The sequence below is a fragment of the Sipha flava genome, unplaced genomic scaffold (assembly GCF_003268045.1).
Source record: "Sipha flava isolate LNK unplaced genomic scaffold, YSA_version1 249_pilon_pilon, whole genome shotgun sequence".
Taxonomy (NCBI): Eukaryota; Metazoa; Arthropoda; class Insecta; order Hemiptera; family Aphididae; genus Sipha; species Sipha flava.
This window is the reverse complement of record NW_020272898.1, coordinates 402,640-632,006: the sequence shown is the minus strand read 5'-3', so window position 1 is coordinate 632,006 and position 229,367 is coordinate 402,640. Positions and strand designations below refer to the sequence as shown.

Genomic DNA, 229,367 nt, shown 5'->3' with positions numbered 1-229,367 from the left:
CTAAAATGTTCGGAGGCGAATTTACAACAAAAAAGGTAATCGCGGGCCCAGTTTACATTTGCTCGCATAGTTATACGTCATTACGTCAACAACAATGCGGTAGGTATACAGTATAAAACACTTGCAACCTCGGCATCATAAATTTATGCGATGCTGAAGAATTCGCGAATGACTATATTAGCAACACAGTCAATTATTCTTAATCCGCATGTGTTTGTTTTTTTAACACGATTATGAATACGACTTAAATTTTAACTAATTTTAATATAATTATTTAAAACCGATTATTTATGATGGACAATAAAAAATATATAATAAATAATAATAAAAAATAATAATTATAACCAAAAAAATGCATAAGTCTTAACATATGTATATACGCCTAATATAACTCATTTTAAATAATCTTCTTTATTAAAGTTATATTTTATATGTAAAATAACAAATTTTTCTCTATATATACCTTCATTTTTTTTTTATAATCGGTCACGATTTTTTGACTTAGTGGTTTAGACGGAGAAAAATTTTTAATTCGAAAACGGTCATAAAATCTGAGTGCATACTAGTGCATCACCAAGTTCTACTTGCCTTCTTAGTTTTGACCTCTCTGATTCATTATAATGATGGACAGGGCCGTGGTAAGGAGGTGTCGAGAGTGCCTACGCCCCGGGCGCAATTTCTGGTAGAGAGCAAAAATGAAAATCTGGCATTTAATGTTAAAATTTACAACGGTCAATGTCGTATATTTTGTGTACAAAATCTTTAACATCCTTCATATCAATTAAATTAATAATTGAAAATAATATATAATAAGAATAATATTTTTAAATTAAAAATACATAAGGGCGCATTTTGAAGTTTCGCTGCGGGCGCAATGTTTGGTTGCTACGGCACTGATGACACATTGACATCAGTATCATGTACACACACATATGTAGGTGATACATGGGTAACGTGAAAACCATAAGAAAATTAAAAGAAAATAAATAAGTTCTAGACCGATACTATGAAGTAGTAATATATATTGTGTAGGCTAAGTGTGTTTTATGCTCCATTGAGAAATTAGCCAAGGATAAAGCAATAAAAATAAAAGAGCCTTGTTTCTCATGAATGTAGGAGTGTAATGAGGTTATGGACTAAAGAAAAAGCAAATTGATAAACATATAGAAATTTTTACTTTTATATGCCGAATTTTTTGGGAGATGGTCTGGAACTTGGCCATTTTTCACAATAGGTTTTTGTTGAGATACATATATCTCAAAATTCTCCAAATTACACATTTTATTTGTTAATTTTTACCAACAAAATATTTATTTAAGAGTATTAACCATTTACTAATTTTTGAATTACATTATTATTTAATTATTTATAATATTATGTTTTCCTTTTCTTTCTACCATGGCATTAGGAACATATTCCTAATACCATCATATTCAGGTGAAAAAAACTCGAATCATATCATTATTTTTTATCAAGAAAAAACTATTTGCATACATATTTGAATAGTATCAGGGTTCTTAATTTTAAAACAAAATTTTAACCGATTATATACATATTAAGAAATTTGTATTATTTCGTTATTCAATATCGATTAATCCGAATCATAGGTATATTTTTGTAAATATATTAAAGTTCATATTTAGAATTGCCCATGAAACTCAACTAAAATTAAATAAATTTTACGTCGCAACGGCATCCTCAAAATCGTCTAGTACCGTAAACATTAACTTCATCCAAAACATACATCGTTCGAAAAAAATGTCTCTATTCGTCTTAAGAATCATTTCGTACAAAATTTTGAAGTAAAAAGCTTAATACTTAAAAGTTCAAACATACGATAATTATACTGTGATAGGTAATCGATAATATTCGATGGTTCAAGATTTATTTTAATACAATAGTATACACGACTATTCACCGAATCGCCGGGTCGGTAAATCGTCGAAATTACATCGCCAAACTGTCCCATTCCCCCTGCAGAACACGAGTAGCATCTTCGCGAAACCACACTTTCGGGGTGACGCATAACTGAGGGATTCATCATAATTACGAAATCGTACGCGATAGCCGCCCTAAGAAGTATTATTTAACTTTTCATGATTCCGGTTCGAAGATTCCGTTTCGTTACCGCGGACGCCCAACAGCCATTATTATTGTTTTTAAATACAGCTCGTGTACTTTCGTTTTGTCCACACGTCCGTCACGTATCGCGTAATAACATCGTAAAAATTATTTACATATCCGCATACCGTGCATTAGTATCGTAATATTATTATATAGCTCTGTTATCATCACCGTCATTGCATCGTATAGGGTCGACGGACCGAGTGTGGTCGGCAGTACATAGCGAAGTACTTACCAGTGGCATACATTCGATCTTGCTCTGGGGGGGGGGGGGGGTTAACAAAAATAATCTTTATCTTTTTTTTTCGTTGTACAAATAAATAAGATAAATAACTGATATAAACAGTTATTATTTTATACAACTTTTTTACCAATTTACAGTTTACTTTTATATTATAGTAAATTAATAGCTATTGGAATATAAAAACAGCATAGTTAACAAAACTTTTCAAACACCTATCAATATAATTAATTAATTATCATAATATTTGTATAGTTCTATATTTTAAGTTCAAAGCGTAATAATGAAACTACGAATATATTACACGTCATGAATAATAAAACAATTTTCTTTTTTTTTTTGGCCCCTGGGGGGGGTTTGAACCCGGAAACCCTCCCCGTATGTAGGCCACTGGTACTTACACCCAGCGACTGTTGCCGATTTCATTTGCTTTCGTGTCCACTGTCAATATTATAATATCGATGTTACGAAACCCCCGATGATAAATTATAAAATTTAGAAAATAAAATTATAAAATAAAATTTTCGTTAATAAAAAAAATTACACATTAAAAACTCGCTTTCACTGAACGGAATTTAGACAAATTTTAATAAATTCAATATGTGTAACGAAAAATAAATTTGTATACAACAGTTTATAACAATAAAAGCAATAATGTACGCTGATAAATTATAAATAATAGAACGTTGGTTTGTACATTTCATAACGTATACATCAAGTTACCAGCGGGCCGCATGTGGCCCACCTTGGAATGTTCGGGGCCCGCGAGATATCAAACATTTACAAAAAAAAAAATTATTTTTTTCCCAATAGAATATTCTGGAATGTGCGCACAACGCGGAAGCCGTATTATTAACAACATAATCGCAACAAACTATTAGATTCATCAACAAAATCTTTGTTCCCAAATATTGTCGATGAACCATGTTATTCTATGTTAGTAGACATAAAAACAGTGAATTATATTCGATCACATGCGCTTTCGCATCGACGATTTAAAGAGTTCTCAAAAGAATTAGATTCAAAATACGGTTATAAAAACAATACTAATTCATTCTATTTTTATTTTCAAATAATTAATACACCAAAACTTATTTTATTAATAACAATTAATCCTGTTTAAAATGTTTACTCCAAAGTTTTTTGTATTGGAGCAAAATACAAATATAATTTTATATGTGGCCCGCGGATTCGTAATGTATTTCCAAAGTAGCCCGCAAAATCATTTGGGTTGGTCACCCCTTGTATACATACACATAATTACTTTTATCTATACACCTTATAAATGTTTTAATTCTTTTTTTGTTCGCAATTATTTAAAGAATTAAAAACATAATTTAGTACATTTTCGGTATCCAGGATGAACAGTATCGAAAGTGGTTTAATATTCTCAAAACTTTATTTTAACATACTTTTTAAAGCTCCGAAACATAAATCTATAAATATGTACTACTCTCTTTTACCAATCAGTGTACTACCAAAACTACCATACTGATTAATTTTAAATTTTAAGTAAATTTAAAGTAGTTATTAGGTACTATGTATAGGTACAATTAGAAAATAATATCCGTAAATCATATTTTTGAGGGTTGAAATAGTTTTGAACTCTGGACTGGACGTTAAACTCGTTAATCTTAGGTAATTTTGATATTTCTTTAATTTAATTAATCCAAAACGTAAAAAAATATATATACATAAAAATTTAAAATTAAAGTTTTATAAAATGTAAAATATACATATATATATATATATAAAGCTAAATAAAATAATATATAACTTTTTCATTTGATGTTAAAATATTGGCGACCCTCTAATAACATTTAGCGATCCCCTAAAGGATCGCGACCTCTAGGTATCGTACCACTGATCCAGAAAGTTTCGTTAAATAGCGAGGTTTGACTGTATTATGAACGAGAAGGAAGGGGAAATCAAAAACTAATGGTACAACTTGACAAGTATACTCATGGTATTATTGTAACAGCTAGGTAATAAATTATTACATGCGTAATACGACCGAGCAGTGTACATCATAGAGTAAAGAATGTACACACAAGCCGTTAACAATACAGGTATTCGGAACGGCTTCGAAGCGGTCGCTTTTACACGTGTGTAGATTTAACAAACGATGTCGGCCAAATATTGAAAAGTAATTAAAATTTAATTTACGAGTGATTAAACACTGTCGTCCCGTGGGGTGCACGTGAACACATTTTATTGTACAACCATGCTCACAAGAAGAAAAAACGCTTACCTTCGTAGCAAAAATAATAAATAACAAAAATAATAATAATATTATAATAACTTACTTTTGGTGCGATATCTGAACCACGGTATACAAAATAAAAATACGTTATGTGTTTTTGCCACTCTCAAAATCCGGTTATAACGAACATACAGAACGTGCGCTTGAAAATAATTAATTGTCGTAAACGGTACCGAATAAATCATCAAACGGATTCGGAATAATGACACGTATATTATTACGTGTATACATAACAATAATAGTGTGTTATCCAATGACAGCCGTTTAGTTTTGAACTTCGCGTTAACGTAACTGAAGTCGCGCTGCGTTCATATACGGTTTTAAAAAATATTTCAGTGATTATCGTAATACATAACAGTACTGCATATCTGCCGGTAAGTGAACTCGATGTTTATTTATCTGTAATTACTGTATTTGCACGTGTGTGCTATATACACACATATATGCAATATATATATATGAGTATATTTATTTTTTCCGATTTCTAAAACAGTGGAATCACCATTAGTTATATTTAACAGCTATAATCACGCGTGTTACGAACTATCAATGTTGTGTACTCAACAAATTCCATAATAATATTTAAAGTAGTAATTTCTGCAGTGTATAATATGTAATATTTCGATACTAATATCAACCGTTGTGAAATTTTTAACGTTATTCGTATCACAATACGAATCACTATTGTTAACTTAATAATATATATCGAGTTGCAACGAAATATAAATTTCACTTAAGTTCATTACATCGATTGGTGACCAGTAGGGTAAGCACTAACAGGCAGGGGCGCGTCCAGGATTTTTTTTTAGGGGTGGCTAAATTCAAATAATTTTAATATTAATAGGTAGTATTTATTTTGAAATATGTACAGAAATCTTAAAGCTGCACACAATGCTGTTCTTCAGAGTTTTCCGCAGTGTAAAATAGTTTGCTGTAAATTCCATTTAGAACAAAGTTGGTTCAGACGTTTGCAGAAAAATAAAAGTTTATTTAAAGAATACTCAAATGATTCTTAAGTAGGAAGGTGGCTTAAATAAAATAATTGATATACTATAGTTGATAATTTTTTTTATAATAATTTAAAGTCAAATTTCAACTGTCAATAAACCTAATAAAATTATCAAAATGTTTGGGGCTAGCCATTATGGGGGGAGGGGGTTAAAGCCCGTTAGCCACCCCCTTGGGTGCGCCCTTGCTAACAGGTTATGAGCGTAAGCAATTTAAAGTAAAAATCAATACTGTGAAATATCATGTCCGTTAAAACTCATCATTATTACACGATTTTTGTTTTATCTAAAAACTCAAATTTAACTTCAAGGTTAGGTTAAATAAAAATTTAAATAGTAAAGAGTAAAATACTATCTTTATAGTAATAGTTTAAAACAATGATGCAATGACGATGGTTTTACTGTTTTATAAAATAGATTTCTTATTTAATATCTAATCGCCAATACATTTTATTTATTTATATAATGATGTCTTATCTCGTTGCAGACTGTATAAAAACGTTTTCAACACCTCTAGAAACGATTACTGTTATTATGTTGGATCATTGGATACATATTTTAACATTCATATGGATCATGTGTTGTATTTATTTAATAACAATCCAGAGTGTTAATAGAAACGATAGAAGAACATCTTATTTTCAACAAAACGAAATACTCCGTGTTAAAATCGATAAAATAAGCGTAACTAACGCCGAAATAAGTGATCAAATATCAGCCTTGAACGAATTGTACACATTTTTAATAATCTGTTCAAGGCTTAGAAGATATTTAGCACAGTATATTTTACAGTCGATCGTTAATAAATCATTAAGTTAACATAATAATAAATCTATCTATTCATCAAATATTACGTCTATATATTCGTATTGGTTCGCGACTGCAATGTTACTTTAATAATAATTTATATTATCTTCCACGCCTTATTATGTTATATCTGTAAAGGACGACACGATATTAAAATAATCTGATGTGTTTTGTGTTTTCAGACTGAAATATCAAAACAGCTTTGAGGTACTATTTCAACGCGATTTATACGAACAACTGATTTTGAATTTGTAAAAACAAAATTTTAAACGCATATAGTAGAAAGCGCTTATTACGATGATATTTCAACTAAAATGATTACCAAAATTGTAATCGTATTTGTTTGTTTTATATCTCATGTGCAATAAATTTTAATCGTATATAACGATATCGGTTACAAAGATTTTATTTTCAAAATAATATGGTCTTTATATTCACAAATAACAATGTTCACAGAAAAAAAAGTTTAAATGTAAAAAACTTGAATCCTTGCTTAGTTGAAATAATGGAATTTGGGGGTGGATTAAAACTGATTTAAATCAGCTTTTAAATTTCATGCTGAAACTTACAAAATGTTACTACAAAAAACTCAGAACATAGAAAAGTATTCGATTTTTCAGTAAGAGAAAATAATAATACAAAACGAAGTTCCATTTTTTTGCTCTTTGTTAATTAATGCATTTCTATTTCACATTATAGTTCCTTAATAACATAATGTACACGATCTACAACTAGTATAAATTTTCAAAATGTATATGTTTTAAAATTTAGAGATAAACAATACAAGAACCATGTTTAATAATTCACCTTTTTTTAAATTTTCTTTTATTACTTCCATACAACGGTCCGATTCTCTATGTCCATAGAGGATTGTCGTAAGCGTGTTAAACTGTGTTAATATTTAATATATTTTTATTCGTGTAGGGACACCAACCGTCCGAAGATTACGAGTATTTACGTCGTCGAATCTATTCGAACACCAAAGAGTTTTGGTATTACGCCAATGCTGAGTTTAACGCGTTGGAAACCTTAGTAGAAGACATGGATGCGTTGAATTTCTTGAGGGTAAAACAGTTGGCCCACGAGAACTACATGTCGTTGTTATTGGACAATTTAAAGCTGGCGGACGTCGATCAGCATTCCCGGTGGAGACAACAGATGTTCGACCATCTGAGCGGTTTAGTGCAGTGGCGGCTGAACCGTTTACAAAATCCGCTGTACTGTAAAGGGGCCAAGAAACTGATCTGCAATTCGACTTTCATCGACTCGGTAAAACCTTACGTTTTGTTGTAGCGTTTCTCTAATTTTCTTGAGAATCATTATTACGTAAGCTCATCATTCTGGTATTTGAACATATTTTAATTATAAATGTACTATTCACGGGAACGATAAAGAATGATTCGTTGAGTTGTTAAAGAGAAATGTATGAAGCAGAATTTATCTTGGAAGGTATCAGTTATTAATGTGGTGGTAGTCGAAAATCTGAGAGTGTGGAGCATTGTTTTCAAAAAAGTCCCACGAAAAATGGGGTGAATATCTGTTGGATGGTCGTCTACAAAAGATCTGTGACGAACCGTGCCCGTCCGACAAACATAATAGCATACAGGTTGTACGTTGAAGATTTTCGCAGGATTGCGGGTTCACATGTCGCGTGCATATCCTTCTGAACTGTTTGGTCATTGCGTACGTGAACGGAAGGACGTTAATAGTTCCGGCGGAAGATGGTTGGCTCATGCAAGGCGACGAGTGGGAGTCACTGTTTTTGCCGTTAAGTGATACATGCCTTACGTCTCACGGCCAAACGACATTAAAGTGGCCCGGTATTTCATAATGGTTTTTTTTTCTTTTTTTGTTGCATTGTTTTCCCAATAATTACGTAACATCACCCTCCCCACGATGGTAACACGTTAACGCAGTTCGAAAAATCCTAGGTAACGAAGACGCTCAAGTGCTTTGGTTGGACATATCGCACTTCATCGATTCCCGAAATCCTCACTATCCCTTCGAGATACCCGAGGACCTCGCTCCCGCGCTCCGAGTGCTGCATGGCGATCCCGTCGTCTGGTGGATCGGTCAGTTCCTTAAGTTCATTCTCCGTCCTCGACCGTCTACAAGTCAAATGCTTGATGGGTTGTTCAACGATTTAAAATTTCAAACACCAATTGTCGGGTAACATTTTTGCTCGCAATTTTTTTGTTTCTACCAACAATTATCCTTGAAACGTGTAATATTTTATCGTAAAAATATAAATATTATAATTTTTATAGCCCGTTCATTATAAAAATTAACATAATTATCAATTATTATAAATTAGTATATTAAAAATAAATATCATCTCGAAATCGATTAACGTAAATCTAAAACTTTTAGATCATTTCGGAACGTTGAAACAGTTTTTTTAACATAAATTAAAAATATGAAATTGAAAATGAAAATGTATGACATCCGGTTTGAAATTTAAGTATTTCTTGTTTTTAGAGACATACTGAAATTAAATATTACAGTTAATAATAATTTGATAATATATCCTTAAACACCCATGGTCCACTCGTCAATATTTAGCAGTGTACTATTTTCTCAAATAAGAAAAATACGTAATGATATGATATGTTAGTTAATTTTAATAATTTTAGATTACAAATTAGCAAAGATTTAAAACATCCGCCACATCGTTTGCTAAGTGAATACATGTCACACGTCGAAGAATATTACAAAATCAAGGAAATGGAATCGGGATATGAAAAGAAAAGGATTTATTTATCTACATATGATCCAAAGTTATTGAATAAACTCAAGCATAAGTATATTTTAAACATAACTTAAGCATTTTTATCGTATTTTTATCTACTGTGAACTTCTCTAGATATCCAAATTATGAAATAATTAGTGTTGTAGATCTACCTAAAAAATTTTCCAGCCAGGAAGATAATGCAAACCGAACGATTCACAATATCATAATTGACTTATATTTTTTGTCACGCTGTGATTACTTAGTTTGTACTTTTTCGTTCGACGTATGTTCAATTTTATAGTAAAAAAAAAAAAATGCAATATGTTTTAAAGTTGAAAATTATCCGTATCACTAGAAAATTAATTAAATTTTATTTTAAATTGCTTTAAGGTAGTATAATATTGTGTTCTTATTTTATACAAATACTGAATTATTTTCAAATTTTCATATTCTATATATCAAATGAAACGATGATGAAATAGAGGGTGAAAAATATGCGTCATTTCATATTATTACCTGTAATAGGGGACATAAATGTAGAGTTGAACAAATTAATTAATCTTAGTTAAGCCAGAGAGGGTTGGTAAGCTTAAGAAATCGTGACAAACGTACGTATATGCGTAGTTTAATGAAATACACATTAATAATTAACGCATTGAAGTAATCAAAGAAATATTGATATTGTTTTTTTCAAATCAAAATTTATTGAGAATGTTGAGTTGTTGACTTTATGAACAACGAGTTTTTACAAAACCTATTACAGTTCTAGCTCTATCTCTATGACTTTTTTTAAACATTTTTTTAAGAGTAATTGCTCCTATACCACCACCCTCTTGAACCAAGTCGGTTCAAAGCTAGGTATCGTAAATTTGCTATAAACCTAAATAATACACGTACACTCCACCGAAGTTGTATATAATTACGTGAGAAAATTATCGCAAATCAATGAATCAAAAAGTAAACGTAGACGGATAGATTTCAACTGGAGTGGTTTTCCAAAAACTGTCTAGCGCGTGTCAAAATACAATGATATAGTTGTTATTTATTTCGTAGATGGGTCGAATGGCTTACGAGATGATGAACACTCTGCATCCCGACGCTCCGATTCGATTTACTTCCTTAGATGGTATCTATAACTATCCGGGTAAAATGCGCAGATTAAACGTAGCCGTAATACCTCACGAGCCGACTGAAAACGGCGAAATCGAACTGCAGCAAGGAGATCTGATATCGCTATCGAATAACCATCGGAACGGTTCTTCGAGCGGAACGAGCTTGAGAACGCACCAGACTGGCCTTTTTCCTTCGTTCAAGGTACGCGACGTTACGGGGTAAGAAAACGGATGTTCGCGAATAAATCTGTTCGAGGAACTGTTTTCAGGTCACTCCAAAAGTGGAAACGAAAAACTATCCTTACTACCCCGCAGCCGTAGGAAATAACGATAAAGTGTGAAGAAAGAGTTGTGAAGATTAAAAAAAAAAAAAATGTAATCCAAATATTTTTGATGTAATAAATACGTATATATATTTCGATCGCAGTTGTAAATCTGGCACGATAAGGACAACTCAACAGGACCAGCTGCAATCGAAACGAACGCAGTACGTGTCTTTCCGATAAGTAACCCGTTGGTGGGCGCGCTCTAACGGGTGAGGGCTGGTACCGAATTCCGTCCCAGGCCTCCTATGGTTCCATAACTGAAGACCGAATTCCGTCCCGGTGGCGGAGCAACTATGTCTGAATTCCGTCCTACTACCTGTAACTATGATATATTTGGCAGTAATATTTTCCTTCACATTTTCTCCAGGCTTAGGAATGGCAGCTTTGCTGGTATGTTTAAAAATGTAAAATCCGGCAAAACAGCCTTATTTATTTATTATTAATATATGGAGCAAAAAAAAACTCCATTTACAGTATATGCCATTTATGTATAAATATGACAGTCATATAAGTATTTTAATAAATTTAAGAGTATAAGTATAATATATGTTATGTGTAATTAGTATTTAAATTATTTTTTCTTTAATTATTATTTTTTAGATTTGAAATAGGCTGGTAAAAACTTAGACGACACCTGACACACAAACTGGTGTCGATCTATGTTTCGACTTTTCCAAAGCATCATTTTATCATTTAAAAACTGTTCTCTCTCCAATGTTATTTTTGATTTTGGCAATGTACTCCGCATTTTGATATAAATTTCAGTTTGCACTGCTTTTACAGCTTCTGTGAATTGAAATATGTTTGGTTTTGAAGTATAAAAATAATTGTTGAATTTCGAATGAAATGACTCGCAATTGTTTGTGGTATGGGATACACAAGGTGAATATTCAGCCCAAATAGATGGTGGAAAAAAGAGCACTCTCTGAAATAAATGTATCCAGAAAATAATCACAGAACTTAGTTACTCTGGCATCAACAAGTTTAATCGAAACAAAATCGAATACGAACGAATCACTAACTGCGTTAAGAGGTAAAAATGGCAATCCAAATAACGATCTCAGAAAGATATTTATCGATGAGTCAAATTTTCGGTATTCAGTGCTCAAACCCAAACTCTATATTTTTCTCCACCAGCTTTGGCCCAGATGAAAACGTCAGCCAAATACGAGAATATGAGGAAACATTTTCTTAATTGCAGCATGAATCGCGGGTTCAAAGTCAACACGTATGCTATCGGGAGCAAAATTCAAATTAAGTGATTTTATTTTTTCTAAAAGAAAGGAAAAAGCTCGTTCATAAGATGTTAGTACCTTATTTGGCAACAAAAAGAACATCAATGGTATAAAAACATTATTAGCCAGCCCATGAATGCAAAAAACTTGTAAAAAAGGGTTAGGGCAACTGTAAAATGTTCCATCAGCCGTGACTTTTGAGCATTCGGTCAATTTTTTTATATTTGTATCGGTTGAAAAACAGACAATATTATTATCGGCATCGTTATGAAGTAAAAACGTCTCATTCTCGTTTGTCTGTAATATCATATCGTTCAGTGCATTATGAAATTCTGAAAAAGTTTTCGGTAGTTTTGGTAAATAGGCAAGTCTAGTGTATCCAACGTTTTTTCTTATCAATGTAACATCTTATATTGTGAGGTTAAGAGAACCAGATTTTTGCAACTTAATCTGGAGAACTTTTGATGGTCGAACAGAGGGATCATCGATCATCGACGGCTTTTCATTTTATTGAATTGCTTATTTTTTGTCGATCTAATTTCTGGATATTATCTTTTATATGGTTATGGATCAATAAACAATCGCTTAAACACGTGCCATTTTCGTCAATTTTTAAAAAACACATGTTTTATGAATACTACATGTCCACCTAACTACATTATTTGCTAACTGTTTCTGTCGACGGAATTTCGCGCCTTCAACGATTATTATAGGTTTGCCTTTCTCACCTACCACTGTTTCGTATGCAATACCAGCCATACTGCAATAAATAAAAGAACGGACGAACAAAAACGTAAAAAATAACAATCGATGCACTCTCGTGAATTTCTGACGAATAACTGATGCCTCTTCATATATAGTTTCGATATTAAAACGATTTAATACGATTTCGTAATGCGGAATATCTACAATTTAGCTATTTTAAAATGCCGATTAGGCGATAAAGATATGAAAGATATAAAATACGATAAGAAAATTACATTATTCTTTTGCATTAGGTAGGTATTGTACACAATACATAGTATATAAATCGTTTACGTTTTTATTGCGAATAATTGCGATAATACAAAAAAACGATACGCGTGATGTCAGGTGAAGCCTCTTGAAGTTCTATAAAAATTGAACTTATATTAATACCGTCCAAAACTAGTCGGGACGGAATTTGGGCATAGTTTATCCATCCCCGGGACGGAATTCGGACATAGTTGCTCCGCCTTCGGGACGGAATTCGGTCATTTTCAGCAACCCGGGACGGAATTCGGCGATTGCCCGGGTGAGTCTCGAACGTGTGCGCACCGTCTCCCGACGATTCGTGTCGAGCTCTACGTATATTACGTGGCGGACGGGAAGGATGCGACCAGCTGCGTTTCGACGGCGAATACGAACACGCTACTGCGATTAAATGTGTTCAAATATTTGAAAATAAAACGCGCAACATTCTGCGTGTATGTTTTACACGCGCGTATACCATGTATAGGTATATTACTGTCCGACCTTCGGTTGAAATAATTTTCGAAACACCGCGATCAATCATTGCTTTCGAACGACGTGCGCCGCGCATTGTAAACGATTATAATACGCTCGCGTACTACGCGGTCCACAAAAGGTTTGACGAAATGTTACCCACTCCCGAGTGCGCTCACGTCTCCGTCACCTCTCCGTCACCCAGTCCGAGGAACGAAACGACCGAGAAGAAAGAGAAAAACCGCTCTCTGCGTGCACATCGCACGCGTCGGAATCCTATCCGCAGATTTTTCGTACTTACGTAACATTGTACCACATACAACGGCAATCAGATGTGAACCAACTACAAAACGGGTGGGAAACAATGTCATTAATACAGCGGAACGGTGTTCATCGTGATAAATATAAAAAAATGTTAAAACATTCGAATTTGCTGACAACGCCTATGATAGAAAATAAATGTTTATATTTGTAATGCCACCGGTATAAAGTAATTAATATAACTGTTCATTTTTTAACATTCGATGTCCCGCACTTGTAATATGTGCATCTAATTTAATTGATAATTACGATTTTATTAAAAATCTAACTAAATACTCAATCGCTTTTGTTCTGAAAAGTGTTAAAAAAACTAAAATTTTTAAGTGCTTTTTAACAAAAAAAAAATCGCCGTCCGTCTGGGGCGGCCCAAAACCCCAAGACAAAACTTTGTGTAAGTATTTTAATTATACAAACCCATATACGTATAATACCAAATCTATTACTGAAAACCGTTAATATACTTATTATAAAACGCTAATCACGATACTCGGACATTGAACTGGGCACGCAATTCAAAACTCATAAATTGTCTTACAATCATCACCTAATTAGCCGACCAACATACCGATATGAGAGACTGTATTTCACCTGTAGAAAAATTAATCGTAACTTTAAGGTAAGATATATATTGGTATATTTAGTAGTATTCAAAAAATACTACTAAAAAAACTTTTTTGTACTACCAAAAAATATAAGACAATGAAGGTAATTTAACTTATTGTTATAGTAGAAGTTATATAGTACTTATCTACATATACTATAATATTTAAAAAAAATTAACAATAGACGTCTTGATTATGATTATTAAATTATGTTGTCCATTTTGTTAAACACAGTGCAGATACGTCTGGTCGCGCGACTGGTGGTCGATCATTTGAAAAAAACGCGCGTTTTTCATAAGAAACCACATAAATGTTTTGGAGGCACCACTTTATGTGATCGCGCGTCCAGTTATTTTGGTCGCGACCTTTGCGACTGGTGGCGCCACCAATTTGGCCATGCCACCACGTATGAAAACCATAATCTGTGTTTCTTTTGGCCGCGCCACCATGGCGTCGTGTGAAAAGGTCTTATGGACGCAATTCGTATGCGCCAGAGCAATGGCATATATAGAAAACACTTTATATAAATTATGATAGAAAAAGTCATAATATTAAGTTATTATAAGTAGATATAATAAAATATTCAAGTTAAAATCATTTTTATAAGAGTGAAATATCCATTTAGGTTTAAAAAAAATCTGTGAAAGCCAAACAAGATTCATACCAATATTTGAATAATTATATAATATACCTTTAATTACCCTGAATTATTAATTGGTTATTATTGGTTATAATTGGTTATTAACCAAATGGGTGTCTGATATTTACTTATCGGGTAATACATACAAGCTAGTATTAAATACACGTGTATCAGTAAAAAATACCCGTATATTAAAAACACGGTTATTAATAGATTTAATACACGTGTACACGTAACGAGGGTACACGAATACTCTAATAACCGTGTATGACTACGACCCCTAATATATATATATAAATGGATTTCTGTCTATTTTTTGACTTTTATGCATTCCTAACCGGCCGGACCGATTACGACAAAATTTGGTACAAAAATATATCAGACCTATGAGCAGAAGATAGGCTGAGTTTAAAAGTGATAGGCCCCAACCCAGGGAGGTGCTCAAACAGACATTTTGAGATTTACTATGGAAATGTTTATAGATGGTTGCTATTAGTTCAATAATAATAATTATTATTATTAATGCCAAAGAAATTACTATCCCTGAATTTTTTATTATTATTTTTTATTATTTGTTTCCATGGCACGTGCGTTAAGTAATTCAAGCATTAAAACTCATTATATGGGACAAATATACTATGGCGCCCAAAAAAGTAATGGAAGCACTTGATCGTACATTAAGAGATATTCGAGGAAGAGCTCTTCAGGGGCACACTTATTTTATTGTCTTGTAATTTTCGAGAAACTATTAGTCAGTGGCGTAACTTGGAAAAAATCTAAGGGGGGTAAAATAATTTATTAACCATGATCAAAATCTTAAGTCCCCTTAGTTATCTTATAATATGTTAAATAATATATTACATTATTTCTTTACTTATGATAATTCAAATATTTGTACTATTGGATTATGTGGGAAGAGGCAAAATGATACCTTTGACCCACTCAAAGTTATCAGGAGGGAAATTTGCGAGTTCATTTTCAAAATTTGCGAGTTAGCCGTTTGTGAATTATATTTAAAAAACAGAAGGTTGGGCTAACTTCACTTAGCCTCTACAAGTTACCCTAGAATTTCAAAACTGATACCAAACGATGCGTCTTTATTTGCGAGAATTTGCGAGTAAGCCGTTTGTGAATTATAATTAAAAAACAAAAGGGTAGGCCAACTTCACGTAGCCTTTCTAAGTGGCCCTAGAATTTCAAAATTATTTAACATTTTTAATTTTATTCAAATTATTTCCAATATTATAATTTTCAGATTATGGAATTAAATTATTATTATGGAATCTTAAAAAATTATCTGCTAATTCATTTTTACGAAAGGATCAGTGGCGGCTCGTGTGCTCGTGCACCTACCCAAACTCCAAAAAAAATTGAAAACATAATAATACAACTAAATACCTTTAGTGTTATTAAGATTATTTTTCAAAATTTAAATTCAGAATAGTATGAAAATAATATAATATTTAGATTGGGTTATTCAAAAGGCCACAGGAGCAAGCGGTTGTCCGCGACAAAACAGTATCGGTGTGTGTGTGTGTGTGTGTGTTATAGCAGTGCAGTAGTGCACACAATTGCTGTGCACATTTGTACAATGTAAAAATTAAAACAAGTCAAAACACATAACATGCGTTATAATGGAATTTATGTGCACATTCATTTCTGTGCACATAACCAATTAAAATGTTTTCAGCGAATTATTTTCGACGTTGCCGCATCGGTATCGACATTATGATTTATTTTTACTCTCATTTGTTTATTATACTCTGATTATCGACTAATAATGTTAGTCATTATCTTAAATTCTAAACAACAATCGTGTTTTTATTTACTATCGACCACCGACGTAAAAAAAACAAAAAACAAAAAACTATTAACGTTGTATATATAATATTTTTTATAATTTTTTCGGATGTGCTCTACTTCATTAAAAATTTACGAGCCGTCACTGGGAAGAATATAATTTTAATTCTAAAATTGTGATCAAATTAAAATTACCTATTTCTTACGTATGAATCTTATTTTCCCTTTTTATACATAGCTCACCCATATTGTTGTGATACTTAAAAATGTTTGTCAAATGATAATTCCTAATTCACAAGGATTTTCGAGGGAAGTTTTGACACCCTGAAGTCAATAATTTCTGAAAAAACAATTGGTTTCAGGTATTCATATTATATAACCTTAACAAATTGCAGAAGTGTGATAGAATAACTAAATATGTATGCCAATGGTTCATTTTGCATATCAGTTCTTTCTGGAAAATATAATTGTCATTATATTTTGTAGTTTATGGATTTTCAATTTAATTGATCAACAAAATATATAGAAACACCAATTTATTAATGGAGAATAATTTATTTTAAATTATGTAATGTGCAATATCTAGTTCTTGTATTAATAACAACTTCAGTTTCTGGTAAAGCTTTTTATTTTAAAAATTGTTTTAAACCTAATTCCTTTTAGATTAATCTTATATGTCTATTAAATTATAAAAATTATAAAATAATTTTAAAAATATACAATAAATTTAAAATATTATGTTACATTTTTATGTACATTAATATATGCGGCGTCAAACTAATATTATCTTTTTTTACTACTGTTATTTTTTTGGCCAGATCATTATGAAGCTCTCATATTTTTGTTTTTGTCCTTTGAATATAGGTAACATAGTGGCCTCCTGATACAAGATTAACAATAGCTACAAGTGAGAACCTGTAAAATTAATAAAATTAATTATTTAGTCAAAAAATCATATAAATATAAATATAAATTTTAATATAAAAATACCCGTGATGCAATTTACACATGTACAAAAAATGTACGGGACGCAATTTAGTATACCTAAAATTACTCGGGACTCAATTTATATCAAAAAGGTACATTGGGACGCAACTTATAGTCACCCAGAAATATTACAAAATTCCGATTTTATCTCATAAAATATTAGTCATACATTTTTATAGTTAAAAATGCATAAAAATTGATTTATCATAATATTTAAGGCATGAAAATTGGATATAAAAATTTTCTTAAGATTTTCTTTGTCATAAAAAAAAAAAAATTATAACGGAAAGTTGTAAAAAGATTATATTAGCTTCAACAAATGAAATGTTTTCTTCCAGCCATTTTTAATAATAAAGTCAATAAATTATTAAAATATTTAATAAAATTATGTTTTTATTACAAAATAATGTCTCAAAAAAGAAATCAAAATTAAATTTTTGTAACTGCACTCTAATTCACAGTTCATATGGTAAACACAACACTAAAGAGCTAAATGACTAAAATGAACTGTTATTAATTTATATCATACACGAGTATATTATAAATATGAGTAAATTACATACTATCGGATATATTTAAATAAAATAAAAATAATTACAATTTATATCCCATGCCATTATAATCTAAACTTATGGATGTTTAAAATAGAAATAGGTAGTATGTTTGCAGTATGCCTTAGAATAATGAAACAATGATGTTGGAATTTCCAACAATTATTGAATCAATCATATGTTCAAATAAAAATTGTGAGAAATATCCATCGGTAATTGAACGTCCTAAATCTACATTACATATGAAACTACCAACGGTCAAATCCAAGAATTGCAGCAATTTATTAATAAACGTCTTTCCGTGGAGAAACTTGCATGTTTGCACAATAAAAACGCTTCATCAAACTGCACTGGATTTCAGAATATTGAATCGAACATTTTTCCAGTGCTTATTTTCATTGAAATTCTGTTTTGGAAAGGTATGATTATTTTTTTAATAACTTGAGTACCTATCGTAGGTCAACATTTTGAACATACCTAATATTTTTTCAGGTGAAAACGTTGAACCCAGCAATGATGCAGGATATACATTAGATTCAAAACTATGTGATAATCCAAAAGGCATATCTCTTATTGAAAAGTCGTATGAACTTCGTGGAGTAACACATTTTCACAGAGGGAATAATAATTTAAGAAATTCTGTAGGCCATTGCACAACATACGTGAAAAGATGTAATGAACATTGGGAGTTATTTGATGACCTAAAAAAAAACCAATACCTGTCAAAGAAACTACTAAAGTTTCATGCGAAATAATAATGTATACGATATAAAAACTTGTCAGTAGAATTTTAATTTTTAAGTCAAATTTTTGTATGTAAATTGAATATAAATAATAACAAACGATTTAAAAATAGAAATATGTAGTAAAAAAGGTGATTTTTCATATTTTTTAATAATTAATACTCTTTTATAAATTGTATATATAATATGTAGTTATACTTATTTTCATTTAAATCTATGGCACGATTTTTTGAAGTGCAATATAACGTCAATGAACCTATAAGAATTGACTGCTGGTTTTCTTCCTGATATCGTTCATAATATCGTTGACGAATTATTATTTTATAGAATTATATTTCTAAAAATTTTTCAAAAGAGAAAACAAAATGAAACATTTATAAAAACACTGCCCCACTTCAAAGTTCCAAAGGTAAACACAATATTGAAGAACTCAATGATTGAAATAAACTGTTATTAGTTTATATAATATTATATGTAATATACAAGTATATTATAAATACAAGTAAAATACATATTATCGGATATTTCTCAAGAAAATAAAAATAATTACTATTTTTATCCCACGCTATTGTTATCTAACAAATATAAGTTTAAAATAGAAATAGTGTGTTTGCAATATGCCTTTGTATAAATAATAATAATACAATTATGAATATAATGATGCAAGAGATTTTTAAAATACAGAATTCTTCCGAAAATATTTTTTTTATTTTGTTAATATAACACTTTGTTATAAATAAAAGTGGTAAAGTGGTTATAAAAATTCATACAAATTACGTACTAATTATTCGCAAAATAAATTTTTGTAAAACGTGTATTTTTACTGGTGAGAGGGGCTGGAATAACGTTATTCCAGCCCCTCCCGCGAAAAACTAATTTTTCTCGGTGAACGAGTTCCGTACAAATTCTGAAAATGGTCGTACAAATTCATACAAATTACGTACTAATTATAAGCATGAAAAAAATCACACATTTCTGAATGGGGGGAGGCAGGGTAATGGACATACAAATTTCCTATATTCAACCCCTTAAAAATTACCCGGATCGAATCCCCTGAATAACTGTGCAATTGACGATTATTAATCGTGAATTTGTAGATAACCTTTTGTGGTTTATCTGCAATAAGTATAAGTATGTGTAATGTATATGTGTTATACCTATAGCCATATAACAACAATTATCTACAATTATTGTCAAAAATAAATTTTTCAGTGTTTGTGTAACAACGGTAAAGCCGCGTCCACACTATGCCGAATGGTGTCGATCGACAGATTCGAACAAGTGTGTACGTGTCGCCCGGCATTGTCGAAACATGTCGACTCCAGTCGAACGCAACCCGAATCAAGTCGGTACGGATCAAAGAGAATCGAATCGATAACAGTAGTGTAGACGTGTCGAAGTATGTTGCTCGACTTTTAAGCTACAGCTGATGTTATTATGTGTTATAATTATATGATAACACAAATTGAAAAATACATTTTTATTCTGTTTAGTTTTGTTTTGCTGCGTGCATTTATTTGATTTTAATTTTATTAAATTAGTTTATCATTAATTCATGATGAATTGAAGTGATGAACAAACAATTTCTTTTATTGAAATGTATCGTGATCGAAGTTGGTTGTGGGATCCAACTAATTCACAATACAAAAATAAAAACAAAAGGCATGATGGACTTATGGAAATTGCGATTTCTTTTGGCATTGATAAATTTGATGTAGAAAAAAAAGATAAAAAATTTGTAAAGCCAGTTTGCTAGTGAAAAGAAAAAAGAGAAGGAGTCGAGAAAAACTGGGAGTGGTGCAGACGAAGCGTATATTAGCAGATGGTTTGGATACAACAGTATGTTGTTCTTGGCCGATAAGAATATTTCAAAAAACACTTATGATACAGAAGTAAATAAAATAATCACAATAATAATAATTAAATAAAATAATTGTAAATATTTATTGAATAATCAAATATACAACAAAATATCATATCACTTATCGTACTGAAATTGCAGCTTCCCTTGCGCAGAGATAAAATATTTTACAAATTCCTCTCTGAGCATCTGAGCCTCGATACTACTTCTCTTTGGAGTCCCAGCTTTCCCCCTACCAGTCATCTCAATTTCCAACGTTAATTTCATCAAATTCATCTTCATCCTTCCCTGCTTCGCAGTCATCTACATCTACTCATTCAGAATCTACCTCTGATAACTTGGTAGGACAAACCACATGTACTGAAAATGAGTACCAGCAGTTATTATTTAACTAGTAGTTGTAAGTTTCATCAAGTAACATAAGGACAGTGAACTTGATGTAATTTTATTTTTCTAACTTTATTTAAATTTAATAAAAAAATGTATTAATATAAATACCAGTACATTAAAATATTTGTTATTTATTCTTACCTTGATGTAATCTTGTAGTGCAATTATCAGAGCATCACAAATTTCTGGTACAATGTAAGATATTGCTTGCTTTGATATCTTCAAAAGGTAGCCCAATGAAGTGTAAGAATCTCCAGATGCTAAAAAACGTAGTGTTACTGCTAGGCGTTGGCTCGCGGGAATAGCTTGTATGAATGACGTGTCTTTTTTAATGATTTTCGGCGCAATCATACTTAATAAATATTCAAAATTGGAATTATTCATCCGAAAAAAGTTTCTAAAGCCTAAGTCAGATCTGTATTCTAAGTTAGGTTCATCAACCTCATCCAGCAATAAATCCTTCATAAACTCATCAGTGCTATATTTTGTTCTGCCTCGGACAAGGCTAGGCCTTACCCAAAAACTCTTTGGGCGGCGGCGACGAACCTATTGGCTTTTAACTTCGACTCCAATTATAATTGCAACAGCTGCCACTGCAATGTCTTCTGAATCACTTATTTTATAGGTGATTAGTTATAATCAATAATATTGAATATATTAATAATAGTAATAAACACAAAACTCACTCGTAAAACACAGTAAAACACATTCGATATACGTGTCAGTACAGTTGTGTCGGTCGACTAGTCCACACATATAGTGGCCAAGCTGAAAATCGACTGTGTCGATAGATTATGTCGATCGATACCATTCGACATAGTGTAGACGCGGCTTATTGATATAATTGTTTGTTTTGTACATTTTATTTATAAATATAATTTAATTCTTATTTGAAAAATAGTTTTAAACATTCATTAAGTACTAAAAAGTTGATTTAGAGAAAAAAAAAATGTTGTCCAGCTAGAATTGAATTTGGTCCCACTGAGCGGTGCCAGCACGCGTAAGACTTGCAGCACTCGGTTGTTTTGCATAGGATGTATAAACGTACTCGACGTACTGCTGTATCGCAGTCGTACTTGATGGCCAGGAAAATATATCTCATATTGGGTGTCTACAACGCGTGACCACGATATGATAGTTTATACTACGGCGGGAAAAGTTAAGTACAAAAACGTGTAAAAATGTTTACGTGCACGTAGAATTAAAATGCCACGAACCGCGCCCCCATAACACTTGTGTCTCGTCCTTCCGATAGCGGTAAACGCTTCTGGGCCTAAAGTTTCGAGCCGTAAACATAATAGTATGCAATATACGTTTGTGTACGTTATTATTATTGCGACATATGCAGGACGAAGTAATAAAAATGCTAAAAACATTTAAAACATCAAGGTTAAGTGATTATATATATACATAACCAAAACTTGTAACGACATTTTTATTATTTTAAAAACAGCTTTAAATATCGTCAACTTTCATTAGAAAATATTTTATTCTCTCTCTCTTTTATTATTTAGGGTTTTGGACGGAAACATGCCAGCTGGCGTTCCGTTTGATGTCTACCATTTTGCATCAAAAACTTTACTGTAAGTTTAGACGGGTTCTCGGATAATGTCGTGGTTCGAGCTTATATGCCGTTCGGTTTTAAAGAATAGAACGATGTCCTGTATAGTTACAATATTAGCAAATAATAACGTGCGAAAACCTTGTGGTACAGCTGGTGTCAATCGCATCAATGAAATCAGCTTGAGTATTTAATAGAGATGGGCAAAAATTTTGAAACATCGATGTATCTACATTTGAAACATCGATGTTGGTGATCGATATTTTCGACAAAAACATCGATGTTTACCTTAATAAGTTGTAAGAAAAAAAATTCATTCGATGTCCCGCACTCGTAATGTGTGCATCTAATTTAATTGATAATTACGATTTTATTAAAAATCTAACTAAATTCTTAATCGTTTTTGTTCCGAAAAGTGTTAATAAACTAAAATTTTTAAGTGTTTTTTAACAAAAAAAAAATCGCCGTCCGTCTGGGGCCCAAAACCCCAAGACAAGACTTGGTGTAAGTATTTTAATTATACAAACCTATATACGTATAGTACCAAATCTATTACTGAAAACCATTAATATACTTATTATAATACGATAATCACGATACTCGGACATTGAACTGCACACGCAATTCAAAACTCATAAATTGTCTTGCAATCATCACCTAATTAGTAGATAATATCAATTATTATCAACACGCAACCCACTGCCAAACAAAACAAAAACTCCGAAAGGAATAATAAATGTGTATCGCCAATAAAGATAGTTAATCAAAACACTATACAAAAATCAAATTCTACTGAAATATCCGATGACGGTGTCTTTAATTTTGACTGGGTAGAAGTAACTTTACCAAAAAAACTTAAGCGTTCAAATCTTATTTCCAAAGGAAACTCTCCTAAATCTAAAAACATTAAAAATCAATCTAACACAAAATTTGTCACTGAAAATAGTTACGCTCTTCTCTCTCAAGTTGACAAAGATGATCAAATTAAGTCAATGGACGAAGACGTCCCAGCCCCATTAGAAAAAAAACCACCACCAATATTTATCAAAACCAAAATAAACGATTTTAGTTCTTTCTGTACTAACATAAAAAATAGAATCGAACCCACAGCCGAATTCACATGCAAAAGCACAACAAACACCTTAAAACTTCAAACAGACACAATAAGTTCCTTTCGCTCAGTTATAAAATATCTAAAAGAATACAACGTTGATTTTTATACATATCAACTGAAAGACGAAAAAGCATACCGCATAGTGATCCGAAACTTACATCCATCAACAAAAATCGAATTTATCTAAGAAGAACTCGGAAAAAAACGGTCATCTAGCGCGTAACATTACAAACGTTTTGCAAAATCTAACAAAAATCCCTTTACCATTATTTTTTATCGAACTCGAACCTGCTCTAAATAATAAAGACATTTTCTCGTTAATCTCACTTTGTTACACCAAAGTTAAAGTTGAAGCACCAAAAGCACGTAAACAATTACCGCAATGTATGAATTGTCAAAATTACGGACATACACGTCACTACTGCAACAGCAAGCCTCGTTGCGTACGCTGTAGCGAACAACACAATTCTGAATCTTGTACCAAATACAGAGATCTTCCGGCCAAATGTACACAATGGGGTGGGGACCATCCCGCAAATTACCGAGGCTGTGAAGTCTTCAAAAACCTACAAACTCGGGGAACCAAGCCGGATCGCCAAACTAATATATCAAATTCAATCAACAAATACTATGTAAATGAACACGTCTTGTCAAACGCAAGTATAAACAATAACACAGGTCCAAATGTAAATATTGAATCATCGTATTCCCAAGTACTAAAAAATAAAACTAGTTCTAACAAAAATGACCAATGCCCGCCAAATCAAAGTACCGAGTCTATAAATAACCTAACATCCACCAAATACACAGAATAACTGATCACATATCTATCTCTTTTGAGAAAAAACAATTCTATCCAGGAGTTTTCCTCGATATCTCCCAAGCGTTCGACCGAGTGTGGCATGATGGCCTACTCTTTAAGCTCAACATTTTCTACCTGCACCTTACTATCTTATCTTAAAATCCTACTTAGAAAACAGATCATTCTCCGTACGTATTAATAACAGCATCTCCATCTCACACTCAATTGAAGCTGGTGTCCCTCAAGTAAGTGATTTATCGCCCCTACTTTACAGCGTCTACACTTCGGACATTCCATCAACCAACAATACTATTCTTGCAACCTACGCCGACGATACGGCAATCCTAGCGTCGAGCTCTGATGCAAATGTAGCTTCTGAATATATACAATCACACTTAAATCTCATAACTACCTGGGCCAACAATTGGAGGATAAAAATCAATGAGACTAAATCGGTACAAGTTAATTTCACATTAAGACGTAACGAAATTCCTCTTCTTATTCTAAATGGCACATGTTTCCCAATCCAGTCTTCGACAAAGTACCTGGGCATAACTTTAAACAAAAGATTGACATAATCACACCACACAAAATCTAAACGTAAACAAGCAAATATCCGGCTACATTTACTTCGTCCCATCCTCAAATCTAAAATCAGCCTAGCAAATAAAATGCTCGTATACAAAAGTTTAATCAGACCAGTTTTGTCGTACGGGATACAAATATGGGGACCTGCCAAACCATCTAACATTAGACCATTACAATTTTTCCAATCAATAGCTCTAAAAATTATCATAAATGCCCCCTGGTACTTTACAAATCAAAATCTTCATAAAGACCTTCAACTACCAACTGTCAAAGAACAAGCAACTAACCAATACAAAAAATTCCACAACAAACTAAAAGATCACCCTAATCCACTAATTCATCAAATGCCCAAGGTCTATACAAGTCATAGAACCTTCAATATCATCTTAACCTATTGTCTAACTGGTACGATAATTGGAGAGTTATAGTAAATCAATCTAAATCACTCCACACTACCTTTACTCTTCGCCTTCCTCCCTGTCCTGAAGTCTTCTTAGCTGACATATCTATACCTTCATCTCAATCTGTTAAGTATAAAGGACTATCCATTGATCGTCGCCTCACCTGGGCGCAACATGTAAGGGAAAAAAACTCGCCTTAAATGCACGTATCCGGTTGCTTAAAACATTATTAACTAACGAACATACTAAATTAAATATCAAATTGCTTATTTACAAATCCCTAATGAAGCCTATGTGGACATATGGTCTCCAACTGTGGGGTAATGCCAAAAAATCCAATCTCAACAAAATACAAACCATTCAAAATAAAATCTTACACTCCATCACCAATTCCCCCTTCTTATATTTCTAATTTTACTCTCCACAGAGACTTAAAAATGAAAACTATACACGAAGAAGCTAAAACGTATTACAAACGTTTTTTCAATAAACTGTCTGGTCATTCAAATCCTCTAATATCCGGTCTAGCCACTCACACAATACCTGGAAACCCTCCACGGCGTTTAAAAAGAAACTAACAATACTAACTATATTAATTGATTTGTACGATACGAATTCGCCTGGCAACAACTCTTGTATTTTGAAATTTAATTTATTAACTATTTATTAATTTATTTATCGTTTAAGTCCGCATTTTTTTACTGCTACAATAACTTGTACAATACCAATTGTACTGCTACAATACCAGCCACTCATGATTGTACAGAAATCGGTCGGTTAGTAATATTATATGAGATGAATTATATGGATATGATTCAACGTTGTATCGTTGTTTAATGTTTATGAAATAACCATCTTGCCCTTTCCAGAAAATTAGCGGATATTGGAGAACATCGTATGAACGGTTTATGTCTGCAATGAACCCAAGATTATTATTTCTTCTTCGAATCACGATTTCTTCTGCAACTGTACGGTTGCCAACCATGATTCTAGCAATTTCGTCAACAAAAATCATTTTGAATCTACGCACGTGCTCTCCAGTTGGTGCTTGGTTGGGATTGATAATAATAACGTGTTTGCCAGTTTGTAATTTGTACATTTGTGATTTGAAAAATCTCAATAACCAATTGACTAATTGACCATTTGACGCATAATTGTTGACTATTTGTGTTGCTCCGATTGATGTCATTTGAAAGCATGAATTAAATGAACAAATGAACTTCGAGAACAGGTTTAAATCTAGATCCGTACCGATAAGTAAGCCTTTCAATAGTTCGGGTGGTGTTTCAGTTAATGGTAGTTGCACTTTTCCTGATGCGTAACACATCCCGGCTGGTTAATTTTTTAATTTAAGTGCATGACAATAGGGAAATTCTTTGTCCATAACAATTTGAATGAGCGTAATGTTCAATATTTGGCTCATAGTTGAGTTCCAGTCGAAGGAACGAATCAGATGTAGATGTTTGATGTACTTGTTGGCGGCATTGTCGGTCATTTACTTTGTGTGTGTTCACTACGAACCGTAGTAATCATTGCTTTCAGCTCGTGTTTCTTGTGATTGAAATTTTTGCAATCGTGCCATACTCACATTCATATTATCGGATTGCATTTGTTAGTCTATTCTTTGTTCTCTTCTATTTCTCATGTTTGTAGCTGCTTTGTTCGAGGGCTAAAATTGGCCCTTTTGCGTCTAGCTGGCATTGTTCAAATATAATAACTTTTTCTTTTTTTAACTTTATATAAATATAAATAATATTATTACTTATTACAATAAGAATGTGTGTTATTTAAAATTTGCATTTGGCATGGATATTTAACCAATGACTCCGTCTATATCATAGGTATACAATTAAAATTTTTGGGGTGAGCCACTTTTAACACCTATAGATTTAAAAATAGCCTATTAGCTATTCTCAAATCTATCAAATATACACAAACAATTTCATGAAAATTGATCAATCTGTTTCGAAGAAATTCAATAACAAAAACTGTGACCGGAGAATTGTATGTGTAAGATATAAGATATATATATATATATATATTCTAACAGTAATAAAATAAAATAAAAAGCTCCCAGATATTATTTATAACTGTTGCGACTATGTATTTATGGGCCAATAAAACAATATAAATAAAAATACAGGTAACTGTTATACGCAATTGTGGGTTGAATTAGTAGTTTATGAAATGTTAACATTAACCGGATAATATGATATTAGCCAAGAACTTTTGGATAATGTCTTAACAACCATAAAAATATAACGTGCATGAGATAAAATCATTGTAAATCATTAACAATATTAAATATATTTAACACACAATAAATTAATAATTACCATAAAATACATAATATCATTAATATGAATTTATTTTTATTTTTAATAATCTAACCTACTAATGATACAATATTGAATTTCATTTTATATTATAAATTATTTTTCAAAACTTGCATGTTTAGCATGTAATCTAACAAATACGAGCATATCGATTCATGTACTTATTTTATCAAAAATGGAACAAAATTTAAATTTAAGACTGTCAAATATTATTTTTCTATTACAAGAATCCAACGACGATCATAAAACCATGTTATGTAAAAAATTGAATTTAAATAAAGTTAAATAAAATATAAATAGGTACAGTCGAGTCGTATTAGGTTACTCGAAGTTGAAGGGGGATAAAAGATTCACTTCGAGGTATGTATTATTCGAGATATCTAACTAATTTATAGAGGAAATATTTTCTAGGGGAATAAAACAAAATTCGAGTTGTCAAGTTTTTTGAGTCATCGAGGTTTGAGTTATCGCGACTCGACTGTATTAAACAAATAAGTAATTACCCATTTTGTTATTTTTATATTAAATAAATATAATTATATATGTGTGGATACATGATTTTATAACGTAATTTTTCAACTATAATTGGTAAATACATTTTTTTAGGCATTTTTAAAGTAAATGTGAAATGGTTTTTACAGCATTTTTAAATTTTCACATTGTTTTTGGAGCAGTTTTTACTATTTGTAGAGCATTAAAATTCTAGTAATCCACGAGTCACTATATCATAACAAACGTGCGATTCTGTAATCCATGTTTGCATACAAATATAATGTGTTTAGTTTTTTTTTATGATATAAATTTGTTTCTTCAAATTACTTGAAAAAGAAAAACGTATGGTCAAGTACATGAAAATGGTAATTCGATAATTAATCCGTTTTGAATGATACAGTGCAAAAATGATTGTACGTAGCCTGTCTATTAAGAAATAATAAAAGATCAAAATTTAATATTATAATAGCAGTGGCGGGCGCAGATTATTGGTGAATGACCTTAAATGTTTCATTTATTTTGTATGTATAAAATATTTTTTCTTTTTTACTGTCGACGATAAAATGTAAAATTATAATTTTTCATTTTTCGAAACAGTATATGAGTATTTTTAACGAAAAAAAACATTTAATTCGATTGGAGTTTTTGTTTCGTGGTTTACTTTCGTGTTCGATCGACATTTTATTAGTGATATCGTATACATGAGTACATAGACAATTTTGTGTTGGTGTACAATAAAATGTTTACTCCGCACATCTACCATGATTTACTTATGTCGAAACATTGAAAAAAGAGGGTAGTTCAAATTCGAATCCTCCATTGTGACTTGGATACGACCGCCACTGTCATCGTACGCCATCGTCTGTAGTTCGATGTGTTTTATTTTATCGGCCACGAATATTTCAACGTGCTGTTATATCGGAATTATTGGGAACGCTACAAACGAATTCCTCACATACATTCCGAGTTTGGAGATCGGGACGTGATACTATTAATATTATTATTGTTATTTGATAAGACATTTTATTTACAAAAATTCAAATCGGATACAACACTTTACAACGTGTTATCAATTATAATTCATGATATACAATACATGTTATAATTATTAAATATAATATAATGTATAGTATAATGTTTTATGTATAAATATTTAATTGAAAATAATACTTTATATTTATATATAATAATATGTTTTTAATAAAGTATAATAAATCAATCATTTCGACTAGAACGTTACAGTTATATAAATTACATGTGATTTGTGTTTGATATGGGAAAGAAAGGCCAAGTGTAATTTGTTTTGATTCGTTTATAATAATAAATGAGTATTATTATACACGAAAAAACCATTTTACTACAGCAAAAATGTCAAAAAAAAAAAAAAACCATGTGATTTAATAAAATAATTATTTACACGTGGGTTATTACAAATAATAGACTAACAATTTTTATTTCGTAACCACTATATGGATTAACACGCGTGAACATGTCGAGTTCATATTGTACGTAGTTGAACTAGTTTACTTTTCATGTACAGAAAAGGTAGAACGGTAGTATTATAATGCGGTGATGTATTTATCTAACATTTTATTTTATGATCGGGTCGTAAAATGTACTCGACGTTTAACTGCGTGTGAATGCTTGTGGTCAACTGAACTTACGGATTTAACAAAATATGTGTTATGATTATATAAAAATATGTGTACGATAATATGTGGTACTATGTGGTACCCAATGTAATTATAATATTATGCACGGATTACTGTTGAGGTTTTTAAATTTTGTTTAGAATATTAAAACATGCCAAATACGATTTACTGAGAACCGAATCAGTGTAATCACTCCGATGAATGAAAAACAGTTACGCGTGTTTCGAACAAGAATCTCGATGGAGGTAAAAAGGAGCACAATGTTTTAATTCTCAAGAATCAATTTCCACACGGCGATGGTCAAATAAATATAATAGTCACTCTTCAAAATATAAACGATGTTTTTTAACCGGTATACGGTTAAGAATACTTATGCAGGAGTATGCATAAATATACTTTATCGGGTGGTTATTGTTTTTCGATGGATTTCGACGATGTGATAGACGGGATACGATTTCGATTTCGAACAGTACGTGGCGCATCAAGAAAAACGGATCATAGCCATACGACAGGTCGATCAAATTGCAGGACCTGTTGCACGATCACGTAGGTCATGAATGCGGTTTATCGTTTCTGCATTATTTGTGACTTCGGCCATGACGGTTTGCGGGAAGAGCGCACGAGTTGTTGGCCGTCTGCTGAAGAGCTCGCGCGGGAAGGAGCAGGGAGTACACACAATGGTTGGGGTAGGCAAACGACGGGTGGTTGGGCTGGTTGGTTACAGGGCGTAGGGCTGGGTGCCGGGCCGGGCCGGCTGCTTGAGGAGACCCACGTAGCGGGCCGCGTGCCGGCACTTGGACACCACCTCCTCTTGAACAAGCGAGAACGACATAGCGATCAGCACCAGCCCGAACAGCAGGTAACCGCAGCACGCAACCAACTGCAGCTGACCGTTCTGTGTATCCGTGCCCTGGAACGACTTGCCGGGCACTAGGTCACCGAACCCGATGGTGGACAGCGTGACGAAGCAGAAGTACGCGCCGTCAATGAACGTCCAGCCCTCCCAGGCTGCGAACACGGCCGCTCCCAGACAAATGTATCCGACCAACACGAGCAGCACCAGGGCTACCGGTACGCCCGGCGGCGCTGCGTTCCGCTTTTTGGCCGTCCTCTTGCTGGCTGCGGCCGCAGCCGTGGCGGCAGCGACGGCAGCTGCGGTAGCTGCAGCCGCGGCGGCCGCTTCCCGGTGATACTGGTCCGCGGTGGCCGCTTGTCGCCCGCGGTCTTTGTTTGCACGCCGCTGCTGTTGGCGACTACCTCCGTCCTTGCCACCGCCACCGCTACCGATCAACGGCACTCGGCTCGGTGTCCCGTGCGCTCCGTTGTTCATTTGACTGCGAAACAGAAAACATATATAAAAATGTAAACAAAAAATACAAAATAAACGATATTGCATATGGCACTATCAATCACCGTGGTTATCTAATTTTTTTTTTATGTGAAAAAATCTTATATGGTATTCAGATTTTTCCGCTCTGGCAGTGAACATTTTTGAGCGTTATCTTTTTCGCATAATGTCCGATACCTATTGTATTATTAAAAGGAGAGGCTATTTTTATGACAGATATATCTGAAGTTCTACTGGACCGATTTACTTAGTTTTTTTTCTTAACGCGAGTACATTGTGTGCAGACCAGCCATCTAATGAGAAAAGTTAAAAAATGTAATTCATTAAATATTACATTACATTTTCCGTGTATCTCAGTTACGATGACAAATTATTTCCAGAAATATGCACAGAAAGTTGTGATTCCTTGAGAATTTTAAGTCCCCGGTAAATACGACTCGAGGGAGTAGCGGTGAAAGATTAACGCTAATCATCGTACAAATCATATTTTTGGTCAATTCTAAACTTCCGACATCGCAGTTATTGTTTTAAATATTACGAGACAAAAATGGTGCGCTATATACGGAGTTTATTTTAGCATGTCGAATAAATCGTGTGCAGACTCATTTTATGTCCACGTCTGCGTATATACGAGTCTAGTGTGGTAAAATGGGTAGTATTGATTAGCATTACTCGAATATACGTTACACGCTAGTTATAATAGTTATAGTCAATATATTCATATATTATATTTAATTATGAAACATCATTATATAACGTTAATTTAAGATTTATTTTTTTTATATTTTAGGTTTAGTTCATTTGTAAATATTCCAGTTGTAAATGTTTAAAGTTTTCAAACCAAGTTTAAGGATTTGTTGAAATTGCAAGAACGATGGAGTACATTTTTAAATAAATTCAAAATTTGTTCGAATAATAAGACGTGTTATGTTTGAATTAACTATCATGGTGAGTAAAAGCACGCGTTGATGTTACACGACGTTTGCCATTTGACGGTGCTGACTGTTGACTGTTGGACCAACACATCGGTTTTTACCGGTGGAAATTTTATGGCAATTAGTTATTTTTATTTTTTTTTTGTTATCTGGGAAAGTTTGCTATTGCACTTTAAGTCACAACTTTTTATTCGTCTTCGTCGGCTGTTGCCGTTATTTTGTTCCTGTCCATCTACACCGGAGATTATGTTCGTACTTGTCAACTATTGTCGTTGTTCATTTTTGTACGTTCGCACTATCGATCGTTGCACAACATTGTAACTTTTGAATCAATTATTTTCAGTCATTTTCTTACGTAACAATCAGGTTGGACAAGTCTCAGATCAAACCAATAATTATTATATTATTTTGTATTTTATTGTTATAATTTTGTCAGTATTTATTTGTAAATTCGACAACACTAGTTAATAAGAATTTTTTTGTAAAATAATTATATTGTTCATATTGGTTGCTTTATCCTATAAAAATAGAAATTCGCATAATTTACCATTTTCTTCTCCCTCTTTGTCTATATAAAGTCCACTAATAATCCGTTCCATTTTATTTTTTTTCATAGATAAATATATATTTTGTCATAGTTAAAACAAAAATAATACGATCGGTGTCGGTTTTTGGTTTCATTGCGCACACATAGATTGATCAGAAAAGTCAATAAACTAAAATTATTGAGAACATATTGGCCAAAAAAACGAAAAATTCTAACCATTTAATAGGCCTACATAATATTTAATACATGTATTAAATACTAAAAAAAATTAATTTAAGTAAAATAATTAATGGGTTTTCATATTATCGTCAATAGAATTATTTCATAAAAAATCTATGTTAGATTACAATATTTTAAACTTGCTGAGTTTTTAGAAAAATGCAATTCTCACCTCGGAAAGAAAATGCGAATAAGTCACTGATTACAGGAGGTTCTAGTGGAAAATGATTATGAAATGAAATTCTGCATGTTTGGTGGGCAGATGCCAAGGAGCAAGAATTGTCAATTTCAAGAAGGGATGGGGAATTAATTTTATCTCACCAATGAGCTTGTCCAGAAAGATAAAATCGTCGATTGAAGAGGATATGGATATTATGCACCAATCAGGACATAATGACTTGAGGATTATGAAATGTTTCATTCAAAGCCTTACAAATAAATAAACTTACAATAAAAAGACGATAGTAGTGTTTCCAGAAATCACTTAAGTTCACTGGTAGTATTGTTTCTTAAATCACACAATGATGTCGGATACTGTAATCGATTAATGTCATGTAGATTGATGTGATACGCGTGGTTTGTTTACGTGATAAATAACAAACAGTTGTTTGCTAGTAATAAACGAGTCGAAAACCATATTCTCGTATACACAAAAACCATGTGTGAAGACGAGATCGTCGTATATAACCGATCGCAGAAATATCCAAGATTGTATAATATGCATATATACATAAACATAATGTACACGATTTCTATTTTCTAGAGTTATTTAGAGCCAAAGTGTCAATATGTCCATACAAACAGCGGCGACTTACACAACTTACGAGTATACACTGTGTTTTACGTCGGATGCCTTTTTTTTTTCACAAATACAAATATGAAACACATATATTTATATAAAAATAAATACATCTATCTGTATATATACGTATACATATGGTTGTTTAAGCAGCACTATGCCATATTTTCCATTTGATTCGAACACGCCAAGTCGGGGATTGAAATTCCAAAATTTCTATCCGAATAGAGTTTATTTTGCATCTCGAGCTCTTGTTTGTACATTATACATCTATATATATTGTGTATATATTTGTTTTTTTTTTGTATTGCGGAAACATTCGATGAACTCAAAATTATTGTAAGAACAATTTGAGTAAAAGACAACGACGGAGAATTATCTTTTTACAAGTTTCCGATGGATAAGCCGTTTACCGTAAATCGATAGTTTTGGTTTCAGAGTAATTTAAATTTTTCCGTAATAAAACATTAAAAGTCACCTCTTTTATTCTTACATCTCCGCTTCGAGATTTTGATACACTTTTATTAGTTGTTTTTTTGTTTTCATCTCACGGACTTCATCGTATATGTATCATAAAATTGCTATTAGCGTTCTCTAAATTTGAAATTTATTATAAATATTGTCTTTTTACTGTAGCCTTGAATTAACATAGTTCACTTACAAACAATTTATAGATTATTAATTTAAAATTAAAATTATAGATTTTAACTGAGAATTCAGTTTTTCCATTCTTTAAAATATCATGTACCAAAATATATGTAATCTGCATTGCAATTCAATTTACTCTCGATATTTTATTTTAACATTAACAATGTATCAAATTAGTTCTATTTGTAGACGAGATTTTTATTTCTTATGTATACCTTTGCAACACACTCCACTGAAGTAGGACATAAATATGCGTACATATTATAAAATATTACACACGCCATTATAATATAGCTGTGTACCATAATGAATATAAATGATCATAATGTTCGAGTTGTTATGATAAACGAGTTACAAGTCCACACAGAACTATTTATTTCGACGTTGCCACCGAATTCATACGTAATATAACTCAAAACCAACCGTCGAAAATATGTTTGCACAGCATTATGAAGACTAATGAATGGACCATTTTCTAGTGTATAATTGATCTATAGAAATCTTGTTGTTGAATGACTAAGTTCGGTAGTTGGTAGATACGAACCATATTCGTGTTTTTCGATTTTCGTGTCTCACGTTGAAAAAGGTAAAAGAAATATTTTTATCCAGATTTTTTCACGGTGAAACTCAATCTGACGAGACGCTTAGCGCTGTTTTATCTTTAAATGTATTTTTATTTGTAATTACACACCACAGTTATACACAAACAATCGTTTTTCGCGTCATTTAACTTGCGATATGATCATCGGACTGACTACTATGGCGTAACGTTTAAAAATTCATTATCGTAAAACTTTATATCGTTTTACTATATATGCTTAACAGTCTATACGTAAGTGTATTAGAGCAAACTTTTGTCCATTTCCGTCTGAACAGGATAAACTGTTAAGCAATTCAATCATAGAATTTGCCTAAATGTATTTCACGAGAGTTTAAAACATTTAATAATTGATGGTGGGACAGAAACTCAAGTCCGGCTCCATACTAGCTAACATTTTATAGACCAGCATATTTTTCAATTTGAAAATAGACGTTATATTTATCATATTTATATGTCAAATTAAATGAATCGGTTTAATTGAATTAAAATTGTTTTCGGTGGGAAATAAAAGAAAAATGCTGATCTAAAACTCTAAACCTTCTCCATAATTATGCTTATAAAAAGTATATAGACCCCAATGCGGTGAAAAAAAAAAATCAGTCCTGTACAAGTGACGGCGCGTCATTTAGTCAATATCAGTACATCGATGTATATGTGTTTCTTCGCAGTACCTTTTTCATAACCGCATTGTTGTTTTTGTTATTACTTATTATAATTATTATTATTAAGTGGATGGGCAGGTACGTCAAACATAAATTTGTAAGAGGTGTCAAACTAAAACATCTGATAAATATCGAGAAGGCAATTCCGCGGAATCATATGGTATTATAATGAAGTGGAAATCCTTGAAATGCAGTTATCGATTTTGTTGTAAAAATGTTGTAAAATTGTATTACAGACAAGGTACGTACTTCTAATATAGTTAAAAATATATAAAAATAAAATAAAATAAATAATGATTTTATAAATTCCTTTATAAAGTATGTTATTTAATTCGTATTATTTATGTTTTCTTTTAAATCAAAATATTATTTTGGAAGAATGAGTTTGAATATATTATTAAGATTGAGATTTTACCTGTTGAAATTAAAGAGTATAAAAATTTAAATATTGAATTATTTTTAAATAAGAAAATAACATATAAAATAAATTTACAAAATCTGATGGTAAGAAAGAATGGTTATTAAAATTAAACACACCATACATATATATGTTCTTATAAAATAGAAAATTCATTAATTTTATTTTATTCTCTTCGAAATCAGAGAATTTACTATATAATATAAATATAGAACTCAGGTGTATTCGTGTATTTATATATCAAGATATATTATTAACTTGAAATATTAATATTGTTTGTGGCACAACACAACAATATAATACATTAATCCATCATTTTTTTTTGTCCCTTATAAATAAGTACGTTCTTTATATTGAGAATAGCTTGTACTCAAATACGCACATGTACAGCTTGGTTCGTAAATTATTTTTCTTACAATCTTGTACATACATTTTCATACCATATGGCACATAATATTTTATTCAACTCTTGAAATAATTATAAAATAAAGTAACATTATATTTTTAAGGGACCTTTCTCTTCTTCTTCTTTGGTTTATTCAGCCGCTAAGATCTTATCGTCTCACAACCAATTTTCCAGTCATCTCTGTTCATCACCAAATCCTACCAGTTTACTCAGCCCCTAATTCTTCTACATCCCTCTTAGCTATATCTTTCCATCTCAATTTTGGCCTTTCCAAGGGTCTTTTTCTTACCGAATTCTGTTTCAACACAGTTCTCAGTAGACAATTGTGGCTCCTCATTGCATGTTGTCCTGTTCAACGCAGCTTTCCTTTCTTGATCATCTCTGCTATGTTATTTTCAATAAATATTTCTTGTAGATCTCTGTATTTCTTTTCTTCTTCATTCTCCTGTAATGTCATCTTTAACTGGACCGAAGATCTTTCGTAATATTTTCCTTTCTAGTATTAAGGATTTAATTTCATCTGATATTCTCAATGTCTAGATTTCCAATCCGTACAATATCACTGGTCATATTAGGTTGGTATACAAACGTCTCTATCTCTCTTGATAATGACCTTGAAATTAATAGTTTTACAAGTCCATAATAATTCTTATTTTATGTTGGGATTCTCTTGTCTACTTCTTTGGTGATATAATTTTTTTCACTCACGATTGAGCCAAAATATTTCAAAAAAATTAACTTTCTTAAATTTAAAATAATTTATCTTGAATACGCAATTTACCCAATTCTTTCTTCCTATTATCCATATAACCAGTTATTTGTTCATTAATTTGTAGTCCTACTTTCTGTGCCGCGTTATTAAATCTTTCACAGAGCCGTTTTACTCCAACTTTAGATTCATCATCCATCAGCATTATATTATCTACGTATAGCATCCTACTGGTACCCCTACGAATAGCCGAGTTCTGGAGTTTTATTCCTTCGTGTAGTTAAATTTCCATCCTTCTTACTACTTTTTCCCAAACCAGGTTGAAAAGAATAAGTGACATAGAATCACCCTGTCTAAAGTCAGATTTTACTATAACTGGCTCCGACTTCATGCTTTCTATTCTAATTTTGACCACGGTTTCCATGATGCTGACTGAAACTAAATTAACCAACTTTTTTTGTTAAACTAGTAATGAATGCAAATGCCTAGACAGTATTAAAGGTATAAAACAAAATTTAATATCAGATAAAATATTATAAAGTAGAATATTAACGAATAATAAAACCATAACCTACTCATCGTACATACAAAAAAAATTTGATAGAAAACTTAATATATTCTCTTACAAAAGATATGGCTTACTCGGAAATAAAAGATAAGATAAGTGGTATTAATATTTTTAAAACTTTAACTCACGTATTTTATTCAAAAATTAAAAGTCAAAGCAGTACCGAAACAACGGTGGTGGATATTTATAACTTTACCGTTACCAAAATGTTTTTATTTCCTTGCAATCTTATATTTTATAATATTCCATCATCGTGGTCGATGAACTACTCAGAAATATATAGCAATTGTTGTGTACTTACCATTGGTAACAATCTTCATTGTTGTCGTCGTCGTAAACGTATTCATCCTCTTTCGAGGCCGTTGGTAAATCCGGACGGTCACCAAGTTGCCTGAGGATGTGTGCAGCCACATGATCGTGCGTGGGCGAGTTGGCCAATTGATATTCAGCGCATTCACACAGAACGTGTTTGGCTTCAGACGTTAAACGGTATATTGGTTTCCCAATGCCAGCTGCGAACAAAGTATAGATAAAAATAATTTCCTTTTTTTTTTTTAGAACACCAATTTATACATTGCACAGAGTTTTAAATCGCGTACACACCCATTATAGGTTTATCTAACGCGAATCTCCTATCTACCACTCCACCACCACAATACTCGAAGAAATCATAATAACGCCAATCGTCAGTTCACTGATCGACTATACGTAGTTCGCACATATGTATATTACTTTACTTATACGAAAGCTGATCCGATCCAATATTGCTATACCGATTGCGTTTTTCGCCATCTTGATAATAATACACATTGCAATAATCAGAGGTGTATTTACGGGGGGGGGGGGGGCCAGGGGTATGGGACCCCTTCCAGAACCTCTCCAAAAAATAAAAAATAAACTAAAATTCTTACATATTTGCAGAATTGGCTATGTTAAACATTCACAGGGAAGTTGAAATTACTGTTGATGAAGTGATAAAGGAGTTGGCCAAAAAATCGAAACAACTGAAATTTATTTTATAACAATACTTTATAATACATAATGCTAAATATAATATATAGGTATATATATATATATAATATTACATAAGACCAGTGACGAAGCACGAGTATTTAATTTGGGGAGGCATTAAAATAATACGTTACAGCCCCCCCATTTATAATTTTATATGTATTTATGATAAAAGGGACACGGTCTTTTATTTTTTATTTCATATTTTTTTTTTCGTATGAGTAGTTTACTATTTTAGTGCATGCGCCACTGAAAACAAGTAAACTTAACGGCGAACGTGTACGTTTAATGCTATAGAGTAACAGAAAATGTCGACAGTATACTTAAAATCAATACGGTTTACCATAGCTCGATATAACTGACGATAGTATTGTCATCGGAATAAATACACACATCGGATTCGGTTAAACACAAGTCGTTACACAATCTTCCAAACCTAAATCATTTTATTACATTCTACTACACGCAAACACCATTTACATTGTGTTCATTCGTTAACTTAATTTTGTAAAACCTTCGTTTCTACCGTAATTGGCCGTTCAAATAGTACAACGAGATCCGACAGAGCTGTACAATGCTATACACAATACAATACGCACCGGTCGAATTCATCAAACTATTTCGCTAAACTTTAACTACAAGTGCGTGCACGTCATAAACAATTTTACGCGGTCGATTGCATTCGACCAGAACTGTTCCGTTCGGGATCAATAAAATATTCTACGTTTATAATATTATATCGTCGTATTTCGTTAAATTATTCTACAGTTGTTTTCGAGTCGCATTTGGTCAAATTAACCTGATTTATCATTCGTTTATACGATATACCTGTATATTATACGTATAAATAGGTTTTAATCGACAAAGACGTTAAAGTAAAATTATTTTTTTTTCTTACATAAAATAGGAATGTTGGTTATTTGCATTCATGTATTTTGAATAAAAGTATAAGGTTTCAGAATATACGAGAATGTGGTTTATTATCTTTCCAGCATGAGATTACAGTTCAATTTCGTGTCAGTTAGTCTATCGACTTTTGTGCATCGTCTTCACATATGTTTCTAAATCATTTATATAATTTCTTCAAACATTGGGTTGTTTTCTCTAAACGTATTACGATTTGGACATTGCATTGTTGAAACGGGAAAAAAGATCCGAGTTTCCTTTTTAATTCGGAAAGCCAATAATATATGTAATGTAGATTGTCTTTATTTGTATTCCATATCAAATTAAACTCTATAAGACAAGATTATCTCTGATGAATTTTTTCATAGATCATAAGAAATAAAATTAAATATAAATACTAAATATATATATTGTTAACTCCTAAATCGTTTGGATATGATTGAAACGTTTTGTGGAACAAATCTAAAGATTTAATAAGCGGATACAATTTATTTCGGTAAAGCAATATAATACATTATTAGGGTTAATGAAGTTTTATTTACTGCATCTTTAATATATGGTTTAAGTTTTATTAAGAAAATCGTATTATTTTCTTGATTGTGAAAGCACAAATATATAAGCGCTTTTTCTATATTTAAACTCAAAATTAATCTTTTACACGATTTTATTCATTCTCTGAACGAGAACCCAATTAATGTTTCTTATGAGTGGAATGGATGTTAATTGTTTCAAGTATTTAGAGCACTTAGTGTTATAAAAAGTTTTTAAAGAGCAAAATAATAATTTACAGTTACACGATAAAAATAAAAATGTATATGTAAAATGTAAATCATATATAGGCGTGAGAAATGAAACTGAGAATCTTCAAACTAATAACAAATAAAATTATAAATAAAATGCAATGATATGGTTTAAATGCTTGTTCGGTCAAAACGTGACGAAAATAAGATTATAAAATGTGTAAATATCATTGTTTAATAATCAATGTTGGTGGCATGATATAGATACATATTTTGACCGTTTATGAAGGATGATGATCTGAGGGTTTATTGACCGACTAATTAATAAAAGTATTACAATTACTTGCTTAATTCAAATTATATTTGTAGCATCCTCGAATCTAGATTTAACGTTTCACCGATAACAAATTTAGGATCACGGGTTTTAAGTAATAATACTATCTTTAACATTTCAATGAAAGAAAATAAATTTAGAAAGCGCTTACCTTTACATAATATGTTGTAAAATCATATAATAATATCATATTCATAATAAAATAAATTAGGTTTGATGCACGGTTTTATGATACGGAAACACTTCTCTTCCGCCACCTATCACTTTAATATTGGAATACGACACTGGATTTTCATCGTTTTACATTCGTTTTCTATTATGTTATTGTGATTAGCACAAATTCTGATAATTCGTCAAATTATTATCAAACATGATTGCTTGAATTATTATCATTACTGGAATAAGGGCCGATGGCGCTCTGGAGCAAATCATTTTTGCCCCCTCCCTTCTAAAAAACTAAAGTTTTAATTAGACCAAAAAAAAAAAAAAAGAAAAATTCCTGATTTCTATGTATACTATAATACTATATAAACTATATCTAATATAATAATTAATCTACTTATAAAAATTTAATGTCACAGAATAGTTTTCCAAAGAATTGCCTTAAATTAATGGAAAACAGTCACAACAGTGAACCATTTTTCTCACGTTAAAAACATATCTTTTCATGCAAAAATAACATCAGTTAGTTAAAAATAATATGCAGTAACTGTACCTAAATTCTTAAGGGGTATAATTTATGTTTGATTTACTAAACGAGACGATAAAATCATGTTCTAGACACAATATTAATAATAATATATCAATTTCTCAACGAATTTTTTCCGTATAGTATTTACTTATCATAATGTAGTGCGTATACGTATATAAAGTATATATTTTTATTATTATGTACATGATGTGTGCCTGATGATTTATTATAGTCGACCAACTGGCCGGACATAACGATGCATCGTAAACATACATTTATCACTATAGCCTCATAAAAGCTAAATTGAGTTTTAAACTTATCGTGGGTTGGATTTTTTTCAATGACTATTTTTCAACAAATATATTTATTTTTATTTTTTACCAAACATAATTTATATAAAACGCTTTATTACCAAACATTTAAAACCGTATTAAGTGCATTGGGACCACCGTTAGTCAGCACGAACTTGAATATAAATAACATCATAAAAGATAGAAGAAGAAAAAAATAGATTAGGCAGAGGAAGGGTGTAAAAATGTAATTTGAATGTGGATCGGCGTGAAATAAAAACTATGATGTGATATACGTAGTACATTATAAGATGATGGATTTCGAAATTTAAATTTAATATACCCTTAAAAACAGAAGAGTACTGTCGACAATGTACCTATTTTGTTTTAATAAAAACTGCGGTGCAATACTATAATATACTAAGTTTACTGTTAATCGGCATCCAACAGTGATGTCATTGATATTTTGAGAATTGGTAAGATGCAGTTAGAATATTGGAAGAGCATTTGCTATATAAAATACTGAATATTATATTCTTAAATGCTGTTGATACTAACTTGAAATAGATTTAACTGTGAAAATCTAAAGCGGGATTTGTACGGTCCATAGTATATTGTTACTGTATTTTCAATATTATGTAAATAAAATATAAAAATTTATAAAAATATTTCAGTCATCCGAATATTAATGTAGAGAAATTACATTTATCAATTTCATAATAAGTATTCTCGGTAGTACTATTTAATTCACTTATCTGTATTATGAATATCTCTATTGTATTTCTATGCTTATTGAGCTTTATTCTTTAAAGCAAAAGTTCTAAATTCCAAAAAAAGTATTTTTTAAATCATATTACTATAATAGCTTGTAATATATTACGAGTTCAAAAATCAATTCCAAGAACGGGTTTGCAAATTCTTTGGAATATGAAAGTTATAGCTGTATTGGTGGGTCACATCAAGTTAGTCATCTATTCTTATAGGGGAGGGGAGGGGATGTAATAAATCGTGTACGTTGAGTTATTGAACTATGAACATCTGATAATAACATTAACTAACCAATAATATTTGAATTATAGGTACATATATTATCATAAAGACTATACGCATATGCGTATATCTATTTTTGCATAGTATGGGAATATTTAAATTAATAAAATAAAATAAATTCCGGACAGTATTACATTTGCTTAAGTTTAACGAGTGATTTAAATGTTAAATAAGTACTTACAATAGATCTACTATGGGTAATGGTATTAATCACGTAGTACGCATATAAATTGTACACTTATAGATGAATAAAATAATTAAATTGATATTTAGGTGTATTTAGAATTTAAATCTTAGATGTAACGTCGGAACGACAAGAATATTATTCGGATGTTACTGAATGTATCATATTGTTTGCAGGCTACATGTGCTTTTATATAATTTATATATGAATTACTAAATGCAAGAAGGGCACATGTCCATAATTTTCATAAAATTACATTTTTACAGATTTTTGTTTAGATTCAACAATTACACCGTTCTGTGTAAACAGGACTCATGTCCAGTTTACTGGTATATTATAAAATGATCATGATATTTTGTGTTAAATGCAAAAACGGCGTATGTCCTAGACAGTGACCATTTTTGTCTCTCCTGAAAAATTATAAAATGTGGACATGTGCTCGTCTTACATTTAATGATTCATATAGTTTAGTAGGATTCTACGGCACAATTTAATTAATTGTAATTCATTTCTTATATTATATTTAAATGCTTTTGTGGCGGCTCTGGTACCTTTATTAAACGAGCTTAAATGAAATAATAATAATATAACGTCTTACCGTTAGGTTTGTATTCTATTCTATATTGCCTACCCACGAACAGAGGCTTATTACGGTGTCTCGTAAAACAGACATCACTATTAAATTGGGGGGGGGGGGATGGAAATTAAACTGTAAAGTTTAGACGTTCTTTCCCAGTATCACTAACAAAAAGGTGGAATTAATAAACTTTTTATTCGTGTAGGTGTACTATAGATAATATAACATTAATATATTCCTTGGTCTCGCGGGGCAAAGCGTTCGTTTCCAAAATCAAGAGATATTTTACGGTAGCAGTAAAATAATATTTTAGAAACATCGTACTCGTACGATTTAAATCGCTGTATTTATTTAAAAAGAAAAATCACATTAGTACAGTACAACTATTGATAAACACGAAACAAATATATATATATATAGTATATTATATACGTTATTATTACTGTACATGTTGAATATAAATAATAAATACTAAAGGGATTTATTTTCCGCAGTTTCCGTGCTGTAGTACAATATAATATTGCGTTCAAATTGTGTATGACTACCAGAGTTGTTGACAGCATGTAAAATGATTTAATTAAATTTTTCCCCATTTTAATGATCAAATAATAGTATTTTTATCACAGGCGTGCGCGGACCTGCATTGCAGTGAATGCCTGCAATACTTTCTGGACCTGTCTGAATGAAATGTGTAGTTAAATTGAATAAATGTTTAAATAAATATAACTTTAATTTTCTATTTAGTTCGGTTGTAAAGTTCATCATTAACACACGTAAACTGCATCGTTTCGTATTCGCTCCGTTATCGTTGTGCGCGCTCATTAGTAATTTATTACGGTCACTATATTGACTTACAGTTCCAATTTTATAACACCATTATGATGGACAACGTTCAGAAAACTGGTACCACTTCGCCGCGTACACCAAAATCCACAAAACGAAATTTGTCATCCTCGTCAATTTCGCCAAGTCAAAATGACAAAAAAACTAAAGTCTATGTTACACCAAACTGTTTTGCCCTACTTGCCACTAATGACATCAATGACGTAGCAACAACTACGCCCTTAATCAACCTCAAAGAAGATCCTGTGAACTCGCCTCGCATTGAACGATAAAAGGGGCCTCCAGTTCCACTTATCTATGTTAAGAACATAAAAAAACTACTCCGCTTTCAATAAGGTATTAACCAACATCACTGACCCAAATAACTTTAACTGTAGGTCAACGCCGTTATACATCATCATACAACCTGCAGATCGGGAAAATTTTAATAAAATCATTGACCATTTACATGAAACAAATGCTAGCTTCTATTCATACACCTCTCGTCACCTTCGCCCATATAGGATAGTTATCAGAAACTTACACTTTTCTACCTTAAGTAGTGCTCGACTTGGGGGGGGGGGGGGCGCGGGGGGACGGAGCTCCGGAGCTCCTTTACTATTTTTTTTTTTTGCGTACCCTAACTATATTTTTTCCCCGGAACGTCAAATTGTACTCTCAATAACATTCTCAATTATTTTAACTAAACATTAATTATTTAGTATCATTATTATTAATATTACTTATATTATAAATATGTTACTTATAAAATTTAAAACTATCAAAATACTTGTAATAACACCCAGTGTGTTGAAACATTTTAAGTTATAATAAATGAAAAAAAAAATTATATTTAATATTGTTTGATATAATAGTCCCAAAGTCTCAATCAGACAGTATGTTTTCCTTGAATTTCGTACGAGTATATTCTTCTCAGATAGATTCAATTATTTATTATTTGTACTCTTGTAGTCAATTGTAGCTGTTATGTTATCAAAAAAAGTTTTTGCACGAAAATTTAAAATAATTAGTTTTAGTTTTTCTATAACGAAACATCATGTATTAATTACCAGATAATTTAGAGTAAATTACATTTATTTGAGCAACATAAGTTAAAATACGGACCCCTTATTCTTAGACTAGAACCGTAGGTCTATATTACAACATTTCGGGGGTGCCCGTGCACACCCAGAACCCCTCTCTTGTTCGCACGCCTATGAATATTACTGTTTTCGGATGATTTTCAACAATTATCGCAATGCACGTACTGTTTTAATATTATACCGTCTTACATATATGTCGTAAAATATAAATGCGTTTTGAATTAATTCAATAACATGTGATGTAATAGACATAATAATATTATAGTGAGGATGGACGACCTCAGCGATACTACCGACACAACGATTCCTACTACGTTGAAATTTTAAATATTTAATTTATTTTCCCGGTGGTGGAGTCGGCCACATTGGTGCGTGGTTAACCGACTATTCGACAAAAGTCATTGGTAGTTGGATTTCTACCGCAGTCGGTATGCATGCGTGACTTCGAAATGCGATCTTTCCACCCCTGTGACCGTCCTTGCAGTCGCATAATAACCCTAGATTCAGAACCCTAGACGTGTTTCGACCGAGTGCTTGCGGGTTATTATACTACGGTAAAGTACTGAAAATTAAAATATGCACTATTCAATGACCTAAACAAATTTAAACTTATCTTAATAACGGGTATAATATACATTAAAAACACGAAGAATAACATAAAACCAATATATTTAAAAATAATTAAAATTTAAAATATTATGTTAATAATTTAAAAAGAGCAAGATTTCTAAATTGGGTGTGATTTATATGAATAATATAGATGTATTGGTGTTTTAAACTTGAATCAAATATTCCATGGTTCTCAAAAAACGAATAATCTGAGTGAAAGAAATCAGTTGGATAAGTTTTCATTTAAAAAATGGCTGATATTGTAATAGAAATAAATTTCTTAATAAAGTAGGTTAAACTTAAAATGTTCTAACTTTTGCAAATAAAAGACATAACATTTGTGAAAATCAAAATTTAGTTAAATTGCTTAAATTGCATCAACACATTTCGAAACTAAGAAATGTTTTTCGAATACCAATAAAAGTATTCTGTAAATGTTTTGAGTTGTTGCTAATAATATAAATAGTATAACAATTAAATAACTAATATTGTTAAATGGAAATTCATTAAAATATCCAATTGCATCAACATTTTATTTTGTAAAGCTTATAAAAACCTTTTTGTGACTTTCAAATATATTTTTTTTTTACTTTAATTAATCAGTCATAGATATTTATGAGGAACGTTGAATTCATTTTTTCAAGACATTCCTCTAGAACAAAATTATTTTATCGACATTTTCGAAAAGAGTGACGAAAACATGCAATTTTCAACTATCTATAAGTAATTCAAATAAATCGTTGGAAAATTATATAAACTATAGAAAATGGTAATAAAAGCATTCAATGAACATTTTAAGTCTTAATAATAATTATTTTTTTTAGTTACAATGAATGCAAAAATTTATATTATGAGGCTTATGAAAAATAAAAAGTAAATCAAATTTAATGCATATGAGTACAAAGTAAAAATAATAATAATAAACTACAAAAACAACACAATAAAACAAAAAAAATTAAAAATTAAATTAAGAATATTGTAAAATTTTAAATTCTCATATTGCATAAAACAAATTCATAGCTCATTAGCTGTTATTTTTATCGGTATTCTATAACTATAATTACCAAGTACTATAGAATCCAAGCTCTGATTTTAAGTTATTCGATATGGGAATAATTAAAATGATGCACGCGAGGGTGTACCACGTTAATAATACTTATCAATTCCATCGCGATAGCAGTGGCGTACCTGTGGGGGGGGGGGGGGGGGCGCCGCCCCCCCCCCCCGTGGCCGTAGAATAATATGTGTACACTGTTATTTGTTTTTATGTTTTTACAATATTATTATGAAATTTTTTTTTTTCGAATTAGTTGATAATTATATGGCAGCTTGCTCACAATATTTTTTTCTCTTATCTCTATTATTATTTTTTCAATTTATTCCTATCATTATGATGTTGATTTATTGTATTTATTATTTTGATGTTGTCAACGCTACTGCGAGACAGCTGCTATGTTCTTGTCTATCACGACGGCCGGTCGTTACGGTTTAAATTGTGGCTACGCCGACCCCCCTCTGACCATCAAGATTTATAGATAATATTATTATCCGTTGCCTCTTATCATTGATTTTCAGTTACAAAATAATAATTAAATATTATATCCGAATTCCCAAGTGTTAGTATGTAGTAGTTAATAATATTATTCGTTATGAACAAGCAAAGTAATCTAAGTAATTGGCTGTGTAAGCAGAAGTGTGAACGCTTATGCGGGCTTGCACTGTTGCATATTTACCAGGATATAAGTATACCAGTGGACGAAATTATTAAAAGATTTTCTTGTATGAAAAAACCGGAAGTTGGACTTTGTGTTATAAATATATAACATGCATTATATTTTATTTATATGAACAAAAAATTTTAATATTGTATAATAAAACGTTATATTTTAGAAATATAAAAGAGCTCAATATATTAATAAAATCGTTGTAGCATGATGTTAATTTTTTTAAGAAATTTTATATTTTAAGAGTGGTGAAAATGTATTTTGCCCCCCCCGTAAGAAAGGCATAGGTACGCCACTGCACGATAGTCGCAAATTAAATTCTTATCGTACTTCGTTCCTCATTTTGCAAAAACACACACATATAGACACAATAACCTTGGTTCCGAAACCATTTGAGCACTTTTCGGGAGGAAAAAAATATCAAAAACGCTTTCTCCTTTCCCTGTCTTCACAGTTGCAGTTGTTTATCTGTCGCTGGACGCTAATCGATGGTAATTATTCTCCATGCTTGTGCTAAGATACACTGCAGCCCGCAATTGGTCTGCGAATTCGATAAAATAGTGTGGGACAAGTTCAAATAAATATACGTTTTTATAAATATATAAACCCACACAATCATCTGTATTTAGTTTTTCACCCTTGGAATTTAAAAAAAACCGCTTTTTTTATATGAAATAAAAAAAAATAAAAAAAAATCGTTTATATACACACCGATCTGTTGTTTCCTGGATCTGGGAGCAACGTCCATGATGGCGGCCCTGTGATGCCCGTTAAACTGCTGTTGGGTAGGCGGTGGTGGCATATGTGGCACTGGCCCAGCCAACGGACCGCTCGACGACGATTTTTTCGTTGACTTTTCCCTCCGATTGCCTGCAAAATAAAAACGGATGAAATTAATTGTTTTCACCGCCGTTGGAGATACTTTTCTCGAACTCTGTCTACGCATATACCCTGCTACGACCCGTCGCCGCGCCGCATTTACGTCCTTTGAATATTGAAAACTTTTCGACGGCAGTCGACAACAAGGTTTTTTTTGTTCTACACATTCTCATCGCCGTACATCTTTTCAATGCTGCCATCAGAATTAAACGATTTTCCCGCGAATCTTTCTTTTGTGTTGGTACATACATATATAGATATGTATATTATATTCATACATGTAATACTACGCAGTTTTCCGACATTTTATAAATATTCATTTTTTAATACATTTATATTTCAATACTTCCACAACACTGTACGTATTCGCTTCACAGCATTTACCGTATGACAGAAGATAATCCGAAATAGGACTTCGTTTTTTAACGATCATATAATAATATTTAATATAATGTATGAATCTGGATTCTATAATCGTTCTGTCTGTGTATAATGATATACGAACAAATGATAAATCCTATTGTAGATTTTTCTCTATTGTTAATAAAAATTTACGTTTAATCATTGACAATGCATATGTACGGTCCCAAATCACATAACAATTGTTTATGTGGATACAGTCATCCAGCGAAAAAAAACAATATTTTTAAACATTTTAATATGAATATTAATTCGTTTACGTTTACGATTCTTGATTATTATTTGTTTCCGTTTTGAAAGACATCAACATAATGTTGTCAAATATTTTATTTTTAGTGAAATAGGTATGTAGGTATTTAATTTAAAATAAACTATTATATCATGGAAAGTAGAATATGAATCATTAAAGTCTTGGAATTGTATTGTGAAATTGTGGCTATTATATTTACTAAATACGACCAATTAAAGATTTTCGGAAGATCAAATTAATATTATTGTTTTTGTTTATCAAATTTCTAAGCTGACGACAAAAAGTGATCTTGAAACTTATTCTGATTGAATTTATCTGGATTATTACAGTAAAACGAGGATAAGAAGAAGAAATAAAATATATGTTTGACGTTTATATTTGAAGAATTTTTATTTAATAATAAATCAACCATATTTTTATTCGTTTTTTAAAGGGAAAGTAATTTGGAGTTGGAACTACAATATACTTACAATAGAATGAAATAAATTATTTAGTAAATAAATTATAACGTGGTTTACATTAGGAAATGTGTTACATTCTTATTATTTTATCTTAATCTTAAAGTTGAAATATTTTTTAAAACTTTTTTTAGAATACTTCACTTAATTATTTTTATATTTGAAATGAAATGTAATCATTTATAACATTAAATTAAATATATGGTATTGTATGCGTTTACAATTTAAATTAATTTTGATTCCCAACAGTTAAAATATGAACAAATATTATTTATGGTTGACAAATATTATTCGCTAGGTAGTATATATTTTGTGTTAACTTTATTTAAAACTATATTAATACGATTTCACATACATACAATTCGTTTATTAAAAAAATCAAATAATCCAATACTTTATTTAATTATCATATTCGTACACACACACACAGATACACACAGACACATACACACACACACATATATATATATATATATATATATATGAGCATTTTAAGTCACGGGAAAATAAATATTTTTATCGTCATTGTCATGCAAATGATATTTTGGTTTTCTCTCTAATAACTCTATTGTTTACTTTCTTTTCACCCACCACATTTCCCACTATACACAAATTTTTTTTTATTCCACTTTACCCGTCCAATAGCAATCCCTCAGTCATATTTCCATTGCCTATTGTTTTTTTCTCGTAATCCGCACAAAACTGAAACTATAAAGTTAAACATTTAGCTTTGTGTTCCCCTCCATATAACAGCTCCGTATATACATTTGGGAAATAAATTATTTTGATGATCACGCATTTTGCTGCTATTATTAAAACGTATAATATTCAGGTAATCGATATATTAAATAAAATAACCATTCGTTTTATTAACATTATTAAAAACTTATACACAAACAAATCGCTTTTACTTCCTGAATCATTTAAGAACAAAATCGATCACGAGATGCGTACAATGTACCATTAACATTATAAGTAACAGAAAATATACGACAACAATTGGATGGAATACATTGCGCATATATAGTTAATGTTAACCTTGCTGAAATCTGTGTACGAAAACTGTCGTTAAAATTTAATAGCCATTCCAAATCTAATTGAATGAAAACAACACAAATTTATTTGATAATGTATTCATAGATTAACATTTTCTCTCCCATAAACAAGGTTAGGTATTCATAACAATTCCTACAATATTATATGGACGTGCACGATAAAATATGTTTAATAATATAATGTGCGCATTTACTGCTTTTACAAAATAATAAATACAATTTTTCTGGAATATGATAGTGGGTTGTTTATTATCGATTTTAGCAAAGTCCAATCTGAGGTTATAATTTACACGGATATTGCCATTTACTAGCACTAATTTATCCATGTTTCTGCATTTTATGCAACCTATTGTTTTAACGAATCAAATATGTAATTAAATTACCTAAAAAAAGAGAGAGAAAATACCGTCGCAATTTACTTGATTGTATTTTATTTTCCATCACGAAAACCCACTATCCACTCTTATAAAATGGAAAAACACACGCGTGAAGCGATTTATCGCTACATATCAAGTGGTGTGTATATATGTAGGTTAAAAGCCAATGTTTTCGACCTAAATGCTTTAACGGGGACACGAGGTGACAAGGGACTGAATGTCGGTCTATGGAAGATAAATGCTATTAATCACGAGGTTTTATTAAGCTAAACGATGTGTGTTAAGGAGTTTTATGTAAGGCGCGCGCGAAGCCATATTAAAATTATGCACTCCTTAGTGCCACAAATAAGAACACTCCACGCCTGGAGAAAATAATAAATAGATTATCTGACAAACAATTATGCGCGTAAACTTGCTAGATGCGATTCCAGATCATTATATGGGGAATGGTGTGATTTTTGAAATTAAAAGAGTACGTTACTCGGCTTGTACAATGTGTTGTAATGATCTACATATGAATGTTTACAAAATATTATAACCATAAACTATTATTTTATACAAGGCAGAAATAAACGAATGGCCAGTCATCTAAATTTTAAAACTAATATAAGGCAATAGCAAAGGTGATCGAACAATCGCGGGGTATCACGGCTAATGACAATTTTTGATTGTTTAATTTTTATTAGAAGTTTACTATAATCCATTTTTGTTTTAAACAAAATTTTTATGTTCCAATTCTATTTTTAAATATTTTAGGAGTATCAAATCTCTAGTGTGTGTAATCGAAACGTTTGTGGCGAGAAAACACTTTTGTTAAGTTGCAAGACGTTTCTGTACTTATTTTCTCATCCAGTACTCGTTATCAAAGTCAATTGAGAAAGGTACGATTTGGTCTAGGTTAAAAAGATCTCATCCTCGAAACTCACTTAAACGGTCCGAGACTCAATAACCAAAAATATATTTGTTATATACGTCAAGCCTTTACGTAGTGTATACGATAAATGGTTCAAGACAGGGGTGGCCAAACAAAATGATCTTGAAAACCATCTAAGAAACACTTTATTATCCTGATTGTCACAAACAAAATTATATATATATATATATATATAAACATAGATTCATAGATAATATAAAAATGATCATTATGAATTTATTATACATAAATATTTAATTTATTTTGTAAATGAGAAATAGTTTGTTTCTCAACTATTTCACTTAGTTTTTACAAATCTACATTAATATGTGTATTTGAACATTGATTTTTTGATTTTGTAGGTTTTCGTCTGTTAGAGTACTATTTGTATTTGGTGAATTTAATTTTTAAAAAAAATATTTGTACACGTAAGTTGATCCTAAAACGCTCACAGGTTGTTGTACCAGGTTTCTCAAGTCAAGACATTTTTCTTTTGTGTCAAATATTATAAAAATCCATTTTTAATTTCGATGTTTCAAAATGTATTTTAATTAATTATTGTATTTTGAATCTATCAGTTCAATACGGAAATATACTTGGGCCTCAACTTAACTTCTTCACTTTCAACATTCGACATCAACATAAAATGGTAATAAATAATGATGATAGTAATAATGTATATACTTTAAATATTTTGTTGTATTTGTCGGAATTCTTAAAAAAAGTACAAGTGTGGGTTTTATTATATATTTTGCATACTTGGACATGGTTTGCGCACTTATACTAAAATTACAACTTATTCGCGCACATTCTTACAACTCGTTTTCGCACAGATAATTTCTAATGCAGCCACTCGTTTGTGCACACATTCCATTCTCACCTATACAGATTTAGTATTGTCAGTGAATAATTTAACTTCACTGGTGTGATTAAAATGTGTTAAAAATATGTGTAATTAATGACGGTAAAAAATTTCGATAAGAATGCGGTTTTTTGATTTTGTCATTTTTTTATATTTATTTTAAGTTACTTAACTATAAGTTGATTACCTTAAAAGCAGCAATAAGTTGCTCTAAGTAATTAAATTGGTCAATTTCTTTATCTGTATACTTAGTCCACATATTGCGATTTTATTAGAATAGTATTAGTTTATGGATGGGTAGTAAATATTGATAAAGTTTATGAAAATATAACGATTATAATATATTATATTGCGATATAAAATTTGGTTTTAACTATAAATCTTTTATTATCGTTAATATCATAATGTGCATGTGTATAGGTATATAATAATATGTAACTATGCTTAAACACATATAACACATAATGGTGTTAAAGAATAGTATTTCACAATATTTTGTGCGCAATCGAGTTCCAGGTTTTAACTAAAAAAATTTAAAATCTGCGCAAATTAGTTGTAACCTCTTACTTAATAAAATTGTTATTTTACGAACAATAATAAGTATTGATTGTGATTATTTTAATATTAACGAAATATTATTTTTTAATAATATAAATTATATAATTAATAATAATATTAAATAAAATATAAATTTATTATTTTATTTTTATTTTACAGATCAGTGGGAGGGCAATCACTTTGATAGTCGCCCTATGGTATTAGCACGTATCGTTGTTTGACGAGCGCAAATACCGGATTTGATGTGGTTTTGAAGAAGAAATGATGTGCGATATTGTATAAGCACGCGTGTGCATACGCAAAGTGAGAGTGAGAGAAAATATGTTTTTGTTCCTCTTTTGCAAAGGTATATTACTCATAATATAACATCCAAAATATTGCAGAAACAACCGAAAAATGTGTTAGGTCAGATTATATATTAACAAAGTTCATATCTCCTTGGGACACCCTGTTTGTGATATTATATGCTATGTACTATCAGCGTGTTTTCGGATACGGTTTGTACCGCAGACATTTTTTAAAGTCGGTTGCCGTCACCACACATGTGTTTAATTAATTTCAACGTGTCTTTCTTGTGAAATTTGTCAAGAACAACAATTTTTTTTATCTCTACCGTTTTCTTCTCCCTCTTTCCGCGGTAACGGGTGCGCCTCGTTGTATATACACTTACCCGTATAGGTATACTGTGAATACACACGTTATTTATTTAATTTTACGAGTTTATATTATATCCGTAAAGGCAAACAGTAATAATAATATGTGATTATTTTTACTTTCTTCCGTCGTCGTTGCTCGAGCACGGTTACCGCGGCAACGTCAATATACATACATAGGTATAGTGCCGCACATCATACTCATAGTACACAATAATAATAACAATATGAATTATTATTATTATTATTATTTTGTACTCTGAATCAGATGAAAAAATACAGAAAACCACAGCTGGAGACTGGCAGTGCACCGGAAGTCTGTGTCAAAGGGTAGAGAAGTTTCTATAACCGTTATTGTTTATACTGTTTGTGTGAAACATCGATTCGGGAATTACATTTTAGTTGCAAACAAATATTGATCTCGTCATTGCTCACAGTTCGTCCGAGAATAATGTATAAAAAATCCTAAACTATCGTTTCGACATCCTTCTCGTCCATGTCCGTGAGCATCCGACCGAAGAGTCTCCCACTAGAGGGTTCGACGCTTTACCATACTAATTATTGTTAGGAAATCATAGCGCAGTCTAATTGATATCAATATATCACTAATTTAGCGTAGTACTAACTAAGTGTGACTCCCAAACGAAACAATAAGTAGTTTTATAAATAAAACAGTTGTTCGGCGATTCTTGTTGACGGAGTACGTAATCCTGGCGACGAACTCGAACGTTATCCAACCGAGGGACAATTTTATCGAGTGCACATTATCGCGGTACGTTTGCGAGAGGTGGACTGCACAGTTTTTCCGGTACGCGTATGTGACAAGTTCATGCAGTTTTCGGGAACTTAAAGCTAGCCATACACGTTCCGGTTTGCCGGAGAGGTCGGACTGCACAGTTTAACCTGCACAGTTTTTACCGATTTCCGATGACGACATAAGCTAGCCATACACGTTCCGGTTTGCCGGAGAGGTCGGACTGCACAGTTGCTTTCATCTTGTATGTCCAAATTTGATGTTGATCCTCGAGGCGTATCTTGGTCGTTTAAAAAGCTCATCATATCATAATACCACAATTTAGGCCGATAAACATCGTCAGAAGAAGCTCCTGACTTGAGAGAAGCTTCATATTTTTTTTTTTCTTTTCGGGCACTGCTTCTTAAATTGTTAATTTTCTTCACAACTAAATCTTTGTTAGCATCTGGTTCAAATTCTTTTAATTTTTCGATTAATGCTTTGTAAGCCGCTTCCCTTAGTGGGCGGTCATGGTAGAGCTTTGATTTTATTTGCCACAGACATGGATATGATTTATATAAATCTATAAATTCTTCCAAATTCCTACGGTTCATTATTATATTATATAATATAATTTAATAAAATATGTATAATATAATATAGTAAAATAACTTGTAATAAATTGTAAAATAAGTTACATTGACAACAAACAAAAAAAACAAACCTAAACCTTAAATAAACAGCAAAAGTACTATGCCGCAAAAGTGAACCAGCCGGTCGAACGACGGTTATATCAACACACGGGCACACACGATCCGGTATGCCTGTACAGTCATGACTGTACAGGCCAAAAGAATCGTTTTTCAATTGTTTTCCGGCCGCCTGTGCAGTCCCCGAAAACTGCGCGAACTTGTCACACACACGTTCCGGAATAACTGTGCAGTCCGCCTGCACAGTCCGACCTCTCCGGCAAACCGGAACGTGTATGGCTAGCTTTACAGGCGGCTGGAAAAGAATCGGAAATCGATTCGTTTAGCCTGTGCAGTCATGACCGTGTTTGGTGTTATCGTTCGACCAGTGGAAGTACAATATACTGCGGACCAGAGAGTGTGTCACTGCGCAGTCCGACCTCTCCGGCAAACCGTATCATTTATATAGCTAACATAATGGTTTCCAGGCGCAGTTATCATCGTGCAGCTCGCGAGTTTTTACTCGATAAAGCCTCGATCGCACTGGGCGAGAATGGGCTCGCTAGTCGCCGGCGAATTTACTCGCTACGGCTAAACTCGATCAGTGTAACAGGTCACCTGATCGCCTGATTGGCCGCGCGGTAAAATGGGTCTGTTATAAAAAGCTATCGGCATTCGTTCGCACGGGTTCATCACCGTAAATAAGTAGGCACAGGTATATCACGCACACATCTTAAAATGTTTTGATTGTTGTATCGTAAAACTCGGGTGGGGCAAAAACGATCTCAACGTCGCCCCCGTCAGATAGTACTCGAAATATTTTGTACGTTTATCGGCAGACAGTTCCGGTGATAGAGACGGGAATTTTCGGATGTGCGTGAAATTAATTGAAAAATTCGAGCACTAATTTCCGCTATGGCACCATTATTTAGTGCTCAATTAGTGCTATTCAATCCTACCGTTTTCGAAATTAATGCTATACACAGTTAAAAATTACAAGAGGGCTTACCTTTCTCCGCTAACTTCACGTAGCGGGTGCACCCTCAGCACCAAAATCCGCGATAGCACTACATTTTAGTGCTTAATTAGTGCTATTCGACAGTTTCCAATACACCAACTAGACTCACTCTTCCATCATATAAGATACTGTAGTTGAATATCGAAGAATAATTATTACGACTACTTATGGTATACACAGATCCAAAAAAGTAAAATAAATAAATAAATAAAATAAAACATGAATATACCATGACAAAAAAATACATTCAACGTAACGCTCAGAATCTAAAATTGTGTTTTTAAAGTACACTTCGTACCATACTGGATTGTAAACTAGATGAATTTCCATTTTATTAAAACTATAATTGGTAATTAAAAAAAAAAAAAACCAAACAGAAAATATCGATTATTCTTTTACTAGTTTAAAGAGTATATGTAATGAAGACACATTATTTAAATGTTTCATAAACTACTCGTATAGAGATTACTACAAAGTAGTTATTGGTCTTCATATGTAATATTTTGAAGTTTCACAGTGTGTTAATACGAATAGTGATATTTATCAAAATTATTTCTAAATTTTCTTTTGAATCTTGTAATGTTAATTATAATTTTTTCCTTGTATTATTTTGTAGAAATGGTTTAAATTAAATTTTGTATTTTTATAACTTTTATTCTCATAAATTAATTTTATTATTTGTATTTAATTATACCATACCAAATTTAACTAACCTTACTTTTATTCGAATTATATTAATTGTACTCTGAACTAAGTCACCAGGTAAGTATTGGATTTCATAATTTTTTGTAAGATTTACAATAATAATTTTTAGTTATGATTAATTTTGTATTTATTATGTATTTTAGATAAAAGCCAATTATTTATATTTATTTCAATTATAATAATAATGTTATCACATAATATTTTGATAAGCTTAAATCATAGACCAATAAACTGAATACAGTCAAAGCTTCTCACATTGTCAAGCCATTGGTTCATTCAAACGATATAACTGAGAGAAAAATAACATGTTTTGGGCTGTATCATGGAGGAATATTTTCATGAAGTCTTACATTAATCATAATTACACATTTGATTAAAGAAACAATCAGGTATACTATTTAATATATTTTCAAGTATTGTTAAACGAAATAATACAACATACAATACATAGATAATGATGGTGCACCCGCTACGTGAAGTTAGCGGAGAAAGGTAAGCCCTCTTATAACTTTTAACTGTGTATAGCACTAATTTCGAAAACGGTAGGATTGAATAGCACTAATTGAGCACTAAATAATGGTGCCATAGCGGAAATTAGTGCTCGAATTTTTCCGCTAACTTCACGCACCTAATTTTCGGTCGTTCGAATGATTCGAATCATTTTAATCTGGTTAGTCTAGTGATTCAATCGAATGATTCGGTCATTTCAGTCATTTCGGTCAATAGTTCAATATTTTTTTTTATCATTGGGTCAATCAATTTTCTTTTGAATCAGTGACAGAGATTGATTGTAAAATATTAAAAGTTGTAGTAAAATCAAACATTTAATTTGGTTTCAGTCACAATATACTATCAGTCCTATCAAGACTGAAGAAAAGTTTCATTCAAAACCGTCAAAAAACCTAAACATCGATTGGACCGAGTACATCATTTAACCCAAGGTCGTATCTGGGGGGGTGTTCTAGAGTATCTGGACCCCCCCGAAATTTCTTCAATATTTTACAAATGTTTAAAATAATTATTTATTTTTAATACCAACATAAATATTTTCAGTCAAAAATGACGTAAGCTCCAATTAATCATTGACGGCTTTTAGTTTTATATCATAATATCATATGAAAATATGATATTAATTTTAATAAAAGAAGACTTTCTGTCTTATTTTTAGCCAAATATTAAAAGTTAAAATCTAAACTCAATGAAATTACAATATACATGTTTTGGATCCCTCCCGAAAAATATTTCTAGATGCGGTCTTGATTTAGCTGCAATTCGGTCATTCAACTGACTCGTTCATTTTGATTCGTCCAGTCGCGACCGACCCACCCTACTCGGTGGTGATCAAGTGGTATATCATTGTAATGCGGTATACTCTTAATCGCATTATTTCATAGCGTTCGTTACCGCGCGAGCGTTGTCCTTTCATTGTTCGCCGTGATTAACAATACCGCGGTTCCTCCCCGGGTGATTGCGTTAATTATTTTTTAATTACTCGTTACCGCAGCAGTAGCCCGTCGTTCTCGGTAACACACGAAATAATATACAATTATGTTACTTGAACAATGAGAAACGTTCAGTCGTTATAATTCAATAAAATTTACCGGTCGTAACGTTTATCATTTATAACATTATCATATTTTCACTAGACAAATGTCTATTGGTTATGATTATGGACATAGATTGAGCGAATGAATTAAACGATAAGTCTAAACACTAGTCGAATACTTATGAAAAATGAGTTTATAGTAAGTCGACAACACACAGACTACACATCAGTCTGGTGAAACAATTGGATAATGCGACGGTTTGAATATGAAATAAAGACTTTAAATGGATGACCGTCATGACTCTCTCCGCAACGATATATAACAGGGATGGACAACTGGTGGTCCACGGATAGCATCCGACGTGCGTGCCGTTTTTATCTGGCCCGCATTATCATTTCAAACGTGATATTAAATATAAAAATAAAATTATTATTATTATTGATGTTAAAAGTTCCTCGATAAAAATATTCAGAAAATTACAGGCGTTTATTAATAATTCTGTTTTTTTTTTATAGAATAAATGTATAATATATTAACACCGTTTGTAGAATGTTATTATGTATTTTTTTCTGCTATCGAGATAATTTATACTTTTTTTTTTATACTTTTATTACTAAATATATAAAAATGCTATATCCATAGATAATACACATCACAGTGTATTTGTATCCTTTGTGATGTACACGTCACTGTGTAGTTCGGTCGTAATTTCAGTTTATTCGCTTTCTGGCCCACTATATTTTAAAGTTCTAAAACCGATTCTCTTGTTAATAAATTTGCCCATCTCTGATACATAATATCCATTATTATTGATCGAAAATGTATGAAAAAACTCGATGATCGTATGAAGTTTTTATAACTACATGAAATTAAAATTGTTTTTAATTCACTTTACTATATATGTACGTAATAAATGTACAATGACCTATAAAGTTAAGAGTCGTGTGATTTTTTTGTATTGTTTTCGAGACTTAAGAAACATCTTGAGAGTACAATATTTAATTCAAACGAGAAATTTAAAGTTAAAATTGAATAGCAGTTCAAATTTAATCTGAACGGCATTATTCAACTGGTTGCGTGACAGCAAAAATGTTTTGAACTAGAGCGACGGTCTGTTGAAATATAATATGTTTATAAAACTAATTAGATTAACTATACATATATTTTTAATTTATTAATTTATATGCTCTAGTTTAAAAGTTGCACGTAAATAGGCATTACTTATTGACCCATCTCCATTATAAATTATAAAATGTATCAATTGAAATCGAAATCAACTATATCGAATAATAACTGTTCAATATTTTTTATTTCCGGTGGGAAATTGTTATCACTGTACTATAACAGTAAAAGTATTATTCGTAATATATTTATTTATTGTTATGGAAGCAAAGTAAACATCAGCCAAACACGATTTCATAAACATTTGTCAAGTTCTGGTTCTTTTTTATTTATATATATATATATATATATATATATATATATATATATAAATATATATAGTTATAACTCATTTTACCTTTATATGATAAAAAAAAAAAAATAACTTTTAAGATCATATGATAAATGCTAACACAGCTAAATTACAAAATTAAAAGAAATACCCCACGATTTTAAATTACGAAATATTAACGTGAACTGCTAATGGCGCGTTTACCTGTGATTTCTCAGCATTCCTCGAAATTCTTGTAACAAACAGTTTTAATTATTCTGTACAGTGAACAACTACCGTCGCGTAGTGATAATGATGGCAACGGTGTTCCGTGCGGCAATTTGTTATTACACTGAGCTTTGCCGCCATATTGCCTGACTCGTTTTTAGTAACTGTCTAATTTACGTTGTACCATTCTTATGATTAGTGTTACTACTTATTTTAATTGGCTGTTGGGCGTCCCGAGTCAAAACGATTTATTTTACGTTAAAAAAGCAGATTAATTTTAAATGTCAGTAATACTACAACGGTCAGGTAGTTTTAGGTAACGTTTTGGAGTTTAAATCAGTATATATAAAAATAAAGTTATGGCAAGGAAAGGAAAAAAATTGTTTATTTATCATACCATTGAAATACTTGCAATTTGCTAATGAGTTGTTTGGTTATCTTATTGGTATTTTCCGGAGACTTTTGAATCATCAAAATACATACAAAGCAAAACACACAATTTAAAAATAGTTTTTGAAGGTAATTATTTTCTTATTTTGTTAGTTTAAATAACATATCAACCACATCAGTCAAGTAGATATTTCATTGTCCTTTTCTTCATTTTTCATCCGAATTTGAAAATTTTGCAATTGAATACAATAATAATAGATTCATTTATCTTCTTGAACTTGTGAGATGGTTTTCGCAATCAGCCTATCGGTAGTCAAGACCATTAGGCCGAATCGTCTCATAATATTTTCCTACTTTGGAATGATTAACCAATAAATTAATAGATAATCTTAAATATATTTAAAATAAAATTGTTTCTTAAAGTATTTTCTTTTCTTTTTGTGGAATGGCAGTACCAACTCGTACATAAAACATGTGTCTCATATTGGCCCATATTTTCAAGTTGAATATTTAAATAAAATACCTTAACGTATAGTTTTATACGTATAATACGTTTCAAAATATGTATTTTTTCTTCTAATTAATATAATATAATAAACGTAGGTCTTTAAATAAATTACGTTATCAGAATCAAACCGCTGCAGAATAGAAACGTTAAATGCATCGTTTTGTATCGTTGAATATCGGTATGAACCACTATTTTATTTCTCTGTTATCTATTTACATTGTTTCATTATGCTTCCCTGTTCCCTATACGAGTATACATATATATAATCAACAAAATATACTTTGTTGTGTATTATATAATATTATCATTTTTAAATCTAGCGATTATTGTTTAAAAGTAAAATAAAAAAATATGTTTATATAATACGAAAAATAAATGTAACTAGATTTAATTTTATTTAGAGCTATAGTATCCGTATGCAACTATAAGATACATGCACATAAAATAAAATATTACATAAACATTCTAAAAAAAAGAATGATGTAATAGATTTTGGGTTACATAATAATTGTGAACTATAACTACGTTACATCTTTATTAGTCACTACTCATTACAAAAATGCGTTTACATATTACTGTACAATTTTAAAGTGAACTTTTGAAAAATTGATTCGGGGACATATAATATTATAAGAATTCTATAAATTATATTTTAAGCATAATTTATTTAAATTTTTCTTTAAGATGAACATTATTATAACTGAAGTTGAAATTTTTATGATATGACAATGAAAATGTATCGATTCAAAAAACATATTTATGTGATATGTATATATTTCTTAAAGTTACATTTTTAGCACAGAGCTCTTGAAATAAATATTATGTTTACAAATTATTAAATGAATAAACAATAGAATTTATGCAAAATTGCATCCAATAAATAATGGGGATAGCATAAAAAAGAAAAATTATTTGAAAATATAAATATAATATAAAAAACTTGTGTCACTTAAAAGTTCACAAATAATATTTTATACTTGTCTTAGTTTTTCTCATACTTTAATCGGTTGCATTTCAGCTTAAGTTTTTTGCTGTGTTATTCATAAAACGATTACGATTGTATATTTTAATTTAAGTATTATATTACAACCAACAATAATAATAAAGCAATAAACACGCAACTTAGATAATAACAAATTATATTCATGAAATGAAAATGAAAAATTACTTAAAATAAGGAGAACATGTATTTATAGTGATCCCGACTCCCATTAAAACTGATTGATTTTGATTTATTTTATTAGAAAGTTAAAAAAAAAATAATTTAAAATATATTCCTCGTTAAATATGTAAATGCATTGATGTAGACGATAACTCATAAATTAAATAAATTTAGACATTTTAAAATGACATGTGATATTTGTAACGATATAAATTATTTTTAATCGTTTATTACACGGACATAATGCAAGAATCTTTTTCCAACCTTTCAACGATAACATTTCGCTTTGACAACTATTTTTATGATGAAGATGTTTGCTTTTTGATAATTGCGCGAAGAAGAAAAAAAAAGAAATTTCAGAAATTAAAATATTAATTTATAGTTACGAAAATATCACTTGATAATGTTAACAATTTAACAATGCTATTAAGGTTATTGACTCTCACTAGGAACACTTATACGAGTAAGATGATTGAAAGATTGCTACCCACATCGATTTGTAGCTTCCATACGTATCAGATGGTCGATAGTCTTTTGTGGATAATCAACCCTATTACTATAGAATGAAAAAGGAGACCGATGAAATTTGCATGGTATTTTAAAAGTAGAATTTAGGAATAATATTTTAACAGAGGCATGTACTGTGACGATCAGGTAACATATTTTGTTATAAAACCCGCGTATCGCAAAATGTTATTGTTAATAAAGCAACGTTTAACAAGAAATTTACTTAATTAAATAGGCCATCATACTTAACGAATAAATATCAAGATAAAATACTGCTAAAAAAATGATCTACTACTTATTATAGTGGATATTCATGAGCCATTAATAATTTTTATATTATGAAGCATAATAATACTTGATGACGACATTTTTAGTAATCTTCTAGTAATCTTCTAGTAATCATCTTGTCTTGTTGACATTTTTGTTATTTTATTGATTCATATGTGTTAGCTTCCATCTTGTAAGATAGGCGGATAACAACAGTTATAAAATAAACTAAATTTTTAACTATGCAATTTTTGGAAAAATGTTAATGTCTACGGTTTGATTGCGGACTCGTATGTTATATTAAATTGATTGTGCTTATTTTTATTACCATCTTTTTATGACGTATTATGAATTTTTCAGGGCATACTATAAAGCATATTTTTTTGTTTTTAATGCATGCATGTATGCATATTAAACTTTTTTTGAGTGCATTAAATTCTTTACAGCCCTGCATATCACATATTTATAATACTTATATGATTAATAATATTTCTGTCAATATTAGCTGTTTTGTAAATTATAATATTGGATGATTAAGACTTTGCACATGCACTATCGATATTGCAAAGTTTTATTGTATTTTTATAATTATTGTAAAACCGTGAGTTTTTGTTCTTTCGTGTGTGTTGTGTTGTGCATTCCGTTCACATACCACTACGAGCTTTTTTTTTAATTCCAAAAATGTCCATGATTATTTTTATACTTATTTTGAATTTTATCATTAGTATCTACGTGTGAGTTTTTTATTATTTATAAGTAACTAAGTGGCTGGTCAGTTTAAATTCAATATCATTCTTAGTTGTATTTTTTTCTATATTACTCTATTTATTCATAACATCAATATGGTACTTAGATTATTGAACTAAAACTTAAAAGACCTAATTTATAATCGATTGTTGTATTGTTATTTTTATACTATATTTGGTTAGTTATTTTTGTATCAGAAATACGAATATATTAATTTATAAATGTTTAATATTTTTTATTATCTTTTTTTTATTCATAGTTATAAGATATGGACTCTATACAAAGTAATACAAATTGGAGAAAGTGATAGCTACCATAATATCTCACCTACTTGGTAACCTCTAAATTTACTAGTTTATCAAAATATAATAATTTAATAATAAAATACAATTTGATACTTATGGGGTTTAGGCTTTTGGCTTAGTATAATAATTAAAATATCCATAGTTTCACCTTAATATACGAGTATATACGTTATTACTTATTTGATATTTTGAAAGTCTATAAGTAACTAAAGAAACAATTTTTAATTAAAAATATAAATAAACAATTTTTTTAAAACTTAGAAAAACGAAGACAACGAAGACGTAAAAATCAATTTTAATAACATTTTAAAATTTTTTGTTGTGAAATTTTTAACTAACCTAAAAAGTAAATCACCACTTGCATCGATATTTATAGAAAATGTCCATCGACCGTGTTAAATACTTAGTAATGATTGAACATTAAACAATATTTATCTTTTCTTTTGTAATAATATTTATTTTATTGGAAACAAATCAATATTATTTAAACTCTAGCTTAATCAAACACAGTACTTATAGTATTATATACATTTATTGGTTTAAGGTATAAGAAAGTGATAGTTTTATATTTATTTCGATGCCTATTTATTACTGTTTTAAAACTGAAATATATGGCTGTTTATTTTTTTTCTCGTAGGATCTATCAACACATTTATTGGTCATGATAATGTAATATGAGTATAAAATATACAAATATATAGTATAGTTGAAGGGTATAATTTATTCAAATTTTTATTTTATTCGCCTTACTTTTGTTCATAATATGCACAATTATTATTAAAGATAATAAAATGTATAAAATAAATTTAAAAATAAAATCTGGAAAAAAGTCATGCCGGGTAAGCGACCAGTTTCCCAGTCCTCTCATATTTTTATAGTACACAGATTGCAATCAAATAAAATAGGTACATGTCATGTACATAAAATGTATTTTGAATTCTGTATTTTTCCATTCTCCTTATTTGGTATTCATTGTTGCATTCATTATTTCTAAATGATACAAAACGAGTTATGTTTATAAATTGCAGGTTATAAAGATATTCAATATTTCCCGAACAATTTCTTCAAAAAGTATCACTTGTTAGTACACATCGTGTTTTATTTTTTTATCGGAAACTAAATTTCGATAAGAAAACAAAAATTAAATGAACATAATCAAAAACGGTATAGCGGAAACGCCCTTGGAATACGCAAATACCGATACAAGTCTGAATTGAATTTAATTGCAGATGCGATAGATACAAAACTCACTGTTTTGGATTAAATTACAAAGTTTAAATTCCAGTGATGTTGATAATAAATAAAACTTGGCTCGTTGATATAACTATTCTCAAGGTTTATCGCATAAGTAAACAAACTTCTCAAAAAATGAATATATATTATGTAGTATGTATACATGTACGTGCTTAGTATTATTTTTGTATTTTATAATGACTAAAAACGGTCAACCAACTATTTGAAATCAATTTCAGTCAAAAGTAAACGCGTATTATATTTATATAGATTTTAATTTTGATTAACGTAAAAAACTACTATTAATAAAAAAAGCTGTTTGGCAAAATTATTTTTTTTTTAAAAAAAAAAACTAATTTTGCAATACGAAATATTCCAAAAACATATTTTACCCATTATTTATAAAGACCGTTATTACAAACGACCTGTACTGTCGGTTTTATGCATATAGTACAAAATATGCATAATATTATTATAAATTATGCCATGTGGAAAAATATGATTTAATAATGTTAATAACTTTATTTAAATATTGTGCGAACGGATTTTGGGATTTTGAGCTGGCGATATTTCTGGTTAAGCGTGCTATTATTATAGAGTTAACTTTGTTGGAGAGTATTCGTTTCGTGTAAGACTATTGGGGATGGATCGAAATAGAATGTTCCTTGGAGAGGAGAAACGAAGACAAAAACCTCTCTATGTAAATGTTTTGTTTATATGTACGCAAATGTATTACTACTGTACTTTTCAATAATCAATAAAAAGACGCGCGTCTATTTGTAGAGGATAATATATAATTAAAATACGACGAGGTTATTATAATATACAAGGGTACATGTGACGATTTCGTATTGTTTTATTGGCATCGATCACCATCATATAGCGGTACATCATGATCCGTATGTATTTATAGTATAAAAATTAATATAATAATAATATAATATAAATAATTTATAATCTTGTTGCCGGGAGAGAATACGGGCATTCCGAATCTTGCAAGAACAGGATGCCCTGGTGTCTGTTTACTGCAGGTAATCTAGAATCCGTTGGATTACACATAACTTTAATAATATTTTGTTAACTACGGTGTACACATGTACAAGCTGGTGCATATATTTTCTCTACGATATCGATTCCTAACAGGTCAATATTATTATTGTCGAGTTGTTACACCGAATGCAGGCGCATGATGTGTGTACGCACTCATTGTATAACCAACCTGTCGTATTTCCCGAAGATTTCTTATCGCGGGTAAACGCTCTGTACGCACATTTCACAATAGCAATAACAATTACAACGTATGTTTGATTACCGATACATGAGGTTTACACATCGGTGTAATACGAAGATGATAATATTAATATATAATACTTACGTTACGGTCTTCTACGTGTAAGTTCGTAAATCAACGCGTATGCCAACAACAATATGTATATTTATAGAAAATAATTTAGAACGCCGAGATTGTTTCTCGTCGTGCAGTTTTGTTCGGACGAACGAACATTTTTTCCTCTTGCTTAAATGGTCGTGTGAAAGATAAAAGAAAAAAAATCGTTCAATAAAATCACGAATCTTTATACGGAGATTGTTTCACCTAGTAGACTACTGCCAAACGGCTGGTCCGACTGTGTAGTTTTAACTTTCCGGTTCCAAATCCCTCCACGAAATCCATGTGATTATTCCAAAATATGTAAATTATTTTCCAGTGGTCTTAAAAATTCTCTGTAAAGATTTTAAACCATTCCCTCAATGGATATGATCTACAGTTCCATGTGTAATATTAAATTAGTGCACGTACGTGTTACGATAAAATTCGTGGTTTTGCTGGTCGGCTCAGGACTCACTGTATTCTCTGTACAGTCTATATATATGCTCGTATTAGATGTTCGCAAACTCAGCACAGCAATAACTTTTCTTTTGAAATCATATACAACAAATTTGCTGGTCATTGTTGGAGTACTTTTAACAGGCAAATAACGTTGGAACTCAGTTCTTAAAAGTTTTTCCGTTGACGTGAACTCGAAAAACTAAATTTAATAAAGGCATATACCTATATTATAAATATATGGAATGAGCCGGTGTCCGACTATGTTGTGAACTTTGCCCGATAATGACCAACGGTGATTAAAGCATCAATCATAATGTTAAAAAAGAAAAGAAAAACAGTTGACCTCTCTCAGCCGTGTTCATGGAAAAGTATACAGAGTGTTTTTGAAATTTTTGGGGTAACTAGTATAAACGTAATCACTGGGGAGGCTCAATGAAAATGTTTTTCTTTTTTAAAACTTTAGTTTCTTAGTAGTTATCTCTAGAACATTTTCATAAATATCAAAATTAATGCTGGTATATTTCTTGTAATATTTATCCGAAACATTCAGTTTTGTAGAATAATTGGATTTTCTAAGTAACTGTGTTTGATTATGATTATTTTGCACTGTAAAAACTGTATTCATTAATTAGGTATGTTTAATGTCAACAAGCAAATTTCATTACCGTTTTTTCGCAGACCTCTCATACAAATTAATACACTAATGTACACGTTTACATTTTTTGATTCTGGTGAGTCGGACGTGAAAAACACGTGACAATCTCAAAAACTATGTTAAATTTCGATTCATATGAGAATTTTGCTATAAATATCATATGATAATTCGTTTTGATATTTAAGATAACGTTCTAAAGATAATTAATAAGACTCAGGTTTATTCTAGCGAGCAGGTACGCCATACTAGTTACCATATACATACCACCCCGGTTGGTTCTGGGCTGAAAATGTTAGATCGAAGGTCCACATATTGTACACGTGCGATACTATGATATGAGTTGATTCATTTATATACATATTTATATTGTAAAATATACGTGTCGAGGAATAAATTATATATAAATCGCGAGACTTAATTATTATACTATATGTTGTGCTTAAACTCACCTAATATCGATCAAATAATACCGCCGCGTGGGCATACGCGTTCGGATTTACAATAGTTTTTATTCACCAAGCACGAAGCTCGTGACGGACCAGACGTTAACGTATTCTTAACAGCCATTCGAAAAGTTTATCATTCGAAGGGGTATTTATAAAGATTTACGAGATTCATAAGGATTTATTAATCTTTTTGCAGCACGTGATAGGAATATAACGTCATAAACGAACGATCTTGAGGTGTGTATAACATATATACATATGTGGTCTGAAATACCAATTGTTATTTTTTTGTAACGACTGACGCATTTCATGTAATGTCGTTAAAACATACAAAAACAATATAACAATTATATTATTAATAGTATATAATATTTAGCAATAAAAGAGAGCCGTTGGAATAGTATTCGTTAAAGTAGACTCATAAAAACCTTTAGAGCTGATTATTAAAACAACAAGAGAAACGTTTCTCACAGTGCCCTTAAGCTGTCGAGTGTATAATATATATGTTACGGTTCAACTCACAATATTATAGCATATTACAATATTTTTGGGTTTCTTGAGTGTACATAGTGTGTACGTCGGTTATACCTATGTTCTGGTTACAAATTCGCTGGGTTGATTAATTAAGTAAAATATATAGATACTCTAAACAGGTTGGTCAATGATTAGACTCTAATCGTGTTTTCATTTTTTTTTTGTATTAATTTTTTTAAAATGAAAAAAAAAATGTACACACTACCAATCCTAGCCGATCTATATGAAAAACTTCAATTTTTGATTTTATCATATAGGTTAAAGAAATATCGAATAACTTGCCTATAAAAACAGTTCAATTAGGATAAATGTAAATATATATTTTTCCAATGCTTAGCAAATTAAATCGTGTTTTGTGTTTTCATGTAACAGTATCAAACTGAGATCAATAGCTTTGGAAATAACCGAATAACTCACACAGTATAACGCATATATTTTTGAATTCTTGAAATGTATAGCTACTGTCTAAATTGGATTTCTCCATGAAGATTAAAAAAAAAAAACTATTTTGATCAGAAAAATTGTATAGTGCCCAAATAATTATTGTTGATAGAATAATGTACATTATAAGTTTATTATAATTATTGTATAAGTATGCTCATTAAATTTAAAATTATAATACATTTTACGCAAACTATTTTAAGTTAGATTTTGATTATAATATCATAATTGTTTCCCCATTGGTACATAATTCATACGAAGTATGTCTCAAACATTGAGAATCTCTATAGATGAGAATTATAATATATTTTGGTAAAATAATATTATTAAGATCAAATATTATCTCATTCGTTAATAGTGGTTAACGAAATACAAAAATACTATGTGTAATAATAACATGTGAACTGGCCTGCCTTGAGATTTAAAGAAATATTAATTAGTTTTTCATTCGATCACAATAATATTCTTCTATATTCTATAGTACGTATAAATTAATCAGCTATATCGAAACAAATAACCATAGCATAAGACATTGTGGCATAAATACTAATAATAAAGGGAAACTTGAATTTGACTGATGTACACCATGTAGATAACGTGCATTGCGAACAATATTCATGAAAGCAGATCTTGTTTTTTTACATAGAACAATTTGTTCAGTTTTGAAAACTTTGATTAGGTAGTAAAGTTTCTTTCTTATATTATTTGTTAACGTCTTATAATTTTCAAAACAAGATAATTTATATAATATTATTTATATATATATTTCGTAGCAGCTAGAAGATTTAAATTCATTATAGACAAAGTCAGAGATAATAAACTTTCAGTAATAAAAATTGTCAGGTGTCCTCCAGAAAAAAATGAAAAGAAGTATGGTGCTAATAAAACCAAGCAATTGAAATGTACATAAATCGTAGTTAGCGTAGACCGTGTCACGGTAGACGAAAACCGTCCTCCTAATTGGATTAATTATTTATGCATTGCCGAAAACTTTTGTTTAATTTTTTGTTCCTCACTTTTTGAGGCATGAAGCCAACAATTTTACTCCGAAATTACAGACCAAGATTTCAATTTGATTTATGACAACAATACAGGTAGACGCCGCTGCCGTTATCATAGAGTTTATCTTTTGTCCGGAGAAAAATATCAGTTCTGCATATTTTGGTCGCGGTTCAACTTTAAAATTACCTGGGCTTTAGGAAATCAAAAGCAAAAACATTTTCCGGCCCCATCGTCTGTCTTGGCTGGACGGAACAACCCTGAACACCATATTGAAAAAACTGCCAGCGGCTTTAATGATGGCAGTCTTCTATATAAGTAGTGATTTTTGTGCCTAACAAAATTAAAGCTAAAATTGATTGCGAGTTTTGTCCACGTACCTATATATATATATATGTGTTGCTATTTGAGAATAGAAGTTTTACCATAGTTGGTGTCTTACGATATTGGAATATACAGTAAATACATTGTATTAACAAAGGGATATAGCATGAGTTTGAAGATATTTACGCTTTTGTTCACAACATTTTTGCACAGAAAAACATGAAAAACCGTATGCATAGTATGAATTGTTAAATGTTAAAAGGAATTAACGCGTTTTTTCCGAACATACATTTTTTTATATTCTTAGTAATAATAAGTAAAGGTATTATTTAATGTTAAAAAGATACTTTTTCTGTGAATAACAATGATGCAATAGAACGATCAATTTTTTATCTAATGTTAAAAGGAGACTTCTGTGATAGAAATCCCGTTTCTACATAAATTGGTCGAGTCTATTTAATATTATATATCAATAATTGATTATATTTTTGTTTTATTTAATTCACTTTGAGTACAACCGTAGTGGTTTAAATATTTAATTGTAAATATAGCAATTAAAATTAAATTAATTATGTCGTTAAGCGAAACTGCTTAAGTGACCGTGACAGTGGTTACGTTTTAATTAAGAAACGATAAAAAAGAATTTTTAAAGAACCACCTATATCCTTGAATTTTAAACTTGGATAGTTCCAAACAGACGCATGTAAAACACAAAAAGAATTAGGAATAAAAATCAAGAGCAATAGTGAATGTGCAAAGAGAACCGCAGCAGGTGAACTTTTAGTTCACAAAAGACGAAGTCGAAAATGTTATGAGCAAGGCTCATAACTTCTAGCATTTGCATATTTTTTTTTGAGAGGTCCTAGAGGTACCTATGTGAGCTATAAATTTGTTTCTGATAACCAAGAAGCTACATACGAAATTTTATGTTGCATATTTTTGGATTTTTGCATGATTTTTATCATTGATTTTTTTTACATTTTTTCTTAGTAGCCTAAAACATTTTTTCTTAAAAATAACAAGTAATTATGGTCATATTAATTGTTCATATTGGTAATTAATTCGTGTTAATTATTTTTTCTTCTTATATAACTTATATAATATCAGAAGAAACTATATATACCTATACGAGTTTAGGCGACGCGTGACGTAGCGAGAGTGTACGCCCGAAACTTCGTAATCCCATCGATAAGGAAACCATTATAATTTTATATAATTGTAGCTTCTACTGTAGTATTTTATTTTTATAGTTTCTAGGTATTCGGGTATTCCGATATCATTATTTAGATTTTCCGATATCATCATTCTCAGATTATTTACAGATTATTTTTCATTAACATTTTGCAGTCGTTTTCGATTTTTCGTACTGTATGCATGTTAGTTCGTTTCGTGGATTCTACATTTTTTTTTTTTTTTTTTTTTTTATAATAGAAGCTAAAATAATAAAATAATATAATAAATAATAATAATAAAATAATATTTTTGTATACAAACGTTTTTTTTTTTGCATATTTTAGTATTTTTAGTACATATTTAAGCGCTTTTAAAACAACTTTTTTTAGAGCTATAAGTTATGAGGCCTGGTTATGAGGCATTCAAAGGCATTCGAAAACTTTAGATGATTAATCTTGAGTGATTTATATTGATTTCATGACTAATTTATCTTTACCCATAATACCTGTGTATGACATATACTATTACAGTCAAAATACAGTTATCAACTTTGGAATACATGATAATAAATCTGGAAAAATTACCTGTTTCGTTTACTATGATGGCGAGGAGGTGGAAAGGGAGCTAATGATATTTGCTGACATCTTAAATACTATATTATTGGTTTATGGATTCCGATTTCAAACGACTTATATTCGCAGATAATTGTACTGTGCAAAATAAAAACCAAATAATATTTCGATATTTAATGGCACTAGTTGAACTCAAACGGTTTGAATCAGTGAAGATACTATTTCCTTTATGTCTTCTTTTATGCCATGTGTTAGAGATTTCGTCATCATAAAGAAAATATTGAGACTACACGTATTAGTTGAACACATAGATGTTACTAACACAGCAGAACAATCATGACAAATTTACAATGATAACAACAAACTATAACGATGTGTTTGATTTCAGTAATTGGGATTGTAAGTTTTATGAAAAATACGTGTCCAAGTGATTATTTCTACGGAAAAAATGTACCAAAATTTGATAAAATTATATTTAAAATATCAACGTACTATAATTTTTAATGCGAAAACTGAAATCCAAGAGTGCTGATGGCTAAAACCTACATTGGATGCTTAGTTGACGATAAATTCAGACTCATAAATACTAAACAAGATTTAAGTTTACCCATTCAAAGTATAAACATAAGGAGACTAATAATAGCGAGTTAGATGGATGATATCCAGAGAACACTGAAATTTATAACTCACGAACACATTGAATACAGAAAGGAGATTCTCATATATCTAAAAGCATCTAGAGAGGATATTCAAGACGAACATACATATTTACACATATATTTAAACATTGTTATTTATCACTTAAAGTTGTAAAAATTAATTAAATCGGCGTTTATGATTATAAAATACATAGGTTTTAACAATTCGATGCAAAAAGAGAACTTCTGCTAAACTAGCAATTTCAATTTTAACATACCTACTGTAGGTAAACATTAAATGTTTTGTTTCAAAATTCCAAAGTAAGTACTAGAATAGGTGTAATCCACTTCCACTAGTAAAAATATAAATAATACAGTTTTTGGTATACACATACACACACACACTGTGAAATTTTCTTTAAGTAATATCCCCCACTAAGCACCATATATATATATATATATATATATATATATATACAATTTACTACAAAGTGAGTAGACGGAAACGCGAAAGCTTGACGCGTGCAATTTTATCTACCGGAAAAATATGTTTTAGTCCCGAAATTAGATTTTTACGTCTAACTATGTACATGTAGTATTCAGTACGCATCCGCGAAATATTATCTGCACTATGCGTAGAAAAACTTTGTACTACACACGATGAGGCGAAGTCTAAAAGACGAAAACCCATTAGGGTTATTACAATTGATACTGCGTTCACAAACTATATAATACGTATCTATACGTAAAATATAATGTAAACGAATATGCATGCGCAATACGCTTGTAGCACACATTCGCTTGTTATACATAATTGTATATTATTATGCATGCTGTCTAAATACATTCATATATATATATATTCAATAAAATTGACATGGTATTTTTTTCTCTATCCCCCAACACCACCACGTGTGCCTGTTCTCGCGTTTAAGGTTCAATATATTTATTTAATTTTTTTTTTTTTTTATATAAATCATAGTTAACTAACTCACCTGATTTTTTTTTCGAGAAGCAGCACGAATGAGAGTATGCAAACTGAAAAGTACCAGCCAACAACGACCCCAGATTGGATATGCACAGGAGCATTAATGGTACGCCGAATAACGCATATACCATAGTCACGATTTTGCCTTCTGGTGTTTTCGGTGCCAAATTACCGTATCCTGCGAGGAAAAAAAATACTAATAATAAAAGTAATAAAAAAATCGATTATATAAGCATCAAAAATAACAATTTTATAGAATAAACGATATTATACGAATAATTTGAAAAAATAAATAAAATCTTGCACGAATATACGGTATATAAATATATATAACAACATAAATTTCATTATACTATAATTTATTGAATGGATAAAATATGTTGTAATATGTATGTATATAATATGTAAAAACAAAATAACTCTTATTTTTTTGGGCTAAATACTAATAGAGCACTAACTTAAAATTTTTTTTAATAGAAAATTATACATTCTCAGCTTAATTTTCCTTCTCTTTTTTTTTACGGACTTACGACTGTCTGTGGTATTAGTACTTCAGGTAGGTTTGTATTTAATTGAATAAATGCTTTATAAATTTTTTTGATGTAGCAAAATTAGAAAAGTGATGAATTATTCCTAGCAGTAGAAAAACGATGGTTAAGGTGTATTTTGATTTCTACATTATACTGTCATTATACTCGTATTTCATTAGTCAAGATTAAAAACTATTAAGAAGTAATAAAAATCAATATGTTATAAACCTATATCAAAAATATTATTACAAAAGTAAAATTAAATAAATTATTAAATTATAATGAAATAAATGTTTTTATGTTGATAACAGAATAGATTTTCACGTAGTTTTAAAGACTTATTTACAATAATTATTCAGAAAATATTTTTAATTTTTATATGCTGTTTTTTTTTTTTTTTTTTTTATAATAAAGTGAAAACTGTTTCACACAAAAGTATAAATATGGTTTTTACTTGTCAAGTAAGTATACCTATAAGTGGATAAAAATCATATTGCTGTTAATGTAGTTTCAAAAATCGCTTCAACGTTTAAACATTTAAAAGCAATTGAAAATACATTTAATATGAATTATACAGAACTTAGGTTTTTTATTATAGTAAACTTGGATGATATTTTTAATGTTTATTATATTTTCTTCTTTTTATTATATAATTTTTAACAATATTGTAGGGTAGTAAAACAAATTTTATTAAATTTTATATAATATTTTGCCTAAAAATAATTATTAAATAGGTCATTGGTTATATTAACATATAATATTATTATAAAAACCTAATCTAGACGTATTTTTTCACTGACTATCGGAATATTAATATAACGTTTAGTTCGAATTCAAGAAAATGAAAGTATAAAAGTATCAAATCCATCGTTAAAATGTAATTAAGATAAAATATTTACTAATGAGTAACTAACACAAAATGAATATTGAATGAAATACTTTTATTCTCAAAGGATATTTTGATTCTGTTTATTTCTTTTTTAAAAAATACCAATAATAATAACTCTTTTATTTCAAATAATAATCCCAAACAGCTCACAAATATACGCATTTGATTGCTTTAGTTATAGGTAGAGACCGGAATTTTATGCATTTGCATGTCCATACCGAGTGTATACAGGGATTCGAAGTGTGGGCGATTCCGAACCAACTGATTCTATAGATCAAATTTAATTTTGCATATAATGGCATATTTGAAGGATTGGGGCATATTTTTGCATAAGTGCATATAATGTATATATTTTTTAAAATCATAGTAAATAATCAAATTATTTCATGTTTTTATTTTGGAAATTGAAATTTTCAATTACTATTAAAACGGTATAAAATTTTATTTTTTCGAGTTCAATATCGTGTTGATAAACTATTATCTGACAAATAAATTTTAAGGTTAATTCTTAAAGTTGCGTAAAAATTTAGTATTCATTTATTGGCTACACTGCAAATTTGAAAAGTGATACACTGATTTAAATTCACCATGTTTTACCGTTTCATGTATTAGTGTAGTAGCATGACAATATTGACAATTTTGTCATGTGTAGTAACTAGTAGTAGTGTACATTAATTATTTCCAAATGTTAATACACTGGTAAATAATTTAAAAAAAGTGTTCTTAAAGGCACCTCATCGTGTAGAAGTCTACAAAGACGTTTTGCCAAATGTAGTTTTACCACCAGAACCTATACTCACCAGGTGGGGTACTTGGATTGAAGCAGCCACCTTTTGTGCTGATAATTTTGAACAGCTAAAAATAATTATCATTGAAAAATTGAAAGAAAAAATTTGAAGATATGCTTAAGTTAGAGTCTGTTAAAACTGATCTTACATATATTAAAACTAATTTTTTTATACTTGTTAAAAGTATTAAAAAATTAGAGTCATCTAATTTACCTTTGTTTGATGCGATAAAAATTGTTAATGAAACTATTTTAAACATGGAAATGGTGTCTGGAAATAATGGAAAAATTATCAAAGAGAAAGTTTCTGATTTAATACACAAAAATTGTGGTTTTAAAATATTGAAGCAGATATCAGATGTTTTATCCGGGAAAAAAGAAAGTTTTTTACCCCCAAATTTTACACCCACAATGAATACTTGTATGAAATATGCACCTATAACATCTGTGGACGTTGAACGGTCGTTTAGTACTTACAAAATGATAATAACTAAAAAAAGAACCAACATGACCCCACAAAATATGAAAATGTATATTGTAATTAATTGTTATGAAAACAAAAAATAATAGTTTTTTTTATATTTAAATATTTTTTTGATTTAATTTGAGGTTGAAAGGTTCAATACTCCAAATTTTTTATATTTGTTATGTTATAAATTTATTAAGTTTGTAGTTGATAAAGTAATATAAATTTATAATGCATATTTGAGCATATTTTTCATTTATTTGTGCATATTAATGCATATTTTGACCCTTTTGCTTGGTATATTTGCATCATATTTGCCATATTTTTAGTGCATATAATTCCGGTCTCTAGTTATAGGTGTAACTTATAAATGCAATTATAAGATGTGATGTATTTTTGGTTAACAATATGCAATTTGTTTTAAAAGTAGCATTTTTATCGTAGGTACCTTAAAGTCGTTATTTAATTACAACAGCTAATTTTATATTAAAAAAAAAATTCAGTTATACTCAAAAATGCCTTAACTGACTCATCAGTATTCATAATTCGAAGTGTATAGGTACTACATTAATTGTATTTAATGGTTTAAAATCTGATAATGTCAATGAAAATTTTCAAGACTTTAAAATATTTAAACTTTTTATTAATGAAATAATTAGTTAATGGTTTTGAATAAAATCAAAATAAAATGGGAATTATTTATACCTAACATAAAAATAATTATTTATTTACTTATATGTGTACACGAGTATAAATGAAAGTGGAAAAATTGATTTTTACTTACTCCACGTAGCATAAGGTACTGATTTGTGTGAGTGCCCAATTGACAGCAGATCGTTCTTTCACACTTATAAATGAGGGGGGGGGGAGTTAAAATAAAAATAAAAATGGCATGGGTTGAAGATAGGATCTTATTTGGAATTAAATGACGTACATAATTTGATTTGATTGTTTTGGAAATACAATATCTTATAATACTTAATATATACTATAAACATTATATATTGTCTTAAGATAGTCATATTTTTTTAAAAATAATCATATTTAGAGAGTATCCTCTAAACATTTTTCAAGTAGTTAAAAAACTATGTGCCTATCGTATCTTTATTTTCGGATCGTCTTATACTCAATACGTAAACATACAAATTTAACATGTTTACATAATATTTATATTGATGCTTATATTGATGTTTTCGTCAGGGATCAACTTATTTTTGATTATTTTTTTGTTTTTCCGAATATCGAACAAATAAGAGTGTAAATGTTTTAAAAAAAGTTATGCATAGTTAAAGTAATGCTATATCGTGTAACAGTGTTTATGTGATTATATTTTATTACATATTCATTTAAGTATTATATTTACCCTTAATTTGGTTTTCAAGTTGTATTCATATTATAGCGTTCTTATACTTCGTACGAATATATCAAGTGCATAATACGTAATTTTTGTAACTTAATTTTATCGAATACGAAAATGAGACTAAGTTAACGCGTTGTATTCGTTCAATAAGAATCGAGAGTATATATATTATCAAAAAACAACTATTATTATTAAAAATATAATATTGTAATACATAACAAATGTATTGCTGAGCATCAGAAATATCGAGACTTTTTTCAGATAAAGGGCTCTAAAGTAAAACGTATCTTGATATATAGTATGTAGCTATATATATAGCTAGCTATTTATTTACACGGCAAACTATACGTCACGAGAACGAAATGTGCACTTGCCGATTGTCGTAATAACGGTGACCGAATACAACAGCGCCCCAGTTAATGACCACTGCTCCGTGTTTTTGCTATCGTATCCTTGAATGTTTTTCGTAGATATGATCTGCGTCTCGAACTTTTGTAACGGCTCGTACACTAGTTTCGTCCAATTTAGTTCATGTAGTACGTGCATTCTCACTGAAAACATATTTGTATATCATCATTAAAAATACGAATTCGACTCATTTTATTTGTACAAGCACCTATTCCCTTTTGCGCTAGCCCGTTTACTGTTATAAATTATGCTAGAATTGCTTATTTAAAAACACGATTCCGTGGAGATTTTTAATAATAAAAACATACTTATATTGGGGGTCTTTAAAGTTTTTCATAATTTACAAAATCAAATATCTATACGCATATAATAACAATGATACTATTATTGTTAATAATAATAATATTATGTCATCGTTTCAAGCTCGACGGGAAAGAGAAACACTATTAATTATGCGATGACTTAGTACTTTTACTGTCGTTAAAATCAATTTTTAAAGTTTTAAGATTTTTTTTTCATGCTGGAACATGTTTAATATTTTTATAATATCTTTATTTAATACACCATGCTTTTTTAAATTTAATATCGCAGATTGTGATCGTAATGAGTTTTTAGTATAGTAGTATTGTATAGATATTGTTGGAGTTCTGAATTTTCAATGGAAATCTACATTTATTTGCAATTAACTGTAAGGATGTTTTGGATGTTCAAACAACATTAACAATAATTATTTATGAAAAAATAATACTTTGATATTTGTTCGTTCGAAATTATATTTAGTCAACAAAATGTTGTACGAACAAACGTTATAGGCTATCGTTAGCAGGAATATTAATAAAATATTACGATCGGTATAAAATATATTCTGTAGCTTTACTTGGATGAAGAATATTTCGCTGAAACAAGTACAACTCTCGTATACCTATACTAATTTAATGAACTTAATTGTTATATAACTTTTGATTCTTTTTAAAATTAGTTCCACGTAAGTTTATTGCTCTGCATCGAGAGAAAAAAAAACTTAAAATAATCACCTCAAAAACCATATTATCATCACATCATATTTTTTTATTTATTTTTAAGTGCTGCTTATATTTATTTTCTAATTTTTTGTTTGGTTTTAAAATAAAAATAAAAGTATTGAAGAAATACAACTAAGGTTTATAATAATCGGAGCCATTATTATAGAGAAGTGTTGTGGTGAAGATATGCACTAGAGTTAAATAATGTATTTTTGAACATTTAAACAATGTTTGTTCAATTATTAGTGTTTTACGTTGTAAAAGTTTTCAAAAACATGATAATAAAGTCAAAACACACAGAGCACTATCTTTAATTTTATTTTCATAAGCTGTTTCTGTTCGATTTTATAGTATCAGCAATAAGAAATGAAAGTGCTCAAATTAATGGAAATGAGATTCATATAACAATCGATATAACAAGTAATATACCGAATATACTCGTACGTTTAATGGTAATATGGTTAATGTTTTGTTACGGGATAAGGCGAGAGGCCACACGATGTACGACCGACGTGCATATTATTTAGCGCATTGGTGAATCGGTGAGTGATGTGCTCGCGTGAAATTGTGTCCACTACAACGCACTTAACATGTATTATAAACAATTTGTATCTACTTCAGAATTTGAAAATGTGTAATTCGTTGGAATTCACAAACACAGTCATTTACATCAATAAATATCACGTAGAATCGTCTTGCACTAAATACAGAAAAAGGTATTTAATCTCTTAAATATATATTTATAAATCAATATTCAAAAAGTATAAACTCTTCTTTAACAGCGGAGTTCGCGTCCTATATTTATCTAAAAATGTGTATTGTGTTGTACGAAAATCCGATCATGTTAGGTTTTGGCAACACGTGTACAACTGGTGGCTGTTAATAGGGCAATACTCTAGGCACGTCAGAAGTTGCTTCTTAGAGATATCACGGCTGACGAAATTTTTCGGTTCACGACATATTTTCCTGAACTATTTGAAATTGTATATTATTTTCCTTCCCCCAGCCCATTCGTGTTAATTTATCAGAAGAAAACGTTGTTGTATTATATATTTTGCCTTTTTTCCACGTGTTTCAACTCATCGTGTCATATTTGTTTTAACACTTATAGGGACACAGAGAAAATATCGACACCGTTTTCTGAGTCTAAAATTGTCCACGTCACTCGTGATTGTACACGCACATTTAGAGTGAAAATGTGATTTACAAAAATATTTGAAAACTATAATTATATGCTTGGAGGATGGAATAAGCAGTGTAGTCTTTCTATTTTCACTTATAATATGATTATGGAGGGTTATGTTAGTGATTAAATATTGACGATGGTAAGATGCAATTCTAGTGACCAACATAATTACAAGAAAAATAAATGATAAATTTATTCTATTTACAATAATTAAAAGTCAAATCAAAAGAAATAAATAAACGGTTTTCGTACTGGAACAATTTTTTAAATATTTGCAGTATAAAAGTACATTTAAAAACTTTATCAATTAAATGCATTTGATAGTCATACTATTATTAAAATTGTATTTATTATTTTTATATACTATTATTGATTAATGATATTTACTTCAATCGATGAAAACAATACTTTTGTATATTCAGCTTTGATATTTACAATCCTTACTTCACGTGGTGTCCAAGCAATTTGCATAAAGAGTCGATCTTGAGTAAAATTGTTTAAACATCTCTCTTATACGTATAGTATCAACAAAATACCTCGATGACGATTCATTTTATTTATAAATTAAGTTTGAAAACTTGTTGAAGAAAAAATTTAATAATTTCATCAAGTTATAAACTACTGTTCATTATGTACACAAACAATGAAACACCTAACAATAAACTGCTGTCCGGAAAACGTTAAGCTAATATAAATCATGAATGACATAAACAATTTTTCTGTGTTAGCATTTAATAATGTTTTAATGCTTTTAATGCTTTTTTAATGTTTGGACCGTGAATGCTTCTCCCCTTATTACCAGAAAATAATATTGAAAACTAACAAAAATGTAATGTTTCAAAACTGTAAGAGGTTAGAATAACAACGATGAACTTTGTTTTATGAAAAAATAAGTGTTTCCAACACATATTAGTAGTTTTCACGGAATAAATGCGTTAACCGACTATAAAAAAATTAAATAAAAAAATAGTGGTTCGGTATTTATTGAATGGTTTCATAATTGAATTTTTACCTATGCGAAAAAATAAAAATTTTAATATTATAATTCTTGATATGTTGATCCGATGTTTGTAAGTCGATGGATTAATTATTTTTTAATGGGGGGGTTCTTTTTATAGGTTAGTATTATAAATGTGTACACATGTTATGCCTTTTTATTTACTGATATTTTTTCACTGCGAATTACCTATATAAAGAAATATGTAGGTGTATCACCATCGGGACCTTCAGTGTGACATCATGGCGATAAACGCTTAGAAATAAAATAGATACTGTATAAACTTTTTCGCATTTATGATCACGATGTCACAAGTGTAATAAATAAAAAAATATGTTCATCATCTGGTTTTCGACCGACGATGACCAAACGTTATTTACTGAATCCGACTTTGTTTGATTTTTGAAAGTATTTTGCAATTTATTTATAAACTATATTTCATGCGTACTTGCGACGACCGAAATTTACGTTTTATCACTTTGGTAGAGAACAATAATATTTTATCATCTTACTATAGCGGATAAATGAAAGAATGCAACAAAAAAAAAAAAAAAAATGGCATATTTTGATGTCGATTATGCCATATTGGAATACGATTTGTTTATTCATACATTAGAATGTTATACCTATAGTCAACTTCTACTGAGATGTTTATATCCTTGATTCTATACATTGCTTACAGAAAGTTTATGAAGTTTCGTAAAGTATTAAAAAAAAATGGAAAGCATAAAAAGAATAGTTCGTTTTCGATTACAAAGTGATTCATTGAAATGTATATCTTACCGTAAAGTGTAATATATTAAAGCGGAACACTTTAAACACTTAAACGGACGTTTTAAATACATATCATATATATTTATTTCGATTTTGATATTTCAATAACTTATAAGTCATAGTTATAAGAAAAGGAAGTGAGCAAGAGAGAAAGGAAGATAACTATTGTAAGACGAATACTTCGTTATGATATAATGAATTTAAAGGCGGTGAATACCTCTTATATTACTAACTTCGAAAAATAATACTATAGTGATTTAAGGCTTCGTGACATGGTAAATAGTTAATATTTTAGTTAAAAAAAACGTTGTTCGAGCATATTTTGCCTCCAATTTCATTTTAAATAATTTAAGTAGTTGACATCATAAATAATTATACTCATATACAACCACAATAATATATGTACATATCCATACGTGCACTGAATGCTATTATTAATTATACACACTGTAACAGAATTTTATAAGTGATAATATTGTAAACAATTACGGTGTATGAGTAAATTTATTTTTTAAATTATTATTACACGTCTGTTATCACGCTGCGATTTTTCCGTATAATTAATTTAATATATATTTCATTCCTCATACCAATGGAACTTTTGCGTTCTTGTGTTAATATTTGTAAGCGCGTATGAATAATAATTTTTTATTCTTTGTATTTTTGTTCATAAGACATAATATTTTATGTGTCAAATGAATAGAAAATATACTCGTACAGTAATAAATATGTTCGGATAATTACAGAAAGGGTATTACATATTTGTGACGAAATTGGCTTTAAAACATTTTGTTACAGGAAATGTACTTAATTTATATTTATTTGTGTAAACTGTTTCATCGTTAAAATAAATTCCTAAATATATATTTGCAGATTGGTATTTAATAGAGCTCCCTATTTCACGTGTATACGTTTTCACGTGCTCACATGAAAGTAAGGTTTAATTTATAAAACCCGTTGCTTAAAATTTCACGTGTATTTATAATTTTATTCAAGTGAATCTGTGAATTTATATAATCACGTGAATACGTGAATTTACATAATCATGTTTGTCGCCATCGGTCCTCGTATATAATGACTATGGATAAACTAGGCCTGATATTAAGTACAACTGTCTAGGTACCTACGTATAGTAAATAATATTAATAACTTATGTTTTAAATTATGACGTAAATAATTTAATATTAATTAATATACATAAAACTTCGTGAAACAAATTTAAGCAAATAGATAATATTATAACAAATAATGTACAAATAAATAATAACCTAAATATTATAATAAATAGATTATGTAATAATAAATTATGTATAAATAAATATTAATATAAGAAATTATAATAAATAGATAAACAAAATAATGAACGAAAAAGACATCTTAATTATAATTTTTAATTATTTTTTTATAATATAATAGTGGTCTTGCATCCACGTGATGCCCATCTACACTCAAAAATATATTTAGCGCAACAATTTTCGATTTTGGTATAAAAATCAATAAAGTCATGAAAAGGGATTTCATTACATACATATAGGAATTTTTATTCGTATTTATGATAATTGTTTACGATTTTATATTGTACAATTGTGACTTGTAACGATCAATCAAAATGATGGTATCAGTGTGTGAGTTTTATTTTCACAACCGGACGCCGTGAATAATTCACGGTGAATTACTACGAGCACATAAAGATTTCCCGGCACACAACTTATAAATATATTTTCAAATAAAATAAACAAAATAAATAGTACCTAAAATCGGTTTTTGTAATGCAATATATGACCACCATGTAGGTATCATTAACAAAATTAACAAACTCTTTATATTTTATAAATAATTATTTTTTATACAATCAAATTTTTGATTAATGCCAGTTCACGTGAATATATTAATTTACGTGATCACGTGAATATGATTCAGATACGTGCTCACGTGATTAAGCTTTCGTTGATTGCCGTGTATTAACCATACGTGATTTATTTTGATTCATTCACGTGATCACGGTATAAGTGAACACGTATATTCATATTCACGTACAAAAAACGTGACTCCCTAGTATTTAAACGTGCGTGAAAGTGCCCAAGATATGATATTGCATCATACCCTCGTTAAAAATAAAAATAAAAAAATCTACCCCATTACTACGTTTGTTAGTTCGTTAAATTAATTCTTTTAGCTCTTTTTATTTAATCTACTTAAATAATTGCCAGAAAGTGTATTTTTTACTCTTTGATTTTCGAGCATGAATAATGTCATTCTATTTCATCGTATAATATTCACATGTACATATAAAATATATAAATATTGATAAATATTCCACAATTTTAAATTAATTCATTTAAACTGAAAATTTGAACGAGTAAGTGAATTAATGTTTAATTTTTACTTTTTAAGTGCAATTTAGATGATACACTAAGCTCATTACATTTTTATTATTGTCATGGGTTTATACCACATCGGGTTGAATAGTTCTAAAGAGCAACATATAAATAAAATTGTTTGAGAAACAAATATATATAGTTTAAATTAAGATTTAAAACCGATTATCGTTTATCGGTTTCAAACTAGAACCGGTAAGGCACTGATTTTTTGATGCCGACTTCCGATAACATTTTATTTTAAAAGCCGTAATGTAATCAAATGATAATCAGTAGAATTTTGTATTTATAAAACTATAGTTTTTACCTTATTTTAATAAACCATGTTGTATAACCAAAATCGTATTTTTATTTATTTTTTATCTTTTAACCTATTTTTTAATTTTCATATTAGGAATCGAATATTTGAAGCAAATTTCTAAATTAATTTTAGAAGTTTTCTAATCCGGTTGTTAGCTCACGAGAGTTGCTTAATTGTAATGCTAATAATCCGTAAATAATTAGTACTTTATTTAGAAACCGAGCTCAAAAATTGTTAATTACACTTGGTCATCCAGATTATTTTGTTCTAGAAAATTTCTAGAAATTTTCTATTCATTTAATATATTTCATTATAATTATTATTTAGAAAAGTTCTTATTATTATTACTCGTATTATACCGTACTAGCTATAGCTGCAGTTTTTTTTTGTATAATGTGTTGAAGGGAGATTACTATCAATATACAATATATTAGTATATATATAATAACTTTTTTTGTGAATATTTTTTATAAATATTATATTATTATATCTGTTTTGTAATTTGGAGAATTTCTTATTCTGTGACATTTAATTATCAGTTTAAAAGTATTTAACTTAAAGTAATACATTTTTGTTTACAATAATTTGTATCTACATTTTAATAATTTTATTTATTGTTATTATTATTATTATTATTTAAGTATACGGGACCATTTAAATCCATCGCCGCTTCTCTTGTCTTGCTATGCTTCTCTATCCAATGCTAGCATTTATAATTTAAGTTTGTGTTCTTAATTATTAATTCATTACAATCTATCTCTAATATTAGTTTAAAAGGAATAAAAAAACGTGTGAGGTAAATTAACATTTTTATATTCTATGTAATTTATGATAGTTAAAAAAAAAAATAATTTGATTTATTGGTAATTTTAAATTTTGTAAACGTATTTTATTAAGTCTATTACATACATGAAGTATTCGGTAATGGAAATAACTGTATTTCAATATCATTACATTGTAGGCGTGCAAGTATTAGCGTATTTTAAAATTTTTTGTGGAGAAGGTTTTAAATTTTTCTAAAATATGAATGTTTTATTATATTATAAAAAATTTACAACCACGTGATATAAATTAATGTTTTTTCTCTCTATCTTCGTATGAAGTCATTTGTGACATTTAAACTAGTCGTCCTTGACAAATTTCAAAGCGAAATATTTTTCACTTCAAATATAATCCTCAAAAATATTAGTTATAAAAAAAATAATTTTTCAATTTAAAAATTTATTTTATTTGAAATTACAAAATTAAAAGTTTTTAAAAATTAAAAATTAAAGTTCTTTTCAGACTTATAAAAAATATCTAAAATAATGTAAAGCATAGATATATTATCAGGTTTTTTCTGTTATATAATATGGGCTAAGCTCCTTCCTCCTGAAAGATCCACCAATCTCCCCTCTCCTCCTCGTTTAGTACTACCACTGGCTTAATCTTTCTTTTCTGGGAGAGATCGAGACTCGGGGACTCATACCGAAAATACACCACTGTGTGCAAGAGAGTATATCGTTTAGAGTTATTATATCGATACCGAAGAATGCTAATGAAATGTTGCCAAAAACTGGTTTTCAACCGGTAAACGTTTACCAAAAATAATAATAGATAGATTTTAAATGGGTAACATTGTATTTTTGAGATTAATGAAGAAACAGTTATCCAACAACTGTCATATTAAATGATAACAATAATTTTTACCTCATATTCTGGAATATGTTTTAAGCCCGGGAATAAAGTATAGTATATTAATATGTTTTATATTCTATTCCAAACAAATTCAAAATCGTTTTTTACATCTTTGATGAAGAAATCAATAACTCTAATGTATAAGAAGATAAATAGTTCACTAAAAACTCAATACAAAAAAAAAAAAAATCAAATAAGATATCAAATCTATCTATCTATCTATCTATCTATCTATCTATCTATCTATATCTGTCTATCTATATTATATAAAAAATTGTAAGGGTTTTTCTTAGACCGCGCTAACCGAGAAAACTACTGAACCGATTTGGCTGAAACCCGACACTCTGCTGAAGGTTTTAGTACCACTTTTGTCAGTAAAAAAGTTCATAAAAGTTCATAAAAAATTAAAAACAATTGTACCTATATTGTGCGTGTACCTATATTATCAATTCGAGATTGATTGTTTAAATATTAAAGCGCTTTAAATTGGACGAATGACTATATTATGTTCTAAGTGCCATGCAAAAAAAAGGAAAGATGAAACCCATGGACTATGCTGCGCTGACGGTAAATTTTTTTTACACCAATTTGATGATCTTCCAGACCTAATTAAAAGTTTAATTGATAATTCTCACTCTCTATCAAAAAATTTCTTTGATAATTCTAGACGGTATAATACTCTGTTTCAAATGACATCGTTTGGAGCAAACGAAATAGCTGAAGAGAACTTCATGCCTTCTTTTAAAATTCAGGGTCAATTGCATCATTTAATAGGTAGTTTATTACCCGAAATTGGAAATATTGCTAAATTTTTACAAATATATTTTATGTCAGAGTCGGATCAAATATCTATTTGAACAAATATGATTCCAAATTTAAAAAAAGGTCTCATTGAATTGTTGCAAACAGTTTTGCGTGGAAATAATCACCTCATACAGAGCTTCAGATCTAATCTGGAGTCGAGATCTTTTGATGAGTTGCAAAACTTTAAGTTAATTATTCATGCTGACAGAATTCCTCAAGATGAACACAGAGGTCAATATAATGCACCTACCATCGATGAAGTAGCTGTATTATTAGTTAATGAAGATAAAGGTCCCAGAGATATAGTTCTGCACGGTCGGAGTGGACACTTGAGTCGAGTTTCCGAATTGAATAGATCTTATGATGCACTGCAATATCCATTGATGTATACTATAGGCGAAGACGGTTATCACATTAATATTTTACAGAAAAATAACCAAAATCGAACAAAAACTGTCTCCTGCATGCAATTTTATTCTTATAGGTTTATGGTTAGAGAAACAAGTCTAAATCATCTACATTATTACAAAACATTATTCAGCCAATTCACCGTAGATATGATGGCAAAATTGATTTCTGAAAGGTGTAATAATAAGTTTATGAGTGGCATAACATTTGTTTTCGCTGGTGATTTCCGTCAAACCTTACCAGTAATCCCTAAAGGTACTCGAGCTGATGTCGCTAATGCTTGCTTAAAATCTTCCCCTATATGGAAATATGCTGAAAAACTTTATTTGCGAACAAACATGAGAGTTTGTTTATGCGGAGGGGACGATATTTTTCCAGTAAAGTTGTTGAAAATTGGAAATGGAACTTTAAAAAATGAAAATGGTTACATTTCTGTCAATCACACAATTGGACGGGTGGTCAATAACGTGGAAGAGTTGATTTCTACAGTTTATCCTGACATTTTTAATCTGTCCAATAAATCTTATCAGTGGTTATGTGAAAGAGCTATTATCTTCCCGAGAAATGTAACAGCAGGAGAAATTAATGATATCTTTCTAAAATTCGATGGACACTCACGTGAATATCTATCTATTGATACAGTTACATCAACAGATGATACTATTCATTATCCACAAGAATTTCTCAATTTTCTTTCTTCTTCGGGATTTCCTCCTCATAAGCTAAAATTAAAAATTGATGCTCCAATTACATTATTACGTAATCTTCAACCACCGAACTTATGTAACGGTACAAAATTACAATAAAAATCGTTGCGAAATAATATTATAGAAGCCGTAATTCTTACAGGGCCAGCGAAAGGAGAAATTGCATTTATTCCAAGAATTCCCATGATTCCCTCTGATTTGCCGTTTTCTTTCAAACGGCTTCAATTCCCGGTTAAAGTTTCTTTTGCCATTACCATAAACAAAGCGCAAGGTCAAACATTCGAGTACATTGTCGTAGATCTTCGTACATAGTGATTTTCACATGGGCAATTATACGTGGCATTTTCTCGAACTGGGGACCCAAATCATCTTATGATTTTAATTTTAACAGAAAATACAACAAAAAACATCATATACTCAGAAGTCTTATAAAATTCTTATTTTAATTCTTTTTTTTCTTTTTTTTTCTTCATCAACTTCAATCAAATTCTTTATCAACCATAAATTATTTCTTTTTTATCTGTTTTTATTTTTATCATTTATAACGCTAGAAAAATTTCAATCCGTTTTCATTAACCGTTTTTTTTATATTTACTTGCCGATCATATTAAACAATAATATTTGAATAAAAAAATCTACATATCATGGTCCGAAGGCAAAATAAACAACCAATCACGGGCGAAGCTGTAACGGGTCGGCTAGTCAGGAATAAAAGGAATTATTTCATTTTAAATATTGTAACATTTGATAAAAATATTTTTATTGTTAAATATTTTAGCCTAACCAAACAATTGTTTAATTTGAATACCACGATAAAAATAGCAATGGGACTAAAAAAACTTAAATAATATGATAAATCATTGTGGCATGTACAAATTACGTAAAATATAACATGCGGTGGCCAAATAAAGATAAATTTTTAAGAGAGTAAGCAGTTTTAAAATGATCAGATATTGAAATCCCAATTTTGTAAAACATATAAGAAATGATTAGAAATATAAATTAAATCATTTTGTTTTTATGTAAAATTATAGTTAATAACGAACCAATGTAAAATTTCTTTATTGTTAGCTTACTACTGTATATTATGAGTTTATTAGTAGAAATTTTGCTATGTATTTTTGTAGTCATTTGAATATAATACTTGTAACTGGACGTTGGTGCCTTTTCGATTCACAATAATAACATTAAATACGCATCTTCTTTGTGTGACTTAAGAGAAGATCAGTCCTACCTAATAGTAAATACTATTGAATTACTGATTGGTCGGTCGGCTAATTCCAATATTATATGACTAATCAGACTTTGGGTTAGAGTCACTGGAGTGGTATGATTAAAGATTTCTAAGTTGATGGAACTTACAAAAATGATAATAGTTCGATATCTGACACGATTGGAATTCTTTACAATACAAACGATAAAATTTTATTCTATAAAAAAATAAAAATACCTCTTTACATACCAAAGCACTGAATTTATAAACTAAATATTGTATTAAAAAAATCTTCTTCGTATTAAATAATAACACTTGGAGTCTAGTGCAAGTGAGCTGAATTGCAATTGACGGACAATAATAAGGTTATAATTATGTAGGTTTTCTTATTCATACAAAAAAATATCAAGTAAAAAAAATTAAATTTCGATGAAATCGAACATTTGTATGAATTTTCATTATATAATATTAGTTATTTAGTAAAAGAAATTTCCACAGACTCGATAAATTTGAATTAAGATTTTGATATTTATTGGAACTTAGATGCTTTTCTTATTTCAAAAGTTAGAGCATTAATAGTAAAACATACCCTATTTGATTATTCTATGATATTTATCAATCATATTAAAAAATGTGAACTAATTCATTCGATCTCTTTCGCTCAAAATTGTTTTTCAAGAGAAATAATACATTAGTTTCACGTTCAAAAGACCAGTAACCAGTACAGCAATACCATTCATCCATTCTTGAATATCGCCTGACCTTGGAGTCTTAGTCGATTTAGACGTCACGTCCTTTTTAAATTATACCGTATATTTAATTTTTTCTCATTCCGATATGGTACTCAATTCATTTTCGTCGAGAAATATTATGTACGGCTCATTGGTAGATACTCAAATTCAAACGAAATAGGTAATTTCTTAGATATCTTATTATCAAATAGGAATCTATATTTGAATTTTTTTATGGAATCATCTTTGAGCGAGTAATTTAGATAAAATTGTTCATACCAAGTACAAAAACGAAAAACAGACTAAATGTTCATAAATTAAATATTATATGTAAAAGAGCTAAGATGATTAGGAAAAATAAATAGGAATGATGACATCGGGTCAGTGTTTTTTAAGTACAGTCGAATCCGCTTAATAGAGACACCGGTTAATAAGGACAACCGCTTAATAGGGACAATTCTTCAATTACGAAAACAAATGTATACTTGTAGGGTAAACGTTCAACGCTTATCTGGGCCACGAATCCGGATAATTGGGACATTTTTATCGAGTATATTAATAGATCAGTAGTTCGAAAATCGCGACCGACTCGCGTAATCGTTTATTAGATTAAATTTTATCTTATCGTATGTTCACATGTGATGTATGTTAAATGTTATTTGGTGCATCAGTCGTGTTTGTCGCTCGTATTAACGATGTCTCGTGTACGTAAAGATTTATCGCTCGCGCAAAAATTAGAAATTCTCGACAAAATTAAATTACAGCCACCAGGCTGTAGTACTCGTCGTTTTTCGGAAATTTTAGGAATTCCGAAATCAACAATCGCACGAATTCAACTTCAAGAACAGCTTTTGCGAGAACAAGCTCTTAGCCAAGTGACAACACGGAAAAGGATCCATACAAGATAAACATGATTCGGATGAAGATACAGACAAGGAACCAGATCCACCAATTCGACTACAGGAGGCAAAGAAATGTTTGGAAACATTGAGACTATATTTTCTTCAACAAGAAAATGAGGGAAGCCCCATAAATGCTTTGGATTCTTGTTCGGACTACATTCGTCAACAATCAATAATACGCGAGAAACAAAGTAATATTCATAGTTTTTTTAAATAAGATAAAATACAATGAATGTATGTATTTTATATTAATTATGTATGTATGTATTTTTATAAATAACTAAGTTATAATACCGTGTTTTTCTTTTTGTAATGTAATAAAAAATTTAAATAAAGTCAATAATAAAAAATTTTCAAAAAATTTTTGTATTTCGGATTATTGGGTCAACCGCTTTATTGGGACAAAATAACATGCAACCGATGTGTCCCAATAAAGCGGATTCGACTGTAATTTACCAGAAGCATCGATGTTAAACGCAACAGTACCAGCGATAATAATATAGCGAGAGATTTATTAAGTTAAATGTTGAAAATTTAAACCGATTTTGTCCGTTGTTATTGTTGTCATAAAAGAGATTGTCGATAGCGCCAAAGATAAAGAATGAAATAAAAGTAAGATATGAAATAATCCAATAAAACGACGTAAAAAAAAACTCTAGTTCAAATCGTAATAAACGCGCTAAACTAAAGCACAACGATCGAGAGAAGAATATAGCGCAGTGTAAATAAACTGTATATAAGTTGAATTAAAGAATCAGAAAACGGAACAGCAATAACTGTTTACGGATGACAAACAAATAAGAAGAATAATTCTGTCGAGTGTGATAAATAGAGTATTACGAAGGATAGATGAAAAGGGAAGAAGGAATCCATTCTATATAGGTTATAAAAATTATATAAGCCTACATAATAATTGACAAACAATACATCATCACTATGAAGATTACGAGAATATTTAATTATTTTTTTAATTATTTTTTTTTTTACTTATAAATGAATCCGTTCAACAATCATATTTACGGATTTGAAAACAATAATTCAGACTATTCCGTGTGAAAAACAGTACCACATAGCCTGAAGGAAAAGTCAACAGACAACCAATGACCATTCGGACGAGTGCGTAAAGAGGAAAAAATATTTATTGTAGTAATACGAATTCCATAAATCCGTTACGAGTGTTATTGTAACCGTAAGGAATAGATATACGTAAAACGTGATTCAGTTGTAATATTAATTATTGATTGATGGGATGTAATAGCCGACGTAGTTTTTTTTTTTATGTAAAAAATAATAAATAAATAAAAAGCAATACTAAAAATACTTGACGAAAATAATAATTATATTTTATCGTATAGGCGAGACTAATAAATTAGTTAATGATGACATTTTTCGAAATCATTGTCAGTGGTGTAATTATCAATGATTATGATTTATGTGTGCAAATAACTGGCTAGAAACTTTCGTAGGGACCAGCCGTTGGATAATATTTTGGAAGGCGGATAAAACTTTTTACACACACTCACACATACGCACACATACACATTGTTTGAAAGAAACCGCATTAAAAATATGCCCTTCAATACGTGGTGATCTCGAGTTATTTCTTTTGTGTAAACGCACCATATGCGTTTAGCTTGAAAAGCTCGATATTAACGTTATTTAAAAACGTGTAGAGTAGTCATTTCGTGTGGTTGTACTCCTTTTGTTGTCCTATCTGTGTCCGATATCAAAGGAGCACGCACTGTTACTGAAATAACAGACAATAGTTATGTTGTATAAATTACTTTCGTAAGATATTTATTATAACTAAAAAGCGTAAAGGAATCCGAGAAAAAAAATAGCTACATTTTTTACATCTGATGAGTGTTCGTGTGTTTATGTGTGTTCTATGAAAAATGTAATGATTGATTACTGTGTACTGATGGTTTCATATATATTGCGTTTAGCTATTAAGTTTACAATAAACCATAAATAATATTTTACAAAAATTAAATATTAGATATAAAATATTTATTACAAATGCATTAAGAAACTATTGTTATTCAATTAGTAAACAAGATAATTATTCTTCTAAAGTTATTATCTGATTCATATGTTATTGAACGTAAAACATATTGGAAATAACCTTGGTTATAATTATATGTTTATATATTTATATATTTAAAATTGTATGAACTCTTTTACAAATCATTGTCAGTAAGAAACTGATTATTGATAATGTTTAGAGTTCTATAGTTGTTTTTCTGTTTTTGGGCTTGCCCGTAATTATTAATAAAATAAATAAAATACAATTTTTAATAATTATGTAGAAAAACATTATTGTTCGTTTTATTTTATAATTCCTAGACAATGAATTTTGCTACCTTAATATCTAAAACCTAGGTACCACTCATGGCCACTTGATTTTAGCTGTTTAATTATGAAATTAATTTATACATTAAATACAATAGGACTTAAGCAGCTACTCTGGGGTGGACCTGTAAAGTGGAATGCGAGTTATTAGTGCCGTATAGGGATGTGAGTTTAGAGTTCTGCGAGAAAACAGGAGGGAGATGAGATTAATTAATACAGAGGGTAGTTGAAGTGAATTGAGGTGAGATAAGAGAGTTGGTATATAGACTGAATCAAATGCACTGCGAATGTCAATGAAGACAAAGCAATAGGCCTAAATGAATTGGTGGAGTTGGCTTTAGGGATGGGGATGACTTTGAATTCTTTCCACAAGTTGGGTATTTTATTGAATAGGAGTATTTTATTTTGAATATTCAATAGATAGGCATTGGTAGGAAGGTGTTTGAGCATCATGGAAGAAATATTGTCTAAGCCGGAAGCTGTTGATTTATGTGAAGCAATCGTAGCATTGAGCTCACCTAGGGTTATAGGCATGGTGATTACGTGGACAAGGAGCGAGTTTGAAAGGGATGAAGTAATTTGATGCAACGCTTTGAATTTCGAGGGAACGTAATATGGTATTACTTTGGAGTAGAAATCGCCAAACTTGATATCGTTATGTGGGCGAGAGTGAGTTTGGATACAGTTATGAAGGCGTTTAGCAGTTTTCCAGGTAAAATACATGGATGAAGAACGATTGAGATTTATACAAACTTGTTTCTAGAAGAGTTTTTAGCTAGTTTTTAGAAGACGCGTGATTGCAGCGTTGGCGTTGTGGTAAATAAGAGAACCTTGAATAGAGCCTGAACGGAGGAGTGATTTTAGATTGGATACTACTTTGGTGCAAGAAGAGTTCCATCATGGACGGAAAGGAGGGAAATTGTTGTAGTAATTGTCTTTGATAGGAATTTCTTTCTTAGAGATTTCTAAAATAGTTTGAGTAAACTGTACATTATCATTGATTGGATATGCGTGAGAGTTATGAGAAGAGATAGAGGAGTTAATAAGTTGAGAGAAAAAAGACCAGTCAGCTTTATTGATATTCAATTTATAGTTAGAGGAATGATTGCTATGTAATATGAGTCTGTTATTTGTTGGGATATCAGGATTCAGAGTTGATTTGAAGTAAATAAAGATAAATCAATACAGGAGTTGGTTGAGTTCGGTCTATCTACATGTGTAGCTTATATAGTATATGAATATGCTTATGTATATTAAGATTGATGGAGTTAATTGCATCGCAAATAAAATTGCCTCATCTGGAGGACACAATGGAACCCCAGGCCGGGTGATGGACATTATGATCACCTGTAAAGAAGGAGTTATAATAAGCGAGTTGGAGGAGAGAGTAGCATACATTAAGTGGAATAGTGGAGTCATTTGGGCTGTAACAAGACCAAAATTATTTGGTGAGTAGGCCGTCTATGTTTGTTATTTTGAGATCTATTAAATTAATTTAATTTTGCAAGAGTAATTTTCTTAGGGGAGGATGAGGTGTTGAATTGAAGGAAGTCATGCAGGGAGTCTACGAACATTCAATTATAGAATATTGATCATTAGTTTAGAAGAAAAAAAAAGAGAAAAGTTTTTTATTGGGTAAGGGAAGCTACCGCATATTTGGAATGGAGTGGCAAGACATGAGGGATGATTTGATTAGATATTAGAAGGTTGAAGGAGATAGGGGGGAAAGACTAGTAGATTTGGATAAAGATTCAGTGAGTTTGATCTAGAAAACGCTAACTAAATAAAAATACAAAGACATCAAGCACCCCAGCGGCCATAAGCTTAAAATTTTACTTTGCACAGAAAAATAATTTATCCTCTTAAATTTCAAGTATTAATCATGATTTATACTCTAATAGTCAGACACTTATCGATAGAAACCGTTCCGCAAAATATTTTATAATACGTTTTAATTTAGGTAAATCACATTTGAACGTTTTCGTTCTGTTCATACACGTACTGATCTCACAGAGTCCGTCCGGCATTCCTCGCGATTATTCTCGCGAGGTCAGAATATTTAAAAGTGCAAACCATAGATCGGTCCCTCTGATTCACGGCCTCATTTTAAAAATGTGGTCAGGCAGTGGCCTAACTTGAGCATGGGATTCGGCGCCAATGGTTACAAGTAAAACAAAGCCAACATAATTTTTTCGTAGGAGCTACAATTAAAGAGAAAATGAGCGGTCGCAGCATTCGAACCAATTATAGAAAATAACAAATTATATAGTCCTATGAAATTATATTATTAAATAATAATTACTGTTCTACACGTCAAATGATATTGAAGGAGTAAAAATAAAAAATAATAATTACAAATAAATTGTGTTGTTCACCACTTAAACCTCAGCGGCGAAATTAGACGTCTACAATGCCTATATTTGTATGTACAGAAAGGTTCCTAGAGGTACTCTATATATACGAGCACTTAAATTAGCCATTATATTTATTTGTACAATTGAATATACTATACGTCGTATGTACAAGTGGATAGTGATTTTTCAGTTGCTCTTGAGCTATTTCGACGGTACCTGTATAAATTAATTTGTGCATTGATTTTTAAGAGAAATATGTAGCAAAATATATATATACAATTTTTTCGAGTACTAATTTATTAATATAAAAATAATATAAATGAAATTGTCTTTGGAAATTAAATGTAACGTCCCAACGATTTTTATAACTCTTTTGAATTAATTTTAATAAAGTAAATAATACGTAATACAGTCTTTAACAACTAAAAAAAAAAAAACATGGTTTCCTTTATATGATATTCAATTTTTAATATGCTTTAAAACGATATTGCAGATGAAAATCAAAAAAAATACATAAGAATAAATGATTTGATACATTTTTAATTATTATACAGTGGATTATATTATCTGTGCTTACACTTATTATTATTACACACAACTTGTATCATCATACAACATTTGTATAATTATATTTTAGTCTGTTGTAATTTGTTATAATATGATAAATGTTTGTTAGATGAATAAGTAATATGAAAGTATAATATATTACGATAATAGTGCTTACAGTAGCCTTATATATATATACTCTCTATCTCTCTCTTTCTCTAATTATAATAACACTGTGTTAAACAAAATCAATAGCTCTGCATTTCAATCTGAAATATCGTGTTTTACTATTTATTTTAAACCGTTTATTGTGTTAGGTAGATAATGTTTTGATAAAGCTTGCCGGACGTGATATCAGACAGGTCAATGTATTCCGGGGTATTTAGGGTATTTGATTCGAACCAAGAAAAAGGGTCGGTGCCTTAAACACAAAACCATAGGTCGTTATTTTCGTGTGATAGAAATATCGGTTCCTATATGGGGTGATTAGGGTTGACTAAATACTAATTAAAAACATGAAATAACAATACATTTATATTGTTTTGCAAGATGGTGGGAAGAATACTGTACAATTAAATAAGGAACCAAACACCATAGAAATCTACCTGCTTCAAAAATATATGAATAACGTAACTCAACGGCGTATTTACTAGGTAGGTCACGGGCTTTTTCAATTTTTATTTAATCAATTTGAAGTTTTTTTTATCACATGCAACCGTATGTAGATATTATGTAATGTATAATTTTTTTTTTTATTAAACATCATGTATAAATTGGAAATCCCAAAAATGCACTCATTGTAAGCTAAATCTCCCTTGTATAAGAATACACGTTTAATATACAATTTATCTTAATTTATCTTATAATGGCATTAATATGATCAGCTAATACAAACACATTTTTAGCTTTTTTCTCTACTGCTGATATAATACATCAATACTATTAGTAAATAAGTTAAATATTATTATTAATTATTCATTATTAAAAAAGGGGAAAATATGTATGCATTAGCTGATTATAAATGAGGTTTTAAAAATAATATTTAAATAATTGAACATATCAACGATTATTACTTAACATCCTGAAAAAAGTGTGGGTATTTATCACTGAAATTTGTATTCCGGACAAAGAAATTTCTTGAAAATATTTATTTGTTTATTTAATATGATAAGTGAAACTGACAAGAATTGTCATCGAGTAAACTTTTTGGTACTATTAAATTTAAACTAATATTTAAAGAAAATACGAGTACGATGGAATATATCAAGGCATTTTTGAAAGTTTTCAATTTATAAATCTAATTTCTTACCACATGTTTTGACAGATCTTGAGACAGCCGTAAATATATATATTTTCGCTTTATATTCGTCTAAAACGACTAAAAAGTTTATCAAATAAAAAAATAAATAAAGAAGAGTTATTATCTGAAAAATAGAACGGACAACTTCGAGAAAATTATTCCTGGCTCTCAAAGAGTTGTTTGTTGTTCATACTTTTGTTTAAACATTACACGATTCAAGTTTTCAACTTTTGTAATTTTGTTTTGACTTTATCTTTTTGAAGAATGGACACAGTCAAAGATTATCACATATTAATATTTAACTTTAAATTGTATAATACATATTATATGACATCGTATATAATTAAATATTGATATTTAACTGCTATTAAAATTGTATATAAAAGTGTACAACCAATTAAGTACTAATATGGAAATAAATTTCCAATAATTTATTTAATTATATTTTAATTTTCTCAAAAATTGTTTCCATTTAACAATAATAATTATTATAATTAAATATATTTTTTTATGTAGATAGAAATGTGAAGTTTTTAATTAAAAATGTATTTGAGGGAAAATTAATCAAATTTATCAAAAATTCAATTTCACCCGACATAAAAACTTATTGTGGACGTTCAACGTGTAGATTGTACATAAGTCTTAACTAAAAATAACATAAATAAAAACAAACAAACAAATATTCTATTACGTAATTTTAGTATAAAAAAATGACACGACGATATTCAAAAGTAAACGGTTGAGCTATTTCAGACCGAAAACGTACATTTTATTTCACCAATGTAACCGGGACACGATTTTCGTCCTGATACATATGTACTGCGACGAGCAACACGTCTTAATATAATAATGTCTCGAAATCGTATCTTACAACTTTGTAGCATATTTAAGGCCGAAACTTTGAACTTCCATGATAATGGAGATTTATCGTAATGATTGCCGAATGCTAGTACAATATTGATTCGGTCATTATGAATAGCGCCATACGGTAAATGGGTACGTCCCAAGTTTTCCATTGCAGGGGGACGCGGTGAACCTCGCAAAGTGCATGTAGTTATTCATAAAGGCGGTACCGCCAACAATTACACGCGTATCTGTACACTAACACCTGTGCCTGTACAAAGTATTGTTTACGTCGTCGATTTGCCGTACACGAAACCGCCATTAGCTTTTCGTAGAAACGCAGGAAATTAAAACTGATGAAATCTGCCGGGCGCTGTCATTAAGCAAGTTGCGCGTTCGTTTTGGGTGTGGCACGATGATGGTCGAAAAAAAATAAATCCCATTTTTTTTTATTTTTATTTTTTTTTTACAATATATACTTATATGATTAATATTTTCGTTGTTTTTTAAAATTTTTTTTTTTTTTTAGTTATTCCTGTAACGCTACACGTGCTGTTGATTAATTACCGTGTCGTCATGTTTCTACTACCAAAATTTAAAAAGGAAACCCTTCAACTACAGCAGCAAAAATTACGCACACGTAATAATAATAATTATACGTTGAAGGATTCACACACCTTTTCGTCATCGTGGAATAGTTGCAGGGAGGATGTTATTCCAAAAAGTACTACTGTTTCGAAATTTATTAAAATCGAGTTTGACGTACATTATTATATTAATTTTCAGAAAATTCAAGTTTCGAATAAATTGTTGAATTTGTTATTATCTAGTAGCTAAAGTAAAGTTAAAATAACATCAAGAACAAATAATAATTATGTATTATTAATGTATTATATTGCTGTTTTATTTTGAATAAAACTAATCAAAAGTGTATTATTTTCACTAAGACTAAAAACAAATTATTTTTTATAATTTCAAACCGTTCTGTTTCTAATACGCGTCTTAAAATGTATAACAGTCCGATACACTAGAGATCATACCACGTATTACGTTTATAGTATTTTTAAAAAAAAACCATAGGTATTTGGTTTTTGCTAAATTTGCTATATAATTGATTATAAAAAAATGTTTTTATATTTTATTATTTTAAACATATGTTATTATAAAAAAAAAACCGATGTTTTTCTCAGAATTATTTTACTAAGTTTTATAAATTCCTATTTAAACTTAATTTAATATTATTTTTATAACATAATTTAACTACTTCTATTAGCATGTAATATAAAAAAATATTGTATATTCTGATATTTACGTCTTAAATATACCAAATATTACCAATAGAAAAAATACCATTTTTAATTTTCTGAACATTTCTTAATTTTGAAATGGTACTTTTCGAAATGTCGTTACTTTCGATTATGAATTTCTTTAGTAGATATCCGAAAAATGGGTACTTGTTATATACGGCTACTAGTTATATTTGTGTACCGTAGCTCCGCACGAATAAAATTATTTTGTAAATCCGTAACTCCGCATGTATTGTAATTCCACATGATCAAAAAAATTATCGTACCGTAGCTCCGCACTCTAAAAATATTTTTAACACTGAAATTCCGCATGACATAAAATTGTTTGAAATATCGAAAACACTGCAGCTCCAAATTTATTAATAAACCTATTGAGATATCACTATTTCAGTGTAATATTTGGTAATTTATTTACTTCAGCACATCTAAATAATGCGGTTTTCATTAAAAATGTATTAGCTATGCAGACGGATTCTTACATATGAATGAATTCCACTAATAATAATGAAAGTAGGATAGTTAGAACTAAACAAAAAGCCAATATGGAATTTATAAATAAAAACATAGAATTATATAACAACGGCCAAATTGATAGACATAATTTTGTAAAAAGTTTGGCATCATTTAATAATATTTAGTTTTAATTTACATTATAATTTTATATGAACGACGACGATGTTTGTTGTAAATTGTCTTTATTATTATACATTTTTTTAGTTTATTAGATTTTAGTTGTTACTACAAATAAAAACATAGAATTATATAACGACGGCCAATTGATAGAATACTGATTGTTTTTTAAAATACTTGTGTGTTAAAATGATATAATTTAAATGGTTGAAAATGTATATTATAGTATCATAAAATTATTTTAAAAATATGATTGTACTAAATTTTGCTATTTTAAACATGCTATTTGTTTCGGTTATAGAGATTTGACTATTACTTTGTTTATATAAACATAATATTAATTACATTAACATATTATTATCTTATAGCTATAATTGAAAATAATATCATATATATATATGTGAATCATTTATAATTTTGAAGTATTTAGTTAGATATATTATTCCATTATTCTTATACTCTAATTATCTTTATTAAATATTATATTATACACAAAAGCAACATATATATTTAAGATACTAGTTTGATATTTCCAATAAATCATAAGCTAGCGAGTATCAATTTCATAAATATATAATACCATAAAACAAATCAAAATATGATTTTAAGGTATATTATAGGTTAATTGTGTAAACGCCGTCAAATATGAAATTCAATGACTATCTTTTGTGGTTTTATATTTCCAGCTTTATATTTTATCTTTGATTATGGTTTTTATTTAAGTTATATATTGAATTTAATAAAATAAAAATAAATAAAATGTAATAACAATTTTAATACATAACAATATACTTCGAAAAAAGATGGGTTGATTATGGGTGGACCATAAAGTGCTCTTTTATCTAAAATTTACATGCAAAATTATAAAAACCAATAATATTATTAATAATAAAATACACAAGCGATATATAAAAATAATACTATAGATACGTTGATGATAATTTAATTTTATTTAAAGGTTTAAATAAACAAGCTGAAAATGTAGTTGAATATTTAAACAAAATAAATTAAACATTACATTTACACTCAAAATATTATTAAATAATAATATAAATTTTTTAGATTTAAAGTTTCTATTATAAAAAAAATTTAATTTAATATTTACAGGAAACCTACACAAATTGATGCCATAATACCAAATGATTTTAATCACCTTTATTCTGTAAAAATATTATATTTAAATTCAATATTTTATAGATATGAATATATTCCATAAAATAAATATAACTATCAACACGAACTTAATAATTATCTATATTATAGCCCATAGAAATAATATCAATTTAAATACTATTGAAAATATACATGAACGTAAAAAAATAAAAATTAAACAAAACTCATGAAATAATGTTTTTAGCTATTGTTGTATGATATATAAAAACAATAAATTTAAAAATTTTACTAAAATTCTAAACAAAATTACAAATAATATAAAAATTGATTCTAAGATTAATGATCATGAAATCAAACATATAAACAATATAAATAAAAATTTCACAAAACTACTTTTGAAGAGACTGGTGTATTTAAACTTAAATGTAATTTTAATAAACTGTGTATTGATAAGACAAATAGGTATTTTAAAATAAGATAGAAAGAACATATTTCTGAAATAAAATTAAAAAATACTGCTTCTAATTCAAACTTTACAAAACATGTTTTAGAAAATAACCATAATATGCACTTTGATATCAATAGAGATTTGGAATTATTAAATGCGCAAAATGTATATTAAATCAGTTTCAAAAGAGTTATACAATGAAATAAAGAAAAATAATTTTTAATGTACAAACTGATTTTAAAAATAATATTTATATCAATATATTTTAGATAATAAATAATAATTACTTAAATATTTATATTTCAAAAAATATCTTTGCCTAATACGAATTAATTTTAAATTCTTGTTAAAATAAATTATGTCTATGAAATACGACTAATTATCTCAATATATTTCTTCCACTTTTTTCTCTTATTCAGTCCAAATTTTATTGACTTTGTAAATACCTGACGATGATTTTTAATTTTTAATTTGAAACCGATTATATTTTATATGTATGTATAATAATTCTCCAGGCCAAAAAATTTAATTATTTATTTCCATATGTAAACTTTTTTTCATTTATTTATAAATTAATTTACGAGTATTAAATATTTACAAATTATTATGATTTTATTATATATTTTACTTTTGATTGCAGTTTTAATTTAGTTTCTATAATTTATATAATATAATATAAACATAATTACACATACTAATTAAATCATTATAATCAACAATGACGTTTTATGATATTATTTTAAAACTATTTATCACCCCATACCCTCTCAAAAATATTATATGATACTTAAAATACTCAAATGAAAAATTAAAAACGTTTATTTTAAAGCTTATTTATTTTAATTTTAATACATTAAAATTTAACGTTTTCTATGAATTTTTTGATTTTAAATCAATACAATTATCTTAAAATTCACAAAAATTCAAATTTCTTAATAACACAACTAAGTATAAAACAAAGTAAAATAAAATTTTCAAGTTTTTTTTTAGTTCACTAAAATTATTTTCTTTTGATATCAATCATTAAAATCGGGTTTGCTTGTAAATATATATTAATTAATTTATAATGTAATATACTATATTAACTATAATTTTATGGTTAGATTTTCCGTTTGAATAGATCTTAAATGTATAATCTATTTCCTTGGACGTATTTGAATACAGAGATGGTTACATCAAAAATACATTTCTAGAATATCGAAGAATTTTATTCGTTTAATCTGTACACTGGCATCGTAAAAATTTGCATATTTTTAAAGTTGTGAAAGTTTTGAGTATTAGACATATAAATTTCTTCCATTACGTTCAATATCATATTAATCTGAGGCATGAAGTATAAATTATCTATTTTGTTCGATTTTTAAGTGTTTTTTACTATACAAATATATGTATAAAACATAGGTTGTTAAATAACAACTTTAGAAGAAATATAGAAAATGTTATTCATTCTTAACAATAATAACACTCCATAAACAAACTGATGATGTGATTTTTTTTTTTATGCAAACATTTAAGGGCAGTACATTTTTTTCTATGGAGTCTGTAACTTTATAAGCTTTATACTATTGAAAGAATACTGAATTTTTTTTTTTTTTTTTTTTTTAAAAGATAAACTAACACAACGTCTATAGATCTAGTGTTCGAATTTAATTTAAATTTAAATTTAATGCCAAATTCTGTTATAAATTGTTTTTCAATATTATATTAACTGGTTTTTCGTTTTAATGTGTTTTTTAATGTTCATGAACACTTGTATTTATGAAAACATCCATTATAAATCATGAATGATATTTAATCCACGAACCCAGATTAGTATCTTACCCGGCAACGTTTTAATTATCAAACCCATTGTCGTATCAGACGTTTTTGGGTGTACGCTGTATGTAAGTGTGATAATCAGTAATCTATAAAGTTTCAATATATTTGTGTTTCTAAGTACGGTCTAGGGTGGATATATGACTATGCTATAAATTATTATTACTACTACTACTACTACTACTACTACTACTACTACTACTACTACTACTACTGCTACTACTAGAAATTACTTTAGAAACGTACTTTTTATAAAATCCTCAATTTATTTTGAATTTCTTATTATAAACGTATAAATACATTAAATTTTAGTACTTTGACTATGCATTAGTTTATATTTCGATTATCCATAATACGTGATACCATCGATCAGTCAAAGTTTGATATACAAAAATCATTTTAACCAGACAAATTTATATGTAAAGTTCTTTATCGAACCGATATCATTTTTGGTTAGACGAACAATTATTATTTAATAATATAATTTAACTATGAATTAATGACTATTAAGATATTACTTGAAATATCGGTTTGAAAATTTTAACTTAAATACGTAAGTATCTATAAATGATAATTTATTTGATGAGAGTTAGTGCTCTTTTCTAATACGTTAGCAAAACAACGTACAATATAATTTATTACGAGAGATCAACATTCGACTAAATTGACTATGATATACGACCGTGAATACTGTGTAATTTTAATTGGCCGGGAGAACATTTATCGGGTTACACATACCAGAGAGTTTGTTAAAGTTAGTTTATAAAAGTCATTGAAAAATGAATAATTATTATTTTTTTTTTTTAAAAAACTTAAATTTATGACTTTCAGATTCTGAAACCGTAATTCTAAAAGTTTCACAAGTAAGTAGCAATTTTTGATTATTTTGAAGGTAGCTTGTATGTACATAACCATATATTAAGAAATTAAAATTATATCTATAAATATTTTATTATTTTCAACTGCATGGTATATACGTATTAATGTGGTTTTTATATACTGTACAGTGTTAAAAATAAAGTATATAATTTAACTTGGTATATAATTCTATACACTTTTATAAATTTTTAAATAATTTTGAATTTTGAATTCATTGTAAAATATTTTTCAATAATTAATAAATTAAGAATTAAATAGTTCAATAATATTTGAGTATTGGTAAATGATTTTCATAATTTATTTGCATAGGATATATATAAAAATATATTAAACTCTTTTATTCACTGGTTACATTATTGTAGTATTGAATTTGAATATTCAATGAAAATGAATAGTATCAAGTACATCGACAAATATTTAGTTTAGCAAAGGATGTAGGGAAAATTCACATTAATCCCATACAGAAAATTTCTAACAGAAAATAGTGTTAATTTGACTGTCATATAATACAATTTAAAGGGTCTTTCACATTTTACAAGACAAATTACTGCTTAAGACTTTTTGTCGCTAATGGCAGACCGGTTGGACTGATGATTGGGTCAAAATAAGTTTAGCAAAAGGGTTTCTCTTAATTGGAAGCCCAAACAAGTAAAATGGTTGTTTTGAACTGTTTGACTATTTACAACACAAATATTTTACTACTGTATACCTAATGTTTAATGGCAGAAATTGTTCGTATTTATCATTTTGATGACAAGATCTTAATTTTACATTAATGGACACCGTAGTTACAACTGCTACAGTTGTAATAATTATTAACAAATTAAGTTATAAAGATCATAAATTAGTGTCTGTTAAAAACTATACGCTGATGTTCATAAAATGTATTGAATAATAAAATAATCAAAGATTTTAAATTTATAAGTCTAAGGTTATTGTTATTTTTATTATTTAAATTGTATATAGGCTATTTATGAATGAAATAATTTAAACAAGACCACTATGGTAGTACGGAATCAAATTGATAATTTAAAATAATAGGTAGGATTGATTTAACATTTTGGAATGAGTTTTTACATAACTTTAAATCGTTGCATCGTTTTTTAATCACGAAGAACATATTAAATATTTTGAACGATTATTAATACTATAATCGTATAAAAATAATTGCTTCTGAATAATTTAAGTGATTTAGTGTTTAAAATATTAGTAAATTTAGTAGAGCAATAGTATTTTATTTCAACACGGATATTCAATAACATTGTAATAATGAACTTGATTTTCACTTAATATTTTATGTTCACATCACATAACTGTCATAACCAATTGATCATTATTTTTTATACGGAATTTTTATCGACATTTTGGTTCCTAATTAATAAAATATCAATATGAAAAACCACGTTTTATATATATATATATATTTATTTACGGCGGGAAACAGATAACGTTGTGAGTTATTATATTTTAATAATAATATTAAAATAGTAATACCATTATAGAATATTAGTTTAATATTCAGAACTATAAATAACAATAACTGAAATTTAAACACAACCAATCCTCGTTAACGAACAATATCGGGGGTTAACATGAATGAACAATTATTGCAATGGTTATCGAGTACTAAACTCGAATTAATCTTCAACGGGAACATTTTACAGACCGAAACGAAATCGTGTATAATCCAATTTAGCTTAATGAAATATCACAGCAGAATCCTACTCTATTGAGGTTTAATCATTTTTAGCACGTTAAACGTTCTATATTAATTTATATAGAAATACCATTATACGTACTGAAAATAATCGAATGGAATACATTTTTGGTCATTATCGAAAACATTAGTATGCATTTTTTTTAGTAAACGGACAGAATTTAATTTGCGTCCGATAAATATTCAAATGACTCAGTTAGGTAGATTACAGGAAAACCGGTAGTCGTTTGACGTTTGTTCCACGAATTACCTGATCTCAGCGTACATTTTAGTATACTCGTACTTAGCCATTGTTAAACCTATTTATAAATCACACATTGATCTAATAAGACTGTCTAACAGATGTCTATCAGAATGTTGATGTTATAAAGTATATCTAACGAAATGGTTGTATCGGATATCCGATTTCATTTAAAATTATAGTCTATTTTTCTCATGTACAATTTTACAATACATTTTTAATTTTTATTCTTGTAATTCTACATGATTATGAAGTATCCCTTTTAATCTATTACTCGACAATAATATCTACGAATTGGATAGTATTGTATTGTTTTTGGGTCTTATCGAGAAAAAGAGGAAGTACCAAGAAAATTCTTAATAAAAATTATAAAGGGACTATAAATGTATTTGTAAACGTTTTCGCTTTTGAAATCGAGTTTCTAAATTTAATTGTATACCATTATAAATCGAAATATTTCATAAAACCATTATTATTCATAATCAAATTAATCATATTAGTATTAAGTTTATAATCATACAAAATACAACAAAAGTATAAGATTTTACATACATTATTGAAGTTTATTTTTTTATTTTTATTTCATAAAAGTAAATTCCAGATCGGCAATTATTTTTAGTGAGAAGTAAAAACGTTTGTTTTGGCCCACACCTGTTAGAAGAAGTTGTGTTGTTAATTGATTTAAATTTAAATGTGACAAATGTGGAATTTGAAAAGCGTTTTAGAGCTCTGTCCTCTAAATTTCTTCGCTTTGAATTGGCTGTTTTATCTTTAAGTTCAACGAAATAACAATTTTAAATATATTATGTATATTTAATTTAGAATCTACAAAAGTTTTGACCGAAAAGTTTTAAAAGTTTCAATCATTTAAAAAACGAAAAATATATGAAAAAAATTACAAAATCCAGTACTATATTATTCCATTAATTTATTAATTTTTCGCGATATTTTTCTGTTATTAATATTATTTTCATGTAAATTAAAAAATAACTTATGCTTCAATATGACAATATTAATAAAAAGATCCTGTACACGAAATGGACGCATTCCAAAGCACACCCGACCATGTAATTTACTCGTATTATAATTTATACATACTCAACTTAATAATCTACTTCAATATTAGAATATAACTCATCAAGACTATAATCGAATAACACACTATAAAAATGTTTGAACACGTATACAGGCATATTTATGTATATATATGTATATGATTACGGGACAGTATGAAATCATGTCCACGAGCGGCGGTGGCTATATACAATATCAATAACAATTGTCACGTTTTGCTAGTTTGTGGATTAAAATTAACTACATCCTATTATGTCGGATATGCAGAGCGACGACTATTATATAAACATATATTATAAATATACTAACATTTGTAATATATATATATATATATATAGAAAGAGAGAGTGAGTGTAACCCGATTATTACGTGGTGGGCCTAGTGAATTAACATAAATACAATCACAATATAATATAATACAAACTCGACGGAAGCATACTACACTCACATAGGTAGTTAAGTTAATTTGTAGTTGTCTTACGGAAATTAATTACACCTATTTAAACATTGCGTTTGTTGTGTGCGGTACAACTACATACGTCATGAAGGCGTTGGCAATGCAACAGTAAGATCATACAACACTTTCATTCCATCATGCTTAAATCATTTCCAGCGTGCATTATATTGTTTACTAAACGTTTGTTTTGCGAAAAGTTCTTAACTGCTTCGTCTCATTATTTTACACAGTAACCACAATTTCCTTTGAGATAAAATATTTGTGTTTAATTTTCCGCTATTGTCTAGTGCTCGATAATATTGATATTATATCTAACTATACTAATATTATAAGTGGCGCAAGCGAGGCATGAAACTTGTGCACATCAATCATTTTTTTTTTTTTAATTTTATGTGTACACCCATCTTATTAACATGAGAGATATATTACAGAAAAAAAATAAAACCCATGCACGATTAGTGATTTAAATTAATCGATTGTCATTTGAATTTCAACAAAAATATTATATTTGCTGATATATTTAAATTGAGAAAGAAAAAGATTAAATAATAGATTGAAATTTTTATATTTTAGTAATGTAAGACTGAATAAGTTTAGTACAGATAACGATAATCTCAGTGGGTTGTTTAAAATGTTTGTGCAAATGACATTTCATTTTTCATAGAAACAGAATTAAATATTTAAATGCATTTAATGACATTATATTGATTATAAATCCGAAATATAACCTTGAGAGTAGATGTAAAAGCAATAGTAATCGTTTATTGCCAATTTATTATTTTGTACATTGTCCTTAAAGCTTAGGGAGATCTCATACTACCGTGTAAATAGTGAAATTAAATTATTTATAGAAGTCTTAACATTCATTCGTTTAAATAGTTGGTGATGATGTAATCCCTTTATTTGCCAAGATTATTAGAATAATGATAATAGAAAACCGTTTTTCTCGAAAAAAACCATATACGCAGAAAACCTCGTCAATTTTTCGTCAGTCAACACCTACTCTAGAGATTTAAGTAGGTCACTCCTTCAACGACCCTTGTTTCGTGATCTTATACCTGTTCTATAAGCAACATTTGTACAACACATGTATTAATGCTCTTTAGATTACGTATTGTTTATTGTGTTTGGTTATGGATATATTAGATAATATTGATAGAGATAGAAACGATTATGTGTTAGCGTATTTTATATAGTCAAAATGTTTTCATATAATAATATATTATTTTGATAAAACGAGTATACTTAGATCCTATGTTTGTGTTCTGAGTTTTAATATTTTGTTAAAAAAAAAAAAATTGTAATTCCTTTGATTTGAATGTAATGTTTGACCTGGTTAAATTTATTTTTATTTATTTAATTTTTACAGTTATACGTATAAATATTTACAAAACTAAAAATAACAATCATATATTTAACCTAAATTAAGTGAATATCTGCAATTATTGGTCGATTGCGATGAATTTAGATTAACTAGATTAATCTGAGAACAAAGAATATGTAATTTTCGATTTATTAATTTAAATGATTTTAAGTAATAATATATTGTAACACATGGATCAATTAATGACAATTAACGACAAAATGCTGTTATCTCACAATTGTTTACTGAACGGTACTAAATTTCCATAATTACACGTACATACGTACATATAATAAGTCTATTAAAAAGTTCTGTACATAAAGCTAGGGGTGAAAGAAAAGTTCGAGAAACTAATTTATTAAGTGTAAAATACAATGATTAAACAAGTTTTTAGGATAATGCACATATTTTTAAACAATGTTCAATATGGATGTTTTTATAGTTTAAATTTATTAACGTCTCTGCAGGTTATTTCACTATTCTGCAGGGAATCACTAATGTATTTATTTTGAAATTAGTGTTGCATATATTATACACTTTACAACCAGAATTCAAGGTTTAAATAAATTGGTGCATCCGAATTGCATGCCAAAAAAATAAACATAAATTGGAATATCCGAAATGCATACTTTTCCTTAATATATACCTAAATACATGCCTGTCCTTTGATATAATAATTCTCTGAATTATATGCCATGTACCCCTAAGTTTATTTATCATGTACTTATGTGTACAATTTAAATTTTATTTTTGACTTTTATAATTTTTTAAAAAAATGAAAGAAGAGAAACCGATTAGTTTCTAGAATGAAATATTTTTATATCCGAGTTAAACCAAATTGGAGAAGGTGACACTGTAAATATTAAATATTAAATAAAAGGATTGCTGTATGGTAATGAAGTGAATGTATTTTACATTTTTATTTGGTATTTCAAATAAATAATAATATTATAAATTTTGGTTGAGTTTTTTTGACAATATACAATAAAAAAAAATAATGAAGATGATTGTTTAATAGTTTATAATAATAAAATAAAATGGAAATATAGATTTATGGAAATTTTTACTCAGATATAAAAAATATCTCAATCTAAAAACTAATCAGTTGTAATAACCAAATCATAAAGAGTTAAAGTTAAAATAAAGTTTAAGTTGTGCAAATAAGTGCATTATAAATAAACTTGTGGGTACACGACATACCTCTCCCTCTAAGACGTGGCACGCAATTCGGTCATATTTTTTTTTTATTTTTTTTGATAAGCAATTCGGATGCAGCTGAATAGATTATAAACTCATTGAATGTTCGAATTTATTCATTCATATGTCAAAAATATTAATACTACAATTAAAACTCGAAACTTTTTCATATAATATTTTATCGATTAGATTAACAACTGAGGTTTAAATGTGTTTTGAAAGCCCCTGTGAATCTAAAATACAAATTAAAACAAATGCAGTAAAGAAATAATATAAATATGAATATATTATGTCAAATAGAATTTTTTTTTTAACGTTTTCCATATTATTTAACCGTATTCACGATGTAACTACTATTTACTACAGATAATATTAAATACCATGCTGAACAGCTAGCCTCGATATATTATGTATTAGATATGTCATTCCAAGAATGTACAGTATAATACAATATTGGTATACTCGATGGTAAATAGAAACGATTGATTGTATGTAGCTGTTCGTTGTTTAATACTGGATTTACGGTATATCGGGGACGGTTGGGATGAGATGGCAATTCGAATAACGGAAACCGCATTACACGAGATGTCCCTAAGTTGTACATGAATATAAATCGTATGATAAAATCAATTTTCGAGTTTTATATCTTCATTAATAATGGTGATAGAACTCTTTACAGCATTGTTGATAGATTTCAAGTGGACCTTGAAGACAGATATTCTCGAGTTTATAAACTATTGTTCAACAGCTGCTGTGAAAGAAATTTTAACGAAGTTATGTAGGTCCGCTGTTGTTTTATTTAATAATGCGTCGTTGGGTAAATGTGTTACTGTTGGTTTTGCGATTTGAAGCATAATATTTTTACATATAATAATCTATTCCGCAGGGTACCGCAATCATACGGAGATTTGTTTAAAAACAGAAAAAAAAAACAATTGAAATCGTCAAAAAAAACTCTAAGATAAAAATAAACGAAATAAATAACGCAACGTCGACTATTATATTCGTAATTAATTGTTATCGATAGCAACTTCAGGGTGAGAAAGAAAATCGAACATCTGCGACCAAGGCCGGATCAAAGAAAAGGGGAATCCGGGGATTAACCCTGGGCATAAAATTGTTCCAATTATTGAGGGCGTAGAAAAAAGTTTTATCACTTAAATATACCTATAAAATATAAAAGATCTATATATTTTCGAATAGGCCTTAATTGCGATACAGAGAGCAACAGATTATCATACATGATAAATTGATACCGTAATATTGAGAAATTTTCAGTGAAATAATTTATTTCTAAACTTCGATAGAATGTCACTTGACTATAAATAGGGCTCAGAGTTACATATTATTCAAAATCTTCTCAATTTATTGCAGACCAAGTTAGAAATTCATGCTATACATGGGTTAATTTAAAAATTGAAAATTAAGAATGTATATTTTCCATATTTGGTACATTTTAGGAAAAATGTGCATATTTTTTTGATTTTCATATGCAGTGACGGCGCGAGGGGGTGGGCAATAGGGGCAGTTGCCTGGGGCCCCACACCTTAAATTATAATTAAGGCCCCGCGGCTCTGATTCAACTGAACCTTAAATATTTTATTTATATAAATTATGAGAACCAACATTAATTTTTCCCAGGGCCTCGCAAACTCTAGCACCGTCACTGTTCACATGTATATTTAGTATTTTGTAAAAAAATTGATTTTTTCTTTTCTAACATGTATATGGTTAAACCTCTAACCTGACATTGAAAAAGTTATTTTCGGTATAAAAATATTCTATCGAATAATCGTCGGTTATTTGAAATTTAATATTTTTGTATTATTTTGTATTGGTGGTTTAATGTAATAATTTAACAAACATTATAAATCATGTATTTTCTTATTTAACATAAAAATTACTGAAAATACATTTTTTAATTAAATTTTTATTTCAATTAGATATTAAAATGCCAACTAGTTATACGTTTTTTTTTTCAGTTACAAACAGTTTTTTGTAAATAATTAATTTATTAACGACAACAGACGTATTTAAGTAAGCTCAAATTAATTAAAATTTATCTTTGATCCGAAATTGGCCAAAACAAGCTCACAATTTTAACGTTATTATCCATTGAAAAAGAAACCATGAAGACAATTAACTTTGATTCAGTGATTGACGACATTTCCATAATCAAATCAAGGGTTAAGTGTTTTAACTAAGCAACGTCTATACTTACATATTTTTTATGCAAATGAAAATTCACTATTATACTCTATATATTTATTGTTTTGAAAATATGGGCGTATTTGAGTATGTTCCACGGTTGTAAAAATCTTTAGATCCGGCCCTGCCTGCGACGCAAGACGTGTGATTAACTAGGTTTAACCTATCCGTAGGGGTACAAGGTTAATAATTCGCAATGCGAAATTGCGTTTTGTAATATATTAAACATAAAATAATAAAACTCGTATACATAATACACTATGAATTATTCAAAGACACATGTACTTTCATTCACCGTAGATGTGAGAGTTAATACTGTCACGTTTGCAATTCTTATAATTTTCACTGTACGGTCCGCATTGATATTATGTGTTGCTCGCGACCGTCGTCACATGCATTGCGAGATCACGAGGTGATCGATCGAACGGCTAAGCTTTGGGAACTAATGCGAAATCTCGAAAATCAAGGTAACGAATTGAATAAATGTTACGCGTATCATTAGAAGAGAAGCAAAAATGCCAACGTCGGAGAGTGGTGCACGTGTATCGGGAGTGGGCTGAGGAAGGAAAACTCTCATCGTCGTCTTATAGGCGTGTATATATATATATATATATATAAATATATTCATATGAAACTCGTTTTGGCGATTGAGGGTAAGACACGTAATAATATATGATACGAAATCAAGTGGGATAGCTAGAGAAAGAGAGAGAAAGAGAGAGAGAGAGAGAAAGAGGAGAGTGCTAGTAAAAACACCCGAGATCGGGATTGATGTTGGATTCGTGCTCGAACTTTCAAACGACAAAAAATGTTCTGACGATGACGGTGGTAGAGATATGTGGCACCATATACATATAACGTGTGTGTATGTTTTTGTCTGCCCTTCGAAATGGCTCCGGTGGCCGTAGTCGTCGCTTTGCACATAATCGCACGCGGCATATATCGTTTTCCCATAAAAATGTCACCGGAATAATCTTCTGCGATTCTTTCGCGCGCCGAGTACGTATCATAATATTATTGTATACAGGTAAAGACTCCGCGTTATATTACTGATGCCAGCGATTCATTACAAAAGGGTGTTGCATCGCATCGCCTGCACTGCATTTAGTGGTGTTTTATCATCTATCTATCTATTCGTGGTACGCCCGAGCGTGTTCTCGAATGTATCATCCCGATCGGAAGGCTTGCCATTTTTTATTAAATTTATTTTAAATGAGGAAACCATCTATAGTGTATTATACCTACAACAATAAATAATATGTTCGCTATACGAATATTAAGAGGAATTTTTTTTTTTGTCATTTTAATACTTCTTAGATTTTTCGTAATTCCTATTTGATGTGCATGGCTGCTAGAGAATCATTTTATCATAACAGTCAAAACCGTATATATACCGTATATTCTATTGTGCTCTACGACAATAATATACGTACGCATACGACGTACGTAATAAATTAGAATATTTTTGTCGTACGCGTCACTTAACTAGAACAATGAGATAATTCAGTTGAACGAAACAGGTGGATGATATATGATAGAAATGCATTGTTCTTAATGCTTTATTATCCAGACGTTAAATGTTGAAGAAGTTAATATATCTTGTTAAGAAGTTTGAAAATGAGCGTTGAAAAGGGATACAATATTTGAGGTATTCGTTTCGAAAATATATCGACTGTTAAAGGGCAAAAGGAGCTAAGCAAAACGGTGTATATTACGGGATAACCGACATTTAGATCTTTAATCCTCTAAGAGGGGAAAACGTTTAGTTTCATGAATCATCACGATATATTTAATAATTACTAAAACTCGTAAAATCACGAAAGCTTTAATTTTTGTATTTCATATGTAAATCATGTTAAGTTAACACTGATAAAAATGCAATAAATAACGATATTTCCATAGTTGGACGAATGATCGAAACAGGAAAACATAGACAACATTTTGATGCGAAAACTTGACGTGATGAAAACAGAAGGGGATTACGTCTTTACTTGGAACGACAAAGAATTATTCCCTTTGGAAAATAAGTAACGGTATTTTTAGGTCAGGAATATGGGGGTTTCGTCGGTTATCTGTGCCACGAAGTGTGATTATTCGTAATGCTACGATGATGATGAATAATATTATGTATTACGTGAAATTAAGTGTATTCCATTAACCGACTAAAATGGAATTGCGTAGTGGATTAGGAGGCAAAGTTTTGCCCAGAACGCTATATCGAAGGGACCATAAACACAAATATTTTTCAAATTCCAATATTTTCGAAGAACTATTTAATCTTAAAACTATAAATAAAACCGTTACGGTGTTGATCAGGGACGTATTTATATGCTTCCCACGTGTAGGCTTATGGAAAATTGCAGCTCTAAGTATCTAAAATAATATATCACATTGATTGAATTATAATTTTACTACCTAGGTACTATGAAATAAATATGAACTAGCTAAGTTTACAAAAAAAATTTTATTTAAATATTAAAACAAAATTTCTTTAGATTTAAACAATGTTTATTAATAATTAATAAATTCTTCAAATGTACCACTATGGGCACGTGCCTATAATGCCTGTAGAATAAAAAAGTTTCGATAAATACGACACTGGTATGATAATAGTTTACGTTATAGAAAAAAGGCAGTGTTAGTACTTCCATGGAATAGCTAATTTCGTCATCATATTATACCCACAATTTACGTTAAGTAATTATTTTAAATTTGATTATATAAACACAAAAATAGCAATAATAACAATGCAAATACAATAAAGTACTATAAAGTTTGTGTCATATATATAGAACTCGTTTAATTGAGTTAATGTGAACATTATGGTAATTGAGATTTCAATCTCAAAAAGGAAATATGCTAATTTCGAGTTGTATTTTTAAGAATATTATATTCTACTGAAACACCATTGGTTAACTATTAATGCCCATTAAGTTTAATATAGTTATCATAGGGATTCCAAAGAATGCAATTTGAATATGCTTCATTATACTCATTGACTTATAATAATATATTTAAAACGAAAAATATGGGTGGTCGGTAATTGGGCCACATTTCATCTACCTGCTTTGTATAAAATATTTGTTTACATTTTACTACCCGAAGATTGGGCCACAAATGAAATCTGTATTTTGAAATTGTATATTAGATCATAAATGTACAGCATAAAAATATACGAATATACAACGTTTATTAACTAATAATTATTTTTATAATGCATAAAATACAATATTTTTTTTTTTAATAACGCCATACGCAGGATTCGCAAATTTAATATAATATAAAAAGTCAATAAAATTAGTCAAATAATAATAATTATCATAAATATTTTTTTCTGAAAATTACTTTAAAATAAAAAATTTTATATATATTTTATATATAAATACATTTTTTTTTAAATAATATGATACCAATTTTACAAATTCAGATTTATTCTTTTTCCCTTCTTTATAATTTTGAGTTTCATTAAGAATATATTTTTTACGAATCAAAGTTCGTTGTGTTGCTTTTATCATTCCTATGCTTCTCATTTTAATATATACTTCGGATTGAACCCCCAATAAAACGTTAAAAATTATAAAAATTGGGATGTGAAGTATAAAAATTGTTTCTAAAATGTGAATGAAAGGACTCGATGGTAATAGTGGCCCAATTACCGTATACCTTGTTGAAAAAAGATTAATTGTGCCACAATTCCCGGGTGTCCAAAAATATTATATTATACTTTTAACTTGTCTACACGTTTGTTAAAGAGGGGAATAATAAATTAGGTACTAAAGATGTTAAACAATTACATAGTTAACACACGTTAGTGTCTATACATGTAATGTTTGAATTCCTACACGAATATAAAAATGAGTTTTCCTACACATGAATGAAAATTACTTGTGTAAGTAAATGTATATTTATTCTTAGGTGTACATATTTATTATTAAACTATATATTATTAAACATATATTAAATGTAATAATAACCATAATTATAATAATAATATGCCTTTAAAAAATAATAAAAATCACCCAATAAATTTAATAAATAAATAGATTAGTTATGATAATAGTATTATTATTATATATCAGAGTAATAATAATAGTAATAGTAATAATGTCCTTAAAAATAAAACATTTCATAAATAAATATATAGGATAAGTAATACAGAATAATAAATATCACATAATGCAATGTTGTAAAAAAAATAAACATAACATTTTTTATTTAAGAAATTAATATTAAATTGTATGAGGTTTATTTCTGAAACTTAAAAATTAAACATAATCGAATTGATTAATTGTTTTTTGTAAGATATTTTCATTCATGAAATGTTCTTTTTCATCATATTTTTTACTGATATTTGTTCTATTGTTTCTATTTGGGGTTCTTATTTTGATATATGTATTAACTTGAAAAAGTTGGAGAATTTCATTTATTTTAAAAATATATGAAAATATTTAGAATTAAAATCTGAATGAAAATTTTCACATGCATTTGTCGTGTATTCTATCAAATTACACCGCCCAAATTTCCAGATGAAAAATACTATCATTTGTTATAGGTATAGTTTTTTATTAAATAATCTATTTAGAATTAATAGGCTCTTTTGAGAGAATTTCTCTCACCATTTGAATACGAATCACGTAGGATTCTGACAATTCTTCTGCCAACTAAAATACGCACCTTTTTTTTTTACCGAGTAGAAATTGACATACACACCTTTTTTTATAGTATAGGAATTTACACATCTCATTTTTCGATATTATAGGAACTAACATATGTATTTTTTTATCTGCTAGGCCTCGTGTAGAAACTTACATTCGCTCGTTGAAGATACATATATTAATAGTTCTAATCATCATTTAATTTAATATATTTCAGACATTATTTAATCAGGTTATCCTTAAAATGGAAAATATGTTCATGATGATAAAAGTTTACGTAAAGAATAAAACAAATAAAATGACTCAATGCTTCATACACCGATACGGTCAATTTATTACAAAGAAATAAGTTTTGAGAACAACCAAAAAAACATTTCAGAGGTAAAAAACTATTACATTTAATTCGTACACATTTTCAATAAGCTCGACTAGAATCGAATAAACTTTTAAGCTATTTATTATATCTTACAATTTATATATTTCTTTCAAAAGATTATAGGCACACATTGGAATGGTACTTAAAGAAAGATCAAATTTAAACTATTGCTTGTCTCTAACGTTTATGTTCAATATATATAATTATTTTTTTATTTTTTTTTTGTATTGATTGTTATTTTATTGTACTAATATCTTGTAATTTTAGTTATATTCATACTAAATTAATTACATTAGGTTGTTATTGTTAACAAATTGTATACGTACAAGTAAAGTATGTTGTGCTATTTTAAGTTTATATCGATAAGCGTAACGGAGATTAATAATTTGATTTGCACAAAATGTTTAATACCTTTGTATGTTATCATAATGATTTAAAAATATAATGCATATATATATACAGAAAAAATTCCCTTAACGGATAATTCTGAAAAGTGGACAACCCCAATTAACTGATGTTTTTTCGGGGACGAGAAATTTTCATTACTTTTCTAAAAGAAAAACTTTAAATACAGGACACTCAAACAACGGACACTTTTATGACATTTCAATATTTGAAATTGATCATTTTTATTGTATTATTGAGAATAATTGTGAAATACTTAAATAAAATCCTACATTATTAAAGTATATTTAATTACATGCATTATTATAGAGGATAGTATTTATAATTATATCTTGGATTTTTATGTATATGTTAAGGGCAAAGTATACAATTTGGGCATTTTATATATTGTCCGGATAGTATATAAAATGCCCTTCGTTTATTGGGCAATATAGATAACGATGATATGATTTAATGAAATATGATAATCGTACAACATAGTTAAAATATAGTCATATTATTATCTAAAAATTATTATCTGTAACTAGTTTGTTTGTTCTTATCGTATTTTTACAATGGGGATGTCAACTTGTCCACATATTATACGCATGTACGTGACATAATATATTATTACTATATTTACTGATTTATAAGTTATATTACATGAATTGTAGTGATTATCGTGTAGTCGGCCTTTTATCTATTCTCAAAAATGAACTATTTAATAACCGTTAATCGTTTGTATAGTGCAGGTTAATTCGTTCAGTATGTACCTAACTAATTATTTGAATACGGAAAAGTTTAATGAAAATTTAAACAATTTGTTAAAAAAAAAGGTTCAAATACTTCATTTTTTACCAAGTTAAAATATGATCAATCGATTTACATATAAATCAATTAAAAAACAATTCAAAGAAAAAGGAACCGAATGATTATATACTTTTAAAAAAATATGACGTGTTAAAAGTTTCTGATGTTTACAAGTTAATTGTACCAGTATCTGAAAACAACGAAATTAAATATTATGTACATAATGAAGAGTTATTTGATGTTATACATAAGGTTCATTTATCGATTGGACATGGTGGACGAAACAGGATGGAACACGAGGTAAATACAAAAATAAAAATATCACCAGAGATATGATTATGCTAAACTATACTTAAATAGTTGCGAATCGTGTAAAAAAAAGGAAGTACAGCCAAGAAAGGATTGGTGGTGCAATCAATTATATCTACTGAGATGAATTAATCAATAATATAAATACATGTCATTGATTATTCATTGATTTATCATATTTCATCAAATCATATCATCTGTTATCTATATTGCCTAAATTGTATACTTTGCTCGTAACATATATATATTATTTTATCCATCCAGTCATTAAAATATTATTACCTTAACCAAATACTATGACTAATGCGTTTTCCTATCATAGGCGCAACTAGGGTAAAAAATCTGGGGCTGCTACAGCCCTCCTACCAAAACTCAAAATAACCTGTAGATTACCCCTACTCTTATATACCATGTTAATATATTTTAGATTCTCAGTAAAGTTGGATTTATTGCAATGTGTCTTTTTTTGTATGTGATACTATTGTGATTTAAGTATGCTGTATGTGGTATGCAATGTATAATATGGAATATTTATAGGGGCTAAGCCCCCAACCCTTCTAGCACCCCTCTAGTTGCGCCTATGTGTCCTATTAGTATTTAGTTGTTTTTGATGACTGTACAAACGTTTTATTTTTTTTTTCCATAAATGTTTATTTTTGAGATCTATATATTTAATAAATGTAAAAACAAAATAACTCTACTTTATATATAAATAAAATTAATTTATAATTCTATTTTAATAAATATTGAATTTATCTTTTTAAATACTGGATAAAATTTCAGCTACTGATAGTGTCCGATATTTAGAGGATCCACTGTATATATATATAAATATATTATTCTATTGTCAGGTTTAAATTATTTCTGGTAATGACAATATAAAATAAGAGACAATTTTAACGTAAAAACTCGATATTCATTTAAAGTAGAATGAATTATAAATGTAAATTGAATTACATACAATATTTATTATAGGACCAACTATATAAGTCTTGAACGAAATTGATAAATTAATTTTTATAATGTGTACACTAAACTTAATTGTTGTCGTTGAAAATTATTTAATAACTCATATAACAAAATTATCTAAAATTATTTTTTAAATAATTATTCGAATATATGAAACTAATAACATAACTAAACTAAAACACTAATTCTAAATGTTAGTTTGCGTATGTTTATATTTATTTTAATTAAAAAAAAAGTGCATCACTGTACACACCAAATTCATCACGTATAAAGGTCTACTCTAACCCATTTAAACGTACGGCCTTCATGTATGGGAAATCACAAAAAAGTCTTACACTAGTAGAATTCCAGTAATTCAAAATATATTACTTCGCTGATTTTATAACGCTTTGCCATATATTCCTCATTTGACTTTTCATAATGATTTTCATAAGTGAGCAATAAAAGAAAAAGCAAGCATATTTTACAGACACTTTCATAAACGGTTTCAAACCCATCCAATAACTTTCATAAAAGAGCTTTCCTTCCTTATACTTCCAAGAAATCCTACCCGTAAATTAAAAAGGAAGAGATGTCATGACTTTTACAAAACTTTAGTACCTAATGATTTTCTGCAAAAAAAAAAAAATGTATCAACTAGTCAAATATCATTAATGATGGATGGCTGCTTTAATAAAATCATTCATGTTATATTATTCTTCTCATTGTATTAAGTTTCTGTACTTATTGTATTTAAATAATTTTGTCAAATATAAAAATATAATAAATATTAGTAAATAAATAAATAAGTATTATAATTCCTACTGAAAAATATCTTTTAGAATCATTCATAACAGAGGCGATAATACGCGGCTTACTTGATATCATTACAGTATTATTTTAGAAAAAAAGAATGCATTTCATAATGAATAACACTTAATCTAAATATGCAAATGTTGTAAAAATGTACTTTAAAATTGTATATTTAGTCAAAACATTATAAATGTAAACAATTTTCATTAATATTTATATAGAACAAAAAACTTCAAATTATAATGAAAATCATCTCGATTTCACGTAGGGATTTAATTAAAAATGTGTTTTTTACTTCCATCGATAAAATACTATTTGTTTTTAAACGAAATATTTGTTATTTTCATAATTCATATTTTTAATGAGAAAATGAAATTATGTTACAAGTGGGTTATAAAATCATATCAGAAAGAATGTTCAATAATGCATATAATAATTAAGTTTAAAAAACAAAAAATAAAACTTAAAAACTATTTCCAAATCGTGTTCTAGTCGTATTATTTAGTAGAGTTAGCCATGAAACTTAAAAAATAAAACTGATTTCGCATATAAAAGTGTAAACAATTCAAAGGTGGTATTTGAACAAAATGACAAAGTGAGAATCTACTCCTATCTAATCGTAAACTTTTTATTTGCCGATTAAATGTTTAAATTCAAGAGTCGAAAATATAGGCCCGTTTTATTTCAAGAGAAAATCTATGATCCATCTTTTGTAATTAAAACTTCGATGACCTTAATCGTAACATAATATTTAGGATCGCACGATTCTGAATATTAATCAGGGAGAAACACGATGAGATTATAGAAACGTCTATAATTATATTCGTATAATACAATATGTAATTTTATTGATTTTAATTTAAATTCAATTTGATCAAATAATGGTTAAATTATTATACGATGATTAGTACGAGTAATGAGGTATTCGTAAATAACACGAAAGCAGCATGAATAGAACTAAATAATTTATTATTAATTTACTACTGAATATTGGAAAGCATGGATTGAGTATTTTTTTATTCATAGAATAATTATTGATCTACTTAATTTCCGGTAAAAGTGTAACTACTAAATTAAACGTTAATTTGTCCGTGCATATACATATGTATGTATGTATCCAACACGCAGTTGTCAGCAGATTTTACTGGAATAATTAAAGCGTTTTCGAAATGCTAGTCACATAAATCACCGCAATACGAAATTTCGATTCTAATAAAACGGCAAGATGGTCTAAAATCTTCTTTCCTTTTGCCTCTTTCTCACTCGCTCTCCTCTCTCTCTCTCTCTCTCTCTCTCTCTCTCTCTCTCTCTCTCTCTCTCTCGTTTCTTGTCATAGATATACCGTTTGCGCACGAACGCGTACTAAAACGTGTGCGGGGAAAAAAAAATCGCGATCCTACGACTTGCTTACATTAGACTTTGCACCGCAAAAAAGTGAAACATTCGTATGGACGCAAATTCGAATTTGAATTATTCATTAGCCGCGAGTACGGCGGTTAAGTGGTAGCGTTCGTACCCGCTGGACGCAAAGGTAAGCTTATCGTATATTAACACCGAATGACCTGACGCCTCTCGGAACGCTGCACTCCACAGCACACTACTCATACGACGTTCGTAGTATTACAAGTATACGACTGCGGTGTGTGCGTACGTTTCCATGTACGAGTGTGTGCTTGTGCGTTTTGGATTTTCACCGGGACGACGCGTGGTAGTAGTGACCGCCAAAAATGCCCGGAACCCATCTCGGTGTCGTTTTAAGCACAGTTTTATGGTAATTTTATATGAAGCAACCGTAAATCAAAACACCCGACCGAATATCATATTTATTCCCGCTGTTTCATTTTACACCCGTAAACCTACTGGATGCGGAGGAAGTAACGCGTATGAACTGACTCTCTACATATCTCTCTCTCACTCTCTCTCTCTCTCTCCTTTTCTCTTTGTACCTCCCACAGTATATTCGTTTTCTTCCCTATCTAATTTTATATTTATTTTATTTTACACATGATATTAATACGAATTAAAACTTTTGTAAAACATTCGTTTTAAGAAGAAAAAAAAAGTGCTTAAAAATGGTACATACGTACTACATGAAATTTACACATCAACAAATATTTCTTACCTGAAACAAAATTAAAATAAATATATAATTTTAATAATAATAATCTTATATTTTAAATCTAATTTTACAAAAAAAATAAAAAAAACATGAATGTTGGAGTTAATTTATGCACACCAAAAGTATGTACATGTTATGGCTATTGTCCGAAGGTTGGCTAAAATTAAGATTAATCTTAAGTTTTGACAATGCTTTTGACTAATGTCAAAATTTTGGACATCAGCCAACAAAAACAAATGGATAATCTTAACACCAGCCAATAAAACCAACATTATCCAACCGTAATCGGCTAATGACTAAATTAAATTAGCCACAGGTAAATTAAAAATTTTAAACTATTTACAATAATAATAAAATATTTTGAAATTGTAATTTTTAGTGAATATTGATATGTTGGGTAGTTGTATAGAGGTGAGCCGTGCACTTGGTAAGTAAAATATTTTTAATAATATAAATACTGTACACAGTTGTGTGCATTTTTATATTATTTTAAAATTGATATTGATTGCAAAATTGATATGCATACGGTTGCATACAATATTGTATGCTTGATAGAGATAGTCCGTAATAATCTACCGCAATTACCGACATCAGTTTGTGAGTAGTTAAGATACCAGCTTGTAGTACTTTGTAGGTATATCTTGTTTTCAAGCCTGGGAGTTAAGTTAAAAAATTAAGTAAAAGTTAAGTTAAATTAACTCATTAACTTAAATTATTTCATTACTAATAAATTAACTTAACTTATTTCCCTACAAATAAACTTGAAATTAACGTATTATTTTTTCGTTTATCCCAATTCAATTAATTTTGATTTTCAAGAACAGAAAAATATTTTTGAAAATTATCGCATTCGATAATAAGTTCATGGAATTTAAAAAAAATATGAAAATTTTGAAGAATTTTTAGATGAGACCATAACATATATATATATATATATATATCTCAGTATTAACTATTGATAGGGGTCTCACCATTCTCGGGAAAAGTATTCAATCGTCTTCAGACTATTGAGTAAAAACAGTCATGCCATCCATGAATTACATTACCATTGTCATAAAAAATGGCCGTAAATCTATATAATAAAAATAGGTACATATTATCATTAGCTAAATAATTCCTATTAATTATTCTACTCTATTATTATTAAAATTATTCCATAATCTTTGAAATTATTCAATAAGATTGATATTATTAAATATTATTGAATAAGAGAAGAAATGAAAGAATTTTTGTATGACTTAAACCGTTTAATTATTTGTATTGATAATGTTATTTAGAAATTAGCCATATGCATCTGGATAATGTTAAATATTGGTGGATAAAGTCCGAAATTTAGATATTAGCCAAACGCAGGGTTTAAACTTGTGATTAGCCGGCTAAATTTGAGTTTAGCCATACTCCTAACACTAGCCATAGAATACATAGATTAAGTGTTCATTTACGAGTGTAGAATATCTATAAATATATTTGAAACTATTTTCTTTCAATAATATTAATTTAAAACTTTATAAAATTTCCACCTGAGTATTACTTATACGTTACTTAAATTATTATTCGTTATTAATATTAATTAAGTCAAAAAGTTTTTAACTTGATGCTATTTTTGTTGTATTGTCTTGTCAGCAGAATTTCAAGACTACCAGTGTTGTTAAAAGTGAAGTTTCAAATTTCTAAAAAGTTTTAGTTATTTTACTGACTGCGCAAACTGTTCAAAAATACATTTAAGGAAAAAAATAATTCTTTAGACACCAGAAAGTAAATATTTCATATATAATATATCATAGACGCGCTTATAATAATAATACTTGTTCATAGCTAATATTTTTGTTATATGTATATATATTTAGCACAAAAATGAAAAATAATACTTTATTTTTATGATGGAAGTATAAAATAAATCCAGTTCAACAATATTCATTTTAAAATGTCTAATAACATTCATAAAACAGAATAAAGATAAATTGATAAAAAAAATCATTATAAAATTTTGGCCGTTTGAACTAAAAAGGGTTCAAGAAGAAAATAAAGCAGAAGAAAAGAACGATTTTATTCCAAGACATTATCTTTCTCGACGTTTTCAAGTGCATCAGTGTGCATAATATAATAGTCGTTTGAAGTGCATGCATTGTAATATGAAAACTTCACGGACTTCAACAAACAATGTATAGCAATGACATGTACTTTTGTTTAGAAAACAATATGTTAAATTCAACGCGGTCCTAAACCAACACATTATATTAAATATACATAATAATAGCAGTAAATGCCAATATTTGTATTAATGACTTAATAATATTGTTATCATACGTTTATGGATTCGTTTTAAAATAATATAACCATGTTTATTATATATACAAATTTGTGAACATTGTTGTTTTCCTAAAAAGTATTGTATTTAATACTAACAAGTTCTATTGATTTAGTTAAAATAAATATAAAATTTTTTTAATGCACAATAATTAAGTTGAATACAGAGTGGTCATATGTAATGACATTGCTGAAATTGATAAATTAATTAATTTAATAATAAAAATATATAATTTATTTTAATACATATTTTAGTATTATATAATTAATTAATGCCAAGAGTAACTAATTTAAATTCATAAGTTTTTATTCTTTTTTTACGAGTACCTAGAAATAGTATTAAGAACACAAAAAATTAAAATAAAAATTGTTTCAATTTTATTAGTAAAACATAAGTTCATGTTTTAATAATTTAATAGTAAATTAGTACTACATAAATATATATATTACTACATTTAACCAAATGTATGTGTTTCAAGTTGATGCAACATGAATTGAAGAATTGCGATTTTACGTGTTTTTAATATTAAGTGGTTTAGTGTTTAGTACTTATTCTAAATTAGATCACGTACATTTTTTTTCCTGTTTTTATTTTATAAACAAACACTACAATACATGTTAAAAAAAAATGAAAAATAATTGAAATTATATATTTTGAATAACGTGAAATCACTTAATGAAATATTATTCTATTATTATCTGCATAGTAATGTATATGTAACAATAAAAGATGTTAAATTTATATTTACGTTATTAACTAGCAATCAACGTTAATAGATACCTAATAATGAGTATTTTACGAGGTTTATAACGTTAATAACTAAGGATTTACGTTAATTTCAAATAATATTAGTTAATCATGTTATTTGTATTTAAATTATTATATTATTATTTATTTTTACATGACAATGAACTGCAACATTTTAAATTGTACAATTTTCCAACTAATCGACAGGTGCATTTATTTGTTTTGTATTTCATTTTACAATGACATCTTTGATAGCCTTGTGTGCCCATAATACTACTACATCCTGCTGCTTCTCGAAGTGTTATTTTTTTTTCTTTAGATGATTCAACCAGGGTTTTGAGATCAAGCAAAATTACTTTGCATGGCACAAGTTGAGATCTCGAATACTTGTGTTTAAGAAAACCATTTTCGGTACCTAATTCATACATAAATACCTATACATTTAAATTTTGTATTTTATTTCACTTACATAATTTATAAAAGCCATTATCGACATTAGCAATAACTGCATATAAATTGCGTGGGGATCCACGGGCTCTGTCAACGTTAGGTATGGAAATACGAACAGTTGTTCATACTTCCAAATCTTGATATTTTTTGTTTGTGTCGTCATCCTTTCGGCTTTTTTTTTTAAACATTGAATTGAATTATTTCTTTCATTTATAATATTTTTTTGACGTTTGTTGATTAAAATAAAACATAATATTTAAAATAATTATAAAATGGCCGAAATGCAGGGGTCAGGTGAAGTACAATTTATAATTATTATTTATTACCGTTTTTTTTTTTTTTCAGACGAACAATAAAGAGTTTTCTTTTGCATTTTTTTAATTTTTTTTTAAATCAATTCCATTTTAATTTTTTTTTTTTTTATGTTAAGTAATGCTCAAAAACTAAATTTCAAAATAAAATAAAATTTATAATTTTAAAAAAATTAACAAACCATGATATTTCTCGTCTCTGATCTCATTATCCTCATTGTTTTTGGGCTGTAACATTATTTTTTCAATATCTTCTTCCATACTAAAATTACAAATTTCGTTTACTGGAACGCCAACTGATACTAATCCCAACTCTTGCTTTGCACCCAAACATTGCTTCGTAAGGAGACCTTCCAATGTCTTAAATATTGAATTTGATAGAAAAAACATTATTTAAAAATATTATTTATTTAATATATAATACAAAATGATATTCATACCTAAATGTAATGCACAGTTTTTTTGAAATTGTATAAACTGTAAACCCGAAGGCCAATATTTGATTTTATTTTGTACCATACATGTTGCTAGTATTTCTTCGACGTCGTGGTTAGCTCTCTCCACAGACTCTTGGCTCTGGCTGTGTCTAGGTTTGCCATGCACTATTTTTAAATTTAGCCACATGGAATGAAACTCAATAATTATTGAAATAACAAATTCTCTCTAACAAATTCATTGTCTGAATGTAGAATGGCCTGTGCCCCGAAAGTTGTATAAATATCCAATACATTGTGCGTGATTTCTTCCGCAAGTTTACTCGATAAATCTCTAAGTAATACGAATTTCGTAAGATGGTCTTGATAATTTAAAAGAAGCGGAATCCATTAATGTTTTTGATTGCATATCAATTAAATCAATTTGAGCTCTTGAATTGAAAGTGGAATGTAAAATAGGGTTTGAAATTAAGCCTTTTTTAGGATTTGATGACTTTTTTTGGCAATGTGTGCCTAGATTTATATATGCCATAATAGTTTCTTCCGTGAAATTGCAATATTTTGATTTTAATTCAGAATCCATTCTACATCTTCCACTTTGGCCAATAGTAGAATGAGTCGAATGTAAAATATTGAATATCTCGTCAATTATAACGTAATAGAGTACAGTATCATCATTTACAGGTTTAATAAGATGCTCTTTATTATTTATTGTTAAAATATCACATTTACGTATCATTCCATAATCTTTCATAGACTTTTTTCTCCTGGTGTTTTGAACACAAATTTTGAATGTTTTAATTGTTCAATATGAATATTGTACTCATCAACGGTTAGAAAGGAGTTATTATCACTACGTTTTTTTAACCATATCAGAAATAATGTTATTAAATTTATTTTTCATTTCAAGTTCGACCATACTGAATTTTATTAATAATATGTCAGTACAACTTAAATAAAATGAACATAATGCTGTACGAATATTTTAACATACAAAATAGTATGATGATATAACGACGATGACAATTCTGCGCGTACCGTGAAGTGAATTGACAAAAATATTTTCTAAAATAGTTATTATTGTTACAATAAACTAGTAATCCTCACTAAGCTTATTTATGCTTTATTTATATACTAGAGAAAATCTTAGTCCAAAGTTCTATCTAATGCGGCTATAATACTATTTAGTAACTAATACCATTAAGATAACATTATATAACAACATTTTTCATTGTGTGTAGAAACCATAATGAAACCAAAAAAATAATAAACCATGATAATCTCTAATTAATTAGGTAATTATTGTTATTTACTAGAAAATAAAGTAATTTTGATGTTTAACATCATTTACTGTAACATATATGCAACTCAATTTATTATTTTATTCATTATTGTATGAATTTAGGAAAGTCAAAATTGAAAAAAGAAACGATGATACAGTTAATTTTTAAAATAATATTCGTATTAATACTAGTATGAAATACTAGTATTTAGTTAATTAATTTTCTAATATTATTTTATGATGTATGCGTATCTACTAAAAATATATCTGTTTCAAAAATAATTTTTGACAGGAAAAAAATATAAAGTCTCTATTGTTATACACATATTATATGTTAAACGGAGAGTCCTTTATATATTCATAATAGGTTTCAAACATTTAAATTCGACCAAAGTTAAATTAAACGACTAAAATATTTAAATTAAAATGTTTATATTATGTTTATTTAACACAATATACATGCTATATGCTGATTGGTGTTTCGTTGTGTGGGGAATTTGTTTATTATAAATGAATGTCTGCAGAATAAAAACGATTTTACTATTATCTCATGTTAGTTATATATTCAGAAATGTGTTTAGAGGGATGAGAGGGTACCATCGCCCCGAGTGGCAAATTTTTTTGGAATAGGAAGTGGAACCATTTTTTTGTAACCATAACTCATCATTTATTATTATTTTTCATCGATCAGAAAATCTTAATATTTTAAGATTTTGCTTAGCGACCACACTGTGATTTTCATTTTCATGATAATATTATCTAAAACTAATCGCATAAAATCCATAGATAATAAATACTATCTTTCTTAAAAAAAATGTATAAAATGTTTGTAAAGGTGATAATAAAACTTTACCTGGGGCAGAAAATTCTAAATACGTTTCTGTGTTTTTTTTTTTTTTTTTGATAAATTTATACATTTACACTTATATACACTTCTTTATAGATCAAGTAATATAACCTTTGACCTATGACCGCCTCAACTAAAATAACGCACAATATGATTATGTTAACTGTCATAAAATTTAAATTATAATCATTGTAATGTTCTTATTATTATTATTATCATGTTCACGTAGTTAAAAACGTACAATTTTAATACTCATAGACGTTGATAGCTGCGGATAGGATATATTATCTTAATAAAAAAAAAAAGAATTATAACCTATTGGGTTTTTTTGTACCAATTATTAAATTAATTGTTTTAAGGTTTCCGGTTTTGGATTTATAAAACAAATTGACTTTAATTTTTTTGAATTATCTAATAAGATTTTACTGCCAACCAAAAATAACTATATTATAATTAATTATATGGTTTTCCAATTTTTTGAAAAAAAGTTTGCGGTCAAGGTTGCAGTTTCTAAAGCTCGATTCACACTAGCGGTCTCGGTTCGGTCTGGTTACGGTCCGATCACGATTAAGTCAACATCGATAGTACATAATCCAACAGCATCGTAAAAACTATCAATCACGGTCAAGTCACGGTCAGGTCCGGTCAAGTTTCGACCGGTTGATGCACGATCCAGACCGCCGCGGTCACGAGCTTTTTGATCGAGACCACCTAGTGTGAATAGTCAACCGCCGCGCTAATCTCGATCATATCCATTGTTTTTATTTTTTTTTTTTTTGAACACTATTGTACACTTTGTGGCAACGTGCAGATAGAACTTGACTGATTGTGTCCGGTAGTGAGAACTGTACATCATAATCCTTGACCGTGATCGGACCGAACCGAGACCGCTAGTGTGAATCGAGTTTAAGATTAACCGATTTTGGTTTTGGTTCCTGATATAGATATACACATGTAAATTAAAATCATTTGCGCTGAACTAATCGTTGTTTCCCAGAATTATAATGCAGCTTTTAGCGTATTTTACCTAACATGAGTATTTATCGTACTTACCGAAGCACGTTGACACAATGTGTTACTTTCGATTAAAAATAAAATAACATTTTCCTATACATTGTGTACATACTTTCGTCAGATTAACAAGAAGGGTGTGCGTTTAAGTTGTTCAATATTGAAAATATAATGTATTATTATTGAAGTCCAATAGATAAACGCGAATCTTAAATATCTTATTAAGTGTTCATAACACACATGCGCTGGTTGGTCCGGTTTAATACTGATGTTTTCCAAGAGTTTTGATTGTAACGAGTGGTGAATAAAACTTCCGATCGCATAAAATAAGTGAGGTAAAGAATGATGTAGACATTCAATTGAGCTTAACGAAATGTATTTAACTAGTTATAATAAGCTTGTACCTGCAATACATTTTCAAAACAACGAAATCCTTACAATAACTCAAACCAAATATTTAGGTTTAATCTTAGACAACCCTCTTACTCGGGGTATACACTTGAAAACTATAATAAAAGTTCATATCACATGTACAAATAAACACTATTATATATAGATATTCTAAAACAAAATCTTATCAATAATGACACTAAAATTATGTATTTTGTGAGAAACCAAAGCATAATTTCGAATTCGAAATCCCATGACTTCATAAGACTTCTCTGACTAATGAAGTTTTTGAATTTTTTAAAAATAAATCGACCATTTTATCTACCTCATTACGATTCCCGAGAAACATTACCATTATGACGTTGCTGATTTCAAGACACCAATGACGTAGCAAGGGTATAGCGAACTGTACCTACGCCAAGGGCACGACATTGTAATACTTTTTATTTTTATTCTACTTTCTAAACGAAATTTTTCCATTATACTTTTTGAAATATGAGGTTTTGTCTGACTGAGCACACTACGTGTTAATTTAATAATAAAGTTATGAAAATAGTACAAGGGAATTTTTATTGGAAATTCAATATGAGCAAACGATAGATGAATTGGCCAGCCTAAAGTAAGAAAAGAAAATCTTCATAGCTTAAAATTAACATTTTAATAATCTCTTGAGTCTCAATTTTATAAACTTTGCATGTACCTGATGATGAAATTATAATTTGAAACCGGTCGTACTTTATGAATATAATAATACTCCGGACTAAGCTTTTATTTATTTATTTATTAATTTATATATTAATTTACAATTATTAATAATTTAACGATCTAGAACAAATGGACGTAGTCGTTTGGACGTGGGGACAAATGGATGTCAAAAAAAAAATATATATATATATACATATATATAAATCAGTAAATTAAATAAATAAGTTAATTATATTTATTATAATATGTAAATTTTAATGCCAAAAATATTCATTCAAAAAAACTTCACTATCGCGATTTGAATTAATTAATGACATCTTACATGTACACTTGAATGCAATTGCAATGAATGCACGACTAACATGGTTCTATATGTGTATTGTCGTGTCTCGTGTATCACCGTGTTTCAAAAATGTGTGATAATTATTACAAAATGTAAAAACCAATAAGTTATATATATTGATATAAAAGATACCTATTGCCAAAACGATAAAATTTGATAACATTTGATTTTATGATACGATACCATTCGTTATATTATGAACATAAAATATCAATGGTTATATTACTTATAAATATATATATAAATTTTTTTTTTACGTCCATTTGTCCCCACGTCTAAACGGCTACGTCCAATTGTCCCTATTCGATAATTTAATAATTTCAAATTTTTATTATTTTATTATTTAAAAATATGAGCTTATAACCTAACACAAAATAATGATCAAGAACAATAACTACTGAAAAATAAAATAAATCTAAGACTAAAATAATTTGGGGGTCATTTTTAAAGTTATTGACAAATTTTTAGAACAACAAATCGGCAAAATAAACGTTAAGCACTTCGATGGAACGAATGCCGGTAGCTGTATATTTATTTAGAAAATAAGGCAAAATTATAAGTAAAGTTTTCAAATTCTTGGAGAACTTTTAGAGGCCACTATTATGGAAATTGAAATAAAACTATTATCCAAAATAAGAGCATAATACAATACAAAAACGTAAAATATTTTTTAACAAATATCACCAAAGTGATTTCAGGAAGAACCAGAATCTGTAAAGTCAGATGAATTATTTTAATTACGGTTTTTTACATTTAAGTACGTTTTATGTGAACTTATTGTCCTGGAATCAACCTACCTATATATTAAGTCTTGATGCTTTTTTTAAATCTAATTCAAAAGAACATTAATTAATATTTAATTATCTTGTAATGTATTTGAACATTGAAGATTATAATTATTTCAATATATACATATTTATTTTTCAATGACTCTGTCATAATGATCATAAAATAAATTATATCATTTGTATATATTTGATTACATGAATGTTAGCGTTTAGGAAAAATTATTATACTAGATATTAAAATCTTTTTTATGCATTAGATATTTATTTAGGTATTAATATTATAAATGTATTCAGTTATTAAAGTATGCACATTTATTTACATTTTGCAATTTTACCGCTTATAAATACATATATACACATATATACTACTCATATATACGATCATACATGTATGAATATAAGTAAAAATTACTGCTACAAAATCAGCATTAAATTATTAGCTATGTTATAATTTGAAATTATAAATACTTGTTTAATTTAAGTGATTATATAATCTTTTCTGCTGATTTGTTTACGTTTATAAAAAATGACATTGAACATAAATATTTGTATATTACTACAACAACTTAATGATGAAACTCATAATATAGAGTTCATACTATTCAATATAAAATAGAACACTTTTAGAGATTGATTCAAAAATAATTAAATGAAAAAACTATTTCTTACAAAATTTAATAATTGAAATGTGTATATTTGCATCCATTTATATTGCAAAAGTAATCATACTGTAAACTAATTTAATTAATTAGTAGAAATCAGTGATTTGAAGTGATTCAAAGAAAACATTGATATTTTGAAATTCGATCAACGAGAAAAGTTACTTTTTAGTGAATGGATATTATCTAATACTCAGTTTTCCTTGAATTATGAACAAGTCAAAAACCTCTGTTGGAAATTATTTTTAAGAAAAATTTAAATCTCTTTGAACCATAACGAAAATAAGAATATTTGAAAAAATAATTTTGCTACCAAAAATGATTAACTTAACTTCCAAACAAAATATAACTGATTCCTTAAAATCCTTAAGTAATATAATGTTTAATGTAAATTATTTTCAACAAATATAATATTAAACGAAAATAAAAATATGTCGCTAGTTTATAATGGATTGCAATCCATTTTTTTTTTTTTTTTTTTACAAGCTTTAGCATATTCAAAATTGAACACTGAGTTTTTTTACTATTTGTATTATTATTTTTGATTAAAATATATTTTTGTGAATAAACCCCTATCGTTAGACTTTTGACAAAGGGTTTTTCTCGAACTGTAGTTTTTCGGGTTTTTGGCCCAAAGAGAACAATACTTGTACGTTTCATTTTATCCGATTTCTACGGATGCTTTTAACAGTTATTTGGCGTTCCAAGAGTTATGTGAGAAAGTTTGACGTCTCCAGAGAAATAAAATGATCTATAAGGAACAACTGGAGGGTTAGATAGGACAGTAATAGCAGTGAAAACCTTTACTATGATCTTCTTTATTTGTCATCTCACGTGTCCCCAACGATGTGTATGTCTTTTTTTTGTATTTTTTTTTTTTTCGTATCCTTGCTGATGCTGATTTATAATTTGCTGATATAGTGCTCATACATGAACTCATAGAGATATATTCACACACAATGCAGTTTTACTTGATGTTTCCACACTTACACCGATAATGTCGGAATATAATTAAAATCTATTAAAAATACCAATAGTTGCGAGCAAGGAAGTTATCAAAGAGAATTGTTCTTGAAAACTAACGGTACTATAAAAATTTATGAGGACCGATAAAGAATGTAATTAGCTTTTTTGAAAGTGTTTGGTACTGGATAATATGATATGTTTATATTAAAGCAGAATATTTTGATATTCGAGAAATGTCTCTTGTGTGATTATTTGATTAAAACGACATATTTGAGTAACAAAAAGAGGCATTCAGTGTTTATGTGTAAAAAAAATTGATGATGTTGGAGAAAACTGATGATAATTCGACAATCACCTATTCGAGAGTTAATATAGAAAAATAATATATTTTTACGTTTTTATAACAAAATTACGTTCAAAAAGCTTTTAAGAGATATACTAAAAAAACATTGGTACTAACTATTATTTGATTAAATTAACTTACAGGGGGTAGAGGAAAATGGAATCGAGCATTTTTAATTTCAACATATTTTTAGTAATTATGACTTCATATTTTATTGTTACAGTCTAGTTAATAAATTATAATTTCACCAAATCAAAAAAAAACTTAATAATTTAAAACAAATAATAATTAAAATATAAAATTAAATATTTTATAGGTAGTGAATTTAATTACCTATACTATAAAATACATTATAATATCATAATTATTTTTTTGATTGATAAATTTAAGAACTATGTTATTAAGTACAAGAAAACAAAAAAAAAACTGAATATTAAAGAAAAAAAAAATATAAAAAAATGCATAAAATAATGATTTTAATTTAGATATTCCAGGAAAAGATTTTTCCAAATTTAAGATTTAAAATTAAATAATTTAGTGTTACCATTACATTACATTCGTATATTAGTTTGCTTACAGATGATAAAAAATATTTATCGTTACTATCAATCAGGATCTAGGAAGTTATACACTTAAGATAAAACAAAACTTTTGAATAAGAAGACAGTTTTTTATTTTACAATAAATACCATAATGTTGTTAGGTGTCGTTTTTATTCAATGACGTTTCGTGGAGTCAGGTCATTTTCGCCTCATGGGATTTTGTAAATGACAAGAAGGTTTTGAAGTTATTGATGACAACAATTTCATAGATAACAAATGATTACAAATACAATATAAATTAATAATACTAATAAATTAATGAGTCATTGTCGTACGCCACGCCGGTTCCCAATCGCGCTCACGCAGTCATTGAGTGATACATCGCGGTTGTTGTTGCAACGACTGCAACAATTTAACAATTTAAAGAGTTTAAAAATATTACCTAATAATTTCCTAATACCTATAAACTATTGGCTATGCATTTATAATTTTAATGGTTGATACGAACACTTTTATATTTTTATAAATTTTATTGAATAAGAATTTTTCTAGTTATAATTAATTTTTTGTCATTACGGCATGTAAATAAAAATTTAAAATTAAATTTACATCTTTAATAATCGAGATAATTTTTTCCTCTTGTTTTAATCCAGGGTATTCCTCCTTCCAGTAGTCCCAGCGCTGCAACCAATAGTTAATAGTAAATTTAACCTCGATTTTTTTTTTCAAAGTGTAAACTCTAATTATATTGTCCATTTATAAAAGTTATTGGCAAATTAAAATCCATAACTTATCCTATAATATATGTTTGCAATTTATTTATATTTATACCAATTGGATATAAATATGTGGTAAAGTAGTAATTAATTTAATCAGAATTTAATTATGAAATTTTAAATGAATATTATTCTGATTCTGAAATAATGAATCAGAAGATGTTTCAACGATTAAGAATTTATGTTATTGTGAATAATAATTATAATGATGATTACGGTATTATATTTAAGTAGCTTTATGTAAAGAGAGGTATGTATTGTATATAAAACAAAACAATATTATTCTTATTTTTAGAATACAAAAATAAGCTTATTTTTATGTGAAAAATGGTTTATATATTATTATAATGAGAAGTAATTTTTGATTTATTTATATCATACATTATTTATAGAGTTTTTTCAATCATCGTCTTAAAAAAAAAATTGTTGGTATTTCAAAAAACCACTTATAACTATTATACGTCAGGGAAGAATATTTAAGTATATTGAGGTCCCTTTCTGGAAACGTTGTGAGTAGACAATGATTTTATTTTTTATAAACATGAGATTTTTCCAATACAATGTATTATTATATATTATTTATATTATGTACAAAAAAAATGTAACTATAAATGTATTTTTGATTTTATTTAATAATTAATGCTGTCAAGAACCTCCGGCTATGAAGTCAACTTGGCCTTCTCCTGAATTTGACCTTTTATATATTGTGTCATGGTGAAGATTATGCGTTTTATCCATACTCACGTTAACAAACACGTAATACTAAGGATACAAAAAATATATATGTTACTTTATCATTTTAAAATCATTGTATCTTTTTAAATTATATTTGTTCGTAGTAAATCGGGATTTTTTCCGTCATTGAATAAATCAAACAAAAAAAAAATTAAATATTTTGCTATCTCACTTTTAAAACATTGTTTACTTAAAAACGTAATAATTTTTATTTAGTTACATTAATTATTTTTATAATTTATTTTATTGAAAAAGATGCTTATGCCGGTAAATCATTTTAAACCTTTGATTTTATCGTATCGAAAATATTGGCTAGTTTGTAATATTGTATATTATAAAATATATTCAAAAACTGTATCCAATTTTGAGATCTAATTTTTAAACAATACAAGATATATTGTTGTCCGGTATCACAAAATAACTTATTATTATGGTTATAATGTTTTACCGTTTATAATATATAGCAAATCATGTATGATTAAAAATAATAATAATATATTGGAAAATAAAAATATTACACAAAAATCCTGGAGCTCTAACGAACTTGTAATAAGTACACATATTAGGAGAAAAACATTTCGGAACCTATTACTAAGAAGTATACATTTTTACAACTGTAAGATACTTTTAATTATTCTACTTCGATTTCATACGAGTATACCATGAACTTAAAGAAAATCATTTGAAAAAACTTTAACATTTGTATTGAACACATGCATGTACCTATTTTGCCTATACAATGCGCCATGGAATATTTGTTTTATCAGTTACTTTAACCGAGGTTGGCTGTTACAAATTACCTATTTAATAACTAATGTCTTCAACGTCGTTGCAGTGTTGATAATGGCGATTAAAACGGAGTATTTTAAATATATGTATTGCAGAGGAAGTATACATCTACCATATAAATATAATATGTAATATATTCGTCATATTTCAAACAACTATATATGAATAACAGTATATATGATAATGTTTAATTTAAAATTAATCTGACTTTATCGAAAACAATCAGTAATTTTCAACTGCAATATTTTCATGTTCATAATTAATAAATGAAAATTATATTTAATTTACAATATTTTTAGGTTTATTGTCACGAATAATTGAGAGACGTTAGAGCAGTACTTATATCCAAGTGTCAACCGGAGAGAGATAGCTTAAAACATACGAAATAAATCTACTGTATGGGATGGTCTTAAAAACCGAAACCCCTCCCACTCCTAAATCACGGGTAACTGCCCTAACAATTTTATACAGGAATGTAATATAAAATTAGCAGGCCGCACACAATATACTTTTCCCTTTGCCGTAAGCATGTTTCGCTGAAAATATTCATCACCAAGTTTTGGGAAAGGATTTTAAATAAATTCTTCCCGAAAATCATTTTTTATTCAAAATATGTGCATATTACTTTGCGAATTTTCGTTCTGAGAGATGAAAATGTGACCAAATGTGACGTCATAGTTCCTAAAAATATAATATATTATTGTAATTGAACTTTTAGGTATGTGAAGTATGTTAACTTGCAATGGTTTAGACGTGTGGCAATCAAACAATTTGGGTTGCATTTATAAATACTAGGGGTGGACCGATCCTGAAACTGACAATTGACATCAGCCGATATTGATAGTAATGGTTTTTTATTAAACTTGATATTTGGACTGATATTGCAACGAAAAAGAACCATCAGCATAAAATAATCATATTAATAATATTTAAAACTATGGATACTACAAATATTTTATTATTGATAGTCTAATGTCATATTACTGCATTCATGATTAGTTCAAATTATTAGCAGTTTTATAAAGTATTGATTTTATTTGGTGTATGTTTATTTTACTTGAAGTTGGTTTTATATTGATTGCATAGATCTAAAGATTAACTGTCGATAACCATTGATTTTGCCCGTATCTAACAAAAAGTATCAATTTAAATTAATTATTTTAATAATTATCTACAACATATTTATGTGAAAAATCGAATTAAAATTATACACTTTTTAGATACCAAAAAAACTTTTAACATAAGATCTGCACAGTTTTTTGATCATCAAGGGTTATTATGACAAAGTTGTAAGAAGTATATTTTTTTAATACGTTAATTGTATATAGTATATAATATATGATATACTATAGTAACGAAATATTATATATATTTTTTTAAATAGTATTATAATTTATTTGCTTTAATTAATTTTTAATGTTATATCATATTGATGGAATTTTAACAATAATGATTTGACATTTGAATACTGTACAAATCTGTGTGTAAACCCATGCAATTAGAAATAAATTAAACACTATGCCATTATAGTTACACACTAAAGCACGCACAATAATACACTAAAATATAATTTATACAAACTCAACTTTCTTGTATATAATTTAGGTACAATTCTAGCAAATGTACTCTTAACGTATATTTTACCATACCCCTCGCAATAGATCTTTTTCACGTATAAACTTATCATATATGTAAATATTATTTAATATAATATAATATAATACCATACGTGGCAAACAAAGTAAATGTAAACATATCTATATATAACAAATTATTTTATTTTACCTTATTTTTTAACAATATTAAAAACTAAGTGATAAATATTAGATTTTATTTTTGAAATTTTATTTTATTATTGTGTATTATAATATTGAAAATAATGAAACTACATACATTTTGATAAGATATTGAATTTTATTAATTTATTTATGGTTTGTTTTATACATTGATAATGACATAAAGAATATATTTGTATTCAAGAAATTTAAAAAAAAATAAGTAATGTTATGTATTATATATTATATATTATATATTGGTAATGTTATGTTAGATCAACATAATATGTCATTTGATACTTTCAAAGTAAATTATTACTTGGAGTTTTTAAATTTAATATTCTAAGAGAATATTATTGAAATTTTCAGGTTTAAATTTCATGCCTGAAATTTTATCAAATATTATATTTTTTCTAAAGTTATGTCATTTTAATATAGAAAACTAATAGTTTTATGAGAATTTCTTAACTGAACAACCTAAAAAATCCACAAAGAGAATTTCCTCTAAAGTATTTGCCGTTTTACCGTTTAGAATTGTTTGGTTTAAAACTATTTACGTAGAGTATAATCTAATATATTTAATGATATGTATACCGGGCTTACGTAATACAATTTTCTTTAATATGAAATGGTTTTAAATCTCATAAAACTTAAATATTTAATTTATTTTTAAAATTATTTTCGATAAGCGTATTCAGTATTGAGGTGCTTAAATATTTTAATCTAAAATTTCAGGTTTTAAAAATATATTTATGAAGGTTTTTTTAAAATGCGAAACTCCTAAAAATTACTAACATTTTTAAAAATTTGCTTGCGTTATAGTTAGTATGTTTTAAAACTTACATTTACGCATAAAACGTAGGAACGAAAAAATTTTATTTATAAAAATGCAAATTTCATTCTACGATGGTTTAATTGGTAGTTTAATAGAATAAAAATGTTATATTTTGTTAAGTCTTTTGATAAAATAATATTTTATTTTATTTTTATCAAGGTGTTAATAAATTCATATTAAACAAATAATAATTGTTGGAACAAAACATTTACAGACCATTTTGTAAGTAAAATTAAATTTTTTCAACTTTAATTGTTTTTAACATTAATGAAAAAACAAATTTGATTATTTAAGTAAAGAGTTGTCGACATTAGTCCTATTATATTATTATTATATAGCAGCGTTGGAATTTTACACAATGTTTTCGCTGCATTAAACAAGTTTTTTTTGAATATTAATATATGCACCATTATTTTATATTCTTTTACACCTTAATAATCGGATAATAAAACTGAGCATAGATTTCAATGAAAATTCACTTCTAACAATCAAAATAAAAATTCACCCGTAGAAAAGGTTTATCACTCATTTTAGTGAATTGTATTGTTTACAGTGCAGATATAGTGTATTCAATTTATAGTTCACTAATACTAACTGTTTATTCTGAAACTTTTTCTGTAAAAATACTAATTCGTTTTATCGGATTTTGCGAGTCAAACGTACACTACAGTATATTAAATTATAAATTAATTTTCATACGAATAGTCAATATACGAAGCGTGGTGTTATTGAAATAAAGTTTATTGCGAAAGCGTTATAGTTTGATAGTAGTCAGTTCAACAAACCAGCAAAACGATTTATATATATATATATATATATATATATAAATTTACCATATTAACCAATTGGTAATAAATTGGATACTGGAAATTGTAAGTTGTAATCTTTTGAAACCCTTAAAAAAAGGTTTTTGAATTCAGAATAATAGGCTGCCTAATACACTGGATCCATAAAAATTGTTTTAAGTGCTATATTTTAAATTATGAAGTCTTGAATATTAGTCCTTACAAATTATTATGAATTTTTACTAATTTTTTGTAGAAAAAATAAGATAAAATCGAAATATATATTTCTAGGTGTAACTAGGTTGACGGACCTCTGTTGTAGTAATGCCTATAACAAGTTAAGGTATTTGAAATCCTGCCACGGATTATAAACTATTTTCTCGTTCGAAGTATGAATCGCGTACAAATCTACAAGAATTTAAACTTTGGGCTGTATACTTGTATAGACGAACTGAAGGGTAGGTACGTACTCTTTATAAAGGTACTCGGTACTCTTTGAAGAGATGATGAATTTTCAAATACATTATAACCTCTGTCCCACTTGTTGCAAGAAAAATGTGACTGAGGTGTGTATAGGTATTTGTGATAGTTTTACACAGCCACAATTAAGATAATGCATCGAGTTCCTCTCCATCGGTTTCTTATAATAATCATAATAAAAATAATAATACACTGGCAATTAAGAATTCCGTCAGACACGGTTAATAACATAAGATTATCGAAAAGAACCAGCGAGATGAAGATTGGTGATTCGGTAAACGTTGTGCTCTGCAGGTACTGTATGCTTTTTCTTTTTTCGGATGCTCATTTACTATACTAATGCGTGTATAGTGATGAATGAACGTGCGCCGTCGACCGAATGTTTTGTTGATCGTTTCTCACTCTCAAGACGAAACGCTATCGTTTTCCGTAACGGGCTTAAAACAATTTACACAAAGGGCGGCCGAGGACGTCCGATGAGCTCTTATACACTCCTTCGCTACCACTTATATATATATATATTAAACAACGTATCCGGTCGGTCAGAGGCAGAGCGCACGGCTGTCAATAAATAAAACAATATAATAATGTTTGTTGAGTTTTCAATCGTCTGTCGTCTTTTTATATTTTTCCTTGCCAATTTTTCAATCGACCTGTCACACGGTGCTTTTAAAAACTTTTAACTACTCACCGTGAGCGGTGCCCGACACACGCAAGAGAAATTTAACGGGCATTATTTTTATATTTTATATCATTATATCGTTCTTTGCCAAAACAAAAACACCGTTATGGTAGCACGGTCGAAAACATACCATTGATGGAGAAATTAAACGAATTACAAACACTTTTTATTTCAATTTCCATGCTTCCCAACTTTTGACGTGTTTATTAGTGTAAAAACACATATTATTTTATCCTTTATCCCGAGTTCAGCTCAATCATGTAAATCCCATCAATAAATATGGCCTGCCTATGCACTCAAATTACATAAACCCAGTTATACATATAATAGCTTTCATATAAGTTATTGAATCCAGTAATTATTTTTTATATTTCAACAAATTTGATTCACACAAGAAGATATTCTCATCATAAAAAGGTCACAAAAATATATTTTTAATTTAACATTATAAATTCTATGACTATAATGTAATCGTTTAAATTATTTATATTATTTCTTGTGAGTGTATGGTAGTAAATTGGTTTTTGCATTTTTAATCGGAATTAATATAAATAGATATTTTTTCTCAGTAAATTTGAAATGAAATATTATTAAAATAAAGCTTTAATATTCAATGTATCAACTTAGATAGAGATCAATAGTTTTTTAGGAAATATAAGGAAATGTAAGGAAATGTAGAACACATTTAGGTTAGGTAACTGAATTCAGAGGTTTTGCGTCAATCATTGTGACAACTAAAATGTGTATGTAAATAAACGTACTGAGAGAGTATAAGGTTTTTATATTGAATCTATTTTCATAATATATATCATAAATCGAAATTACGCAACATATCAATAGTAATTTAATGATCTTTAAAATCGGTGGTTTATTCTTAAAGGATATAAAAATATTTAACATATTAAATTCGTTGATTATTTAACATTAGATTGTATTGTAAATCAGTCGCTTCATAAATTTAATTAAATAAGTTGATTGGTATTTGTTTGAAAAAGAATAAAAAGTTTCAATATAAGTATAATTTTTATATAAATATTTATTAAATACAAAAATAGGATAATAATCTTTGAGTCAGGATTTAAATGTGGGCAATTAAATTGTTAAACAAAACAATCGATACATTTGCGTACATTGTATTGAAATTTTAATTTAGCTGTTCACATTAGTCTATGTTATGCTACTATTTAATAGTGTAACATTTATGAAGTATCTATTGATTATCACTTTTTCCTTCGTATATAATTTTCCATTTAATTCAATTACTCAATTTACGTCACTTGAAACTACGCAACGAGTGCTTGTGATAAAAACTGACGAAAAGTTTATAAAAAAATACCTGTAACTTAATATTTATTTATTTTAGTTTTTGTTTATTTTATTTAATATATTTATTATTTTTGTGCGAATTGTAATCAAGACGTGTGGTTTCTCTGCTTCCTAAAATACGCAGAAATTATACATCATACTCGTAGGTATGCACATTAAAATTTGATTTATTTATATTCTCAAGTATGGCCTCCTCTGGTGAATCGAATCGAATTACTGCGGAACTTGAATTATTTCAACGTCTAAGATACGGCAGAGAATAAATGCTCATAATTCACGTCGGTAAACTTTTAAACGTCCTTCCCATGTACTCTGCAGTACGCCAATGTAAGAAATAAAAATATTTATAAATCTATTAATGTTACATTATTTCCGACGAATTATTATGCGCTCAATATGATTAAAATATAAACATTAAACAAAACTAACTATTGTTAACGAACGAAATATATTTTGATACCTTTCAAACAATATTATGCAGCCAATAACTTTGTTTTATTGCTTTAAATAATGTTTTAATTGTTTTGTTCTCAGAAATTCAATGATATTTTCCTTTCAAATTCATATTACAATAATAAAAGAGGACTAAGAAAATATACATGTACTAATTGAATTGAAATTTTTTCTAAGATAAATGCTGTACTTTTTTTTTTTTTTTTTTTATTAGCTTTTAGTATACAACTATGATAGCTCGACATTTACAGAGATTATAAATAAAACAATATTATACATTAAACATTAGTGTACATATTAAATAATGAAGCCAGCATCCAATATAAAGGAAATTATTAATTTGATGGCGATAGTGGATTTTGTGTTAAGTATGGAGTGGATATTTAAGGGGATATTAAGAGTCTTAAGTTCATTAATTAAAATAATGCGATTGAGTTGAAGTGCAGGGCAGTCGAGTAGAATATGGGATAAGTCACAAATGCATTCATTTAAGTGAAGAGTACAGAACGGAGAATCATTAAGGCCAAGTTTGAAGGAGTGACTAGGAAGAAGGTGATGTCCTATGCGTAGCCTATTAAATTGTACTATATATGGTCTATGTAAGTATAAGTTATTGAACCAGGTTGTTTTTAGGATATTTGGTGTAATATTTCTGTATCTTGAGGCGAATTCGGCAGGTAGATTGTTCCAGAGAGAGAACCAAATATTAGTAGAGTATTGTTTTATAAGCGATGTGAAGTCAGAATGGGGGAGTTGAGAAATAGAAGGAAAGATGAGATTGGATGAAGATTTAGCAAGGTGGTCTGCAACTTCATTACCATGTATGCCTGTATGACTAGGAACCCAAAGAAAGTGGATGTTATAGTTAGTTTGATTTAATGTAAAAATAAGGGATTTGATGCGAAGAATAAGTGGAGACAGGTGAGAGTTAAATGGGTTTGAATTTAAGGCTTGGAGGCACGACATAGAATCTGAGACAATTAAGTAATTGTTGGGGGGAAAATTTTGAATAAGTTTTAGGGCTTCGGTGATGGCATAACACTCAGCTGTAAAGGAAGAAGACGTAGGAGGAAGGTTATTGTTAAAAGAGAGCTGTAGATCAGGAATATAGAATGCATATCCAGCGGAGAGAGGGGAGACTGATCCATCAGTATAAATCGCGATGAAGTTTAAAAAACTTTCATTAAGATAATTCAAAACGGCTGCATTAACCGAGGAAGAAGACATAGATTTAAAATCATTGGAGGATAGATCTAAAAATTTATTATCAGAATGAATCTGAGGGGAAAAGATAAGAGAGTCGTAAGATTGCTCGTAAAGAGGGAGTTTAGTTGAATTGATAATATATTGGTGGAAATTTGAGATAGAATGTGCTATAATTGATAATACGGGCATAGATTTAGGAACATATCGCCAATTAAGGTACAGTGAGTAATAAATGTCAAAGATACGGTGATCGCTATAGGATAGTGATTTCAAGAGAAATTTGCCGGCAAGCCAGTGGCATCTGATATTAAATGGAGGGCAAGTAGATTCAACTTCCATAGCAGGGCAAGGTGTAGAACTGACGTAACCCATAATGGTTCTGATACATGAGGCTTGGAGTTTATTGATTTTTTTCCAATTAGAAAAGGAAGCCGATCCGAAAAGAAAGCATCCGTAATCAATTTTGGAGCGTATAATAGACAAATATATAGATAATAGACTTGAAGGGTGAGAGCCCCCCCAAGTACCAGTTACCGATCGGAGGAAGTTGGACCATCGAGAAACAAACGCTGTGAGAGTAGAAATATGTGGAATCCAGCGCAATTTGGGGTCGAGAGTGATGCCAAGATAGGTAATATTGGGAACAAAAGGGATAACATAGTTGTTGAGATATGTATTAAGGTTGTTTAAATATCTACGACGAGTGAAAATGATCGATTTGCATTTTTCAGGGGCAACATCAAAAGACACTTTGATTAGAATATCATTCAGATCTATCAGGGCAGAGTTGAGGCTATCGATAGCAAGATTAAGATGTTTATTAGAAGAGAATATTACTAAATCATCAGCGTATATAAGACATTTATGACCAGACTGAGAGAGATGCTTTTCAACAATACTCATATATACATTGAATAGGATTGGGCTGAGGCAGCTACCTTGTGGAAGGCCAGTGAAAGTGGATCGAGTGTTTGACGATCTGAAGGGAGAGAAGAAAACAAGTTTTCTGAAATTGAAGAGAGCAGATAGAACATTACAGAACTTAGGGGGGACATTTAATGAGAGAAGATAGGTAATGAGGGTAGGAATGTTCACGGAATCGAAGGCGCCGCGGATGTCCACAAATGTGGCGACAAGGAATTCCTTATTATTAAAAGCATGGTAAATGTTACCAATGAAAGTCGAGAGGCATTCCATAGTACCTAAACCCTTCCTAAAGGCAAACAAGTTTGCAGGTAGAACAGAGTTGGATTCAAGCCACCAATAAATGCTGTACTTAATACAGTGTTTTGATTTATACCTATTTTAATTTCAACATAATACTTAAATAAATAAATATCATATTGTTATTAAAACTCTTGGACAATACAATCATACACAAAATTTAAATGAAAAAATAGGAACACAAGTTATACTACTAGTCTTGTTAACTAGTAGGGTACTAGCCAAAGTGTACTGTATATTATAATCATTTTTAATTTTCTATATTATTATTTATCGTTAACATGAAAATTACAATTATACTCGGCGTAGATAACTTCTATGCACATTGCGCAAAATACTGTAGATGAGATAAAGAAAACCTGGCACCTAATTATAATATATATTTCATTCTATATTAAACCGTTAACATGATGATATCACGTTTTTAATAAGTGAACGACAGAGTTCCCCCTACTTCCCCCATAAATATTTGACTTTTGTTGTAATCATTACAATAATCCGTTACAATTTCTCTGCCGGAAAACCTCCAATTCTATCGCGTGCGTTCTACACGATTATAATAATTATTATTATCATAAGCAATGTCGGTCCTATACACATATTATAAAATATCTACTAACATACGTGCTTTCAACGCAAGAACATAAGGCAGAAAAGTATGGTCATAAAATGTAATTTTTAAATATCAATACATAACGATGCTGTACCGAAAATAATGTAGGTTTTAATAAATTCCGTTTGTAATAGTAAAATAATAATAAAAAATAAAAAATAAAAAAATAAAAATAAACCTATTAAAATAATTATTTTAACGAAACGTTTTTCGATGGTGAAAATTTATAATAATAATTGTGTCTTGAAATTAGCAAAAAATGTATACGATTGAGATGTAAAGTAAATCTATAAATCATTGTGAGCAGTGATTTAAATTTTCACTTTTCTTATCAGAAGGTGAGAGTAATTATATACATATTAAATACTTCATAACAAATGATTTTATCAGGATCGACTTCTAAAATAAAGAAAATTAAATTAATTTGATGAAGATTTTTGTTTGGAGAATGTAATGAGGTATGAATTGAAAAATTCACAAATTCGTTTATTTTTAGTAAAAAAAACTGACAAACATGTTCGATGAGAGTTTGAAAAAAAAATTATCGATCATATCGTTATGATAAGACTATCCAATATAAAAAATTAAATAAGCGATAACAATCCCTGAATTTCTGTAGATTAGAAAATTAAAAATTGATATAAATGATCGTTATGTGACGAATTTATTGATTTGAATTTTAAATTCAAATCATCCTTCTCGTTCTTTTCTCTTAACATGTAAAATTTTAGAAATAATTAACCATTCTACTGTAGTTCTTGGATGGAACTGTTGAAAAAATGTTGTTGATGCTGCACCGTACATGGTAAAAACTAAACTGTAATAGTTTTCTATCCTAATTCAATTCAAGTTACATGTGTAAGCTCATATGTTTTGTAGGGTTGCTGAAAAAGTCAAATAAATTTATCCAGATATAAATTAATTAATAATATAAAAATATTATTTCTAAAATAAATGTCTCTCTGTTTTAGCAAGTATTAACTAGATTAAGAATCGGTAGGAATTTATTATTTTTAATTGTAATCATCTCTAATGTTTAAAAAGAGTCACAGAAGAATTAAGTAATTAAAAGTTTACCACTCAGTCTATATTTAAATGTAAAACAGTTTTTGATTTGGAAATTTTAGAAAGTTAAATAATTTTTATTAAAACTGCTGGTAATAATCATTATAAGTATAGAAAAGTCAAATGTATCTCTAGTTGATTCAATAAAAAAATTGAAAATACAATTGCTAAACCTCAAAAATTACCCGGAAAAAATGGAGATGAAATAAAAATAAGAATTGACTAAGTTCAACAAACAAATCAAGAGCTCATAATTTTGAAAAACTTTGTGAAAGTTTTGAATGAAAATAATGGATTCAACATATAGATAATTATTCACTGTTTATGATAATCGATTTGCAAAATGTGCCTGTAACTTCAATTGACGTCAAACGATCTCCAATATTTGTAAAAAAATTTAAACAGACCGTCATACCAAAGTAATACCAAAACGCATGGAAAAAATATACTGTTTTTAATTATTGTTTAAATTAAAAAATAAATAAAAAAAATGTTAAGTTGAAGTTTTATTTAAGTTGTATTAAATTTTATTATACGAGTATACTAATTTATGTCTGTTTTATTATTACTTCGCACTTAATTATTTTGCTTATGAATGTATATTTTTAATATAAGAGAATATATTAATAAAAAATAATATTTTTTGAATATTTTATTATGGTCTTAAATGAATATAGACGAATTTTTTAAATTTTTTAAAGAATATTAGCATCATATTTTCGATATTTGAAGAGAATATTATTTCTGTTTCTAGTAATGATCAAGTGCTTTGATATGATTTGCTTCTTTAGACTTGGAGAAAAATTAAAGTATACCAACAACTTAAATATTATATTGATAGAGGTATATACGCATAAGATAGCATTTGTGACTCGACAATCTTAATATTTACCCGCTCTTTACGCAATGTACGTGATATTTCAAATCAACGGAGCAAATTATGTGCCTATTTTTTATGGCATGGGGGTCATCATTAAGGTATTGTTGGGTTTATTTTTGAACGGTAAACATGACTCAAAGTGCAAAAAATTGTGCGTATACCAAATCTATTTTTGTATATGACGTAATCGACCAATTTGCCAATCCAATTGAGTAGGACCATAAATGCGTGTGTGTGTAAGAGAACAGAGGATTCTATTTAGTTTTCGAATTTTTGTACGGTGTTTAAGATTAAATATGAAATATGCAGGTGCGTTGACCCAGCACCCGCACTTTCGAAATCATGAATTGTAATCAAGCAGTATTATGTACTTTATTTTGTACAATTTTGTACAACCCCCAAACCTCCCCGAAATTCAATTTCATCTTACGGGTGTTATCGTGTATCTTTTATCAATATTGTATCTAAGATACTTTTATCGAATATACAGCACTTCCTTTTAGGTAGAAGTAGTTGCTGTTGATTAACTTATATAATTCAAAAAGAATCAATAGAATATATTAGGTAAGTTCGCAGATATCAAGATTTAAAATTATGTCAATTATATTAAGTAGGTGCATTATTTTAATAATAGTTAAATTAATCATTTATATATTTATATATTAATATTATATTACATTTTTACATTTTTTAATGAATGATTTATTTTCTGATAAGAATAAAAAAAAAAATCGAAGAGTATCTACATTATATGCAGATACATTGGTACATGTATATGTCTTGTTTCTACTAAACACAGTTAACATAAGAATGTCAACGCCGATTAGGTATAGATACTAGGATTAAGCTGTAGGTAACTTTTTTAACACGTGTAAAAAATAAACAAGGTTCAAAGACCGCATGTTAAATATTTTTTTGAATATACATTTTATTTTAATTTAAATTTCAGAATCGTCATTTATAACACTTTTAGTGATTAATAATAAAGAACGTTATAGTGAAATACAAAGCGTACTCACGCGTTTCAAGCTGCTCGATGTGTCCATAAATAATACTTAAAAAATATGTATATTAATATAAAATAATATAAATATGTTTACGAAGAGTAATAAGCCAATTAAAATTATAAATACCGATAATTCCCACCTGCTGACATCGACGAACAAACTATTAACCAATATCAGTTATATTTATATAATTTATAATGAGTTATTTTTATCGTCAATATAATTATTATTCAACTAGCTATACCTAATGTTACTTTTTTACTAATTTTTCTCAAAACTACTCCATTGTTGCTTATTGCCTTTTGGCTTTGGAAGGCAGTATACATGTCAATAAACATCGATTTATATTTGTTATGCTGTAGGTATACCGTAAAAGTTTTTATTATTTTAATATTGTCTGACCAATTTCTTGTCATCATCACAGTAGGAGTTGTAATTTAATATTGTTATCTTAATGTTAAGAATAAAAATATAATATTGCATTTCTAAAAATAGTCTAATACAATCTGATTTTAGGTTGTACAATAATAAATACTATTTATAACCAATGAACAATGATACTAAGTAGTTGGTACGTCGTACGTGGGCATTATGCTGCATTGCTACTTTCAACATTGTCGACTAATTCGTCTATTCATGATATCGCGCTTCTAAGCTTTACTACAACAAAATGTATCGAATATTTTGACTCATAGATTAATTTTATTTTAGTAATTTACTATAATTTTGTCTATAATAATATGTATTTGATGTTAATATGAACTTGAATGTACCTATCGCCTAATGTATTAATGTACTTTTGTTTTTCAAAATTTTGATCATTTAAATAAGTTACATTTATGTCGTGTATTAGGTATAATTTCCTTGAATTAAAATATTATTAAAATATAATTAAAACTTTTGTGTATTACTCTAATAAGTGATGACAAACGATAATAGAGAAAGAAAACAAAATAATTAAAATGAAAATATTAATGATGAAATTTTAAATTTGAAAGATCAAATTACTTTGGATGGCTATGCTATTATTGTATTAGTATAGGTATCTAAATAATATAAACAATGCAATGTATGATTCAACATACCTACAGCTTTAAGAAAAAAAACCAAAATACAGAATGTCCATCAATGTGTTAACAATAATATTGTTGATCAAATTTGCATAAAATAAATTTTAAATCTAAAATAAACGTATTATATTTTTTGGAAATTACAAATTATACTTAATAAAAGGTAAAATTATCATACATACAACTCTATTTAATTTTATATTTTTATTTTTTATCAGTCATATATTGACTATTTTTAAACTCTTTTCTAAAAGAAGAAATCTTTTGTTTGTTTACATACAGTCAATTGAATTAAATTAATTGTAGTAGGTAGTAGGTACCTATTATAGGTAATTGATAAATTTAAAATGTAGATCCTACACATTTAATATGATTGAATAGGTACTTGAATTTATTAAGAACCTTCAGAAACGCAATTAAATATTAATGCTATAGCAGTAGTGATTTGATCACTGCTATGGCAGTACTGTCCACCTGGATGGTAATATCATAATAATCACACACTTTGTCGAAATTTTTTCGGGATACAATATTTATTATATTTGATATTTATTTACGTAAATATTTAACGCACTAACAACTCGATAGTCGACACACAACTGCAACTGGATTACCAAAACTAAATATAACGAAAAAAATCATTACTTATAAATTATAAACAAAAATTGTATTATTAGCCAGATTGTTATTTGTTATACTGTATGGAAGAGGTTCCCAAACTGTGGGTCGCAATTATATTTTTAGTGGGTCGCGTTATATTTTTCATGTGTTTCTATTACTTATGGTTGATGTTTAATTGTTTAATTAGTTTTATTATAAACTTTTATCTGGGTTTGTGACAATTACAAATTTACTGCGACCAATAGACATAACGATATTTCTTTATATGTCTATGCTCGACTGTGTCAACACAACGCAATCAGATTAATGATTATTGAAAATATAGCAATATATTTGAAACAAATTGGTACCTGTATGACGTTCAAATAAATTGATTATTTTCAGTAACAAACGGTACATTGAATACGATACATGCACGCAGTTTAAATCTTGCCATTTTTCAAATAACCAATAAATTCGTTTTTTTTTGTGATTTTGTATAGTTACTATGGACAAATGGTTAAATAAAAAGTAAATAACTCAAAGTTCTACGAAAACTGAAGAATCAAAGATAATATCTGAGTCAGCGGTTAAAAAAGAAAATTAATTGATGATGAGCTTACAACAAGTTCTTTGCAATCAATATAACAAATGGATATCAATCCAGCTATGAAAAATAGGAAACAATTACATCCTTCACATTAAAATTATATATTTATTAATTAAATTACATAGTATAAACTATTTTTTATAAATATAATAATTTTCTTCAATTTAAAATGATTTATTTAATTATTATTTATTTAAATATTATATATATTATTTATTTATTTATTTAAAAACAGCAAAAAAAAATAGTATAAACTTTGTTTTATAAATTTAATACTTTTCTTCAATTTAAAATGATAAAAATAGCAAAAAAAAGAATAAGGTCAATGATATTATTTTGGGTCGTCAAAATTGAAATAATTTTCAAAATGGGTCGTACTATAAGAAGTTTGGGAACCTCTGCTGTATGGTATTAATTTTGAAATGAAAAGAAACAGTTTTCAGAAATAATTGTCAATAAAATTCCCGATAACATATTATAAACGGCAAATACTAAAAATAGAAATAATTGGTTATAAAATACAATGCCTAATGATCTGTTGAGTCGCAGTGGGGCAGTAAATATTAAATATCTTAAATTAAATTTTAAAGATTTTTTTAGGAGCTAAATTTTTTCGGTATTTCAAGAAAAAAAAACTAAAAAAATCGAAAATTTCAATGGTCTATAAATATTTTGAAAATTTAATAATAAATATATAACACTAATATAAACATTTGGTTAAAATTTCAAGTCTTTACAATGATTCACTTTTGAGTTACAGCAAAATCAAAAAATCGATATAGTCGAAAAGTGGTTATACGTAAATTCCTGTTTTTCCGTTAATTTTTCAGTGTTATTACAGAGTCTTAAAAACTAATATAAATTTTTTACTATTAACCACTTAAAGTATAAACTAGATTAAATTTCCTTTTTGAAGAGGGGCTGAAGTCAAAAATCAAAGCACTATTACTACTCCAAAACGTGATGACAGACACAATAAAAAAAATGAAATAAAAAAAAGCACACATAATTGTAACTTAAACACGTTCATCACTCCGTTAAAAATTTAAAAGTTTAATAAAAAGTATTTACATAGATGTTTTAGAATATAGAATTAACCTATAAAAAACGGAAAATAATTTAGTACATAATAAAGAATTGAGTTAAATGAATTACCAACAGAAGTTGAAGGTGGTAAACTATGATAATAGATAAAGGGGAAATATTAGAATTTTGTACTCGAACTTCTATGAACCCCACGAGCCGCCTCTGGTTTGAGAATTATACAAAATAAAGTACATAATACCGTACGGTTTAAAGTTAAAAATTATGAAAAATAGTTGATCCGGGTACTGATGTAACGTTACCGGAGCACCCGTAAAATGAAATTGAATTTCGGGGAGGTTCAGGGGTTGTACAAAATTTAATTTTGGTTGTACAAAATTGTACAAAATGAAGTACATAATACTGTACGGTTTAAAGTTGAAATTTATTAAAATTAGTTGATCCAGGTGCTGGTGTAACGTTACCGCAGCACCCGTAAAATGAAATTGAATTTCGGGGAGGTTCGGGGGTTGTACAAAATTATACAAAATGAAGTACATAATACTGTACGGTTTAAAGTTTAAATTTGTGAAAAATAGTTGATCCGGGTACTGGTGTAACGTTACCCCAGCACCCGTAAAATGAAATTGAATTTCGGGGTGGTTTGGGGGTTGTACAAAATTTTACAAAATAAAGTACATAATACTGCTCGATTAAAATTTATGATTTCGAAAGTGTGGGTGCTGGGGTAACGCACCTGAAATATGCTCGTTAATGTATACGCTTTTGTGTGTGGGTGTGTGTGTGTGTGAACATTTAAACGCATTTAATTTCTAACCTAACTTGACTCCTCCATAATTTTGAGTGAACATAAACATTAATTTATCTACTTTTATTTGATATTATAGAAGTAAATAACAATATCTCATATATTCTACAATACATAGACCACATCTAAAACGAAAATTAATTTTATATTTACAAGGAAAATATACATGTTATAAGAATATGTAATGCATAATACTTAATCGATTGTATCTCAACTTATTATAAAATAAAACTTTAATTAGTAATTTAGTGAAGTCAATTATCATTGATATATTATGAATATAAATAACACTGAACAGCGTTAAATTATTATCTACATAAATATACTATTTCAACAATATATTCTTCAATTAACTTTAGTTTAGTTATATATTCATAGTAATAAGTGTTAACAATAGTTATAAGCTAAATATTAGTTTAAAATACTTTAATAAAAGAATATTAGTAGAATAGTTTATTAGAACACTATGAAGCTAAAATATTGAGTTTCAAGATTTATAGTATTTTATATAGTTAGTATTATTAAAATAATTTCTTTAGATGTTGAATAAATTGTTTTTAATGTTAAATTACCTCGAAAAAATATTAACTTAGTTTATTCGTGATTTCATTCATTTCAATGTATGGTATGAAATTTTATGAATTTCAAAAGTCATTTTTATATAATTGTATACAAATACATGAATGATAGGTCTTTTGAGTAGAGTAGACGAACCATTTCGATTACAACAACGCACGTTATATACTCGTATTACGTTAAAAAATTATAATTATTGAAGTAAGGACAGTATTCAACTAAAAATGTTAAAGAAAATCCACCGATTATAATACTATACACGTATATATTTACTGTACTTTTATACCGACATCTGTTCAATTAAAAAAAAAAAAAAATCTTTTGCATAATAAAACGGAGATTTTGATCTACAAAAAAATATGAAACATAATTTTAGAATGAAAATACGAGTTGAGATGATTTTCTTTTTCAAGGATTAGCGTTCATATTACAATAGGTTATATATTTTGGAACCATTCGTTAAATGTACGGTCATTTGGTTGGTTAAATTATACATTATATTAATTGTGTTTTTTCTTCTGTATCATGAAATTATGTATCAATTTGTTTTTCAAGCTCAAACATGATAAATGAACAATTTTAATTGGAAAACCAGAGTCGAATTAAAATGTGTAGTTTACAACTAATGAAATTCATAGTACAACTAGGTACGCTATATTTTACCGAATTTAAATAAATATTCAACTATGATTCATCTGACTTATTTACTTTTACACAAGATTATAAAAAATTATAGGGACAAGAAATATACTTGTAGGCTCTAAATATGTTATTTTGTAAAAAATAAATATTATACTTTTCTCGCATGAACTAATTAGTTACAGAACTTTATATTCATCAGATATATAATTTTTCCAATTTTTCGGTAGTTTTCAACAAGATTACGAAAAAGCAAAAATCGTGAATAAATTCTATTAACGTATACATAAGTAATATGTAAGAAAAAAAGATTACTTTAACCAATAATTATATTAAAACCTCATAAGCAAAGTTTCCCAAACAATTCACTCGACTAAAGACATATTGAATATGTAATAGACTAAACACTGTCTCTGCTAATAAATTATTTTTAGGTAGAAATTGATGTAAATCGTTAATGCAACCTATGAACTGTACTATATAGTATATTATAAGTATTTCAATAATTACTCAAATATTATAGTATTTTCCACTCACACTTGCACACATCAATATAATAAAATATAAAATTATTCATAATACTCGCTGTCTTCCGTGTTTCTTCCTGGAAAAAATCAGCTACAATTGAACAAGTACTCATGAATAGAGTTACTTAAGTATCGATTAACTAGAATAATTTCTAATTATATTAATTCATATATTATGTGTAGGGCGTACCCCATGGTGTTCTTACATTTTTGTTGCGAGCTAACGGAATTTATCTATTGAAATACCACTGCGTTTAAAAACGTTTTTATAACATAATATATTTAAATATACGTTCTTGAAATCTAAGTATAATACATGTCATTACACGTAAAGCATAACTTACGAACAAGTAAAATGTTAAAGCTTCTACAGTCTATGAAATATCATGATTGATGAAATCCATTAATTGGCTTACCTAAAACAAACAAATATATTACATTAATTTTTACTGTACAATTGATAATACTTTAAAATTAGATTTGTTTATTTTAATCTTTTGTCAATGGTAAGACCAGAATTATATTCCTTTTATAATTTTTACTTACCTTTATAAAAGAGAACATATTTAATGAAACTATATTTGAAGCAATGAATTATTTGTTATAAAAATGACACATTATAGAGAAGAAAAATATATGTATAATATCATTTGAAACAAATTAAAAATCCCAATGATTTGTTCAATGTCATTATAAGCCCTTGTTTTGTTCCAAACCTGGTCTAATTAGACTAATTTTTGTTATGTCATAACAAATATTTCTACTGATTGCCACCTGGAGTCCTAAACGATCTTATTAATGTCCATTGCCTTTTTCCTTCCTATGTAAAAATGTAATTTAATAATTCAATAACATAAAGGAGTTTTCAATTCAAAAAAATGAACATAAGAAGAAGAACAAATGTTGTTGCTCGTTTCTTATATTAATTAGACAAACATTGTTTTAGTTATTATTTAACTTGATTAATTTAACTCTTATTTACTAAACGAAAAAACGGTTCGATAATTATTACTAACTATAAAGATAAGTGAGTTTTTTTTAAGATACATTTACATTACACAGGATACTATCGGTTCTTATTAACAATTCGTAATACTTCATAAAATTGTTTGTACACGAAAATCAAATAATGATGAAAACCGTAGTTTTTGTAATTAATACGCTATCTGAAAAAAGATAAATTTCGAATAAATGATAAAACCTAAAAAAATATAACTTCATGATATAAATTTTAACAATGAATTCTGAAATTTGTATATACTAAAAAGAGTTACAATTAAAAAAAAATAAAAAACACCTGTTTCAAGTACGTAAATATATACATAGATAGCGTGAAGTATTGTGTATTATTATATGTTATAAAAATATATTAATTAACTTATCATCTTAAATCTGAGACCGATTTGATACTGAAATTTTAGAAAAAAAAATAGGGCTAAGTGTGACACGAGGCGTCGACAGAAATGTTCCATATGCGAGTGTGGCAGTCATAACTACTTGAAATAATTATAATTTGAATATAAATTTATCCAAAAGTATATCGTTGCCTATCAGTAACACCTGTACGATTCGATATCAATGAAAATAATTTCACACTTTGCACTGTGCAGATTTTAAAGAATTATGGTTAAGTATCGTAAGATTATTATTTTTCCACATTTTAGACATTGAAATAATACGAATATTCGAATATGACTCATTTATGTGGCTTATGCTCTCGATAACTTATGTTTATTCTCTCTTAATTATACTTTCGATCCGATACGTTGTACAATTTTTTAGTAATTTTTGCGTTTTATATCCATACACACGTATGTGAATTATCAAATGTGCCTTCCGCACATTCTGAGCACTTTGTGTCACGGTTCAAACGTAAGAATAGAAAATGCGAAACTTAGTACATAGGTATATTGTTTTTGCTGGCACCTGCTCTGCGCAGACACCCTGCACACACTCCGTTTTCCCACAAACTATTTCTCAATGCTTTTGAAACAGTTCGTATATACACTAAATCATATATATATATATATATATATATATATATATATATTATTATTATTATTATATTGAAATGGAGATCAGAGAGCAGATGTGAGTTTCGAGTAAACAATAAGACATCAGTGCCGCGGCCAACCGAGGTTTGCCAACCCGTCGCGCATCTGCCACGCTCCCGTTATTGATAACGAGTGGAAATCGTCTTATTCCCATCATAGTCCGGTAGTTTCCCATCATCTTCAGCACTCGTCGTCATGCGAGATAATGCCCGAGGGGAAGTTATTTGATCAACGCCGCTAATTCGAAAGGATGCCGTTTGTGAACATCTCACGAATGACAGCACTCGGTTCCAAAAAAGGCTTCAGTTGATGAACCGCGTGGGTAATAGGTCATTGTTTAAAGACATCAGCAAATATCAGTCTTATAATTGAAAAACTGATCGACACTAAAGCAATATGGTAGCGAGATAATATCATATATTAGGAATTACGAGTCGCAGAATAGTTTCACTAACGGCAACTCCGCAGAAATCACAACCCGGTCTCGCGGATTACCCGAGTCCATTGCTTATGTCTGACACGACAATATACAATCATGGGCTTTTCGATGTAACCCATGTGTACACATTTTTCGTCCACAGTGTACTATACATTTGTAAAACGTTGGTACATAGACTTTTTTTCGACTTGAGGTCCTAGATAATAGAAAAGCGTTGGAAAAATAACAGAAGATTATGCAGATGATGATGTTTACATCCGATTTTACAACCGATTTGTTCGCCACTCCTTTGTTTATTGCGTGAAATAGATAATCTGATGGAAATCTGATGTACATTTTAACCATGCGTATGATTTATTTTACTTTCAATTTAATGCTAATAGAATTTCATCGAGTATATATATAAAAGTTATATTAAATGGCTATTTTAATTTAATCAAACGATATTTTTAGTTATATCAAGACCCGACTACATATGATTACTTAGCGAGTATTAGAGGCGTTTCCGTTTTATGGGAAAGGAGTGTCATCATAAAATATGGATTTGTTCCATCGAATAAATTATGATATGAGCCGATGTCTCTATACATTTTCTCTACATATGAAATATAATTTTATTTAACATTTTGTGAGACATTACATCACCGACAACAGAATGCGTACATTTAGTATGTTATGAAACAATGAAAATATACGTCATTGAGGGGTAATTGTTTTAATCGGTTTATATTAATAGTTTTTTCGGAAAAATTGTCCGCATGAAATGAACTTGATAGAAACTGAAACGTTACGCGGGATGTGACATGCGTTGTGGTCGAGTATCTACGTTTCACCCGGATACAATGTCACGTGGATATCTCATACACACAATACAACCAAGTAATATGAACAGTTTCCCTAGGAAGTCACTTGGTTTTTGTAATAAAATCATTGTTAAAATTATAGTATCATCCAATTCTACTTTCATTAAATATTAATATATAATTTAAAGTACTTACTATACAGTTTAAGGATAACCTCTCAGCGGTAAGACTTATCTTATGTCAATAACATTCATTACAATTAACAAGAATTAATTTACTTGAAGTTTGCTTAATGATAAAATAACGAGTCACACTATCCTAAACAATATATTTAGTAAACTAAAAAAAAAATATTATAATTTGTCCAATGATGTATAATATAAATATAATATTATTATACAACAGGGGTTACCGATGAATATTTTTGGAGGCCATTAAAATTCAAAGCAAATATTTTTTACATATTATATTATAATGTAAACATTTTTCGGCAAATGATTTATATGAAGTTTCTTGACGAGGTTTAATATTGAAAACTTTAAACACAGCTACTGTCTGGTGGCAAATCAAACAAATTGGCTAAAACTAACCTGAGTGGTCCAGTAAAATAATATAATTCCGTCCATTGAAGGAAAAACTGTCGGTTTTTAAATTTAACTTCCCACCTTTCCTTAACCTTAACTTAACTATAATCAAATAAAAACAAAATAAACACGAATACAAATCAGCAAGAAGCAAGTAACAACGTAATACTACGGAATTTTAGTTAACGCGGGTCGGCGGTAATTGAAGGACTGGCGTCGACGGTCGACGTGTAATCGGCACATTCCTTGGACGGTAATCCATTCAAATTTTAAGATATAAGCGATAATATGTGCTTGACAATCAGTATATCTGCTTCCTCCTTTAAAAAGTTTTTTTAAAATAAAAACCAATATGTTTAACTAACGGTTTTTACTTTTTTCCCCTTGTCTGCGGGCCGGATAAAATGATTCCATGGGCCACCATTTGGTCACCACTGTGATACAATATCTTTATAGTTTACGCCATATGGCTAATAGTCTTGCTGGTAGATATACGAAATTGATTGTAATGGTTCTTGTTGCAATTTTTCTGCAGTATTTCTTGCGATTTTTCATTAAAAAAATACGAAATACTTTGTTGAAGTTTAATTTAAAAAAATATGAGATTATACGCCAAATATAAAAAATAAAAATCTTTTCTTGATTTTGTAGTGTAAACACTTTTAAAGAAATTGAATTATTACATTGCGATCGCTGTCTCGAATAATACTATATAACACGTAAATACAACTAATCCGGACACTGTAGATGGTCTATCAAGTCATGTTACAATGGTCAAATCATACCGGTGAATTCGTACGGATAAAATTGACTGTATCTGATATCAAAGTGAGAGCGTCCACGAGGGGAAGACGAATCAACCCCCTTCCCCACGTGACCATCATTCTTCAAATTGTTGTTATTTATTATTCATATTATACTGCGTAAGATATATAAAAGTGAATACATGTATGAAGTTCGCATTCCCCCCCCCCCCCACATAAAAGGTCTTAGAGATGGCATTGTATCATTGTAATAGTAACGATTGTCGTAGATTATTGTAGACGATTTCGATCGGAAAATTAATGACGTCGACAACGGATCAATCCGTTTCGCCCCATCGCGGTGCCGTATTTCGCGCGAACGAACGGTTCAAATCTATTTTCAACCGTGCCCCGGTGAAATGACTTGGCGCGATCGTTGTTAACGACGTACCTACTCTTGGCCCATCGCGGCACGAGACAACGCTAATTTATCACTTAAACACAAAAACACTTCATTGTGTCTATTTGGACCGCTCTATCACTCATATAATTTTTCGTCGTGTTCGGAGCATGTGAACAACCGTGATAGCTGTATAATTCGTTTACTCTTCGTCAACGCAGCCTTCCTCCCAGCCGCCATCCATCCCATCTAACATATTTCAAATCTTTGTCCTCGTCATACATTTAACTATATTTTAAATTCAGTACGCCTCTCTCTGCGCCCTCGGAGCTTCGTAAACGCTTTGTCAATCTATTAAAAAATTAATACGTACACGCGTTAGAATTTTCTAAAAATATTTTTTTAAACGATGTTATAAATACACACTGCAAGAGATTTTATATTTACATACATAGTATGATTAGAATTTATTTTTAATCAGAAATTATAGATAATGTATATTATTGCAGTATGTTATGAATCTAATCTATATACGGTCAACGACCATGGTAATAGTACATTTTCTTCGATGAATTGATGACAAATCAAATTGATCAAAAATCGGAAATTTCGTACGAACATTATAATGGTAATTCGATGTCATTAATCAAAATCATTTTAATAACGTTCAAATTAATCAAATAAAATATTAAAGTATTTTAAAATTTCTTACGGCACAGTTTCAAAATATTCAATATAATCAACTGGTACCCATGTAATAATTCACATAAAAGTTGCACAGGATTCAATTAGTTGCCTAATCACTTTTATCACTCATAATAATAAAGCTCGTGTATAATGATTTATTTAAATTACTATACGTTATTTTTATAACAAAACTTAAAGTGATTTTAAATTATATGTAGTACACTATATGTGTATTAATGTATTTGCCCTTATTTATTTTAAAAATAAATATTCTCATTTATAGTTGTTTTCAATTGAGTTAAATTTGGTCGAATTTATTTATTATACTTTGGGTATATTTATTTCGTATAAGGAAAATTCACTGAAAATTCGCACTACATATACCATTATGTCATAACATCATATCATAACATGTATGATAGTTATTTTGTGAAAGGTGTGTCAATACAATTTAAAAAGTAATCTGTTGCCATTTCGTATTCCTTTGAAATGACTTTAAAAAAGGAAAACTGCAATCACATAGGTAATGTTTCGGTTTATTTGTGTAGAATGTCATAAGTTATAAATAGTTATATAAAAAAAAAAGGGAAGTGTTTCTTGTTACGGGATGAAAAATAATAAAAATAATTAGTAACTTTCTTTAAATACTCGATTTGTTAAAACAATTGAACCTAGCGATTCGTATTCTAAGATGTTTTACTGTGCAGATTAAAAAAATCAACAGTAAACTTTGAGATAAATTAAAAAAAAAAAAAACTATAATTCTTAAACAAGTTTATAAATATTATATATAATTTTGAAACTTAATTTAAAGCGAAATTGATAAAAACAAACCCTGAACTTATATTTTAACAGAACATTAAACACGACGCAATTAGTGAATTATCATAAAACAGTAAAAGCATGATATAATGTGCATAACGCATTTAGCTATTAAAATTTCTATTATATTCTATGAATCTATTATATTTTTATTTTCTCAGAAATATTTACAATATGTGATAGAATATACAATGAGTTAAAAAACTTATTTTTATTAGACGTGATGGAAGATATCCTCTTCTAGTAATGAATCTATCTAAAAAATTAGAGTATTATTGAAAAAATAAATAAGTTTTTTTTTTTTTTATATATTAGCTGTTGAATAGAACTTATAGCAGTTTTCTGTTAAGAGAGGATTGCTAGGGAGTGTTTAAATATAAGTGAATTTGTAAAATGTTTTGTACATGCACTAGGGTAATTATTGTTGGTATTTGTAAATCTTATGGTTTTTACATAATATATAATCTATCCAATAATATAAACTATTTATTTAAGTTATAAATACATAAGGGATAAAAAAAAAATACGAATAATAATTTCGGAAATATAAATATTTATCAATTTTGGCGATAACGTAGTTGTCAATAGGAATACACATTGTACATGACGATCAAGTGGGAAATAAATATCTAACTATCGATTTCGATGAGATACTAAAAATAAATACGATGACCGTCTGATTAATAAAAACGATAAATTGTATTTAAATCATACATAGTACGCAACCAAGGGTAGCTAAAGCACGCGAATACATTTTTCGATGTTTCTGTATCATGAAATAGTTAATGTATATACGCGTCCAATACTAACTAATGTAATGGTGTAAATGGTGTAATGGCCAAGCTATTTATTTTTTTTTTTGTCTTAACTTAACTTCTAAGTTAATTTTATTAAAATATTAATTTTGGTAAGGGTAATAATAACCCCTTCGCCAGAACCGTGACCCTGTGTAGTTCCGTTAATGTGAGATATAATATGAGTGCATTATGCATAAATAATGGAAAAACGTGAAATACGTCACGCGTACACGTTCGTGCACGTATCCGTTATTAGTGTCGATATAACGTAAGCTGAAATCAATGCAGACGGTATTATTTGAAATTCAAATCGGCATGCTGCAGGCGCATTGGCATGTGACAAACGAAATCGAACCAAAACGAAGCACAATTATAATAATATACATACGTATATGAATGTGTGTGTGTGTGTGTGTGTGTACCTACATATAATATGGAGATAGCTGTAGGCTCAAACCGAACACATTTTCGAAGGCATTATATACTTTAGCAACGCTCGAAGGGTTAGTGGTACCAAGCAGCAGCAGCAGTAGCAGCAAGTAATAACGTCATCGTGTAGATATGTAATTCGAACGAATCGAATGGTTGCACGGACGGCTCGCGAAGAAATTCAAAAGGTCAAATCGAGTTTGATCTCACGCGCGTTTAATTATGAGTTTTTTCTCAAACCCTCGACTACGCTAGTGCTCTCTATTCACCGCTCCCGGTACAATTTTCCGCTTCCGGTCTTGGGATTATATCTGCATAGGTACGTGCGAATTGGTGCGCGAAAGAACAAACCGATCTAACGCGATTTGCACGGTGACGGAAGTTTGGGGGTGCATTATTAGTGTGCGACAGATGAACGTGCGGGTGAACAAGGGAGGAAAAAACTAAACGTTCCAAATTTGCATAATCACACTTAATACATAACTCGCGTATCCCCAAAAAGGACGTGACAGTCATTAAACATTCATTGAACCGAAATGTTCTCGGATACTCGTCGTAGAATTATATGTACATAAAGTTGAAATCACTTTACAGTTTGTTCTGAATATATATACAAATAGTATTTGAAATTAATGTACTTTATAACAGGGGCGGCCAAACAGTCGATCGCGTACGAATTCAGAGTCGATCATATTAGAATTCATTTTTAGGCCATGTGCACCAATTTTATCTGTATAATTTTCATCTTTTATTCAGGTTTATAAAAAAATTTTCCAAGAAAGTCGATCTTCAAAGGTGAAGTATATTTTTAGTAGATCGTGGCCGAAAAAAGTTTGGCCGCCTCTGCTTTTTACATTAAATATTACATTTGTATAAAAACGCAAAGATGGATGAATATATAATGAAAATAGTTAAATTGAATTTGTTAAATTGATTAATTACTACGAAAATATTAAGTAGTGAAAATAGCAAGTTAAAAGATAAAAATAATGAATTAAACATTATAAGCCCAAAGTTAATAGAAAATAAAATAAATTACTTAACAAGTTATAAAAAATTAAGTTTTTAAAAATTGCTCTCATAGTAATTACTATACCACGAATTTATATCCATTAAAAACCATCGAATATGTGCTAAAAAATCTTTAACATACCCAATCATACGAGCTAATGTGTTAAAATATGCTTTATGAGAGAGAGAGTGAGAGAGAGAGAGTGATAGGTAGACAATCATAATGCGTCGTTGTTCCTTCGCAGTCGTCGATGGTCGAACCACTCCCCTCAGGACGATGGTGGATGGCATCGTGATAGTCCCGTTAGACTGGTGTAATCCATTTGTTGCAGATAAGGATACTGCGTTTTGGGTCGTAATGCGTTTGACCGTGAAACTTAATCTGCAATCGCGTAAAAGTCGTACGTAATGCACGTAACGGTAAATTTTGAAAACCATTAGCGCGAATTATTCAAAATAGCTATGAAATTCGGGAGATTGAAGTTTGGGTCCATGTACTGACTTTATATACTTTTGAGTCTGTATCTTTGATAATATTTGTATAATCTCGTACGAGGCGTTAATTTCGGAACAATATCAAACTTTTCATGAATAATTTCGACAATCATAAGAATAATAATTTGTCCATGTATGGATGAAATATGTCGCACACAAAAACAGTTATAATATAATAAAAGTTATTAACTTTTTATAAAATACCAATTTGTTAAGGTATCAAATTGTATGTGCCGCGGAAAATATCTTATCCCTATACATTGGATTAATATCCAGTATTTAATCCCGGTTCACGGTTTTGTGGTAAATCGTATATTAAAACGATTACATTAAATCCGGGATGAATTTGGATGGACATTAAATGTTATTTAATTATTAATCTGGTAATATGTTTTCTAATTGGTAACAATTCATATTTTAATATAAAATCGTTGATACTATATGTGTTTATTTACAGATATAGTATAAAAACCCTAAAATGATGTTCTAAAATCTATCGAATTATGGTCATAAAATTATTAAAATATTTAATAATATGGAAATTATTCTAATTGTTAATTAGTTTTTGCGCATAAAATTGAAAAATAATTTGAATTAAGTCTAAAAATAATAAATATTCAAATTTGTGCTATAACAGGTATTTTTGTGCAAAAAAAAAAAGTATGTATACTTTATATATCATTGTGCATTTTTAATTAATTTTTTATTTATTATAAAATCACATAAATTTTAGGCACAGGCTATAACGGCAGATCAGTTTTGAACTCCATAAATTGTGGGTTTTTATTTTATATCTTTATTATTGAGTTATTGTTGGGACAAAGATACAATATTTTATTATATTATAAGTAAATTAATTATTATCTGTGTTATTGAAATGATCTGTATTGCTGTAAATTATTTATTTGTTATTTGTCATTAATTATTTCTGTACCAGCAATACATAGTTACCGTTTTATTATTGTTTTACCATTTTATTATTTTTTGAATTTTAAGCCATTGGGGCAGTAATTTTATAAATATATTTTTATATAAAATTATAAATTATAATATTTAATTATCATTTTTGAGTTACTATTTATTTATACTTAAGACCGTAGTTAGACGTTCTATCAGGGGGCCAACCAATTATCAAAACATATTTAGTGTTATTTATTAGTTGCATTTTTAAATTTATTATCATATTTTATCTTATAAAATTTGATATTTTAATAAAAACTAAATAATACCGGTGTTTGACAAAAAATAAAAATTGTGTCATTAGGTAGGAAATGATCATTTGAATATTTGGAAAATAATTAAAAAATAAATGTATTGAAAAAATAAAAATCTGAAAAGTTATAAGCCGGTCAAATTAAAATATCGTTAAAAATGAATATATTTGTGAGCTATGGATAGGGAGGAAAAAATTGTCCCCTACCCATGGCTATGCCATTGTTTATACTAAGCTATCTTGCTTACACAGTTATAAATACGTACATAACATACAATATATACATACACAGCACATTTAACCTCACATAGTTCACTAGTATTTGCGTGGTAAACCCAACCACTACTGGTTGAGCAATTAGACCATTGGTTGGTGGTTACAGAGTAGCACGAAACATTAGTTGGTAACCGGGCGCGCGATAAACTATTTTATGTATCTGGCTCAAATACTTATACGTAGAAAAACTTACAATATGAAAGACACAACGAGGGAGGCTATATCCATTTATAGCATTTTTCAAGACAAGAAATGTATTTATTTTAGTTTCTAAGTGATAAAAAGAATATATTGGTTTTACCATGATGACTTTTTTTGTGTTTGTGTACACGATTTCAATTGGGAAAAATGATTCGAAGATCTTGTGGGTAATTTTAACAGTTAATTTGATGAATTTTTTAACAGATTTCTTGATGATTGCAAAAAAACTGACGAAAAGTTAGTTTAGTATATAAGCAATTTTTACGGCATAACGGTTTCCAAATTTTTCAAATTTTCGAAATAATCGAATTTTTGTTTTCATCGTAACTCAAAAAAATAATAATTGCAGAGACATAACATTTTTGATGAATGTTAATATCACCATTGGTTAGTATAATTTTTAAAATCATTTTTTTTTTTTTGAGTTATTTACAAAAAATTTAAATTTTGAGTTATTAGCATATATTATTTTATGTAAATTCATCGAAATCATTTTTTGTGGAAATCAAAAAAAAAAAAAAATTAGATCAATAAATGTTTGAATTCATTTTTATTAACTTTTTCGAACTTGTTTATAAAGTTTTAGTATTTTATCAATATATTTATTTTTTAATGACATTAACTTTTAACTTAAAAGCAGTACCACAAGAACAATGTTATTGCGCACCACTACCACTCTTCTCTTATTGACGTGTCCATTGCAATCTATCTATTTTCATATTAACGTGTGTTCATTAATTATAATTTTAATAAAATGTTACCGAAGAAAAAATATACCTAACTTTAAAAAAATATAAACGGATAATTCTTATTATTTTAAAAAATCCTTAAACGTTTTATTCGTGCATAGTTAAGAATTTTTAATGCATATTTGATCAAATGTTAGTGCATTATTACATGTTTATTTGAGCGTTTTTTATTGCATGAACTTACGAGCCCTGATTATAACTGTATAATGTATACTGCATACTAAAATAATACAAATAAAAAAAAAAATCGAAATTTTTGAACATAAACATCAAACACAAAAATTGATTAATCGAAAACAAATCATAGATGTTGAAGTATTGATATATCGATGTTTTTTGCCCATTCCTAATTTGAGTCAAATTTGAGGCATTTTAAAAAATGTCAACTATTAGGACGCATTGTAGCATTTGGGAACAATTACTAAGAATGCGTCGCACAACCTGCAAACGCCACAGACATTGAATAACCGTGAAACATCATATTTTGTGCTGAATAAATATCAACAAGTGTGTGACATTTTTATATATTCAATATTTTAGTTCATGTATAATAATCGTATATTCGTAATGTTCGGAAAACATAGACGTATCATTCGAAATATTGTAAATAATATTTTTAAAATTTGTACGTAACGAAAAGTTTAACGACGCATGTAGTGAGTGTAAAACATTACACAAACATTACACGTAAAAAAATAGCACACATTATAATATTTTATAGGAATACACAGTGGTGAAATGAACTGTTTCATTTCATTAGGATGACGACGGATATACTCGTATTTATTATTAAATTTAATTTAAAATGTGCCATTGCTAAGACATACAACTATCACAAGTTTTATATTTTCTTAAGAAATAAAATCATAATTTTACTTAGCTGAGAAAAATAATGAATTCGAAATTACTCATCACAGCATCGTACTTGTAGAATTCGTGGAGAATAAGTAACATTTTTCATAAAAAAAAAAAAAAAAAAAAAATTAAAAAAAAAGAAAGGCCTTCAATGATTTTATATTCACGTTTAAATTACACACAAGGAAATAACCTACTTAACCAATCGTGAATTTATTTTTACGAAAAATAAAATATGCATGATTAGAACAGCTACTAAACTAGCTGGTTGTTAAAGCGATCAGAAAAAAAAAAATAATAACAATAATAAAAGTAATAATAATTGTTTTAGTAAAACAGTGTCGCATATTATAATGTACAAACCCTCGATTAGATATTGCATATAGACATATTATTATGGAATTTTCTTGTTAATCTAGCAAGATACGATTTATTTACATTTTATAATTGCTAAAGCACTGAATATAATATAAACAATGGAGAGATAAAAATGGGCGAAGGTATAATGAAAACTGCAAAATGGGATACTTATAGTATTATAGTCGAATGAGACAAGAAATATTCTATAAACCTAAAAATAATGACTATCTGATAAAACCGTGTATTTTACTTTTTATAGTTGCGATAATTCATTACGGTATCTCATGGTTAGAAATACTAAACAACCGTATGCAGCGTGGACACTGAGTTCCAGATTTGTAGTATATTTTTGTCTTGGATTGCATATTTACTGATGCACCCAAATGATTAGGATGAGTTTCATTAAATTATTTAAATTTTTAACCTTCGACCAGAATATTCAATCTATTAATTATTCAACTAGGATATGTGCTTAATTTCGTATAAGAGGTTGTTAAAACAATTTATCTTTTCAAGAAATAACTTATTTTATTAGAAAATTCTATGCTAATAATTGAGTTCTAATAATACTTCGCATATCTATATTGTTGTATTTAATATTGAACAAAGTAACATAACAAGGTCATATTAATAACCTCAATTTTTTGGACTTAACTTCACATGGATTTATTTTTATTATGGTTCGAAGGATTGTGTATCAAATATTACAGTTGCAGTTGACAAATTAATATTAATGCATTCATGCAATACAATAATCCGACAACATTTTATTTTTATATTTTTTGTAATATTTACCTTAAAATGACTATTTTTAATGATAACTTGGTCAAGCCTGAATGACCTGATTTACCGATATTTAGTAGATAATTTAAGTAGACGTATCGTTAGTGTGTATTGTGTATCGTTGTTAGTTCTTACATTTTATTACGTGTTAAATTAAAATTCCTGATTCCCCAAACCTGCTTTGTGTAACGCTCGTCGAACTATAAAAAATGTATATTTTCTATCCGTTTGGAGTTAAGAAATTCATGCATGAAACTCATATATTCATTTCTTGAAAAATTAAAAATTAAATTAAAAAAATATATATAAGTGAAGATTTTGGGTAAATATATAACTTACGTTGGCAAGGATTTGGTAGAATTTTATCAGAAATGTACATACTACGCAGTTGTGTAAATAACGTGTCTAAAATGGATGACCCTTGATAATGCAGGAACTTTTTTTAGATGGAAATTCAATTTGAACAAACACTATTGTGCTAGAGAGTGCGGATATATAGGATACGAAATACCCCTTTGGTGTCACATGATTCCGTTTTGGACAATTGTCAAAACTTAATGGGCCGTCGGTCGATAAACGGAATTCGGGTTAACTATGTTGACCAACAAAATATTGTGCAAATATGTTAATGAAAAGTACACGGGCTAACTGAAAAAATAAATTATACACATACGTTTATTGCAAAAATAGACAATAGATATAAGAGAATTGTAAAAATAGATTTATGACGACCATATGAGTCGTCCAGTTGCAAAAGGTAGTATGTCCATATTTTAGTTGCAAAAGGGAATATGTCCAATTTTAAATATAAATTATATAAAAAACTACTTATCCACGATTTCTATAGTCTAAAAAAAGTAAAATGTTTTTTTTTTATATATATTTATGAAAAAAAAAATGGTGACGTTTTATAAAATATTAATGGAAATATCAGTTTTTTGCTGTTTGTGAAAACTTTATTTGTTTGGACATACTACCTTTTGCAACTGGACGACTCATATGATTAATGACAATCGACAATTTAGGTACAGTGCCAAATTAATGCACATGTCTTATATTCGTAGAAGCGTTGTATTTTTCAATTCCTAAAAATCAAAATCGAACGGCACTTTTATGAAAATATGAATATTCGAATCACTTTTATAAACTATGAAAACCGTTGTACACCGGGAATAATTATCATTACCTCCTCAACGTAAACAGAAACGTGTGCCAAGAAAGAAAAAAGAACGTATTCGCCTCGAAACCCGATCGTACGCGGTCAATAGTGAACGACACTGCAAACACAATCAATCAATCAACCAACTGGCAGTGACCAACATTGTCCGTCACCCGCAGAGAGCCGTGTTCGTTTTTTCGGCTTGCATTTGACGGCGCGGCGGTGGTGGTCGAGACCCGTCGCGATTCCGTTTTCTGCACACCGAACCAACGCCGTCCGTCCGCCCGTCAATTGAATATGTCAACCGACAAATCGTATATCAGTAATGTACTAGTTAGTATGAAGGACCGTCGTCGGCAACCAGCCCTTGGTCGAGTAACCAATTAATACCTGTTCTCTGGTCCACTACGAATGATCGCGATCGAGTAGTGCGATATCGGACCAGTGGCGTCATTTCGGGAGGGGAGGGGTAACTCGTACATTTCTCACGGTCTATAAATTAGCTATTCAAAAGTCAGCGCATCATCAAAATACATACTTTCATCAAGCCCCGTTGATATGTGTTACAACTTGGAAAAATGATACGTTCACTATACCGAGTACTCGTGGACGCAGTACAAATCTTTATATTTTTTGTCTGATCTGATGCCGCCCCCCCACGTTAATCGGCTTTTTAGTAAAATGTGTCGGCATTTTACTATGAACATGCCTTACTCTAGAAAAATCTGAAATTACACCATTGTGTTGGGCACCGCCGTTCCAACTGAAATTGAATTTCGTGAGTTATTTTTAAATAATATACCGGTATGAACATAAATTTAAAATTTTTTTTGTAAGTATATTTGTCATATTAGTGATGTAGTAAGTGCACTATATTATTACTATGGTAAAAATTACTGATATATGTTGGCCAATCATTAGTTGTATCGGATTAAAAATATCTGATCTGGCAATAAAAAAGAAAACCAAAAAATATCAAAATATTAAGTTATATTTTAAGTCGGTAAAAAATGATTCAAATGCTTCGTCAGGATTTTTTTTTGCAATTTAATTTTTAATCACTTAATTCATATAAAATAAGAGGTCCTAAGTCATGATTTTCGGGAAAATCAGATGATATTAAGATTTTTGCACTAATGCAATACGAACAGACTTAAAATATACAAATATAAAATTACTTTTACAAAATTAAGGTTAAATAACAATTAAAATATAATTTTAAATATTTCAAGATAAACAATTATATTCATAAAAACAATTTTTGATTTTTGTAATACAAAAATAATTGAGACATTTTGTTACTTAAAAGTTGTAAATCCTGTGCAATTGAGATATTTACAATGTCATTACATGTCATACAATTATCATAGATTCTAGATCTACAAATTTTGGTTGATTTTTGGAATCCTTGATGAGTGATAGTATAAACTAAGTCCTTACGCTATTCAGCTAATGTGTATTGTATTCATTCTCCAAGTTATTTTGTTCTCTTATAAAGTAATTAATAGTTAACAATCGACATATCCACCATATAATAAATCAAATACATAACCCACTTACGCGTCTCATTCGTATTTATAACGATCTATAAGATTTTTTTTTTTGTTTTATCGAATCTTTGGGGTTTTAACATAGGTAATGAACCACAGTAAGTTTATAACATGCTTATAGGCTTCTTGTCTTGACACTATATTACTGACATCGAAGTATTTTATTATGTATATATATTCAAATGATTTACCATGATTTTGAGTTTTAGATTCTACTTCACTTAATAGATTATTATTAGGCAAACGATATTTCCTAACGGTCCCCAGAGGTATTATTCCATTTCCGAATAAATATGATATCAAAGGTATACTTACTAGTAGTTATAAAAATAAACGGCGGTTTTTATATTTATCAACAAGTACTAAGATCAGGCTCATTTGCCTAACGGAAACATTGCTCGTTCTCTTGTCCACTATACATTTCAAACTGGTAAGAAAGTACAAAGGATAAACAATTTGTATTCCGATTTGTGGGGTTTTACTGACATGTACAGATTTAAGTAGCCCTTACCTTTAGTAGCGCAAGATTGTTCGTCAACTGATAAGTCTATAATGAGCAGTATAGAATTACACTTTTTTGCTTAGGTGATTTTGGTGGTAATAGGGTGGATTTCATATAACCTCTCATAATATGGGTCAATTCTCCATAACATTGAGGAATTGTCATTAAAATAAAAAAAATCATTGTAAATATAGTAATTAATAATAAAGCATATGAGTAAATATCTTAAATCGTGTACAAAATTACTATTATATTACGTTTCAAATAAAAATCAATTAAAATCCTTTGTGTTAAATGTTGACGATCATTAGAATGTAAGTTTTTGCATGTGAAAAAGCACTAATAATAAACTTAAAAGTCTTACTTTTAATAAAAATTTTAATACTCAAAATAACTTAGGTATATTAATAACAATGAATGACACAAGATCAATTTTTTTTTCATCGTGAAGGTGTGTTATTATGGTGACGGTACATAATTGTTATTTTAAGAGAGAACAGAAATGTTTGACGAGTTCGGAAGAATCTTCCAAGACTATTATTTCAATATATTATACATCACTATCTTACCATTTCTGTATACTATTATAGGCGTTGAAACCGTTTGTAAAGCATTCAATCTTCCACGAAATTCTTGAAAATTTCCAAAACCTGCTCCCTTACTTATAGGATCGTCCGCTGTTGAATTATTTTCATCACAAAAGATAATTTTATCAGCCATTCAAAGTTCTCGTTAAACTCGTAAGTGCTATACAATAAAGAAATCGAAATGATAAACAGAAAGGTAAACGGTAATCGAAATTAAACATGACTTTCTAGGTATAACATTTTTGTTACACCTGTATCGAAAGTTGTGTTTTCGACCACGGTCGAAGCGTTGGAATATCAAATTTATCTGTTCAGCGGACGGTAAGATGGAAATCCCATAATGGTGGGTGGCAAAGTGGAAATCCCAAAAAGTGCAGAGGGAGGGAAAGTAGAAATCTCTATAACACCGTGTAGTAGAGTGGACATTTTCGAGCGCTGACCTAGCACAACCAGAAATATAAATGTATACCACGGACCGTACAAAACATAAACTTTCGGTTAAATCTTATACACATCTAACCTCCTTGCACGACGCATAAACATTTAATCATATTTCGTTTTTACTGTTCCCACACAAGTGCGTTGGACGTTACAGATAAATTTGTTTTGCGCGATTTATATAATAATACGAAATAGAAAATGAGATGGTTCGCGCAAGTGTCACGTCGCCGTTTAAATTATTCCATTTCGTGTTAACCGGAGCACCCGGTAACGGTTTCGGCGTGTGATGTTCGAGAATTTTCGATCGGCGCGTTATCGCGATAAGATTATCACCGATCCGTGGACTACATTACTGCCGACACTTTCTATGCGAACGTCCGACTCGTCGTTTTTCTCGTGCCACCGGCTGTGTGTTTTTGTGGTAGTGACATAGCACGATGGAGTCGCCATCTCCGGGGACAATTTCGTATGTGTGACGACTGTTCGAACCGTCGCTAACCCGTGTTCGCGAAATTTTTTTTCAGTTATCGTAGTGCGCGGAGAAGCCAATTATTGTAGATCGAAGACTGACGCCGTTGATCAACCGATTCTTCTGCCGGTTGTGGCGTTCGTCACACGTGTGAACACGGTCGCGTAGGCATAACCATTCGAACTCCACACCGTCCAAGGTATGTTTCGTTATATTTTTTAAAAATATTATATTTATTTTTATACGATTTGTTTTGTTATATTATTACAACGCGTTTGGAGCATATGTGATTTTATTGTTATTTTTAGATTTATCATATTTATTATTACTTTTTTTGTTAATATTACTGTGGCTCTTTTGGTCCGTTTATCCCGGCATTTGTTATAATTTCATTAATTATACTTGTTAAGTGATCTTTTTTATTGCAAACGACGCGAGTATATCACACAATCGAACCAGTGGAGGTTTGACTGCGAAGTGCGCAAACAAGCATAAATACAAAATATGACAATCAATACAGTAGTTGTAGTGATTCATTAACTTCACCATATAAGGCTAAAACTGCAAATGCTGGTTCACTAAATCTATTTCCTGAAAAATTGAAAGAAATTTATATAATGTCTTATGAAAAATTTTTAAAATCGGGAAAAATAAATAAAACCAAATCGTTGTCGGAAAATGTGTTTCTTACAAATCTTAATTAGTTATCTATGTCAACTCAATGGTCTATTTATTCAATGATTAAAAGCATGAAAAATATAAAATATAATATTTATGTTGGTACTTATTTAAAATTACAAGTTTTTTTGAATAGAAAATCGAGTGGATTAAAAGTAAAAATTCCAAAGTTTTAACTTCAACCGATATAGAAAATTCATTGATGAAGCTTCTGATATTCAATATTTAGTAAAAAGGTAAGTGAGATCAAATTGTTTTGTATATATTGGCTATTCAATCTCTGTTAATTTATAACGATGTATATAATATTCATTAGTGAAATATATATTACACATTAAACTTCTCTTCTCAAAAATAAATTGTTTACGATCATTTACTATTAAAGGGGAGTTAAATGATATTTTTAAGAAATACATGGATTTATGACCCACAAATATAACGTCAGATGGATTTTTTTTTAGTTGCAAAAACGGTTAATGCATCAAACAGGTTATTGGAAAAAACAAAATTAGGAGTATGCCTAAAGAATTGCAATATATTTAAATTTACTGTATTCCCAAACTGATACAGGTCGTTTTTTTCGCCGAACTTCAATAACATTACTTACCGATTCTACTTGTGATATTACAACTAGTGATGGAAATAATCAAATAGAATAATCGAATAATTTTAATAATCAAAATAATGGTAACAGACATATTTACCAAAAGCAAATAAATTAAATTATTCGAAAAATTGAGTGTTTTACTCATTTCTCATTGGGTACTAAATTAAGAAGTCGATTGTCCATCAATATTATATTTTAATTGTTAAAAATAATAAAATTACTGAATTTAACTGAAACTACAGGTACTTATTTGGTAAGGGGGTCCGGGTCTTATAATTTTTGAAGGGGCCTACCGGGATTTTGCCGGTATTCCGGTAGGCCAGTATACACCTGGTCCCGTTATATTACAAAAATTTGAATGAAGTACTACATCATACTTATTAAAAATAGAAATAACTTAAATGGATTAAAATAAATTAAAGAACTAATATATTTATTTTTTCACTATATGTTTTCTTATTCAACTTGAAACAAAATCATTAAAAAGTATCAACAAATATTAATAGTTACACTCTTGTTATAAAATCGATTAATAAAGATTCAATCGAATTTATATTTTTGTAATATAATAGTTTAGATCAGCGTTTTCCAATCTATGTGTTGTAATCTAATTTTAGGTTGCAAAATATTTTTGATGAATCGTTGTTCGTAAACTAATGATAAGAGAAATATTATCAATATATAATTAATAATTACTATTATATATATAATAGTTCAGTTTTGATGTATTAAAATTAAAGTATACAATAAAAATTCTTATAAAAAATGATTAGTAATGTAATTACGAGTATAATAAAGCATACTGTTTTTTTTTTTTCTTGAGAATCGTCAATCCAATACAAATGACATTTCTAGGCTGCCTAAACATAAAAATTGGAAAACATTGGCTTAGATAAACGTATAATAATTAATACAACCGAGAACTTTTTAAGTTTCCTTTAATTTTTAACATAATGTTTCATGTGTTTTATTCACTATAAAATGTGTAACTACTTAAAATATTTACTGAACTCAAAACATTTATATTCATACTGTTTTCAAATAAAAATTCTTTTTTCATTACACTTAATCAGTTCCACCCTAAATGTTAGTATTATTGTATTAATTTTAGTTCAAATCATAAAATTGTTATATTTTGATTTGAATATGCCAAACATGTTTGACACTATTATATGTGTTATTACACATCAGTTATTTAATTACTTATACTTACGAGTATAAGGTGAACCTCAGTCATTTAATTGTGACATGAATAATAATGAACATTCATAAACCACCTATTTCGGTATTTTAAAATGAAACAATTTAAATTAATTATTAACTAATGATATTATAAAAGTTAACATAAACTAGTGAACCATAATTTTTATCAAAAAACATTCTGAAAATGCAAAAATCAATTATTATAAATTTAACTTTTTCATTATGATAATAAAAACGAGTCTAGAATTAAACACTAAAAGTTTTATGTTTTAATATATAATTACTATTAGCTAATGATTCAGTTAATTATTTAAAGTAATAAATATATAATAATTACTATCAAAATTATTATAATAATTTCAAAATTTTTATCATATAATTTTATACAAATTATTATTTTTTAATATAAATAAAATAATACTTACAATGTATAAGTTTTTGACTTTTTAAATTTCATCACAATTATAAATCATGTATAAAATATTGTACACAAATTATAATTTATGTAAATTATAGTTTGTAAGATAATTCATGAGTAATGTTCATTAGTGAAACTTCAACCTGTAGGGTATGTTATTTTATTTTACCTTATCTTAAAATTTACTTAAAAACCATCAAAACAAAAAATAAACGAAGGATGGTACATATTTTACATATTATTATTATTTACTTGGTTAGATTAATGAAAAAATATCATAAATAACATAGGTATGTTGAATTTTTCCAAAAATTTAATCAATTTCATGTAATTTTTTGAGAACAACAATTATTAATTAAACAACTTAGCCCGATCAGGTGATTCGGTTAAATAAAAGTAATATATATAATAGTATAATATAGTTTATGCTAATATTTACCAAATCAATTTTCCATGTTTGGTTGGCTTTTTATAATTTTATTAATTAAATTCGTATAATTATACTAATATGAACATTGATAAACAATTATTTTATACAAAATTGTAATTTACCTATATAATATTACAAACCGAAAGAATTAAACAAATATTTTTCTGTTATTAAATCACTTGGAATAGTATTATATGTGCTCGTAATTATCAGATGAATTTTACAAGATTATACCGCATACAGTATTTTAAATTTGAAGTTTAATAACATTGGTATATTGTTCTGAGTGACAATGAGCGCTTATAAAACCCCATTCATATTTTTTTTAATGAAAACCAGCCGTTATATTACCAATAAAACACATCACTATTTCATTGACGGAGGAAAACTCAAGACATTATTGTTTCAACAGAAAAAAAATTAGTGATAGCATCATTTACGAGACGTTACTAAAAAATCTGACAGCATATGAATCACTGTTGTTCCTTTTGTAATATCTTATCATTTATTTTATTTTGGACTACATTCAAATGTTTGCAAAATTAAGAAATAATTTTTTTAGATAAAAAATAAATTTCAAGAAACTCCGTGACATTGATGTTGTATAAACATATTCTTCAGTGTTATTTTAACTAAGTTAACCACTGTTAAGTAATTAGAACAATACGCGACACAATATAATCAAAAAAAAAAAAAAAAAAATCATGTGCAAGTGCAAAAACACTGCAACTATGATGTTTTTGGCAAAGGCAAGTAGTTTAATGGAAAAAGTTACTTTAAGAATTATTTTAGTCAATATAAAAATGCTATGAGCTTAAGGTAAATATGTAGAAAAGTATAGACTCAGTTTAAAATAAAAATATGATTATTTTTAAATAGGATTTGTATTTATACAAAATTACTATTTATTTTTAAGCTTACATTTAAAATTTTGTAAAATTTTAATTATAAGTGTAAGAAAAGTTTTGGTTACACACATGGATTAAATCATTTTTGTTTTTGAGATAGTAGTTGTATAAGGATATGAATTAGAACGTAAATATTTCTGTATTTAATTATATAATGTAAATTTGTAATATTGATAAATACATTAAAAAGTAATAAAAACTTATTTTTAATTCGTTAGATGCTTGACCTTTTATTGTTGGGTAATGTTGCATTCAATTCTACCATGTTATTTTCTATTATGTACTTATTATAAGAAAACAATTAGGGTCCTAAAACGAAGCCTAACGTTTAATAATCAAATTAGATATTTTTAAATATTTAAATTTAGTAATCAATTTGGTTAATTTGAAAAGAAAACTATTGTGGAGGTAAAATAACATGTATATTTCAACGATGTATTTAGTTAGGATCATTAAACGTAATTTAGAATATACTTTTTCAACTCGTACAAAGTGATTCAGTTGCAAATATCAATATTATATAGATGAAATATTTATTTATTTACGAATATAACGATAGCTATCAAAAATAAATTGATAAACCAATAAAAACCTTGAATAATATTATGGTATTAATATCTTTAAAAATTACTATATCAGTAGAAAGACATACGAATAAATCTGAGAAAAACGTAATGATTGACGAGTAACATTAATAATATTTTAGCACAGCCTAACAAGGGTTAGGTGATTGAAGTATTTGCCTCAGGCATCAATGTAATGAGGGCGCTAGATATTGACAAAATTGTTAAGTCACGTCGAACAATTAAGTAATGTGTAAATTAATACTAAATATCCTTTATTGATAATTAAATAAAAATAATAATTATAAATTAAATTATGCCAATCGACTTAGAAATAATTATTTTTAAATTATTTAAATGTACTGACTATAGGTGAGGAATCAATACTAGAAGTCAATACTAGAATGGAATGAATACTCCAGTTGCTACTTCTCCAAATCATGTCACTAGTTTAATTGTATATTATGATAAAACCTCTTTATGCCGGACCCCATGAAAGACGAAAAATATAAACAGTCTCGATTAAAGTATCTAGTAAAATTAATGTCTCGAAACCTCTACTATACGGAAACGGAAATATTTTCTTATTATAATCCGAACAAAGTACTATCCGTTTAGCGAAAAATAAAACTTATTCAAAAATAAATAACAATATTAAAACTAGTAGTGCAAATAGTTTTCTAATTTTATCTTTTGTGTAGATGGCATTCATAGGAAATTGTTGTAGACACGTCAAGAAATGTGTGAATGATATTTACATCTAAAATAAATGTATTTATTAATCACTTCATTGACGAAATGCGCCTTAGTTTTTAATTTATAGGCATTGGTTCTTTTATCTGTACATTCTGGCTGGATTGATATTTTATTTTATTTGAATAAAAATGAATTTTATAAAAAAATACTTGTAATTACGTTACGTATTTCTCTAATAATCAAATAAATAATAGTTTGATAATTTTAAAATGATTATAATTTTTTTTTATGGAAGGCGCGCATATAATCAATACTCAGACTAGCTTCAGGTACCAAAAGATCTACTTACGGCTCTAATTCGCAGTTACTTTCTTTGTACTATTTTCCATACAAAAAAATTACGATTGTATGATTTACGATCGATTGAATGTTTCGTTCGGATGTCAATAATTTAAATTTAATTTTGCAGTATTGGTAAATTGTTTCTGACTACTACAAAAGACAAAATATTGTTGCGTGCCGTCGCTCAATCGTATATGATGGTTCAGTTTTTTTTAAAGGATAGACTTCAATAAAACACTCAATTAAATTTAAACTGTTTATTTAATAATTTTTTTAAGTATAAAACATTAAATTACGAAATAATGTGGCGTGAAGGTGCTTGCGACTGTACATGTAAACCACATCTGAATATTGGTCTATTCCCAACCCCCTTATATACTTAGGTTTGGTGACGATCAAACGTGCCGCGCTGGGCGATAGTTGTTTTTAATTATAATAAATAATTTGTCTCTAATGGCTTTTTATTACCTAGATGACCTTATTCGCACTTATCCCATATTTGCCACGATTTTTCCCAGTTACAATCCTACATATAGCCATGCGATTCACACATAGTAATGTACTGGTTTATCTTCTGGCTTTTAGCTAAAATTCATTTCTATTTTTACGACTGCTAATATTGTGTTAATAATAATTATTTTCTTGATATCTACCGTCACGATTTACATGGTCCCGTCCATGTCGTATAAGTCGTAATATTTATTACATACTACCTGTCTTCGTAATACGTGTTTGCTTACCCTCTGTTTAACTAATAGTTCCTTTCTATTATTATTGCGAATATTATATTACTCTCTAATATTTATAATTTATGTGGACCCGCTCGTACTGTAAGAGTCGTAAGGACCTACATTCATGTATGTCCGCAACAATATGTACACCATTCATAAATTGTGTGGATTAATAAAAAGTTTAATAACTTTTTTTATAGGATATATGAAATGCAGTGCATATAGATGTAGCTCATAGAAGTGCTTGTAAGTTATAAAGAAAAACCTTTTATGAATAAAAAGAAACCCCAAATCGGATTTCTAAAATTGATATTACATTGGTATCTAAGTATAATCTTTTTTAAGTACTTTTACGTGATGTAGACCGAAGAAGTTTTCAACTAATGATAGTAAAAGAAAAACTTCTATCCAAGTAAACAAAAATCTATATAGAAGTATGCTTAAAATAAAAATTCATAAACTTAATTTCAGAATAAAAACATTATGAGAGAAAAGAAGAAATATGATGCGTTTAAAAAATAATAAATGATTATTATAAAATTTAAATTAAATGATCGTAATGGATGAATCTCGTAGCCTTGTCGATTATAAACGTTTCGACTTTTAAACTATTTCAACCTCAATGAAAGTATGTAACAATGAAAATAATTTTTAAAATAAATTTAATAAATTTAAAAATTAAACACACACATATATATATCTACTCACATATTTATTACCACTGATACTTCTAAATTCTATGACTCAACATAATATAATTTTTTAATCAGCATTAAATTTTAATGATATTCATTTCTTATGATTTTAGTTTCATAATTGTTGTATATTGAGCATGTAATATTTACAAAACATAAAGACAAACGGAAAATATATTACCTTTAGTGTAAATTATTTATTTTATATGGTTAGTCTATAGTGTAGGTACTAAGAATGTGGGAACTTTATTTTTAGGAACGAAAAGGAATGTTATTTTAGGTTGTTGAGTTACCAAAAGAATTGATACTATACCATACAATAGAGTATATTCTCTATATGAAACAATTTATTGACTTCACTGTTAGTTATTTTCCAATAGATTATATAATGAATTTACTCAATGTTTAGAAAACAATTATTTATGAGCCTTACTTAATTACTTTTACACAACAATAAGAAGCAAAATAATTTCAGCATGACAGCTACAGCGAACTACGACTCGTACGTCAATTTAGGTAGGTCAATAGTTTTTAATTAATATAAGCTATAGAAAAAAATACTTCAGATAATATGGTTTTTAATGGAAATTCATATATTATTATTATATTAACGAGAAATTATAAACAAATAATTGGATTTTGACAGTTATGCTTTAAAAATCACTACAGTATAAATCAAAAACTTATTAGGTTCGTCCACGAAAAATAGTATTATGTTTAAATTTCATCAATCAGATACATTAATACACATAAATAATTTGTTTAATATTTAATGAATATATTATTTGTAATGAAAATAAATTACAAGTAGAAAATATTAAAAAAAAAAAAGAAATTAATTGAATTGATTTTCATGACATATTTTATAACGTTTCTGCCTCATCTCTTCTCATAACATAGCCAAACCTTATTTTAATCTACTTTCTGTTATTTTTCTTAAGTTTGGTGTTACTCTCACATTCCCCTAATGTTATATTAAAATCATTTATGTTTACATACCATTGTATAAAAAAAAATAATAAAAATAAATTATTTTTATGAATCGTATTTTCTTATTGTTCTTAGTCAATAGAGAAATATTTACGTACATGTCCCCAACCCCACCAATTTAATATTTCGCACTAAATTTTGGCACAGAAAAAAGTGCGAAAAATTAAATGGGTGGGGTTGGGGACATGTACGTGAAATATTTCCAATGTGTAATTTAAAAATACGATTAATTATTCACGAGACGAATCTCATAGTAATTAAAATATTATTGTATTGTGTATATGAATTATATAAAAGCAATAAAGTTATAGACGAAATTCAAGTCGATTTGTACATTAAAGTTATAAATGAGGAATTGTAAGGTAGTAAAATAAATTATAGCTACTTAAAAATATCAAGTTATATCGAATGATACATAAAATAAAAAGATATTATTACGTAGTTTTTAATTTAGTTTATAAAAGAAACAAAACATTTATATGAGTTATAATATTTGGGAGTATTTTAAATTACTTATTTTAGTTTTGGGCGAAACATTGACAACAATGATTTATGTACAAAATATGTGTGTTTCTCACTTTTTATCTGTACAGTAAATCCATTTTTCAATGAACTTGATGGGGCAATGTGTGGTCGAGTGATGGTAAATTTTATGGAAAGAATAATCGCCTCTAGGGCTAGTAGGGAGGGTCATATGCCAGATATTGTTGTTCTTTGTTAAACATTAATTTCTCTTGACGAGAATGATATATTTGTTATATTTTTTCTAAAATAAATTAATTTAATTTATAGCAGATTTAAATCCTGCGTTTTTTTTTTGAGACACCCTATAATTTACTACAAGTACTTAGCTATTCAATTATATAGTATTATATATACAACTGTATAGTACTCAATTATAGTTAGCCTTTTATCTTTATAAGTACAGTACGTTCAAGAGTCTGATAATTTTAATTTTAAATAACGTTGCCAAACATAATATTTTAAGTCTATGAATGATTCTAATATCTTAATGCTATGTTCTAACTAGTGCATTTGCGCTACATACATGCACTGCAAAAACGCAACGCAAAATACAAAATAGTTATTTTGCCGCATGCGATAAACGCACGCACCCAAAATGATCTAGTTAGGACATAGTATAAGATATCTTAAGAGTTCATTAAACCAGAATTAAAAAAGCATTGCAGCAGATACAAATGACTCTATTAAATATTAATAGTTGTTATTGTTTCCATCTAGAATGATTATCAATGATCAAAATGAAAACTCCAAAGATCCTATATTATGAAATATGCTTCAAATGTGTATCACGTCTGAGATCAACCAAAATAAAAATTTGTGCCGGAATGAGTGACGATGACTGAACATCGGTAACGAGGCAATCAGATATTTGAACTAAAAATATATATATGAGCGGTTTCCAAAATAAATAAATAAAAAAAAAAAACCTTCGCTCGTAAATTGACGACTGGTATCTACTCTGTAATTGGCACGTTCCCAGGGCAGTACGCGCCACTTGTCTAATTTCGAAAATACAACGGAACAATCTTCCGAGAAACCGTGTTAAATTTGCAATGTCATGTCTTCTAAAAATCGCGAAAGTATCACGAAAATCCGCGTGTTTTAAAACGACCTTTGATATTACTGTGACGTCTGTGAATTGCTTCAAAGTGCCAATATGTCTTATCGCTGAGGTTCATACGTAAAATATAGGGTACAAAACGTGACCCTGCATATCCTACATGTCGAGTACGAGGTTCAAAAAGTAAAATCCATCGTTTCCCTAACAACGTTTGATTTTCATAATAAATTCATAATAAAATCATAATGAAAATCATAGTAAATTTTTTGTAAATATTTTAACAAAATAATAATAATATTAATAATTAAAATAAGAAGTAGTATAAAGGACTACTGAACTATGTATTTTACTCTAAAAATATGATTCTAAAAATGCAATTTTAATAATAAAAAAAATATAAAATTATTATAATTTTATAATTCATTTATAGGTAATTGGTGCTTAAATAAAAAATTAATAAAATTACTAATACAAAATTTGAAATAAAAAAATAATCAAGAAAATATGGTATTGTCAGACTTGGGTAAAATACTTTTTAAGAGTATTTCGAATAGACACTAGAATACTTACAAAATATAGTATTCCGAATACACTATTTAGAAAACTTCAAAAGTATTCTGAATAATTTTAAAATTTTTCTAGTTTTTTATACTTAAAAAATTATAGATGTCATTGGAAATATTTGAAATTGTAGCCTAAATATATGTTATTGTATTGATTTTGAATATTATATAACTGTGATAATTTATGATTTAAAACAATAATAAATATCTGATATCATCTTATACAAGATACGACGGAAAAGTAATAAAATCATTTAAAAAAAAAAGATAATTTCACGTTAAAAGGTATTCGGAATACTGTAGTCGGAATTGTACCCAAGTCTGGATATTGGCAGATTCTAAATTTAATTATTTTCATTTGTATGCGCTAACTATTTTTAAAATAGAAAATAAATAGTAAAAATTACACTATATTCTATGATTAATTAAATTAGTAATCTACTTACCTTGTTCATTTTTCGCTTTTGTAGGCACAAAGTAATTTTATATATCATTACTAGTGTATTTAAATTTGGAAATGTTATATGAGGATACATGTCTATTCAAATTTGTATTGTTTAACTTCAATTTTTTTTCCACAAAAACAAATAGTATTTGACCTTTTCTTATAAATGTTAACAGTATAAGAGAAACACAATACATACGAGTATAATATGACCGCTAGAATTTGGGAATGGAAAATAAAAAACTGTAGATTGTCATATTGATATGATAATTTAATTCAAGATTACTTTTCTCGTTAATGAGAGAATAAAAATAAATAGGGGAGAGCTATAAAAAAATATTCAAGTTGGACTAGTACTTGGAATGGTGTTGGAGTAATATTGGATGAAGAGATGACAAGTAAAGTGGTCGACGTAGGACGTAATGTGGTAAAATTACTATGGTAAAATTGGTATTAAGGAAAAAGTATTAAACGTCATAAGTGCATATTTTAGTATCACAGAACATAAGGAAATGTGGTTGTGGGATGAAGAGATTCAGAGAGTAGTTGCTAATAAGAAAAAGCAATTTAAGTTATGACAAAAAAACAGGAAGAGAGAAGATTGGATAAAGTATAAAATGTATGTAAAATAGTGAAGAGTATGAGTAATCAAAGCGAAGCTTAATAGGTATATATCATATACAGGTAAATAATTTGAGAGGCTACGAACACGGAAGATATTTTTCATAAGGTGTTAATAAAGAGGATAATGCCAGAGGATTGGAGTAAGAATTTTATTGTAATCATATTTAAAGGAAAAGGAGACATACAGGAATGTGGGAACTATAGAAGAATAAAGCTGATGATCATAGTATGAAGATTTGAGAAAAGATTATAGAAAAACGAATAAAAAATGAGACATATCAATATCGGAAAACTAATTTGGTTTTATGCCAGAAAATCGATAATGGAGCCATTATTTTGTATTAACGACTAGTAGAGAATTTTAGGGAAAAGTGGAAAAAATTACACATAGTGTTTATGGATTTATAAAATTCGTATAACAGAAAGCTAAGAGAAATTTTGTAGTGGGCATTAATGAGAAAGAAGGTCCCAATAATATATATATAAATATAATTCAAGATATGTATGAAGGTCCGAGAACTTATGTAAAGAGTTTATGTGGAGCAAAAGAATATTTTAAGGTGGGAGTTGGTGTGCATCAAGGAATAGTTCTAAGCTCTTATTTGTTCTCTATGGCTATGAATGTAGTTATGAAGGACATGCAGGATAAGGTACCATGGTGTATGATGTTTGCTGATAAAATAGTTTTGGTAGGAAAAAATCTGGAAAAATTTAATAATAGGTTGGGTGAATGGAGGTTAGTATGCTTAGATGGATGAGTGGAATGAAAAAATAAGATAGAATAAGGAATGAATATGTGAGAGTTAGTATTGGTATAGCGACTATAGTGAAAAAGATGAGAAAAAATAAACTGAGATGATTTGGGCATATGATGAGACGAGAGGAAACAAATGCAATAAGAGTTGTTATGAAAATAAACGTTGAAAAGAAGAGGAAAAGAAATTTTAAAAAAGAGATGATTGAATACGATTGAGAATGCTATGAGGGCCGTTGATGATTACGTAAGGTATGTAGAAAATCGAGATGAATGGAGATTTAGGATAAGGGTGGCCGACTCCAAATAGCTGTGGGAAAAAGACGAATGAGAAGAACTATTCTTGTTATAATGCCATTTTAGTCAATACTATTTAATAATGTACCTTGTTTTTTTGTAGATTGCACCGCATTACTGCGTGTATCTATATATTTATAATTTATTAGACTATATTTCACATTTCATATAATTGTTATACCGTATATGGATTTATGAGTTTTTTTACCATAATGATTATTTTCGCTCTATTCTTACAGAGACCACCCATCCCAATTTTTTCATGAATCACGTGATTCAAATATAACCCCTTCGCGCCGTCACTGATAATTTATATCCATACTCTATTCATGTGTGTACACGTGTAAACATAACGGATTGACACGTGATTTATGCGTGATATCGTTAAACGTCACACAGTTCGCTTGAAAAATAAAAAAACGTTAAAGGAGAAAAAAGGGTTGGAAATGGTTTCAAACACAGTTAAAATCAAAGCAGTAGTATCCAATCGAAATAATGACTTGATATATAACTAATCGATTTCAAACGAAACCATTTACTCACACTCTAATATTTTTTTAATAAACTTAATGTTAATGAAAAACCTTTATACGCATAACCAATACCTCCACTCTGAATTTAAAAATAAAAATATTTTTTTATTTTTCTAACATTTTAAGTTATCTTTTTTACGAGGATTTTCGCTATTTTTTAAGTAATTATTTTAATGAAGAAAACAATAAAATTTATAAAAGATATACGATGTATACGATCGATATCTCACTACCTGCAATCGTAAACTTTTCTACCGAAATTACGTTCCTAACACATACAAAAGCACGCGTACAAGCACCGACTGTATATTTGTATAAGAGCACAAATATTAAGTATATATAGTATATAAAGTACCTCGCTTAATTCCGAGTTAATTATTTAAATTATGAAGCGTTTCACGGGTGGGGCTGAGCGCAGGGTACACAATTTCCGTGATATCGCACGTGGTTAACAAGCGTGCCACGCGGTATACACGATTTTGCAATTGCGGCCGTAATAAGCGCATCCCATGTACCGCCCTGTATACGCTATAGAGACCGCGATATATGTGAATACGAATGCGACCGAGAACACTGCGGCAGGGCTGTGTGTACCATTACTAAAAATTCTATGCCACCGTCTCCACCGTTGCTTTCATATAGAGTGTATATTCCGTACGTACGTAAAGTGAAAGCGTATTACTATTGTGTTGAATATACGTATATTATGTATACATATAACGTGGATAACCCTTTGTTTACGCCGTATCTCGAAGAACAACTCCAGAAGGAAAACGGTTTTGTGCGTGTGTGTGTTTTTATTCACACACATTCTCTGCAACGGTGATGTAGCGTTTTCCATTACGGTTGTACGTTTACACGTGCAGAATTAAATTATTTTCGTATGAATAAAAAAAAAAAACGACGTGGACAATCGCTCTTTTGTCGCTCGTCGATACTTATGTTTGGGAAAATATTATTATACTAATTCTATACTACATTAGATTAATAGAAATTAATTACGATTAGTATTTTCGATTTTTTTTTTTTATTTCTATGAAAGTTTTTATTAATATACGGTTAAATTATATTGACCATGATTACTATATGATTTTTATAAACTAAATAATACTCTACTGTTTATTTTAAGTTCAACGATAAAAGAATTTTTTAAAACAAACGGGTTAGTTTAAAAAAAACTAATACATAAAAAATAATAACACTTAATTTTAAAATAAAATTTACTAATTAAATAATCGAAATTAAGACATTTTATGTACAACGTTTTAATTATTATTAGTGCACTTTTAATAAAAATATTTTAAATTCAGCGTCAGATTTAAACTTATTTTATTGTATTACTCATTAATATCAGTACCGTTCCTATTATAATTAGCGCCCGGTGTCAAAAATAAATTTTAGCGCCCTGACCCCTCTACAAAATATTTTTGAACCATATAATTATAGTTAAGCTTAAACTATAAGGAGACTACTTAAGAATAGAGGGTTTTATACAACTAATTATTTTGTATTTATTAAATTAATACAATAAATAATCAACGACTTAAGAACAATATAAGTAATAGCAAACTGATAATTTAACGCTATGTTTTATCACTCTGGTCCACCTAATTGAACAAGTTACCCTGAAATTTTGCCTCTAGATTTAAATATATAGTTCGCGTTGTACCTGACAAATTATGGTTCAACGATCTTACTCTATCCAAATCCCTAATAATCAAATTTAACCGATTACGCATTGGCCATCAATTCTTACCTTCTTGCTTACAAATTAAATCTGAATGATTCCTTTCCATGGGTGAAATTATTGAGAGTGTTGGGTGTAAAATTCATCGGGAACCCCAGTTTTGGAGAGCTCCGAGATATCTTCTGATATTACCTTTTTCCCTTACAATATTCCTTCTATAATCTATAATATATACATATTATATTATTTGTATTAATATAATAACAATAAATAATAATAAAAGTCTGGAAATTTTCACATGAGCCCCTTATCATCAAGTTACGCACTTTTCTGCACAATCTATTAAGAAGAAAAAAATCTGTATTCTATCTTATATTCTCTTTGATTGTCTTTCCTTACTTACCAAACGCAATATCCTTATTAATCTCTCAATAACACATTCAATACTTCTAGCATTCTAAATTTCAAAATCTACTCTCATTCTAATTATTTTCTTCATTCACGGGGCTGGATTCTGTATATAATCTTTTATTATTTTAATATTTTATGTCATATGTTTTATCATGTCATATGAATTTTAATTAATTAATCGATGTATATTATTATAATTTTTGAGCTTAATAGTATTTCTAAAAGTTCTATAAATAAAAAAATAACTTTATAGGTAGAACAAAACATGTAGAAAATAACTTATCATTCTAAACCGGTATAATTTATTTACGAATTAAATTTATTCGATTGCACAAAAATAACTTACGTTTTTAAATAATTTCCAATGAAAAATAATTGGGTATCCTTACAACTTCTGCGTTCATGAACTATGATGTGAAAACTATGGATCATATACGGGTTCAAAATAAAATCGTTCAACTCAATCAAGTCGATGTTCTTTTATGTTATTAAATTAATTATATCATGTAACAATAATAATAGAATATAAATGGTATATTATTGTTAATTTGTTATTTCACCGATTTTAGGGCATAAATAAATACCAATACTAAAAATGAACACAACACCGCCGATTAAGACAATATTAATGATGTCGGCTACACGTCGATACCATGGCATTAAACGGGTTAAATATTTTGAGTTAAATAATATAGTTAACTTTCAGTAATATTACTTAGATTATGAAAAAGCTTTTGGTGCCCAGTGTTCATGGCGCCTAGTAAACATGCACCTCTCGCACCCCCTTAGGCACGGCCTTGATTAATATTAATAACAATTGGCAATGGTTTAAACCAGTCCAATAAAGATTACAATAAATTCCTTCTGACAAAAAAAAATACTAATTTCCTAGTGTATATGTTCCTAAGCATCTACATAAAATTAGAACTTATTTATTTATAAGAGAACTATTTCAAATTATAACTCTTTTAAAAAAAAAAAAAAAAAAATGATTCTCTAATAATATAACACATTTTTTTGAGATTATAAAAATATTCCAAACATCTAAAAATAAACGATGAACAAAACGCAATGTATAATAGTATTAAAACATTGATTAAATATACATAGATAGCCCATACAATGATAATGTATGGAAGCTCCCAATGAACGAGCGCTTCCCCGCAGTAAGCTATTTGACTGGCTTATCATAAAAGAACGTTATCATAGTTTTATAAGTTCTTTACATTTGATGAATATAAATTATATTATGTCCTAATGTATATGGTAGGTAGGTAGTAGAGTAAATAAATAGTTGTAATGGAGACTGGAGTTATTAAATATAATTACTTTATTACATATTAATTACTAAAAAAATGTAGTTATTTTTTTACAAGAATGGAATTAAAGGTCTTCACACTTAATATAGTATATAACTTAATAATACCGTATTTTATAATTTTGCTCTTCTCTTTGTAATTTTAGTTTTCTTTTGGCACATCTACTGAGAGGTGCCATTTTAAAATTAATTTAAATATTGAATATACAAGATAAAATGTATAAATACTATAAATTGTACAAATATTAACGCAGGTGACGTTAGCATAAGTGCGGCGTGCGCTGAATGTGAATGTAAGTGTCCAATCGGAGACCATAATATAATTTTATATTTCTATATGAATCAATATAATGACAATACTCTCGCTCAAAGTATTTTCAAAATAGACATACAAGTATACAGTAGTCACTGTCTAGATATGATGAGAACAACTTGACATTGTAGTATAGTACCGGTATTTAGCTATAAATAACAATTATTTCCTAATTGATCGTTTAAATTTAGTTACAAGTTATATTACATAGATTATAATTAAAACCCGATGTATTTGGTTTTATTTGCGTCATAGTTAGGCAATATTAAAAATTTGGTAAAAATTAAAAATTATTATTAATATTATTATAAAAATTATTATTATAAAATTATTATCATATAATAATGAGCCCCTCTCAATACTTTAGGTGGTCCGGCATAAGGCCGGACACCTATTAGGGTGGGCCAGGCACACCCTGGCCCTCCTTTAGCTACGTGCTTGCCTACCTACTATATACATTAGGACATAATATAATTTATATTCATCAAATGTAAAGAATTTATAAAACTATACATTATAATATACCTAATAGTATATTAATATATACCTTTTAAATCAAAAGATATCTTCTAGCTCCTACATTTTACATTTACATTTTACAATTTGAAATTATGATAACGTTCTTTTATGATAAGCCAGCCAAATGCCTTACTGCGGGGAAGCGCTCGTCCCAGTAACCGACCGGGGGAGCCAGAAATCTAGTAGTATGGGAGCTAGACATCAGAGTGTGCTATTTTTGTGGTTCAGTGGTCATATCATACAGCTTTGAACCGAGGGGTTCCGATTTCGAATCCTGCAAAGTACAACAGATTTTTTTTCTTTTATTTATCTTTACAATACGACTATTGACTAAGTATATCTTAAGAATTTATTCATATTGAAATAAATTAAACATGGCTGAGCATTTTTTAATTAATATATGATCATTTTAGCTGTTACCTATAACAAAATTACTAGACAATTTTCGAAAAAAAGTTATATGTTGTATCTACGACACAATTCAAAATTGCAAATATGTAAATTTAACGCAATGAGTGAATTAAGCATGATAATATAAGTGTACAATTTATAAATATAGTGTATAAAATATGAACAAGGTGTTATTCATGATATATCTTAAAATAGATTTTTAATATTGCCATTGGTTAATTCATATTTAGTCTACTAAAACGATGATATTACTATTTATGAATATTATGTGCTGTATATGTGTTATAAATGGATATTAACTCGTTATCACAGTATATAAATAGTTTTCAAATATACTATTTATTTTTAACAAAATAAACATTTAAAACGTTTTATTTTCTTATACTGATCAATACGTGTAAAACATCGCTCTTAAGTATATAAAATGCAATTATCATATTTACATTATCTATACTATACTTTTATTTAAAATTGTTATTGTTTTAAATTTATGATTTATTATCAAGGTTTTAGATCTGTTCCAACCTGTGTTTAATTATGTTTTAATTTTTGATCATAAAATAATGTATCTATGCGTTTGTTAATTTGTAAAAGTGTAAAACCACAGCCTTTTTTAAAATGTATTATTAATAATTTTAGATGGATATGCAAGTTTTTAAGTTTTGTTTAAAATAAAAATATTTTGCTAGATCCTAAATCAACTATGGTACCTATATTCTCATTGATTAAATAAAAAATAAATCAATAATCTTCCTAAGTGTGTTTGAGTTGCTTCTGAAAAATTATTATTTGAAAAAAAAAATAATTATTTTACTTAAAATTAACATTTTAAACTTAACTTTATTCAGCAATCATCATAATAGTGCCATGAGAAAACATTATATTCAAAAAATAAAATAGCCATTCAGATTTAACATTGATTAAATATACATGTATACTTAATCAATGGATTTAATAAATAACAATATTCAATTTAATTTATATTCTTGAAATTCTTATCGTGGTTTATTTTTATTCTACCGGTTTGTGTATTGTGTACAATTTAGTATTTACCAACGCTATCTATTGTCACATAATCCGTACTAATTTATGTGTTTCCATATTGCGTATAGCTATGGGCTATCTATGTATATTTAATCAATGATTAAAATAAATACTATTCAACTATAAAAAATTTATATGGATATAATTCCTATAATACAATAATTTCTAAAAAATATTTTACCTTAAAAAATATTCACCTTATTTATAATAGAACATTAATTGTCTTAAAAAAATTTTGAATCATATACTTTCTTAATGAAAAATTTGTCAGAACCTAATAAATTGAAAATCGTTATATTTGATGTTTGTTTTCATCTTACAATATTCATACGTGTACTCCTATTACTCATGAAAGTGAAAACCATTTATACATAAAGGTTGTAATTTATTTTTTCATCATTTTTTTGAGTACTACTAGCATCATTATTATTATTGTATTTTTTAAGTTCAAAATGAAATAAGAATATATATTAAAATATCTAAGAATGTATTAATTCTATGTCAAAATACTTTGAATTTTTTTTGAGTAAAATAAACAAAACTAACTAGATTGAAATTTCATGTATATGTGATATAAATAAATTAAAATTATAATTATTTTTTAAATTAGAAAAGTCGAAGGTACATTACGCATATTACAGTATTTAAGTTTTTTAAAAATCAATTATATTTTTTCAGTTTTGTACAATAGTAACCTAATAATATTTGAAGTTTAACTATTCTCAAGAATAAATTATACACATCTCATTATTATTGTTTTTTTTGAAAGATATTACGTTAAAAATGTATTTAAGATTATAATGAAAATAAAAAATACTCACCATTGAAAATTCGTTAATTCAAAACTCGAGCGAAATACAAATTCAATTTTATAGTAGCATGAAATCAACATACTGGTACAATATACAATGATATACGAACTTATTAACGCCACGTGTTAATGTTAAAGTCCCCAAGGATGTCTTAGGCTTTAATAAAATTTAATGACCTATTACAATGCAGACAGTATATTATAAGCAAATGCGTTTTGTCCGAGATAATCTCAGAGCTTCCGAGAGTGATAAATAGTGTTAATTTCGGATTTGATATTCTGGAGATCATACATTTTCAAATGCCTAGAAATTATACGTGCATTTTTTAGCACCTCGGTCTGGTTTTACTAAGGAAAGTGATTGGCGATATTTAATTAGTGATTTTTTAATAGATATTATAAACATAAAGTTTCAACTAGACGAGATCGTATTGGTCTTGAGCGATGTGTGATTGCAACAGACGATACCCGAGTAAAACGATGGAGCATGGTTATATTAAATATCTTATATCTTATAATTTCATATAGATATTGAAATGCATTAGAATATTAAAACATATTTTATTGTGTTTAAGTGTATAAAAATATAAGTATAATTTATGTGTGATTACTTTTGTATACTTTTAAATATATTACTTTATTATTTTAATTACATTATATTGTATAAAACTTTATGAAATTAATATTAAATAATTAGGTACCATAATTTTATAAGAAAATTTTAAAGTTATATGTTAGACATCTCACGTAAATATATTAATGCAACCGTGACTTTAAAAAGAGAAAAAAGTACATTACTATTTTCACCTGATAAAACATAATTTTTATCTATAAGGTTTCTTTAAAGAAAATGTATTATTGTAATAGACCGTACAATATTTACTAATTATATATGATCTAAAGATCATATATAACTAGTAAAATAAACATAATGTTATATGAATAAACATTAATAATCAATGTAAAATGTTTTAGCTGGAAAAATATTATTATTTATTCTTATGTTGACGTTTTATTTAAAGTTGATGTTTTATTGGAAATAAAAAAAAAAAAATGTACATAATTAAAATTGCAAATCCAAACATAGGATTAATTTATAAACAGTATTATTTGCTTTATATTTAATAAAATATAATTATATATAAATATAAATAATAATAATAAAACATTTGGACGTGGCCATTAGACGTCCAAAAAATATAACTATATTATGTCACAGATTAATAAGAATTGTTTATTAGAAATTCAAATAATTATTATATGTATAATATCGTATCCTTCGTATAATTTATTGTATTTATAATACAGTACCACAATTGTTAGAACATGTTATTAACCTACGTACTGGCATTTGTATTGCCATTTGTTATGCCGTATGGCATTCCTCACACTTTAATGCGTCTTGTTTGTTAATATAATTAATAGAGTTGGACGAGTAATTGACTTTATAAAACTTTTCGAGTCGAGTTCAAGTTCTCAATTTTGTCAAGACTCGATAATATATTTATTTGGACTGTATCAATCCAAGTACACAATTTGAATAAACTTCAATCGAGTACTTGACTTAAATCAAGTACTCAAGTTTAATCCACTATCTTATTAAAAAATAAATGTGAAAACTATAAATAACTGGGTTCCAAATATTTCCAATTAAAAATATCAGGAACGTTAATGGTTTCAATTAATAACAATAAGTTGTTATTGCTTTGATATTAGCATTATAAGTCAGTTATGCCGGCTATTTGGAAAGCATTTCACGCTAGATCTGTTTTATATACGTAGTTATCAAATCAGTTTGAACCTACGGCATATGTTTTGCTGGTAAATATAACATCCAAATCATTCAAACTTACCAATATATTTACTTCCAAACCATCGTCGCAACCATCATCGATTCAACAGAACTAAAATCGTCCATCATGATTTCGAAATATAATTTATCGAGGAAGATAATAAGAAGTTTACTGACAAACAAGTGAATGAGCTATAGTAGCAAACCAATGGGGCTATATATAACTAGGATAGTGACATCCAAATGTCACTGTCCAAAAGGTCATGTTTTAATGTCCCTATTCACGTGGGAGTATATATATGTAAGTAAACAGTTCAAAATCACAATAATACGTTATGTATTTATAGGCTCCGATAGATATTTTCCAAAAAATTGTAGTAAATCATTGCAGTTGAGTCAACTACGTTTATAGCATACAGTCCATCCATACATATTATACTTTCGTGATTTTATTATTCCCCCGTTAAAAGACGAAAACTTTATTTTCGTAATCAAACCCATATTTTCAACGGAAAAAAACATAAGTATTACATTACATGTATGCGTAAGATATATTATAATGTGTATGCATACTACTCACACGATATATATATATATATATATATTTATATTATCCTTGATTAGAATCGGCCGGTACATGACGTATAAAATCGGGGATTCGAAAATGAGAAGTTTTCCTGACGTAAGTGTATATGTATGATATTCCTTCAGCATCATGTGTTGAAAGGTCGAAATTCTCTCGCAGACTAATCGAATCCCATTCTGAATCCATTCCTAGGGTCTATGGCGTAAACCACGTCATCGCCACTAATGGCACACTCAAAAGAAATCTACTGCACATTAAACTCCATGCGACCCTTGTACATCGCACTACAGCAGGATCCTGTGCATAACCCGATTAATTTCAAACGTCATCCACCTGCACTCCTTGTGTTGCGCGTAATTAGTTTAGGACCGAAATGCAGCACGCGTCCTGTGAACGTATATAGTATATATACCAAATATACGCGGGATCAGAGCATAAGGACGCACATGATGGTATTTGAAGGATGTTTGATCTTTGCCAACCTCTAACGTATTGTTTTTGTTTCTATGTAATGTAAAATAAGAAAACAAATTTTATTATTTAGATCGACTGTAGAACTCATATTTCATCGGAGAGGCAGAATGACGAATTCTTATAAGTTACAGTAAAACCTTGATAAGACGAAAGTGCTTGGGACCATGATATTTTTCCGTGTTAACGGGGTTTCTGTCTTGACGGGGTTAGTTAATTGTATGTAATTTGAAACGGGGCTAAAAAAATTTCCGTTATATCGAGGTTTCCGTCTTACCGAAGTTCCGTCTTATCAAGGTTTTAGTGTGTATATTTTTTTATTAAATCGGCGGAATCTAACATATCTTTTTTTTGCAATTAATCACCAATTTAACGGGAATCTAAAAGATCATAAATTATTTCTGATAATTAATCAAAAGTTGCGTACTTTAAAGACACCGTTTTTCACAATGTATTTAAATATAAGTCGTTCAGAAAACTTTTATGTATCTTTCTAGGATCGAGTTACTTATTAGGGTAGTGGTCTATGCATTCATTGTACGTCTAATAGGTAACTTTAATCACCTTTTCACCCATTGGTTGTTAACCTGGTTCGGATGTGACGTGATAATATTACAGCGATACCAACCCCGACATTTGGTATGGTATATGTATCTAATATATTTCGATCATGTCCACGGAGAACCGGAAACTTCGGAAGTCACCTGGCTGAATGTCGCGTAACCCCATCGCCGACAGAAGATTGTATGTAATATTCGTTGACTGTTATGACGGTTCTAAATTTTAACCCATGACATTTTTAACCGTTAACTCATACTGATATCATAACGGTTATAAACAGCGTGTCTCAAAATTTAAACCAGAAATTTAAAATATATCATTAGCGTACCTTATATATCGTCTAGTATTAATTAAGAAGAAATTAAAATGACTATTCATACATGTATAAAAGAAACTGTTTAAACTGATTAAATTAATAAATAACTATATGATTATTTTGTGCTGTTATGCGCCGCTATCCAGTCTCATAATATTAAAATCAAACAATTCTGAGATAATTCAATTTGATTATTTTATTGATCTGAAGTGCATTGTGGTGTGTAAATTAAATGTATCTTATTATTTTGGAATTATGTGTATCATCAATAAAATCTGCTTAATTATAATCTTCGATGATTATTTATTACTATGACAGCATTTAATGTAAATAAATTAATAACAATTTAAAATTATAAATTTTTTGAGATAATTCTGTAAAATTTCAAAATGTTATAATTTAAAACTATTTTACTGTTTTTTTTTATTTTAAATTCAGAGTTCAATCTTAAGTACTATACAAGCACAATTTTTTCAAGATGTACACTTTCATTCAAAATATATGATTATAGAAAACAACAATATATAAAAATATAATTTACGGATAATATAGTTTTATTTTAGTATACGAATATATTATATGATAACAGGGTTTTTTTGATATAATTTAATATACACAAAATAAAATCATTACACAAGACATTTTTTTATTTCTTTATTTCACTAATAAAATTACAGTTTAATAAACCTTTATCACACGATAGTTTCATTGACATTTCACCTAAAATGAGAAAAAAAATAAATAAAAAAGTATGACAAAGAATATCTTGGATTTTATATGAAGACAGCAAATATTAAAAATATTACATATCATTCATTAAGCTCATTTAATAAAATGTATATGATATTTATGACACTATAAGTGGAACATTAATGAAATATAAAAGCTATTCATTATGTAAGAAAAAATGTATTTTAATATTATTAGATAAGTAAAATTAAAATACATGTATAATTAATATGTCCTGGAAAAAAAACTAAAATTAATAAATCAACAAAAATGTTATTTCTTATATAAAACTTTGGAATAACTTTGTAATGAGTATTTAAGATGACAATAAAATAAATTTCAAGTATCTACACATTCGAAAAATATACTTTCATTAAACAATAAAAAATTATCAAATGTATTGATTCATTCATGAACTAAATATTTTTCTAAACTACACACTTTTGAATTTAGATCAACAAAATTTAAATGACATAAAACTCGTTATCTTCGTTTTTACAATACGAATGGAAAATTAATTAATCCAGTCACATCATATTAATTTTAACATTGAGAAATAAATATTTATCAAATATTACGAAAGGGTCGTATTTCACACCGTCTAGAGGGATGTACTGTGTATACTGTATATACACACACAAAATATATATATATAAATTTATAGTTAAAAATAATTTATTTGACTTAAAAGGGCGGTAACTAATTAATTTGTCGTAACTACTCGTTATATATATATATATATATATATATATATATATATACACGTTTATATAATTTATAAACGATATTTAAAATTATAATTAGAACAAAATATTGAAACATTGAAAATATTTGATGTAAAAAAATAAAATCTATTATTTATAATGTAATTTTAAAATAAAATTGGTAAAAACAACCGTGTAAGTAAATCGTAAAACCCTATGCTAAAATATATTTTATATGTTTATATTATAATATAGTTTTTTTTTTTTTTTTTTTGGAAAATAATAGAACATTTATAAACTATATAATAAAAAAATTCTATTATATCGTTCGATAGACATGATCGAAAGAAACAACCAATGATAATATTTCAGTAATAGTAATATATTTATAATATTTGTATCCAACATTTATATAAAAAACTAAAGTACTGCCTTCTATAAATATTATTATGTCAAACAATTATTCTTTTTTTATCATAATTATTATGTAATACACCATCAGCTATTAAAACAAATATTTAATATAAATATACATATAATAATTATAATAATATTATAATATAAATATGAAAAAATATAAAATTATATTATTATCATTATAATTATTATTATTCTCCAAATTACTATAGTTTTTATAATTATTTTCTATAATGAAAACTAATTTCAATTTTAATATTAAACGTACAAAAACCGATATTTTCAATTTGAAATCCTCTTTTAAATAATTATTAATAAATATTGCTTAACAACGATTTTATACGTACCGCAATTTATTAGCTACTACATTGCGATTATCTAATGCGAATTGAAAAATTTATTTTATATTTTTAATCCAATCACAAATAGATAATAATAAAATAAATTGGACCGTTTTATTATAAACAAAATCTTAAAAGATTAAGACATTTGTATTTAATACATCATATAATTTATAGTAACTATATAAATATAAATTATTATTTTCGAATTTTTTTATCGAAACTATGTTATGTTAAGATAACTGGATCAAAAGTCAAAATTTCATTATAAAATTCTATGTTTATTAAATCGTTAGGATTTCTTAATTATTAATAGTAATTAACTTTTGATAATTGTGGATATTAAATATAATAAATGAAAAAGCAATCAGGCCGAATATAAAAATCCTTATTATAAACGATCTCGCATACAATAATGAGCTAAAAATAACTATTATTAGCAAACAGTGTCTTTTCACTGTTTAAATTAGATCAGTATACATAAATGTTTAATGTGCCTCAACTTTTACTTTAATTAACACTCGGCTTAATACGTAGGAACAACGACCTATTATGACATTATAATGATAATTAAGTCTACCACAGTTTTGAATTAATTATTAAAAGCACAATATAATAGTTCAATATTATCGAAGTTTAGATATAATAGTAGAACTATATAATTTAGCTATTTTGTGAACGTATAACACGTACCAAATATTTTATCATTTAACTTAATTTATATAATATTTTTTTTTCAAATTTACTTTTTACTTATTTCAATTTGCAATAAAAAAAATACAATTTCGATTTCCTTGGCAAAAGTTACTTGAAAATTTTAGATTATTTATTTATATGCATTAATATAGAACTCAATCAAATACTTCACAATTGCAAATATAGCAAACTGGTCACGTAGTATCTAAAAATGGCTTTTTAAGAGAAATTTCCAAATGCTGTTTTTCTTCCCGCAAAAACTGCGTTTAAAGTACGACATTCTTAATTAAAATTCCCATTCACAAATTAAAGCACGTAATATTACGGCCGAATAAATTTCAACGATAACTTTAGCAAACTACGATTTGTACAAAAGCAGATGCAACTTTAATTAGCATTGAATAAAAATTCAACTGTGTATAAAATACCACCGAGACCCCTTATGAATAATTTTGAAAGGACACACAATTTTACTTTAACTTGTTTAAATTTCATGGTAAAATGTTTAGTACATACTATATTATGATTACGATTTATGCGGAAAAAAAAAATTATTTTTACAAATAATAGTAGTGCAGTAAACACAAAAATATATCCATCCGTATAAATTATTTGAAAATAATGTTTTCCGATACCATGGTAACCAAATTAACTATGGTCAGGGCCGTGTTAAGGAAAGGTCAAAGGGGGCAATTGCCCCCCCGACACCGTAGTTTTTTAAAAGTAAGGAGGCGCTCTTATTTGCACTTCATATGCTACCTGTGTCCAGTGGCCTCATAGAAAAAATTTTACCCTGGAGCGCTGAAATGTTTGACACGGCTCTGACTATGGTAGATAATTAAAATGTATTTATTCTTTATAAACAATAATACAATTATAAAAATAGATTACATTTGTACTAAGATCGTATCAAAACATTGACAAGTATTGATAGATATTATAAATATTTAAGAAAAAAATGGACATGTATGGAGAGCTGATAATGACATAATAAAAAAAGTACTAATGGAGACCATACAAAAAAAAAGACCAATAGGCAGACCACGAACGAGGTGGAAAGATGCGGTAGAAAAAGATATCAAGATTCTGGGAAGAAATATGACTGTTCACCTGGCATTGGACAGAGAAAGATGGAGAGAATTGCCTGTGGCAGCTCAGGTCCTACAGGAACCGTTAAGCTAAGGAAGAAGAAGAAGAAGAAGAAGAAGAAAAAAACCTTCCTAAATTTGTGAAATTTTTTTTCTTCATAACTTGAAATAAAAACCAATTTTGGCAATAATAAGCTGTAATATATAGAAAAAAAACTTTATTAACAACGCCAAGATCTCCTTAGCTTAGTTTAAGTTCCATACAATCTTTTGTAAAATTAATTTATAAAAAATAATATAATTTAAGTGAATATTAAAAACGACATTTATAACGTTTGTAACGTCCATACAAAATATACAAAAAATAAAACATAAACACTTATAAACATATAAATATTTATATATAAATGTATATAGCCTGTATCTAGGTGCATATTTACTACTAGTAAGTCTGTGAAAAATAGCCACCCTTAATAACTAAAATTAATAACTAAAATATTAGATCAAGTTGTCACTTATTTACTATAAAATGTACCTTAATTAAGTCACAAATTTTATTTAAAAAGTAAAATATAATTTATTAAAATTTAAAATTATTAATTATATCAGTCTACGTCAACCAAATGGTTGTAGCAAAAGTGATAATCACATCTTTAAAATTCAATTCTTTTAACATGTAATTCTGATAACTTGTAATTCATGAATAACTGATAACAATACCAAATTGTTTCACTTTAGGTATTCGAATAAAATATTAGTTTAATGACTAATCATACCACGTAGAGTAACTAAATTAGTCACAAAGTACTACTAAGTCGGTAAGAATTAGTCATTTCTACACATTGTAGTAAACCATATAGGTAGCAGATACTCGTATATTATTAATTTTATTAACATTTATGGATATTCGTGTGGCAATCCACATAGGAAACCAATATCATTATTTATTCATATTGATATACAACGACAACAAAAGAGGGCCTATTTCGATAACTCAGAATCAAGGCTTCATGTCCTCAAATAATCGCTGATTCTTCCATACCCGTCAGAATTTCTACTGACCATATCTTTATCCTAAATGGCTACCTATAAATACGGTGTCCATTTGTCCAAAGAATAGAATAGACTTACTCCACTTATTGACTCGACGTTCATTTGGTCGTGAAGCCTGCGTGCCTCACATCGCCACCAACACTGATAGTCGATTTTTATTATTATCGGGCACAGCTTATATACTATGTCCTTAAATGTTCTATTACTATTTTATTACTTTTTTATTTGTATTAACTGTATATTTTTTTAATTATTATAATTATTGGTTTAACATTAAACCACAGTGTTTTTTTACTCATACACTTTCAAATATCATCACAATATCACCGACCGTTTAATTATTTATTCATCCACAGTGTATTGTGTCGTCTTATCACAGACCGGCGCGCTAAACTATCTTTAGTAGTCACTACAGTACTGACACTTCTAAAAGAAGTCGAGAAGCTTTATTTTCAAAAAAAATCAGTCAAATTTAGTTTGATTTAAAACATTTTGTAAATTATCACTCTTTAGTTAGACATTTTTTTCATATTGGTTAACGTTTAGTCGTTTTCTACACATCTTCACAAAAAAAAAAAAAAAATAAAAAATAAAGAAAGATAGTAAAAATAACCAATAAATAATAATAAGTTAGTAAATAAAATAAAACGAGAACGATTTACATATAAAAATGTATACAAATAGCAACGTGAACAGAGGTTGTATTGAGAATAGTTATTTATTGCTGGATATTTTGTATATTAAAATCATCAATAACAATTGCCTTCATAAAAATTTCTGAATCTTATACTCGTATATACTTATGTATTTAGTACATATGAAATTTAACGGCAATAAGAAATTATGAAAATATATATCTTGTTAACTGTTGTAACTGTTGGTGAGGTAAGCTATTCTATACTATTTTTTCGTATAGGAGTATATGTAACATATTTTACAATATCAGAAAACCTAAAAACGTATATTAGAAATATAATTATATGTTATACCGTAAAACGTATAACCTTTAACAATTTGCCACCCCACAAAATTTTCCGCTATAAACACGTGTCTATAGTGTCCGCATATAAATATGCCACTGCTTGTTGCAACATTCGAAAACTCAAACTGCGTTGATGTGTTAGTGTACATTTTTTTTTTTTTAAAAATAGTAAAAGAAGAAAGGGGTGTCGGGTGAATTCTAGAAGAAGAAAAACCTGGTTTGCAAACGATGTAAACAACTAATGCTGACGTTTAACACAAAGACGAGATCTTAACGCGCAGTAGATTTATATACCACCCCATCACCACAACGGCCATCCTTTACAGGAAACCGTCAAGCGGAAAACTTTTTCGTAGCCATTCTTCCACCCCTCAAGCAACACACCCTTAACAAGGTACTTTACCTTCAGACTCAAAGCTTATAATAATATATATTTTTTTTAGATCCCTCAGTACTCTTGTTACCCAGCCCCTCCCTTATGACATAGGAACAATAAATGTACGGTCAACATATATATATATATATATGCTCTTGTGCGTGCATGTGTGTATGTGTGTGAGGGTGGTAAATATGTAGGTGGATGGTTGAGTAAGTACATATTATTCGTGAGGGTTTTGATTTTTGTTTGTATTGACTGTGAAATTCTACAAGTAGACGTATGCTAAACGTCGTTTAAAGGCCTTTCCTTATAAGTTATAACAAATACTGTCGAATTTTACATTGTACAAATTTTTTGAGAAGAGGTTAATTTGTCCAAACATTGTAACTTTGATGAGATCTCGACCAACATATGAATTCAAAAGTCAGTATACATGACTTGAATATCATCATGCTAATCTAATAATAATTTTGGGTTTACATTTGAAAGTATTGATATTGTTTATAGATTCTAACTGTAAGTATATAAACATAACACCTATTTCTCAGAATAAAACCAAATTTGGTTGGTTACATTTTTTATCCCGAGTGAGTTGAATGAGTTAAAATTGATTAATTAAAAGAAACAGGAAAATAGTTTCTTCTCATAATTTATTTACGTTTTCTTTCGATTAAGAATCTTTATTCCACATTTATTTTATTTTTATTTTTATATTACTTATACTTATATTAAAATCATACTTATCCTAAAATGAAAAAATCTTACAAAAATGTATAAAGATAGACTAGTAACCACATAGTTATTGCATTTAAAGTACCTAACTATCCACTAACTTCTCTTCTTACTGATGTATTAAATAAACATTATTATAGTCCATAATATTATATTCTTTAATTTCATAATTTATTAAATTAAAAATAGTTACATTAATTATCATGATAAGTATATCAATAATTTTCGATTAAATATAATAGATTTTTATTATAATAAAAAAGTTTAGATATTAATTTTAATCTCACTATATAATTTGCAGATGTTATGTATATTTTAATCTATGTATGTCATAAGCTTAATTGTCAAGTTAATAAATAAATTTAAAAAAAACAATTGAGTCAGTGTACAATCAAGGCCAATGTATAATAATATAATAGACGTATGTGTTTTCATCCAAAATTTGTTATACTTGTAGTTTAAATAGTAGACATTTTTTAAAAAACTGTTACTTCAAAATGGTTTCATCTTCATCAATTTTATAAGTAAATTTAATTAACATACCTATATAATATTAATATAATAAATATAATATAATCATATTAGTATGTTTTAATAAATTCATAATTAAGCCTAGAGAAAATGTTTTCACAAAATTGTAGGATTCTAATATATTAATTTATTCCCTTAATTCTATTTTCAAAATTTAGTACTACAGTTATACAGTTCTAACCCCTTGTGGTCTAGTTCTAATGTCATTGCCGTAATTTCTAATGTTTCTCGAGAGGGATTTTCTTTCTCGTTTGTCTTTTAGTATATGGTTCAGAACAGTCGTTTTATCCTGTTAGAGATGACTTGAAATTATTTTTGAAGATATACGTGGGGTTAGATACAAAACACTGTCAGTTGTTGCAAGATGATCTCGATGCTTTATTAGTTCAAGTCGTAAGCAAATGTTTAGGGCTTAACATCGTCAAATACCACTTTATGCCTTGTTACAGAATGCGCATCTTTTACCTTTATTTTTGTCCATTATAATCTCTCAGTAACACTCCATTCGTGTTTAAGAGTGACTCAGTCTTCGATCTTGATATTACGTTTTAACGCATGAGTTATGTTATACCACACACCATCACATGGACAGATTATGACTTGTAAAACATTGAATACAAATAGTTTATCGTACACATTCTATAATTTAGCTCGGGTCAATAATAAAACCTCTTCGGAAATATTTTAACCTGTACTTGTTAGTTTCATTTAGTTATTTAGTATTATAATAATTTGGGGGAAGGTCATCAACATACAACGGGTTGTAAGACAGAAAAGAAGAGCGCTGTGAATATTTTCGGGTTGCATGACTTGCAATTTGCTTATAAGACCAATTATAAGTAGTCGATATAGTTAACAATTTAAATTTTATCGATTTTTGGTCATTGGCGAACGGAAATACATATAAAAAATAAACGTATTATTCTATTAACCATAAAATGTTGACGATTTGATTCATCCTCATAGTATAAAATATAAATTGCATTTAATACAATTTTATTTACCCGTTGTTTACCCATTGTTTTCAACAACAAAGATAATCGTATGAAATATATAATATATATAGATCTAATACAGTACTAAATTATTTTTAAATTATCTATAGTTATTGAAATGAACGTTTTATTTTAAAAAAACTTATAAATAATACCTATAATCAAGGCTGGGCATGTTAACTAATTATTTTAACTCGTTAAGTTAAGTTAATATAGAAAGATGTAAGTTAAGTTTAAAGTTAAAATTTAGTTTTCTTATTTATTTAACTCGTTAAAAGTTAAAAGTTAATTTGAAAAAAAAGTAACTTAACTTAGTTAAAAATAAGTTAATTTTCTTTTTTTATGTACAATATATTATCATACATTTTTATCAAAGCTTAACAAATAACACAATATAATGGAAGTCTAACTATTTTCAATAAACATATGTAATTGTATTAATTACAGTAGGTACTTAGTAAGTACTAAATATAATTTTAAATACGTAATATGAAATTTATATTAGGACAAATTAATAAATTAACTCGTTAAGTTAGAAGTTGTTTAAAAAAAAAAAAGAAACTCGTTAAGCTGGAAGTTACTTTTGAAAATAAAAGTAAGTCGTTAAATAACTTAGTTAAAAGTAACTTAACTTTTTAACTTAACTTTAACTTTTTAACTCGTTAATGGCCAGCCTTGCCTATAATAGATATCAAAAAATCTTCTTAAAATATGCATGCATCGGAGTGCATTATTTTAATAGTTCTTTTTACATATTTTATATTTTATGTTTTAAAAATATACTTAAATCATTATTTTTCTGTCATTAAAATATATAATATACAATTTCCAAAAAATTGTAATCATAATAAAAAAACTAAAAATATTGTATCTCAAAATAAATTAAAATAGATTCAAACCAGAATTATTAACATTAATTTGAATAAAATTATTCTTACTTAAGTGAATATTCAAAATAACATAATAGTAGAATGAGGATTAACTAGTTGCTTTCATACAAACCGCTTCTTGAATTTTTATGAATTATAAGCGATAACCAATATAATGTACAAAATTACAGCTCATTTTTATTTGTCAAGTTTTATAATTCAAAACGTTTATTTACAATTGATATACGATTATAATTAATTCAAATTCCAAGAAAAGAATACTTTATAAAATTAATACTAAGCCAAAAAAAATTAATAATGATTATGAACATTATAATATGTTATTTTAATTAAATAATCACAATTATGCTCAATAGAATTCTATGCAATCAAAATATTTTTAAACTGATAATTTTAAGTTTTTTCACCTTTAAATAACTAAACTATTACTTGGAAATAAGTTAAGACGTTAAACAATCGTTTTTATTATTGAATTTTTGATGTCTAAATACAAAATTAAAATACTAGAAAAAACCGTCAAAAATATATCGGGATCCATGAAAATTTTATTTAGCTACATTTGATTTTTAAATATATAGTACAATTTTTATTTTTCGAAATCCATCTGTTTATCGTAAACCTGTTTGATTATTTTTTTAATTTACAGTCTTATATATATTTTAATGCTGTTAAATTATCTTTACTTTAGAAGCATGTAGAAACATTCTCCACCCGAGACGGTATGTTACAAAAAAAATAAAATAAATAAATAAATAAAAACATACCTATAGTGTACTATACATTAACTTAAGATTAAATTACGTATTTTTATGCAATATTAAAAATATGATGAAAGTATAATTATTTAAAAATCCTATAATTTCAAACATTTAAAATCATTTGTTATGACTTCATAGACATTATTGTTTAGATGATTAAACTTATTTCTAATATATAATTTACGATTAATCAATAACAACAATTTAATAATAATAATATAATATTTAATAATGCTATTGAGACTAGATATCGAGAACCGGAAAGATATAGTACTGTAGTAATGTACAAAGATAAGAGGCGTGATATATTATGGTGGTGGCCAAGAATCTCAGAAAATATTTTTGCTAAGAGAAGAAGAAGTATTTCACAAAGAACATATTTTTTAACATAATTATTAACGGAAAAAAAAATATGATTTAATGTAAATACATTAAAAAACTGACTGATTTTCTAAAGATTAAAAAAAAAATTTAATATTAAAACTAAAATGTCTTATAAACGAAATAAAATATTCTTGAATTTACATCAAACTGTACACATTTTTGATGAGTGCTGTTCAGATATGAAAATAAATTAATGGAAATTCAAATTTTTCATAATTATGTATATCTTATTTTATTATATTATAATACTTCGAATATACTTTTACATTTTATTTTTATGTTAATAATTTTATAGCAAGTACCGATGTATAATGCAAATTGTGTGGGATTTTATTAAGTATGACAAATTTAAATATATATTTCATAATAAATATGTCGTAAATTTCACCATCTCGTAATCTAAAATAAATATTATTTTTTTCTCTTTTAATTTAATTAATATTACAGTATTGTACATGGTTACTGTAGATTATTGTAAGATTCCAACAACTGTCGTGTATACCAACTCAATATTATCGCAGCATAGCAACAATTTATTATTCAACTTTAAATAATGAATGAAACTTTAGATGATTCTAATAATATAAATACTAACTATAAATATGAAAATAACGCACTAACATATGATATATAAATGTTTAATGAATTATACACATTTTTTCTTTATATTTTTAAATAATGAGAGACAAAACATATAATGGTGTTTATACTATGGAAAACCTTGTGGACGGGTTGTAAAATCGTATTAATAGTCTCTTTTAGAAAAATAATAATACGAATGTGCCTATTATAGCTTTAAGGTACCTATATCTAATTGGGATTATTATTTTTGCATTTCCTCCTTCCTGTATATTTACATAGCAGTACTGATGAAACAGCTTGTATAAAAAATGCTCCTTGTTCACTTCAAAGTGCAATGGTTTCACTCTTAAATTTATTAGTTGAACTTGAATCTTATTTATATATCCATTTGTCCTTATGTAATCTGTCAACTAAAGATATAGAAAATATATTACACAAAAACCGATCAAAATGGAAATTTTAAGGCAAAATGTGCATCTATTATTTTTTCAATCAGCTGATATGTTATATAGTTAAACGTATTTGGTTTCCGAATATTTATCTTAATTTAAAAAAATCATTATAAACCAAGTAAACTATTAGGTCTTACTAAGACTAAAACTATTGTCTTCATAAATCTTAAGATTGGAAGAATTTTAAAAGAAATATCTGCATTATCAACAATTAGAGATGAACTTTGGTTTAGGATCAAAAAATTACAAAATTAAAGTTGGTGTATATAAACTACCAAATTGAAAATCTTATTAGTATCCCTTAGAAATAAAATAACCATGTGCAATTAGTGTAATAGAGTTTACATCAATTATAATGACATAAGTAATTAATAATTTTTCTGATTAAAATTACAATAAAGTGAAGTTGATATGATTTAAAGAAGATGATAATTAATATAGCAATAAATAATTTATAATAAAAATTTCGATTTGGACATTATTGAAGATAACGAAATGCGATTGAAATAATTAATGATATTGATTTAAATAATAATTAAATTTATAATTATACTAATTAATAACAACACATTTTTTTTATGACTTGTACTCAAAGAAAGGTGCTTTGATTTATTTCATAATAATAATTATAATAATCTAATAATAATCAGAAAAATGTATTATATCTTATACTGTTATTATCATATTATTTTCATAAAGACAATTATAATTGACAATCATTAATCGCACTTTTTCCAAGTTAATATAGTATAGTAATTTACTATATGTCTACGCTTCTTTTACTTAATTTAATTCATATAAACTCTCATAGTTTCCCTACTTTAATTAATATTAAATATCGTCTCATGTAATAACTCAACAAATTTATCAATTTTTTTCTTTATAAGTTATAAGCAATAATGAAATCTATGGTCATAAAGTCATAGACCACTTGTAAAAATCATAGACGAAATTTATTTTCCCATACTTTTCCAGGCTTAAATTGTCTGATCGCATTCTCTTTCTATGGTAGTATAAGAGGAATTTTAAGTATCTATAATAGACGAATTTTGTCTCATAATATGCAAAAATTGTTTTCAGAATATGAAATAATCCATAGTTTAATAATTTAAAATTGTTGTACAAATTCTTAATTTTCAATTTAACCAATTTTGCTATAGATATTTTCTAACTTCGTAACACGGTCATGAATTATTCTTTAACTTTCCTTTATTCTATCATTTTCATTATCATATAAACAAATATATATGAGGTCATCCATATATGCATTTAAACCATACCTTATTGTCTATCAAATGTTCAAACCAATTCAATTTCATAGCTACTAAAATATTTTCCATAGAATGCCTCATATCCTTGATTTTTCACGTACCTTTACATCACAAATATACTTAAATAATTTTTATTTACCTAATTAGACCTTTACTCATAACATTGATGCTATAATATTTTATTTACTATTTTTAGTGGTTTTTAATGGTTTTTTGAGTAAAACGTGGAATGTAATGGTTTTATTATGATATATTTATTTGCGTTTTTTTTTTTGCCTCTATATGTATGTATATTCGATCAAAAGGATTACTCCGATTACCACCAAATAAAAATTAAAAAAGAAAATATGGGCTTTTAATAGTATGATTAAAGAATACATTTTAAATTTCTCAATATTTTTTGAATAATTAAGAAAAACTGAGAATAAATTTCAAAAAACCTTAAATTTTTAAAATTAATTAATTAAAATATATTTCTTAAATTTTCTCATTTTTCTTAATATTTGAACCCACTTATAATCGCTTATTATTTTGTCAATTTTAGCAAAAATATAAAATTATGAAAATCCAGTTTGTAAAATTTTGTAAACAGAAGTAAATAAAATTTTCAATTTTTATACTGAAAATCTTAAATGAAGTTCAAGATTATTCGCAAGATTTTCTTTGTATCCAAAAATAAAAATAAATACTTGAAAGTTGCAAAAATATTTCATAAGAAATACAGAATGAAATTTTGATGAAATTGGATATTCCAACGAATTTCCATGAAGGTATATAAGTTATTTAATAAAATGTATTTCATATTTTTGAAATATCTATACAAATGTGTGCTATTCATAAGTAATTGAAATTTTCCATTTTTATTTTAATTTTTAATTTTATACTTATTTTAATTTGAGTCATTGTTCTTTAAAATACTCTTTAACCCTATAATATTGATAAACTCTACAGTTGGCTTATAATCTTAAAAAAAATTTAATAATTAAATATATTTTATTTAAATTAATATATAAATAAATAAACAAATATTTAATCTTATAAAAATAATTAAATAAATATTTAGCCTGGAGTATTATTTTATTTGTAAAGTATAACTTGGTTTGAATTAAAAATACATCATCAGGTATTTATAAAGTGAATAAAATCGTGACTGAATATAAAAAAAATAAATTAATACATCAAGAAAAATTGTTTGTTTTATATAGAGATAACTTATTTTATTAAGATAGATTATTTAAAATGAGTTCTTATTAGATATAGATATTTTAAGAATTATAAATACTTTGATTAATATTTTTTACTATTTTATAAAATCTATTGACATAAGATATTATTTTTAAAATGGGTTTATATTTTAAAAATATTATTTAAATTATTTTTGTTTAGGTCATTATGTATGTATAACTTTTCTAAAACTAAATTAATGTAAATTTTATTTTGGGTATTTAATATTTCTAAGTCTGTATTGATATCAAAAAGTATATTATGATTATTTTTTAAAACATATTTTGCCATATTTGAATCGGGTTATAAATAGTATAAAATGACAACAAAAAACCATTTATTTTAGAAATTTAAAGTAAGAAGTCGAACCTTAAACAGTATACTAATTTTATTTAATAATAACGTGAAAGTCGTCGTTGTTAGATTTGCTATATTATCATAATAATGACTTTTAGGAAATAATACACATAATATGAACAGCTACATTTTAGAATTTAGAAGATTAGGGCAACTGATTCAATAAAATAATAACTTTAGTAATTATGTGTGCTCGCTCTCGATTATCATTTTGACGAGGTTACAAAATAAGTTCGATGATTCACGTGCGACTTCTCTTCCTTCATGCTGACAATCTGTTCCTGTCATCTATCTTCGTTTCTTAAACTCTTCGAAAAAAATATGGTATCATAATTTATTTAAATTAAATTTCCAATTTAAATAGGAAATCTTTAGAATAATCTTAGTATTTATGTATAAAAACATTACGAAATTGATATAGGTAAACACGATAATTACAATAATAATAATATATCACAAAAACATCAATAGCTGTATATATTTGTTAATGTTAAAATGCATATAATTAAACCATGAAAATATATTTGAAAAACGGAAAATGAGCCTTCTCTGTGGCAAAAACAAAAAAGATTAAAATAAAATATACAGAATATATCTATTAAAGATAAATAATATATATCTTTAATAAATTAAAGTTCATATGAAAACCATTAGCTATATATAAAATCAACTATTGTATAATACTAAATCATAACAATACATATTTTAATAAAAATAACAAATATTTTTTTAATTTTTTTTTTTTAAATATTTAAATCATTAAATAATTTAAAATTCTATGGTAAACATTTAATTTCAAGTTAATTTGTAGTACACGATTGAATAGTACTTCACTACTTCTGTCATGTCGTATGATAAAATAATAACTCAATATTAACATCGATGAGTAAATTAATGAATTTTATAATTATACATATTTTATATACTTAGTGTTAAATTAAAAATAGTGAAATGGATATCAACTGAAAAATTATTTACATGGTCCTTTCCTAAATAAGATTTTATGAAAAATTTATTATAAAATTATAAATAACAAATATTCGGAGCATTAGGTATGTATCTTATAAATAATATTTTATGTAAATACGTATTATAAAATGTCGGATAGAAATGCCGAACATTGAATGGGACAAGTTTTTTAACACCCTTCCACCACCGAAATAAAAACACCTGTATGTTGGTAGTCCTAGCTGTTTTTTATTTATCTTGTGTATCTACAATACTCTCTCTAAAACAAATTACTATATAGCAAATATTTTTCTTTCGTTTTGGATTATGAAATATCCAAAGTCGTGGTCGGAAAAAAAATTCGAACAAAAGAGTAAATTGCCCATGGCTGTTCAGACAACAAATACACTTTTGTTTTGCTGGTTTCGGTTAGAGCCAAATCGATTTAAAGATACGAAGATATGAAATAACATGCATTATGTTGGAGTACATAACTGCGTTTACTATGTGCATTCCACACACGACTTTATTAAAACCCATTTATAAAAATACGGACTTTATTTATTACGATAACACAATAGGTACAACAGTTATAATATATATATATATATATATTGTATATGTTATGTATACATACAATATACGAAAAACTTTAGCAGTATGTGATAGTATATATAGATTAGGTATGTAATGTTTATATTTTTATCAAAGAATATGACAACAATGGGCGACTCAAAAGCAAAAAATCGCAAACGATTCACCGTCTAGTCCATAATACGACGTAACAATACAATTATATTATGTATTCAAGATCTATTTAACAGTATATCTCATACAACATGGTTATTATAAGATAAGCAAAATATATGATTTTTTTTTTTCTGTGATTTAGCTGAACGAATTGTAAAGGAATTGTTCTTACATTTTTGCATCAGGAATGAGTCATGTAACTATATCAAATAAAAAGTATAGAGACGTGCACTGGGTTAAAAACGAAATTTATATCTGGAACAGATGATTTTTGAGGTAGTACATCAGTACACGTTTAGAAGAATGCGTATCTGATGGAGAAAATAATTTACATTGACCTTTCATAGTTAGACTTTATATTTGTTTCTTCTGAGTACGGTCAGTACAAGAATCAAAAAAAAATGTAAACGTGAAGTAAGTCTACGTGTGTATTAGTCACTCAGGCTTACCCATGAAAATGTGGAGTAACTTTTGCTATACACAGACTCCAAGACTTTTAAAAATCGCGGATACCTTAACAATTTTTTTTTCGAATAAATTTCCTATTTACAAAATATCTCAAGTTATCATAATCGATATTTTAATATATATTTAATATTGGAAATTATTTAGGTACATGAAAACCATATACTTTTGATAGTTACTTTTATCATATTAAATTTTACGTACAATTTAATATTTTATTTTTACTACGTTTAAGATTTAATTTATAACTTTGATTTTTATCATGTGTTGCATTTCAGATATCAGTTTTGTGAACAACGGACCTGGTACTAAAAAATTTTAACCGTAGTTTGGACTCTATGTTTACCGTTCGGTTCGGAACTAATTATTGTTAATAAGGGCAGAGATAGTTAAATTCAATGATTTTGTTTACATTACGTTCGCAAATTCCACAAACTGTTTTAAAAACGTAGTCGGAAGACATCCTATAGAAAACAGTGACTTAAAGCAGCAAATACGATACACGATCAGGCTCAAAGGGAGGACACCAGAGCCATGCCCCCCCCCCCAGGTTTTTCAAAAATTTAATTTTTTTAATACATTTTCGTCCTTGTAAACTGTAAAATCCCAATAATTTAAGTAGATACCTACCTAAGAATTTAATTTTACCTAAAAAACCATATTATGACATTAATATGAGGTATTAATATGTGTATCATAATATAGGTACGTAGTCGGACTTAGTGTTTCAGTTCTAATTCGGGGAAACAACTATTATCTGTTAATACTTAAAATGCACCCCCCTGGTGAGTCTCTGAAGCCACGCCTGTTCAGGACGGTGCGTGACGGCCGCGGGTCCACCGAAAATGTGGCAGAGCGAGGACCACGGTTACCGACAGTAGGTGTATAGAAGCGCGTATAATCGCTACCTGTGATGTTCCAAAGCTCGCCCAGACAGTCGTTCTTGAGGCGGCCGATGCGGTCGCGCTGCTGACGCTCGTTGCCGGCCTCCAGGAACCGGAAGACGAACGCGCCGACGATCACGTAGCCGGCGACCAGGCCGAACAGGCCCAGGTTGCTGAACAGGTGCGCGAAGAACTTGCGCACGCACCGGCGGAACCGCGGTTCCGTCGAAGCATACTGGACGGGTGGCGGCGGCGGCGGCAGTAGCAGCAGCGGCGACAGTGGTGGTGTCGCCGGTACCGCGTGCGCCGGCATCGCACTCGCGCGAGCACCACCCCGCGAGGGCGTGCTACGTCAACGGCGGTGTATGCGGGCGAACCGGTCCGGCGGCCGGTGAACGTGCAGCGGAAACGCGTCTCGCCCGCGGGCGGCGTACGGGAGAACGTGTGCGAATAGCCGACCAACGGACAACGGACACCGGTCGCGCACCGCACCAACCACGGCCACGAGACTACTGAACGGATTCGGCCGTTACCGTCGCGCGACAAGTCGCTCTCGCCCGTTCGCCACCCCCCGCGTTCAAAAGTCCACGCGGCGCACGCGCAATCACGGCCGTCCCTCGACGCGGGTAAATCGTGGCACCGCGCGAAACGTTGAACATTTAATCGTCCTGAAAAGACGCGTCGCGTATTTCCTCCCGTCGACCTGCAACAAGATACTGCGCAACACATTTCTACGTTATCGTCCGAGAACGTGCGAGACGACATAACGCAACCGTACGGAGGACGAATTTTTTTTTTTTTTTTGTTACATGCCATTTATGATAGACCCTTTGTAATCAATGTTTCCCTGTAATGTGCATACATCAAGTTACCGTTCCACTCCGATATCAGGTCCATTACCCATGATGTAATCAACTTTACGACTCTTCTAGCTGCATCCATACATCGTTGTTTCGGCCGTGATCTTTCCCTAATTATATTGTTCGCGAGTACTGTTTTCGTTACACGATATTTTCTTTTTTTTTTTTTTAATTTGATTCAGACGAACGAGTTAGTATTCAAAAAATGTTTAAAATTAAAATGTCCTACTATGAGTATAATATTTACAATGAGATCATCATTGCAAACATTGAAATCAATTTTTATTTCTTCTAAACAAGTATAATCTGCATCAAACAATCTCACGCTCCATAAATCGCCATGTCATTAGAATAGGACTTGATAAATAGTAGATACCTACTCTGGAACAGACATTGCTATGAGATATATTGAGAAGTTACATAATAGAAGAATATAAAAATACTTAATAAAGATTATGTTATCCTGTAACCGAATGTTCCTTATACATGTTAACAGGTTTGACATCCATTATGTATTGTTACCAAAAACGTTGCAAATTACAATGATTATTTAATCCGGCCGGATTTCTATATTTTTAATACCGGTATTTAGTCGATAATCTTCATGAAAACGTTTGATGAAGTTAGTGTTTATTATTTTAAACGTGAATAACATTAAAGTAAAATAGTTTGTATATAATATTTAATACATAGTTGTTTATAAATGAGAAAATTTAAAAATAGATAACGATTCTAAAATCCTATTTTTTATACTAACTATTGTAGAACTCAAAAAATATTTTATTCATAACATTGAGTATTATGTTTTTCATCGATAAAAATAGGTAATACTCGAATAAAAATCTTTTACGCAGCTTTTAAGCACCTGAAGAGTTCAATAGTATGTGTACATAGAAATGCGCATAAAGAGAGGAACTGAACGATACGTTGACAAATTTTTTTTTTTTTAAATTCCGGTAAAAATTACCAGATAATCGAATGGGAGTGGTCCCGGATCCCAACAAAACCGATATCGTGTCGAAAATTTTGTTTTTCTCCATGTGCGTCGAGTACAGAAAAAAAAATCTTAACGTTTTTCAAAATTTATTTTGCACTCCTGTAAAATTTACTTTTTTACCCTTCGGTACCTTTTATATGCCAATTAACATATAATTAATTTAGTATAATTAAGTGATCATATTATTTTATTATCTTAAAGTTTATATGAGTATCAGATATTATTTACTTTTATTGCTAAGTCAAATGTTGTCTAAAATACTGTTTAATTTTTAGTTTTCTACAGAAGTATAAGAATAAAACATTAAAAGTTATACATCAATAACATACAAATAAGTAAGATTTGTTATTAAAATATTTTACATTTATAAATTAAATATTATTGATAATTGTATGTATGAAAAATTTGGCTCAAATATTTTATTTGTAGTATGTGAAATTTTACATAATATGAATTCACATAAGACAAAAATGCTTAGAAATAGAAATAAGTACGTAAGTACCATATATAATATATATATATATATATATATATATATATCTGTATAATGACATGTTTTTTTTTTTTTTTGTGTAACCTTAAGCTTTTCTTTAAGCCATAATGTAATTTTTTTGGCAAATATTTTTAAACAATATTATTTTTAAAGTATATATATATATATATATTTCTAGTATATTTTAAGTGTATAAAATATAGTATTATAATATATTTTATAGCATTAATATCTATTAGATTAGTAATACTCAGTTCTTAATAATTGTAGATCGTAATAAAAACAAATTAAATTAAGTATTTAAGGTTCGATTACATGTTATAACAAGCCATGGTACTATTGTTAATTAGGTAATCTATTATTGATTCAGCCTATAATTATTAGTATATGATATTGAGTGTTTGAGTATAAAATTAATTCTGTATAACTTTACATAAAACGAAATAAGTATTTAATTATGTGATAGTACATAATATCAGTAATTATGAACACCCCATATTCTATAATCAATGATAATATCTATTTTAGATTTTATTCAAAATTTTTTTTGCATATAATTAAAATTTAAAATTCATATAAATTAGTAATGAGTCTCTAAATTGAGGTAATACACAAAATATTGTTGTAGTTAAATGTAATTGAACACCAATTCTCTTTTTAAAACAATTATAATTTAACGAAACCTTATGTAAAATCTGTATTCATAGTATAGTAGAAAGAGTAACACCAATGTCAACCGATAATAAATGTCTGATACTAAAAAAATATGTTAAACCATTTCTATTTTTAAAAATTGTCGAATTTTGTTCGATATACTGATTCTGGTTCACTGCTACTTGCTGGTGACAGTTCTTCAAGGTTAAATATAGTTCTAAAAATAAATGAGTATATTTAAATTTTAAGACAAACTAGATTCGATTTTTAACTATTTATATTACATCGTTAGTAATATTTTCAGTGCGAAAGCAAGTATCACTTATGCAAGTAATTATTATATTATTTACTTTTCTTGTATTTATGTGTACTTATTATTTTCTCGTTTTGCAACCTAAAAATATGGATAGCAATATTTACAATAGTGTAAATCAGTTTAAAGCAGATTTACAACTATTATAACCTTTTCTTACATTATTACGTTTAGAATGTAAAGTTCATCCGAATTTACCAAAATCTCATAGATAATGTTTTTACTTTTAAACAGTTACCTACTGAAACATTATTCTAAGGTTATCTATAAATATTTTACTACAAAGTAATTTATTAAATTAATACTCATATACAATACTCATAAACAGAAAAACTATGTACGTTTTTAATCTAGAAAAAATTGATTTAGGTAGTATAATATTCAATTTACATCCCTATATAAGTTAGTTAAAATTATTTAAAATATTTAATATAAATGATTAAATAGCAAGTTAATATTATTACATAAAAAACCAAATTATTGATAGTGTTCTATCTAACAATACAATTATTTATACCGTCTTACTAAATACCTAATAATTAGTATTTACAAAAACTTTTTTAACATATATTGGAACTTCTTGTGTTTGTACACAAATGTTACCCTTTATTTAAGTGTTCATGTTTATTTTCAGGCTGTTGAGATAAACAAATAAAAAACGGCCTTTATCTTTTATAATGTAACATTTTTATACGAGCAGCATATTATTTTCTTATTTTAGTTTATTTAACATAAATAAGTTTTAAAATAATAATATTTATCTGTAATATTCAGACGAAATATTGATTGACATCAAACATCTGTTATCGTATATATATTTGTAGTCTAAACATCTTCTAAATAATTTTAAATGTTGTTATACTTATAATTACTATTTCGGAAACCGCATAAATAAAAGCAAGTATTTTTCTCAATTTTAGGTTCTCGTGAAGTAATTATAATAAGTTGTTTAAATTTTCACCATGATTTATAAACAAACATTCACTAATAAATTACTCAACTACCATATTATGTAGTATATGTACTAAATAAATAAATACTTTTTGTGTTCGCTCAAATAAAATCACATATTTATCATACAATTTATTTTATTATTTATTTATAGTATTTTTTTTTTTCATAAATAACTTATTAACCATTCACTTTTTTTTAATTCGTTTGGTACCCAATCAATTTTAAAAATGATGATTTTATATATTCAACATAATTTTCACTTACAGAGAACTCTTTCTTTTAAATAATTATTATTCAAGATTAATGTTTCATTTGAAGTATTTGATAAATTGAAGTTAAGAAAATAATCCCTTTTCAATGCTATAAGAAATAGACAACAAATTTAGCAATAGCCAAAATCAAATTAAAAAAGTGGTTTTTTTAAATTGTTTTTATTAAAAGTACTTTAATATAATTTATGTATTATATAACACATTATACTCGTAATTAAAATTTTAATATAACTTAAATGCACAATAATAAATTTGCATAATATTGAAATATGTGAAATAATAAGAATTATGATTTTCACATGTCTATAATTATAAAATAATGCAAATTAATATCGTAACAATATTATGGACATTCTAAACTTGAGTCGTTGTAATGTCTTGTAATTTAATCAAAACATTAAGTGTATGTACGTTGTTTATATACTTCAAAAATCGTAAACTATTTTGAATAAAATTATTACATTTGTATAGCCTGTAATATTACGATATTAACATTTGAAAGACGGTTATAAAATATAAAACATTAGTATTTCCATAGTATAAAAATTAATATGTTATCTATAAAATGTTTATTGAAATATAAAAGCTCCTCATAAAATGTTTAATAATAGTAGTTTTTTATTATTTGCAGATCAATACTTTTATGAACTTATTTATGACTGCAATTTTATTTATCTTAAATCCATAAAGTCGATTTCCTTATTTTTTTTTTTATATTTAATATCTGATAATCGTCAGAAGTTGGAATACATTAATTTGCTAATTTAGTGTTATGTGTACTTGATTTTATAAATAATATGGATTGTAAAATTAATTTTTCTATTTACTTAGTAAAATTTAATATAACAATCAATTTTTCAAAATAACACATTTTCATACAAAAATTATTTATTATCAATGGTTTAATTTGTCTTTTAAATGTGTATAATTACAAATTAAGATTAATAAATGTTCATTGGTACAGGAATAATACGTAAAGAGAGTATTTATATTCATAAAATAAACAAATATCTTGAATAATAGCGTTTGTATTTAGATACTATCATAATTATTTGTTTTCATATTATATTTTACATTTTGATACATTTGTTAGTTTGAGTTATAGCTGCCAGAGTATAAGATTGTACCTTTTAGTTTGAACGGTTCATTAACTGAAATAAAACGAACTTGTCAATTGAAATGACTGTCATGGAGACATGGTTCAGAGTAAAAAAAAAACTATGTTAAAAGATTCCTTGACATTTATTGAATAGAAATAGAGGAGTGAAAAAAACGTGACTGTTACTCGATTATATGTAATGTTTTTTTGGCAAAAACATATAGAAACAATCTAAAATTGAGTACTAACCGGGTCACCTTTGGGTTGATCCTTACGATTTATAAAATATATACAAATACTGACTGTTCATAATTGTTTTAGTTTTGTTTGAGTCAGCAACGTAGAAATAGTACAGTAAATTCTGTGTTTATAACACGCAAAATTCTTTAAGACCTACCATTGTAAAAAGAAAACATACATATATACGTATATATCACAGGTGTTCGAGTATAAAGTATAAGTATAGTTAATGCAGACAGTTTTAAATCACACAACAATTTGTCGACGTTACGATCCTAAATCAGTTGACTCGTATCGTATTAATGGTCCAGAAGAAACTATACTATCTGGACTATCTCCAAATGTTTCGCCGTTGGTGTTGTCATTTAAAACCGTTTTAAAAGTGTATCCTACAATTTCGCCTAAGTTATACGTGCGGCATTTTTATTTCTTAAAATTTCTTATGGTTTTTTTTTTTTTTTGACGTAAGGTAATAAACATATTATGATACTCCTTCATAAGCGTGGCTACAATTAACAAATTATTATTGTTAAATACGCATAATTAAAGCACAATTAATTGTATACTAGTTAAAAGCAAAATATTTTGCATGATGAAATTATGAATCGATAACATTTTTGTATTTATAAATGCATATTTATACGGTAACTATATATTTCAATTAATATGGAAAATAATGTAACAATTTATTGAACTTAATTGGTTTTTTAAACTATTCTGTTAAAATTTACGTATTCAAAATAAATAAATAAATATATAATAGACTTTTGTTTTTGATTAATTTTTATAAAAACCAAACTAAAATGTATAACTACTCATATCAATGTACATACTTCGTGATTATAACGATTTGTTACATTTTTACTATTATATAGATACACAGTTCAGTTAAATGACAAAGTTTTACGATATTATATAATTTTTTTTGTTGAAAATAAGCAAAACTAATAACATTTATGTAATGTGATCACCAATCAAGTCATTTATAATTACCTGGAAGTGTTGTATATTTGAATTCAAGCGTTAAAACTCGTCTAAAATAAAAATAGCATTGTTTGAAAATAAAAATCATATTCATACCTAGTGTTCCGTGTGATACTATTATCATTCGTCATCGATGACTAATTATATATTGTTTGACGAAATTTGAGAACATTTTTTATGAGTATACTTGTATGTATTTCCGACCAAAAAAGACCGAACTTGTCAATACATCACAAAGTAATTAAAGTTATATTAATCCCAAAGTCCGTGATTCATAATAATATTTGAAATCATACAAACGATATAAATATACTATAACTTAAGCGTATTTCCTATATCCAGTCGTACTATTATTGTGTATACGTTATTTGAAAGCTACAATAAATCATCATATGCGAAAAATGATTTCGAGCGAAATAATTATGTTACTCAAGTATATGATAATGTAATGTTGACATTTTATGTGCATGTTTTTGATTTTCAAACCTTAAAATAAAACTTTATTTCAGTGCCGTATTTAAGGTTTTGCCGCTCGAGGGCAACAACTCTTGCCACCCATTTTCTTTCTCACGCAAGAACGTTTTCATTTGGTCTTTATTTGCGGTCCGTGGGCACATTTTAAGCAAACATAGTATATATTTTTTGTATATTTATAATATTATAAGTTATCTCTGTAAAAAAATATTGGGAAATAAGATACATTCAATTGCCTTACACACATATAAATGTTATACTTTAAATTTTTTGTTCAAAGTAAATTAACATGAATATACGAGTATATGCTTATTTTATATCTTATTTTCAAATTCATCCATTAAAAATAATATCTCTCATTGGTACTATTAAAAATTGTGAGTATATTTTCATACTAATAAAAATATAGTCAAATCAAAAACTAGAACTCCGTTAAATTGCATTCACCAAAAAAACTCACTGAAAATTTTATCTCTAAGACGTTATGATTTGCGAATCTCTATATTATTAAAAAAAAGCGAGGCTTCTCCGCAAATAGCTGAAGAGCTAAAAATTCGTAACTATAGTATCTTAATCCTTATTTATATATTATTATTTTCAGTTTAAGAGTACACCATCTGTGTCAGTAATTACTATAGTGGTGGCGGCAGCATTTGTAAGTAACTCTGACCTGAATAATTTGTATATATAGTCGTATACATAAAGCAATTTGACCAGAAAAAATAACATTACGCAATAAGTAATCATACCAATATAAATAAAATAAGAATTATTATTACTATTCTACATTATAATATAATTCTTATAAATGTGAAAGCGAGAGGCCATGTGCGACCACACTTCCTGCACACCCTCTTGCGCCAGCTATAGCTGAGACTAATTTAACATAGAACAATTAGTTTCTGAAAAAAAATGTCAAATGTCACAAAAATAATAAAAAAATAAGCAAAATAAATAATTTTTAATTTAAAATTGAAATATGTTAATTTATTCATGTTTTAATAATAAAAATAATTTATTATTTAAAATTTAACTATACATTTTATAATAGTAAAATCAACTTTTGTTTAAAATTCATCTTTTACAACGAATGAGGCCTATGACATTTTTATAAAATAATATATGACTGCATAAAAATATTGAAAAACTCTCTTTTTATGAGAAAATTGAAGAATTCGCACGTCTCCGCCATATTACATTCAGCATAGTAAATCTGTATACAGCAAAACCATTTTTGAGTAGTTAGCTTTATCGTATTAGTTTTACTTATCGTCACTAAAGCCTACTTATAGAGTTTCACGATAGTTAAATTAACCTAATAGAGTATGACGTTTTTTTATTTTTTAATTGTAATATTTTACATACTCATTCTAACGGAAAATGAATACTCGACAAAAATAACAACAATCCAGCGCTTGTTGAACAAAATGTATCAACTATTTCCAACTTTCCTTCCGATATTTGCACACAACCATAGGATACTAAGTGATAAGATTTTTTGGTTATAGAGAGGATTTCACACTTTCGTAAAATCGTCACGTTCTCGGTCGCTCTCTGAAACCAATATAAAATCCGGAAGAAACGAATGAGCCGATTTCGTCAAACCCGCGTGGTTCAGACGCGTGCACGTGTTCTGACAGAAAACGAATACCTCGGAGGGGGGGGGGGCTTGAAATAACTGTTGTTTTTGTAAAACTTCGGTCGGCCGCGTTTATTCGTGTACAGGCGCGATGTATCTGGTACATGTTTACCGAGATTTTAGCAGTGCGTAATAAATCTTATGATGATAATAATAATGATAATATTACGCTGTGATTCGCATAGTATACGTGAACAGAGATCTGTGTGAGCACGTGTGTTATGGATGGAGGAAATGCAAATATTCGTAACGCGTAATCCAATTTATTATTAATATTTTAAGCGTTCTAGGCCGCGATACGCGCGCACACTGCACAGATATTTACACAAAATGCACACACACACACTCGTTGTGCCCATAGAACCGTTCAACGGGATGAGTGCATACCATATACATAACATATTGTTATATCATACATTTTTCTGGATCTTTTGCAAAATACGCCACCGTCGACCATGTTTAGTCGTTTCGTTTTTTTTTCGTTTTTTTTTCTGATGAAATTCGTCCGCCGTGAAATCGTTTTCCGCACATATTCACGGTGTATACATAATAATGTTGTGTATGTGCCGCACTAACAATTCTGCCATTACTTCACGATTCACCAGCTACAAACGAAAAATTAAATAAAACTCGACTAAGAATCACGGCGAAATCGATCGCCAATCACGTTATACTCGTTTTTTAATACGCAATAAAATTTATATGTTTATAAAACGTCATAATACGAATACTTTCGGTTATGACTTATAAAGAACTATAAATCACTTCGTGAATGTATAGCCATTGTTTACATGCATTTTAATTGCTTAATTATTTAATTAATATTTACCATTCGAAATAAGAAACATTATGTTATATTTATAAGATATGTGACAGTCCACAATGAGGTAAGATGTAGGAGTATAATTTAACCGTCACTATATTTCACTAGACTGTGGAGTTTCGCATATTTTATAAATCATACATATATTTTCATAAAAAGAAGTTTAATATAAGTAATATACAATTTGTCAGCAAATGTTTTTATAACAAATACAGATTTTTATTTTTACTGATTTTGAAAATACTTTTTTCTAATAATCGCAGATAAATTGTATTTTTGTCTTATTAATATATTTTATTATATAATTAAATTATATTAAAAACACTGAAACCATAATATAATAATAATTATTTATTCAAATGAATAAAACGGGCAGGTTGCCCATTAGTACAGGTAAATACATAAGTTAATAAAATAAATGAATAGGTTAGGTTAGTTATGGACTTAGTATAACATAATATAATAGTATATGATACAGTATATATATATAAAAATATTAAAGGTATAAAGCTATCGAATAATGAAAAACTTTGTCAAAATATGTCTTCAATGTCCAAAATACAATAAATAATTGTATCATAATTACTCATTTTATTTAACTATATAATGTATTTTATATGCTAACACAAATTCAGCACTTATACTTCAATTACTAGGCCAATTCCACCAAATAGAAGAAAATCCGAAATTCCATAAAATTAATTTAAATTGGATTTATAATAAAAGTCACGAAGATGGTTAACTTACAAAATTGAAAAAAATTTTAAATTGTTTGTATTCTGAAAAGTTTATCGTAAAAGTATGTCACTCGCAAAACGTGCCTGGAATTGTTTTCATGCATAAATTTGTGATAGTTTATGTTATAGAAAATGTATTTCTAAGCCATTTCGTAGTCATGAAGATTTCTAACATTTTGAACAACTAGGCACGTTCCTCTAAGTCATACACCGAGTAAGAATTCAAGATTGTTATAGATAAACAAATTTTTTTAACGATATTTGAACAGAGTATATTAAATTAAGTTTATTATATCTTATTTGAATACGATTAGGAATATTAATATATTAATTTTCAGATGAAAACTTTTTCATATTAAAAATGTAAGGCAAACTGAACGAGTGCAAAAAGCACTGTATAATATTACTAACTGCTGAAATTACGCCAATTTATTTTGAACTGCTAAATATAGGAAAAATAAACTAAAACAATCAAGAGGTACTTAACACCATATTACGAGTACAATAATAAGTATTTACATTAGGTACTTGTAATTCGTGTTTTACAAAATATGTCTATAATATATAAGTATATTAAAAATATAAAATATATTTAACATTATTCACATACATATTATTATTATTATTTCTATAATGTATAGAAACTTAAAATTAAGCAATATTTTACACATTTAGTTAATTTCAAATAATACTGATAGCAGCGTTATATTTTAATTACATCTATTATTAATAAATAAGTGATGAATTTTGATTTTTTTAGTTTCTTATGATTATTTATTTTCTTTACCTAGAACTTCATAATTCATTTGTTCTACAACTAAATCCAATGAACCAAAATAATTATGAATAAATACATAATTTATTTACAGAGGACTATTTAGTTTTATGTATTTTTACGATATCAACTCAAATTGCATTATATGAAAATTTGTTTTAAATTACAGGTTACGGTAAAAAGTTAACGTTTTAACGTTTTTTTTTAATAATTTATTGTACTTATCTTATGATGCGTGCAAGCTGAAGTTTTTCACGTTTTCCAATCAAACTAGTTAAAATTTTAAATATGGCGTGGTATGACTTGTGAAAAGAATAGATGATCGAGTGATAAATATAATCCCGAGTACTTCTCTCCATTTATAAATTATTTTTAAATAATATAGGTATTGAAATAGCATATTAGCCCAGAGCAAATTATATTGTTAAATTCTACACTTGGATTATGCATCTATATATCGTACATCCAATAGTAATGGTCGCCTGAAAAATACATTGTCCTAGTGTAACATACCCTCTTTAATGCTATTCGTGTTGGGATTTCGAACCTTTTAAATTATGTTTATTTTTACGATGTCTCAGGGACTTGACCTAGCTATGTGATACTTATGCTACGGAACAGGGTTACCTCATATAAAATACTCGAAACTAAGTATAACTATAATTTAGAATTTATTAAACATATAATACATATATATATATATTGTATTATATTTATAATACAACTAGGGTGTAGGTGAAGTCCGTGGACGTGGTTGACGACTACTGGTCCTCCACTGTTGTAGAATCACTCGCTTTTATGGGTCACACACCACTACTTACTGCCTTCAGGTCGGCCGTCATCCTAAAGCACACCGAAAAACCTTAGTCGGCAATCATCGCACATCGATTCCATTTTCCATTCCTCATACTCAACAAATTAGCCGTTTCCTACTTAAAGACTTATATATGATGTCGATAGACGACCATCGTTATACTGGATAATGGAATGAAATTATAAAACCATATAATAACTCAGTAACAGGCAACGTCTGAAGTTAAATGTTCTGCTTTATATAGCGATGATGCAGGTGATGTAAACTATTCTGCGTTTGAAATTACAATAAATGGAATAAAACAAAACGAAACGCAGTTATATACATTTAAAATAATTATAATGAATGATGAACATAAATTAAGAACTGAATATCACGACACAGTGACTCAAAGGCCAGAAACACTATTAAGGTAAGAAACTTTCCGCACACCTATTGTTATATTTAAATTTCTTTTACAACGGTCGTTGTTTGCGTGTGGAGTATTGTTCTTATAAAAAAAAGTTACTATACCATTCAACGAGCTTCATTTTATTATTCTATTTTTTTTTAATTTATGCTCGATTTAGACGATTAAAAAAGTTGTTGGAAATAATTGCGTGCATTACATTATAGCCAAGCACGTAGAATTTATATTTTTGTCCCATTGTTTTTTGTTCTTGGAATAAAAAAAAAATTTAATTTAAATCTTCGTAAAAATATTAAAGTATCAATTTTGGTTTTTAAAAATAAATATTTAAAACGTTGAAAACCAACCTACAGGTTAGGTTATATATAGGTTATTTATGTTATATATTTTTAAGTACATACTTGTTTTGCTTGTGCCGCAAAACTCATAAAATTGAAGAAAGAGACCACCATACAGAAAAGTAAAATAATTGTTATGGTATATCTAAAATTATAGTAATAATTTATTACTAATAAAAAATACATTTAATCAA

The 229,367-nt window shown here is 28.3% G+C and overlaps 4 protein-coding genes across 5 annotated transcripts; 2 read left to right on the top strand and 2 right to left on the bottom strand.

Annotated features, from left to right (window-relative positions):
• Positions 1–4,676: 4,676 nt before the first annotated feature.
• LOC112684339 (alpha-(1,6)-fucosyltransferase-like) lies at positions 4,677–10,704 on the top strand. 2 transcript variants are annotated; one of them, XM_025555799.1, is made up of 10 exons: positions 4,677–5,002; positions 6,123–6,366; positions 6,625–6,649; positions 7,367–7,711; positions 8,073–8,262; positions 8,374–8,611; positions 9,076–9,243; positions 9,306–9,456; positions 10,227–10,487; positions 10,555–10,704. In XM_025555799.1, exons 2-10 carry the CDS (start codon positions 6,170–6,172, stop codon positions 10,624–10,626), a joined length of 1,647 nt encoding a protein of 548 aa, XP_025411584.1. In that variant the 5' UTR covers positions 4,677–5,002; positions 6,123–6,169; the 3' UTR covers positions 10,627–10,704. The 2 variants fall into 2 exon arrangements, with proteins under 2 accessions (XP_025411584.1, XP_025411585.1); XM_025555800.1 differs by lacking the exon at positions 4,677–5,002 and adding an exon at positions 5,178–5,394.
• Positions 10,705–17,456: 6,752 nt separating this feature from the next.
• Positions 17,457–18,989, top strand: LOC112684381. Its single transcript, XM_025555883.1, has 3 exons — positions 17,457–17,580; positions 18,309–18,630; positions 18,704–18,989. The coding sequence occupies exons 2-3, from the start codon at positions 18,352–18,354 to the stop codon at positions 18,743–18,745; spliced, it is 321 nt and encodes a 106-aa protein (XP_025411668.1). The 5' UTR covers positions 17,457–17,580; positions 18,309–18,351; the 3' UTR covers positions 18,746–18,989.
• A 10,895-nt stretch (positions 18,990–29,884) lies between these two features.
• LOC112684356 lies at positions 29,885–216,821 on the bottom strand. Its single transcript, XM_025555839.1, has 6 exons — positions 216,323–216,821; positions 78,953–79,129; positions 74,554–74,724; positions 48,764–48,922; positions 38,313–38,523; positions 29,885–31,485 (listed from the first exon to the last, which is right to left on the bottom strand). Exons 1-6 carry the CDS (start codon positions 216,609–216,611, stop codon positions 30,870–30,872), a joined length of 1,623 nt encoding a protein of 540 aa, XP_025411624.1. The 5' UTR covers positions 216,612–216,821; the 3' UTR covers positions 29,885–30,869.
• On the bottom strand, positions 145,324–147,557 carry LOC112684355. Its single transcript, XM_025555838.1, has one exon. The coding sequence runs from the start codon at positions 147,507–147,509 to the stop codon at positions 145,404–145,406; it is 2,106 nt and encodes a 701-aa protein (XP_025411623.1). The 5' UTR covers positions 147,510–147,557; the 3' UTR covers positions 145,324–145,403.
• Positions 216,822–229,367: the final 12,546 nt, after the last annotated feature.

Bases quoted from the DNA above. Each gene is read 5' to 3' on its own strand.
- LOC112684339 (XM_025555799.1), top strand. From the start codon at position 6,170: ATGTTGGATCATTGGATACATATTTTAACATTCATATGGATCATGTGT. The intron at 9,244-9,305 runs GTATATTTTAAA...GAACTTCTCTAG, and splicing joins TTGAATAAACTCAAGCATAA to ATATCCAAATTATGAAATAA. The intron at 10,488-10,554 runs GTACGCGACGTT...AACTGTTTTCAG, and splicing joins GCCTTTTTCCTTCGTTCAAG to GTCACTCCAAAAGTGGAAAC.
- LOC112684381 (XM_025555883.1), top strand. From the start codon at position 18,352: ATGATGTTGGAATTTCCAACAATTATTGAATCAATCATATGTTCAAAT. The intron at 18,631-18,703 runs GTATGATTATTT...ATATTTTTTCAG, and splicing joins TGAAATTCTGTTTTGGAAAG to GTGAAAACGTTGAACCCAGC.
- LOC112684355 (XM_025555838.1), bottom strand. From the start codon at position 147,509: ATGGAATGCCTCTCGACTTTCATTGGTAACATTTACCATGCTTTTAAT.
- LOC112684356 (XM_025555839.1), bottom strand. From the start codon at position 216,611: ATGCCGGCGCACGCGGTACCGGCGACACCACCACTGTCGCCGCTGCTG. The intron at 79,130-216,322 runs GTAGCGATTATA...ATATGTTTTCAG, and splicing joins CGAGCTTTGGAACATCACAG to TGAGAATGCACGTACTACAT. The intron at 38,524-48,763 runs GTGTGTATATAA...CTTTGTTCGCAG, and splicing joins ATCCAGGAAACAACAGATCG to CTGGCATTGGGAAACCAATA.